Raw genomic sequence first — 288,358 nt, forward strand, 5'->3', positions numbered from 1 at the left:
GGAGTGCAGCACTGTGTTCTTTCTGCTGTGGTTTTCTGGAACCAAGAATTCAGTAGATGGGAAACAGGGGGGTTTAGCAATTTGTTTGTATGGAAAAAAATACAATCACTTTTACACTGGGACAAGTGACAAAATGCTGAGTCAGAGATTGGGAAGCTGTGGAGATGCCAGAGTATCTGTCCTGCATAGGGGTTAAATTATTGCCCCAAATTGTTGGAGAGGTTTATCTACTCACCTTTAAAAAGACTGCAGATTTTTATGGCAAAACCCTTGAGAAGAATGTGGAAGCTTAAACAGGGAGGGGTCTGACTCCTTTCTTAGTTAACCTGCGTCAAAGGCGAATTACTGTGGCACACTCCCAGCTTTGCAAGGGGCCAGAATTGTTCTGGCCAAGTTGTCCCACGTGGTGCTACCTGCACCCACCAGCAGCAAGAGGTGGCTCTTGATGTAACCAAGAAGAGGCAGAGGCAGGACCTGGTCTTACCTGAAAATCCAGGCTCTCAGAAGCAATGAAGAAGAGCTATACCACATTAAGAAAAAAAAAACAAAAAACCAACCCAAAAACTTTAGTAATTTGCATTCTGATTTTATAGTCCCATTAGAAAGGTGCCTGCAAATAATTTGAGAGCTGTGGGTTGTTTGGCAGGGGAAAGGAAACAATAAAAATCTTGAAGGCACTGCATCCAGAGCAGAGGAAGAAGTTCCCAGGAGTACTTGATGAATATTCCTGTTCAGTCCTTTTCCTCGAGGGAGACAAATGAGATCACAGTAGAAAATGTTTATAAGCATGTTGCATGCACCTCTGTGTCAGGTCTGGGTTGTTAGAAAAAACAATCAAGAAAGACAACAACCACATTCAGTTTAACTCAGAATGAACAGATGAGCCTTTACTGCCTTATATGTCTGCCAATACTGGGGGTGAGGGGAGGAAGAGAAAGAGAAAGAAAGGAAAAAAAGAAGGAAGAAATAAAATGTTGAAAAAAAGCTTTGCTTAAGAAAGGAAGAATCTTGTATGATGAAACAAGGGTGATCACCACATGTAGGCAGTTTGACAGACTTGAAAAATACACAGAAAAGGGCAAAGCATGTGCTGTTTCCACACTTAGAATGAAGCCCTATCCTGATGGAGAATCCTCTAGCTAAACAGCTAAACAACAGCTGACACCAGGTGGACTACAGAGACATCCTATGCTGCAAAATTGTAACTTGGGGCTTCAATCTGGACCAGGGAGCTGCTCTTTATCAAACAAGTGTAGGAAGGAGCGTGTTTCTGGTGAAATCAACTAGAGCTCTGCTTTGACACAGAAAAACAGACTATAGTAACATATCTTTTGCAGACTGTAGCCAGAGGAAAATACAACTCAGCTGACAAATAGACAGTTCATTCTCTTTTCTGTCATAAGTATTTATCAGAGAGACAAAGCACTGTGTATACACAACACGGTCGGTCAGTTTTGAGAATTGCTATTGTTCTTACAAGCCTGAAAGTGTTCAGAGAACTGTTAGTATTCTTACACCCTTTGTACACACACGACATTTCCTGCTGTTGCAATGTAACAGCAGTATGAGGAAATATTGAGAACACTGCAAGAAAGGTTGTCTCCTACATTACCTCAAAACTCATGAGAATTTCTATGCTAAAAAGGTGAGAAGGCAAAAAGTGGATAAACTTGAAAATTGTGATGACAGAACAAATTCTTTTTCCAAAGAAAATGTTACCAATAGTTTTGACACAGAATGTAGTGAAAGATACATGGCTACCATCCTCCTTCTCATTCCCTGCTCCCTCCCCAGCCATCAAACACCAAGGGCTGCATCCTAGGACTCATCCAGGAACTCAGAGAAGGGTCGTGCATAGCACCACACTAGACAGTGATATTTCTTTAGTTTCCTTGTCTCCAGACTCTCTTATTCCCCTGCTGATCAGCAATGTGGGAAGTGGGATGGGAGAAGTCAGTATTGCAGCAATAAAAATACATCAGGCATCAACTAACCACTGATCATGGTAGAAAGCCAGTTACAAGAGAGGTACTTGATGCAATAGACTGGCAAGTGCTTTTACCAAGAACCACACTAGGTGTCTGAGAAGGAAGCTTAAAATTATGAAGATCTGTTAGATGGCTTGTGTGGAAGGATGTGCTTTCCTCTTACAGTGCAACACTACACTAGAGAACTGTCCACCCTGTGGGGAGCTGTTGCCCTGGTTGCACAGGAGAATTCCAAGAAAACCACCTGAAGGGCAGTTCTTATTAACACAGCAGACCCCACAAAACCAGACTTCTGTGCTTTTTTCCCTTGCATTATTTTGATGTGCAGCCACATGCATAACTACTCAATTCAAAACTAAAATAGATTATCTCATTTATGTTAACCATGCAAGTTTTAAGAGTGAGAGTTTTTCCTTATGCTTGGTTGTAATACTGTAACTCTTCAGTTTTTAGGGTTTGTTTCCTCTGCCAGCTTGATGCCTTTTCTTAAAGTTAAAGGGAATCACTGGGACCTTTGAAATCTTTTCTCCCTTAGAAGGAAGAAAGTCTTTACCCAAAACACGTGGTTTTTTAGATTTCCAATCTTAACAAGGGCACTAATCTGAAAGCTAATTTTGAAATCAGTACATTTAATTTTTTGCTGTCTCCAGGTATGTCAACAAACGTTATGTGCTAGAAACAGAGGCATGTGGTCCAAGAGCATGAGAGCCTCTGCCTCAGTTGGCCCATGGGGAGGACAAGGAACAAAGCCATTTACATACCAATTCAACACAGAGAAAACAGAAGGAACCCAGATTTTTTCTTCTTCATGCAATAAGACCTATACTGTTTGAAAACAATGAATCAACTAAGTTACCTTAAGTTACCTAAGTTAACTAATAAGGTTCTCTCTCAAAATATGGATTTTAATACGTCACAGAATCAACTAGGTTGGAAAAGACCTTGAAGATCATCCTGTCCAACCATTAACTTAACATTAACAGTTCCCAACGACACCATAACCCTCAGCGCTATGTCGACCCGACTCTTAAATACCTCCAGGGACGGGGACTCCACCACTGCCCTGGGCAGCCCATTCCAACACCTAACAACCCCTTCTGTAAAGAAATGCTTCCTAATATCCAGTCTAAATCTTCTCTGGTGCAACTTGAGGCCATTACCTCTTGTCCTATTGCTTGTTAGTTGATTAAAGAGGCTCATCCCCAGCTCTCTGCAACCTCCTTTCAGGTAGCTGTAGAGGGTGATGAGGTCTCCCCTCAGCCTCCTCTTCTCCAGACTAAACACCCCCAGTTCCCTCAGCCGCTCCTCATACGACCTGTGCTCCAGACCCTGAACCAGCTTCGTTGCCCTTCTCTGGACACGCTCGAGTCATTCAATGTCCTTTGTGTAGTGAGGGGCCCAAAACTGAGCACTGAACTGAACTGAACTGAAATCGAGGTGCCGCCTCACCAGCTCCAGTACAGGGGTAAGATCCCTTCCCTGTCCCTGCTGGCCACACTATTGCTGACACAAGCCAGGATGCCATTGGCCTTCTTGGCCCCCTGGGCACGCTGCTGGCTCCTGTTCAGCCGGCTGTCAATCAACACCCCCAGGTCCCTGTGCATTGACCTATGGTGTGTTGGACACTACTCAGCACTTACATGTTAAAGACATTCATAGCTTCATGGGCACATACAGCGTTGTACAGAACACAGTAGAAACACACCAGTGCTGCTACTTTTTGTGCATATCATTAATATGGTCTTACATGGAACTACTGTTACTGTTTCCAGACACATTTCTCTCTGACAGGATGTAGCAGGAGCTGGAGACATCCTAAGATGTTTCTTACAGATCATCACAAGTTTTGGAAAGCTCTTAGTTTCCAGCCATGCAGAAAACACGGGAATATTCACTCTATCAAAAGATAAATTAGACATATAACTGAAATAAAGTGATTGAGGTACTTCTGCCAAATAATGTATTTACTTTGTCTTGTACACTTGGTGATTTGAATGGAATGATTGTCCAGAAAATGTCATAGATTCAGTGGATTTTATGCATTTATATGAATCATCCACAGTTGCAGATTAGTTAGTATTAAAAATATAACATAAGAACCGTTACGGTTTGGGGAGACAGGTCAGATTGCTGAATAAGGTGATTTATAATAGGCTGTTCCAAAAGTATCCATTCCAGTATGTTCCTTTGAGATATCTGAAGCATTTCTTGGTCAGAGTTGAAACACTGATCTGATCCGATCCAATACAGTACATTCTGTGACCCTAGATTTTTATTCATACTGCCAAACAATTGCATTGTTGGTATTTCCTCAAAAAAATCAATCATAATGTAAAGCTAATCCATAAAAACCCATCCTTCACATATTGTCTTGAAAACATTTTTTGTCTCAGATAATACAGTATTTGGCCAATAAAGTAATATTGGAAATACTTTTTTTTTTTTTTTTCTAATATTTATACCTCACATTTGTCTTAGCAACTATAGGTAAGTTGTGTTTTAAATTACCTGATCTGAAGTTTCCTTTATCTGAGCCATACTTAGGGCTTATAGAACATTCAGGATTTCTTTTAATCCAGTCTCATTTAGAATCATAATATTAGCATTTCTCAATTCCTGTATTCACTTAACAGTCAGTTGCATTTTTTATTTAGACCAAACAATGTATAAAATAATTCTGTTGCAAGCACAAAATATATTTTCCTCCTGAGTTCAAGGTTGTTTGTAATAGACCAGTTTTGACAGATGTGAAATCGAGAATTAATGTAGCATTGCAGGTGGGGGGAGAAGGTCTTTTCTAGGAATATCTCTGTGTAAATATATTCCTTGCCTCAGCAGGGAATTTACTCTGAAACCAGTAATGACTGGAAAAGTAAGAATACAAACTCCTGATGCTGATTATGCTAATATCACACCTTTATCCCCTGTAGAAATAGCTTTTTGGAGGCCTGATGGGAAAAATCCTTCAACTGTATATCTTGATAGACAAGATTTGGGCATCAGTTACAGCTTTGCTTTCACTGAAGTAAAGAGCTGTTCACCTGCTGTACTTGCTTGGCACCTCCACAGCTAGAGTAAGCTGGCAAGCTTAATAGTGCTGTAAAATATGATGTCTTTGTCTCCAGGTCAACAGCAGTGTATTGAATGAAGGCTTGCTGGTCACTAGTGAACTTTTCAAGGAAGCTAATGTAAACCCACTGAAAGAGGCTCAGACTTGCTGAGCGAAAAATTTTGGCAGCAAATTTTAAAAGCACATCCAACTTTGATTCACATAAATGATTCTTGCATTCTGTAGTCATAATAAATTCCCGTGTTACACAAATTACACTTTTTTCCCTTTTTACTAGCTTTTTTTTTATTACTATCTTTTGTTGAGCTGTCATTGAATTACTGTTTTTAAAAACAGCTTTTTGGAAAGATATGTTTAACCCAGTAGGTCCTAGGAACTAAGTTGCTGTAGAAGCAAGATGTATACCGTCAGCTGAGGACTGGCTGCCTCTGCCTGTGACAAGTGATACCACTGATGAGTTCTCCCATATTAAGCATCATTTTCCTGATCACCCCCTAATGACTTGATTTGCCTCAACAATGACAATCATCTCCTAACATGAAATCTTGGAATTAAACTTAATCTAAATCACCAGAACGTGTTTGCAACTTCAATATTTGAAAGATCAATTTGAATACAAGTGAAATCAGTTCAGCCAACATGGAGAGGTGCTCTCCTGGACCTTATATTCACCACCAACAAGGGGCTTGTTGGGAATGTGGAAGTCAAGGGCAACCTTGGCTGCAGTGACCATGTGATGATGAAGTTTAGACTCCTGAGGTCAGCAAAGAGGGTAAAAGCAAGATCACTATCCTGGACTTCAGGAGAGCAGACTCTGGTCTCTTTAAAGATCTACTTTTAAGAGTCCCATAGGATGAGTCCCTGCAGGGAAGAGTGACCTAAGAAACCTGGTTAATATTCAGGGATATTCAGAGCTCAAGAGTGGTCCCTCCCAACAAATATGAAGTCAGGCAAAAATGCCAGGAGGTCTGCATGGATGAACAAGGAGCTCCTGGCCAAAATCAAACACAAAAAGGAAGCCTGCAGAAGGTGGAAGCAAGGACAGGTAACCTTGGAGGAACACAGAAACACTGTCTGAGCATTCAGGGGGAAGTTAGGAAAGCTCAAGCCCAAATGGAATTTGATCTGGCCAGGATGTCAAAGATAACAAGGACTTCTACAAGTACATAGGTAACAAAAAGAAGATGAGGGGAAATGTAGGCCCATTGATCAATGAGGCAGGTGACCAGGTTATGGAGGACATGGAAAAGGCTGAAGTACTGTATGCTTTCTTGTGTTAGTCTTTACTAGCAAGGCTGGCTTTCAGGAATACCAGGCCCCAGAGACCATGAGAAAAGTCTGGAGCAAGGATGATGTACCCTTGGTGGAAGAGGATCAGGTCAGGGAATACTTAAGCAAACTGGACTTATACATATGTGCCCTGATGGGATGCACCCATGAGTGCTGAGGGAGATGGCAGATGTCATTGTGACACCACTCCTGAAATTTGACTGATCATGGCAACTGGGAGAAGTGTCTGAAGAATGAACACTGAAAGAGTTGGGACTGTTCAGCCTGAAGAAGAGACAGTTGAGGGGGAACTCATCAATGTATATAAATACTGAAGGGAGGGTGCAAAGAATATGGCTCTTCAGTCATGCCCAGTGACAGACCAAGAGGCAATGACAAATTGAACCACAGAATGGTCCCTCTGAACGCCAGGCAAAAGTTTTTCAGTGTAAGGGTGACTGAGCACTGGCACAGGTTGACCAGGGAGGCTATGGAGTCTCCATCCTTCAAGATATTCAAAAGGTATCTGGACATGGTCATCAGCAACTGTTTCTCGGTGGCCCTGCTTGGGCAGAGGGATTGGACCAGATGACCTCCAAAGATTCCTTTCAGCATCAACTAGGCTGTGACTCTGTGAAATACAATGCATAGGTTTGAATCTTCTCCCAACCTTTTTATATGTTTTTAGTTACAAGACCAAAATAGGACTCAGCTGCCTCCTGAGACCATGTTTCCCATCCAGCCTGGAAAGGCAGAAAGGACTTTTCTCGGGCTCTGTTGGTATTTTTGCTTCTCAGTTAAAACAAGAGTATGCGACTGATTATAAAAAATCAAAATGAAAAATAAAGATAAATATTAGCACATAAATGCTAATGTATACAGATTAGTGTCTTAACCAAAGCAGCCCTTTCTTTCCAGTTCTGAACTGCCCGAGCTGTGAAGACATAGTGCTTTCCCTGAGAAAAGCAATGAAGCAGAAGATGGCATCATGTGTAGGTTTTTGAGGGTCTTATAAGGTCTACGGTTTGCACTTTACAAAGCAGAATACATTTGTATATTACCATGGGATTTGTAAATGTAACCTGTATACAGGAATAAACAATCAAATAAGAAAAACTGCTGAGCTGATGAAAGTTAAAAACAGAATAAAATATCTTACATTAATTTTAGAGCAATTGTAAACTTTAGAATAGTTTACAAAAAAGAATAGTTTGAACACTTTACAGCAGAAAGGCTGATTACTTTAGCACACGAGTATGTTAAAAATAGTGCCAAACAAGGGGGGTTTTAGTTGATAAGCAGTAAATAGGATGACCATCTTTTAATGTACAGATTTGTTTAGGAAAAAACTACTCATTTTCCTTATTCTATATATACAGCTTTCATGAGGCAAAATTTTAATTGGAATTTATGACCTAACACATTTCCTTCTTCTTCCTTATTTTGCTTAATCAGATTATGATGTGAGCAAGTATACAATTCTTCCCTAGATAAGATATCACAGACGTCATAAAAATCAGCAAGTTCCTGAGGCAGATATTTTCTGGCTCCATTAATATTCTAGAGTGAAGTGACGTCAACTAAATTCCATTTTTATTTGGTCTGTGTGATAAACTGAGATAAGGTCTCAGTAGGAAACATGGAAAATTTTTATATTCACCTCCATGTACAGACTTTTACTCATCAGTTAACCAGTCAGCACTCATTGCTGTTTCTGTAAAACTCAGTAGCAACATGAATGTTTTTTAAACATGCTGGGTTTTAAGAAAATGGCTGAGATCCTCACTCATAGCTTTTTTTAATAGATCATGTTTGTGATGAACAACTGTCCTTTTGAAAAAGGCAATGCAAAATCCTCTACAAACTTAACAGAATAAATCATTCCACTTCTCCCATGCCTCCTCTGTGTACTCCCCTCCCCAGATATCAACTGCCGGTTACACACAGAAGCAACATCGTGCAGGGAATTGTTTCCCAAGGAACCCCTTCTTTCCATAGGTAGTAAGTGTACCTACAAGAGTAACATATTAGGAAAATGCTGTATTTTCAATTATGAAGTACACAGTTATTTGTGACATTTTAATAGATACTAGTGATATGCTGTATTTGCTTCATCCTGGTGATATTTTAGATGCAACAGCTAAGCAAAAGAGCAATAGAAATACTTATCATGCTTCCTAAACCATGTATTGTCGTCTTTGCTCAAAGATCTCAAGCTGTGATGAAGCAGAAGGGCACACATGTAGCAAATGGACTATTTCCTGAAATTGCCGCAATACTCAAAGAAGAGCATGGGCTGTTCCTCCTAAACCACCCATGCCACGGGCATGGCTGCACTGCACTGCAGCCCCTGTGGTAGGCAGGCAGGCAATGGTCCCAGTTCATCTTCTATGCTCCTCAGATACCTCTGGCCATCCAGCCCAGTTAAATGATGCATTGGCTGTGAATCCTCCACAGTCCCCCTCTTCTCTGAGAAATTATTTGCTCATTATAACTGAGCTGAATGTGTTGTTTTCACAATTCTGTGAGAATTAGTATTTGTCTGTCTAGGAGGATGAAAGGGGGAAGTAACCTTTTCTGACCCATTGGTGGTAAGAAGTACCCCTGAACCTCAGTCAGTGATTGTTAGAGAAGCAGATCTACAGGAAATCAAAACAGGTTTGATTTTTCACTTTAAAGCCAGTGAAATAGTTTGGTTTTTTTCTATCAATTTCAGAATTTGAGAGCAACTTAGGAGACTGCTGAATAAACTGGCAAGCGTGGGAGCCAGAGCCACTGCTGAAGTTTAATCATATTCACATGAGAATTCACTAGAACCTGGCAACTTGCCACCATACATCTGTTTATTTATCTTTTTCTAGATTCAGAGGTTTGTCATAGATTAATAGAAGTTACCCATTTCCTACTTTGTACTCCAGTTCATAAAAATACTGTATGTGCCAATAAAAAGGAAACTGTGGAAAAAAGCTTATGCCAATTTCCTTTCCTTCCTTGAGATGGTCCTGAAAACCCATCTGTTCTGGGAACTACTCCACCTGTGAGCAGATGCCTCCCTGGCTTGTGATTTATTTGCTTGTGTGGCTTGGAAATTCTTTGGGCAGCAGGTCTGCTAACCACTTAGTATGCTTCCTTTATTGGAGATGGCTGTGTTAACACTAACAGCACTACTCGTACTGTCTTGTTCTGTGTCAGAGAGAAGGTAGCAATACGCTGTAAAACTGCCAAACAGCCTGCTCCATCATCCTTCTTGTAATGGGACTATCCAGAAATCAAATCACAGCAATCATGCTGCTATAATGACAGTGGTGAACAGGAGTCATGACACCAGTAGTGGTAATGACAGTATCTAAGATTAATTTTTTTTTTTTTCAACAGAAAGCAGTAGCTGTTAATTTGGCAGTTTCTTACTGAGCAGTTTCTGTTTAAGTTATCCCCACAGCTTACTTAGGCAGAGTAATGGTGTGACTGCACTGCTTTGCTTAACATATGAGGTAGCTTAGTTATTAGAAACAGGGAAAAAGTCACAAGGAATTAAGTCCTGTGCTTGTGAAGTGAAAGAAATAACCCTGCTAGTTTTAATGGAGGCAGATAAAGACTGTGGAATGCAACCTCCAACTTTGAAACAAATTAATTAATAATAGGCATTCAGCTGTTCCTTCTCAGTCCTGCATACTTTTTATACATCAGAATTATTTTCAGCAACATGACACGGGAAAATGTCAAGCCTTTTACTTTGTTTGTAATGTAATTTTTTGGACATTGATAGCATTTGTTACCAAAATCTGTATGATTTTCCAGTGGTTTGGTTCTGGCTTTGATCATGGCATCATCTAATAAAACATTGTACCTTCTTTGACTGGGTTTCCTATAGCACATGTGAAAAGGAACAGCCAACCTGAGATGGCCAGAGAGTCTTAACAGAGAAAATATCCAAAGTTTAAATCAAATAATGTGTTAAATGTAACATATTAAACAATGGAGCTATACTGTATCAAAGTGTGAAGCAGATTCCTGTGGGACTTATCCAAAGCATATATTCTGTTTATGGAAGTGGGTAAAGAACATAGTGTTTACAAGACAGATCAGAGGTATTACTCCAGTGATCTAATCAGATTTCCCATTAGATAAGGCAAAAAATTTCACTCTGTGATAACTACATTAAATCCTTAACTACAGAGTGACACTGCAGACAATTCAATGTAACTGAAAAACACCTTAAAGCAGCAAGACACTTCTTGACAGTAACTAAGGAAGCTGTAACCGTCATTTACTGTTGTATAAACCTGCTAAGAATAGTACTTGATTCCCAACAAGCTATTTAACGTTTTAATGGTAACAGTCTGCTTCAGACAACAGGTCATTTCCTCTGCAAGGGAAAAGGATAGTTATGCATCATGTTCTTATAATAAGATGTAAACTGGAAGGGTTACAACTGCTTTACAGTTTGCAGACTAACTAGAGTATCTTTTGATTAATCCTGACATGTTCCATCCATGGAGCCTGTTGCCTGCAGTATAGTGGTACTACTTGAGAAACACGCTTTGCTACAAGAATACACATCCTCTTCTGTCTTAGTCAAGGCTTGTCTGGGGAAGGTACAAGCTTATTCCCCTTGTGCTACTTGCACACATAAACTTTCTCTGCTTACCTTTTTAACCATGAAAACGTAGTGTCTTCAGAAGCAGTAGCAGCCCAGGCTCAGTGTCATGTTGATCTGCCCCTTTCAAGACTTCCTGGAGTGCTGCCCACTAGAACTGGGGTTTGGGCTGCCAAGCAGCCCCTCTTGCAGCCTCTAGCCCAGGCTACTATCTGTGTTCCCCAGCAGGTAGGTGCTGCTTTAGAAACACAGCTTCACACACTTCCCTGTCAGCCTTCTTGATCCCAGCAAGAACAATCTTCTGAGCATGCACATTGTGTGGTATCCTAATTTCTCCCACACCTCATTTCTTCTGCACATGTCTCCCCTACCTCTTTCTACAGTGCCACATAAGACAGAAGTGCTGTGGGGATTTTGTATAGGCTATGCATCCCATGGGAGCACTTGCTGTTCTGCTTGTGGAGCTTCAGTGCACACCATGCAGAATTTCCTCTGCATATTATTCCTATAATTTATTGTACAAATATCATTGTTACACACTTAGGAAGCCCAGGGGGAAAAAAAAACCAATCTCACCTCAGGCACCCAAGCACTGCAAAATGAAATTAATCACTGCTCTGAAAATTTCCATCCTTCTCTCTTGTAAACAGCTGCACCACCAACAAGACTAAAAGATTCACTCCCTATGACACAACGGGCAGTTTCAGTGAGCTAAAGGGAGAGCTGCCCACAAGAGCAGTGGTGAATCAGATGGAAGTCTGCCACCTCCTATAAAGACAGGAGCTGGGACAGAGAAGGAGGCAGCCATGCCGGGACTCTGCAGAGGACCCGGAGGACCAGCAGCACCTGGGAACATCTGTGCATGGCCATGGTGCTTGCAACCACCTATATAATGTTCCAGGGGTCTCTGCATTAGATAAAACTACAGAATCTCTACCTTTATAAACCAGTTGTTTTTTCAGGGACCGTGATAACTAATTATGCTGTGTTTTGACTTTGAACTGGATTTTTAAGGAGCACATTTAGCAACACAGAAGTTCATACCTTACCACAAAGAATCTAGCTTGATGGTCTCTGGCCTCTGTCCCTCTGTGTTCAGGTAACAAGAGGTGCCCCTCAATTTAGACTGAAGTTTCTCTGTGTTCAGCTAACCAGACTACATGAGTACTATTCCAGAAATGTTGTTTCCAAATGGTTTACTACTTTCAATTTATCTAAAAGTATGTTACTCTAACAGTAGCATAGCCCTTGCTGATAAGTAGCATCTGATGATTGGGATAATAGTCTATTGCTTTTCCAGAGGATGTTAAATTATGCTTATATTGAGAGTAAAAGTGGATTTATCTTCCACTCATTTCCCAGTTATGTTTACTTTTTGTGTCAGGAAAATGATGCTCTCTCTGCCAAAGCATTGCCCTGCAAGCAAAGCTGCTGCTCCCCTTTGTGACATTCAGTATCCTGTATATCAATATTTTACAATCATGAGATTTATTGGAAAATGCGTTAGACAAAATATTTCAGGAACACTATTCTCTGTATCAACCAGTAAACTTATTCTTTGCCCATTATACTTGCTAAGCATTTGGGAAATGTAATATGGCATTGAATACTTTTGAAATTTTTATTCAAGACCGGGGAAGGGAAGAAATATAAGCTCTGAGTATCTTAAAGCTGCCTTTATTTTTATAAATATTTTCTGTTTTTCCAAGGTGGATAAGTTTCTTCTGATAGGCTAGATTGCCTTCCATGTAATCCCATGCACCTGTGTAAAGAAGGTTGTAAAGGCCTTCTCATTCAAGCATGTAGTGTTCAGAGTCATCTTGCATGAAACTTATGACCCCACAGGAGTGAATGAAGAAGAAAAACAGCCCAGAGTTGTTTCCTTGGACACCAAAATATGGTGATTTATAAGCGGTATCATTAGAAGTATGGTATTTTTAGCCTCTTTTCCCCCCTTTCACATGCTTCTCCAAATTATAAACCTGAGATTATTTGTTTATCTCCATGAGTAGCAGTGAAATGCTACTTTGATTGAAAAAGCATCAGTCTGAGATGAGTTAATTTTGTTTATACTGGTAAGCAGAGGGAAAAAGACATTTTTTTGAGGTTCTGGCCTCAAAAACATACCAGGCCTCTGGTAACGTATAACTTCCCTTTACTTCACCAGGAGTGCCATGAGAATATAAAACAGGAAAATCTAACCTTTGCTTTTTTGGAAGAATCAATCTCAAAATTCTTTGGTTTTCCTTGTATACATGTCATCCCCTTGACAGTCTGTGCAATACTGTAAAATGATAGTGGTTTACATATCTGAAAATAGGATTTAGGGCTGCACATGCACATCATTATGAGAACCTCCCACCTAATAACAAATCTGGGAAAAAAAAAAAAAGCATGAAAATATGGAGAAACATTTCCCACATCCTTCAAACAGTTTAGCAGAGAAATGGGTTTTTAAACTTGATTTGAACTTTGTCCAGGTTTTGAAGAGAGCAGCTCTTTGCCTGCAAGGTCTTGAGTTGGGGAATCCCTTGCTGACAAAATGCAGCTGGAATGAAACTCTCTTTGTACTAGGGAGTACATAGCATCACTGCCATTAGGATTCTGGCTAATTATACAATGGTATATCTCTTAGATGCAGGCAACTCTCATACTGAAGCAAGGTACAAGTATACATGTACAAGATGAGTGGGTCCAAGCCTTTAATCAGATTACTGGCAGCAATCATTCCAGCCTTTCTAGTTCCTTTTCAATTTTCTTAGTTTATTTGCGTCTAGCTATTGTATTTGTCCTATGTGAAGCCTCGGCATTCAGAAATGAAGTGTGTTTTCCCTTGTCATGTTAATTTGAATTTAATACCTGCCAAGTGGTGGGGGTGTGAAACAGGCTGAAATCATCCTGGCTTCTCTGCAGTTGAGGAGTTGTGGGATGGATATACTATGTCATGGATAGCAAGGACAAAGATACGCTGCCCCTGCTTTTATTTTTCCCTACCTATAGGTACCTATACTTCTTTTTCTTTCTGTTTCCCAGTCTCTTCTTCCACCTCTATTTTCACTTTCCCTAATACTATTTTATCTCTTATTTCTTTGCCTAACCTCCCCTGTCAATTTCCCTTTTGTTTATAACACAGTTGTAATATTTTGGCCAGTACTATAAAATGTGGGTTCATGATGCAATAGGATAAAACTGACACCCAGACAAATGGCTACTTTCACTCTATTTTAAGTAACAACTCATGAGAAACTGCTCAATTTTCACATTCTTCTTTGAGAAGATAAAGCAGCAATAAAAGATAAAATGTGTACACATTTTTAAAAATGCTTAAGAGAGTTGCTTGTCAAAAGATTTGTTGTACGTTGAGTGAGCTTTTAAGATGGCCTTAGGGCTGGATTTCCTTGAGTATTTCAAGTATGACTAGCAGATAGGTGACGGGAGCGTATGACAGAGAATTGGGCTTCTTATGGAATTGAATAGGAGAGTGGCCTGAGCTCACTTCTTGAGGCACTTTGAAGGGCAGAGGACTTGAATGGCTGCCTTAAGTTAGACTATTAATGAACAGAGGATGTGACCTATCTTGCTTCTCAAAAGATTATCCAGACAATTTGTCCAGATGAGGACTTGGCAAAAGTAAGATTGCTAGGAAGAAGACTATTGAGAAGGCTCAGCTAAAAGTCTTTTTTTGGTGGTTCTGACACTGCATGTGGCTACGCTGCAAAAGTGCCGATTTGTTCTTTAGTATTTCCTTTAAAAAGGGACAGTGTATTTAGCCTGAAAAGAAACTGAAATTCTGCAAGAACAGCTAATGCATCTAGTAAATTCATGACGTGTTTCCTTCCTGCCATGTGTGCTCTCTCAGTTTTGCACTCTGCTGGAGCCAATATGGGGGTGATGACATTTCTGATCTTTCTAATTATACGCACATGACATTTGTATACTCTGAGTGTACACACAAAGGCTGCTTCTTGAAAACTTGGCTACTGATATAAAATTGTTTAGAAAGAACAGTTGTAAGGATTATTGTGCTTCCGTAGTTGTAATTAAGACTTAATATCTATGATTCAATTTTAAAGAATTTTGCCCAAAGCTAAAGACTATAGCACTGTTTATGTACCTTCTCAGGGCTTTCTCAGTGCTAAATCACAGAATCACAGAATCAGCTAGGTTGGAAAGGACCTTGAAGATCATCTAGTCCAACCGTTAACCTAGTACTAACAGTTCCCAACTATACCATATCCCTCAGTGCTATGTCGACCTGACTCTTAAACACCTCCAGGGACGGGGACTCCACCACCTCCCTGGGCAGCCCATTCCAACGCCTGACAACCCCTTCTGGAAAGAAACACTTCCTGACATCTAGTCTAAACCTTCCCTGGTGCAACTTGAGGCCATTCCCTCTTGTCCTATCGCTTGTTAGTTGGTTCAAAAGGCTCATCCCCAGCTCTCTACAACCTCCTTACAGGTAGCTGTAGAGGGCGATGAGGTCTCCCCTCAGCCTCCTCTTCTCCAGACTGAACACCCCCAGTTCCCTCAGCCACTCCTCGTACGACCTGTGCTCCAGACCCTGAACCAGCTTCGTTGCCCTTCTCTGGACACACTCAAGTAATTCAATGTCCTTTTTGGAGTGAGGGGCCCAAAACTGAACGCAGGAATCGAGGTGCAGCCTCACCAGTGCCGAGTACAGGGGTAAGATCCCTTCCCTGTCCCTGCTGGCCACGCTATTGCTGACACAAGCCAGGATGCCATTGGCCTTCTTGGCCCCCTGGGCACACTGCTGGCTCCTGTTCAGCCGGCTGTCAATCAGCACCTCCAGGTCCCTCTCTGACTGGCAGCTCTCCAGCCACTCCTCCCCAAGCCTGTAGCGCTGCTGGGGGTTGTTGTGGCCCAAGGGCAGCCCCCGGCATTTGCCCTTATGGAAACTCCTCCAGTTGGCCTCAGCCCATGGCTCCAGCCTGTCCAGGTCTCTCTGCAGAGCCTCCCTACCCTCGAGTACATCAACACTCCCACCCAACTTGGGGTCATCTGCAAACTGACTGAGGGTGCACTCGATCCCCTCGTCTAGATCATCAATAAAGATGTTAAACAGGAGTGGCCCCAAAACCAAGCCCTGGGGGACACCACTCGTGACCGGCCACCAGCTGGATTTAACTCCGTTCACCACAACTCTCTGGGCCCGGCCATCCAGACCGTTTTTTACCCAGCAAAGCGTGTGCCCATCCAAGCCACGAGCAGCCAGTTTTGCCAGGAGAACGATGTGGGAAACCATGTCAAAGGCCTTACTGAAGTCAAGGTAAACAACATCCACAGCCTTTCCCTCATCCAATAAGCAGGTTGCTTTGTCATAGAAGGAGATGAGGTTTGTCAATCAGGACCTGCCTTTCATAACCCCATGCTGACTGGGCCTGAGCATCTGGCTGTCCCACATGTGTTGTGTGATGTTACTCAGGATGAGCTGCTCCATCAGCTTTCCGGGCACTGAAGTCAAGCTGACAGGCCTGTAATTTCCCGGATCATCCTTCCGACCCTTATGTATGGGCATCACATTGGCCAGTTCCCAATCTGTCAGGACCTCCCCGGTCAGCCAGGACTGCTGGTAAATGATTGAAAGCAGCTTGGCGAGCACCCCAGCCAGCTCCTTCAGCACCCTCGGGTGTATCCCATCCGGTCCCATAGACTGGTGTGTGTCTGTGTGATGCAGCAGGTCACTGACTTTCTCATCCTGGATCACAGGGGGGTCGTTCTCCCAGTCTCTGTCTTCTGGCTGAGGAGGCTGGATTCCCTCAGTACAACTAAACTTATTAAAGACTGAGGCAAAGAAGGCATTAAGCATCTCAGCCTTCTCCTCATCACTTGTTACCATGTTTCCTTCTGTGTCTAGCAGGGGATAGAGGCTCTCCCTGGTCTTTCTTTTGCTACTGACATACTTATAGAAGTATTTCTTTTTGTCCTTGATTGCTGAAACCAGATTAATTTCCAGCTGGGCTTTAGACCTCCTGAAAATCCCTATGTATGTACCACTTCATGTTTGTGTATATGGTCTTTTCCTAACCTAACTGTAAAAAGAGTCTCAACATACAGACATTCCTTCCCATGTGGAATTCTCTTGACCTCTTTCTTCTTAATTCAAATGATCAGAAATCTTGGGAATTAATGAGGTTATGGGTTTAGTAATGGGATATAATTTCTTTCTAGCTCAGTAGTTCAAATCCATTCCTAAGTAAGTAACAGCTTTTGATTACTGCATGAATGGATGTTGGTTGTACTTACTCTGATCCTTCCTGTAAAGATGCTATATGAAGACTCCTACTCCTAAACTTGCTCAGTTTAAATGATCAGTTCATTACACACAATACTTTTATCCTCCAGGGTGATATCAGTGAGGCAGATGCATAGTGGTACATGGTGGTCTGACTCTCTAACACATCATTTTTGCCTGAATAAATAGAAAGTAGTACTTCAGACTGTGTAAAGCCAGCAGGCACTTTCAGTTCTATATATCAAATAATAACAATTTTGGTCCATTATTTTTCTGAAATTGTATCAAACGGAAGCTTACTGGGTGCTTAAATTACAATCTTGTAAATTTAGCCAAAGATTTATTTGATGACTAAATATCTCTCACAGAAGAGGATTGTGAAATGGAAAAAAATGCACTTATATATCATAATAATCAGTGCTCTTATTTCTGTATCCAAAAGTTTCAGCTGTGATAAACTCCTTAAGAAGGCTTTATGTTGGATTTTGCATTTGAGTCTCCGGTTTGTCAAAGATACAAAAAAAACTTGTGCAAGGTGCTTGGTTACTAACCAAAGAAAAAAAACCCAACTAGTTCAAATTGATCATAGCTTATATTTGTTACATTTATATTATGGTTTTGGTAGCTTCACAGAACTCCATTTCCTTGTGGGTCTGATCCTATCAAAATGATTAACGATTTTGCTATCAGTTTCAACAGCAGCAGGAGCAAATACTTAGTGGCCTGAAAAAGTCCACCAGGAGAATAATAAACTTTTCAATCTTCCCAAATCTTTCTTTCTTTAAAAAAAAAAAAAAAATCTTTCTGTTTTGCAATAAATGCTGTGGCACATAACATTGCTCCAGTTCCACTCCCTTAGATATTTGCTAAAAAACTTGGAAGATACTCTTTTCATTGGTCCAGACTCTCCAAGAATTTGTTAGTGTGCCAAATGTGAACTGTCACCAAAACATCCTATCCACCAAACAAATTGTTGACTCAAAACATGTCAGATTGCACTGTGGGCATAACAAAGTAATGTTTTTATTTGACATGGTGATGCAATTCAAACACAGTTAGGAAGAGGAGTTTACAAATTATAATAGTAATTTCACAATCACTGTGAAAGTGAAATCACAGAATCATTCAGGCTGGAAAAGAACCTTGGGATCATCGAGTCCAACCATCAGCCCAACTCTACAAGTTCTCCCCTACACCATATCCCCCAGCATCTCATCTAAATGACCCTTAAACACATCCAGGGATGGTGACTCCACTACCTCCCTGGGCAGCCTATTCCACTGCCTGATCATAAATAACTGTCTGACCAGAAATAACTAATAACAAGGTCAAAGAAACAAGGCAAAGCACTTAAGCCATTGCTTACTTCAGCAATTGCTTTTGAAACACAAAATGCTCATAAATAAAAGTTTATGACAATGCTGTGATGCTGGGTATTTTTTTTTACCTTCAGTTGAGTGTTTACAGTAAGGTATTATTGACTTCCTGTGCTAAAGGACTATCATAAAAATATTTAAGGAATTACTATATTTAATCAGATAAAATTCCTAAGTATGTTTTGGGGGAGGATACTAACAGATTAAGTATTTACCACTTATATTCACAGTGGGAAGAATTGCAGGTACTTCATGATAACAAATATGGTTCATATAACTTCTTTTTGACATTTTCATTTGTCAATGGGAATGCATATCATCTTATTGACTGCCAGACATGAAACCATGATAGCAACAGGGGCAGTGCTATCTTAAGAAACATAAAGTGAAAGGATAATTTGGAATAGTCTGAAAATACATTAAAAGAAATTGATGCTCTGAAATACACTGAAGCAAATTTGTCTTTGTTACTACAGAACTGAGAGTAAAAGGCCTCATCCTTTCCCTGAAATGTCAGACTTAGTATTAAATGGCTAGTAACTTAAAGGTAAGTAAATGTGGAATTTCAGTCTATGGGAACACTGATGTAAAAGGAGTACACTAACTTATAACTTCAGGAAAAAAAACACCAACTCCACGCCCTGTTTTTCATTGCCTGGCAAGCATCTTTCAGCTATTACACCGATTTTCATTTATAGACTTAAAGACTGGATTTGAAATAATCATTTTTCCTGTAGATTTCACATGGGGCACTTGGGTATACAATTCATCAATTAGATCCCCACAATAGGAAAGCATCTATTGTTAAACATGTTAGCTGGTCTATCTAATGTTTTTAATTATTTCAAGGTTAAGCAAGTCAAAAATTCTCTACAGCTCTGGGAACACAATCAACAATGCTGAAGAACCTAACATAGTGTTAGGCTAAATGATCAGTTTGGATGCATTGTCCCATTTGAATGAACACCAAAACCTCCTCAGAAAAATCGTGCAATCTTTTTAGATAGATATATATATATATATATGTATATAATACTACAGATTTAGTAACCCAATGTATGGAAAGCTGTACACTGTTGAACTTCAGGTCATGATGTTTCAAGTAATAAAGCACTGCAGGTTCTCTTTGCCTTTGGGAAGAACAGGTGTGCTGTGTCATTGCAACTTGACTTTGCAGCTGTCCAGGCAAGGAAGTTCTCTGCATGAATTCCAGCATTTATACAGTGCCTGACACTTAGCAGCAGGAACTTTAAGATAAATTTTGTCAGTCTTTTCTTAAGTGGAAGTTGGCAAACTTTTTTAAATAGTAAAAGTAATAAGCATTTTGTCTTCTGATTATTATATCACTTTAAGTGAGAAAGTGAAATACAGGAAGTGTTTCTAAGCGCAACATTCAAAGAAGGGAGTCACCCTTAAAAAGTCCCTGGCTAGTTCCCATTTTGCTGTTGATCACTGCTCCACCCAGAAGGTCAACATGGTTTATGAAGTTTAAATAAAACAAATAAACTTGGCACACCTTTAACCTACTAGAGAATAGAACATATGTGTTTCATAGAAGAATAGGCAAACACTGTAGGAATCCACAACACCTAGCTTTGAGAGACTGTATTTCCACAAACCAAAACAAAACCTAAATATCTGGTAACTATTTACAGTTAAAAACAGCATGCAAGGAATAACTGAGGAGCACATAGGAATCAACTGAAAAAAATAACAAACATTAAGGATAGAAAAAATAATGAAAACTGGAATAATTTCAAAAACTGAAATAATGATGATAAATATAAAAAACCCGAGAGATGTAATTTTTTCAAGGTTTTATGTACCTCTTTTTAAGTCTTTCTACTGAGAATTAATTCCTCACTACTTTGTATGTGGGAGTGGGAGTATAGTTTTGTTTCAGAGACTTCTGTTTGCAACTCCTACAAAGATTAATCCATTTTCTGTTTCATAAAAGCAGTTACAATTCAAGAGAAAACTTCAAGAGTCCATAGACACCTGTGTTGAGAAACTCAACATTATTTCAGACTCACTGAACACAGCTAATATATTCACTGTGGTTTATCCAAGCAAGTGATACAGCTATGAAATCTGTACTGAGATATCAGCTAGAACTCAAGCGTGCTTCTTCCCCACCTTGCCCACTGCAGGAATCTGATTTCACCTCACTGCAAGTCTTTGGGACTACTCATGTACAAAAGCTCTTGCAAATTCAGGTTTTAGCAATGTAGTAGCAGCTCAGTAGCAAAGTTTGCACTAATCTTGATTGTGCAAGATTACTATAATTAATAATAATATTGACTATTTGGTCATAATGACAATTGTATTCCTCCTGGACTATTGTAAATACTGTCTGAAATATTCCTGCAGTCTCATGAATGATGTTAGAGCCTACCTCTCTGTGAGAAGTCCACAGCAAGTTAGTGGGGATGTATAAACATGGGAAATCAACTGTACAGATGAGGATCTGTCATCATATATTTGTATGAAGCAGAAAACCGCCCTTTCATTGCTAACAGAACTCAGTAACAGTCACTTAGATAGGAAAGAATTTCTGGAGCAAAATAACCTTGCCCTGAGGTATGTATGGACACCTCAGTTCTCATTTGGGTGAGTCTATGCATGTACTTACAGGAAATATCAAATAAAAAGGCAAAAACCTTACCAAAAAGGCATTAACTGCTATAACCAAGCCAGTAGCAAGGGAGAGAGCTCTTTTATTCTAGTTGTGTGTAGCGTAAGAAAGTCAGATACCCCAAATATATATAGGTGAAAGAAACAGTGTTTTTGTTCCTTACGGATTTTCTTAAGAATTTTTTGTCATGGCGACTCTTTTCTCATGATGGTATAATTCACATCAAATGAAGACAGCTTTTCTTTTAATGCATAAAAAAAACTTCAAATGAAGTTTGGAAAGCAAGAGCACTAACAAGAATGTGATCCAATCATGTTTTTTCTCCTATCTCTGCAATAAATGGAGCACATTCTGTTTCCTTAGCAGTCAGGTGTTTTAGTGAATCACATCCAGCTTTTACAGACATGCAGACCTATTCTCTATCAAATTTTCTTGGCGTCTTCTTCAGATTCATCTTCAGTTTTAGGCTACAAACCAATGAATTGCAGTTGTTAGTGTAATAAATACCCACAAAGGGAAACAAATTGGAACCCTTCTCCACATTTCAATGCAATCAAAAAACAGCTACCTGTTTTTTCTCTTAAATTTGTTCCAAAATTAAACTTGAATACCAATGTACAGTGATAACACAGGGAAGCTCAGTAGAAATGTTGAGTCAGAAATGACACCATTATCTACAGCAAAACTAGTGGGTTAAAGAAAAAATATTCTCTAACATAATCCTATATAGCAGTGTTTTCAGCAGATACCTCAATCAGAAATACAATAAACACTAGCAAATACATCATATGTGCAATTCAGGAACGTAGAGTCAAAACTTTATCTATAGTTCTTTCATGACCTCTGCATAGGGACACCTCTTCATCAGCACAGTGTCTCATTACCTTTGACAGTCTTCTGTTCAGACATCAAGATCTGAATGCAGAGAGCTCACTGAGGGACAGCACACTTGCAAAAACTTCTGAAGCATCACAATAAATGTGTTGCTTCTCTGTTATTAAAGGTTTTCCAGATACACATTGTCACTGGATGGAGTCACAAGAAGATTCTGACAGTCCAAAAGAAATTCTCATGAATATGTTTGATTTTAAAGGTAAGGAGGAAAAGGAATTCTGAATGTCTTAAAAGTTTCTGTTTTGTGCCCTCCTGCTTTTGTTTGTCATCTGGTATGCTTATTATTTTGTTCTTTCTTTTGTGACTGGAAACAAATGCTACAATTTTTTAGCATTTTCCACTAACAGAAAATTCACAGTAGTGTATGATTACTTATGCCAGACTTAGAAGCAACAGTTAACTACAGAACATTTGCTTGACTAGTCACACAGCCTAATGAAGCATTTCATGCAGCATTAGAAAGTCAGTCTGACTAATTATCACCATTTAGATATAGTGCTGAAAGACATTTCTTTTGGAGCCCTAGCTGTGTAACTGTGTTAGCATCACCCTTTGCCTGGGCTAATTAAGTTGCTAATGCAGTTCTACTGTATCTGCTACCAGAGTTCTGTTCAGTATATTTGGCACTGTGATGTATAGACAGGGCATAGGATCTAGCCTTAGCATGAGAATAGTACATACCAGCATTTGCTTTTCAGTATGATGATGTGATACTATAGTAAAAAGAGAAATACGTTGGAACTCTGCTCCTGTGCAGTTATAAGGGAATGTGTATGGAAAAAACACATGGGCTTGGTCTCTACCTCCATCCCACAGAGGAGGTTTCCCACTGTTTAGAGCTCCTGTTTAGTTAGGGAATAAACGCATGTTTTCTTGACCTGTTACTAACTACTCATGACCCACACTTTGAAAAGATTTCTGAAATACTGCAATAAAACTTGCATGTAACTGTCTGCACATGCAAAAATCAGATGCAACTTCTTGTTTTGAGATACTAAGATATCACACTGATACATGAACAATGCACTTCTGAATACTCTTAGAATTCAAATTTTCTCCTCCCGTGATGTATGTGAGCACATTTACACACCCATGTGCAGAGCACCTCAAAAGCAGGATTTTATCAGTAATAGCACCAAACCCCATTGAAAATGCACAGTACCTCATGGTTATATTACCTGACATAAATCCCGAGTACATGTTTCTCTAAAGATGAGATACTGTTCAAAAGGAAAACCATAAAACAGCACTATAATGGAATAAATCATTCATTATCAGAGGGGACAGAATCCCAAGCAGAGGAGAAGGCACCTCTCTACATGGAAGATGTTGCACTGGCATTAGATTTCCCTGAAAGATAATCTTGCTCTGCCAGACAATGAACTGGAGTTTTATACTCTATTGTCAGAGAAACCTGAGGCACGTACTCAGATCAGAATGTACTTTCATTCACTGTCTCAAAGAGAAGGCAGAGATTTGAGAAGGAGAAAGCCACAAAAGCCAGCAGAAGTCTGCAGGGTGCATGCTACAGGTTAGTATCTTCATTTTCATTTGTTCTGTGTAATTATTGCTTTTGTAGAATTTAAAGATGTATTTGTGTTCAAATGGAATTTTCATTTTCCAGGTTGCTTCAGATATGAAGCAGAATTCTTATACTCAATAACACAACTTATTGTAAATTAATGAGTGTATCATGAACAGTGAACATGTAAAATATTTATAAATGCAATCTCACTTTAAATCTGATGCTTCTTTAAAAGGATTAGTTCAAATCATCCTTTTATCTAAAATATTATTTCTATGGTCATTGCAATGTTATTTTATAAAGTAAGAAACTAGAAGTCTAGCCAATAAAAAAGGTCAGACAACATTTACTCTAACATTTTAGTAATTTATTCCCCTGCTCTGAAGATTTTGCATCAGTTAGCATCTATATCCTCTCAGCAGTAAAATCAATAGGAAAATTGTTTTAGAATTGCTCCATGACTGTTCTTCCTAGGGATTAGATCACTTCAGATACATGTCCTAAACTGGGAAACAGAATCAATGTCATCTAGTTGTTGATAGCTAGGAGAGCTCAACACTGCTCAGTTTTCAGTTGAATGTGTGGCAAAACTTAATTTCCTTTATTAACTGCCTGAACTTTGTATGCTTTCTGGCTGTCAGTGCTGGCATTTTAACTCACCCAGGTGACTTCTCCCTCTCACTTTTAGAAAATTTTTTGCAAGGTTTTACAACCTCTTTTCTCTTACATACAATTTCCCCTGTGGACCTGGCTTAGTTTATGTAATTGTCTTCAAAAAAACAGGAAATAGTGGCAACACTCAGACTGGAAATCCTGTCTACATATTGTCAGCACCATATACGCATGCTCTGCAGCCTCATAGTTACTACACCAACCAAAGAAACCCAGCTTATCACAGAACTATTCATTAACTAGGACAAATGCAAGGATGTGTGGGTGGCTAAGAGGACGCAGCAATGGATAAGGAATCCAGAAAGACTGAGTATATTTGTAAACTTGGCTGGACTGCAGAAGTGATTCAGGGAGGAGACAGTTCCCCATGTTTCATTGGTTTCAGAAGAGTGCCCCTGTTCTGTTCAGAATAATACCAACAGTACAAAGACTGCAGTTTCGTTGTAAGGAAGGGATCAAGATGACTGCTTTGCCAATTTGTAGACAAATGTCATCTGAATTACTGTGACTCATGTCAGTAACAGTATGAAGAGCTCTCTGATTTCTAGAGCATAGCTGAGAGACTAGTTCTTCTCAGTTATCTCCATTGCTTGTAGAACAGGAAAAAAAAACCACAAAAAAACCAACAAACCAAAAAGGAAATGAGCAAGCAGTTCCTAGATACCAAAGACTTAATGCTTTTCTGGAAGCAGTGATCAGAAATCCAGGTAATCCCTATTGAAAAAGGTCTGGATTCTTAAAAGCATTCAAGGCCCTTTTATAAGGCCCTCTCTCTTGCCCTTGTTGTCTGCAAACGGTTTTAGTGCTGACATGCTGATATGCCATAGCTCACATTGGCTTGACAGTATGTAAGAATATAAGAAGTTTATGATATCTGCAATTACTAAACAGAAAGGAGAAATGTCCCTTGAATATTCAAATATATGTGAGAAATATATTTTAATTTCCTATATAGTGTATCTTTAATCAGCATGCTTAATAATATTTTAAGATATATCCTTTTTTATTGTTTTCATAAGCTGATCAAATCAGTATAACTGGAAAACTGATTGTTTTTTTTTTTTTAATATAACCTTGCATACTCTTCAAAGACATGGTGGGAGAGGAACATAGGAGAGGGAAGAAAATTGCTTACTTTAATTAAGAGAATAGAACTCTTTGTCATTCTATACATTTCTAGAAAAAAAATCTTCAAATTAACATATCATAGAATTATCAGTCTTGAAATGGCATGCTGAGTTTTAACTCCTGCATAAGTCATGATCGAGAGGAAAGCTCTTGATGCAAAAGGCTTTGTTACACATTTCTAATCGGAAGGTTCTAAGTTGCTCCTTACTGTATTTTCAGATTTCTAGAAATCCTGTCTTAGTTTCTTTTTTTTTTTCTTTTTCTTATTTTTTTTCTTGAAAGCTGAGGAAAGTAAATCTTCCTGTGTGCAACTTGCCTTCGAAAACTGGTCCACAGTTACTAGACGTGTAAAATCAAATGTATAGGTGAAATTACTAATGTAGGCCTAAAATACTATCTGTGCATGATGCTGGACTGTACCCTGAACTTAGGCAGTTAGTGGCTCAGATCAGCACTGGCTCATGGTTTTCTAGACAAAATAAAATTACTTTGATCATCTGATCTCACTCATCTGCTATCAGTCCTTTGTTAGAGACAACTGGAACTCATATATGTATTCTGCAGAGACTGAGCACTCTATATTGCCATCTTTATGCAAATGTTTTGGCAATGGGAAGATGCAATAAAAATGTTAAATGTTCTACATTGGCAAAATAATCTAGCTGCATATCGTGAGTTGAACCCAGAGGGCAACTGAGTACCACGCAGCTGCTCACTCACTCCTTCCCTCTCAGGACTGTGAAGGAGAAAACAAAGCAAAAGGCTCAGATAAAGACAGGGAGGGGTGTCTCACTCACTATGGTCATGGTCAAAAGACAGACTTGCTAGGGGAAGAAAAAGAACATCACTTTAATTCAAACACCAACAAAATGACACTTAACAGAGTAAGACAGTGAGAAACATTACCACATCTTAAAAACACCTTCTCCCCACCTCTCCCCTCTTCCCTGTGCTCAGCTGTGATCCCATTATCGCTACCTCATGCCCCAAGCAGTGCAGGGGCAATGAATGGGGGGTTTTTGGTCAGTCCAATGCTCTTTCCTCCTGGCAGGGTGGGGCGGAAGCACTCCTCTGCATTTTCTTGCCCTGCTCCACGAGACCCCTTTCACAGAAGACAGTCCTCCATGAGCTTTCCCTGATGTGAACCCTTCCCATGGGCTGCAGCGTTTCCCAGGCTTCTGAGTCATGGGTCCCCTCCGCATGTTGCAGTCCTCCCAGCACCAAGCTACAAGAGCGGGGGCTTCTTCTTCCCTTAGAGTCCTGGCCTCCTTCAGGGGCAGCTACCTGCTCTGGTGTGGGGTTCTCCACAGGCCACAGGTGGGCATCTGCGCCACTGGTGACCTCCATAGTGCCAGTGGGGGCAGACGCGTTGTCTCATCATGGGATACAGGAGGGTCTCTGCTTCAGTGCATCTCCCCCACTTCCTTCCATTGACCTCAGTATTCGTATAGGTGTCCTTCTCATAACTCTTCCTCACAGTCTCCTGCCCCTCTCAGGTTCCCCTTCTTAAATACGCTATCACAGAGGTGCGGCCACCATCAGTAATTGGCTTGGCCTTGGCCAGAGGTGGGTCTGACTGGGAGCCGGGTGAGTTTTCAAAAGCTTCTCACAGGGGACCACCACTGTTACCCCCTCCCCTGCTACCAAAAACCCCCACCACACAAACTCAGCACACTGTAACTACTGACAGTTCCAGAAAAATTAATCCTGGACCTGCGCATCACTGGCTCTCCCAGTAGCATAAACTTGTTCTGGCACATAATTATGCTTCTCCCCACACAGTCAAGAATGTAAGCTGCTGAGGGAGGAAAGGTAAAATATTCATCAGTGTAAAGCTAATTCATATAAATGGTCTGAAGGAGTCTGAACCAGTGAGGTGAGCTTATACTAGATCACCACTCTGCCACAGTGCTTTTGATCTGAAACTATGAGTCTTAAAACTGACTTTAGTGTATTGTCAATACATGCTTTTGGTCACCCATTTATAAAGCTAAATAATAGTACTTCTCTCAGATATTTTGTGCAAGAAATACATGGGCTGTAAGATGTTTTAATATTCTCAGGCCATGAATATAAATGTCTTCTACATAAACAGCACCATCAATCCCATCAAAGTGTGATTATATGATTAAGAAAAATGTGTTGGACTACCACTTATGGCTCCAGATTTTCTGCACTTACCTCATATGATGTAAGCAGCATAAAGTGCTAGCATGGAATTCAGTGCAGGGCAGTCTACCAAAATGATAGATAATTGCAGAAAATTAGATTGTAAGTAGCAATCTATTACCACAGCTAGTGGCGACTTTTATCTGGATGGTTTTCATATATTATATCTGCACAGGATGCTGCTGTCAGACCCCAGAGCACTTAGCTACCACCCTGGCAGTGTGAGGAGAAGAAAATGGTCATCGAGATTCATAACTTGTCATTTACTGATAGTTTTCTTGCATCATAAAGCACTGTTACTGAGTGCCCATGTGAGTGGAGAAAAGCATTCAGGTCCCTGTTTGGTTCAACAGAAAGAAGAAAGAAGGAAGAAACTCTCTCCTACTTTAGGATGCTTTTTTACAGGAAGAAGAATCAGAGTTCTGTCTCCTCTCCTTCTTGAGCCTGGGACTTGGCGTTGCCTGTTTGCTGGATATAACCAGTGTCAGTTGTAGGAGGCAGCGGCCTGTCAGGCCTACACAGCCTCTGAGAAACTGCTAGGTTTTGATGGAAAACAGGCCTTGGAAGATAGATAAGAAGCTGTCAAGTTGTGCCAAGGTGGCAGGGAAAAACAACGGACAGCTGCAACACTAAACTGTGGAAAAGTACGGAACTGTGAGAAGTTACCGCCGTGTGAACAGCGCGTGAACAAGAAGGTGATTGCTCTGCACAGCGCGTGTTAGAGTGGCCTTATGCTGATAGGAGAAAGGATTGGTAGCTGTCTAATTGCTGATTTGCTAATTATGAAGTAAGAGCTTTGACGAGAGCATAAGTATGTATTATTGTAATAATAAAGCGTCTTTCCTTTTCACTTCAATGGAGAGTCTGTTCCTCAGTTGCCACAGTCAGTGACACTGCAGTTCTTAAAGCTTCCTTTTCAAGAGTTCTGTAAGACAGTTCAGTCTTGCTGGTTGAGGTGAAACTTAATGTGCAGTCCACATTAAAGATCTGAAATTCTGAGAAGCCCTGATGGTATTAGATTATTCTCCGTCATCTTCCAAATACTAACATCACCATGAGCTAGTTAATGCTGCAGATTTTGAATACATTAAGAAAGTGTCATCCACTCTAAGGCTTCAGAGCTGAGCCAGATGGCACATCTGACTGTGGTGTATATGAGCCTCTGTACTACTGGTGTTAAAAACAGAAACTGAAGCATCAGGGAGTGAGACCAGAAGATAGTTTGCCAGCGATCTCTCTTGCAGCCCTGACCTAAGGGAAGCCATCGTCATTTAAGTGGTGTGACTATTGCACATTGATCTGAGAAAACATATGATGTAGTCACTCTGCTATCATTTGTTATAAATATGGCAGATAAAAAACTGCATGAAGTAAGGACCTTGAATAAAATGGAACAAAATGGAAGTAGCACATTGAAATTCTATGTGATTTCTTCAACATGCACACACATACAATAGTTTCTTCTGCACTTGGAATTCAATGTGCATGAGTCAGCGTATCTGATATCAGTAATTACAGCTATAAATGCACAGCTATTACGCACCAATCTTGTGTAGCATGGGAGTAGTCCATTCTACCAGGAATAAAAAGGTCCTGAGCAGATGCTAAAGCTTTGTAGCCATTCTTGAGGAGTGAGCAGGCATGGCCACCTGTGCAGCCCCGGGCTGCACAGCAGGGGTACAGCGTCAGCACTCCGCTCCATGAGAGCTTAGGCCCCTGGAGAAGAGACCTTCCCTTGAACGCAGCAGTGTTGCAGGTGAGGTCCTACCCAATGCCTCCTTTTCTTCAGCAGGAAATTTTTGCACATTTGTTCTCCCAGCTTCTTTTCCTTATTCATTCATCTACAACGATTTATAGCCTTCCTCACTGCCCTCCTCCTCAATACCTCCCTGAGGCCTGCAAAACTTAAACATGGAAAGCACGTGACCTTGGCGGAAGTAACAACCTGGGATTTTTGACCTCAGCATGGATGGGGGCCCAGGAGGATGCTGCAGTGACAGTTGCTGTGCGGTCCCACTCAGGGTGTACGTGTCTTCTGCTGCCCAGACCAAAAGCAGTTTTATGTGAGAAGCACTCCTCGGAGCCCACATGTGACGAACGAGTGCAATCCTGGAGAAACCAAACGAGAGGCAAGGAAGCATGCGCACGCCGGACATTGACCCTTTGGTCCAGGCCGAGGGGCTCGGTCCCGAATGGCCGGCTGGCTGTGGAGGCAGAGTCCCTCCTGCCAAAACTGCGTCTACAGGTGCTGTCACGCTTCCGCGCCCCACCTCGGCCTCGCACATCACACAAAGCAGCACGCAGCCCTTCGTGGCCGTGGCTCCCGGGGACCCGGGACCTCCAGCCACCAGTCGCGCACCCGCCGTGGATGCCCGCGGCGCCCCAAACAACTCCTGTGCCCAGAGCGCCCGCAAGCACAGGGCAAGAGCCGGCAAACGCCGAGGGGAGGCGGCCGGGGCCACGGGGGCGACAGCCCGCGGGTGGGGCGGGCTGGAGGCGCTGGGCGCACGCCGGTCGGCCCCCGCCGCCTCGGCCCGCGGGGCGGGCGGGAGGAGCCGGACCGCGGGCGGGGCCTGGGCCGCGGCCCGCCGCGCCGCGCCGCCCCGCCTCACGCTGCCACACACCGGCGCTGGAGGTGAGGGAGCCGCGGCGCAGTCGCCCAGGCGGAGCGGGGACGCCAGCCCGGTCCCGCACTCCGGCCTCGGGGGGTTCGGCGGGGCGCGGGGAGGCCTCCGGGCGGACGAGGGACGCCTCGCAGGAGGCCGTCGCGGGCTGGCCCCGGGCATCCGCCGGGCGCGGCGCGTCCATCCGTACGTGCAGCGCCTCCGTTCTTTCTTGCCTTGTTTTTTCCCCGCTGTGGGGTGGGTGGTCTCGCTGCGGGGCGTGGGGGGCTTCGGCGCGCGCTGTCCGGTTTTTTTCTGGTTTTATTTTTAGGGCTGTTTAGACCTCCCTGTGGAGCAGGTCTGTGGGCGAGGGCGGGCGGTGGGCGCGCCGGGCCGTGCCGAGCGCGGCTAGTCCTTGTGCCCGCTGAGGAGCCCCACCTGCACCCGAGGCCGTGCCGGCTGCAGCCTGAAGGACTGGCGGAAAACGCCTCTCGTTTCTGGGCTTCTTGTACGTGTTTGTTTGGGTTTGGTGGTTTGTTTGGTTTTTGGTGGTGTTTTTTTTTGTTGTTGTGTTTTTGTTTTTTTTTTTTTTTTTGGGGGGGGTGGTGGTGGTGTCGGTGAACTTCAACGGACTTTTAAGTCTCTTGACTGTGGGATTGTAGCTTTTTAAGGAGAAAAAAACCCAAACAAACCCAAAACACTAAAACCCACAAAACCCAACAGCGTCTGAGGGAGTTGTGAGGGGCAGGTTCCTGTGTGCGTTCGACGCTGGCTATTCCAGGATTAAACTCTCTGTGACTGAATGAGTTCACTGAGGTGCGCTGAGCCCATCCCCGTGGAGGTCCGGCTGGGCGCCCCAGGGCCGCTCCGCAACGCCGCTCAGCGAGAAGGGGTGGGCCGAGACCATTCTGACCCAGGTGCTGGTTTTGCTGAAGAGCGTCCGACAGCAGGAAACTCTTCAAATAGTAAACTTTACTCTTAGTACCATAAAGTGGCTTTCCTAAAGGAGCAGTGTTTCCAATACACTGCTTAGGTGATCAGAGGTTGGTTGTTTTGGGGCCTTTTTTCCCTCCTTTTTAATGCTACTTCGTTAAAATGGAGCTTTAAGAAAACTTCGTGCGGATTCTATGTTAGTTCTCACAAAGGAAATGTAAATATACTTGTTTCATGTTGCCTCTGAAAGGATAGTGCTTGAGGTGAAGAAACAGTGGTTTTGTTTCTTCTATTTTGTTAGTTACGTATTTATGTAAATGTTTTGAGCTAACATTTGGATGATGTAAGTTGGAGGAGGGCTCAGATAAAACCACAGAAGCTCTTAAGACGAACGTAAGGAGCATTGACGGTTTGGAAATTTGTGAAGTACATTGCAGCACCCACTGAGTTAATAAAGTTCGTTAAGTGGTCTCTCCAAATTCTTTGATCTTTAAAGCAGAGAATACATAGATGAATTGCTAATGTAGTTGTTAGTCGGAATCTTCCAGAACATAAAAAAAAATTCTTTAATTTGTCACATATCTTCCTCCACCCAGATACTGTCTCCCATCCTTAATGTACTTTTTTTTTGCCTTGTAGCCATTTCAGAATTGATTCATGAAAAACAAAACTGAACACCAGAATTTGTCTTGATTGTTTTTAAAGGTCTGTTTCTGTTAATTAATATATTGAGGGAAAAATAAAACATAATTGTAAAAATGTTTCTCTTAAATTTTTTTATTGTACTGTATTAATCTCTTTCTTGGATTCTTCCCCTCCCCCAGTTAGATAAAACGGGAGTGGAAAACCATATTCTAAGTTTAGGCATCGATCCTTAAACCATTAAAAACAGCCGGAGGTTTCTTTCATTGAGTTCAGCTGGTGCTAGTTTAGGGCTGTTTCTGTTAAGTATTTAGGTCGTCTTGATATCAGGAGAATTGAAACACGTGCCTAAAAATAAGCATAAGCTTAGATGGTTTGTTGTAATAGTGTGTGTTTGTGGAATGGTGTTGATTTTTTTTTTTCCACTTTTGTTTCTTATCTAGACCGTAGGTAGCTAAGGCATTTCCTTTTTGCTTTTGATACCAGCAGAATGGGTTAGAAACTATAAAAAGTACTTTCTCTGTGGCTTTCATAATGTTGGCCATATAGTGTTGAAAAAGTACTTGCTAATTCTTGCAGCTGCATGCGTACAGTGTCTGCTCTGTGTGTTTATGGTCTGTGTAACCAAGGGACATTAAGTGTATTGGCGTTCCCAGCTTCTTTAGGACAGGGGCTGGCAACAGCCTTTCCTTAGGAGCTTGGCAGCTCTTTGTCAGGTGCTCCCTCCCCTTCTCCCCTCAACTCCCCTTTTGTTTTAAGCTGGTGCAGCTTCTGTGCAAGTTTTTCAGCACCCTGCAGGTAACTGTGCTGTGCTAGCAGTTGCTGAAGCCTGCCTAAATGGTTGTCTTACACAATGCTTGCAGAATGTATACTTGTTGGTGTTGTGGTGTGGTTGCTTTGGTTACTGCTGGTAATTACATAGTGCTATCGTTGAAATTTATATGCTGTGGAAGCTAGAAAGCAAAGTTCACTCATCAGGTGAAATAAAATGTGCACTTAGAAGCATATGGATGCATAGTTTGGTATATGTTGTAATGTTCAAAACCCCATGTTGCTTAGAACTGAATAGCAAACTCTGCGCAAGTTAAATGCAATTAAATGATTTTCTAAATGAAGTCTTACTGGCAGTGCTAGGCAAGAATTGGGAAGATGGCCCTTGTGTCTTCCTTGCCATGCAGTGTTAGGTACAGCTTGGACCATTCTTCATCTTTTAGGTGTAATTTGTGTTTGAATCCATTTTGTACTCTACCTGCATGTTGTGCGCCCACACCACTGATATTCTGAATTTTATTTTCCCTAAATAGATCAAGCATCTGACTTGTCATCACAGATTCCTGCTGTGGTTAGGAGGTCATGCACCTTGTCATATTCTTCGTGTTTGTACGGTCCAGAAAGAGCCTTTTCTCCTTCTGTGTGAGGAAAAAACTTCAAGCCCTCCCTTAGTGAGCTGAAAATCCATCTTTTACCTTCCCTCTTCATTCTTCAACTGTGAACTAGGAAGCCATATCAACCTGTTGCAAGGTACAATATCTACCATTTTACTGTTACTTCCTCCTTGCTGTGAAACTAGCTATTTTGTGATCAACAGAGTAGGGTGGAAGTTGTAGGTGTGTTAAGTGCCTTATATATTTTCACCATTGTCCAGATGTGCTTGTGTTTTATATTTTGAAATACAAGATTTTTAAAAATTAAAAGTAATAGTAAGCTAGCATTAGTTTCTCCAGTATGTCAGAGCTGTGATCTGTGTCGTAGTCAAGAAGTTAATTGTAAAATTTTGTCTGGTGCTGTGTCCATGCCTAGCCATAGGATACTTCTGTCTAGTAAAGCAGGTGCTAGATGATGGCCATTTTATTAACTGTGTTAATTTTTATTGCTAGCTCTTTTAGTACTGTGTAACTGCATGTCACCCAGGCACCCCCTGGGTGTTTGGTACCCTTTGGTTTTCTATGTGATCCTTCTTAGAGTAGCATTTAAAATGCTATAGCTAGTGATACACCTTTTAAAATGTCTCTTTGAGGCCAGGAAATGTCCATATTACACACTCTGGAGCTGAGACAGAGACTGAAAGAGTCATCCAGTGCTGTGTAGCCTGCAGGTCATGGTCCAGTGTTAGTAAGATTATTTTTATCCTCTCTTAGTGAAAACCAGTTCACTGTGAATCATAAAACTGGTACAAACAGTACCAAAAATGTAGAATTGTGTTCTGCTTGGTTCATTTTTGTTTCTGTACAAACTTACTAAGTTGGCAATTTTCAGGCATATGAAGATGTAAATTGGAAAGCCTACCTTGGCGTCCTTTGACTAGAGCTGCTGATTTATGGTCAGAATTAGTTTAAGTATAATGAACACAAATACAAAGATGGTTTGATTACACAAATACTTAAAAAAATTGAATACCATTCAGTAGTAGAAATATAGCTGTAATTTACAAATGCAGTTATTAAATCTTGTTCACAACTCCAGAAACCTAGCTATGCCATTTCAGCTGAAGCAAACTGCTACCATTTATAATGAGCAGTGCAGTTGAATAGGGTGTTGCCTTCAGCACCAAAGCTGACTTTAAAATGCTACAACTGTTATGGCAGTTTGCCACTTTTTTGACTGTGGTTGCACAACTGTTGGTGAGGTTTTGCGATAATATCGGATCACTGAACTGATCTGGCTTAAAAATATCTTTGCAAGAACAAAATAAATTGTTGTGGAGGGCAGCTATTTTTCAACTGGAATCTTTAACTGGTGCAAGTTGCTGGTACAACCGTTTGTGGGGTTGTGCTTTGGGGGTGTGTAAACAGCAGTGGAGAGGTGGAAGAGAAGTGGAATTAGTAGAGTGAGACCTGTTAGCTTCTTTTGCTCGTGAGAAAGTGGTATGTGAGATTGCTGTCAGTGTTCCTGTAATCTAGTCAAGAGAGAGAAACTTGTTGGTTGGTTGCAACAGCTGTTGCCCCCACCATGTCCCAAGTCTTCATCATGGTCTAAATCTCACTTTCTGTCCCCGTCAGGGCTTTTTCTGGTGTTGCCACAAGCTACAGCGTAGCAAAGCCTGTGGTCTCGGTCTGTTTTGTACCCAGAACTTGCCATTCCTTTTTATCTGTGAAAGTGATTGGCTTTTTTCTCCTGCTGGCTTTGTTTTCATGAGGAGTTCTTGGCCTGGGTACTAGTGTGAGTCAGTTGAATGTGAGAGAATACATCCATGCAGCTAAATGATAGCTTAATTGTAAGAGGGGTATGTCTGTCACTGTGCACGTCTCAACATAGCTATCCCCAGCAGCAGCAGCTGGGGGAGCAGGGAGGTACCAAGGGTGGCAAGCTGGTGGGAGCCCCAGGTCTGTGCTGGGCATAGTAGCCTGTGCTGACCTCTGTCCTGTTGTAGGTTGCTGCTCTTGCTGACTGGCATGTGTAGAAAGGTTTTCCAGTGCTGGAATGGCTCTTCTATTTACTTACATAAACTTTTATGAAGTTTCATGCCATTAGCCACAAGACCATGAGAGCCATTAAGTGTGTTGTCTTGGATTTGTTACAAACTGGTGTTTTTTCCCCCAATGTCTGGTTGAGTTTTTTCAATTCATGTAGACGATTAACTGCATGAGATAGCATGTCTCAGACTGTGGCTTGCTCATTTCTGTTGATTTTTGAGGCAACAGTATATTCACAGGCTCTGTGTCAAATTTTTTTTTAGCTTACTAAAGGTTTCTGCTGTTCTCTGAGTGATTTGGAGTTTGTAATCTGTTGGTGTACCAACTTCGGGAAATATGCATGTTTGCTTTTTTTCCCCAGCAAACTCAGTTGTTGGTAAACCATTCTAAGCACTCAAGACCCAGAGAAATGGAGAGCAGCCAGGTTGTTATTTGGGCAATGTCAAAATCCATTGCAGACAACTCTGTTGCCTATCTCCAATTAGAAGATTAATTAAAGTGTTTCTTTTGGATCAAGGTAGCAGCCTTCATGATTATGTACCTTCCCTAACCCAAGATATAAAGTTGTAGTCTTATTAAAAACGAGTTTAAAAATTCATGGACTTCCTGTTACGACTCTATATGAAAATCTCACAAGGATGAATGAACGAAATGAAAAGATTCTGGGATTCCCTGGACACTGCTAAAATAACTTTCTGCCTTGAAAGTTCTGCACCTGTTCTTTCCCTTGCCACCTAATTAAAGTCTTAGTTTTAATGTGTCATGAGTCAAGGCTTTTTTGCCTGAGAGTAATGCAATATTTGTATGAGACCATGCCCAGGTTTACAGTTTGACAGGTCGCACTACACAACTTGATGGTGCTTCCTCCTCAGTAACGAGATGGGTGTGTGCAGCGCTTGGCTTGTCTGCCGCTTTTTTTTAACCTCCGGGCGAGAACCAAACCCATCTCAAGTAAGAACGCTGAACTTTATTTTCAATAATGCTATCTGAGTTAAGTTTTTTGGATCATTTCATTATTCAAAGTTACTTCAGCGTCCAGTTTGACATGCTCCAGTAAGGGATGTGTCAGATGTGACCTTTGACTAAAGACCTTTGTCTTTAGTGTGTGCTTCTCTTGTTCTAGTGTTTTACAGATTTAAGAGGGCTTGTGTGCTAGTTTGTTTGAATATACTAATGTTTTTGTATGCATAATTCTAAAAAAACCCTATTGCTAAGGTAATAATCCTGTTCAGACCTTTTTCTTCAGTGTGACTACTGACCATGTTAGGAGAGGTTTATCTGAGGATAGAGGGGTGAAAATTTACTTTCTTTACTGATGGAGAAGTTGCCATGCAAGTGTAGACTTTTTGCTTACGAGTCCAGGTAAAAATATCTGCACTTTTATGTTCTTTATAGTGTAAAGCATGATCAGCAGATCCATACCTGCAGGCGCTGCTTAGGATCTCCCCAGGGGTTTTTTGTGATATGTTTTATGTCAGTCTATTCAGAGAGCAGAGGGGGTGGCCCCGATTTGTGGGGTGTGGAGACTGCCCTTTACCCAGCCCACCCAGGTCCTGGACACCAGGCTGAAGAGAGATAAAGCAGTATTTCTGTGGCTCTGAGCGGTCTTGTGTAAGACCCCCCAGAACTCCGGGTAAGTAGTCTGCAAAGAAAAAGCCACGTGTGACTTACCTTGCATGGAGGAGTGCACCCTTAAGTCAAACTTCAGTACTTAGGTTCTGACAAAACTGGTGTCTGCTTGATTTTGAGTGATGTGGAAGTCAGTATGGATAGTTGTATAAGGTATATGGTAGTGCATGAAGGCAGGCACACGCTTTTGAGGCACTAATACTTTAGTCCTTTATTCCACACTCAACATTGCACATGCTTTAAGGAAAAGAAACTCTCACATTCAGAGTGGTAGTGGAAGGTCCTGGGAGAAAAGAGAGATGTCTCACCAAGTTCAGTCACTTTGTTCAACATGGAAACAAAGGAAGTATTATGAAGAGGGTTTTGGCTAGGAAACAGAAAACCTTTTGATGGGAGTCCACAGCTTCTGGTTTTGTTTTTAATACAAACATGATGATGTAACAAGTCATCTTGTTAAATAGTGATATTTGTATGTTTCATGTTATCAGGTTTGGATTACACTATAAACCTTTTGCCAGCTATTCACAGATCACTATAATAGGATGCTAAAGCATTGCAAATGGAAAGAACATTATACTGTATTTCTGAGTGGTAATTTGTGTGCTAATCTTAATTTGTGTAATCTGAGTGCTAAATTGGAACCTTTATTTTGAGGCTTTGCCAGTCTTTACACTAGAAATAGTTTGAAAGTACTGGAAATGTGGATGAATAAGGAGCATAGTCTTTCATGATCACTTTTTCTCTGGTTGTTAGACTTCTGCTGAAATGTGTGGTCGTGATCCCATACAGAGATGTGGTGCTGCTGAGACTACTTTAATTTTCAGTCATGTCATTATGGTGATTCTTGCCATATGCAGAAGGCAGAGTTAACATTTTCAAAGAGGAAATTTGACATTTGATTTCTAGCCAGAAAAACACATAGAATATTATTGCTTGGTGTGCAAATAATGGAATTCAAGTATGAGATACTAAAAGTACCTACAATCAAAACACATACCTGTGTAATTTTAAGATACCTTTTAAAATTCTGTTGCAACTTGATGGAACAATGAATTTAGGAAAAATTTTAGTGGTACTGATTCTGAGAAGGAAGAGTTTCAGACCCCTTCAATAAAATAATCCATAGTAATTCAGAAGAACTTCTTAAATGGCAATCTGAATGGCAGATTTCTTGCTTAATTTATGTAGGAATACCTGCTAAAATGTTCACTGTTAAATTAACATTTCATTTGTTTGGGTTTGTTTTAAATACAGTTTTTCAGAGCTGGGACTAAAGAATGAGTAATTTATAACTACAGATATTTAGGTTAAGATGGTTCATGCACTGCTTCACATCTGAAATGTATTCTTAAGCATGTTTTATTCAAAATCTTACACTTCAGCGTTTGAAAAAAGCAGTAGGAGGAGCATCCTACCTATTAGCCCTCAAAACTTCAACTAATTCTTGAAGTATTGTAAACTGTCATCTTTGCTCTGTCCCAAGCACTCTGCCTGGAATTACGTAGAACATGGACACTAATTTTGACCTATCTGTGGAGAAGTGTCTTAATTGTCTGCATATGTTAAACAGCAGATTAACAACAGTACTGTAGTGTTATGCAAAATAGCCAAGAAATATACAAGTGCCTAGCTAGAGGGCGTATTTTGTAAGGCTGTCCCATGCCTTTGTTTAGGGTTTACAAGGTTGCTTCTCTTTCTTTAGGTTACTATCATGCTAGAGAATGTACCTGTTTTTGTTGTGTGTTGGTGTTACTTCTGTTACATGCTTTGCATAATGCTTACACTGGAGTCTCAAGTGTTAATGCCGACACAGACCCCACCTAGGACTGTCTAATATTTGACCAGCTGTTTGTAGCAGAGTAGCAAAATCAGAGGTTCTGAGCAGCGAATTTTGACAAGTCTTTTAAATGTTTGAACCTACCCAGCTTCTTTCTGGTTCATGTGCTTTGTCACGCAGGTGACAGGAGCTCTTACAGGGTAGAAAATGCATCTTAAGACTGACATGTCAAGTGGACTGTCAGAGAGCAGTACCCTCTTTACCTTAGTTTCTCCAGAGGAGAAGTTGTGTGAGGATCCATACAGTAGCTGTGTACTGCAAAACTCATTTTTGAACCTGCTCAAGAAATATCACTGTAGTTTAAGTGCATTTGTGATCAGACTGTGACTTTGGTGAGCCCAAAAGCAGCTGTGCTGCTTTATAGGAGTATCCTGCATACCTCATTTTTGGTGCTTGAATTTATTTACCTGTGATGTAAAAATGATAATTTTTTAACAGCTGTTTGACTTTATGTGGAGGTCAGTCATTAACTAGTAAGCAGCTATGAACATTTGCACAATTACTGAGTGCAGTTACCTTTAGCGCTGGCCTTCACTCCTCCAAGTTTGTGCATACACATTGCAGAAAATGTCATTCAGAATTGCCCTTTGCATCTCACGACTTGAATCATAGTTCCAGGTTTGGTATGAAGTGATGATCTGTGGCCACAGACTATTGAAACCTAATCAAGATCCTTTCATGTGGTCCCACTGTTTGTGTTCCTTTAGTTAGTTTGCTACACATGCTTCTCACCCACAGTGTCTCCCTCTGACACATGTAGGAGCTAAAGTGGTGTAATCTGAGTCTGGGTATTCTTTAGGAGAGCAGGGGAAGCTCCTGCTAGGGATAGATCTATGCCCTGATGCGGATTGAAAGGGGGATTCTACTTGGCCACAGTTTTTCCATATTTGCTTGTATTTCTTTTACGTGGGTAAAGACCACTCTGGCCCTTACCAGCAGTATTCCCAGCAGCAGCCTTGCTGGCACCCTAATTCAGCCTTGTGGCACAGTGGTCTGTGCAGAATATGTCCCAGGACATAGCTGGTAGAGGGGTGACATCAATGCAGTGTTGATGCAGATGACTGGTAGTGAGGAGATGTGCATTCGGGGTATGTGTAATGTATTACCATAAAGAACTGATGCAGGTACATAATCTCTGGGCTGCTTTGGGTCTATGTTTAACCTATAAACGAACTGTGAAAATCACCTGTATTAGAAGGACTTGCCTGATCTCTTTGGTCACGATGTGATATTACACAACAAAGTGTAGCTTTGTATGTGTCATTCTTCTTGCATCAGGTTGTGTTTGAGTAATTAAAAGTTCTCTCTGGAAAAAATAAAAATGTTCCTTCATTAGGCTTTTTTTTTAAGGCATTTAGTGAGAATTGTAGTAATAAAAAAAGTGTGTCTGTGTATAAAAAATAAACTAATTGTGGATGAGAAATAAAGTAACTTCATTATTTTCAGTAATAACATATATTGCCAGGTCATAATGTAACTTTGGTGGCACATTTGCCTTTCAAAGGGAGATAATGTAGACTGCTGTTTTGGGGTTTTTTGACTTGCCCTGAGGCAGACTACTAAAACACTGGAGTGGTTTTTTTTCAGAAATATACACCACAGCAATTATGATAAAATCTCTTTAAAACTTTTTCCATGTATGGCATTGTCACATCTCTTACTTGAGCTGCATCTTACCTGTTCATGACTGCATCCCTATGTGAGGCCGACTTTGTGATCAGAGAGGGCTTGGAAGTCAGTGGAAGACAGTAGTGTTCATAGCTCTTCGCAAAACTCAGGCTATTTTAAAAGATGCCCCGCTTGCTTGATTTCACCTTGCTTGGGAGGAGCTCAAGGAAGAGCTTAAATCTGAAATCGTCACATTCAGTTTATTTTAATCTGAAATGTTCTAGTCTATTAATATGTTGTTTTTACAGATAACATAGAACTTTGAGTTGAATTTGTGCAGCTAACAGAGGGAATTTCAGATTGTATTTATCTTCTAACTTATTTGCCCATACAAGCAGTCTATCTTTTTGATGTCCGGTATATGGCTGATTCAGTGTGCAGTATCAGGATAACATCATTATCTACACCAAATGTGAAAGCCCACGAGTACATTGTTTGGAAAGGTTAAACTGGAGGTTAAAATGCTGGTGGCAATTTCAGCTGAAGCTACATGTGTAATAGTCTGTGGTAGGAAGTAATTTATAAGTTGCTTCAGTTTGTTGGGGTTTTTTTTGGTCACAGTATGACATTAGTAGAAGAATTTAGCTTTGCTTTGCAATACCTGCAAATGATGATAAAGTGCACGATACAGTGTGTCTCATAAAAGTTGAGTTAAAAACAAAAGATGCCTTAGGATATTTTTGCTGGCTGCTATTGAGCAATGTCTTGATTTCTACATAAACCTTCAAAGCAGAAGGAATTCAGCTTGAAACTTCAGGTCTAATTACAGGCATGATAAGTTTCTTTCAGGAGTTTAAATTGTTGACATGTAAACATTTTTCTTAGTGTTTGCAACATTAATACTGTGCTAAAGCATCACAAATTATATGAAAGTTGCTAGAAATATGTATATTTTTTATCAAGTAGTCTGAGGGGGTAAGTAATTAGGCATAGTGAAAAATGAGAATTTTTCCATTTGCATTGATCTCTAGGGATCTTAGTGATGAACCTATGACTGGAAATTAGTACCTGCTTGGGTTAAAACTTTGTTGCAGTAACAACCACATTGAATGCTTTGGTGCTTGCTTGCAGTTCATTTAGTGTTGTTTATCTTACGTTTTCATGCAGAATACATTTGAAACAGTTGGGACTATTACTTTTAGAGGCAGCAAAGCTGAGACTGAAAATGTTGGGAGCAAACAATTTTTGACTTAGGTATTTTGGTGATTTCTGCTAATTGAAATAAAGGCAGCTGTTTACTCAGGGAAATGGAGGGTCAGAGTCTTTCTGTGGGATCTCAGAAATATTCGGTATAAATATCAATTCTGTGTATTTGTTGTTTCTATCGGATATTTAGAAAGTGCTTTGCAAACTCTGAGAAATGCTATATAGTATGTATCTACAAAGTGAAGATGGTAGTATGTCAGTAATATACTGGAGGGTGGGATTTGTGGGAGCACCTCCAAACTTGGAAGGGGGAGAAATAAAATTCTTTGTTTTTCTTAACTTCTGTGAGATCTGCTGGGTACTCTGTCTCCACCATTAAAATTAAATGTAAAGTTACAAATGCAAATTTTGTAGAGCACAGCTGATGCAACTTTGCATTTTATTGAAGAATTAAAGCTAGCTGGTATGTGGAACTGAGTAGTTCAGCAAGCTGGAGCTGATTGTAACCTCAGTTCTGGTAGTGTTTATTTGTTGTATAAGGCACTGAAGGTGAAAGCATTTCCTAAAGTTCAGTATATAAGGCCTGGACTAAATAAGTTTTTACTTATTAAAAATTTGCACTTTTTGGCAAGTTCAACTCAATACTCTACAACAAACTGTCACTTAAAGCCTGGGATATAAAGCAAAAATCAGGGCTCACCCCATGAGAGCTGTCGAATCCCTGCAGTTTCTTCTGGCAGAAGTGAGGGATGCAAAGATTCAGCCGTTTATGTGAGAGACTCTTAAGCACTAGGCAAAAAAGTTGTTAAGAGTTGTACCTTTAAGGGCTAACCGAAAAAAAAGTAATACAGTGTACTGAGTATGGGAAGGGGTAACATCTTCTGATGAGGGCTGCTGTCCATGTTGTGTGTTTCCTGTGGTTTGTCACTGTATCGCAGTAGAGCAGTGCACTCTGCCTGTTACCTGTCTGTATGCGTGGTGAGCAAATGCAGGCTGTGAACCCCTTGTGATGCACAGGGTTTCTAAGAAGCTCGAGCAGCATGTGGAATTAGATTTGACACTGTGAAGCACCTATGTTTAATGGACATTGACAATGTGTTTCATATCATATATTCTGTTAGATGACTTTTTATTTGTGTCTGTAAAGTATTGGAATATATTCTGCTCTACCATACATGTTCTCTTGACCCATGACATTGTATGCATGTAACTGAGAATGAGACCTGGCATTCACTGAATAATTAGCAAAGCCAGCATGGTGTTGGGAAGTTACAAGGTCATTCTTGATGCTCCCATCTGTTCATTTACATTATCTTCAAGAGAATAGGGCACTCTGCAGTGAAAGCAAACATTTCAGTGAACTAAACCCTCAGACAGTGAACTAGCATTTCAGGTGTGTGCAATGGCTAATAAATGTAGAGAGAGGAAAATAATACTATTTGTTCTAGTTTTAACTTGCAGCTGATAGCAGATTAATAGAGGTGGGTGGCAACAGTAACAGAAGCCATTTGTAAGTGATATTACTTGACCTAGGTAGCCTGGAAATGGTATGTGTAGGATTATTTTGTCTCCAGTATGTTGCATTCTGCTGAGTTAGCACCAGAGATGGTTAATAAGGTCATATTTAAAAATCTGCGTACAAGAGCAAAATGTATCCCCAGCTATCTTTGTTTCACTGCGAAGGAAAATTCCTATTCCTGCTCAGCCAGGCTTGGATTGATTTAGACGTGGTCCATGACACGTGGTTGGCACTGCAGCTACTGTACCTGCTATTGACAAGGAATTTTTTCTTTCTGTGTAGAAATACAGCTTAAGAATGCCATTAATTTACAGCAAGTTTGGCTAAACAAGGGCTTAAGCAAATGCAACGTGAAGTAATTTGTCTGTTTAACTGCTTATAATAAAGACACAGTGATTTGAGACGCATGAGTCGCTCAGATCTGATACTGTGTTGCAGTACCACACAATAAAATGATAAATGATTTTGAATACACTATCCATCCTATTTAAGAAGTTGTGGCATCTGGTGAAGTTCCGGCTGACTGGAAAAGGGGAAACACAACCTCCATTTTTAAAAAAGGAAAAAAAGAAAACCCAGGGAATTATGGGCCAGTCAGTTTCACCTCTGTGCTGAGCAAGACACATGGAGCAGATCCTTGTCGAAACTATGCTAGGGCACGTGGAAAAAAAAAGGTGATTGGTGACAGCCAGTGTGGCTTTGCTAAGGGCAAATAGTGCCTGACAAGTTTGGTGGCCTTCTATGATGGGGTTAATGTTGGTGGATAAGGGAAGAGCAACTGATGTAATCTACCTGGACTTGTGCAAAGCATTTGACACTGTCTCACATGACATCCTGGTCTCTAAATTGGTGAGACATGGATTTGATGGATGAACCAGAAAGCCGACTGTATGCTGGGCTGCATCAAGAGAAGGTTGATGGAGGTGATTCTCCCCCTCTACTCCGCTCTTGTGAGACCCCACCTGGTGTACTGTGTCCCACTGTGGGACCCCCAGCATAAGAAGGACATGGACCTGCTCAAACAGGGACTCTTTATCAGGGAGTATAGTGATAGGACGAGGGGTAATGGCTTTAAACTGAAAGATGGTAGATTTAGATTAGATGTAAGGAAGAAATTATTTCCTGTGAGGGTGGTGAGGCACTGGCACAGGTTGCCCAGAGAAGCTGTGGCTGCCCCCTCCCTGGCAGTGTTCAAGGCCAGGTTGGATGGGGCTTTGAGCAACCTGGTCTGGTGGAAAGTGCCCCTGCCCATGGCAGGGGGGTTGCAGCTAGGTGGTCTTTAAAGTCATTTCCAACCCAAACCATTATATGAAAAGTTACAGCCTTTCACCATCAGCTATAGAGTTGGAGTGGTGGCCTGTTATTCTCCAATTCATAGTTCATATTATGTAATGATTTTAATATATAGTCATATTTGTTTTGATATTCTTTGTATTTCAGATATTGTAAGAATATATCTTCTGATATGAATGTATGTTCAGTAGTAGTAAAAAAAGATAGTTTCCTAACATTTGAGATACTACTTCCCAATAAAAAATCTTTTTAGTGTAAAAGTGTTATATGGGAACAAATTACTTTTCCATTTCACTGTTGTGATATTATGTCCTGTTGAGGATATTTTGCAATTTGTCACTGCATGTTAACAACAAATTATTTGTATTTTATAACCCTTTATCTGTGTGTATATATATGTACAGTATACATATATATAACATCTTCATAATATAGCAAAATTCTATATGTAATGTAGAATATACGCAGTACATATATGTATATAAATTGTATATGCATGTATGAAAACATTCTCCAGCTTACTTCTGAAGCGCCTTTCTGGACGCAAGTAGTGTTTACACTTTGTGTATATCCTTTCACCCTGATATGCCTACCTGTGGCTTAAATGCATTCTTTTACAGATAGAAAAAGCATATGCTCTTTACCCATGTTTTTGAAAGTCTGCTCTAAATAGCAGTATTCTTACATTCAAGCTTGTTTCTAGTAAAATGGAAGTGACAACAGTAATTTTATGAAAACGTATGGTGTATTTTTTTCTGTCTTGAATTACATTATAGAGGGGGGAAAAGGCCTGCTAAGGAGGTAATTTCAAGCACATTTCCTTTGAAAATGTAGGAGTGATTAAGAAGGATTTTTTTCCCCCTGGTCCCTGTAAGAACTTGAACACATCTTTCATGATTTCAGTTTTGATTGTAGAAACTTCATAGTTTGCTTAGGCTATAGGTGTCTGCATGTCATCCACATGGATGACTGTCTCTTGCTACTTGTCACGCTGCTAGAAGGAAGTCTAGAAGGTGTTTTATAAGGTGCATAGGGCCTCAAAATTTTAACTGAAGAGGGCTTCTTGTAAGCAAGTTAGAATTCTTACATACTTCTTGTGCAACTTAGATACTGGAATTGAAAAATACTATTTCAAGTCACATTGTTGAAGAGCTCTGCTGTGCAGGCATGAAACTGGTAAGAATTCTCAGGTGTTTTTAGCTGTCAAGTGAAGTGGGCAAAGCTGTACCACAGGTGCTTGCAAACACTGATGTTTAAGGTTTTTGTTGCTTGGCCAGAAGTGTTTATTAGCAGAAAAAATAATTAAGACAAAGTGTTTCCTAGGTCTCTTGCTAGCTAAGTGTGAGAAAGTGTAGCATACCCCTTTATAACATTTGGAAAGGTGCCACATTATGCTTCCTGCTACCTTTAGTCAGTGGGCAGGAGAACAGCTAGCAATGGAAACCCATAGCAACTTGTTTCCTGCTGATGTGTGGTGAAAATTTGTTTTTCACAACAGAAGGGAAAGCTACAGCCTGTCAGGTAGTACAGTCTGGTCTCCTTTTCGGATGTTGAAAATTTACAAGGCATTTATGTCCTGCATCAAATCCAGCTTGCTTTACAATCTGTGACTTTTTTTGAAGTGCTACACTTCTAGTTCATTAATTGAATGGATGTTTGGGGTGGGTGGGTGTGGGGGTGTTTACAGGGTCTTCTTGCCCCTCCCTATCCTTCTGTCAATGAAGTTGAACAGGTGATATCTTGCCTGATGTTCTGCTGGCTGGTCTGCAGTTCTATTTGGAGAAGACTTACAGTTTATCCTTGGCATCTACCTGTGAAGTTAGACAGTGTAGCAGTTAAATGAAAAACTGAAGCAGACTTTAAGGATGGGGAGAACCGTGACCTGGAATAACAAACTGGTCTGTTTTCAGTAAAGCCTGCTTTGATCTCACATGTCTTCAACCCTTCCCCTCCTCTTTCAATCCCCAGTGCAGGCAGACTGGAAATACTTACCTGGTAATAACATGTAGGATTCTGGCAGTGAGCAATGACCAACAAAATCAGGAAAGGATTCTTGTTCCGTTATGGTGTTTCATGTTTCAGGAAGCATATTCAGCTCCTGAAATCATTGAAATAAATGCAGTTAAAGCCTCAAAATACATTATTTTCATACAGGATTGTAAGAAACTGAGCTGCTTTTGACAGTTTAAATATGCCTTCTATGTGCTTATTGCTGGCCTCTCTTGTAAAAAGTGATACAGTTTAGTCTTGTCTGGACTTAGAGCATATTGCTAATACAGCCTCCAGGACCTTGTATTTTTTTCAGCTGTTCAAAACAGTATTTCTTAACGCAAGGGCTTTGTTTTGAGTTTGTGCTACAAGCAGTTTCCAAAACTACTGTTTCAATGAAAAATAATGTTAAAATTTTTTTTCATGTGAGGTCGCTCCAGCTTTCTTTCTCGAAGGTGTTTCCTTAAATACCATTCATCAGAGATTAAGTGCCTGTTGTAGTGTTGTGTACAGTTGGTAACTCATGTAAATCATTTGACAATAAAGAGTTTTATCAGTGGAACTTTGTAGAGAAGAGAGTGTCAGGCTGAGGATGGTGGATGAAAAGAGCTTCCATTTTCTAGTATGTTGATGGACCACATTTTTTTTCTGTGGCTCTTCTGCACTGTAGCAGGATCAATCCACAAGTTCCCTGCCTGCTTTTTGCCTAGCAAGGTGGTCTTCTGGAGTGATGGACCTGCCTCTCCAGTCTTGTGTTTTTCTTCATATTTTCCTTAGTTTCTTAAGATTTGCATGACATACTTGTTTGGGATGACATTTACAGACATCTCTGTAGCCTGACTCCTCTGTTAGATGTAAAATAGATTAGGCTTTCACTATTTATGGTCTAAACTGGGGAAGAAGAGGGGGACTCTATATATGAGAATAAATGCTAGTTTTATTTAGATTACATAAATATATAGTAAAAGTAACTTTTACAAAGAATGAGGTCTGAATTTTGGCAGCCTAGAAGATACCGAATTGATATTACTTTATTGTGTTTTTAATAACTAATGAAACAAAATGGAGATGTGCATTTACCAACAAAGTGATATATTATGGAGTGAAAAATAACAGAAGCCTGTGGAAGGTTCTCAAGTTCAGACTTGACATCTTTTTTTTTTTTTTTCAATGGGCATCTTGATGAAATGTAAATATTCTACTGTTGTTCTAGGCAGCCTATAATTAGCTACTACATGGTACTGTAACGGTGCTTTTTTTTTTTTGTAAAGGAAACTCAAGAACTACTTTTTCTCTTATGTTTAGGCCTGATTCTCCCAGAACACCTCTGTTAGTGTCCCTCTCCTCTTACCCCTTTCTGTGAATGTAAATATTTTTTTGGTGCCATAAACTTGCTGTAACCAGCCCTTCTTCTGGATTGGAACAAAATTTTCAGATGAATGTTTTCATTACAGCTCATTTCAAGTTCTAAATTAATCTTAATGTATCTAAATCTGAAGGAATCTTGGAATCACCCTTTTAAGGGTGACTGACCCGTTCCTGATCATAGGCAGTTACTTTGATGTAAGTGTGTTCAAATAAAATCAGATTGAATATACATGTTTAGCAAAGTGTGTTCTGAAGTACAACCTAAGTGGCTTGATCTCTCTGGAGAGTACAGGGACATAGCAGCATGTCCTAAAATTTTAGTTGCTGATGATTATGCCCCATCAAATAGATGTTAGAAACAAGGAAAACAATTGAACAGTGAAGCAGTCTTCAACTACCTGTCTCACTTTTGATTGATTTCAAGTTCATGACTATTACAAAGTCCCATTGAAATGGAAAAGCAGATAAATTGTACCTTGTATATGTTTCAAGATTTTTCCACTAATCAAAAAGTAATGTATTAACATGCATTAGATCTTTTGTGGACCATTAGCGCTTGATATAAATAGACAAGTAAAACTTCTCTGCAGCATTTATTTCAGACTCTATAACTTGAAAGGTAGTATGCTACCCTCTTCATTGCTGCTCTTGTTTATGGCATGATAAGTGTATCATAAGAATTGTTGAAGCAGAAATGGATATCTGAAAAATCAGAACAAAAAGGGAAAACTGTAAGGCAGTTGTTCTCAAACATACCAATAGAGTTTACAAATACACATACAATAGGGGGAAAAAAAGGTTTCTGATACGATTTTTGAAGACATTCCATATTAAAATGTTTGCAAGAGTCTGAGGGACTGAAATGACAATTTTGCTGAAGTCCCACTGCAGAACAGGGTGATTAAATCAGCTGCCCTCCATGAATTCAGTGATTTTGGGTTATTCAGAATGCACTCTAATTTTGGCAGTCCAGTTTCGTCCAAAGCAAAGTCAAAACAGGCAACAGCAACAATAATGACACTTAGAAAATACAGCTGATCGTTGCAGTAATGTGGCTTGTATAATTTCCGTTTTTTGGAGGTGAGGAATAAGGAAAGTGACAGGAATGTTATGATATGACTTTGCAAAGAAAATAAGGATGTCAGAGACTCTGTACTTCCATGATTAGACGTAATGTTTTTTTCCTGTGGGCTCCACGTTCTTGGTTATCTAACTGAAATATAGACTCTTTTCATGTGAGAGATGGACCCATTTCTTATCTGAAGATGCAGTTGGTGATGGTGTTGTATGTGAAAATTTCTCGTTAAAGGGAAGTTTCACCTGTAAGCCTGTCTTTATACTACAACTAATAAAAGCATTCAAGTAGACCTTTTAGACCACTATGGACTGCGTAATTTCAGGAGTGGGTAGTTTCCTTTTCATTGTTTCCTTAGGATTAGTTTTGCTGTTCCTATTCTATGTGGATACTTATGCAGCTATTGCAGTAAAGGAGAGAGTTTTGTTCAGTTTGTGTCATAGGTACTTTTACTTTACTTTTTTTAAACAGGGCCTGGTTCTGCAAGCAGCTAAGCATCGGAGTAATTTTATTAAGGCCATAGTGATGCAGGAAGTAAGGAAGACACATTTCTTCAGAAACAATATTGCTGCTTTTATTTTTGAGCCACCTCTTGTGATATTTAGACTTGTTCCTAATTATTTTATAAAATATACCTCAAGGGAGTGGATGTTGACTGTTCATCATTCAATTAGTCAGTCTTGGCATTATCACTGCATTTTTGCAAATATTACAGGCCCATGGAAATAATGATGCATGTTACCAAGTGCTAGGAGGAAACTATATTAGGAAAAGTGTGCAGTGACAAAGTTAATATGTAAGAATGTAGTGGTGAAGCTTCCTCATACAGGATCACACACACTGCAGCATGTGGTCAAAATGATGTTGATTTAATGAGCTGCAAAGGCAGTTCTTGGACTCATACCTCAAACTTAACATTGATAAAAAGGTGTGTTCTGCAAAAAGCCTACTTGGAGTGTATTTGTGGATGCCTTCATGTGAAAAATATTAACAAATTTAATTTGACACCATGTTGGAAGAAAAATCATGATGTATTTTTTCCCTTATTATCAAATATGTGTTTTCCTGCTAAGAAGTATATAACATCAAACTGCAAAATGGGCAAGGCAGGTGTGTTTCAAGTTATCCTGAGAACATTAGTATAGTTCAGTGGTGAAATTTGGAGATTGTGGTGAAGGCTCTCTGTTACCAAAAAACATACTACAGAAGTAACTTCAGTCATTTGAGCCTTTTCTGATTTATTGTGACTGCACTTCTCGTCCCTGTGAGGCTAATTTTTGCCTCGTAACTGAGGTAGGACAGGAGCTAAAACATGTCTTTTGTTCAGTTTGCAAGAACAGTGTAACAGAACTTTTGCAAAATAAGTACAGGTTCACATCTTCCTCCTTTGACTGCTTCCATTAGCTCAAGGGTTCCTTTTGTAACCATCAAATCATCCCACACACATAATACGCAAGGAAAGACTCTTTTCTGCAAGTGAATATTACTTTCTGCTGCAGAACATTGTGCACCTAGACTTCCAATTCTGTTTGTTTTGCATGGTAAAAAACACCATTGGAGAGTTATCACCCATGTGGATGGTAGTGCAACCTAGGTGCTTGACAAGGTTTTAAAATACGCTTTACCAGCATCTCCTACTAAAGATCACTGTATTTGAAATAACCATGCAGGAGGATGTTTCCCAATATCTGCAGCATGTACTGCAAGAAATAGAAGTGGTGTTTAATATCTTTCGGAATTCTTTAGTATTTAGATTTTATCTGGTTATTAAGCTATAGAACTGAAGTGTTATGTTCTTTTGCTCTGCCTTTCTGGTACTAGAATTATTTATATGATTGCTTTTGTTTTAGCCAAAATTACGCACATGGGTAATAGTTTAGATTAATCCATGTGCAAGTTTTGCTGTACTTGATGCATTCCTGACAGAGATGCATCAAAATATGCAGTATGAAAGGCTGAAAGATGTGTATATATGGTGATTTGTTTGTTTGCTTTTTCCTTAATTTAAAGAAAGGACAGTAGAAAAGGATATAAAGTGGTTGTCTTCAAGCTAGTGATCTTCCACTGCCTACTGAAAGAAGATCAGGAATCTTGATAGTTAGTAGAGGTGAAGAGTTAACAAAGACTCCAGACTTTTCAAGAGGTGTGTAGAACTCGTTTTTTTCTTTGTTTTGGCTGTCTAAAACTGCAACTGTTTTTCATAACAGCACTGTTCCCATCATGGGATTTTTAGTTACACTACATTTTAGAGTTTGGGATCACAATGTTATGCACTGATGTGCACAGTTAAGGGTAATAAAAATCACACTTTACACAGGTATACTAGCTGCAGGTTGGTATCAAGTAGCAGAGGAAAAATGAAAAAAATACGTGCATGTGTGTATATATATATAATTTTTCACTGAATGCGAAGGCTGAATTTCTGTCTGTGGCTTGTGGTCCATCTAATAATAATACATGATAAATAGCTGACAGTGATGAACCCATGGCAGGACAATCTTTTTTTTTTTCACAGTATTTTGATAAAAGCAACTGTGATGTAGCAAGCTGCTCCGGTCTGCTGACCTGTAACAGGCTTCTGCATGAGCCAGTTTTAGTTTGTTTGCACAGGCCCCCCTCCTGTTGGTCCTTTGCAGATACATCCCTTCAAGATTTTCTGTAGCATGGGAGCCAGTTAGCAATGGTTGCCTCTGCAGCTAAGCTCTAATGCACTTCTGGTTTGGCTGGTTAGTTGGTTTTCATCTGTCTCCTTGATCTTGACCATGGATTGATGCTGTTTTGTATAGGTAGTAGTCACCTGTCAACAGGCAAATGTGACAGGACTGAATATCTCAAACTCTTTCTGTGAGATAAATATAATCTGTGCAGGGAACTGACCTTTCTGTGTTGTCACAAAAATACCTGTATCGTCCTGGGAATAAAAATCAAATTTGTTTTCTTTGCTTTCTTCCCTACAATGTAACTTTATTGTCAGCTGTTTGACTTTCAAAATTACGTTTTTTCCCCTTCCCTTGGATATCCTTTTGACTATTCAGAGTTAATGACACTGAATGCTTCTCTGTAACAGACCAAAGCAGAAGGCCTTTCCTATCCATGTATTTCCTATTAATGTGTATTTCCCTTCTACTTTGACTCCCTTGCTCTTCATCCACTATTGCTTCCTATTCCTCCTTTTCTCCCAGTTCAACAGTGCGCAATCTCAAACTGAGTGTCTCCTTTCCTTTCTTTTTCCCTGTTTTTTTCCTTTGTTCCCCAACACAAATTGCTCACTTGTACCTTTTCTGTCTGTCTATGTGTGAAATTCTTCAAAATCGATGTGATGTCTCTAGGAAATTTTCTACTTGCTAATTCTAAAGTTGTAAATAGGACAATGACAGGTTAAGTCATTGGTTTAAAAGCCTTGTCATCTAAAGAAGGAACGCGGAGAAAAGGGAGTGAGTTACTCCAACTTTATCTAAACAAAGCATGTCTGTTTAATGTTAAAAAGACTGATAGGAGGGGATCATCCTACCCCAAGAAGTGCCACAAGATGGATTATTGTCTGAGAAGAAAATTGCAGTAACTGGGGAAGAAATAAAGGCGGCAGGGAGGGAGGAGACTGTGACCACTAACTCACATTAAGACCAAGACGTCCCCCCCGCCATTCTGCGTGCTCAGAAGGATTAAAAGACACTGTAACTTTAAATGGAGACGAGGACATGTTGTTAACCAATGAGGTACAAGTGATAAGAACCTAACCAGTTGTTGAAAATGTGTATTCATGTAATCTGAAGTGTATAAATACATGGAAGTTCTTTTGTGTGGTGTGCTAGCTTTGTGGAATTGCCACCTAGCACCCCACTCTGCGCAAACATGGATTAAATAAGTACCTCTGCTCTGTGTGCGTAATGCTGCATTGCACACCAGGTAAACAATCCCACCTGAGGGGAAGTAGCTTTTCAGCTAGTTTTCTCCCTTCTGTGGGAGACAGAAGGGAGAAACACAGCAAAGGAAATGAGCAGTGTGAAGGCTAGCCCAGACAGGTGGAAGAAAGGGTGCAGCCATGAAGCTATGAAATACCCCGACACCTTCCTCTTCCATCTGCCCACCCTGGTACCTGTCAGCTCTTGAAAGCTGTATTTGGTACGCAGAGTACCCATGCTACCTTTAACTTCGTGTTATGGAAAGAGATCCTTCCAGACCTGTGCAGAGCTCTGGCTGAATTTGGGACCTGCTGGGCCCAGTGATACAAGAGGTTGTTCAGAAACAGATGTGTTTCTGTGCCCAGCACAGGCTAATTGTTTGGTAGAGCAAGCAATCAAGGGTTATTTAATTAGAAAACATCATTATTACTTTCATGTTTGGGAAAAACTCCAAAGTGAAGCATCTTCCAAAAAGCATTGCAGGACCTCTGCTTTACCCCTGTGACAGGAGAGTGGCTTGTCATCATCTCCTGGGTTAAGGCTGTGTGTCTTTGTCTGTCATGGCTTCACTTAATGTCACCCTAGTTACTCCTTCATCCTCCTCAGTGAAAATGCATGCTCAGACCTGTATCTCCAAACCTGTGTTTTGTGCTGAAAGCCATTGGCTTTGAAGGCAAATGTGAATAGTATCCAGTTTTTCTGGCTTTTATGCCAGACCAGTGTTAGTCACTGCTAATTAACAGCAACTTTTTTTAATGTGGTACAGGACCTTCAGTTTGGTCTTGTGAAGCATCTTACAGTGTCTTAGTCTTCCTCTCTGTCACTCTTGCATGTGCATACACCAACTTGTACACACACACAAACACACCAGTCAGAGCAGTTCATAAAGATTTCTAGCTGATCTCATAATCCACTCTACTAATGGCCTTCTTTTACAAGCATTTGGATAATAGGGTGCCCTGCAAGAAAACTATTCACACCACCACCATCACAATTTTTGTGACCTTCTGCTGCACCTGCTCCTCAGTGAAGGGGCCATCTCTCTTTGTCCTGTGGCCATCTTTGCTGCTAGGATCATGAGGCACTGAAGATGGTCTGGCTAGACCTTCTGTTTGTCTATTTTCTTGCCCTTCATTTGGCAGCCCTTAGTAACTAGTGCAGGGCTGCAGTTCAGTACTTTTATAAGTATTGTATTGCAAGCAGAACTGAAGACCAGTCTCTTGCTATAAAGTAAAAGCATAGCTAGCTAGTCCAAAATATTAATGTGTCCTTTTCCTCTTACCTAGCCAGATGCTAGGCTGCTTGTTCCTGGGAACAAGACACAAACCTGAGAGTTTCAGGGGATAGTGTGTGCAACTGCTAACAGCAACTGTTGAAAGGCAGTTTTCTATTTTAAACATTATGTGCCATTCAGCATACTGGTTTATGTCACCTCAGACTAAAAAAATACCAACCCAGTAACCAGTAAAATCATAGCCTGAAAAAGGTACTTTTTATTCAGACATACCGGCTAATTAATGCTGGGTAAGATATATCAGAAAGTGGAGTATCACATCATACACTTTAAATCATAAGAACACTCTCCTTGAGAATATATTGACAGAATTTTTTTTTTTCACTTTAGTTTATGGAAACTCTATAGTGTTTATAGCCAGTGACTGTATTTTATCTTGTTGGAATTTTTTTCTTGTTCTAGTTAATAATTCATAAAGCAGTATCCATTAGGCAAAAAGTGTGATTAATGTGTTTTGTTTTGGTTTTTTTGCTGAGAGCTGTATTTCTACCTTTTGAAAACCATGGTGTGAGCCATTTACTGACTTAGATAATACTGTGTGCCTTTTCTGAGTTGTAATGATGCTTCTAATCCGGTTATAATGATGCATTGAGAGGTGTAGATAGTATTTCAGAGGGTTTCTGTGTGAAGGAAGGACATTCTTACTCAGCCCTCTTAAGAATTCAAAGATGTCTTTCATTTGTGGGAAAACTCACACTCATTTTCCTAGGTAGAGTTAACAGGTTCTGGTCTGTTATCTTTGAAATCCAGTGGTATCAGGCTCTGTATGGTTCTGCTACAGAGTGCTTGCCCACTGCTTACCCTTGTTGCTGGTGGAGAACTGTGTCCTTTTTGTTTCAAGTCCTATTCTTATTGAGTTCACTATCTTATTTTTTTTAATTGAAAAGGCTAATTTATGTGCAGATGTACCCTTTGCTTATAGTGGTATTTTAAGATTTTGAGTTTTTCTGTAATATTTCCAGCTAGTTTATTTTTTAAAAAAAGGTAGCCAGAGAACTTCCTGGGGAGGAAGACTGTGGTGGTACTTAAATATTGTTTATGAACTAGCATTTTTTTATACAGAAATGATCATATTGGTGCAATTAATGTGGAGTATAAACCATATCTAAAAAGTAATGGGAATATTTGGGAACTGACAAAAATATATAGTAATGACTTCATTTTACTTTCTTGTGGCTAAAAATATTCGGGGATAGGTTTATCAGTTTGATTTGGCGAGTGAAAGACTTGGAAAAGAGTTTGCTTATATCATTTGGCTGTAAATAACTGTTTGAAAGTGTTTATTTGAAAAGCTTTGTATCACCATTTAAAAGTTCTGTGGCTAGGTTTCCATACCTTAAAACAGCTGTACTTATTTCTTCCCAAGATAAACCTCATGTTCCTTAATGTCAGTAGGATAGGTATGTATGCTGATACAGTTTTGTTTCTTAAAGTGCACTACAAGTATATTCATAATTTCAAATGAGTGCCACGTTCAGCATCCTCTCAGGCTGCTGTCAGGCAAAATAGTAGTTGGTTGCTCATTTTGGTCTGTCCATTTAAGACTGACTTGCAGAACAAAAGTATAAGGGGCAGTAGCAACCTTTGCATTTAAGCAGCCACATGTTCAGTGAATGAAGTAACTTTTAAAAAATACTAGCAGTTGTTTTGAGGCACTTAGTGGTGCAGTTCTACTCTGGTGGCTGTAAAATGGCTGTCTCTGATGACAACTAGACAGCAACTGTGACAAATAGCAGCTATTTCCTTACATGCTGAGCAATTCTTTCATTAATTGGTTTCAGAATTCCATTTTATTGTATTACTCTTGCTTTTTGAACTACTCTTGTCTGATGCTGCTTCTGAAATTATTTTTTTCTCCCTTGAAGCTTTCTCTGTACTTTAAAAAGAAACACATAAGAAGGTTCATTTAAACCAGCTTTTATGCTTTTAGGGCATTTCATAAAATGGGATAATGATGTTCCTTTGTATAGCTTTGCAAGTGATGTGGGAAAGGTGTCTGAGGAACTTCTGCTCTATCGGAAAGCTCTTAAGCTGATCAAAGGAATTTTGGTAATGTAGGAATTGTTCTGTGCTGAGAATGGTACAAGGGAGTTTTTTAAAGATAATTTTCAAGACTAAAGTGAACTTTCTGTTAAATTCTAACTAAAATTAAGTTGGAGAGGTCCAAGGAAAACTTCTACTAATTGCAGTTTTACTTTCCTGCAGGAAAATAGTAGTTTTTTTTTAAATTAGTCATAATAGATTTTATTACTCAGTACAGTAATTTAAAGTGTTGCTCATCTGAATTTAGACAACTTCCAAATTTGGTGCTTACATCAGTCTTCTATATACATTTTTGAGTGACTTTATTTTTATACAAGCTAGACACCTGAAAAACAAGTTACTACTTAAATACACGTTTGCGAACCTCACCTTACCTGTGTATTACTGTAGATATTTTCTCCCAAGCTAATCTTGAGTTTACTTCCGGTGTTGTTGCCCAGACGATTGGGCACTGCTACTAACACTTCTTTCCATCTGTCTCGCTTCCTGGTTTTGTCATAAGTGGACTTGCAACTCTGAGATTATGTGAAAATATGTGAACGATTGAAACACCTGAGACAGTTGATCTCTCATTCAACATGGGCCAAAGGTCTGACATCACCTTCCTCATCCTCTTCTAGGCTTCTTCATTATGATTAATATTCTGTGGTAGGTTACTTTTTTGTTAGTTTAATTGTCTAGATGAGTTCTCCTCGGAGCTGAGGAACGCTGGCACCATAATAAGGATGCTAGCAAATGTATTCTTTCAAGGCAGGACCATAGCAGCACCAGCTTGGATCAACTGAAAGTGTTGCATATAGACAGCCTGGGTAGTACACAGTGATACTGTGGAAACTAGGAGGAATCATGGCAGGCTATCCAGACCTTTCCCTTCCTTCAAGCCAGTACCAACTACGTTTAAAACAGTTGTCTAATATATAAAAAAATCTCTAATACTACCTATCACATCCTCCAGGTAGTCTGTTACACTCTTCAACTATCTTTTTGCAGATGTATGTAAGGGCCCTCAAATGGAGACAAAGATAGTAATTTAAAGCTTGAATTTCTTACATAACCTGGCTGCCGAAAAGCTTGACTTAGCTAGCATTCAGTAAAAGGTGTATGTAGACAATTTATACTTGCAGAACACAGGGTAAGAAAGCATAGATAACTTGGAAGATAATCCACTCCAGAGTTGAGCTCAGTGTTTACACATCATATCCTACTGCAAGCTTTGTTGTGACTGATTACATGCTAATATGCTAATAGGCTGAATAATTCCCAGTGGTGTTGGGCTTACAAGTTGCGTGTGCAGAACTGATGAGCAAATTATGCTATCTGTTTAAGTGCATGTGAATGATTTTAACCCCAGCTTTTGGGTCTTGCCCACTCAACAATCTTTTTTGGAATGTTCTTCTAAGCAAATATTTCTATTATCTTTCTTCATTATGTGCTTCTGTTGTAAGTTATGTTTGCATAGCAATTTGAGTTGGTGAAGAAAAACATGGTATGACTGACCTGTTGTTGAGGTGGAAAAAGCTAGATCAGTGGAGAAAAGATAAAGGTCTCAAACTGGAGCATTACAGTGTTGTGAAGTTCTTGTTTCGTATACATTTCTCATCATAGTAATTTGTTCAAAAGCTTTTCTGCTTTTGAATCTTGTGTGTTCACTCTGTGTTTTTTATACTTAGCCTTATCCATTTGACCTATTTTCCATTTTTTTTGTATGATTCATTCTGAGTTTCAGATCACTAAAGTTGTTGGTTTGACCAGATTCTTCTTTCATATATATTCCCCACCCAGCAAGGTGGGATTGTTTGCACCTCTGTTTCTGTCGTTCCTTTAGAAAATGAGTAACACTTCTACCTCCTTTCCATCCTTGTATGAGACTTTATTTTCTTTGGATTTTATCTACCAATTACACGGGTGAGGCAGCTTTGTCTCATTTTCCATCCAAAAATCATGACCACTGTGTTATGTGTCCATTCAGTGTTGCACGTGCTGTCAAAGGCAAATGTAGAATAATTTTTCCCTCTGATTGTGCTTCCTGCTTTCTTAGTCAGCCATTTGTCCCAACATGCTGCAGTATTTTGTTAGACAGCATGCATTATGTGGTGGTATCTCAAAGTGCAGTGTGTGGTATGTGTTAGTAACATTAGGACCATTGCCATATTGAAGTTGCCAAAGTAAAGGAGCAAAGCTCTGATTCTGGACTCGGCAATGTCTTCTACCTGTGTCCTTCACTGTGATACCACCATAACTTCTTTTTCCTTCTATTCCATATAGTTGTATATAGTGTGCAGATGTTTCTTTCTCTCACTTGTTTCAACAAAAAGCCCATCTTGACAATTTTTACTCATTTGTAACTCCAGTTGGCATTATAGATAGTCTTCCAAGTTGGCACATGAAATCTCAGTTATGAAAACAGTAGCAGTTGGGAAGTCTTCTCTGCTGTGTACAAATACACCTTTCTACCTTGTACTTTCAGTCTGTTACAAAATAATGAGAAATTAATGAGGTCATTTCACTTTGTAAAAGGAGGGCCTGTTAGCAGTTTCTGCAAAATACACAACGTGATGTCTGTTATGTCTGGGATTAAATATTTGTTCTTTGTCATTGCTGGTGTGGGATCAGTGATGTGGAAAAGTCTCAGTTCTTAATACATGAACACCATCTACTAGGCAGTAGAAAGTTTGCTCTGCTTTCACAGTTGGTGTTTGGAAAGGTAAGAGATCCTTCAGTGCTTCTGGGAAGAGCAGAAGACAAAGCAGTTGACAGTACAGGTTAAATAGGCTAATAAGCAGTAGAGGAGTAAGATAGATAGATGTAAGTAAGATAGATTTAGGACTCTCAGAATGAAACTCTGAATTTAGTTAATTCATGGAGGGGGGGGGAAAACCAAACCGCCTCTTTCCTAGAGGGCTTTCAAGTTATCTTGAAATACAGAAGTTACAAATAAAAAAGGATGTGTTGGAGGAGCACAGTATACTGTGTTTCCAAGGACTTCTGGACTTTGATCCCTTTAATAAATTTGCATTTTATTTCCATTGTTGTAAACAAGTTTCCATCTGAAAAATCATAGAAGATTATTTTCGAAACAAAATGTGATTTGTTACAGAAAATAAAATTTGTAGCTATAGCCTCTGCTATTGTTGTGGCTGTTTCTGTGACGATATTACAGCTGGAGGGTAGTCTGTTTCACCTCAGATAAAAGGTTAATGCATTAGGAGTACCGCCTTAAGTGGAAGAGGGCAGGACTCTTCTAAGTTGTCAGATCTCCCAGGTAATCAAACTGTATTCTGAATATCTGTAAACTTTGATGGAGGTGGTATTTGCTGCAGTTCTACCTTTTTATTTATTTTCCTTTTCTAGCAGGTAAAGGATGAGTATAGGTGATCTGACACATAAAATCAAAGCATTACATTATAAACACATATAGTTTATAATATAAATAACACTGATAAATTACATTTCAAATTCAGCCTGCAAATAAAAAAATGGGTACTCCTATTACCACTTTTTAAAAAAAATTTCAAATACTATGCTGTATTCCTGGAAACGGGATACTCTAGAAATGAAACAGTTTCACAATCTTAGCATTGTATTTGGGTTAGTTACTGAGAGCCCAAAAGATATGTCAGAGCACTGAAACTAATGTGCATTATTATGCTAGGTAAATAAAGGTGGTGTGAACAGCTGAGATGATTTTGCCTAGGTTACCAGTCTGAACAGCAGTTTTGTGATGCTTTTTGCTGACTCCTTTCTCTCTAGCCTTTGAGCTGTTCTGACATTATCATGAAGACAATGAAGAGGAGGAAGAGTTTTTTTTCCATTTTACTTAAGATGTGTATTTCATCACTTGTACTACTTGTAACCTCCACCTCCTTGTTATTTTTGAGGCAAAATAAAAAAACCCCCTCAGTTATAGACTAATCAGGGCTTGAAAGTGGTCAACTTGAGCAGGGTTTTTGTAGGAACGTTTTTTGTTTTTTTTTTCCTGGACATAACAGGCTATACAATTTCTGCTCCACTTTTTTTAGCTTGGTGCAGCTGATAATTAATGCTAGGATGACAATTTTGGAGTTATCAAGACCAGCCTCTTCCAGTTTTCACTAATGCAATAACAGTACTATCACAAGTTTCACGGAAAAGGTTTGACTTTCAAACACCCTTAAAACCTCCATAACTGGTTGTGACAGTGGGAACTTGCCAAGGTAACAGACCTAACCATTGTTTATTACTTAGCTCTTTTCCCCCTCTTCTTTGCAATTCAGACATTCATACTTTTCTTCTGCCAGATAGGCAGAAAAGATAGATTTTTTTATTTTTAAAAAAAAAATGTTTAGCAGGATAAATCAGTGGTTTCTATGATGCAGTAAAAAGCTTGCTCTGCTTTCACAGCTGGTGTCTGGAAAGGTGTAAGAGATCGTAGAATGCTTCTGGGAAGAGTGGAAGTCACAGCAGTTGACAGTAGAGGTTAAATAAGCTAACAGGTATTACAGGAATCAGATATATTAAAGACTCTCAGACTGAAGTTCTGACTTTGAAAGCTCATGGAGGAAAAAAGAGTTTTTCATATCTGAGGCTTTCTCAGAACATCTAATGATTGTCCAGTGCATTGCAATATGAAAACATTGACTTCATTCTCAGGTTATATTGGTTTAAAAATATAGAAAGTTTTTATTCCTTGTATGTTTCAGGTATGGGGACATACAGGTATGTTTGATCTTAGATGGCTACATGAATTGTGCTATAAAGAAGTGAGTCCATTCCACAGACTAGTTGCTGGGATGTTATTAAAAAAAAAAAGGAAAAAAGTGAAGAGGAGGAGTAAAAAGGAAAAATAAATAGCCAAACTCTGTATGTATTTTCTTACAGTTGAGTTGCCACATACATTACCTCAATTTTTACTTGAGGGTTATGTAGCTGTCTGGACACTCATATATAAAGAATGTTCATAGACATTAAAAGACATAAGGTTTTTGTATTGCTTTTTTTCTTACTCTGTGCACTACACCAAATTATCTTTCCTTTCAGCTGTTTACATCTGCTTAGTGGCATACGGCCTAGCAATGCTTGCAGGTTCTTAAACACAACTCTGCATTGTCTGGGCACCTCAGAATGAAGGAAATTAAATTATTAAAATTATAGTCAGCAGTGTTTTGAAGAAAACTCTTAAGAAGTTAAAATGTAATAAAAACAATATAGGTCACACTTTTTACCTGATGTAAACAATTCAGCTACCTCCTGAGTATTCTGAAACTAGTGCAACACAAAAAACCTCTGAGGTTCCTTCCTCAGTTCCAGTTCCCAGGGACACCCAGAAGCATGCTGATATTTTTAACTTGATTTCCTATGGAAGCAAGATGTATATATGTATGCAAATTGTATGTGTGTGAGAGGAGGTTTTGTGGGTCCTAAGCCCCTTTGCACATAATCTTACAAATAATCCTACTGTTCAAATTCTACTGGAGGAGGACAGGGGAAGCTATTGTCATTTTTGGTTGACCTAATTTTGTCAACTAAATTTGACAGTGGTCTGGAGTACCAGCTAGTTAATGGAAGAATAGACGAGATGATACCTAATTGGGAAAACTGGTGCTGATTTTATTTTATTAGGTGGCAGAGAATCCAGACAGGACAGAGACTTTATAAATGCATCATCTGCAAGAGAAGTTTGTTCAGCTCCTAAGAAAGTGTGAGCTCCAGTCTTGATCATCCCAAGGAATTAGGATAGTTAGCTTTATCAGTGCCTTTTGATCTTGGAGCTACTCCCATACCTCCCAAGAATACTGTGAATGGTTTTGGAGAACTCAGCAGGGGGTGGAGATTACAAGAGGACAGAAAAGTACTTAGAGACTAGTTTTTCATTAACGAATATGTGTTGATAGATTTCTTCTGTTGTGGAGCATTTTGATTTGCATGTTTTTCCCTTTCCAGCATCACTGCATAATGAAGATTTACACTTTCACACTGGAGCTGAAATCTGGCAGTGTATGACTCCGTTTCCCCATGGTTTAGTGGAAGCATGTTGCTGTATAGATCTGCATGTCCTTTTAGTGAATTGAGGAACTGCCTTGTTCAGCTAGTTTCACAACTATCACAAAGAAAAGTATGACTGGGCAAATCTTACCAGTAGAAGTGAGTTTTTCAGAAAATGAAATGGCTGTGATTTTCATAGTTGTTTTAAAAGATGCTGCTTTAAAGTTGCAACAGGAGTGACAAGGACTACCAAGGAATTTAACTTAAGTGACATTAAAGACACTCTTTAAGTGAATACACTATGAATGCTGTTTATAGAATTAGAAATGCCTGGGAACATCTTCATGTTGTGCTGACAAACTGCCATTGTTAAGAATGCAATCTTGTGTTGAAAACTTCCAGTTACTTAAGACCAATAAAATGATTATTCTGATCCTCTCCATTTTTTGTCTGGTGCTGACTGAATATCCTTGGTACAAATTTAATATGAGATTATATGTGCTTTTCTGAGGAGTCAGCTTGCCCATTCTGGACATTTTGTGTCTTCCTGGAGGAAAAGAACTGTTTAAGGGTTAGAAAGTGGCTATCTCTGATAACTAGGTTATCTGAAATGAGTGGAAGTATGAGAACCAAATTTCTGGATTAATTTCAGAATTGTGTATTCTATCCCAATTCATTCTCTCATTTAAAAAAAAAAATAATCCTGAAGATCCCGTTGTGTGTTTCAGACTCTTAAAGATTAAAAATGTGCACCAGTCTATTTTCTTTGTATATTATTGGTTTTAAATAGTCATGATTGCTTCTTGTATTCTTTAACTTCTAGTATTCTCTCTGTGCCCACTGGAAAATTTTAAGTGTAATTTCATTTTGCTTTTTGTTTGTTTTCTAGTCCTTATATTTAAAATAAGATTATGCCAGTTGAAAAGATAGCAATACATTTTCTTTCAAATGAGGTTTCTCTTTCTGAATGTACTAGCCATTTTGGAAGCCTGCCAGCAGTACACCTGGAGAGATGTCTGTCACAAAAGCTAGGAAGAAAAAAAAGTAAATTTTAACTATCAGCCAGGACAAGGCAACAGCTATAGTAAGAAGCTACGTGGCTTCTATTTGGATTGTAATTCCTAAATAGCATGTTTCGTCAGTGCTTTTAAAAAAAGATTTATTTAAGAAAATGATATAAAGATGCTAAGAAATGCATTCTTCAAACAAATATTTTTTTTCTGGATAATGAGAAGAAGGTGGAACTAATTTTTGATTGGATAAATTAATGCATAAGGTCTGTATAACAGGATTTGTCATGGATGTTGGTTTTCATTCAAGTTGGTGGGAATTCTAAAGTTCACTTGAAATTGAGCTGAAAGGCCATTGAAGTGTTAGTTCCTGTGAGCTGGATCTAAGCAATCAAGGTTGTATAAAAACAGATAGCTTACTTATAGTCTGGCAAAATGAATGTCTTATGCTGTCAATAGAAGGTGAATTTCTGCTGTATAAGGAACTGGTGCGTTGTGGGCAGGGCAGGGCTGATGCAGTGGGCTTCTGGACAGTCAGAGAAAGTAGAAAGGTGCCCCTGTAGCATTTAGAGGAAAATACACTTTTTCCCCAGAATCATGGAAACTGCAGTTTGTGTTCGTTAAGATGCATACAATTCAAGAATTACAGTGTGAGAAACTAAACTGTAAAATACCTTTTTTTCATTTAAAGATTGAACCATATGTTGTGTAGCTGTGATTCTTTGAAGTCTACATTTAGGATAAGGAGATGTTCTGAGCAGAAAGTTGGAATTGCAGGCGGTAAACTTGTGTCTCGGGAACTGAACATGTCATGCTAGTTTTTGCTGCAAATAAGACACATGACCAAAATGCTGACTCTTCAAGAGCATTTGGGAAAAATGCTCTTCAAATTTGTACAGGACCTTGATTCTCTTTTTTTGTCATCAGGCGGGATATGTGGTGTCTAAGAAGCTAAACAGCAGGTCTTTATAGCCCAATCTTTTACTGAATATCTATAGTACTTTCAGACTAAATGTTTTCTTACCCCCTCTTACTTTACTGTGAGCCTGTCCTTTGCCAGATACATGCAGAAATCCAGTGCTTTAGTTACAGCAGTTTGCTGCTGTTGTCATAAATACATAAATAGATGGCTGTAGCTTAGCCTGGAAGTGGGTCCAAGACTGTAAGTTATGATCTGTCTTTGCACTGTTAAATCTCAGCAGAATTGAGACAGTAGCTCTTGCTATGCATGACATGTGAGAAGGTGCCCTGTACCATTTCAGTAGCTGCAGATCAGGGAGAAAATACATGAAGTAATGCTTGCTTTGCAAAAAATTATTATCATGGAATAGGAAACAGTTCTCACAGCAAAGCTCTTGAAAGATGTTGAACACAATCACAATTATCTTAGAACTGTGTGCTGTTTCTCAAAAGATGAGGAACTGAAATAATTCTAGATCCTCTAGGAATGAAATAAACTTGGATAGATAGGAAAAATTTATATGCTTCATAGTGTATGAGTTTTTGTACTTGGGGGTTACTGAACTTAGAATCTTGTCTGTTTTCCTATCCTTGGCAGTATTACAGGGATGTATTTTCACATGAATGGAGTGTTCTTGAATAATTTGTATGACAGTGCTGGGAAGAAATGGTCTTTTCTTTCATGTCTGACGTGAACATTTTCCTCAGCTAACTTCTTACTGAAAAAAAGTTCCCATGTTGCATTCATATTTGGCCTTTGCTGAGTATATATGATTATATTTCAGGAAGTTTTGGGAGTAGTAGAACACTATATCGATAGTCTTGGGGGTGTGTGGAGAACAACAATTTGGGGTTTTTTTGTGGTTTTACCCAGGAATCAGTTGATTAAGCATCTTTCTCCTACTAGTGATTAAAATGACATTTCTCTCCCTACAAAAGCTGTTTAACAGAAGTTCTCTATGTCTGTGTTTGTGTATTGATAGGATTAAAATTATGGATCAGTATTAATTAAAAGTAAATGTGAGAATATAGGTAAGTTAGATAAACCACTCAGTTTTAAAAGGCGTCAAAACTGAGTTGCTGCCTTTAAGTAGGAGTTTGTGTAGGATGGTGCTAGTGCACATCCAAGTAAAGGAATTATTGATTAATATACATTAATTACATGAAGGCTACAGTAAATAATGTAGCTAGATGCAGTAGGAAAACCCTAGTATGTAACATTAGAAGAGTTTTCTAAGGAGGCATTGTTTTATTCTCAGAAAATCCAGCTATTTGTTGTCTTTTTTTTTTTTGGTCTCAAGTGCAACGAATAGTCTGCTTCTCTGAAGAGGAGGAAAATACTCTCTTGAAGCATTTTGTGAAAAGGTTTCTTAGTGGTATAATGTATACTTTTCAGATTATTGGAAAATTAAGTTCAGTGAATGAGGCCTGGGAATAGTTGGGCTTTTTAAAATCAATTTTTAGTTATGTACCAGGTGCTATTTTAACTGATTAAAGACAAATGAGATTTCTTTTGTTGTGGGGTGTTTGAGAAATTAAATTGGAGAATAGCTTTACTGATATGGCTTAAAACAGATGTGGAAGATGGGAGAGAGAACTGGTTCCAAAGAAGTATCAAATAATATCTGATTATGTAATATTTTCTCGTAAGTTTAGTCAAACCATTTTAACTATGAAATAGCTCATGTCAAGACAACTACTTGCAGAGTTTATGCTGATAGTGACTGTCATTATGGAAAACTTCCAAAATCAGTTTATTTGTTATCTGCAACTATTCAGCGTACAGTCCTCCAAACCATCACTCCTGTTGCTTATCTTTTTGGCTTTGGTGGAATTAAAATATGGGCTATCCCAAGTGAGTGGAGATTATAAAGTTTATTTAATTTTTGAAGTCCTCGTGGAAGAGAACATGTAATTACATAATACTCCAGACCATGTATATCTGCTGTTCTACATAAATGTTTTACTGTAGGGTTGTTTGTACCATAGTAGTGAAATATGTAGGGCAAAGGGAAGTTAGACTGCACTGATTCTATCCTGTGTAATACTGCTAGTTTCTGTGTACATTAAGTGACCCAACTTATTTGAAATTACTCTTAAAAAGCATCACTCATAGCTGGATTTTTGCTTGGTCTGAAGAATAGTAGAAAAAGGAAAGCTAAAGCTATTCTGCAAGATATAAATTTGTAATGGCATATTTAAAACATATTTTTCTTTTAATAGGTTCTGGAAAACATTAACAAAACCGATGAATGGCTTGATCTTCACTCTCTGCTCCAGATGACTTGCCCTGTTGTTTTTAAGGGTATGTATACTTCCATTGTGAAGGTATTGGCAAAACCTAAAATGATTTTAAAACATGTCCTTGTAGCTTTTTGTTTTATTCACTTTGGCAGCCACACTTATATTGTCTGACCCAAGTGATCTCTAATTTAGTGGTTTATTCTTGATCTAGCATTGCTTTACAGCCATGATAAAATGCAGTGTCAAGTATCTCCTTGCTCATTTGTGGAGATACAGTGTGTCAATGCAGCCAAAGGCCTTGACCCTCTGTGACATGCTACTGAACATCTGTCTCACAAGCTTCATAGCTTTGCCCATCACTGTACCTTTCAAGATCATTTCATGCAGTCTGCTGAGGAGCAGGATTTCACTCAAGGTCTTCCTGAAGACCTGCATACTGGTGTGGAGAAGAAGAAGTAGAAAGTCATGTAGAATTTGTTATATGCTGGATGTATACCTTGGGCAGTGCTGTTCTCTTAGTCTGCCTGGAAAATTGTTCTAGGAATATCCTACATGTCAGTGATCTTGGTGACTTGCTGTCCTCTCAAAAGTTTAAATATAGCAGAAAATGGATAACATGGGATGTTTTCTGAACATTTACTTTTCTAAAGCAACTACTTTGTTTCTAACTTAAGCTTCTGCTGTTAGATGTCGTTTGTTACTGAAAATGGAGATGTTACTGCTGGAAAGCCAAATGAAGAGAAAACGTATAAAAAGGTAAATAAGACTTAACACCTTTTCACTGCATGTTTTTCCTTTCATATTAGTAATTCAGACCTACCGTGTGTGAAATGTATCTCAGAACTGACTAAATACAAGAATAAGCAAAGCATGCTCCATGGATTTTTTGAAGTACTTCGTTCCTTCTGTGAAATTGCAACACATTTCTACACCCTGCAGAGCTAACCAGTTGAAAACTTGTTCAGTACGGCTTTAAATATACATTATTGCTAAATTGATGGAAATTCTTTGCTGTTAGCATCAGATATACCTCTGGGCATAAACACATCAGAAATTTAGTATGGTAAGTTCCCAAGTGCTTTGAATGCTTATGTGATGTGTCTGGACTACAGACCTACCCTACCACCTCCTCAGTGCTTTGCCAAACAGTAGACTTTTTGTTTGCTTTGTTTTTTAAAAAAAGCAATGTTGTTTAATAGAGACACACTTAATGCAGGAGCATGCATCAACAGTAGCAGCCGTGTAGGGCTATTTAGATGTTGTAACAGCACCTGATACTGGTTTTGGTTTTGTTTTTCTGACACTGATTGTCTGGGACCACCATTATTTAGGTCCACCTAGCACTCTTGATAACTAAGGGGAGCTGTAAGTGCACATTTTTCTCTACATATTTACACAGCCAAAGTGTTAGCTGCCAGATTTGATAATTTTCTTGATAGATCATGTGAAAGAAGTGGTGATTTTTTTTTTTCTAAATTTATGTAATTTGGCACAGAGATCCACATGCTTCTACAGTATATATCATGGCTTAAAGTTTTAAATTTCTGAGTGTTACCTACAGCACTGCTGGTAAAGTCAAGGACAGTAATAAGCTGCTATTTCTTTTCCTGCCCCTTTCGTTGAAAGATACATTTTCAGTATCTGGGTGGCCTTAACATTCCAGATAAATTTCTCAGAAATGAAAGGAAATAATAGTTGAAAAAATGCTTTTTTTTCCTTTTTAGATACAGGTTATGTTCAGTTTCCTGTTTATGACTTTAAAATATTGAAGTCTGAATTGTTCCTGACAATTAGTATGAGAAAGAAAGAAAAAACTTGCAGTTTTATATTGCTAGACTAGACAAGACAAATCCTGGTAGTCCCACCACAGGTGAATTTCCCTTCCCCCCTGTCATCCTACATGTTCTTCTGTGTTCCTGTTCAACTCTGAATTCACAATATTCCAGAGGAAGCTTTGCAAAGACTTCTCACCATGGCACAAATTCTTCAAAATTCACAACCACGTTACGCTGGGAGATCGTAGTGACTATCATCTTGAATTCAGTCACCAGTTGGCTGTACTTGTATCTTACGCCATTTTAATTCTGTTTCTTATACTTACACCCTCAGTTGCTCTTTCTTCAAGATCTTGTGTTATATATGCCCCCATAGTTTAGTGTTATCACCAAATATCATTATGGTCCTGGTTTTTGTGATAAAGTTAATAAAAAAATTAATAAATTTTGATGACACAATTTACCCATGCAGGGCTTACGGGTAACCTGTCTTTGCCTGATGCTTTCACTTTTAACAATGTATCTCTCCCCTTAAGTCCTTACAAAACTTGCACTTTCTGCTAATTCTCACCTTCTTCAGATATTCCATTTAACATAGTTTCATATTTTTTACAGAATTTCAAAGGAATTGATTGCATATGTCTAGAAAGTTAGTTAAAGGGTGTGCCTGGCAAGACCTGTGTTTGACAGAGGCATTTCACGCTATTTACCATTTAATTACATATTTTTAGGTAACTTTCACAAGGAGATCTTGTTCTGTTGAGGTCTTGTTTACAGTTAAGACCATCCTGTCTTTTATCACCTACATCAATTTTCTCTACTCTTTTGTACAAGTATCATATTTACAGTTCTCCAGTCATGCACTGTTGCACTTGGTTTATTTGGCTGGAAAATACTTGCAGTTCTGTCCTGTGACTTCCTTCACAAATCTGGGCTGTGGAAGAGCTTGTTTCCTCAGCTGGTGCTTTTTCAGCCACTTGAGCAGTTCCTCTTCCCATCTACCACTGCCATTGATCACAGTGGAAAAAAAGATATTTGTGTAGTTCAGGAGTCAGACTGTGCTAGCTAACCCATTCTCATTGCTCAGAGGCTTCACTTCCTCTTTTGTTTTTTTTTTAAAAAAACCAGCATAATGAAGTTGAAGAAGCTTGTTCAGCCTAGAAAAGCAGAGGAAGTACTTTGGCTTGAATTGTGGCAATTCTGGTTTTTTACTCTGCTCTGCTTTGACCTCTAATGTATAGCAGAAAGGCAGCTGTATAACTGCTGTTAAGATGGGACTAAATTTATGAAGGACTCTGTGGCATGGCACCTATGATACTGGTGTGTAACTTTGACCTGGAATATTCTTACCAGTGATTTGCTCCCCTGAAAAGATCTGGTAGCTGAAGAAATTTTGTCATGAGATGTGGGCATGGAAAGTTTCAATGGAGCAATGGTATATCTGGAAGCTGAATGAGTAACTAGCATGTACTTCAGAAACACAGACATTAGAAAAGTTCCACAATGTCAATTTTTATGTGGGTAATTCAAGGGATTTCTAGTGATAATCCTGGGAGATAATAATCTCAAAATGTGATGACAGATCCTGTCTCAACTCCACCCCAGGTAAAAGGTCACCCTTGCAAAGGAGAGAGATTAGTGATCATGTGGATCACTGGTTCCACATGAGGATTTGGCGGTAGTAAATCTGTTATGAGCTGTGTGCTTTGGTCTTAACTTAAAAGTATTACATGGGCTCTTCTCACAAAGCAAAATGCCAATAGGCCTCTTTATCCTCTCCCAGCAATTGCATGTGGGCTTGATGGTTCAGGATCTGCAGTCACTTTGTGGGGAAAAAGCACATCATACTTGGATGCATGCTGGAATGTCTATTACACCCAAAATAAAATGAAACCTCTAGGAATAACAGATGCATTGATACTGCCCTGCTGAAAGGTTACATTTTCCTTGTATTGGGTAGGGGGTGAGGGGGAACAATCCTCAGTCTGATCTAAAAATTGAAATAGCCTTTTGTTTTAAACAATTTTGTGTTTTGCTTAATTATGTCTTGCATCCATTCATCTTTAATAGCATGCAAAGATTATGTCTGTGAGGCTTCAGTCATATATATGTATATGAATGTAAATTACATACAAGCAGGAAAAGTGGTGCATGGAAAACATCTACTTGGTGATGTAAAATCTAATGACTTGTAAGAGAAAAAAAAATGTTTTGGCTTTAGAGGCATTGTACTTGAGCCAGATCCAATGAGAAATAACTAATCAACATATACTAAACAATGTTTTAGTTGCTTGATCTGGAAATGTAAATATCCCTTATTGAGAATTGTGAATTATCTCATAAGAGAAACCTGTGAGAAAATTGAAGAAAATAGTTTCAAATACTTGATTTTTTTTTTTTAATCAATCTGGTTTATGCAAGTGTAAAAAAAATCAATATTTTTGTCTTGGAGATAAGGGTGTTTTTTATCTAGTGTAAACGAAACTGCTTACCCTAGCCAATACAGCCTGTCCCATTGATATAGAGATTAATGATATCTTATTAACACCCATTTCCGTCAGATGACAAATCGTTTTTTAATATCTGCTTGAAGAAACACACTCTTCCTCTGGGGCATTCGGAAAACCTCAGCATTATTTTGGTTGTCATTCACTCCTCCTTACTTCTAAAGACTTGAGCTGGTGATGTAGGAGCTGAACTGGACTAACTGATGTGGAAGGGACATAGAGCTGCAGTTGCACCTTGTGACATGCGACTCAGTTGTTGCAGCAGATGGAGAGTGAGTGGGAACTGAAGACTGATTAATCCACTCCTCCTTCTGTTTTTCCCACTTCATTCTGTAAATTTGCCTTTTGCATGCTGTTCATAATGTCAGGGTGTGCACTGTTCAGGGTGATGTTCTCATCTAGGTGATAAATTAATTTCTAGCTCTGTGTTTAGAACAACTTCTGAATCATTCACTGGTGAAAATGGGTAATCCTCAAAATGTGCTTGTCTTTTCTCTGTGTTGTATGCATCAAGTGTATTTTGGCTTGCTGTAACTCTTAAGCATAGTTTGGCCTTGGGAGAATTCCCAAAGGGATTACTTGTCTATTCATCCTGTGGGAAAAAGGAATCTTGTTCATAATGGAAAAGTTTATTTCTGACCTCTAATATCTTTGCTGAGCAGTAGCAATATGTTCTAAATTTGTCCTGAATCTATGTAGATTAGTTATAAGAGCTATTCATATAATACAAACATCTGAAGCAGTGGCTTTTTCACTGTTTTTAAGTTCACCTCGGTCAGGTAAAAATGAGCTTTCTCCAGGAGAGCATCTCTGACTTCATCCAGGATAAAGCTTTCCAGAATAGTAAGTGGTCTGTAGGCCTATCAGTTGCATTTATGAGACTTCACATTCTTCCAATGTTTTCTTTATGATTTTGTTCAACTCAACTGAAATAGAGGTAGGTGACATCATTATGTGAATTAGTTAAATCTGCATTTCTTCAGTTTCCTACAACAGTCAAGTTTTGGTCCACTTCCCTGGCAAAAGAAAATCTGACTTGCCAGCTGCATGAATGGTAAACAGCTTGGAGCTCCAAGAAAATGTCCAACTTTACTAAAACTTTGTGTGAGGCCTTGCATGAGCATTGCTGCAACATCCTTTCAGATTCTGAAATGCATAACTAGACCAAGGCAGTGGCATGTTTTTTATTTTATTATGAATTATGCTTCTTCATTCAGTTCTGATTTTTAATTTTTTTGTAGCTTTTAGTTTTTCTGTCACTGTAGTTTGACATAAATGCTCTTCTGCCTTTTAGTTGTCTAATATTATTTATCCAAAGTCCTTGAGAGATGATGGAACACAACTTTTTTTTTTTTTTTCCCCTTTGGAAACCACAACCTTCTCTTGCATATTCTCTCTTTAAAATGGTGTTACTTAAGATGGGCCTTTTGAGCTGTTCAGCTGCAGTCATTTGCTTCAAGAGTTATAATTTCTGAAACTCCACCTGTTTTTTCTCTGTATCTGTAAATTTCAAGAAGTTACTAAGTTTACAGTGTGAATATTACCTAAAAAAAATCAGTTGCTTTAATCAAAGAACTTGGTTAATGGGAGAGAAACTTCACAGATATTTGTACAGTCACCAGACTGTGGCTTCTCTTGGGTATCCATCACAGTCTTGTCACCGAAATATGTGGAGTATGCAATACCCACTTTTTTTTGTTTCCTCCTGGTATTTTGCAGACTCCGTTGTGAGAAGCTGCTGACACACATGCAGCTTTTGCATTGAGATGTAATCAGTCACACAGTAGTCCCTCAATCTGCTTCCTGACAAAACAGATTTCAGTAGCATCCTGATGCTTAATACTAGGACGATGACAAGAGTGGTACACAAAGTGTAGAAGAAAATCACACCAGAATACAAAGCAGATATATATATTACAATTGTGGAAACCTGCTACTAGATTATTAAAATCTCTACTTGTAATCCGAAGGCTGCCACACATGTGTATGATTAGACTTGGTCTCTCATTATTACATATCTTGGGTCTCTTTTTTCTCTGGATATTACAGGTGCTTTACATAACCTGTTCAAAACTGGGTATCGTAAGTGTAAGTCACTTTTCCCAGGAGCAAAGGGAGTTTTCCTGAATAAAGAAAACCAGGTAGCTATTGCAAACATGGATGAGCAGCATTGCTGCATCACTTTTGGCGTTGGTTTATGCCCTGTGTCTGATGTTTGCACATGGGGTACTTACTCTTGCAGACATTGAAACTTTGCTACTGGAGTTTTTTCTGCACTGGGACCTATGTTTTCAATGGCAGACTTTTTGAACACTTTGTACATCTGCAAAGATACTAAAATGGTTGTCTTTAGTGTCTTTGCCTGGAGCAGTGGCTACTACCGAAATTACAGGTCTCAAATTCTTTTTCTTGGAAATGTTATAATCAAACAAGCCAATTTAAAAAACCATATATATATTTAAAATTGATCAGTTGATTTAGGGTGAAAAACAATAGACAAAGCAGTGCTGGGTGTGCTGGGAGTCTCCGCTCCACCAAGACACACACCAAGTTCTAAAAAGCAGCGTCTTTTATACTCCTGTACCACCGTCTTAACCAATCCTCTCTAGTCAGATGATTGTCCTGCTCTTTCTCCATTGGGTCCTTTGAAAGTCTCGAAGCCTTGGTCTCTTGGTGTGCTTTTCTCCTATTGGATCATTTAAAAGCCTCATGATCCCATCTTTTGGCTGGCTTTTCTTCAAGCAGCAGTTACATGTTATCTCTAGGTGATGAGGTTTCCAAGAAGCGGTTTACCTATTGGCTCTAGGTGATGGGGTTTCTGAGAAGCGGGTTACCTATCAGCTTTAGGTGATGAGGTTTCCAAGAAGCAGTTACATTTTTCCAACCGAATGGCATACTCTATATTTTATCCATATATATATATTCAAACATTCATTGTAATATAGGTTATAATAATCGCAAATAATTTCAAAACCCACACAGGGTACCATATTCTATTTTTACAGTACTTTAGACAGCGGGAGAGTATGGTTTAACATTTACAGATCATTCAAGCGTATCGTACCCGCCTTGCTTAATTTAGCAAATTAGTTACAATAGTTTATTACAGAAAGATAGAGAAAAGAACCGAAGCCCTTGGATTCATGGCAACTCATGAAACTTAGTCATAAATGTTTTGAAATGGAGGAAAAATGAATTGAAAGCCATGGAGTCACCTGAAACCAATTTTGGAAAATTAAGGGAGATAAGATTCAGGTTAGGTCAGAAAATCATTTTGATAGCAGTTGAGCTGGAGGATTCTAATGTGAAGATATAACTGTTTCCTGGGAGAGCATCCTGACAATCTTCTGTAAATTATTGAAAGAACTACAAAAAAAATCTATTTTCACCAACTGTGAATAGTAATTATATAAAGAGGAAAAAAAATGCAATATTATCAGTTGCGATTGTTTAATGATCTAGCACTGATGCTAGCGTTCAGCATCATATGCCCAGAAAAGATAAGGTCTACTGTTTATATTTTAATAGCACAGCTGTTGGTATATATCCTTTAGAAAGCACAGCCAGTGTTATATAGAGCAGCATGTAGTGCTGCATTAGTTTCTACTAAGGCATCGCTCTAGGGTGCAAAGAAGAATGACAAAAGAAGATGTGATAGACTAGTATAATTTCAGCTTTCTGAACGAAGAGATACACCCTGGATATTTTTACTCTTTCTTGCAGACCTTTATTTTCCTAGGTCTATGAGACCATTTCTAATTACATCTGCATTGTACAAATAAATACCTATATATCTTTCTCATTCTTTTGAGTTATAGATTACCTTATTATAAGAAAAACATTGCATAGAGTTTTCTTCTGGAGGTGACAGCTTCTTCTTGCAAAGCAGACTAGGGGCACTAAGGTCATTTTGTTCTGTAGGAAGAAAGAACAACTTAGTAATATCCGTTCACACCCCAGACCCATCCCCCAACCCAGCAGCAAGATCCAGAAGTGAGGATGATGGGTAGAAGTCCAGCCTCATGAAGAGTGGCCTGCAGCAGCTGGGCAAATATTTGATTGAGAGAAAACCAATGTGAACTGAAGGAAGAGTGAAGGAGTACTGTGGCTGTGACCCATGGTTACAGATTGTGGAGAAACAGTAATACTAGTTCAGTCAGTGGGATTTTCTAGTAACTTTATGGCCCTGTTTGTGATTTAATGTAAAAGTAAATTGGTAGCTCAGATGTGCCGGGTGCAGACAGCATGTTGAGATGAAGTAGCCACCTCCAGAAGCTTCAACAGAAGCAGCTGCAAGAAGTGTTGTTTCAATGGGACTGTATGCTCAGCAGTCACTCAGAGGTGAGAGCCTAGTGCAGAAGCAGTGGACTAGGCAATAGTCACGTACACATCTTGAATCTAATTACAACTTCCTAATGTTCATAGAGAGCTCTCTTTAAATGTTGTTTGAAGAAGACCTACTGTTTTTTCAACAGGCACTCTGCCTGAGGTGGTCTGTCTTAAGGGTTTATACAGTTTATGGATGCTTAGTACCTTTGCAGGAGTCTGGCAAAGATAAGTTCTGTTTGCATGGGAGTGATAGAGTGTGTGTATGCCTGGTACTCAGCGTAACCAGTATAACTAAGGAACAAATGCTTACTTGTAATAGAAAATTCACATCTGGCCTAATTTATGTGGCTTGAATATATCTGACCAAGTGAGACCCTGTGGATTTCTTTTTTTTATCTTTACTGAGGATGATGCCTGCAGAAAGGCATCTATCATTAAGACCTACCAAGCAACAGAGTGGGCTGGTGAGGGAGGTGAGAGAAGTCTTCTCCACAGACAGTAGTAAAAAGAAATGAACTAATGGTAGCATTGTTGTGGGAAGCATGGTTGTGTTAATCAGTGGTGGCTTCTGCTCATATGCCTTTTTTTCCTTTCATCTCTTACACAGAACTGTGGTAAACGGGTATCTTTACAATTTCATTAGTCAGATTTTAAAACCTGTTTGAATGTCAGTAGTTCAGAGGGTGGAAGAAAGCAAACAACATCTTGCCTTCCAGAGTAATAATGAGGTGGCGTTGCTTAGGCAGAGTTAATTTTTTTTTTCATTGCTTTATAGCACCTGCAATAAGGCAGCTGTCTTCTGGAAGAGTCACCGTCTTTGCCCCAGAATGTTCATAGGCCAAACTTCAGCTGTGATAAAATTAGTTATTAAAAAGGAGAACAGATAAACAAGGACAAAATTTACATCCGTACAGTCCTGAAGGGCATCCCTAGGATGTCTACGTTTAAAGAAGGCAAAAATGTTAGAGTTGTATTTTTCATGAGCTGTGGGGAATGCATAAAGATTCAGCAAAGAACCATTGAGTCTTAAAAGAATGGGAAAATGACTTTGTGAATGAAAGTAGAGGGGAACTTCTTTTAAATTAATGAAGCCTGCATTCTGCTTAGTTCTTCTCTGCTCATGGTTTGTTAAATGATTTGTTTTCTGTCATTAGTACAAGAAACCTTGTTTAAAAGAATAAACTTGTTTACTGTTATCTGAAGTCTTCGTGCACTGTGTGCTCAGAACCTGTCCTTTGCTGTTGCATCAGTGGTTGGTTAGGTTTGCTAGCCATTTACAACCTTCACACTCTGATGGAAGTAATGATTAGACAATGTATAATATACTTCCTTGAACTATAGTACTTATATTTCTGTCATTCCTGGATTTTTTTCCTTTTTTTTTTTTTTTAAAGGATAGACATCCTTTCAGAAGCCTTGTCCCTAACTTGCACAGTTGTTAAATAGCTTCAGTTGTTAAATAGCTTCAGTTGTTAAATAGCTTCAGTTGTTTTTTGTTACCTGAATGTAAACTGCCTTTACATACATTATGTGTTTGATTAACACCTTTGTTTTATGAAAATAATAAATGTAAATTTTACAGAACAAGCCTGAATGCGATTATCTGTAGGAAGAGCAGTGTTAAAATCCTACTTAGTACATTTGTGGGATCATGCTCAAACTTAGTATCTGATTTGAAAGGATTTAAATCCTCCTTTATTTTGCTAATCTGCAGAAGGATTTCAGCTTGGCCTGATGTAGAGCAAGTGGAAGACCTGTCTGTAGAGAACAGTAATTCATGAGACAGCACATCTAGTGTTAAAATACTTACGGGTGATGCAGATATTCTATATACCTGTGTTCTGTATTGTATTCTGTTTACATCCTGTAACCTGTTGTTATGCTTTATGATTCTGCATATAATTTTTCATCTCTACAGACTTTTTAGCAACATTGTGTGACAAATACAGAGAAAATATATAGTTACTTTTGACAAAAAGTGGCAAAGGTATGTTTCATCAGAATGAAGACAACTTAAAACTTTTATATGCAGGGACAAAACTGTAGAGAGGCTTTTTGCCTCAACAGTTTAGAAACTGTGGGACTTCTGCTGGAGCACTTTATACCCAGTACATCTCTTCCTGAAATGCATCTCTGTTCCCATTTAACAGGCAGCTGATGGGAGGTGGAAGAGAAATGGCCATACCTACTTTGGAATACAGGCACTCTGGGGCAGTAGTACAGGGAATGTGCAATTTCTGTTTGTATGGGTGCAGGAACTGCAATTCAGATTTTACTTAATTATACAGCTTCATGCTTTCCTTCTCAATATCTATTTAAGGTACAGTTTATCCTGAATTTGTGTCAAAGTCTTGATTTTCTCTCCTGAACTAACTTCTGTTGAAAACCTAGAGTGAGGAGAAACTCTATAGTTGATTCTTGTTGTGGATTGAAGAGAAGTCCAGAGGTCTGACTACAAAGACAAGAGTGTGCTGACCATGTAGCACAAAGCACTGAGCTAGCATAAATTCAGTGTCCATTGAGATGTGTTCAGGAGGTGATGACACATTAATTTTGAGGAAGAAGGCTTTTTGCTTGGTTCAGGCTTCGCTTGTCCTCCTGCAGCCAGTAGAAAGACAAACGTAAGCACTATCCAATTTGTTTTATGCTATGAGGGCTTGGTAATTATTTTATTCATCTGGTGTTGTGAATGAAAGTATTGATACGGTAATGATTTAGTAAGAAATCTAGATTTATTAATAACTACAGCAATTTATCAATACAATATAATTCAGAAAGAAAAGTGACTTATTCATAGATTCTAAAATGACAAGATTCACTCTAACTTAATGGTACATTAATTTATATATATATACATGGACATACTCAAACCAGACACATACATAGAGAAACAAAGGTGTTTGGATTCAGTAAAATCAACACAAAAGGGACAAACACAGGAACAAGGACAAGGCTACGTACCCACACACCCCCCCCCCCCCCAATAAACAGAGGAAGAACGTGTGAAATAGAAGGTAGCTCAAAGAAAATTTCCCTCTCGAGCTTAGAGCAAATACTCACAATGCCTTGGCATTCCTCAGTGGGCGTTAACTGAGGCTCGAGAGGGTGGACTTCGCCCTGGCCTTCTGCCTTAAGGGTTTTGGTACCTGAAAGGCGTCCCATCTCAGGGGAAATGCTGGTCACAGGCCCGCTGTGATCCAGGAGAGCTCAAAGGGTCTCCCTGGTGTTTGCAGTTTATAGGGGCCAAGATAATTGACTTTTGTCAGATACTTTCTGGTGCCTTCTGGCAGTTGCACAAGAATTTGATGAACATGTGACTGTTATTGTTCCATCTGACCACATCCCAGGCACAGGTGTGCCAGGCCATCAGGAGATGATGGGCCATTATAACTATATGGAGCAATCAGGAGGGGCAGGAGCCAGGCTCATTAACGTTGTTATCTCCACAGATTGGTGTGTAGCTGGGGGCGGGGGATGTGGATGGAATCACACCTAGCGCCATGCAGCCCGTCAGGGAGGGGTAAGAATTGCACCACAACATCTGGGTGGCTGACTGTGTTTGTGTGAATCAGGGAACTCCTTTTGCTGAAAACTTTTATCAGCTCTTTTGTAGCTGGTTGGCTGGTCACAGAAACTGCTGCTGGCACAGTGAAAAGAGTACCAATGCATACATTTGGAGGGCTGGAGACGAAAGAGCAGGTCTGTCCTTTTCAAGCGTTGGAAGTGAAGATTAGCGTAAGTTAGTAAGACCTTGGTTGGTCTGAGAGACATGAGGTTGTGTGCCTACATTTAAATTCATGCTGTTACATGTTTCCAAGGAGGACAGATCCTGGCTTGGCACATTAGGATCCATAGTATCAGAGCCGATAAATAAATAACTTCTATTGGTTCAGTCTGAAACTGACAGTATTTTTAAATAGATTTCTGTCTTCATTGTCAGTACAAAAAACACTGAAGCACCCGTGCAGTAGACAGTAATACCCTAATCAGCAGAAGGAGGATGATAAAACTTTTGCTTTGTTGTGTCCCTTTAGGTAGCAAAGACAGTTGTCACAGTGCGCACCATTTGCTGCAAATCCAATTAGTTTCATAGTCTAAAATTAATCAGCTGAAGTTGTTTATCCTGCTGATTATTCTCATCCTTTCATTTCTTAGAGCTTCAGAAGGTGATGGTAACAGGTTAAGTGATCCAAGAGTCACTGTACAGTCACTGTATACTGTTACAACTGATGCATGGACTTAGGGCCACTTTCTGAACCTTTACATGAAACTAATAGGAAGAAAAAATTATTTCAGCCTCTAAAGGAGAGAACTCAGGGCACAGAAAGTTGCTGAATTTTACTGCTTGCCTTACAGCAGTGTGGTATTCAAGAAGAATCGAAAGAAATAAGGGACTTGGGTTTGAAACTAGATTTTGCTGCCTTCATGGGCATTGAAAGAGGTGCCTGAGTAAGGAAAAATGCATGAGAAAGCATGATTTTTGCATTTGTAGATTTCAATTAATACGTTTTTGTAGTAATTCAGTGGATGACTCAAGAACATTTCCCTTGAGGCTTGAGGAGCAGCTTTTTTAATTCTTCCTTGGATTCTGTTCTGAGTCACAAAATAATAATAATGAAGTTAGACCAAGGTAAGTGTTTGTATTGAGACAAATTCCAAGGTTTGTTTTGTTTTCATTTTAAAGCTTGTGACAAACAAAAATGTTATTTGCTAGGGGGATATTGGGTGACCAGCCTTTTTGGGGGATCAACTTGTAACAGTAGTTCACAAATGATTGATTTTGGGCCAGCAGTTGCTCTCAGCATTCAGTAACTGCTATCAGTTTGTTTTAAAACAGTTGTTAAAGTATCCTGAATGATTTCATAACATTACTTTTCTGTTAAACCCATTGCTGTGATTGATGCAGAAAGGATGCGTGATTACTAATGGCACTCTTGAATAGGAGTGGAAATTAGCAAGAAGGTAACCTTGTAGGTAAGATCTGCACCATACTAGTAGAAGGCCTTACATTTTGCCCTCCGGAGACTGTAGGTCGTCTTCTGAATTTGCAGAAATATTACAGAAACTGTTTATGAGCTTGAAAGGTGATGGAGTTCTCTTGAAATCATATTGCCAGGTTACCTGCCTTGTTTTTTTGTTTGAGGGTTTTTTTTTGAATGGCCTATTCTTTCTTGTTAATTAAATATAACACTGTGCTATCTGCTGCTCTTTGAGACATAGTTCTTTGCTGTGACAGTGAACAAGATGGACATCCAGCTATGAAGCAGAAACTCTATTTGTATGTGTACTGGTTTGATCAAAGTTACATAATTACTGCTTTTGTTGAGCATTAATCATTCATGAATACAGGCCTTTCAAGGAAAGAAAAATGTGAATCTTTGACAGAAAGCCAAATCTTTTTAATAGTTAAAGTAGCAGTCAAAGAATGATGGTGGTGTGTTCCCACCAAACTGTCTGTTCTAAACTGTTATGCAAGTGCAAGTTCTGCTTGGTGTGCAGTCTTAATTATTTAGGCGTTACACATCTCTGTCTTCTTTTCTAAAAATAAGCAGTCTGTCTAGCATGTGGTGTTCCGAGAAGTATAACAAGAGTAGTTTTGTGTACTTGAACCCTTTCTTATGTAATTCCCACTCCTGAAATTTTTTTGTTGAAGTGCTGAAGTAGTTCTGACCATGAAACTTCTGGTGTTCTTTGCTTCCGCTGATACAGTCTCTTGCTTCTTTGGATGGGAGGTAAAACTTGAAAAGAGACACCAAAATTGTATCTTCAAACTGGTGAAAATACACCATGCCAAGGAAAGACACTCCCTTCCTGATAGCCTTCTTTCCCTTCCCAGTGATTTTCTTTATTCACTCCTTTCATTTTTCTTAAGAATTCCTGTGTTAACTAATTTCTTGCTTTGATTTAGTTCTGCCATTTTTAATCCATCCAGCAGGATTGTCTAGTCAGCATGAGAAAGTTTCAGAGATGGTCTCAATTTATGTATATACATTATCCCTCACAATTTGGCACTGTCCTTTTTAACCCTTCTCTCCTCTGCAAGTCCTGTTCATTGAATTTAAGTAATTTCACTCTATATTTATAGATTTTTATATAGAGATTTTTTCTTTCCTTTGATTCCTCTCTGGATTCCTCCAATTAATGCACCTCTTGTATTAACCATTAAGCAGAACTTAATAAATACATTTGTATCCAGAATCTGCATTAAAACATTAGCCTGCATTGTGATATCTTGGCATGCATGTACAATTGTCTGGAATTTGTGACTGTTTCTCTAGAAGATAATGCATGCTGTTTCAAACTCTTGAAGAGTTTAAATGTCCATTTAGACTGGAAATGTTTTAAGAGGATCCTGATGGATGTCTGTAGGCTGTTTTGTAGTGACAGGCAGGGAAGAAGAGGAGGAGGAGTTGCACCCTATGTTAAGGAGAACTTTGAATGTATAGAATTCAGCTACAGCAATTGTGGAAGCCCTATCGAATGCCTCTGGGTCAAGATCAGATGGCCCGTCTCCAAGGGAGACCTTACAGTAGGCATCTGCTACCAACCTCCAAACCAAGACAGTAAATCCAATGAAGCAATATTTGGGTCACTTAAGCAAGTTTTGGGTCAACAGAACCTGGTTCTTATGGGTGACTTCAACTGCCCAGACATTCGATCAAAGAATAATGCAGCAGTTCATGTCATCTGTCAAGTTCCTGGAATGCATGGAGGACTGCTTCCTCATACAAATGTTAGATGAGCCAACCAGGAATGAGGCACTACTGAACTTGCTACTCACAAACCAAGAAAACCTGCCTTGTAATATCTCGGTTACTGATAGCCTTGGCTGTGGTGATCACAATATTGTAAGTTTGGGATCCTGCTGAGCATGCTGAAGGCTAGTACTAAGACAAAGCATTTAGATTTTAGAAGAGCAAACTTCAGCTCAGCCTGAGCTCAGTTGGGATTTCATGGGAAGCTTCCTTGGAGGATAAAGGAGCTAGTGAGTGCTGGAAGTTCTTCAAAAATGCTCTCCTGGAAGAACAAAAACAGTTCATGCCCTTCTAAATATAAGGGAAGCAGGGGGAGCAGGAGACCCCCTTGGCTTAACTGTGAGTTTCTGAGTCTGTTCAAAACAAAAACAGAAGCGTAGCAGAGATGGAAAAGCAGACAAACACATGTTGAGAACTATAAAGACATTGCCGGGATGTGCAGAGTTGCTTTCTAGCAAAAGCTCAGCTTAAATTGAAATTGGCCAGAGATGTCCAGAACTACAAGAATCTTCAGGTATATAAACAAGTAGAATGAGAAAGAAAATACTGGCTCACTGTTAGACAGGAGAGGTGAATTAGTCACCAACAATGCTGAAAAGGCAGTGATTCTCAACACTTCATTCACCTCTGTCTTTACCAGCACTGTTGGACCCACACCCGGGGAGCAAAAATACAGGTTGATGCAAACACAGACTCACCCTCAGTGAAGAAAGAGTTGGTATATGAACTGTTACAGGAGCTTGACCCATACAATCAGTGGACAGTATGCACCTGAGGGTGTTAAGAGAGGTGGCAGACCTTGTTGCAAGACCGCTCTCCATAAGTTTTGAGAAGTTGTGGAGATGTAGGGACATCCTAGAAGACTGAAAAGAAGCTTCATGTCATCCCTAACTACAAGAAGGGCTTAAAGGAGGATCCAGTAAATTAGCCCATCAGTCTTACTTCAGTACCTGGGAAGGTTATGGAATGATTCATCCTGGGGGCTGTCACAAGTCAAATGAAACATGTGATTGGGAAAAGCCATCATGGATTCACCAAGGGCAAATTATGCTTGACAAACATGATCTCCTTCTATGACAAAGTAACCTGCTTGGTTGATGTGGGGTAAGTGGTGGACATTGTCTGCCTGGATTTCTCCAAATCTTTCCACATGGTTTCCCACAACCTTCTCCTAGAGAAACTGATGTTATGGACTAGACAAGCGGTCTGTGTGGTGGGTTGGGAACTGGCTGACAGGCCACACCCAGAGGGTGGTGGGTGATAGCTTCCTTTCAAACTGGTAACCTGTCATAATAGGGGTCCCCCAGGGATCAATACCAGGCCCAACGCTGTTTAATATCTTTGTAAGTTATCTGGATGGTGGGATCAGGTGTACCCTGATGAAGTTTGCCAATGATACCAAACTGAATGGGGAAGTGGACAGTTTGGAAGGGAGAAATATGCTGCAGGAATACCTGGATAGGCTGGAAGAGTGGGCTAACAAGAACCTTATGAAGTTCAATAAAGACAAGTGTAAGGTCTTGCACCTGGGAAAACAGAATCCAGGAGTGCGGCACAGGCTGGGATCTACCTGGCTAGGGAGCAGCTCTGTGGAAAAGGACGGGGGTTGCTGGTAGACGACAAGCTCAGTATGAGTGAACAGTGTGCTGCAGCAGCAAAGCAAGCCAACGGGATGCTGGGTTGCATCAACCAGAGCGTCACCAGCAGAGATAAAGAAGTCATTATCTCCCTCTACTCAGTGCTTGACAGACCACACCTGTCATATTGTGTTTGGTTTTGGTTCCCACTGTACAAAAAAGATGTGGACAGGCTGGAGAGGGTCCAAAGAAGGGCCACAAAGATGATCGGAGGACTGGGAAGCCTGCTGTATGAGGAAAAGCTGAGAGAACTGGGTTTGTTCAGCCTTGAGAAAAGAAAATTTAGGGGAGACCTTACCAACATGTTCCTTTTTTTAAAGAGTAGTGAGTCCCTTCATACAAGGAGTCACATGGAAGAGATGAGGGTTAATGGGTACAAATTACTCCTGGGGTGATTCCAGTTGGACACAAGGAAAATTTTTCACAATGAGAACAATCAGCTGTTGGAATAAACTCCTCAGGGAAGTGGTGGATTCCCCAACATTTGATAATTTTAAGATTCATTTGGACAGGGCGCTGGACTATTATGTCTAAACCATGCATTTGCCATGAAAAGTTGGACCAGATGATCCTCAAGATCCCTTCCAACCTGGTATTCTGTGATTCTGTGATGAGTTAGAATCTAGTGTCTAAATTACTTGGGCAATTTGGAAAGTCTTACTCTGTACAACCAGAGAATTGATTTTTCTAGCTTTTGCTACAACATAGTGTTTCTTTTAAGTCTTTTAATTGAAAAGCAGACATCTCTCTGAGGTCTAGGAAGTAAAGATGACATGGTGTTACTACAAAAATTACTAAAAGTTTAGCATATAATGTTACTGATAAAGTACACAAATCTAGTTTTAGCAAACTCATGCTTGCATTCTTACGTTCTATGCAGACTGCATCCTCAGCTATTAAAGGTGCTATCCAGCTGGGAATAGGATACACAGTAGGAAACCTTACATCTAAACCGGACAGAGACGTTCTTATGCAAGATTTCTATGTAGTGGAAAGTGTCTTCCTACCGAGGTAAGGATAAGCCTATTCAATTTATTTTTAATAGAATTTCATAATGAATGAAACTCTTAATTAGATATTTTAAACAAGGATTGTTCTCCAGTTCTAATGAAATGGGGATAGAGTAAATTTAATGTATGAGAACTTGAAAATTATTCGGTCTTGATGTTGTAATTGAAAATGAAGGTAGGGAAAAAGCTGGGAATATCACAGTTTAACTGAAGATTTCAGACTTACCACTTTTAGAGAAGGAAAGTAAGTGTGACACTTAGAATTAAAGGAGCTGTTAATTACAGTTGGAAGTGATTTGTGGATCTGTAGACACTGAAGTATTCAGCATTCACGTTTGTTTAGTTTCAGTTTATTATTCTCAGTTTTAAGAAACTACTTGTGTCTTTGTTGAAGTGTTATCAAAACTTATGAAAATTCAAGTCCCATAGTGTAAAGAGTGATACAAGAGTTTACACCACACTGTAAAATTCTAGTCAGGACTTTAACCTGTGATGAGGCTCAGCTCACATACTAGCTGACTACACTGCACCATTACTGCTTTGCATTTGGCCACTTCAGCTTGTATCACTGCCAAGTTGATGGTGTAGCATTTGTAATAATACAGTTACACCAATGAGAGAAATCAAGCTCATACTCATTTTGGGAGTTCAGAAACTGAAGTACAGTGCCATGTAACTTTTCCAAGTTATATATGCTAGGAATGGACAAAGAAGGTTTAGGAAAAATGTATTTCAAAACCAGGATGACATGCTGTGTTCAGTGTTGTCAGGGTTCTTAGAATTGCAAAGTACCGGTAGTGTCCATCATTTCCATAAAGGTATGCTATGTATGCAGCATTCTGTGAATTTGGGAATGCTTTCTATGCTATTCAAATGCTACTTGAAAATGCTTTTGAAAGTTTTGTTCATGGGCAGTTTGCATGCTACTTCATAAAATGTTTCTAATAATTTACAATCCTTAAAAATTACTGATACCACTAAAGCAAAGTTAAATTGACAATGTACAAAGTAATTGCAGGTACTTTAATGTTGGTTTCTTCTCATGTAAGTTTGCTTGATTTAATTCCTGTTTTCCTCTGAACTGAGAGATCCTTTAACAAGAAGAAAATCTATTTCTCAGGTGAAACAAAGATTTCACATTACATTCTTTAGTTCCTAGTAATTGAGGGTATTCATATCCTTGTTCTGGTGTTAACTGTTAAGGTTTGTGCACAGTTCTGTAGTCATTCTCTTGTAAATTATGTAAAGATAGAGAAGTTAACTATGTCCATGTGTTTTCATATGCTGTAATCACAAAATTTTGTTTGTTTAAAAAAATCCAAATTACAGCTGATAAATTTGCATATCAGGTAACAAAGTTTTTATTTGTCTGGAAAATGGAGTGAGAAAGAGTGAGCCATCATAATTGTGAAATGTGTGACTGTGACAGTGATACAGGCTTCTGTAGTTTGTTTGTGATACCAGCTTTTCTGTTCATGGAAATGAAATGAAACATACGTGCTAAAACTGTTTTATTACATAGCACGGTTTTGGGAAGAAAATCTAATCTCTTTTTTAACATAGTTCTAAACAAATAAGTAAAATAAAATGGTTTGTAGTCCATAGCATTGCATATATATTCTCTCCTGTGAAATTTGCATGCATGTATACTCAGAAATGAGATTTCCCTGGTTTGTGTTAGTTTTAAGGGAGAGCTGGGAGAGATGCCTTCTGTCTTAAAAAGAAAACAAAGGCAGAAGGAATTGCCTGTTCACACTAACATAAAATGTATTATAAAGCTTTAGTAGCACCTTTCTGGACAGTTTCCTATAAATAAATAAATCATATGAGCAAAAATAGAAAAATAAAAGCAATGGCCAGAGCAGCATAGCGCTTTTTTTTTTTTTTTCATAGCTGTATAGTAAGGAGGAATATTTAATATAGTGAGTCATCTTGACTTTAACAAAGAGGCTCTCTATAAAGAGCACTTGCTGATGACATTCTCGGTGAAATTGAAAATTGGCTGTCTATAGCAGTCTCTTAAAACCATGACACTTGGTTTATTATGGTAATGAACAGAAATGCCAGATTTCATGTCCTTCCTCTGTCTCAGTGTAACATGCACATTCAATTTGTCTGAAATGGTTTCAATCCAAAGTGGTATTAGTTTGTATAAATTGTAATAATTTAAGATTACACATAGTGATACAGGCTTCTTGCTCGCTGAGGGTGTTGGGACGTTGAGTCTTCCATGGTGGCATTATGTGGATCACTCCTGAGTCATAGGTAGCTTTGTTACCCTGGTCAGAGGCAAAAAGGTTGCATCTTCTTTTCAGATAGGGCTGTGCTCCCAAAGTGCACCTCAGGTGCTCTTCCCTTTTTCCTAGGACAGTACCTACATGTGAAGGCAGTATTCTTAAAAGTCATTACTTTAATGCCTTTTTTCAGACCCCTTTGAATTGGTCTGAGTTGAAATTAGGTACACCAGCAGGCCCAGTGGACTGACCTATACCTGGAAGCACCCCAGAGCAAGCCAAGTTTAAGTGAGCTTTTTGCCGGATGTCTGCAGCTGGAGGGGAAACTGACGGTGCAGTAAGTGTGGTGCTGAAAGCAGGATCTTACCAAGCAGGGAGCAGCATTTTTCCACTTGCTTTGGGTATGCGTAATTCACCTGCAACTCCAAGCAGGCTATTAGCTGAACTTCCCCTCATTGTGGCAAGTTCACTGCAAGCTGCCTCTTAACAAGCTGTCCTGTTCTGCTGTCCACCTGTGTTTTCCCTGCATCCACCTCACCTCCTCTGGGTCTGGCAGCAAGGTGAGAGGACAGCTGTTTTGCAGAGTGATAGGCACACCCTGCTTTGACAGCAACAGAAGCACTGTTATGGTGTCAGTGATGAAATAGACATGAGCTAGTAGAAATGCAATGAAACAGCAGCCTGCACAGCAGTGAGCAAAGTAGTGTTATCTGTGCACTATTACTGTTAGAGGAAAATAGTCAGCAGTTGTTCACAAATTTTATCAGTTGCAGAAAATAAATAGTTTCTGCATATCTCTCAGCCCTTGAAGTAAACCTCAGCACTGCCTGTACCTCAGCTTTGGTAATCATAGCAAATTACTTTCAGTGGTCTTCAGAATTCATGAAGGGGGGAAAAAAATGTGGTCGGTTCAGACCTGAACGTAACTGTCCTGCTTACTCCCTGTGGGAGCTACTGATGTAAACTGGGAATAACTCCATGGACTACAGGTTATGCCTGGTCCAGAGTTAGTTTGTAACTGGGTTAGAGTTTAGCTCAGATTCATTTAGGTGTTTATTTCAGGATGTGACTTTGAATTGCAGGTACATCTGTACAGTAGGTAGATTTGAATTGCAAAGGCACTTGCTTTCATTTGTACATTGTAACGGTGGAGGGGATAGAAAAGTGCCTTTGTCACTTTCTGTTTCACACTTGTAGCATCCCTTTTATCCTTTCTCTTCATATTGCCTAGGAGTTTATAGCATGCTGGGTTTGGGAACTAAGTGAGGCTAGGAGATAGGGACTGCTATAAAGGAATTAATTGAGAACCACAGTCCGAATTGAGTTTAAATGACACTGCAAATGTGCTCCTTTGAGAAATAAATGCAGTCTGCAGTGACACAGTTGATTCTGAAGATACAGTTTCTGAAATCTCCACCTAGCTCCCTGAAGAGGGTGAAACCACAAGGGAACTACTCCAAGTAACCTCTCTTCTGTCTTTTAAACACTGCTTTGAAAATCCAGCAACAGAGTTGCTTAGCTGGTGCTGGTACTGTTGCAGCAGTGAGGGGAAGTTGGTGCATCCTGCCTGTGCTCTCTGCGCTCTGTCCTATGACTCAGTTGTGCCGGGCATATTGTCCCCTTCCTGTGTTACGCTCTGTGCTCCTGACTTCCTTGGTTGGAACCAGATCGTTCTTTGATGGTACATTTTGTCTCCAAATTGGTGCAGTGTGGCTACACCAGAGATTTGACAGCTGTTTGACTCAGGTGTGGAGCTGACTCCAAGTAATGTGGTCATGGTTAGAAAGGCTCGTTGCCACGCTATTAAGCCTAGCTGTGTCAGGCAGTGGCAGCCCAAGCTGGCTGCTGGGCCATGGGGCCATGCAGCTGCCTGTGAGTTAGCAATGTGGACAGCTTGCTAAGCTCTTCCAGAGATACATACTAAGTAGGCACATTTTCTATGGTGATGCTTGACAAGCCAAACAGAAGCAGCTTCACTCTGACAGCTAACTTTGGCTAGTCAGAAATGCAGAACTTTTGGAGCAAGGTAGTATGTTCAGGCTCCATGTCATTTTTGTTTTCTTAGATGGAGGCTGCTGCTGAGCACAGTTGTGAGTCTGACCTTTTTGCAGAAATTGTTAATAAGTCTTGTGTGCCTCGCTTGCTTATACGCTTTATTTTCAGGGTCTAGACCCTGCATATTGAGAACACTTGCTATTGTTTCTAATTTAGCTAGTAAGTCTGTTAGATGCTGACCTGTTTGCACCCTGCAGCTACAGTCATCTGTACAGTGAACTGGCTCAATTACAAATTGCTTTCCTGTGATGCTAATGAAAGATTATTCAGTGCTTTCTGCTATTTAATGTCAAAAGCTTAATATTGCATTATGATAGTATTTGGATGACGGCCTAAGTAAGTAGTCAAAAGTACTCAGAAAAAGTAAAATCCTGTACATATTTTCACCAGTTTGAATTTTATCCTACATCTAAAACTGAAGTGTCTTGTTTTCTGGTATGTTTTTGAGGACTGATTTAGAAAAAATTATGATAACTGACACTTGCCCTTGGAAGTATCTTTGTACCAAACCTGTGTCGTAGGTTACCTGATAGGCTAAGTGTAGTGTCTTTGTAATTAAAGAAGTATAGAATGCTCTGCAGGATCAGTGTGAATAGTACTCAGATGTTCACGCTAAGGCTTAGTTGTTGTGTAACTTATACCACTGTATATGTTTCCAGTTGGTCAGTTTCACAAGACAGATAAGAAAATGGCCTGAAAACTTTGATAAAGTGCTGCTGCTCTGCTTTGGTTGCAGAGATGCACACGATGACCTAAGTTCTGACACACTTTTTATGGGTTGTGAAGAGAGTGCTAACACAGATGGGAGGAAGTAGTTTCTCTTTGCAAAACAAATAGTATTCAAAAAGGGGATATTGTGGCAACAAAAGGAAAAACATGGTCATTATGAATTACTGGTCTTAGCTACTTCTGGCGCTGTGAAATTCTTGGTAAACCTGTGATAACCTGGATACTTGTGTGATTATGCAGACAAACTATTTTTAAAGTACTCTGAGATCCCTTGCTTTAATAGCATCTCCAGTTGGTCGTGAAATAGTCGTATCATCATAATTACGTCTATGTATTCAGCTGTTCCATAGATATGATTGGCTTGACTTGTTTTGAAAGTATTTACTCTTCACAGTTGTATTTCAGAGCTGCCATGAAGGGGACTGATTAGGATAGCATATAGTAACCAAAAGTATAGGATAACATACAGTGAGAAACAAGGACCACTGAATTTTATCCCACAGTATGAAAAAAACAAACACACACCTGTTTGTACAGGTAGCCATGATATCTACTTCCACAATGTGGGAAAATGAAATGTATATAGGAAATGAATACACCAAAGCACTACCTGATCTGTCAGTATGTACTTATTGGATACAGGTTGTAGAGTTTAAACACATCTTGATTTATTGTAAAAGAGCAGCTTTATCCAAAGCAGTGAAACTGAGATTGGATACTCTTAGTTTTTATTATTGGGAGCATTTAATTTTAGAAGTTTTATTTTCATTTTAAAAAGAGTTGCTTTTACATGAGAGAACTGAGGTGTTCCTGCTCTTTGCTCTTTTTACAGTAGAGTATGTTCTTTATACAGGAAGGGTATACATGGGCCCATAACTGCAGCATGACTATTTCTTTTGTTAACAGCTACATCGGAGCCTATTAATATTGGTCTGCAATGAAGGCTTGCTACCAAGAGATGTAGTTAGCTTTCTCTCCCCCTTCAGAGAAGTGTGCTATCTCCTCAGTACAGCCTACCAGAGTGAGGCCATAGTAAAGAAAAGCTGCCAAGAAACATATCTGGGTGCCTTGTTCAGCAAAATTTTTGCAAGACACGGGATTAGTTTTAGTTCATTTTTAGTTTGATATTGCACCACCTACACTTCAAATCAACCCTCAGTATTTACTAAGAGACAGGTTAAGATGCACATACTGTAATTTCTAGGTGTGTTTGATTTAAAACAAAATTCTAAAATGGAAGTGCTAAAGCAAACTTGCACAATAAGCTTAATCTCTCTTTTTTTAATCTACCTACCAATCTTTTGCTTTTGTGTGGTTTTACAGCTAAGGTTATATCCTGGTTTCAGCTACAATAAAGTTCATTTTCTTCTAGTAGGTGGTATAGTGCTGTGTGTTGGATTTAGGGTAAGAATGATGTTTATAACACACTGATGTTTTAGTTGTTGCTAAGCAGTATTTATAGTAAGTCAAGGACTTTCCAGTTTCTTGTACTCCCCTGCCAGCGGAGGTTGAGAGTGCATAAGAAGCTGGGAGGGGACACAGCAAGGGCAGCTGACCCAAACAAGCCAAAGGGGTATTCCACACCATGTGATATCATGCCCAATTATAAACTGGGGAGATTTGGCTGGGGGACAGCGAGGTTCAGGGATTGACTGAGCATCAGCCAGTGGGTGGTGAGCAATTTTGTATTGTGCATCACTTTTTTTGTATGTTCTGTTATTATGGTCGCTCTCTCAATCCCCATTGCCACTGTCCATGTCCATGCACCGCCCGCCTCTCACTCCCATGCACGCAGCCCAACTGCCAAGAATAACGGTACGCTATTGTGGTCTGAATAAAGTCATGCCACCGCTAAGTGCTGCCATGTCTGACATGCTAGAATGTCAGTATGAATTGGAGTCAAAGACGGCCAAGTGGTACCCTATGATTGATACTGCTAATTCTTTTTTCTCAATCCTACTGGCAGCAGAGTGCCGGCCACAGTTTGTTTTTACTTGGAGGAACGTACAGTATACTTGGAATTGACTGCCCCAGGGGTGGAAACATAACCCCACACTAGGTGCCAAAAAGGACCCAAAAAGGTCATGGTTTAACTCCAGCTGGAATTTAAGCACCACACAGCTGGTCACTCATTCCACCCCTGCAACCACATGAGGGAGAGAATTGGAAAGAAAAAGTAGAACTTGTGAGTTTAGATAAAGACAGCTTAATAGAACAGAAAAGGAAGGGAAAATAATGGTAATAATGTTTAACAGAAATGGTAGATCATGATAAAAAGCTCTGCAGACCTTTAATAAAAAGGATTTTTAAAAGATGAGTTTACAAAAAATAAGGAAACTCGTCTGCATAGTGAAGTTGACTCATCTGTAATAAAGTAAGCTCATGTGCTCTAAATAAAGGGAATTGCCCTCTGTGTAGATGCTATTCCAAAATAATTGCTATGTTTTGCAGTTATTCTGGAATAAATCTCCATTTACTGTCCACCTGCAGACCTAGTATTGGTCATTTTACTCCATATACACTTATGAAATCTCTTAGACCAATGGTATTATCATAGCAAACCTCCTACCTTAATTTCAGCCTGATGAAGTTCCAACAACAGTACCTGTTCTGGTATAGTGAGGGCATGTAATCTATTTATTGTCACACTTTCACAAAATAAGCATTCGAGTTATGGCTGCAGGAAGCAGATTTATAAAGGTATTTATGTACTGGAAAGGAGGATTTTAAAATAAAGTTTAGGTGATTAATTTTCTCTGAAAATGATGTGATGCAGCAGAGAACACTGTTCTGTTCTGCATCTTACAACAATTAAATGCATTTACAAGTATGTCCCCTGGTTCCCAGTGTAGCTGTATGTTACCCCTGTGGCAGCCTCATATTGCACCCAAAATTCAGTGAGATGCCTGCAGCTATGTAGAACTTTGTCAGACAAGACTGGCAGTGTTCTGAACAGCTGGAAGACCTTGTAAAAAGAAGCATTAGCCAATCTTAACTATAAAGAAAAACTGCCATCTTCAGCCTAGTATCCTACTTATTTCCATCTTTTACTGTATAGTGGAACAATAAAATTCACGTGGATTTGATTTTCGTACCTTGGGTTTGTGATATGGTAAGACTATAAGGCGATCAGATTAGTTCATTCGGGCTGAACAACAGGGGTTTTTTCCCTCCTTTTTTCTCCTATTCAAGAGATTAAAGTATACACATTTCTGGAATCAGAGAAAGCTTGTTCACCAGCTCACACTGTTTAATTAGCAGGAGTTCATTTCTGTTGAGTTTTGGTGGTAGTCATTCAGGGGCAGCTAAGTGGGTTGGGTGGACTTCTGTCATCAAGTTGTTATTAATGGAAGGTAACAGCTTTATATGACAAACACTAATTGCACAGGATCAAAGTTCTTAAATAATTTCATTATACTTAATACAGTTTTTGCAGGGTTGTTGCTTATAGTTTATTCCTTTTCATATCTGTGTGAATTCCTAGCTTTTTTCTTTTTTGTATACTTTGGATATACTTATTGCCAAGCATAGAGGTATGTGCTACATTTCCGAGTAATTTAGAGTAAATGAGTAAAAAAGTGCTGGGAGAGCTGATTTCAGCCACTGTGTCAAGTCTTGTATTTTGTACTCATCTATTTATCACATTATTTGGAGACTGACCAAACTTTGTCTTAAAGGTGTTCTTGTTTATGCTGAAATCATGGTGTAGAACTTTTCCTCTTAATAGCCTTCTTTTAGTTTATATAATAAATGAATCCACAGGCATTTTTTATCTTCTGGCAGCAGCATTTTGCTGCTGACCGTTTCCTTTAGCTTAAATCATATAGTATTCATCTCAAGACTTACACAACTGCAGTCTAAAAATACAGTGAGATGGCAAATATAAAACAAGGAAAAGAGCTAAGGGCATTACAATGATGATTTTTTTCCCCTTTAAGAAAGACTGTTTTCCAGACTGGTGACCGTAGTAGTCCTTGTATGTGCATCTTCTAGTTTGTATCCGTATCTTGCATATAAGCATGCCATTTTCCATAATACCTCAAAGGGTCTGTACCCTGTGTTCTGTTTAACCAGCTGTGCTTGTAAGGTGGTGCTTGGTTTATATTGAGGTGGGGCAAAATATATTAGGTGACAGGGCAGACAAACAGAAAACCACTTTAAGGTCAACAAAACCAGAGTGGCTTCCCAATTCTGGACTGTACTAGCAAGAAATAAAGACACCATAACAGCAGTTAGCCTGCTGAAGAGACTAATGCTGAGGATGCAGTTTCATAAATAAGGCAGAGCCAATCAATGTTTGCTGGTATGAAAAAGTGTATGCAGCCCTGCTTCCTTCCCACTGCTCTGGCTGCATGGTTTTGCACTGTGCTGTCCTTAGTATCTGTCTGACTCCGTTGCAAACCGCTTCAGCTTGCAAAGCTACTGTGAAATTGTTCTGCTGCTTTGACTTACAAACTTTTTGCAAGACCTTGCATGAGATGGGGGTGACCCTTCCTGTGTCAGTAAGCTATTAGACTAGCTTATCTTGGAGGGGTATCAGAAATTGTGGCATTAGTTTAAAACCGGTCTTTACACAAATGGATATGGGTGGTGAAAATAGTAATTTCTTTTAAGGCAGGAGAAGAGAATTTTGATGGCAGTATTCTGTCTCTCACAGATACTTCTGTTACACTGATTAATGGTGGTAGGGAAGTTTATCTGCATTTATGATTCTTGTCTCAGAAGGCCAATGGTTGAGTTAGGCAGCTTTACAGTAAAACTAGCTACAAGAAGGAAGTGGCTAAAAATTGCTCAGTTTGGTGGGTTTTTTTGTTTGTTTGTTTTCAGTGAAGGGAGCAATCTCACCCCTGCTCATCATTATCCTGACTTCAGATTTAAGACGTATGCACCTCTTGCCTTCCGCTACTTCAGAGAACTTTTTGGTATCAAGCCTGATGATTACTTGGTAAGAGCTTGAAGTTTTCCTTTGACTTACAAATTATTATAAAGTATACTAGTTTCATAGTGACAGAAGGGAATGCTTTAATGGTGTTCAAATGGGTAGTAATTTTTTTGTGTGAAGTGGCTTATAACTAGTGAATATTTTTAGTGTTTTATGAAAAATTTAATTCTTCATGTTGGAGATAATGCCTATAAAAACCTGCCTTGTTAATTGACTACAGTAATGAGTATTACTGCTCATTCAGGTCATTGTTTCTAGAGAAGATATAATCAGTACTTGTGTAACTACTACCAGTTCAGTTCAAATAAAGTGCTTCTGTGTTATCTGCATTATTTATTCACTTCATCAAGTAAGTGTTTGCAAATGTTTCATCTAGCCTTGAGAAAAGTGGGTGACAAGCTAAAAGAGAAACATTCTGGAGTATCCACTTTGTTCTCTGTATTTTATAGTTTGAAGACTTACTCATTGTCAGTATTCAACTCTTATGTGAGAAAAAAAGTGATGCATTTACTGCCATCATAAAAGCAAGCTTTATTTGGTACGACCACTTTGTGCACTGCCAGGGATGAGGATCCACAATTTTACGTCTGTAATTTTGCTTTTGGAAGGGTGGTGTGAAAGCAGAGAGCTGGATTGTTGTCTAGATTATTTGCCTCATGTCCAGTTTGTCTCATGCCAGTACACCCAACAAATCAGAGTCCCAGTACAAATTAGCAATTTTCTATGTCAGAGTTTTATTGTTAACGTCTTTTGAATGAGTTTTTAGGTCTTTTTGTTCCATTATGGATAACTGCTTAAAACAAAAGAATTTGAAAGAGCTTGAATTATTAAAAAAGAAAAATTGATTAAATGATGCTGAAACATTACTTAATATATTACTTCATGGACTTCTATTATGTTCAAGTGTGTTATAAAGGTTTTTTTCCTTCTTGGACAATGAGCCTAAAAGCAAACCTTAGTGGTTTTACTTTTATTTAGGTTGAATGTGGGAGTCCAGTTTTAATTCTTTTGTACTATGCATGGACTAGCCCTCATGACAATAGTTATATATGGAAATAGATAATTTATTTGAATTATAGATGTTAGTAGCAGGGAAGTGGAGTTGGGTTGGAGTTTTATAAATCATAGAATTATAGAATGGTTTGGGTTGGAAAGGACCTTAAAAATCTTCTAATTCCACCCCCCCCCTGCCATGGGCAGGGACACCTTTCACTAGACCAGGTTGCTCAGAGCTCCATCCAACCTGGCCTTTAAACCCTTCCAGGGAGGGGGCAGCCACAGCTTCTCTGGTCAACCTGTTTCAGTGTCTTACCACCCTTATAGTGAAGAATTTCTTCCTGCTATCTAATCTAAGTCTACCCTCTTTCGGGTTAAAGCCATTACCCTTTGTCCTAACACTATATGCCCTTGTAAAAAGTCCCTCTCCAGCCTTCCTGTAGGCCCATTTAGGTACTGGAAGGCTGCTATAATGTGTCCTTGGAGCCTTCTCTTCTCCAGGATTAATAACCCCAACTCTCTCAGCCTGTATTCATAGGAGAGGTGCTCCATTCCCCTGATAGTCTTTGTGGACCTCCCCTGGATTTGCTTGAGCAGGTCCATGTCCTCCTTTATGTTGGGGACTCCAGAGCTGAACACAGTGCTCCAGGTGGGGTCTCATAAGAAGCGAGAGTAGAGGGGGAGAATCGCCTCCTCCCACCTTCTGGTTGTGCTTCTTTTAATGCAGCCCAGGATGTGGTTGGCGTTCTGGGCTGCAAATGCACATGCTGGGTCATGTTGAGCTTCTTGTGAGCCAGCACCCCCAGGTCCCCCAGAAGTCTGGTTTCAATCCATTCTCCGCCCAGCCTGTATTTGTGCCACTCATCAAAGCTCTCAACTCAGACAGTGACAATGACTGCAAGTCTTTGAGTGCGACCACCCAGCCAGTTCCTTATCCACTGAGTGGATCCATCCGTCAAATGCATGTCTCTACAATTTAGAAACAAGGATGTCATGTGGGACAGTGTCAAATGCTTTGCGCAAGTCCAGGTAGATGATGTCGGTTGCTCTTCCCATTACCCACCAGTGCTGTAACCCAATCATGGAAGGCCATCAAGTTTGTCAGGTGCGATTTGCCCTAAGTGAAGCCATATTGGCTGTCACCAGTCACCTCCTTGTTTTCCATGTGCCCTAGCATAGTTTTCAGGAGGATCTGTTCTGTGATCTCACCTGGTACAGAGTTGAGACTGACAGCTGGTAGAATTAAATTGTCTCTGGAAACCTCATGGATTACTGGCATTTCACAGGGAAATTTCTTGAGTGTAGAGTACTTAATTGTCAGGGAATTGGGAATTTTCTTACTTTTCAGTTTCAATTAGGCTTTCAGAAGTGTCCAGTCAAAATTAGCTGTGCTCTTTGTATAACAGCGCTTGGTGGCTTGACTTTCATTTTACAGGAATGAACTCAACTGTGAAATGACAAGCACACGGTGTAGGTTAATAACTTGTTCTTATGCTATACTGTTTTATAGATCTTTAATGTTTTGGGTAATTGGTTTCAAATGCTTACAGCAATGGCAATTACTCATAAAACTGTTTTGGCAAGAAAAGTGCAGGGGTTGCGGTACAACTGCTGATTTGTTCTGAAGGTTTGTAGTATTACTGACCAGTATTGCTGTTCTATGTGTAGACAATTGCAACTGACAGTATTAATAGGAAAGATCTCTTGTATTAATTGGATCTGAGTGGACTTGGAGTAGTTTCATAGCATGCAAAAGTCTCTTAAAAATTGCAAGCATGGGAAAAGCCTCAGCTGGAGGCTGAAAATGCATTAAGGCAGTGGTTTGAGTCCATAGGATGCATGCTTCTTTAGTTCAAGTGCTCACAAAAGAACATGCTAGATTTCCTTGTATTGCTTTTCTTTGCTATCACTACCCACTGAAATCAATGGCAAGACTCCAGCTGAATTTGATGAAAGCTGGTTTCAACAAACTCCTTTTTCTTGTGGAATTGCTCAACTCATCTCAGGCAATGACCTAACAAACCAGGTATTTGTTACAAAAACAGTTATTCCTTTTGTTCTGAGAAGACCAGAAGACATACTGTACTGCTAAGAATAATACCCTCGTGCTTACACTACTCACAGTTCACATCCCGTGTAATTTTGTTTCTTTCAAAGACTGAAGCCTTAAAATATTGGACTGTACAGTAAATCTCCAGGTGTGTAAAATTGATGTTATAGAACAAAAGAAAACAGTATGTGAATTAAATTTTAATGATACTATATTTTAAATGAGCTCTTGAGTTTAATATAAACAGATTTTTCCATGTTTTTGAGCTTAATGTCTCCTCCATTTAGTTTGAATGAAGCATGAGGTGTGAATATATGGATAAATGTATATTAGCTTCTGTGTGAGATCTGATTCTACTAGTAAGGAATACTCCTTGGTGTCTTTTTCCTCGTTAATGTGATCATAAGTTTAATGTCTCCCTGTGGAAGAGAAAGCCTGTATAAGCATCTAAAATAATGGTACTGCAAAACCAAATTTTTCCTACGTACTGGCATTTAGTTTTTCTGTTTCAGGCAGTTTTCAGTCAGAAAACTACATTAGCAATGATATTGAGATTACTATTCTAATGGTTTCAATCCTAGTGTCACGGAAGAGGACTTTCTTATTTTTATATAGTGAAAAACCTCTACTCCTAGTGTGTTTGTCTAATATCTGTCTGTACCTGTTTCATAAATGGCTGTGAAAAGTGAACGGTTGCAGTGAAAATGTCATCTTAAGGCTTCTGATGCAGTGTGGAATGCTGATGGTGTGAGGATCAACTCCCTCCACCTCAACCACTTGCTTCACTCCAGGGAAAGTGCAGTTGTTGCAGTGGGACATAAAGTGGGACTGTACACTTAGCTGCCAACTGCTGTTCTACGGTTGTATGGCATGTCCTGGGCAAAGTGGAGTGTAACTGCCCTACAAACTTCAACCAATTGACCGTGACCCAGCTTGCTATATAGTAGCAGAGCTACTGCAGTTGAAGACCAAAGGATAAGCTCCATGATTCTGTTTGCCTATTTGAATGTGCAGTTCTTTGTATTAAATTTCTGTTTGAGTAACATGTTACTGAAACTCATGGCAGTGAAAAACAATTTTTTTTTTTTCTTCTAGTACTCAATCTGCAGTGAGCCTTTAATTGAATTATCCAACCCAGGTGCCAGTGGGTCCTTATTCTTTGTGACTAGTGATGATGAATTCATCATCAAAACAGTTCAACACAAAGAGGCTGAGTTTCTGCAGAAGCTGTTGCCGGGTTATTACATGGTAAGTAATCGAAGACTATATTTTACCTGTATTTTTCCTGTTTTGTGTCACACTTCTGAAGATTCAGTTTCATTTGTTACCTTTTAATCTTTCATTGGCTTTATCCATATTTTTAATAATATTTTTGATATATTTTACATTACATGTCTTTCAGCTTTGTACCCCACATCCCCATCAGAAAGAATTTCTATTTAATTTTTTTTTCTCCATTTTGTGTTTGTCCACCCTTTTCATTTCACTCAGAGTGGACAAAGAAACTAGATCAGTCAGTTTCACTTTTAGTTTTGGATTACTTCTAATTTCCATATCTCATATATTAAAACGGTGATGTAAAAATATTTTTATCCATATAATTTGTTCAAAACTTAATTTTTAAATGGACCTTTTTGAGGACTAATGCTAAGCTGATTGTATTGTCTTATGTGTGTCAGTCATCAGAAAGGGAAACCATTGATCCAAAGTAGGTAGAACTTAATTCTCCTTTTTTTTTTTTTTTTTTTAACACAACCCACTCATACATATGAACAGACATTCTTCTGAGTGGTATGCAGGACTTCAGATTATTAGAGCTGTGGCTGACTTTCTTTGCTTTCATAAGTAAACACTTGAAAAGTTACCCTCTCACTTGCACTAAAAATGAGAAATATTGTCCTTATTACACAAAAGTAACGTGGATTCACTGTTTGTTTAAAAAAAGTTATGTGCTGACAGCATCAAAAAGAGCAGTGGTGGTAGGTACTTTTTTGTTGTTGTTAATAATAATGATAATCAGCTCAGCGTAAGTTTGAGTTATTACAAGCAAATATAAGGCCACTTTACTTTGTTTTTCACAACTTTATTCTCACTGCTACCGTATGCAGGGGTTTCCAAAGCATAAAACTGTGATTATTTCATATGAAAGTACTTTTTTCCTATAGTAGCAAGTTGTGACTTAGTAAGACTTGGAGTAGTTTTTCCCCTTCTTGCTTTTTCATGCTAAAAACTGAGGGTAGTTGTATTTAGAAGGAGGGTTTTCACTCTCACCTCTCTTATCCCCTCTTAATTTTTTGCCTGTTGTGGAATTTGGATTATTTCAAACTTTTCTGTTCTGATGGTCAGTCGTGGCTCTGTTACGACCTCACACTCCTGTGGAGACAACTTTGTCATTTGGCACTAGCCCTCAATGTAAAAAGCCTCATGGAGACAGAAGTTCTGTTTTTCAGAATCCAAGTCAAGGTAATGAGAACTACATTTGGCCCAAACTCCTTCCAGCAGGTAGAACACAAAGGTTGTTCAGGTCAGAATAAAATTTAATCTTTGGAATGCTTTTAGGTTTGGCATAGTCTGCTCTCTCATGGGATGCGAGAAAGTGAAACCTGACATAAATGCAGTTACTGCTCTGTTCTTTGCCTGTATGAATTCCTGGCAAAAAGGCAGTGCTGATGGTAACCTTCTGAAATACAGACCCACAAAGAAAATCAACTTGTCAAAGAAACTGTACTGCATAAGAAAACATGCGCAGTTATACTGATGTTTGTTAATGTCCTTTGGTATTAAAAAATACACTTTCTTAAGCATGGAAGTTTATTGAAAATAGACATATATAACAATATCTCTTTTGTTTTAGAATCTGAACCAGAATCCAAGGACTCTTCTACCCAAATTTTATGGACTGTACTGCGTTCAGTCAGGAGGCATTAATATTAGAATTGTTGTAATGAACAATGTTTTACCACGAGCCTTGAAAATGCATTTCATGTACGACTTGAAAGGCTCCACATACAAACGGAGAGCATCAAGAAAAGAGAGGGAGAAGTCCAACCCCACATTCAAAGACTTGGATTTCTTGCAAGACATACATGAAGGGTTGTATTTTGACTCTGAAACACACAGCGCACTAATGAAAACACTACAGCGGGATTGTCGAGTGAGTAAAATTATTGACTGTTTAAACCTCTGTGTTCACATCTGTTTTAGATTTACTTCAGCAGAACAGAGGATGGGATATGGCTCTGTATGTTGTTTAATCTCCATTCCTTTCCCATGCAAATTAACAAGAAAAAACTATAGATGTCACAGCACTGATGAAGCCCGTACTTTCGTGAAGCTGTTGGGATCTGAGATCATAGAATGGAATATTCTGAGTTGGAAGGGATCTAGAAGAGTCGTTGAGTCCAAATCCAGACTCCATACAGGGCAGTCTAAAAGTTAAACCATTTGTGTAAGAGTATTGTCCAAATACTTACTGAACACCAGCAGGCTTGGGGCAATCACCACTTTCCTGGGGAACTTGTCCCGGTGCTTGACCACCCTCTCACTGAAGAACTTTCTCCTAATACCCAGCCTGAAGTTCCCTGATGCAGCTTTAAGCCATTCGTTCACATCCTGTCACCAGGCACCAGAGATGTACACCACCCTTTCCGCCCTCCTCATGAGGAAGTTGTAGACAGCAGTGAGGTCATCTCTCAGTCTCCTTTTCTCTAAGCTGAACAAACTTGTTACCATCCTTTGGACACATTCTAGTATTTTTATATCCTCCTTACGTTGTGAAGCACAAAACTGCATGCAATACTTTGATGCAAGGCCACACCAATGCTGAGTATAGTAGAACAATCACTTTGTTCAACCACTTGGCTATGCTGTGCTTAACACACCCCAGGATACAGTTGGCGATTTTGGCCAGGGGAACATTGCTGACTTGTTGAGCTTACCATCCAGCACAACCCCCAGATCTCTTTCTGCAGGACTCTACATCCAGGATTACACTGACTCATCTGTTGAAGTACAGATCAATATAGGAAAGTAGTCCAGTGAAGGCTTTTTTTTAAATACTTGTTCTTGCTTTCCATTAATTTGGACATTTTAATTACTTTTTTCCTGAGGCACAATAAATAGCCCTGTGGTACCATTGTTAGATATGACAAACTGTGTAGAGCTGCAAGCTCAGTCCTGCTATGGTAAGTCTACCTCTTAGTTAGTTAACAAGAGCTAGGAAACTGAATGGAGGAGGTGTGTCTAGTGTCAGCAATCTTATTTCTGGAGCAAAGTAATTTCTTCCTCAGCTGAAAGGTAGTGCTTAATGTCCACATAACATTTTCAAGGCAGGAGAAGGATATCTGCCATTGTCCTTTGAGAGGACCTTGGTGAATGGAATTGGTGCCTCTTGTGGACAGGGAGCATTATTTTGAAATTATTTTTTTCTGTAGCAAAGGTAAGAAAATATAAAGTAGAAAAAAAAGGGGAGTTATCCAGGTCTCTCAGTTTCACAAGATTCACGGGGTTTGTGGAAAGAAAAGATTGGCTTTGTCCAGGAGGAATCCTGAGTTTCACAGTAAAACGGCAGAATGGGTAGACTGAATGAATCACATAGTAGAGGAATCCTGAACATCACAGTTCGTTATTCATTGCCACCTGTGGTGCAAGATGGAAATCATTGTTTTTGCACATGAATAGTACTTTCTGTTTAATTATCACAGAAGTCTTGCAATGCCTCGTGCTTGGTTTGTAAAACTGGGTGTAAAGCTGGGTGACCTAATGTTCAGCTGCATATTCAGTGTGAGACATTTATCTAACATCACACATTGTTCTTTCTGTAGCCTCTTGCAGTGAGTGTTTCCTGAGCTTCTGCTATGTGTGTTAATGCAGAATGCATCACTGTGTCACATCTTGGGAACTGGATGCCTCTTTGTGCATCCCCCAGCTTGTTGAAGGTTACTTACTCTGTTAAAGCCTGGGGTGCTATTTTAGAATTAGAAAATAATAAACAGAATCTAAAAGAGGGAACTGGACTGAAAAGTAAACCCAAGTATCAATCATTTAATTGTTAAATATGACGAGGACTCTTACTTATTCTTTGAAAGTACAGGTAAATTCTTGCTACGTTATTTGAGTGCTGAGCTAAACATCAGGCTTTTCAGCGTGTAATCTTAGATTAACAACTCTAAAGTTACTCTGGAGTTCTTAAAGGCCCAGCTAAATATTAATATTATTAAAACAAAGAAAAAATTTATCTTTAAATGGTGTGTATACATAAATACATACATACACACTTTAATATGGTGTGTGTATGTGTCTGTAGATACGCAAATACATACTGAATGTTATATATGTATTAAAAAGTCAACTGGCATTGTTTTTCTATTCAGGTAACTTTGTTGTAAAACAAAGGGAGCAGACACTGTTACGTTTCACATAGCTGAATTTGTTCAACAAATGAGGTTGAATCTGGCTACCTGCCTTGTACTACTACCTTTAGAAAGCGTAGAGATACTCCATCCATTTGGAGTTTTGCCACTGCTTTTTTCTGAGCATATGGTATTTAGATGGCTACTTAATGTGAGTGTTAAGCAACCTAGATCTTCAGGGCTTCAAAACTTGTCATCTCTTTTTGCTTTTATTCCAAAGTAAGAAAGATAGTGTAGGCACTGGAATTAAAAATTCATTAAAGAAAGGAAGTTTTTGATCTTCCCAATATTTCAGGACTAAGTAATTCTCTTCTGTGTTGCTTAAATTTGAATTGTACTTTCATTGTTCATACCTGCAGTCAGAATCAGTAAGCAATGGGTTTTTTCCCTACATCTTTAATATAAACATTCCCAGCTGGTAGCCCCTCTCCTCCTTAAGCTCCATCACTAAGTGTAAAACTTGCTGGCGATGACAAGGCAGTGGGGACCCGCTATGATCTGTGTCTGCTGTCACTGTATCACCTGTCCCATCCAGCAATGGGCCCACATTTTCCTTGGTCAGCCTTTTACCAATAATAACAGCAGTAGAAGCTCTTCTTTGTGCCCTTGACATCCCTTGCAAGTCTCAACTCTATCCAAGCTTTGGCTTCCTTTACAATAATTGTCATCCCTACATGCCCAGGCAGTGTTTCTCAATTCCTCCTTTGTAGCCTGTCTGTCCTCTACCATTCTGTATGCTGCTTTTCACATTCAGGATGGGCTGTGGCTTCTTTGCTTAGCTGAACTGGCCTCCTGATACTTCTCAGCTGACACACAGTTCTCTCCCCAGGGAAAGGTAGTAGCAGGTACAGCAGTGGTGGACTACTGCTGGAGTATCAGTTCTTGCCTGTCACACCTTCCTGCAGCTCTGATGAGGAGGGGCATGACCTACTTGATTAGAGGATGGAGCTGCTATCAGCTGGTAGCCACTCCAGATTGTCTGCTTTTGGATGGATACAGAGTGTGATAGCATTCTTCAGCTCCTGCATCCCCTGCTTATGTTCACAATCTAAGTGATGGGGTCTGAAAGCTCTGCTCACAGATCATTTCACACTTTTTGCACCTTAGCTAAATCACGGAGTGTAACATTACAGTGTTCTTAAATAATAGTAAGTAATATTCCTGAGTTTATCATACATACAATGCACATAATTGAAAATTTCAACTAGCTTTCCATTTCTAGACTCTTGCTGAGACTTGCTATAACTGTCTTAACTTTGCCAGCAGGCACTATCATAGTTAATGGGGTGGGTAGTGGCGGGGGTGGAGCCAGAGGACACACTACAGGCAAATGGTACTACAAATAAATAATTTAGCTTGCCTGAATAGCTTTCCTAAAAATCTTTCCTCTGAAGCCTTATTCACCTCAAAGTGCTTTAATTTGTAAAGCCAGTGGGCCCGTATTTTGTATAATGGTTAAGTACTGAGAATGTTGAAATGTAGTTTCAATAGCTGTGACTTATTTTTAGTAATCATGCTGTTAGCTACTCTGATCATTGTATAAAATTATGAATTATTAAAGAACAGAGCAGATTCTCCAATTTCCAAATAAAATAAATCTTGTAAATATTAACAGAAACTGTTCTGCTCATGAATGAGCCCAAGAATTAAAAGTTTTTGGCACATAAACAAGTACCAAGTAAAAAAAAAAAGTCAGTAAAGACATTAAAGACAGTTTAAAGTGCATTCAGGGATCTCTTTTTTTCTTAAAGGTGCAGAAAATTAAACTGCACATAAAACCTAGCTGCTGTTGTGTTTTGTTCTAAGCACCTAATCCTGCAGAAATTGTTTCTGTGTTGAGGAATACTTATGTGGGGCAAAACATAAGCTATAGCACTAAATGATGTATTAGGTACAAGTAACATTAGCACAACTTCGCATGAGAAAGGCTAGAAATTAATCAATAGTATTATTCTATTTTTCATAGTTGATATGGAATCAAAGTAAAACTAGGCATCCATTATTATTTATTTGATCTTTACTGGAGCTCTTTAAGCAGTTTAATAAATACAGATTACCTCTGTTCTAGGTAGAAAGCACGGGAAAGACACCATGCTACAAGGAATTCACAGTCCAAACACACAAGTAACAGTTTGTCTTTTGATCATCTCACTTTTAAAATTAAGGTAGAGTTTTATAGAGGTACATGTCAAAAATTATTGTAGGAAAGGTACACCAGCACATCTCATCAGAATATGGTCCAGTGGTTTGATTATGAAAACATTCTTACAATCTTCCCTGTAATCCCTTAAAGTACAGAAGAAGTGGTAAACGTTTATTAAAAATAAAAAAGAAAGGGGTCTCTTTTAAAACTGATGTTGTCATGGTTCACACAGAGATGTTAGTCTACAAACTGTTTCTCATCTAGTTACCTAATAAAGCATGTTAATATAACTTTAAACAGGAAACAGGAATTTCAGGAGGATAGATAAGCACAGGATTCTGTATTTGTAAATCTTTGCTTCACACGCTCACACAGATACAGTATGTTCTTGAAATGTCAACTAGTCATATGCAGGAATTTGGGGTATTATATTAAAAATAGCCTGGTTGTCTTTTCCCCTTTCCATCTGCTGTTGAATCCAAGAGAAAACAAAATTGAAAAGAACTAAAAGGAGGAGTACGTGTAAATGCAGTTAGCTCTAGTAACTGGACAAATGGAAGAAAAATTTCCAAGTATTGTTCCTCTTGCTCTTTACTTTGCTGTTAATGTCTCCACAGTAAGATGTTTACCTACGTGCACTCAGATAACCTCTTTCTGTCAGTCAGTGGTCAATTCGCTGTATTTCTCATTCCTCTTGCATAACACTTTTTCATGTATATAAATATCAGAGATGAAAAAACTATCTAAACAAATCAAGCAGTATTTATTTGTCCTACAATTTGTGATAAAATTCCCCAGCCAAATTGCAAAGAAGTAATATTCTGAAAACTGAAGTTAAGATGCATTCCCCGCTTATTTAAAAAAAGTGAGCCACAGTTTTAAAGAGCACTAGTGATCTTCATTTGTTACTTAAGGATGACTTTTTTTCTTAATGAAGCATATTTAAGAGCTGGCATATAAACTCAAAACTAGTTCTTTTCATTTAACTTGGTGACCTTAGGGATTCTGTGACACCTGGCACATTTAAAACTGTATTAACAATTATTGTTTTATACAAACAGGCAAGGCAACTGACTGTACAACTAGATAATTTTATCTGGCAGTAAGTAATTAGATTTTCTGTCTCAATAAGAAGAGTATTTTTTGAGCTATCAGTTGAAGTGTTAATGACCTACAAGCAGGCAAAGTATGCATGTTATATGATTTCTTGTTGAGGATATCTTCCAATTTATTAAGTGTCTTCTCTCTGTAAATACAGCTATTACTGAGATTCAAATCTTCTTTGCTGTTTCCTTCTTCACCTCTTTCTTTAAGCCATGTCTTACAGCAGATAAGAAACCAAAACCTTTCCTGACAAATTGTTTGACTCGGTGTTATTCCCTCTGTGGCAGAACACTTAATTTTAATAGTGTATTTTTGCATTAAAAAATCAGGAGAATGATTACAAGCCTCATAGGAGTATTGTCAGAATTACTTAGCTAATATCTTCACACTGTCTGGAGGATTAAAGTTTGTGAACACCTTTTTTTGTATGGTGGTCAAAGTAGGAGTTCAAGTCTTGGGTTTTTTTTTCTTTCTTACTGCTTAAATTTTTTTAGGACGTGAGGGACAAAATGCATTGCTGTTAAGACTTTCAAGTAGAATTAGAAACCAAACAAAAGAATTCAGGGTTTTTTCTTATGGGATTTCCCTTCTGATAATTTTAAATGGAAATTGAGTTTATTTAATCCAAAATTGCACTTTACCAGAATTATTATTTAGTTTGTGCAATACTGTTATGGTTTCTGTTTTGGCTTTGTTTGGTTGGGTTTTTTTTCCTTTTTCAGAAGGAAGCAATTCTGTAGCAATGGTTGGAAATTATCCTGTTGCTGGAAAAGCAAAAGGCATAGTTATCTACATTTGTAAGAATTTCATGCAAGTGTTGAGGAATGTTCTAAACAAAAGTATGTGGTTACCCATTTTTATTTGTAAATTAACCTTAGAACAATTAATATTTATCTTGATACCTGTATTACAAAATATCTGTTACAGAAGCAATGACAATCCAGTTGTCATCAAGCGGTTTTTAAGAACAATAAAACAATTTCAAGGTGTTTTTACTAATGCAAATTGAATGGCTTTTTAGAGTCTGCATTTTTCCTTTATTATATTATCAAAGAACACTATAGACTTTTCTAAGGATATCATATTTTGAAAGTGGCATTAATGGCCTGACTAACAGAGATGCCTGTAAAGACAAGGAAATCCAAAGTTGAAGGCAGAGAGGGTTGTATCCCTTGAGCTTCAGGTCTGAGTATTGTTTTCTTCACTGCTGTTTTAGCCAGTTGCTGCAGAAATCTCAAGCGTTATGGCATGAACATGTATCTGTTTTGTGCTGAAGCAACAGTGACAGAGACCTTGTATGATCAAATTTATTAACTGGATTTTTCAAAACCCTTAATAGTGGGGGTGGTTTGTTGCTTTTCTTGTCTTTTTTCTACTGCAGAGGGTCTACACAGATTATTCTTTACCCCAGATAATTTCAGTGGCCCATTCTGCAGCATGTCCTTATAAACAGTAGTGTCAGCCCAACTTGAAGGAGTTCTGAACTGCAGCATAGGATATAAATAATAAATGGCATGGTGTGGCATGGAGGTGGAGAATGTGCTAATTTAGATGAAGGGCTTCTTCGTCAGAAATAGTAGTTTGAGCAAAATAGGCAGGAAAGATACTGCAGATTTCTTTTATGTATTATCACTCCTGTAGTATCAAATGAAATTCCAAATTTCATTTTACTTCTGTTTTGAAAATCAGAAACCAGACTGTAATTTTTAGGAGTTTAAGTTAACAATATGTTTCAGGAATTCTGTTGAAATGGGAAGTGGCTCCACATATGCTTTTGGAGGGGTTCGTGATTTGTTTTCTTGGGATAGATTGTTTCTAAACCAGACACATCACTAGACATTTGACATTTGTGCACCTGTTTCTAAAGAATGCTTATTTTGCAAGATAGTCCTTTATTTTGTGGTATTTTAATATATCTCCTTATGTTGGAGAGCAGTTATTGATACAGAGTAAAATCAGTCGTCTTTCTGTTATGTTAATTTTCATGTCCCTTTTCTAAAATGCTTGTAGAAGAGGAAATGCTTTCTTGCATGGTTATTCTTTTAGTTATTGCATTTCATAAGCTTGTGAAATTATGTATTTTTTTAGCAGTGTTTTCCTTTTGTGAAAATGACCTGCTGACGAGCTGTTTTGCATGCTTAGCAATGTGAATGCAGATTTCTCTGTCAGACAGTACACAGCTTGGGCTGGCTGTATCTAAAATAAAAATGAAATTTCATGGCAGCAATACTTGCTGTGCTCTATTAGTCAGTCACTGGCTGTGATAGTTGAGTGTAACCATGTCTAAGATGATTCACAGAATGCTTTGACAGCTGATTAGCTCAGAGAAAAGCAAATCTAATTTAAGGGAGTTATTTTACCATGTTCCAAACCAACATATTTTGTGATGGCATTTCACTGGGGTTTTCATGTGGTTTGAGAGCAAAATAGGTCTTAAAGCTATAAGGGGATGAGTGATGCTTGCCATCTGGAAGTTGTCGGAGCAGCTAAAGCCAGTCTTGCAAGCACTACTTGGTGACCAAGTAGCAACATCATGTTGACAGAAACTGTATCTAGTGAAATAAACATATATAAATACAAATGGGATGAACAGTTTAATGTCAAGTTAATGCTTACTTGCCATTATGAAATAAAACACTTAATCATGCTATGTAGTAACAAATAAGAATATTCTTGTTGAAATCTTCCAGTGCCATTTTGCTAGAAAGGTGCATTTCAGTGTAGTTAAATGAGTAAAGATTGAATTTCTCTCACTTTAACTACAAAAGGAGTGTATTTCTGGGAGTTAATGTCAATTTCTAGTGTCCTCACATGGATGACATCAGGTGTTTTATAAGGCTTTCTCATTTTGCTCTGAATATAGCCCTTTAATACTGTGATTTGATTGTTTTTTCATTAGATTAGGATCTCATTTTGGCACCTTCGTAGCAAAAACTTGTTGCTGCTTCTCAAAAGAAGTTCAACCTTAATTCATCAGACCTACCTGCTTATGCCTTTTTCTGTTCTGATAACTTACGCTGCATGTTCAGAAATAACTTATGCTGCATTTGGAACTTTTCCTTGGCAAACCAGAATAATTTGTGCAACTGTGTGTCCAAAATGTTACTTACACATTTAAAAATAATAATGATTTGATATTTTAAATATTAATGTTGACACATATGTGAGAACCCTTCAGATAAATTCAGCTGGAAATCCCACTGACTGAAGTAAAATTTCTGTCTTAATACAGACTAAAGAGTTTGACATGAAGTAAGTTTTTGTTGAATGCTAATGTTTAAGATTCTTCCTTGGTACTCTGATAAATTGTTTCTTATCATTTTCCTTAGAAACAAACAGGAATAAAACATGCTTAGATCTGGTCAAACGATGTGTATTTATGTAAGGAATGGCTGGTTTGGTTATCAGATTTCTAAGGGGAGCTAATCAGAACTGTCTATCAAACCAGTAGGCAGACAGAGGGGCAGATCATATTATATCCTGAAGGCACTTGTAGACTGGAGGATCTACCTCTGAGTAAGGACCATGAATAGGGTGCCCAGGGACGAGGGCTAGAGTTCATATGCTGTGTGCTGTTTGTAAGAATATATACTGCAGTTAATCCATTGGAACTGCAGGTGTTTCAGTTTCATAGTGAACTGGAATACCAAAATAGCTACTTGGTTTTTTGATTTTTTTTTTTCAGTAATCGTAGAACAAAGTCACAAATAGTCAAAGAGATTTTTAGTCCATTGTATAATACAAGTAGTATGGGTTTAAGTGACAGCGATGAATTGATGCAGTCAGATTAATTTTATCACATAAGATGTCCCTGTGGAAGAAGCAGCAGCGTATTATACCACAGCCTTCCATGAGGCTAGAGCCAGTCCTAGACATAGTTATGTAATTAGTACAGTTAAAGCACAGTGTGTCTAATGTAATCTTAATTCTAAAGGTGATAAAGAATAGGTTGATGGCAGAGCTGTCAGCAGTTATGTTTATAACTGTAAAATAAAAGTGGCAGTGTTTTTTCCAAGCGTGACTAGCTGCTGTAATCAGGCTTTGCATAAACAGTGTTGTTGACTGTACTAAGGTAAGTATTTTTACAGAGGATGAACTGTATTAGTTTTTTTTCAGCCTACCCAGAATCAACTTTCAGTATTTGGCGGCAAACATTCACTGATTACAGATTTGTCATTAATACATTATATAGTAATTTTTTTTGAGAGAGAGTCTGGGTAAACGGTAGCAATAAGCAAGCAGTAAAGAAAATTCTAGAACTTACTTAGCACCAAGTGTCTGTGCCTTTGAACCTGTTAGCTGCACTATTTTTTCAATACGTGATCATAAACCAGGAAGTTACTAGCCCCTAACATTCCCCCACAATGTGTAATAAAATTCCGTTATCTTGTTGTGTATTAATGTAGAGTGTGCTTTTTTCTTGCATCCTGAAAACCTGTGTGAGTTCTGTCATCAGAAGACAATACATTAGCAGCCATTTTCTTGTTCTATTTGAACTAACCTACCTCTGTGCAGGATTACTCTGAGAAGATCAAATCTCACATGTCTTCTAAGCTCCTTCTTTGCGTCTGGAAGTCAGAATCAGCCAATGACTTTCTACACTTACATTACAGTGTGTTATGCTTTGTTTCTTCACTTCAAATGCTTACAACAGTGCTAAAATTGAGACACCATGTTCCTCATAGAAGATAAATGCCAGAGATAGAAAAGAATTCAGCTGTAATGTACATTTGGCTTCTACTTAATACAATGAGTACATAAGAAATACAGATGGAGTGGAACAGAGTTTTCTTACCTTTTTGCCTATATACCTGGATATTGGAGTTAAAATTATCTCTGGGGATGTGTTAAGTAGTAGACTCCCATCTCCTCTTCATACAGTTTTGCAGACCTTTCCTGGTAAATACCAACAAACCTTATTTTGGCTTTGCAAAATGTGGCTTAGTGTTCACAAGTCATCTCAGTGTTTTGTGTAAAAATATTTATACTTACATAGTTTTCATCAAAATGTCATACCTGGAGTTACTGCTCTTTATTTGTCATCTCTGCAAAATCACGTTTTGTTCTTGTTCATGTACAAAGATGTAATATTGCCTCTTGATTCCATGTCAAAAATTACACCAGTATCTTAGGACATTCTGTGCCGAAATGTATCATGAAATATTGCTGAGCTCCGTGAGGTTGAGAAGTAACATATCCTTTCTGCTTGCTACCGGTTTTTCTCTCTCCACTTAGCACTGCTGTTATATAAGATATTTAACACAGCTGCTACTACTACAGCTTATTTTAGTTCATGTTTACATATTGACTTGAACTGTATTTCCTTTTAATGGCAGTATGCCAGACTTCATAATGATGTAACTGACTAGAAACTTAGGACAGTACATGTGCATGAAAGGAGAACTTGCTTGCTGACAGAAGCAAAAATGGTTGGTAGAGCTAGAAGAAATGACTGGCTGGTTAAGTCATGCTTCAGAAATAAAAATGCCTTTGCAGTTTAAATAGGTCCTATTTAGCCTAATAAAGAGAGATGCATGATTTTTGTAGTCGAATTCCAGCAGCTGTTAATGAAGGGTGGTAGCAGATGCTTTTTTTGACATTGTAAAGTTCTCCAAGGATACTTTCTCAGTTATAAACAGGAGGTGGAGGTGAGGTAGAGTAGTGTAGGCAAAAATGATCAGAAAAGCCTGGAACATGCATTAGAGGTAACTTTTAAAATGTCTGTAGTTTGTAAGTATATTCTGGAACTAATAACTGATTACTTGCTATAAATAAAAAAGATGCCGACTGGATATATCTTCCTTGACTAAAGTGTAACATTGGGTTGGATTCCAGCTCTGCATCTTTCTTTCCCACTGGCAACAAAAGCTTTGAGCTAATTACATAACTAGCACTTTGACTTATGTGGGGTAGTAAAAGATTTTTGTTTAATTATAATTTCACACATCTCCTAATAAGAGAAACTTGTGCTTTGAAGGCCTATTTTTACTTAAGTTTTCAAAATGCTGCTGTGTAATTCATATTGTGTGTAGTCTTTTTTTGATTCAGTACAGCTATTTCTTCTTTGTTGATAGGTTCTAGAAAGTTTTAAGATCATGGATTACAGTTTGCTACTGGGAATCCACATACTGAACAGTAACATGAAGGAAAAAGAGGGAGAGAGTTCCCAGAGTGTATCAGATGCGAAACGTCCTGGAGGGCAGAAAGTTCTCTATTCCACAGCCATGGAGTCCATACAGGGCCCTGGGAAGTCAGGGGACTCCGTTGCCACAGGGACAACAAATACGTAAGTGCCATAACCCACTCTTAAGCCTACTATTAAAGTGTGTACATTCTGTTTCTTCAGTCTATGCCACTTGGTATTAAGAGGCAAAACATTCGAGAGTACACTGCATTTCAGGAGCTGAAAGATTAAGCCTTTTTTTTCAAAAGCTGGACCATCAAGATTTGTTACAGAGCAGGAAATTAAAATGTTGATTAGTAGATTGAACATCTTTAAATATATGATAGCAAAGTTGGTTAATTCACAGTGACTAATTTATGCAGAAATGCATTCATTTATAAATTAGATGTTATGAGACAGCTATTACAAGAGTCCCAGGTATAACCTAATTTTAACTGGAAGCAGCCAGATGAGCCATAAGCAAAACCTATTTATTAACATTGAAATAGATATTCCTACAGTGGTTATTTTCATCTCAGAGTGGTATATTCTGTACATAGAACTGTATCATCAGCCACTGAAGTGCAGTCATAACCATGTATGGTACTTCCTGAGATTAAGAACTTCTGCTTTCTTCTCAGTTTTTTATCTAGCAAAAACTGCTGAATTTCACTCAGCTTTTACAGCATTACTCACATTCACACAGAAGATGGTGAGTTTTAGGAGGCAAAACTGGCAGTTTTGGGGGGTGTTAGTTTTGGTTTTGTTTTGGTTTTTAACTAAAAGTCTCAGTTGATTATACAGGTCACCCAAGAAGGTCATTATGGTTATTATGTATGGAAACCCCTTCTGGGCTCCCACATCACTTGAGCTATGTAGTGCTTGCCCAAATCCTGAGCAGTGTCGTACCACTGTTGAAAGCCTGCTGCAACAGTTGAGTCCTTCCTTGGCCTCTTGCACTATCTCCTCACTTGTATTGTCATAATTGACAGTGTGGCAAACCTCACTGAGGTGGATGAAAATATGCCTAGGTCTTACAGGTCTAGTTGTCTACTGTGGTTCATTGTAAGGCCATACAAACATAAGCATAAGAATGAATACCCAGCAGCAATAACTCCTGTGTGTACTGGGTTGAATTTACAGTCATAGCTTCCAGGAAAAGCTGGCAGAATATAGTTTTGTACACCACTTAACACTTCTGAATATCTGACCGGTTAATTGAGCTGGAGTTTACGATAACGGGTTTTTAAATTAATTTAAACTTGACTTGTTATTACATGGTTTAATTTGTGCCTATAATAATAATAATAAACCTCCCCTCCTTCCCCAAAAAGAAAAGGTTGAGTAGATTGTAGCCATGTTTTGTCAGGAGAAGGGACTACTGTGCTTTAGTGTTAGAATGGGGAATATACTCACAACTATGTCTTTGGTAGCTGTTTCAGGTTTGTATTATTTATTTCTCAAACTGTTAAAAAAGATCCGGAGGTATTGCATGTGTTACATCATCTTGGTTTTGTAGTGGGTCCGTCAATGTCAATAGAAGCTGACAAACTGAAAATTGGATTTCAGTTTCTGGTTCTAAAAACAGTGGACCCTTTCTCTAGGGGTTGGAGTAGGAAGAGAGGATCTTAGCATGGGCACCTCATTCTTTAAGGTCATGGCTGAGTAAATACAGTGAACCAAGTGGAGATCTAGGCAGTCAGGCTTCTCAGCTTAATACTTTTTCTGTCACTAATTCATCTGTAAATAAATTTTGGAAAACCACATACTTAATTTTTAGTGAAAAATATACAGAACAACTTTCCAGACTTCTAGTAATGTATAGGCTCTCTATAGTTTTACATGTGATCAGTAAAGTGAAAAATCCTCCTTTAGCTAGGTAAAACTATTTATTCTTCTTAGTAACAAACTGATGTGTACTTTTTTCCAATTTTCAGATCATTTAAATATTTCCAATTATATCTAAAAGTTATCCTAAAATACTCTTTGTTTACAGTGGATATTTACCACTGGATCCCAGATTCTTTAGGTTTGCTATTTAAAATCAGTTTGCTAAGTGACTCACATTTGACTTACTTTGCACTGTGGTGTGTAGCTTTACTGTTGTGCCTGTTTCTTTGGGGTTGCACATCACTTGCTGACTGATGACAAGATGTCTTAAAAGATAATCTGTGTTTTTGTTGTTCTCTCAGAATGGGAGGTATTCCAGCTAAAAGCCATAAAGGAGAAAAGCTGCTTCTATTTATGGGTATTATTGATATTCTCCAGTCTTATAGGTAAGTTGAGTTTCAAGTTTTTATTGAATAAGTTATTCTGAAATTACTTACAAATGTGGAAATTTTACAAAGCAGTTCTGATTCTGGTTTTGTACGCTTAGGTTAATGAAGAAGCTGGAACATTCTTGGAAGGCTCTTGTTTATGATGGGGTAAGTAGATGTTACTATTTTTTTTAACTGCAGATACTTTAGCTAATGGAATTTTGTGTTGACCAGGAAAGAGCTAGGTCTGGTATATTTGTAGTCTACCATCACCACATAGTTTGGACTGCAGCTGAAATCTTTTTTCAGTCCATTTCCCAATACATGCTCTGGTTTTATTTGTTGAGCTTTCAAAAAGTAACGAAAATGATCTGCTTCTCCTTATAACTTATATAAAACAGTGGCCACTGAGCAGGACATTGATGAATCTGTAACTGTAAAAAGTACATAACATGAAAAAAAGCATTTCAAATGCTAGGAAAATATTGCAAAATATGACTATATAATTAATAACTCACAATTTAATAAATGAAATACTAAAGAAAAAGTTTTTGAATAATTAAGATTTAAAAAGAAAAACCATTTTAAGATTAATTTGTTTTGAGTGTGCCTGAAATGTGTGATATAGTTCACCTAAGGTGTCCATCTTCTTTCCTGAGAATTTACTTGTGATGTACTTATGGCAAATGTAATGAAGACCTTTTTCAATTTTGTAGGACACTGTTTCAGTTCACAGACCAAGTTTTTATGCAGACAGATTTTTAAAGTTTATGAGTACAAGAGTTTTCAAGAAAATTCAAGGTAAGAAAGTTGTGACTTTTACTCTTTTAGATATTTTTATGATCATTACTTTGTAACTCTCCTGTCTTGGCAATAAAATAATGCTTTCTTCAACATCATATAGCAGTTACATTGCCAGAAGTTGAGTTTCTTCACTGGAGCTAATGGGATTGTACTCTAATAGTAAAAGTATAGAGAATTATTTGCTATGTATTTTTTGTCACATCCGAGGTATCTGAAGGTAAAGCAAGTTCCCTTATATTATCATTGATATTGTCCTGGTTCAGCTAAGATAGGGTTAAGTTTCCCCAGCAGAGAGGGGGAAGGGATCTCCAGCCGGGTTATTCATACCATGCTGATGTCAGGTCCAGCAGCAGCGTGGAAACTTTTTCCTTTGTGGCTTTGGTGACGGGAGCACACGGCGGGCTGTCCGTAACCATTGCAGTATTTCTCTGTATATCTTTTGTCTTGTTTACTGTTATTGCTGTTTATTGTCGTTATCATTGCTACTGTTGTTGTTCAGATTGTTTATCACACTGTTGTATTAAATTTCTTCTTATTTTAACCCGGCGTTTGTGCCCTACTTGTGTCCAAGGGTGGGGGAGGGACAATGGCAATGTGGTCTCCAGTCCTGGCAGGGCTTAAACCAACACAGCCTTAAAGTTACATTTCATAATTCAATGATGTGTCCAGTACTGCAACTGTTATTGGAAGAATACTCCCATTGATTTTAATCTATTTAATTTGCAAAAGTAAAGATTGTTTTCAAACATGCTGGAGGTGGTATGTAAAGACAGGCATTGTTGCTTTTGATGTGGATTTTTTCTCTGCTTTATCAAGGAAAAAAATCAGACACTGGATATTAATAAAGACTTTTGTCTTTGTCACTATTACCTATTTCTCTTTTCCCCCTCCACTTTTACTTCAAACCACCACTATTAGTGTGGTGGGTTGACCCTGGCTGGATCCCAGGTGCCCTCCAAGCTGCTCTGTCACTCCCTCCTCAGTTGGACAGGGGCAAGAAAATATAATGAAAGGCTTGTGGATTGAAATAAGGACAGGAGATTGCTCACCAGTTACAATCTCGGGAAAACAGACTCAACTTAGGGGAATTAGTTTAATTTGTTACCAGTCAAATCGGAGTAGAGTAATGAGAAATAAAACCAAATCTTAAGACACCTTTCCCCCACATCTCTCTTCTTCCCAGGCTCAACTTCACTCCCAAATTTTCTACCTCATCCCTCCAAGCAGTGCAGGGGGACAGGGAGTAGGAGTTGTGATCTGTTCATCACACATTTGTCTCTACCGCTTCTTCCTCCTCACACTCTTCCCCTGCTCCAGTGTGGGGTCCCTTCCATGGGAAGCAGTACTCCACCAACTTATCTAATGTGGGTCCTTTCCATGGGCTGCAGTTCTTCACAAACTGCTCCAGTGTGGGTCCCTTCCACAGGGTGCAGTTCTTCAGGAGTTGCTCCAGTGTTGTGTCCCCCACCACATCACAAGTCCTTCCAGAAAGCCTGCTTTGCTGTGGGGTCCTCTGTCCATGGATCCACAGGTCCTGTCAGGAGCCTGCTCCAGCATGGGCTCTCCATAGGTTCACGGCTTCTTTTGGGTGCATCCACCTGCTCTGGTGTGGGCTCCTCCACAGGCTACAGTTGGATATCTGCTCCACTGTGGACCTTCACAGGCTGCAGGGGGACAGCCTGCCTCACCATGGCCTGCACCATGAACTGAAGGGAAATCTCCGCTCTGATGCCTGGAGCACCTTCTTCCCCTCCTCCTTCCCTGACCTCGGTCTGCAGAGGTGTTTAACTTTTCTCAGTCCTCTCTCTGGCTGCTGTTGCGCAGCAGTTTTTACCCTTCCTAAATATGTTATCACAGAGGTGCTACCACCATTGCTGATGGGCTCAGCTTTGGCCAGCAGCAGGTCTGTCTTGGAGCCAGCTGTCATTGGCTTTATAGGACACAAAGAAAGCTTCTAGTAGTCTCACAGAAGCCTCCTCTGTAACCCCCACACTAACAAAACCTTGCCACACAAACCCAATACACAGAGGAAAGAAAAAAAAGCCAAGAGAAACTCATCATCACTACAGAGGGACATTGCAAACAAGAATTGTCCAAGGTCTTAAGCTGAAGTCTTGCAACAATAATTTAACTATTGATTGTCACTTCTGTCAAATGAAATTAATTTATTTCTATAACTTAAAGTAGATCCTGAAATTGTAGATCATCTTAAGGCATTGGGGTTGGATGGTAAATTGTGATCCTGCATAGGTGAGCTCTTGCTGTATGTTGTTCTTTAATACCAGTGGGCAGCTGAGCCCCACACAGATGATCACTCACTCCCTGCTGCCAGTGGAATGGAGGAGAGAATCGGAAAGGTAAAAGTGAGAAAACTCTTTGGTTGAGATAAAGACAGTTTAATACAGAAAGCAAAGGTTGCATGTATGTACTGGGTCTGGCTGAGCTGGAATTGGTTTTCCCCTATAGCAGCCCTCACGGTGCTGTGTTTTATGTTGGGAGCTGGCCGGGTGTTGATGGCACCCTGGTGTTGTGGCTACTGCTGAGCAGTGCTTACACAGCACCAAGGCTCTTTCTGACATTTCCCCCCCTGCAGTGGGATGGGGTGGGCAAGATCTTGGGAGGGGACACAACCAGGACAGCTGACCCGAACTGACCAAAGGGATATTCCAGACCATATGACGTCTGCTCAGGATAAAGCTGGGGAAAAGGAGGAAGGGGGTGGGGTCACCCGTGGTCCTCCGAGGGAACCGCTACGGGTATCAGAGCCCTGCTGCCTGAAAAGGGCCGGCATCACCTGTTAATGGGAAGTAGAGAATAAATCTGTTTTCTTTTTTTGCTTCCACACGTGGACCTTTGCTTCGCTTTGCTTATATTAAAACTGCTTCTGTTTTACCCACAAGGGTTGCTATCTTATTTTATTTCCCCTCTTTGCCCTGTGGAGAAAACAAGGGGAACAGGGGGAAGTGATAGAGTGACTTGGTGGGTACTTGGCATTTAGCCAAGGTCAAACCACCACAGTCTTTCTTGGCGCCCAACGTGGGGCACAACAACAAAAGTTTTACATTAAATGTGTTGTAGCTATAGTAGTTATTAAGAAACAAGCTCCTGTGCTGGTCACAGGTTTGTTGATTGCGCTGCTCATCTTTATTTTGCTAAGCTCGGGAACAGGCTGGAAGAAATTGGGAACATCATGAGTGGTTTTATTCTGCAGGCTCCCGAGGTACTTATTCATCCTTATGTTAGCTCATTGCTACTCTTTATTAATGCTGTTCGCCTGTTGTGGGTTGTGTGGAGCTTGGTATGTTTTTGGTGTAAGAGAAGGCAAATTTTGAGTGAGTCAGTACCAAAATGTGCCCTGAGGTGGCCTGTCCCTGGATGGCAGGGAGAGTAGAAGGATTTGGGCAGATTCCTAGGATGGTTATCACCTCCTGTAGCCTGGGGTCTTACCCCTGAACAGGCAAGCAACCCCACAAAATTGACACACCACCTGATAGAAGGGTGACTTGCCTATCCCAGTGAAAACCACCAACTTCTATCGCTGTACTGGGGCCTGGCCTGTGCTTATCGAGCTGCAGTTCAGCACTCTCAAAGGACTGTGGTTGACATGGGAACTCAAACAATAACAAGAGCAGAGATTGCCCCAGTAGTAGAAAAGAAGCAGTGGACAAGGAGAACAACAGGTCCATACACTCAATTAATAAGGGAGGAGAGAGAAGAGGAAGAAGTTGGTCCTTCAGCAAAGGAATTGGAAGAGGGAATAACAGAACTGAAACAGAAGGTGGAAACTACCCAGTCCCTGACGTCATCAGAACTGCGAGATCTGTGGAAAGACTATTGCCGCCAGCCGGGTGAGCGGATCGCTGCCTGGGTGCTGCGATGCTGGGATAATGGGGCTGGTGCTCAACAACTGGAAGGTAAGGAAGCCCAACAGCTGGGTTCCTTTGCTAGGAATTGAGGAATTGAAAGGGGAATTGGAAAAGAGACATCAATTTGCAGTCTGTGGAGGTGGCTCCTTTTGAGTGTTAAAGCAAGGTATCCTTTCAAGGAAGATCTTATGGACAACTCCCCAGGGAGGTGGACTGCTGCAGATGAAGATGTCCAGTACCTGAGAGAATTAGCAGTGATGGAAGTCATCTGTGGTGATCCAGATACTGATGAAGCCCCTAAAAATCCAGAGGATGTCCTATGCACACGGGCCATGTGGAGGAAGGTGATTAAAGGTGCGCCATCCTCGTATTCTGCTGGCTTGGCTGTGATGTACTACCCAGAAATGGATGCAGGAGAAGGACTAAGATGTACAGCAACTGTGGAGGCAGTCTCTTCCCGGCTTAGAACTTTGAAGAGAATCTTGGTACCTCCTCATCTCTACGGGTGAGTGCCCTGGATGTTAGGAGCTCCCCAAGAAATCAGTTCTCTTCTGTCCCAGTCAGGGGGAAAGGGAACCCCAGGCGCATGACACATGGTGAACTCTGGTTCTTCCTGTGCGACCAGGGGGAGGACATGAGGAAGTGGGATGGTCAACTCACCTTTAAGTTGGAAGCTCGTGTACATGAATTGCGAGGAAAGACCCCTGCCAAGAAAAAGACATCCAAGAAAGTTGGTAATGTAGCTGGTGTAAAACCATAAGAAAGTAATCAGTGATATCCCGGATACAGGAAGGCTGAGATCACCTCCCTTGGCCCTGATGAAGGAACCTCTGACCTGGCATGGCAAGGGTCAGACAGTGAATACTCCGACCAAGAACAGGAATAGAGGGCCCTTGCCACCAGCCAGGATGAGGGAAGGGATGATCATGTGTATTGGACAGTGTGGATTCGATGGCCTGGCACATCAAATCCACAGAAGTACCAGGCTTTAATCGACACCGGGGCACAGTGTACATTTAATGCCATCAAGTTATAGAGGGGCAGAACCTATCTGGATCTCAGGAGTGACAGGGGGCTGTCAAGAACTGTCAGTACTGGAGGCCGAGGTTAACTTGACTGGAGACAAGTGGGAGAACATCCCATTTTAACTGGCCCAGAAGCCCCATTGAAGTACCCCCTCTCCCAGCATTAGCCAAGGTCAAATCACCACAGTGTGCGAGCAAAGCAAATTAAGGAATTCATCCACTAGCCATCAGCAGACAGTTGTTTAGCCATCTCCAGGAAAGCAGGGCTTCATCATGTGTTGGTTACTTGGGATGACAAATGCCATTACCATGAATGTTTCCCCCTTGTTCCTGTTTATTGCATCTTTTGCTCAGTATAATATCATGGGGTCTGGGCTATCCCTTTGGTCAGTTAGGATCAGCTGTGTCCCCTCTCAACTTCTTGTGTACCCCCACCCTCCTCACTGGCAGGGCAGTGTAGAAGGTCTTGATGCTGTATAAGCACTGCTTAGCAATAACTAGAACTTTGGTGTGCTAGCAGCACTGTTTTTGTGACAAATCCAAGACATAGCACTGTAGAGCTACTATGAATTAATTAACCCTATCCCAGCCAAAACTTGTGCACTCTACCTTCCAAAGAGTCCAAACACTGCAGTAGCTACCATGTAGGCATACGAAGTTAGATTTCAGAAAAAACATTGGAGAAATAGCTATCACATTTTGTTTCTTGATTCCAAACTGAAAAGACAAATTAATGTTGCTTTAGTCCCATGGACTGAGCAGTATAGATATTTTATCATGATCTGCATATAGCTGTGAAGCAAAACAACAGAATTTACAAGTATTAAGGAACACATTTATTTTCAGACTTGCTGCATTTAGCCTGATTTTGAAAATTAATGGGAAAATTAGCTATCAGTCAAGAATACACATCTTGAACATAAGTTCATATGTTCTGTCCTGGGTTTGAGTGAGTGGTGGTGGGGTTTGGTAGGACGGAAAGGGGCTACAGCAGAGGCCCCTGTGAGGAGCTTCCTGAGTTCACTGGGCTCCCAGTCAGACCCTCCTCTGGCCAAGGGCGAGCCAGTCAGCAATGATGGGTGTGCCTCTGACATAACATATTCAAGGGGAACCTGAAAGGAGGAAGGGGAAATTTGGGGAGGAGTTGTGAGGAGGATACCTCTGCGAACACTGAGGTCAGTGGAAGAAAGGCGAAGGAGGGGTGGGAGGTGTGGTGGTGCAGAGCCCCCTTGTATCCCATGGTAAGTTATTAGGGCTGCCCCCATACCACTCATAGAGGTCTAGAGTGAAGCAGATGCTGATGTGCAGCCTGTGGAGGATTCCATGCTGGAGCAGGTGGCTGCACCTGAAGAAGGCTGGGACTCCATGGGAGGAAGAAGCCCCCACTGGTGTAGTTTGGCACTGGGAGGACTGTAACATACAGGGGTGACCCATGCCAGAGCATCATGGGAAGTGCTGCAGGCTGTGGGAGTGACTCATGTTGGAGAAAGTTCATGAAGGACTGTCCCCCACGAGAAGGGTACTGCGCTGGAACAGGGGAGGAATGCCGTAAGTTCCACTCCTGCACCAAGGTGGAAGAAGTGGCAGGACTGACTGCACCCTGCCCATTCTTTGCCCTCTGCACCACTGGGGGAAGGATGTAGAAATATCAGGAGCAAAGCTGAGCCCAGGAAGAAGGGAGGAGTGGGGGGAAGGTGTTTTTAAGATGTGGTAATGATTCTCACTGTCCTACTCTGTTAAGTGCTGTTGTTGTTAGTTTACGTTCTTTTTTTCTTCTCCTGACAAGTCTGTCTTTTCTCCTTGAGTCATCCCTCCCTATCCTTACCTTGGTTCCTGAGCCTTTTTCTTTATTTTGTCCTTTGTAGTACTGACGGGGGAAGGGGGAGTGATCTGCTTTGTGGTGCTCAGCTGCTCTTTGAGCTCCAATCATGACAGTTCATATGTACCTTAAATTATAGTTCTTCCAGATGTGATGAGTATATTCTTATTGCCCAAGAAAACAACCAAAACTTTAGAGACTTATCTTCTTAGAGGCTTCTTCCATGAAAAATTCAGATCAGGTTTTATTTTCACTAAAATTTCTACCACTGGAAGTCAATATTTATCAGCCTGTACCAGCCTTTGTTACTCTGCATTTTGTCTGAAGATAATACCACTTTTCTGAAGACCAGTATCCAGCTGTTTTTGGAAAGAATCAAATTATTTGGAGTGAGCTTGTGGTACACTGACCCCTGACCTTAGAGACATGTCAGATTCAAACAACATAAAGAGTTACGTCTAAAAGAGCAAGAAAGAAGAGAGAAAACTGATAACTAAGAGCAACAGGAAATCAGAAGTGTAGGTGATAAGTGCTTTGTGAAATTACTGAACACGAAGAAAAAAGAATAGGATGGACTGTAAGGAAATTCAATCTGAAGCATAGCAAATGCAGAGAAGAATGGTGATGACTGCTTAGATGCATTCAGTATGTGTGCAGTGAGGAAGGCTGTAGGGAAGACCTGATAAATACACCAGTAAGGCAGAGATGAGTGCTTGGGGTTCACTGTGGCCCAGTCTGCTCTTCAACGAAAAGCTGTTCTGGTTATCTGAGCAATGAGGTTTTTTCAACAATTATGGCAAGTGGTATAAAACCTCATAATAAGACATGTAGATCATCTGGTTTAAATAATGTGCATCCATACTAACTTCCTGCTTTACTGCCAAATTACTTTTTAAATCTGTGGACGTGCTGAAATTGCACTTCTGTTTTTTAGAAAGAGAAGGAATGTTTGTGCTTAGCCTCCAGGAAACAGTGTTTTGTGAGTTTCAAGGCTTTTTATAAAGCAGAGTTCTTGACAAATAAATATAAATTGACTGGCTAGAGCTATGTAGTTCATACAGGAACTTATACTCTAAAATGGATCCTAGTTAGCAATTTGATAATCCTACTTGCAGAACTGTATTTGGTTTGGAGTTGAATGTCAAAATGTGGAACGGACACTTGTCTCTAATACTACAGGAGTATTAAGCATGTGGCATTGTATCAGACTTATAGAAGATGTTTTGTAAAAGCTTTTTTGACCGGTGCTATGGTGGTCTCTTAACATTGTCATTAGTTATCTGGAGTGAGAAACAAGTCTGTGTGGATAGAGACAGAACAAAATACGAATGAAGGACACAACTAAATGAGATTTAAGAGAAAAAAAAATGACTACCAGTACTGGCGCAAATTAACAAAGTGTTAAATGTTAAATCTTTAAGAAAAGAATGATTAATATAAAAATAAAAGAATCTGATGTAATATGACAAAATATGAAGCAAAATTCAGCTGAAAGGAGGAAGGAGCCTTCTGAGACTCAGTTCTCTTTAAATCCTGGGATAATTTTGCCAGAGAACTGGTAGGAGCTTTGTTGTCTGAGACGGTACCTAAAGGAAGTCCTCTGCACTGATAGAATGTAAGGAGTAGACAATTTGAGAGTTCTATCTGTTGGACAAAAGAAATGACTCATGCAGCCATGTATGTTTCCTGAACATCTGAGTCTTTTTTCAGTTCTTTCTAATTCTGACCACTAGACTTCTGTCAGCACAAGAAAGCTATGACATACAATTAAGGACATCATGCCTAATTTTCTCTCTAATCTTAATTTGTCTGTCTCATTTTCCAGGTTATTAACTTCTCTTAATATCCCACTGTTACTGATCTGCTTTGCATACAAGGCTATTAATCTACTTTTGTATGGATTAAAGGTTCAAATGCATTATCATTCTTTTGTAAAACAAAGAATTGGGAGTGTTTCTGTCTTCAAGAACATTGGTTCTAAACTTTGAGTTAGACATTTCAGTTTAAATTCTTAAGTCTTGTTCTGAATTTGTACTTTTTCCCCTAGTGCACAGAACAAGCCTCCATAAATAACAATAAAAACATCATAAGCAGATTCATCCTTGGGCAGAGGTTAGCTCAAGAGCTATCTACTATGCTATTTTTTAATAATATCCTGGAGCTATGCATCTGATTCTCTTCTTCAGTCTTTAGCCAAATAACTTTGATGCTTTTAATTAGAATTTTATAGTAGAGCTCAATAGGAACTATTGCAGTGCATCTGAAGTAACCTTTCAGCCAGTGCATGGAGGTCAGCAGCTGGCAACTGAAAAACAGGAAATTAACTGGCTAGCATCTTTCTGGAGAAGAACTACAGAAGAGGGTGATGATTCAGTAGTAGTGGCAATGGTCAGATCCTAGAGTTTCACGCAAAATGCCATTGTAAATAGGCAGGCCTCAGTAAGACTTATAAAGGGAATGCTCATACCTGAGTGTACAAGGCATCAATATTTTGGAAATGTTTATTTTACCCAAATAAGATGTTTGACACATGTCACTGACGTGGAAGTTCTGCAGTAGCACATACATCATTATATACCAGTAGTTCACAGCTCCAGAAAATTATTATAACCTCTCAGAATACTCCGGTATTCAGTACTTCTGGGGTTTTTTTTTTGTATCATTCTGTCTCTGATTACAAGGATTGATACTCCACAGGAGATTTGTAATTTAGTTATGTCAGAGTTTTGCTGACTTTTTTTGTCCAATGAGCAATAAGACACCCCAGAAAAAGATGGAAGTACTTTACTCATAGATGAAATAACAGTATCTTTGTCTCTAGTTTTAATATAATATTTGATAAGTGGGTTTGTATCTGGATGTGTTCTTCCTCTCTGTTCAGACACTCCAGCTTTATAGATGGTTTGCTTTTCTATATGCTGTTAAAGATGTGCAGGGAGATGACATCATTCAACACCTGTGTTCATTGGTAATGCAGCTTTAAAGTCTTCACCTTCAAAGAAACGATGCAATTCCATCACAGCCCTAAAGGCAGCATCACAAGAAATAGTGTGCGCAGTTAGCCAGGAGTGGAAGGATGAAAAGCATGGAATTCTTGCTGAAGGACAAAGCTATGCCAGCCTTGATGAAGAAGGTAATGTCTTTCAAATCAACAGCCTAAACAATGTTTTTAAAGGAATTAGTATAAACTCTAGAAGCCCTGTAACTAGATAAATAACTAGTAACTTCCAAATCTGGCTGATCTTTCAAAACTTCAGAGTCAGGTTATTCTCATGGAGAGAGTTGTTAATTATATTTGTAAAATGGACCTTCAGGAGCAAGAGGAAGTCAGAATCAAGGTTACAATATGATGTTAATCTTTTGGACTTCAGGGGATCCTAAACAAAAACTAAACTTACCCAGCCCAACAAGCAGATTAAGGCCAGAGCTATTCTTTTCAATGACTTTTAAACAAATATGTCACATGAAGTGTTTTGAAAGTTAGTTCATTTTTTTCAGAGTATTTTTGAAGAGAAAAAGGACTTGAAACAGACTGCTGGTTTCAGAGCTCATCTGTAGCCAGGCTCAAAAGAGAACCAGCTGCCTAATCCCATCTGAAAACCGGGCCCGGGTGGTGTGAGACCAGTCCCAGAACTTAGAAGAATGCATCAGATATTCATATGACTCTTTAATATTTGACCTTGGGGTTGCTCTGTATTCTGCTGAAGGTACTGGCTAGCAGCTGAAATTTGTCCTGTAACGCAAGAGTGTGGGTATGGACACATGAATATTACAATCGTATAAATTCATACATATTAAGAAGCTTCAGGAAGCTCTTTAGAGCACTGTCTGACTCCGTATATTTGCATAAAGATTCTTGGATTCAATTTGAAATGAAATTTGTTAATATTGTTCTTTATTTTTTTCTATGCAGTACTAGGTTCACACCACCGACCAGATCTAGTTCCAAGCACTCCATCTCTGTTTGAAGCAGATTCCTTGGCAACCACAATTTCTTCTTCTTCCCTGAATGTAGATGAGCATTATCAATGTGATCAACCTATGCTGCATTCTAGCAGGTAAAGGCTGTATATGCAGTAGAGGATTGCTCATCCTCTTGCTAGAAGTCTGGCAATGTGTGCAATGGAAGGAGGGTCTGCAAAAGAAAAGGGGCAAGTTTCTCTGTAGGTCAGTCTTGAGCCTCTCTGATGAAAGAGTGGTGCCATAAGCCCATAGGATTTGTTATATATTCATTTGTTAGTATATGTATATGTATTACGACCGGGGTCACAAAATAGAAAGCATAAAACACAACAAAAATGTTACATACTTTGAATGTTTTGTCATGTTCCAAAATTAAAAATCTACTTGGGCCTTTGTGCCATAAACTAAACAACATTAAGATTGGGGCAGGTAGTACTTGTAACTTGTCTGCAGCCTATAACAGCTGCAGAAAACTGATGTGCTAGGAAAAGGGACCTACTTTCAAGTTCATCTTTATTCTGAATGGACAGTGCTGAATGGTCTGCTTTAAGTTCTTTCAAAATGACCATTTTCTGAAGTGAATTTCTGTGAAACTTCACTCATGGGTGTGATTAAAACCTGTCTAATTTTAACCCAGGAAGGATAAAACCAGGAAAGTCTCATCAAAAGTTGTGCAGATGCTTGTGAGCTAGCTTGAACATGATTTGGGTTGTGTTTGAATATACTTTAGCCATGACTGTCCAATACCATGCTTATGGTAATAAGTCTTGCTGTGAGATTCTCTCTATGTGCCTGTATTCCACCTTGTACACCTGAAGTGTGCTGTCTTGTGTTGTCTTGCCTGCTTGCAGATCTCTTTACCATGTGTTGTACTGCAGAATAGCCATTCCTTTGTTTTGTCAAGAAGAGTAACCACTGTAAACTCTGGTATCTTGAATTTTATTTGGAATAATTTGGAATCCTGAACTACACAGTGTTTGTATAAACTTGATAAGCTTACTTATGTGCCAAGATATAGTCCTTTGATTTAAACTGCATCTTGTCCGAAAAGATCAAGTTAATTTAAAAGCAATCTAGAGGCAGTAGGATTTTACCTCCTATTAAAATATGACCAAGTACATTTTCATAAGAAGTAAAATGACTTGCAGAGTTACTTGATCAAAGTTATTTTTGCAGCTTCTGTTTTCATTAGGTTGAAATAAATCTCACTGATGTGGCATCTTTGATAGGCCTACTTTTTTGCTATAAAGACTTGGAATGAGATATGGTTTGGAGTGTTAGAAAGACAAAGTTTTAATTACAGTACCATCACAAATTGTCTCAAAATGCATCTACACAAGAAAGGAAATAAAATTACTATTGATTACACATTAGAGCTCCTTCAATTCAACTTCTGTCAGTCTTGTCCAGTTTGTGACAAAGATATTTGTAAGACTTTAGTATTCCATGATCTTTTGCCAAGTTTTAGCTTTGCTAGAAATAAGGTTATAGAGTACTGTGGGTTTTTTATTTGCTTTAAGCATGAAATAAAACTACAGAACTACTTCTTATTAGCATCAATCAGCAAGGGAGAACTGTGGACTTTTCTGGATAAAGAGTTGAGATTTACTGCAAGTAAAACATTTCAAATACTCTTTAATCTCCATAAATACATTTTAGAGAAAAGCTATGAGTAAGTCCATGATATTTACCTGTAAAGATGTTCCAAAATAGTTCTAAAATAAATAAGGTTTTTAGCAGATCTACACTCTGATTGTATGCTTAGACTTGTTTACTCTACAGTTTTTGATTCAGTCAATGAAATAACCTAAAATGTAGTACATGTTGGCAGTTACGTGATTACCCTGCACACCTTTATCTTACAAAATCAGACTGGAACTGTAGCGTCTGCAGTCCAGGTCTGCATACTTTCAGTCCTTCCATACAACAGAACATGTTCTCTAACACAGCAAACCTTGCACTGGCATTCAGAGATGTGTGGCTCTGTCCATGTCATGGTAGAAACCAAAGAACCGCTGCCAATGTGGTTAAGCAGACAGAGGTGACTTGCTGGCTCCTGAAGCTGTATCATCTAAGGAGGGTTTATGTAGACCCGACTTGGTGCAGATTAAAACTAGCATAACTAATTGGTAGATAATGCATAGTAGCATTTAGGAACTTGTGGTTAGAGCAGAAAAGAGAGACTGAGCAGCAGTTACAAACATTAGGAGTGTTTTTCAAGATGCTAGCTGATTACTTTTCACCAATTATTCCTCAGTTACTAAAGATTTAGAGGAATCTCTGGGTGTTACCCTGACAGTGTGAAGAGGAACTGTGAAGTAGTGAATGACAGAGTAGTGAGGAGGGGGAAATGGCTGTATTTTTCAGCACAAAAAGTAACTTTTATCTGAAAAAGGGAAGTAAAAAGGAAAAAATGGACAAATGTGACATGTTCAGTAAATGTAGGCCTTGTTTGTCAGAAGACAGCTGGTTTGTGTTCTATGGAGCTGTTTTCAGTCGAGTAGTTACGTCATAAGTAATGTCAAGTATTCATTTCATAAGAGAACAAAATTGACAAGTTGTTGCTTCTGTTAAAACTCTAAGATTTTCCACTCCTTAAGTAGGTTTATATTTGGTGCAGATATTTTAGTATCTAAAAGGTCTGTTTTCCTCTAGAATATATGTCCAATTTTGAATCCAAATACACTTCTTCAAAAGGGCTTATGTGCCTTATGTTAGAGAATGTAATACTCACATTTTATATCAGGGATTATTTTTATAGTGGAAGTGATAACATATTTTTTCCCCCTTCAGGTAAAGTTTTCATAATAAGATGAATTAAATTAAAGATGACAAATTTGCATGTCCTGAGCAGTATGACTTGTCTTAGTTGACCTTGGTTTTACAATTGCAAAAGGTGAAGGAGGTTAACGCCTTTACAGGTGCTTCTGGAAATGTTTTAAACAGGTGTTTCAAGATACAACAGAAGGTCTCTTTCCAATGTATCTTTCAGCATGTCTTGTGACTTCCAGTCACAAACCCAAACAAAATCCCATGATTCATAAAGACGTACTACACCTCTGTGTCTTTAGAGTACTGTGAAGATACTGCATGTTAATAAGGAGGACTGCTGAATTCTGATGTATTTGAGGCTAGGCAAATAGTCTATATGATACCTAATTCTTTCTCTTTATGCATTCTGAACCTCCTTTCTGTAAGATGTGTATGTAGTATGAACTTCTGCCTTGTCTTTCATCTTCTTTCTGCTTTTCTGTATATTTTTCAATTGTTTGTTTGCCTTATGCTTGTATTGCTGTTTTTTTGGTGAAGACCACTTTGAAGTTTTGGAAGGCTTTGAGGGGTTGTGGGGTTTTTTTCCCTTACACAGTCAAAACTTGCTGAAACGTCCAGACTTTGAACTGACATATCCTATGACTTGACATGACAGCTTAGATCAAATCCCTGTGGAAGGGATTTGTACGTATTAGTTTTCCTGTTGTAAGGAATACTTAATCACACCTTTTGCCAGTCCAGTTTTTTATGTAAACTAACTTTTGCCTGTTAAGTTTAAACATTCTGTCTATCCTCCCATCAGCCTTAGCTTCTTAAGCCTAGACAAATCTGTCTAAATCTGATTCAAAGTGAATTAAATTCATGCAACTTCATGAAAATAAGAAGCTAGGAGGAAAAAGACTTCAGTGCTCTAAGAATGCTAGGAACAGATGCACTGAGACACTGGAGGAATCCCTATGGGAAAGAAAAAAAATTTGACTATGTTTGAAGTAACATCTAATTGTGGCTTAAAGAAAAACAAGGCTTTCCTTGTTCTCCTGTGATGGAATTACTTCTGCTCTTTCTTTCATTTTAAATTAAGAACCAAGATTAAAATAGACTGCTTTAACAAGAGGAGGGCAACAGCACACTCATTGTGGCTGATCATTACTGAATGGGAAAAAGTAACCAATTTTTTTCTTCCTTGGCTTTTCTTTCTTTTTCAATCTAAAAATCAAGGATGAAAACTCAGTGCACTGTTGAAATTGTACAAAACCTCCGTTCCACTGATGTGTACTTCCTGATACCCTGTGTATATAGGGATTTCTCTTGTTCTCTCTGGTGTCTCCCCCCTACAACCAGTTTGTCTTTGCCTTACCAGAAGTCTGCATTAAAACTGGTGATCATTGCAGCTATGATGATGCTGTTGCAGAAATTTGAACTTTTTGCTAGCAACTGCTGGCGGCATGTGTGTTGCTGTGAAGAGATTAAATATGAATTTTTATTTTACTCTTTTATGCAGAAGTTCCATGTACATGTCAGTTTCAGCTCAGTCATTTAATTTGGGAAAAGGCCATAATTGGTATATCTCACTGGTGTGCTGGTAGGAGCTTTATTTTGTTGTATCTGAAGAGCTGTGTATGCTTTAAGGTATACTGTCATTCTTTTTTTTTCTTCATATTATAGGCTTACAGCTGTAGTAGTTAATAACATATCTAAATACTAATGCCTAATGTCTAAAAGTGTTCAGGGGTACTTAATCAAATAAACAATTTCTGTTTATTTGCTTATCCATTATGCCCTGTTGGAACAACAGTACTGTTAACAGAGCAAAAATTTTAGCAGAAAAGCAGATTGAAGAATACTGGTTTAAAGAGTATAACATTACTACCTGCAGTTCTGAAGAAGCATCAGAAAAGCACTGTTGGACAAAAGACTAATATATGTTTCACTTAATCTTGCAGTTTGATATTTTCTTCTTGATATAGGCTGGCATTAGAAGAAAACAATACCATCTAAGTGAACAGAATTCCCCCTTCTCTGGTGATGTCGAAAGTTAATATTTGGGTTTACTGTAGTTGGTTTATGAAGTGTTTGTGGGAATAGAAGAATCATTTCTGGCATATAAATGCTTGTCCTGGACACATATCAAAACATAAAATTTCAGTTTATGGCTTCAAATATGAAGTGTAAAGCAAATCTGGATGATGCACCAGTTTCATTAATGTGCTAAGGCATGTCTAAATATATACATAGTATGATGATCTCTATCTTGTGGATTTCACAATCAAAAAAAGATTATTCTGAAATTTGCTTTTCCTACTTCCTTTTACTGAAGTCTAGTTTGTAGTATGAGTTGCTTTCATAGCTAGAGGAATACTGAGTAATCCTGGAATTCAGTGTAAATGATTAAGGATTATCAGTCTTTAGTACCAAGTACTGAGCAGTTAGTATCAGTACCAAGGGATCAGTGAGGCATCTAGATTTCCTGAAAAAGAAATATAGTTCTTTCTTCATTTAAAGTTTTCTCAGCCACTTAAACTCAATCTTTTAGTCATTGAGAGATGAGAGAATGCTTGATAATGTTTGAAAGTAGTGTGGTTATAATACTGCTCTACTAATTATAATTTAAGCTTGTGAAGCCTCTCTTAAAATATTCTTTGTGTAGGTATTTAGATTCATTATTAAATACCATATAGCAAGTAAGAATTGAGAACAGACATGAGCTCCAGCAAAGCAAGGAGAAGCTCACTGATTCTCAGATGTAAGCTAAATCCCCCACTGATATTCTGAGGCTTGTTTATAAAATAAAGGTTAGAAACTCTAAATAGGAATTATTAGTAACTGTAACAAAACTAGAGACTTCATATTTTGCCATAGTGTATTTGCCCTTATTGAAGATTCTGAATAATTTTCAATAATTTAGCTGTGAAGGGTGGCAAGAAAGCAGTAATAAAGGTAATTTTTAAGGAAGACCTAGCAGTATTTCCTTAATGAAAGTTTGTAAAATTGGCAAGTGTTTTGTAAAGCAGAGGTTCTGTCCCTGGACCAGATCAGTGCCATCGCAAAAGGCAAAGATCGGTGACCCTGACAGTGGAAGAAGGAGCTAATACACACTAAAGACTGGTACTGTGGATGGAGGTTCTTCAGTTCTGCGTTGAGCAAGTGATCCAGTGTGGTGTTTTGTAATTAGCCTCGAGTGTATTAGTCTTGATATGTAAAAGGTAAATAATTTTTTCAGAAAAGTAGCTTGTGTGATTTCATGGGTATGACTCTATTTCCTGTTACAAAAATTCATCCCCTCAAAACATCTCTAGAAAGAGTACAACTGCTATGTAACTCAAGAGGATATTAAGCATAAATAATAATAGAAGAGAGAGCAGTAAATAAATACAGTACCTTGTTTACATCATACTCATTTAATGTAGTTTTTGCTCAAAGATACTGTCTAGAAGTTTCTTATAAAAGTTGTGGTGAATATGAAGGGGTCAGCCACTGCTTTTGAGTCTTCCCTCAGTTCTAATGCTGTGTAGGTAGGCAGCCTCAAGGCGGAGTGAGAAGACTTTGCTCTGTTTCAGGGTTTATTTCACTTCCATGTCTGAGGGACCCTTCTTTTGGTAAAATGTTCACAAGTTGTCTCCACCCATTCAGTAGAATAAAAACTCCTGAAAAATTGATGTTCTGTTTGAGTAGGCCAATGTAGGTCTGAGGTTCTGCTGGTACTTGTGACATTACCTGACCTTACCATCAGGTAATTGGTATTAGCAGTTGTTAGGGAACAGACATTGGTAGCCCTGTGGAAGGAATGTTAGCTCAAGAATGTGTCCTTCACCAGCAAATATATATATATATGACTTTTTAATGGATTTTTTTTTTAATCTCACTGTTTTAAGTGTAAAAATAGTACTATATATCTGAAAGCAGTGAGCCTTCCCATAGTTTGCAGCAAATTGCAGTATCGTGAAATACAAAATGTTGCTTCATACTTCGGTTCTCTGTACTGCCTTCCCTTGAGACTTATTACCATATCGTAAGACAGTCTGCCAAATTGTCATAAACTTCATCAACACCACTTTAAAGAATGTTAATCATTTTCATGTTTCCTAGTTTTATGGGATCCTTTGCCTCCTTATGCTGGATGAACAGAGTGACATAATTAGAAATTGCAGCCTGAACACTATTTTGTTGGTTTTTTTCTTTTTGGTACATTTTAAAAACAGTCCCTTACGTTGCTGTGAGCTTTCTTGTGAAGATCTTTATATATGTACTGAAGTAAGAGTGCTTACTAAATTAATTAGATCTAATCCCATTGAGCTGTTGATGCCCTGTTTGTAGCACTTCTTGTTTTAATTTGTTTTAATAGAGTCCTAAAAAGATCATACATGTTTTCCTTCACAGAAAAAAGAAGCTTTATAAATTACTTAGGCAATTATTCTGGAAACAACTTGGTTTTTATTAAGTAGAAAGAAAACCTATACTTTAAAATTATTGTGCAGTTAAATACACAGGTGTGCATATGAAACTCCAGTGGTAATAGAAGTTAATACATAAGCACTTGTTTCCTTGATTGAATTTGTCCCTCAGCATGCTGCTTTTCATATTCCATACTCATCCTTGCAAGTCTAATTTCATTACCTTAATTTTTTCTGGTGAGGAAGATCCAGAGCAGCTTCTTAGATCAGACTTCAAGTGTAGATCCCTCCGAGGGTTGATACACGTTGATGTGTACTTCTCAGTGGATTTGGCTGTTATTACTCAGCATTTTGTAATCTAGACTGAGTTCCTAAATTCTCATTAGCTTACACCATCATTTTTCATCTACATACATATGTCAGGTGTCATGATTTTAATTGGCACCTGCAAAGGTGTATAAATTTGTTGACCATCATGAAATTGACATGCTTACTGTGATGTTTGCCGATTCACATGTCATGGTTTGCCATTAGTTTGAGTGTAGTAGCACAGACCCACTGTCAGACTTCTTCACTTGAAGCAGCACTTACGAGACCAGTCATACTATTTTCTCCAGCCTGTAGTTTTGATGTTTGTCAGCAGTGTTAGTGAAATATTACAGTGGAGTTTTACTGTGTCTGACTTTTTTTTTTCCAGACACACATATAATTTATAAAGATGAAATGCAAGGTTAGGTTTACATTGTAAACATTAGACTAATTAATACATTTAGTTCAACAGGTTCATAAATACCTGTTGTCCCTGTTCACATTTATACATACTCAGGATAGATTTTCTGCAACAGTTGGTACTGAGTTGTACCTTAGAACAATAGTTTTACTGCTCATTTATTCTAAAAATGTTTTTCTGACTAACTTCTATACACAGAGATTTTAAAGATCAAAACTCATGATGCAATGAGCTGATAATTTTTTCAAAAGCTTATATAAGAACTTTCAAACACATTGGACATTGCAAATATAATGCTATTTAAGGGCTAAATATTCTGTGGGATATTCTACACGAACACATATTTGACATCCAAAGATAGACATCAAAGCCTATTTTTATTGTAACTTCACAATGAGGGAGACTGAGTGACTCATTCTAATTTATGACTGTTGTATTTTGGCACTATCTGAAAGAAGCTGAACATTCCTACAAGAGCTGTTCTTCACACTGCAGGAGAAAAAAACAAAACAAAAACAAAACAACAAAACTCAAACCAAAATACAGCTGAAACTTCTGCTTCAGTCAGTTGTTACTACCTGGCACTGTTTCTGCCATTCTTCAAAGACTGTGCAATGACTTGGAAAGGAGACTGAAGAGTTCTACCTGTCCTGCAGGCTGCCTTGCAAGTAGACACATTATGATGAGGCATATTTATTTTTCCATGAAGAAAACAGAAGTCTTTTATTTTTAAAACTGACACTTCAGTTTAGTATAAATAAAATATGAAGGACAGAAATAGTAATTAAAATTTGGGAGAGTTTGAAGGACACAAGTCTGATTTTTTTTTTTTAAATATTATTACTATTTTATTACTATTATTAATTTAGATAATCCTGCCTGGTTATGCCTGTACCTTGACAAAGTGTAATATTTCTCCTTTATTCCTTTGAAACTTAATAGGATCACATATATATTATCCTTAGATTAAAATGTATAAAAGTTATGCTTTTCTACAAATCTGCAGATAATCAGTCTAATTTAGTTGTTCCTACTGAAGATCTTGTGCCCAACACCACATTTTCATGTTCATATAAGTAACATTCCCTAACTCTCTAAAACTTTTTGAACTACTTTGAGTGAGGAATTTTTTGCATATCATGTCCAAGAGAGCATTTTAGAAGAACGTTGAGAAATGGAAGTTTTATTTTATTTACTTCTGAAGAGGAAGAGAACTTCAGCCTGGTTATTGATTAAATGTGTTGAAATGTGCTGATTTAGAAGGTTAAAGTATAGTTTTTCTCCTCACTTCAGAATAGGGACAAAATATTTAGTGCTGCTTAAAATAGGATCCACATTAACACTAAGAATGAGACCTTAAAAAAAAACCAAAACCTTCTTGTTTTTCCCCCTTTTCATATGAAAATTGGAAATCTTATGCTTATCTTCATAGGCACTTAGCCAGTGGGGATGCATGTTCTTCATGCTGTCATTGCAAGGCAAGTACAACAAACAAAATTATTGTCATATTCTGCCATGAAAATGATTTCTAACTAAGCAGTTGTAACTAAGGTGTTACTGCGTTATTATACATAAGCGCTATACTGCAGTTGCAGGAGAGTTCAGGTCCTGGCAAAAGCAGTTGCTTTTGTACTGACAGCAGCATGGGCTCCAGATGTAAGTTAATATGGCAGTGACTTGGAATATCCACTTTCTCCTTTATACATGTTACTGATTAGCTTCCCAAAGTGGACGGTTCACAGTCTTTTACCCTCCAGTTACTGAACCTAAGATTTATGATAGAAAGCTCTGTCTTGCAACAGTTTACCTATGCTTCTCCTTTTAATAAACAATTCTTCATGCAGGAGATGAGTCTTACTTGCACAGTTTATCTCTAATTAGTCAGTGTGAAAGTCACACCAGCAGGAAGATTGCTATCTGCAAATAAGTTGTGGATCTTTGATTTTAAGAAAAAGGATAGACTGGCATTTGTGTTGTTTCATTCTCTTCTTCCATGCCTGATTTTGTTCAGGGGACTTTAGTTGCTGCTGGTTTTCTGTATGTAAGATTATTCTACCTTTGTACTTTCTTCTGCCCCTTTTCTCCATTTTCTTTCTGTATGTTAATACTCTTTTTTTCCTACATATTAAATCTCTTTCTTAGGAATTTCACAACTAAATAACTGAATTGTGACATCTATAGGAGCTTCTTTTGATTTCTCTTAGCATGCTGGGTTTTTTTCAACCCTCATTTTCTGCCTGACTGCACAGTGTATTTTTGTAACACGTAGGAGAAAGAAGAGGCACTCTCCAAAGGGGAGATGGCGTGGTCTTTATTCTATGTCATAGGTAAAATCAGTGGTTTAACAATCCTGAGACCAAGTGTTGAATTCACATTGCTGTTGTTTGCTATCCACAGCAGGCTGTGAAGCAACATAGATTATAATTTAATGAGCTGAGAGCAAAAGAAGAGCAGTGCCTTCTAGTGAAACTGTAGGGAAGAGAGGAAGAAAAATAAGTGTCACAGTAAGCCAGTGGCTAAGTCATAGTCTTCTGATACATGAAGGATATAAAATAATATGCTACTGCTGTAAGTTGCAGAATCCTCACTCCGTCTTGACTACAGGGTCAGTGAAAGAATTTAAAAATAACAGTAGTACAGATGGCAGTGATGTGGCCTGATATGTGTATGAAAGGAATAACTATTCCAATTTTTTTTTTTCTTTCAAACCTAACCTGATACAGGAATGAAAACAAGGTATATACCACAGCCTGCCTGCCTGCCTGGCTTTACAGTTAATACTGCAGAGCACTATTTTCCAGAAGGAAGGGTTGACCATGGGGTTTGCATATTTTTATAGCAGTAGTAGCTGCTCACTGCACATTCATCTCGTGTCACGTGGTTTTCATATAGGGGTCTGAACTGTACGACAGCAGAGATCAAAATTCTGCAAGCACAAGTGAGTCTCTCTCCTGGTTCCTCCTCCTTTTCTGTCAAGAGTAGTATTTTTCGTGCCAGAACTTATTTTGTGGGATATGATAAAATATAATCTCACATTTGGCAACAGTCCATTTTTTGCCTTCCCATCTCCTGTCTGTCCTCCCCCTTTCAGTAAAATGAAGCATTGGCAGAAAACGGATGTGACTAAAATGTTGCTCAATAGAATAAAAATAATGGGTGTGAGAAAAATGCTAGTAAGTCAGTGGGAGCAGAGTCACCCTCAGGACAAAATAGTCTTTATATTGAAAAGATGCCTAATACACTATATAAAGAACATTGTAATGTGGCAAATGTGATACTGTGCACTTAATACTAATATGACATGAAGGTGACTGATGATTCATTGTTTTGTTGAGCATTTGAATTAGTTTTCTAGTTTGCATGGTAGCTTTGCCCTTTCTGAAATTATACCCCATCTGAAACATACTTAAACTACAAAGTGCTGCAAAGGGAGGGGGAGATTAGTAATTTCTAGACTGATGGCTGTAACCATGTTTTCATAGTATAATGCAGAATTATTTGCTTTTCAGCTTGTGTGTAAATAAATAGGAACTTTCAAAATACATGTTTGCAAAACTGACAGTTGAGTTTTCAAGACAGTCTGAAACCTGTTAGTTTCTGGCATCTAGTGAGGACAGGAGATAAAGGGCACCTAACTCCATTAAAACACCTTTGAGAATTTCAGCTTTGTGGTTCCAAGTGTGTTTACAAAACAAAACAAGATTCCTGTGCTGATGCATTTGCAGTTTCACGTTCTTTCTGCATAGCAGAGAATAAAAAATCATATCTATGAATGAAATAATACAGTGCACATGCTCTGTAAATACCACTTACTTGCAGAGCTCTACTAATTATAGTACACTCTTTTTCTCCCACTTTCCCTCTGAACTGCTGGCTGTAAGTGATCCCATCTCTGCATGAGAAAGTCCAGTGCTACTGTGCCTAATTACTGAATCTTCTTTTCCCATTCTTAATTAAGAAATGGTGCCAAAATTTACACCGCAAGTAATATGGAAGTAACTTAGTTTGAAATTAATTAAATTATCCCACATTTACTGTGACATTTTAATTCTTTAAATAATTATTAAGAGTTCAGGAACAGTATTACTTCCTGATAAAATTTTAGTTAATGCAAAACCAGAAACTGTCATTTGCATACATTAGTCAAATATGACCTGCCAATTATCTAGCCATTGTCAACACATCATATTTGTCCATTTTCATTCCCTCCTTTCAAGTATTCTAAGTTTTTATGTTTAAGAGAGAACTGTATCTTAAAATTTTAGGCTATGAGTGTGATAGCTGTAACATATATTTCATTGACTGTAGTCTCCCTTTTCTTTGCAGTAAAGGGGTACCTTCGAGTTCAACATTCACTTTGGAAGACAGTGCTATCTATCTGACTTCGGAACAGAGCACACTGGAAGTGGAAAATGATAATACTTCGGTTTTGGATGTATACTTAGTAAGTTGTCAAACTCTTTCTGCTTTTTCCCCTGTAGTTCCTTTCACTCAGGCTCCGTAAGTGACTAAAATACATGCTTAACTTCAACATCCAGAAGTTCATTGAGGTATTTCTTATGAGACATATGCTTAAGTATTTTGCCAAACCAAATCCTTAAAGAATCTATGTGTCTATTAACTACTGTGTTAATAATAAAGTATGCCAAAATGACTTTCAGATTTTCTGTAATGGTAGGGGTTTTTTCCTATTACTTGTTTTGAATTAGAGAGAGAGAAAAAAGAGAAAATAAAAATCTTTTCACTTCACAGTGAATAGTCCACAATGTAGAAATTAAATTTTCTTAGAAAGTAAGGTTCTGCTTAAGGGAGAGGCTGCAGTGCAGACCTCAGACTGCAGGAAGGGCCTAGGCCTTTCTCCTGGGGCAGGGACGGGCAGCAAACCTGCCTGCAAAAGGAGTGCCCAGGCAGAGGACCTCCTGCAGCAGGTGCCTGAGCTGTGGGAGGTGGTGGGAAGGCTGCGTAGCATCAGGGAGGCTGAGAAGGAGTTAGACAGCTGGTTCCAAGTGCAGTTTGTAGTGGACCCAACAGCCCACAGCCGTAGAGACAAAAGCTCTCCCAGCAGTGCACACGGAAGGGAGGAGTGGCAGTAACACAGAATGGAAGCTGGCAACAGCAAGAACCATCGGGAGGAAGATGCTTCCCCTGAAGCCTGAGATGCCTCTGCAGAACCACTTCGCTGCTCTGCAGACTGAAGAGGAGAAACCTGTCATATCGGGAAAGACGCTGGAGCTGAGTAACGCAGCCTGACCTGCTCCCTGTATAGCAACCAGCACAACGAAGAAAAGGGTGATAGTAGTAGGCGACTCTCTTCTGAGAGGTATGGAGGCACCCATCTGCTGACCTGACACACTCTAGAGAGGCATGCTGCTTACCGGGGGCTCAGACTGCTGAGCCTCGGACAGTCCTCTGACTGTTATCTGCTGCTGTTGTTTCACGTGGGCACCAGTGATACAGCCAGGAGCCATCTGAGGAGTATCAAGAGGGGTTACAGAGCCCTGGGGAGCAGTGGTAAGGGGCTCTGGAGCACAGGTAGTTTTTTTCATCAGTCCTCCCAGTCAAAGGGAAGGGGTTTGAAAGGACCAGTCAGATCTGGCAAATCAACAAATGGTTACAGGACTGGTGCCACAGCCAGCGGTTCAGTTACCTAGACCATGGGACTCGCTTTGAGAAACCTGGTCTACTGGGGGCTGATGGGGTCCAACTGTCAGAGAAGGGTAGGAGCATCTTTGGCTGTAGGCTTGCCAAGCTGGTGAAGAGGTCTCTAAACAAAAGTTGCTGGGAGAGGGGAGCCTCAGTTAATCCCACTCCTAGCAGCTTGATCCAATGCCAGCAATAGGTGCTCAGAGCCTGGAGAGGAATCACAGGTCATCGGGAGAGCACCTGAAGAGCGGCATAAAGGAATTACAAACAGTAAGTCAGCTTCAACTGGGGGCCCAACTGAAGTGTCTCTATGTGCAAACGCACATAGCATGGGGAATAAACAAGAGGAGCTAGAGACGTGCATACGCCTGCAGGACTACGATCTTACTGGCATCACAGACATGTAGTGGGATGAATCCTATGTCTGGAGCGTTGGCATGGAAGGATACAGGCTCTTTAGGAAGGACAGGAAGGGGAGAGGAGGACGGGGTGTCACCCTCCTTGTCACTGACCAGCTGGAATGCATGGAGCTCTGCCTGGGGATGGATGAGGAACCAACCGAGAGCTTGTGGGTCAGGATTAAAGGGCGCACAGGGACAGGTGACATGACAGTGGGGATCTGCTACAGGCCACTTCACCATGAAGAAGATGAGTACCTCTATGGACAGCTAGGAGCAGCCTCACGTTCACAAGCCCTGGTCTTCATGGGAGACTTTGACCACCCTGATATCTGTTGGAGAGACAAAACAGCAGGGCATAATCAATCCAGGAGGTTCCTGGAATGTGTCCATGATAACTTCCTTCTCCAGATGATAGAGGAGCCAACAAGGAGAGGTGCTATGCTGGACCTTCTTGTCACTAACAAGAACGGGGTGGTGGGGAGTGTAAAACTCAAGGGTAGCCTTGGCTGCAGTTACTATGAAATGGTAGAGTTCAAGACCCATGGTAGTCCTAGGGCAGTGAGGAGGGCACACAGTAAGGTCACTACCCTGGACTTCAGGAAAGCAGACTTTGGCCTCTTGAGGGGTCTGCTTGGCAGAATCCCATGGGATAAAGTCCTGGAGGGAAGAGGGGCCCAAGAAAGCTGGTTAATATTCAAGGATCAGCTCCTCAGAAGTGATGCATCCCAACAAAATCACCAGGAGGCCTGCATGGATGAACAAGAAGCACATGGGCAAGCTCAAATGCAAAAAAGAAGCCAGTGGAGGATGGAAGAAGGACAGCCCAGGAGGAATACAGACAAACTGTTTGAGCAGCTGGGGATCAGGTTAGGAAGGCCAAAGCCCTAATTGAATTAAATCTGCCCAGCAACATCAAGAGCAACACTAAAAGCTTCTATAGGTATGTCAGTGAAAAAAGGAAGAGTAGGGAAAATGAGGGCCCTCTCTGTAAGGAAACAGGAGACCTGATTACCTGGGATATGGAGAAGGTTGAGGTACTCAACAACGTTTTTGCCGCAGTCTTCACCAGCAAGTGCTCCAGCCATACCACCCAAGATGCAGAAGGCAAAGGTGGAGACTAGGAGAATGAAGAACCACTCACTGTAGGAGAAAATCAGATTTGAGACCTGAAGGTACAGAAGTCTATGGGACCTGATAAGATGCATCCACGGGTCCTGAGGGAACTGGCAGATGAAGTGGCTAAGCCACTATCCATTGTATTTGAGAAGTCATGGCAGTCTGGTGAAGTTCATGCTGACTGGAAAAGGGGAAACGTAATTTCCATTTTTAAAAAGGGGAAAAAAGAAGACCTGGGGAACTACAGGCCAGTCAGTCTCACCTCTGTGCCTGGAAAGATCATGGAGCAGATCCTCCTGGAAACTATGCTAGGGCATGGAAAGTGAGGAGGTGATTGGTGACAGCCAGCATGGCTTCACTAAGGGCAGATCATGCCTGACAGGTTTGGTAGCCTTCTGTTTTGGGGTTACAGCACTGGTGAATAAGGGAAGAGCAACTGACGTCACCTACCTGGACTTGTGCAAAGCATTTGACACTGTCCCACATGACATCCTGGTCTCTAAATTGGAGAGACATGGATTTGATTGGCTGGACCACTTGGTGGATAAGAAACTGGCTGGTTGGTCACTCTCAAAGAGCTGCAGTAATAGCTCAATGTTGAAGTGGAGGGCAGTGACGAGTGGTGTTCCTCAGGGGTTGGTGTTGGGACTGGTGCTGTTTAACATCTTTGCTGGTGACATGGACAGTGGGATTGAGTGCACCCTCAGCAAGTTTGCCAACACCAAGCTGTGTGGAGCGGTTGACACACTGGAGGGAAGGGATGTGCCATCCTGTGGGGCCCTGACAGGCTTGAGAGGTGGGCCTGTGCAAACCTCATGAAATTCAAGAAGGCAAAGTGTTCAAGAAATCAAAGTTCTGCACATGGGTCGAGGTAATCCCAAGCACAAATAACAGGCTGGGGGATGAGTGGATTGAGAGCAGCCCTGCAGAGAAGGACTTAGTGGATGAAAATCTGTCTATGAGCCAGCAATGTGAGCTCACAGCCCAGAAGACCAACTGTATCCTGGGCTGCATCAAGAGAAGTGTGGCCAGCAGGTTGAGGGAGAGGATTCTCCCCCTCTACTCCATTCTTGTGAGACCCCACCTGCAGTACTGGGTTCAGCTCTGGGGCCACCAACATAAAGACATGGACCTGCTTGAATGGGTCCAGAGGAGGGACATGGAGATGACCAGGGATTTGGAGCACCACACTTAACAAGTATAAGACTGAGAGAGTTGGGGCTGTTCAGCCTGTAGAAGAGAAGGCTCCAGGAAGACTTTATAGCAGCCTTCTGGTAGCTAAAGAGGGCCTAGAGGAAGGCTGGAGAGGGACTCTTTATCAGGGAGTGTAGTAATAGGATGAAGGGTTTAATGGTTTTAAACTGAACGATGGTAGATTCAGATTAGCTATAAGGAAGAAAATGTTTAATATGAGGGTGGTGATGCACTGGAACAGGTTGACCAGAGAAGCTGTGGCTGCCCCCTCCCTGGCAGTGTTCAAGGCCAGGCTGGACGGGGCTTTGAGCAACATGGGCTAGTGGAAGGTGTCCCTGCCTATGGCAGGGGGTTGGAAATAGATCATCTTTCAGGTCCCTTCCAACCCAAACCATTCTGTCATTCTATTATCAGTGACTTTGAAGCCACTGAAGTAGAGCTCAATATGAAGTATTGTTCCCCTTTTCTTCTCTGAAGCTTTTCTTCTCTGAAGGGTTGTCCAGTTGTGGTAGCTGGAATAGGATTAAAACTATATCTTTGCTGTTTTGGTTCCTAGTAAGCAGATGTTCTGACTGCTGAAAGATAAGCTCAAGTGTATATCTTTGGTTGTTTTCATATCACCTGTGTTTTAAAAATTCTCTTGGTATCTACAGCTCGCGTTACACAGACATAAAGGCAGTAGCCATCCAACTCCAGTTCCACTTGAGTGACGTTTTGTGCATTTAACTTTTTTAGGTGCTTTTGAAAACCTCATTGTAAATATAGGAGAGATGTATGTTAAGCTTGGCTTTTTTTCCCAAACCATAAATTAAACAATTCTGATATCCTAGTAGTATTTCCTCTCTATTTTCATAAATAAATATCTGTGACATTTGTGGCATCAATTGTAATAGAGAGGAAGGGTCAGAAAGGAAAGTCTGTTCATTAGGTTGCTAATAAATGTTTCACACAGGCATCATTGTTACCCTTTTAGATAAAATTCACTGCTTATTTTTCTTATTTCTAGAATTTAATGATTTTTGTCTTAAGAGATCCAGAATATCATAGAACAGCTGAGGTTGGAAGGGACTTTGAGAGATCACCTAATCCAACCTTTTGTGGGAAAGGAAGCTTAGATGAGATTATCTAGCACCCTGTCCTATCACATCTCCAAAACCTCTAGTTATGGGGACTTTACCACAACTCTGTAGAAGTTGTTCCAGTGATTGATTTTTCTTCCTGAAAAAAATTTTCTTGTGTTGAGATGAAATATGTATGTGTCTGATTTTATGTCGAGATGAAACATGTTTGTCACATGTTTGTGTGTGATCCTCATGCCGTTTCTCTGTAGGCTGTACCACTGTTTGTTTTTATTTCTTTTTAGCCCCCAGCGCTTGAGTATATACAGTACCCACTTCATAGCTACTAATTTAATAGTCCAGCATACTTATGGGACTTGTTGTCTATCCTGCCTGCAGTGAAACAAGACAGTAGCAAGTACCAGTGGCCAATTAGATGTAGAATTGACTTAGTTAACTGTGATCTCAAGTAGCTATTCCTGCACGACTTGTGTTAGTTGGGCTTGTTGCTGATACGATGTTGACATGAATCGTCTGTTAAGAGGGACTCTCAGATCCTGAAACGTTACAGGAAATGGACAAATGAGGAATCACATGCAGCCTAACCTTGCTAGCAGATCAGCTGATTTAGCAAATTGTGTTTTAAACTAACAAACTTGAGGGGGAAGGATCCAGAGCTGTAACACCTACATATTCGTAAGAAAAGGGTGGATGAGCACACCTATTAGAGTACTGAGGAATGCTCCCAAGCCCTTTACAAAGGCAAGAACCCTAAGTCCAACCACCTCAAGTGCATGTATGCTGATGCGGGTAGTCTGGACAGCAAAAAGAAGGAACTGGAGCTTGGTACCCAATCTGAGAGTTATGATATGGTTGGAATCGCAGAAACTTAGTGGGAAGACTCACATGACTGGAGAACCACAATGGATGGCTATAAACTCTTTTGGAAAGAGGAAGAAAGGAAGAGGAGGTGGATTTGCACTTTATAAAAAAAGAGGAATTTGAGTGTATGGAGGTAAGCTATGGAGTTTGCAGAAGTTCCATCGTTCAGATGTTTAATCACCAAGGAGGATCTTATGTTAGGTATCTGGTCCTGAACTTCCAACCAGGATGACAAGGCTGACAAAACCTTAATTTGGCTGCTCAAGGAAGTCTTGAGCTGACAGAACCTGCTCCTCAGGGGTAACTTTGATTACCCAGACATTGTTGGGAAAACAACACAGTGGTGTACAAGTTGTCCATGAGATTCCTGGAGTGCATGAGGACTGCTTCTGGCTACAGGTGCTGGACCTGCCAACTAGGAACAGCACATTGCTAGATACACTGCTCACAAACTGAAAAGACATGCTTGACAACATAACTACCAGTGATAGCCTTGGATACTGCTGACTAGACTGATGACCAGTAGTAGGACAAAGGCTCTGGATCTTAGAAGAACCAGCTTCAGTATGTGTAGAGCCCAGATACAAGGGATTCCATGGGAAGCATACATGGAGGGCAGAGGAGCTTGTGAATGCTGGGAGTTATTAAAGAACAGCCTCCTGGAAGCACGAGAACAGTCTGTCACTTACAAAGGGAAAGGAAGAAGGCAGAGCGAGACCACCCATGCTTAACAATGAGCTTTTGGATGTGTTTAAAAGCAAAAAAGAAACATACCAGCTATGGAAAGGTGGCCAAATACCTGTTGTGGACTAGAAGAACCTTGCTAGGGCATGCAGAGATCCAGACCGGAAGGTTAAGGCTCTGCTAGAACTGAAATTGGCCAGAGATGTCAAGAAGAAGAAGGGGTTCTTCAGATACATGAGCAGCTAAGACAGAAGCACGGGGAACACATAGGCAGGGAAACAAGTTATAAATAACGCTGACAAGGCAGTGGTTCTCAATACCTTGTTTGCATCTGTCTCTGCTGGTGTAGCTGGACCCCAGATCACAGAATCAGGTAGCTACAACAATGCACGTGTTGACCCACCAGTAGTGGCCCTCTGCAAGTGCTCAACCCACATAAATCAATGGGCCCTGAGGGAATCCACCCCAGGGTGTTCATGGAAGTGGCTGACATAGTTACAAGACCACTGTCTATTATCTCTGAAAAGTCGTGGAGATCAGGGGGCATCCCTGATGACTGGAAGATCGCAGTTCTCATACCCATCTACAAGAATGGCCCAAAAGAGGGCCAGGAAACTACAGGGCCGTTATCCTTACTTCAGTCACTGGGAAAGTGGTGGAAGAGTCCTCCTAGTAACTATTACAAACCAAATTAAGCAGGTGATTGGGAAAATCCAGAAGATTTACCAAAGGCAAATTATGCCAGGCTAGCCTGATCACCTTGTACAAAAAAATACTATCTTCTGTTGACATGGAGAGAACAGTGGATGTTGCTTACCTGGACTTCAGCAAAGTGTTCAACACTGTTTCCCACAGCCGCCTTCTGGCCAGACTGCCAAGATACAGATTGGATGGGTGGTCCGTGAGATGTCAGGAAGTTGTCTCGCAGGCTGCGCTCAGAAAGTGGTGATCAGTGGTTACTCAGTGATTACTCAGGCTGGCAGCCTGTCACAAGTGGGGTCCCCCAGGGATCAATGCTGGGCCCCACACTGTTCAACATTTTCATAAATGATCTGGACAATGGGACTGAAAGCACCCTCAAGTTTGCCAGTGTCCTTAAATTGGGTGACGACGTGGACACATCAGAGGGGAGACCCATCTTTTAGAAACCTGGACTGGCTGGAAGAGTGGGCTAGCAAAAACTTTATGAAATTTAGCAAAGACAAGTGCAAAGTCCTGCATCAGGGTTGATATAACCAAAGAGCCCAGCACAGGCCAGGATCTGTATGGCTGGGGAGCAGCCTTGCTGAGAGGGACCTGGGATGAACCATGGTGGACAACGAACTGAACATGAGTCAGCAGTGCACCACTGCAGCAGTCAAGGCAGATTGAGTCCTGAGCTGCATCCTGTGGGGGTTTAGGCCCTGCCAGGACCTGAGACCATGCCGCTGTTGTCCCTCCCCCACCCACGGACCAGTCGGGGCAGGGAGTGAGATACAAACCCTGGGGTTGAGATAAGGAAAAATTTAATACAACAGTTAATAAATAATAAACCGAACAACAACAATAACAGTAACAATAAGCAGTAATAACAATGAACAGGACAAGAGATATACAGAGATATACCACAAGGATACAGCAGTGAAGGGTAGCAACAACGAACAAAAGCTGTCCCTGCTCTTCCCTTGCTTGGGCACCGGACCTGACGTCAGCATGATATTGAATAACCCAGCTAGAGCTCCCTCCCCTCTGCTGGGGAAACTTAACCCTATCCTAGCTGAACCAGGACACATCCTTGGGGCATTACTAGCAGAAATAGAGATCTGATCATCTCACTCGACTCAGCGCTTATCCTGCTGCACCTGGAGTACTGAGTCCAGTTCTCGGCCCCACAAATCAAAAAAAGACATGGACAGACTGGAGAGCGTTCAAAGGAGGGGAGTGAAGATGATCAAAGACCTGGAGAACCTGCCATATGCGGAAAGACTGAAGGAATTAGGTGTTTTCAGCCTATAGAAGAGAAGTTTCAGGGGGGACCTCATCACAGTTTTCCAGTACTTAAAAGGTAGCTACAAAGATGATGGAGGCGCTTTCCTCATAAGGGGCAATATGTACAAGTTGCATCGGGAGAGGTTTCATATTGATATAAAGAAGAACTATTTTGACAGTGAGAACACTCAATCACTGGAACAGCCTCCCTGGGACATAGTAGATAGAGTCCCTATCACTGGAGTTTTTCAAGATGCAGTGGGACAGGGTGCTAGATAATCTCATCTAGGCTTCCTTTCCCTTGAAAGCTTGGACCAGATGGTCTCTAGAGGTCCCTTCTAGCCTGGGCTATTCTGGGTTCTCTTGGCCCCACTTAACAGAGAAACCATTTCTTGTTGATAACTTTTCAATTTAATTTATAATAGAACAATCTTGTTTATAACTTACACTGCTCAGCACTGTGAAGTGCTTTATTTAAAAGTTTGAAGTCTATAGGGCGGATGGTGGAATGCTCTCAAAATCTAGGGACAGGCATAGGTAATAACTTATGTAAAGCTGTCCTTACGAATTTCAGGTGTGACTGATCTCTTTAGATTCTGCCTTGTAAAACATTCATTACTCTTACGTCTGGGAGACTGCTGTATGTATATGTGTATTTCACTGATCAGTATCAACAGAAAAATAAATAAAACCCAACTCTGGGTGTTACACAGACACCCAGTGTTTATTCCCCTGAGCAAAGGTCTGGAAGAATACATAGGTCTTAAGTGGAGAGAATCACAGATGTTTTTTGACCTAACAGCACCCTTTCTCTGCACCCTGAAAAATCCAAACTCAGAATTCAAATACCTCAAGTGTCTAGGTATGCAATGGCTGACAGCTTCAATTAAACTGGATGCTGTGGCTAAGCACATGTTACTTCTTAAGTGACAAACTCATTTTGAGAAATTGTTTACCCCTGCCTTCTTGGGCCTGTCCCAATACACTGTATTGATGCCTCCTTACCTATTTTGAGATTGTGTGTGAGCAAGCTGTAAGTTAATCACATGTATCCCTGTATGTATGCTGAGGTGTTTGTGGAAGAAAGAGGAATAAGATACTGTTTTGTGCCCTAATCTTTTACTTTCTAAGGCCTTCCAGTATCCTTCAGTGGACCCTGAAGCAACAGTTAGCCACTGGTTAGGAAAGTCTAATAGTAAAGGATCAGTGATATGTGTTATCAGTTTGATTTGCTGTTGTTGAGCAGAAAGCAGTTTTATTTTTATAGGAGGATGATTAAATGCAGGCTAGAAGGATTCATGTTTTTGAGAACTCTAGGAACAGGTCGGTCATTTCTAATGTAAATCTCAAAAATAAAGAAAATCAATGATGCTTGCATTAGCTGATGTAAGCCTCAGTTGCAAAGGTTACAAGATAAATTTTGACCTTTTAAAAGCACGATAAGAAAATGTAGCTTTAAATGGGATTCCCAGATTTTGCTTTAATCCTGTAGTTAATAATCCTTGTTTATGTTTCTACTGCAAGGCAAGCTGCTGTAGTTTTACCTACTAGATATTACAATGAAAAATAACTTACTTAATTTCAGTCACTGTGCTAATCCTTTGATGTCTTTGCTTCCTGCTTTGAAATGCTAAACTGCTTGGACAGATTTTAGTCCTCTAGTAAATTACAACCTATGAATATTTTGATCCCATGAATGAAAAGGAAGACATTGTAGTAAAATGACAGTGTTAATTTACTAAAAAAAAAAAAAAGCTTTAAAATGGCATTTAGCTGAACAGTGTTATGTACAAATTCAGTCAGTCAAGTAAGGTGTGATGGCTGTAAAAAAAGAAAATTCCTCTTACAGGTAAGAGCATTGGGTTTGGGATGTTACATTAAGGGAACACCATGAAAACTCACTCTGTGCACCTATTGTAAAAATTGAGAAATCACCTGTTAACAGCAAGAATTTTTTTTTCCAGGACACAGGTACAGAGACATCTTGAGTTTGCAGGCTGATTTGAGTCCAGAGTTCTTCAGTTCTGAACAAAGGCCAGGTTCAGCAAACCGGAATTTTGTGCACCTGCCATTCTAAGCAGCACTGTTAGGAACATCCTCAAATCCAAGTTTACTTTAAAATTCCATTTGTTTACTTTCACCTAAATCTTTTAACCCAGATAATAACCTAAGAAGTGTAGCTTTTATGAATAAAATATGACTAACCATGATCTGCACTGAGCAGCAAGTATAAGCCAATCTAAATTATTTCCAAATATTCTAGTACCATACAATGAGAAACAAATACTGAATATTCTGTAAAAATAATTCTAATTTTTAATTAAATATTGCAGAAAGATAGAAACTGATATATAAAATAGTTGGAAATTTGAAATGTTTCTCTGCAGAGAATTAAAACATTAAAAGGTTCTTGCTCTTATGAATATGTAATACAATGATAGATCAGATACTTAGAAGCAAAAGATGACGTCTGAGATAAACAGATGGTGTCCTGTACATAAGCCAGTAACAGAGAAGGTAACACTCTTCTATTTAGCACTTTGATGTAGAAATCTACAAAACAACAGAGTAAACTAGTTTCCTTCTTCCTCTGGGGATAAAATTTGTCTCTTTTTAAAATTCCCCTGAAGCCCTGTTTATTGATGTCAGTTCAGACACCATCAGCTGATATATAAGGAGAAAAGCATTAAATGTCAGCAACCGCTGTTGAACACAGAAGTCTACTGTATTCTATGGAACTTGATTAGTAGGAAATACAAGCCCAATCCTGTGAAAGTTTCTTAGGAGAGATCAGCAAGTGCAACCAATCCTGAAGACCTTAGTCCAGTGTTACTAAGGTCTGGTACCTAAAATGAAGGAACCGTAGAAGTGATAATTTCACTTAGAAAGTGAGGAGTAATTTGAAATCACCTTGTTCCTTTGTTCTGCAATGAAGTCCCAAATTCTTTGATTGAGCTTTCTGTCCCTGATGTGCAATTATGAACTACCCCACTCTGTTTTCTTAGCCTGAAACGACTTACAAAGGTAGCTGACATTACTTTGTCAAAGTATAATATTAGTAAAATCAGAGTAGTAAGGCTTAAGAATTACTTTAATTGGTTCACTGCCAGTAGGCTTGATTTCCTTTATAATGGAACAAAAATATGCATGGAAATAGCACAGCGGCAAACATGTCATGATGCTGTACATCTTAAGTCATCTGGTGGTAAATTTAGGATTTAAATAAATAAATGTATTTTGCTTGAAGAATACTCCTGTATATTTAACTATAATAAAAGATTCCTAAGTAGTATAGAAATTGTTATATGGAAATATAACATTGCCTCCTGTTGTTGAAAGAAGGGCTTACAAAATTGGTATATAATTTAGAAGTCACTAATGCCAAAGATATGGTTGCAAGGGATTGATAAGGGCTTCAGTAAAATAAAAGAATCGAATAACAGCAGTGATGAACAAGCCCAGCGTATTTAGAGTCTGGTTAGTGTAGCTATCATTTGTGTCAGATGAATTGTGTAGATAATAATATTACATTTAGAATTACTTACATTGTGGTTTATGTCAAAATGCCAATTTTATTATAGGATTTTGAAGTCTTAAAACATTGCTGGAGATTAATTTTGTATTTCAGAGCTGCTGTAGATGCATAGATAAGCAGATTTCCAAATACCGGTTTATAAAATGCCTGTTTAGAAACTGTCAGAACTGGCTGGCTCTTTTTACTCTTCAGTGCTCTTCCCCTTTTCTTCTGTTCTCACTCCCGTAGTTCTGTATTAAAGCCTGTCTCTTTGGGCATTTCCTACTTCATATTCAAACCCTTCTGACTGCCAGGTTACTGTCTAACTCCTCATCTTCATTGTTCCTTTCTGTTACAAATATTTTTACCCCTTCAGCTATTTTCAGTTTAGCATCCTAAGCTCTCTCTTCTAGTATAAACTCTTCTTTCAGAGAAGAAAATTACCACCTGGCTCTGACAGAATGAAGCATCCCAGTCAAATACAACTTTGGCTAGGGGATTGTATTTCCGCCATAACTCCTTGATTAGGTGTTTGTTTTTCATTCAGAAATATTTTGCTTCTCAGTCTTTCATAGTATTTGATTCAATTCTAATCATATTGCAGTTTTCTTCAGGGTGCTGTTGTGGAGTAATAACAAGTGCAGCTGAAATTAAAGCAGTTCCCAGGCAGAATATGTGTGAAAACAAGCTATAAAAAGTGTACAGTCACACTGTGCTGCATACTTCAATATGTTGCTGTCTTTCTGGATGCTTCAGTTTCTCTGCCTCACCATTTCCTCTGAACATACTGATGGAAAAACATGGTAGATTGACCTTTAATTCTGGGGCGATGAGAAGGGAATTCAGGCCTCATCACTTACAGACATCCCTTCTTTCTCCAGAGAGCCGAATAATCCTTAAAATATTATGTGCACATACTGGAACCAATGAAGTGCTTTCCTCAAAGTAGAACCCTGTTTCATTAGGGCTGAAGGAGGTAAACCTACGTGTTTTAAGCAGTGAGGTAACTGCTCCTTTCCTGTTATCTATCTTATCCCTCTATCCACCCATGTATGGTCTTAAAAAGGAGAGGAAAAAGAGGCTTATGTCTCTGATAGAACTGAAACCTAGTGTGGTATGAAACAAAAACCAAACACCTGAATGTAGTTTGGCAGAGGTGTTCTTGCGGAAGCAATATTACATAGGAAGCAAAGTAACAGCAACATTTCAGTCACCCTTGCATGAAAATCAGACACAGGAATTACGTGCTTGATTAGATTAAAAAGGTACAAGACATTTCAGATTACATTACCTGAGTAAGCCATGTGCTAAAATGCCAGCATGTATGGTCGCTAAACCGCACGTTCTCATGCCCAGAGCTTTTAATGCTCCATATGAGGAAATCAATCAGCTCAAAAACAAATTCATGAAAAGAGAACTGAAGCACAAAAATGCTCTAATACAAAAAGCCTCAAGTAGGCTCAAACATTTTAAATCAGTTATGTACCCAGTGTGAGACATCTCAAACATTCATTACAGGAATGCAACCTGTAGTGTCATTTGTCCATTATATATCATTTCAGACTCAATTGCTATGGCAAAACACAATCTCTACTACTAAATAATGTTTCTTATCAAGAAAAGATTGCATTCTTAGGCAATCAGAGTAACTCAAAAATTGTGCAGTGGTTACAGAGTTTCTTAGAGGATCATGTGCTGCACCTTGAAACAGATGGGAGATTTTTTCCAGAATAATTTGCACAGAACTGGACTGTTCCTGACACACATATGAACATCTGAAAATCCCACCTCTTTAAAATGGTAGCAGTACCATGAACAGGATTTCTGTGACTGGCTCACATTGTTAGAAGTTGCTATGAGTTTTGATCATGTCTGTTTTCTCCAACTCTGCTATGCAAATTTTGCTGATGTTTTTTCCATTGCTGATCCCTTTGAAATGCTTTGGGAGGGTCTAGTCATAATTGCCTTACGTAATTAGTGGAATAGTAAAGCTAGCATCAGCAATACTGCTAGTCTCCGTGGAGTGAAAAGTAGCGATAAGGCCAGAGGGTCTGAAGTTGTGTTGTCATTCAGATCTGAGCTTTCAGCCAGAAACTAGATGGTGCTAATGAAGATTTTGACTAATTCACCTTGGCTTGGTAAAACATTATTTTGTTTATCTGTACTAGCATTTTTCAACTTTTTTTGCCAAACTGATTCTTAAAAAAAAAAAAAAAAAAAATCCCTGTTAGCCTTATGTCATGTTCTTTTAAAAATACCATTTTCTTTAATTTTACTCACTTACCTAACAATTTCATTTTGCATATTAAAATGTTCTGTGTCCTGTAAGTATCTACATCGTATTTTACTCCCTTAGCACATTCAGGTGCTAATATGGCAGTAGATAGACTTGCATTGCCAGACCACAGCTAGCTAGAGGTGGACAACAGCCTCTGAGAAATTGGCACTGTGCTCAATACTGTCTGTGATTATGAACATCCTAACACTGGTGCACAATACAGTAACAGCTTTAAAGGTTGCCACAGAATGATATATCATTCTTTAAGGTTCAAAGTCTAGTGCTAGAAATCACAACTAAAATGTTGATTTAAATCTACTGGTTATCTTTTTCTAAGATAAGCTTTACAGGTGCCTTTGGAGGTTTTTCTTGTTCATAATCAAGATTAGATTGGTTTTGAACTATTTAAAGGTTAGTTAAATGCTTGTATCAAAAAGTATAATTTAAAGGTGACTCTGGTGGTTTAGGCCCTGCTGGCATCCGAGACCACACTGCTGTTGTCCCTTCCCCACCCTCAGACCTGATGGGGCAGGGAGTGAGATACAAACCCCGGGGCTGAGATGAGGAAAAATTTAATACAACACTGTGACAATTAATAAACCGAACAACAATAACAATAAGCAGTAATAACAGTAATCAGGACAAAAGATACACAGAGATATACCAACAGGATAGACCAGCCCAGTCGCGGGTATTCTGTGGGACAAAAGCCACACAGAAACTGTTCCTGCGATTGGGCGCCTGGACCTGACCTCAGTATGGTATCAAATAACCCAGCTAGAGCTCCCTCCCCACTGCTGGGGAAACTTAACCCTATCCTAGCTGAACCAGGACAGTGACCTTAAAAATCTCTTTAATAAATGGGAACTTAGGCCTTCATTATATTTTTTTTATAAGGTTTTAGAATAAGGTCATTACATATGTCTTTGATTTTGTTTTGTGCCCTGCTCCATGTTGGATACATTAGCTGAGATACATTCAATTTACTGCAATATTGTGTTCAACAGTCAGTTTATCCTTAGTCTGAGTTGTAGTAATAAGGTGTTCAGTAAAGAATAGTTTCTCTTCAATTCATCTTTGACTCCATAGAGATGATACAAAGTGACCAGCTGTCTGCATTATGTAACCACTGCTTCTGTAGAAGATATTGTAGAAAACTCTTAATTCATTAACATTATTAAGGGGGTTTTTTTGGTAAAATACAATGATTGCTGTGACATTGATTAGAGCATTAGTTGTGCCTAGAAGTGTTTGAATATGTGTGATTTTTCAGCTGGGGAAGGGTATCATGCAGAAGTTAACAGGGCTTTTATATGTGATGTACAAAGACTGCCATTTTTCCCATAACACTTTTAAGTAACAAATGCCCCAGTCAGTTCTGCAAGGTAATAAAAGCTGTTGTGAACTGCTGAGTGCTCTCAGTTTGGACTGTCTTCTCTGATGTCCAGAGTGTTCAGCATTTTGAAGCATCAGCTGGATCTGTTTCATGTAATGAAGTGTACTGCAGTGTCTGCAAAACCATAGGGGTTAGCTGTTGTACAAGAAAAGAGACCCAATGCTTTTGATTAGAGGACAAGGTAAGAATCACTGCCAAACTGCGCTGCAGCCTGTTTAGAAGAAAGATGTTACCTGTTTATAGTTCTGTAAAGAAAATAAATAAACACGACTCTTGACTTTGTAATTTCTATATTTCCAGTAACAAAGGACACACACAGAGTAAAACTAAGAGAAGTGACCACAGTTAATGAAGAGTACTTTCTGCACTCCTGATTTAAGAAGAAGGAATTTGCTGAGCCTAATAGACAAAGAGTAATAATCAACTGAATTTATTCTAAGAAGTGTCAGGATCTTTGAACCACAGAAAGGATTGATGGACTTGGCAAAAATTATGTGAAACATTCCACACACTGCTACTCTGCTATCATCTGCTGTTGCTTGTTGAACTGTGAAGAACTGTGTATTCAAGCTGCTTTCTACTATATTGCCAATCATCTTTTTTGGACTTGAAAGTGGTATTTTCTTATCAGACCTCTAGTGGTTTCATTTGCATGCATTGTGTAACTATGCACAAGCAAAATCTATTATCTGCTTTACCTATTTAAAAATAAAATTAATTTCATTTGTTTTGACCCTTTGGTTCTAATTACTTAGGTCCACATCAGCGGAAACTGGAATTGATGTCATCATACAAGGGTTAAGGCAAACCTCTGCACATACTATATGAAAATGAGCCTCTAAAGATATTTTTACTGGTTGGTGAAAAGGAGAAAAAAATGTTATTTATAACAAGGCCTTATGTTGTGTACATATATTGTCTTTGAAATATTTTTGATTTTAGTTTATTTCTTGTAAAAAAAATAATTTATTTAGTAAATACTACTGTAAACTATAGTTTTATTAATGAATAAAATATTTTGTTCTCAAGACTATTACAGCTGTCAACCTGCTTTTGATCTGTACAGGACTTACTGTTCTGCTATTTCTCTGCCTTCATGAGATGGTTTCGAGAGGCATCTCAAGAGATAAGACAAGCACTCTATAACTTGGTGTTTTCCTTTATCTTTTACCAGCTCTATAATGAAGAGGGGAATCTTGAAATTAGAGGAGAAAATGTGAAGGAACATACTCAACAGGCATTGCTTCATAAAAAACATTTCAGGGTTTTCAGTATGGGCAGTCATTTTAAGGTAACTATAGAAACTGTTCTGGTTTCCTTTATGTCCCTGGCAGCAGAGAGATAATCCCGAACCCCAGTGACCATCAATCTAAAATGTCATGCTTCGATGCAGTGGTGTATTTAAAAACTACACAGGTGTCACTGTGATACTTTATTCAAGCTATAGGTAATAACATTTCTTCTAGGAGTAAACATAGCAAACCTGTTGGATTGGCAAAACCAGAATTTGGCACTTTAATTCCTAGAATTATACTTTGTACCTCTAAAGAATTATTCATTTAAGATTTTGTTGTGGCTTTTTTTTTTTTTTTTTTTTTTTACTTTGATGTAATCCTTAACCCTGACAAGGAGGAGAGTATAGTCCTTGATTATGCACAGAATAGAGAAATGGAAAGGTGTTTTTTGTTTTTTTTTTTCTCTCTTGAGTATTCAGTCTCTGACTTAATTTAGAGCCGGTGTCTCATGATTACCTATTTTCCAGGCTTTAAAATTAGTTTGCTTAATCTCAGCAAGATAATTCTTCTGCAGCATTCCTCTTATAAATGCAAGAGAGCAGTCTGCATTCCCTGTAAGCAAAAACATTTTGTATATCCATGTGAGGTATCAGCTCCTTCATGCAGTGTATAGCATATTTAGAATTTGCCTCTATGCAGAGTAGGTATTTCTGATTCATCTTATTTGAGGAAAACCATGAAATTTCTTAGTTTAAACTTGAGATTAACCTTCCTAAAGCACATACATGTCACTTTTTTCCCACTTACCTAGCAGAGAGTGTCTGAATTATTTGTCCTTAGGAAGACACTTGAGGACACACAACTGCAACAATTCTGTCCAAAACCAGAATGTCTATAGTAAACAAAATTCAGAGACTGTGACAACCTTTGTGTATAATCCCTTTAACACAGTCATTTATAAATTAAAACAATCATTTAATGCTTGGAAAAGGAAATTTTGTATAGACTATGGAACCTACTGGGAAAAACTTCTCTAAAGCAGGTGCACTTACAAGTCTTTTTTTAGGGGTGTGTGACTACATAGTTCTGCTGAGAGGGAAGAGGGATTATAGCTAAGCAGTGTTAATGATCAGCTTGGAACCAGTTGTTTCTTTCTGTAACACATGAAACGGTATAAAGCTTCAAACGTCGAAGAGTACAGGAGCTTGTAAGGATATGTATGTTTAATGCTTAAATATTTCATTTTATCTTACATTGGTATTTTGCACTGGTAGCACTTAGATGAACATTTAAAGACTCTCAAACATATTTATAAAGCTGATGAGGCAGTGCATGTCAGATAAAAATAAAATAGATACAGAAAGCATAATCAGCTCCCTGGGGTATTAAAGTAATGTATTGGTCTATTTCTCCAGGTCTAAACAGATGGAACTCACCACAGGGAGTAAAATTTGAAGAATTAGGTCACAGACATGGGCTATCTGTGTGCAGTGGTATCTGGATACTCTGGCCCTGCAAGCTGCCCAGAAGAAAAAAAAGCACAGGTTGATAACCTGCTTAGATAAAGGTAGAGAGTAACTCCAAATTTGTATGTCTGATCTTGTGACTTAATCATATAGACTTCAGAAAGTGAGTTTTGCCTTTAGTGGTAGCCTGCAGTAGTTGTCCTCAGTTAAAAAAAACCCAAACAAACCCAAACAAACTTCATGTCCTTGTAGTAGAATTCAGTGGTTTGAAAATACTAACACCTCTCCCAAAATCTGTTTTCTTACTGATTTTGCTTATACTTCAGGTAATTTAATTTCATATAACTCAGTGCTGTATTCCCAAACCCTTTATACTAGACGGTGATAAAAGAACAATCAGTATTGCAGTCCACCTGTTTTTCATAGAAGCCATTTGCTGACCCTTTTCCAGTGGTGCATGCATCTGCTTGCAACAAGACAGATACCAGCTTTTTCCAGCCTGAAGACGTGGGGCCTGACCCTTCAATGATTTTGCATCTGGAACTGCTTCACAGTTATTTTACACCAGCTTAAAAAGATGTTGATACCAAAGTGCTGTGGTATGAACAACATTAACTTAAGGGACAAGGTCAAGATGAAAAACATAAAGAAATCATTGTTAAAATTGCTAACCCCTAACTCAGGCCCCTTTGAAATTGTGTAAATGATCCTTGCTGGCAGTAGCATCCTCCAAAGTTCATTAACTTGAACATTATTGACAATTTTTTAAAAGATACAGTAAGTGAGGTTGTTAATACAGAGAAAATATTTCAAGTACACTAATTCATTGATTTGTCATTAACTTAGAAACAAGAGATAAACATTTCCTGTTGAGACTTGCATATGACTTTGGATGATTAGAGAAAAAACACTGTGGATAATACCGGAAAATACCTTCTGACATTTTTAATAGGAATGACAAGGTATGTAAACAAGTACCATCCTTCACTAGATCAAATGCTACATAACAGACATTCCTCCACTCTTCAGCCCCACTCCCCCCACCCCACCCCCTCAAGTTATGAAAAAGGAGTTGTTTGCTTTACTAATGTATTCTGCAGTCTGATAAAAGTTATGTCTCCCTACAGGCCTTATCTCAGTTTATAGGCCATTCTAGCTGCAAAAGCATAACTAGTTTCCATAAGTGATAAGAATGTAGGTTGGTCTTCAGGGAACTAAGTAGTATCTTGTATCTGCTTGATGTATAAAAACCTCTCTTACAAAATGCAACAAGAACCCTACAAGGTCCGAGAGAAGATAGCAGTAACAAAGACACACGTCTCTGCTGGAAAGAGACAAGAAGCTGACCAAGCTAGATAATATGGTTTGGTACAGAGAACTCTTTAACTACAGCAGACATCAAAGTCTCAGTTGAAATTTTCACAACCAACTTCAATTGTTGGAGCTTTTGTTCCTCATGTGGTAGAAAATAATTTAAAGAAAAATATCTTAGAAACTTGAGAACTTATTTCCTAAAGCATTGCAAAATGCCAGCTGCTTATTTAAATGAGAGTTTTAGAAATCTAAAAATGCATCACATAGTAACCAGTGGTAAGCTTCTTAATATTTGTATACTTTTCATATTTATGATTTTACTTAGTACTGTTGCATCTTTCAGTCCTGTCCTGTGGAAGGATCTGAAATGAAATTTGGCTGTGTTTCCACAGAAATTTTTTTTAAAGAAACTTAATCAGAATTATTTATCTCTAATCTCCCTGGTAAGCCTATCTTATTTTTTCAGTTTAAGTAACAATAAAAGATGTCTAGCTGAGACTCTTGATATCCTCACATATTAATAATTAATATGGTATAAATAATACGGTATCACCAGCATTTATATAACCCAGTAGGAACTTGGCCACTCACCTACATAAATTCCCTTCTCTTTCTTCCCTGCTTTTTGAAACACACCATCAGAAGTTCTATCAAACATACGCAGGTCTGATAAAGGATGTGCTTTGCTTTACTGGCTCAGAGTAACATTTTACCTACAGGAGGTAATGGATCAGAACACTTGCAGTCGCAGAAAATACTGTCCTAGAATGGGTCCCTGAGTGGCTGCTATATTCAGTAATAATGTACCTTTCTGTGGACTGAAGTATTCACACAAACAGAACAGCCCCTAGACAAAACCAGTGACTGTCGTCTCAAGCAGTCCATCTTAGCAACTTATGTCAGTGCAGTTACCTGGAATTAATTAACCGCAGTTAACAGGAATTGGAATCTCTACTGGTTTTTTGAGTGAGTTGCAGCTATTCCAGTTTCAGGGTGTGAATCCATTGTCCAAGTGGCCTGCTGCAACCTTCGAACCCAAGATACTAGCCCTGGTCCTTGTCCCATTGTTCCTTCTCTGTACTGCCACAGTGTCCTACAGTTCTTGTCCTAAATTGCCAGGAAAGGGGGAATCCCTCTCTGTTACTGCTTAGGTCTGGAAAAGCTGTAGGTACTGTACCTGAAAATTTGGCAGAGGACAGGAGGAAGTGTGGAAGAGCACAACTACAGGAAGTGGATTCTTACTGTGCAGTTTAGGAAATAACTGTGATTACAACACACTGTCAGAGTATTTTGCGTTGTAGCTTAGGCTGCTGCTAATTAGACAGCTGTCCGCACCTGTGGTGCGTAGGAACTGCCTGTATGTTACAATCGCTAGCCCTTGCAATAGAATAGTAACTTTCCTTTATCCTGCCTGGGCTTTTTTTTTTTTTTTTTTCCAGAGGTGAAACGGGGTGGGTAGCATTGCTTGCAATTTCAGTCCTTTCCAGGCTCCAGCTTCCTGTAAATCTACCCCGGAAGATCATCGCTTGGCCTGAACGGGGCCCACCGGGGACGGGACGGGGCGAGGCGAGGGGCTGCTCCGCGCCTTGCCTTTCCCCGGCACCGGCCCTCCGCCCCCACCGGGCCCGTCGGGCGGGGGGTCCGGTCTCTCCAGCGGCCGCCGGCGGAGGGCGGTAGCGGCGGCCGCCGGCGCGGTGGGCTGGCTCCTCCCCCGCCGCTTCCGTAGCGAGCGGCGGCGGAGACATGTGGAGGCCGGGGGCGGCCGGCGCGGTGCGGCGGGCGGCGGCGGCGGCGGCGCGGCGGCGGCGGAGCGGAGGCCCTGGGGGCGCCTCACTGGCTGGAGCAGCCGCCGCCGGCCGCGGCCGGACGGTGAGCGTGGGGCAGGCAGGGGAGCGGCGAGACGCGGCCTGCGGCGCCGGGAGGGAGGGGGCGAGCCGGCGGCGCTGGCGCTGCCCAGGGGCGGGCGGGGCGGCCTCGGGGAGCGGCTGGAGGGTTTTTTTCTGCCGGCCCGTAGCCGGCCCCCGCCAGGCCCGCGGTCGGCAGCGGGGCGCGTCGTCCCTTTTTGGCCGGGGGTAGGCCGCTCCGCTCCCCTGCCGCGCCACCCCCGTGCGAGCGGCGCTGAGGCGGGCCAAGCTCGGTAGCTCCCGTAGAGCTCCCAAGAGCTCCCGTAGCTGCCGTCTTCGGCGCGGCGTGCCTCGGCCCTCCGCCCGCGGGACACGGGGGAGCGCACGAGTGCTGGGCCGTGGCCTCTGGTTCCCAGCCCTCGCAAGTACCGCCGCGCTGGGCTGAAGGAGCGGCAGCAGCCAGAGCAGCCCAGCGGGGAACCCAGCCTCTGCTGTCCTCTAAAGCCGTTGACTTGTTTGATGATACCCTTTTCTGATTGAAGAAGATGCGGGCCGTCCTCAGCCCTGGGTTTGGTACATGGAGGGGTGATACCAACTGTATGCTAACACCGTGCTAGTAGCCTCAAATCATAAATTAGGACCACACTGACAGGGTTCCAGCCTCTGGTTACGGCCAGAACCTGAACATATTTATAGTCTCGTAGCTTTTGATCCTAAGTGAGCATTGAAGAAGTGCTAAAGGATGCAGTCAGGAACATGTAGGCATCAGTGTGTATTCTGTCAACCTATATCACTGTGATTGTACAAGGAGTTTGCTGTTCTCTATCCTTTATGTCTGTGTTATGGCTTTGGACTAACAGAGCAGTTCACCTGTAAAGCCAGAATATAGATGTCAGACCATATGGAGAGACATGGTTTTGTGTTTTGCTTCTCGTGTATGCTTGAAGAGAGGCTGTCATGGTTCCTTTTAAAATGTCACTTGCTTTTCCAACTCATTAAGTTTTCAAAACCTTGTGCAAATACATAAAAAGCAATCATGAATGTTATCTTACCATTCATCTGAAAATACATACCTTCATAGCCCAGGTTAAGAAGAAAATGGCAAGCATTGCCATCTCTCTTTCTTGGCGGATAGCATAAATGTGCTTCTGCTACAGTGTTCAACAAGGGGATCAACTTTATTTTTACCCATATTTATGTATTGCTGCCCCTCTGAGAGGTTGCCCACTTGCTCCTTTGTCTTATATTGCCAGTATGCTGATACAGCTTTTCTGTAATTTTGATTTGTTTTTTAAAGCTTTTTTTGAAACTGAAATTATAAATGAAAGAGCTTATTTTATAGAAGATATTTAGAATGTGAAGTGTGATGTTAGCTCCTCTGTACATAAGGAGGATTCAGGACTTCATTTTATTTCATTTTATTTCAGTTGAACATATTCACGGTTTCCAGCAGAGGGACACAAGATAAAGTGAATTGTGAAGATCTTGGCCTAAGCCAGTTGTCTGAAATTGCTCTGTAATTCTGTGGTAGAGCAGTAACAAATAGTTTTTCTCTTTCCTAGTTCACTCTTCTGTGAATAAATCTTTTTTTTTATTAGTTTGTATGAGAGGACAGTAATGTTCTAGATTGCTCAATCATCAAAGGACTAAAGCTGCATAATTCTTTCCATGTTAGCTCTGTGATCAGAATATTTTACTGGGGGGGGATGGAAAGGACTTCAAGGAGCTATTTAATTTATGTGACAAATACGTTATTTATAATTCTTCATGTTTTAGCTTTTAATTCCATTTTACTTATGCTTTCAACAGCAATTACAATATGCTTCAGAGGTGAAGAGCAAGACTGTGTGGTTCATGAATTTAAGAAATGTAGGAACTCTGAATGACACAAGGTAAATTTTATTTTGCGATACTCATATGAAAATATCATCTCTGCATTTAAAAATAATTTCTAGACATGGTGGGACTATAATGTAATGTTGATATGATGTAAAGGAAAAGTACAGTTTTAGCAAAAAGCATTTTGGGTGAATTTGGGAAGTCACTTAGGAAGTAATTCATGTACCTAAATGTAGGTGTCTAGCACTGTCAGGGTCCATGAAATTTGTGCTTGCGGTGAGAGGATGTAACATAGTGCCTGTTAGAGACTTCTTCCCTCCTGATTCAGCATTTGGAGGCCCAACAAAGGACTGTGCAGAAGTCTAAAATGGCTTTAAGTACCCTAACTGCACCCTGAACCAGTACATGAATCCTGACTAATCTAAGGCTTTCCGTTCTCCATGCCCCTAGACGTTTCTGTGGTGTCCCTCACATGACTGGCGTAGAGCATATTTCAGTAACTGACTAGCAAGAAACTTTAAAAAACCCCTGTGTTGTGGGTCATCAACTGAAACCGAGTCACCGAAGTTCATAGTAACTGTTGTATTGGAATACCCATTAGCAAAAACTGAAGTTTCTGTTGCTGGAGATACCCACCTACACACTCAGTTATAAGTTGACATGATTTAATTACATTTGGCTAATTATACTGATCTAGACTTTGTTTCCCCTAACTTTTTCTACTTATTTAAAGAGGATAATAGAAGCAGTCTCACAAGTGCTGTAAGCCTTACATAATGGCTGCAAAGGTGCTTTGAGACTGTCTGAAGAGGAAGGTAATTATATGTTGTGTGAGCTGACACAGGCAGGATGCAGGAACAACCGTAAAACCACAGATGAAACGCAAAGAGCAAATTTATTCTTGTTACCTTGTGACCCAGGGGATCTCTATAGCAGCACCCAGCCACAGGCACAGAAGTAGGCACACAGGCACCGCAGAGCTTGGTCCTTGCTAGCCACAAAAAAGAGAAGAAGGGAAAATCTTGAACCTTCTGCTTTCATCTGCATATATTGGGGATTTTAGCAGGTGGTGTTTTCCACTGTGCTTTGATCTTTTCCACAGCAGGGCAGGGATCTTAGGGATGTTTGATAAAGTGCCTCTCAGTCTCTTACAGGCCCGTGTTAATATAAATGGAGATGTTCTACCCATCAAGCACACAAAGCTAAAGAACAACTAGTATGATATATGTGTTTTGACACCCCAGCTGCAAGTCATTTGAGCATGTTTACAGTCCTCCTCACCAATCTTCTGTTGTATTCCCATATATTTATTAGTTCATAAGCACACTTTAAATAATATCTTATTACCAGGCTGCATTTGTAGTTCCAGTTGAGAAGTCAAATGCAATATGTAGGCAGGGCATGTGATACTGATACTTCTAAACTGCTTATTGCTACAGTGAGTTTCTTAAGAGTCAAATGACATGCTTCTAAACAGGAGATGCTAGTCTCTATAGAATTCAAAACTCAATAATTCTTGCATAGAGGCGTTTTATGAAAATGCCTTACTTTTAAATCTAACTCTCCTCTTAGTACACAGGGGTCAGTATATCTAAGGAAAGCAGTACATAGTTCTCAGCTAAGAGATCTCTACTACCAAAATATCAGAAATTTCATTTATAAGGTGGATTGTTATGTACATTACCTTCAGAAAAATGACTACTTGTTTTATATTATCATTTCGTGATTACCATTTCCTCCAAGATCATGGTCTTGATATGTTTTTATTATAGGGAAAATACTATCTTCCATGTTTTTTCCCCCTAATTACAGGTTTGTATGTCATTTGTAGCCCTTTAGATGAGACCACTTACGAAAAACTGGCAGAAGAAACATTGGACTCTTTAGCAGATTTCTTTGAGGACCTGACAGATAAGCCTTTTACCCCAGAAGATTATGATGTCTCTTTAGGGGTATGTTTTAAATGTTCTATTACCTCTGTAATTGTAGAGGATTTTTTTTCTTTGAAGGAGCACTTTAAATTAGTCACCTTAGTGCCAATACTTAAAATACAATGAGTTTTTACAGCTTTACTGTTAAAATATGCTGGTTTATACTGACTGGAGCAACTATTCTGATAGAGTAACACATGCTGTTATGTGATTTAATTTTTTAAAATGTTAAGTGTATAGACAAAGATATAATTAAGAAGTGAGCACAAGAGGAGACAGAAACTGGTTTCCAATTTCACAGTGGTCTATAAATTTTTCTGAACACTCATAGACCTCTGATATCAGCAGTCACTTCCAAGCTGGTTGAATACCAACCAGGACAGGCCTAGGCCTATACAGCATAGTACATGCACATCACATGTAACTGGTAGAGCAGTTTCTTTGATTGCCCTGAATACCAAGAAGCCATATTTGTCTTGACTGGGTAGGGTACGATTGTCCTGGCTTCACTGATGACAGCCTGTGGTACAGAGAAGCAACAAGAGGATGCAATGTTTGGATGCGAAAGGGGGAGCACAGCACACATGGGGAGAAGGCTACTGTCATGGGAGACACTGGGTGGCTCCTAGCCCGGTAATTGGAGCCTTTAATAGGTCAGCCATTTGTATTCTTTCATAGGAGCAACAGACTCAGATTAAAAATGCCCATTGTATTTGTATAGGGAATTTATTAGTTTTATATACAGTTTCTGAAGTGGTTTGTATGTTACAGCCCTCTACATGACTTGGAGGAGAGTGCTGTTTCTCCCTACGCTGCCATCTGCAACACAGGTCTTTCACTACTGCATTTTTTTGAGGTCACATAACTGCTGCTCTGTCTTCATGTCTTCCACAAGGGGGTTGCTTTCTACTGGCCCTGTCAATTAAGGTTTTATGCTCAGGGATGTTGAAGCAGATGGTTTGCAAAAAAAACCAAACCCCCAGAACTCTGTAGTTTTTGGACTTGCTCCTGTGCAACTCTGTCATAATGTTCATTCTCTGTTTCTTAGAGCTAGGATAGAAAATAATGTCTTGTTAGTAGGATTGTGTTGCCCTTAGCAAATACTATTTGTTACTTTAAGTATGTAGTCAATGTTACAGTTAATTGTTCATCTGGTGAAAAGCAAGTAATTTTTAAACCATTATTACTCATTATGTTTTAGTGTATCAGTGCCTATTAGCCTAAAGAGCTTAGGACAAAAATTTACCTCTTTAGTATCCTTAGACACTTCATTATGTGAAGGTGGCGAGTCATTTTGTGGCAGTTTTATCTCCAGCTTCTGTAGAATGGATTGTGTTTGACATTGACTTACTGTGAGGCTCAAAAAGAATTATTTTTATATCCATCGTAATTTTTACCAGTACTCCTTTTTTGCATAGACCGTATGATGACATGTGTTGTCATTTCTGTTAAGAACGAAAAGTTAAATAGTCCCAAGTTTGCCAAAGTTAATTCCAAACAAGACTAGGGCTATAGCAAGCCACAAGGTGGCGAACGTGATAAAGGTCTGTTATGTCTGTGAACTATTACGAACTATTTAGATTGTCTTGTCCAGGGGAAAAAAACCTCTTTCGAAGAATATTCTTGTTACCAAGAGCTAACAAACATTCATCCAGTAATACAAAACACATACAGTACTATTTCTTAAAATATGGTAAAAATATTTTGCAATTTAAGTTCTTAAAAACTCAAATTGTATTTTCTAGTATTTCAAAAGTGTTGCAAAATGTATGAGAAAATGTTTAAACACAGCATTAGAAGTTAACCTTTATTTAATTTGTAATGACAGTAACAACACTCTCTAACAGCTGACACACAATGTAAGCAATAGTATAAATTTTTTTGAACACCTATTTACTTACAGTTTTTTGTAGTGTACAGCATAACATCATGCTGAATACTTAATATGGCACTAAAGAGTATGTAGAGTAGTGAAACCTTTATATCACTATTCAGGCCTAATCCCCCAACCTGCTCTTACTCTGCTGTATTTCTACAGATCTAAGGCCACCGAGATACAGAAAAGTTTGAATTCTGACATCAGAGAAGTAGCTTGTTCCTGTCCTTCTTTGCATTAAACCAATATCCAATTAATAATGTAACTGGCAGGACAACCTGATGGCAATATTAACCAGGGGAGCCTTTTATTTTTATTTTATTGATCACAGATATAAATCCATAAAATTTAAAAAATCAGACCTTGAGAGGCTAAAAAAAAATCAGACCTTGAGAGTATTGTTTCCTGTCTGATGATCCTTGAGATATGTCAGAAACCAGTAAGAGTTGTTTTGTAGGGGATGGAAACTCTAAACTGCTGCCTGTGCTACAGAGTAAGTTTGCAAGTAGCAGGTACTCATAAATGAAAGTATTTTTCCCCCCAGCAAGTGTTTAAATATAGTAAATAGCCCTAGCAATGATAGAAGCTCTTGTAGTATCTTCTGACTAAAGCATGAAAAGTAGGATTCCCTTAAGGAACTTTATTATGCTATAGTGCATGAAGTACTTGAGAAACTGTAGATTAAATATGATTAACCTTTTACCTGAATCATCAAACTGTACTCTGTAGAGATACCCTTTATCATTAGCATAATTTAGATCGTCTGTAGGTTAACTCTAGTCCAAGTAGTGTTGTTCCTTCAGCATTAGGACAGAAATATTTTTGTCAGTTATGTATGCTTTTCAAATGCACTTGTCAAAATAACAGAGAAATATGAATCATGTTAGTAACAAATGTGAGTAAGAAAGAGAAAATAGATGCTTGCTAGGATAATGGTCTAAAGCTGGCATAAGTAAAACAAACCAGACCTAATGGAGTTTAGAAGTGGAACATTTTTGAGGTAGGATTCAGGATCTAGGCACTTCATCAGAATTACTGGAGAAAGAATTGTGTTTATTCACTGAGAAACTGTTACTTAAGAAAAATTAGGTAAAATTGCATGGCTCAAGAATCTGCTGATGACACACAAAGCTTCTTGACTTTGAATCACACCAGTTCTGCCTTGTTCATGAATAGAAAAAATTTGTTATTGGATGATGTTTTAATCATTGCAAAATGAACTAGCAGTCCTTTCAAGATGACAGGTCAAAGGTCAAGAGTATTATTTGAGTGGTGCCATTGTGAATGGTGCAAACACACTAAATCAAACTCTGACCAGAAGGTTTAAAGTCTAGATCAATCTAGACTAAAAGATAAGCAGGTTTCCTAGGTATTAAGACAAGTTTTTGATACCTAATGATCACTCTTCAAAGCTGTCTTTGTTTGGGAAATAGTTGGGAGTGGGATACAGATATGTAAGTTACTGTTTATCTACTGCAGATGATGTAATTCTTGTCAAGTAACAGGATACGTATTTTTAATTTCTCATTTATTTCATTTGTGTTTTAAGAGTGGAGTTCTAACAGTTAAATTAGGTGGAGACATGGGAACATATGTAATCAATAAGCAAACACCAAACCGGCAGATTTGGCTGTCATCACCCACTAGGTAAGTTCTGTGTAAATTAGTTACATCATGTCTGCAGACTGGGTGGAAATGTACTTCCCTCTTTTTATAGCACGGCATGGACTGTGTAATATCCTTTTCATAAGTAACTCTTTTTCTTAGTGTATTCTCAAAACATGATATAATCTAAATGTTAGATAATAATTTGTTATAGAGGTTTGAGGCATGGTGCAGTCTACTGACATACCTAAATTAATCCAGGAAATGTGTAACACAGAATTTTTCATACGCTGTTCCAGTCCAAACCCACTGTCTACAGGAATATAACCTACTTACAGAAAATATAAACAGCCATTATTAAAAAAAACCCAACAATAAAAACCAAAAACAAAGCTTCTGTTGGGGGAAAAAAAAAAAGTGATGATGATGTTATGATCTAAACCTCTCTTTGTATTTAAACAGGGTGGCTCCTTCCCCTTTAAGCGTGTGGGATTTCCTGCTTTATATATTTATGTGCTCTCCTACCGCTTGTTTTTGTCAAGCATCTGCACTTCATGGGAGCCTTGGCTAGCTCTGCCTTCTCTGATGCTGTGTTTTGATCCATTCTAGGTTTTCTCTTTGGTTTCAGCAGGGAGGGCAGCCAGATATGTAGAAAAATGTAGCTGTCTCCCCAGAAAATTTGTATTCTCTGTCACTGCCACAGGGAGAAGACACAGGGAGTTGGTCAGTGTTACTGGTGAAGGAACCAGCTAACTGGAAAGTATGAGCACACTCAGTAACTATGCAGGTGTACTTTTTTAATGTTCTTCAGAAAGAATGTATTGATTACAAAACTGGGAATGGTTTTGCAGTAGTAGAATTCTGTAGTAGGGGTTTTGTCGGGGAAAAAACAATGCACAATAGAATTTAAGATTTAATTTAAGAGAAACAGTTTTAATGGACATAAAATTTACATAAAGAAAATTCTACTTTTGCTTTAGTGTACACATGTACTGGCTGGTACATAGCGTACTAGGTTAGTAATTTTCTTCTACGAACTCCTATCCTGGAATCCTTTTATTAATTAAATAATTTTCTTAACAGGTACATTACTTGCTAAGGCACAGACCTAGTAAGCTAACAAACCTTTTGGTTTAGACAGATGCAGGCTGTGTGTCAGAATTTATTCATTCCAGATATATTTTGCAACAAGCATAATTTCTGAACCTTGATTCTGCTTAAGATGACTACAAGATTTTTGTGTCACTAACACAAAGGTTTCATCAGTTTATGAAAACCAAAGTTCAGAGAATTCCTATCTGTTTAAAGCCAGCTCTAACTGTGCTGAGATACACGTGTTCTGGAATGTGGAATCGACAAAAAAATGTTAAAACTTTTTTTTGATTGATCCAGCAATGAATAAAAATACTCAAGGAAAGAGATAAACTTGAAAATTCTCTGATGGTATTTTTCATCATCTGTGATGAAAAATGATTTACCTACAAACATCAAGTTTTGTGCTTCCTTAACTGGTATTACGGTGAAAGGGGTATTTCCTGAAAGACAGTGCTGCTTGTTCACTTCCTGACTTTGGAAAAGCAACTCTGGCAAACACTCTGTGATCTGAAGTGACATACTTCTTAAGTGCAGTGTTCTAGGAAGTGAAAGAAGCAAATGTTATTGCCAGGGATTACTTGCATTGGATGTTATATTTTGGAAATTTGTACAGTAAATATAGAATCTTGAGTCTTTAAGAACATATCCCAAGGGAAACAAATTCTTAAGATGTGGGAGAGAGACATTTTCTTGAATTTTTTTTGACCATCTGTTTGCTATCATGTATCTATACACCAAAGTGAACTTAAGCTTGGGATTTTAAAGCTTTAGTTGACCGTTAAAAAAAGGGTGTGAGAGGGTGCATGTAACCTGCCAGCAGTGTGATTGCAGTAATTTCATGTAGCTCCTTTGACTGAAAATAATTTTTTAACCTTACACAGCATCTCTTAATACCTTCATGTGGTATTTTAATTCTTCTCTCTGTTTAAAAATATATACTGACTTTGCACGAGAAATATATTTAGCCTATATTGTAGGTATTTTATAGAATATACAAGATCCTTGCTTAATTTAAATTAAATAACATTTGTACAGTATTTTGGAGATTCAGATAACTATGGAGGTGTTTCACATGCTAACCACATCACTGATATGTACTGTGTAACATACAAAACAGTTCAGATATCTTAGGCAATTTTTCTTTGTCATTGTTGATTAAAGGGCCCGTCTTAGCCTGATTTTCATGAATGACTGTGTCCCATTCTGTCATGGTGCAGGACAGTACAAACATATGCCTGCTCTGCAAAGACAAAGAAGTGAGAAATGCATAGTAAAGTAACTGGAGCACATAATCTCGATTCCAGTTACCAGTTCACATACAGCAAGTGAGATTTCAGCAGAAGTGACTGATTTGTGTTTGCATTTGTGACTTCTTGTAGTTTGGTTAGTAGTTGAAAAGTTCTTCATTTGAATATTGCAAGCAGTTCAGGTTATTCAAGGTTCAGATTAGTGTTTATGTTTGTAGAAAACCTGCAAATTTTTCTTGTGTATACATAGGATAGTCTGTTTTCTAGCAGACCTTGTGCATGGATTATCCTGAGTTCCAGGGCATTTTGTCCTATGAGTTCAAGAATAAGACTGATGGTGTGTCTGTTCATCCCAGATTACCATTCCATTCCTTTCTCTTAGTTTCTGTAGCTGACGTTAATAGTAGTGAGTGCTTTTCATTCTCCTGTTTCAGATGTGAAGAACTGGGGGGATAGAAAGGTCTGGAATGAAACCTGGGTGTTCAGGTTTTTCTTGATACTTAACGTAGGTCTAAAAAAATCAAGCTACAACTGTATGATAGCACAGAGGAAAACAGCATTTTTATATATAAATCTCCTACATGCTAAGGCATTTGCTTTCAGCAGGGGAATTCTTTTGTTGCATCTGAGAAGAAAGTGATCTGTGTTCTGCCGTGCGTAGAATATTTGCATGTGACTGCTGCAAGAACTAATCAATAGCATTAATTCAGTGTTATACAAATATCCCTTGCAGTACTTGGGTGCAAGAAAATTATACGGGTGAGGGAAGAAGGGGGTAAGGAAAGAAACTGGGGAAGTCATTGCCAAAAGCAAGAAGGGAAGGAGCTTCTGTCTGCTGGGAGTGACAGATTTATGTGTCTTACCAACCTTTCAGATACATCTGTTGGATTGTTCAGCAGTTCCTCTTCTGCTCCACTTCCCTAGACTCCCCCAGCAGTCCTTCTCCATGTTATCTGTTCCTTTTCTGGGACACTCTTCGGAGTACATTATAAATACAGGCTTCCAGCTACAGCTTCCCATTAATAATCTGTATTTACACAGTGTGTTTTGTTTTCTAGTGGGCCCAAGCGCTATGACTGGACTGGACGAAATTGGGTGTATTCTCATGACCAAGTATCCCTTCATGAACTGCTATCAAAAGAATTTTCAACAGCATTAAAAACTAAATTGGATTTCTCCTGCTTAATATATTCTGGGAAAGAAGATACTTGATGATATTCTACCTCATGGAAGTTTAAAGACTTTAACCACAAGCCAAGCCCTTCCTTGGTTTCTGAAGTACCTGAGCTAAATTCTGTTCTTGTTTTTCCTGATATAACTATGTTGTGCAACAAAAATGAACATATTTTTCTCTAGTGCTCAGTCTTCGGGCTTCTGTGCCACTGCTTGTATCTGTGTCCATGTAGTACCGGTGTTGGAAGTTGCCCTTCCTGTTACTGCATTCCTTACTTTCTTACTGCAGAAATAAGTAATGAATTCTTAACTGTCTGTTATCTTGTTTGGATGTAAGGACAGAAGCTACGCTCTTTGGTGAGACATTCAGCCAAAAAATGCTTGTGAATCCCATTGACCCAAGTTGTGGTACTGTGAAAGCATTGCATTAAGATTTGTGGCTACTGCAAGTGAATAACGCATCACAGTCAAATTAAACATCTAAACAAAATGACTGTGGCAGGTGGAAACTTACCATACTGTGTAATGCATGTAGTAAGTTTTCCTCTCAGTATTGCAGAACTCGCTTTTTTCTCCAAGTTCTAAATTCTAGTTTCTTTCACATTAGAATTTTTTTGAGCTAAACTTTAAATTGCTTAGAGGTCTGTGTGGCTGTAAGCATCATAAAAAACTGAAAAGGCTGGTATGTGATGTTTAAGCTGTGCAGCAGCACCTCTTCCAATGCTTCATTCTGTTACTGTGGATTTCTCTTTCTGTTCCCTTTTGTTCCTCAAAAAGTAAAAGTATGTAATTTATTGACTTTTTGAGTTGAGCAAAGTTAAGATCCTCTCATGGTAGCAAAATTTGCACTAATTTTGTTCTGCTGCATTTCTTAAGTAAGAGAGCTTAGATTATATTTTTTCAACATAATAATAGGCTCCCCCTATTACCATGCTGATACAGGAACTTTGCCTTTTTGCTTTTTACAACTGAGTATGGTTTTAACACTGATGAAGCTGTCTCATTGAGGCTGTTTAAAGAATGAGAATGAAATATATTATATACTCTGGATCTTAAACCAAAAAGCTTTAAAAAAAATCACGATCTGCAAGAGGAAGTCTTCGACACTTGCACTATTGTATTATTACCACTGGTGGTTTTTAATTGCCTGTAAAATGGAAGCACAAAGTTGTTGACTAATTCTTGAGCAAACAGTTATACCGTACTCTTATAAATTGTTTTATCAGTGTATGAAAAGATGTTCAGTGAGAACTGGTTTTGTTTCCTCTGCTTGTGGTTAGTTTGGCATGCTTCTCTGGATAGCAAGAATTATTACAGATGTGATTAATTTTGTCATTGAAAAATAATTGCTATATAGTACAGTTGCACAGTATTTGCATTTGAAGTACAACAGTAACATTTCACTGGAAGCAGCTCTTGGTTAATTGTGCATACTGTGTGTTTTTCAATCAAAATAATATGACAGTTAGCTGAAATTACAGGTGTATTGGATGAGATAAATACAGTGATTCATGATACAAGAGTTAAACATTTTTAAAAAAACCCTTTTTTTTAAACAAAGGAAAGCTAAAAATAGCATGTCTTTTTACTATTTTGAACTTAGAATACTGAAAATAATTTACAGCATATGGAAAAAATAGTATTTTAGCTCAATCTCCTACTAGTTCAAATACCCATTTAAGCATATTTGTATAGATGTTAATGACTTGGTATTTGAATCAAGGATACTTCCTCCTCATTCTTCCTTGGCCTCATTGCATATAGCTTGTGTAATTACTTCTCCAATTGACTTTGAGAGAAAATTTTCAGTCATTTGCATACAACATTATTTACTAACATGCATCAGATATGTATTTGGAGGTTCATTCTCCATTCCCTTATGTCTCATGCAAATGTTTATACCAAAATAAAGTTGCATGTAGAATTCTTACTTCTACCATGTAAAGGTGTGATTTCAGACTGTGTTGATAAAGCTTAAGACCACAGACATGTGTATTGTTTTGAATTATTTGTGTTTATAAGACACTTACTGGAAAGATTCTGTTTAAAATTTGGCTAATTGGGCTGGATTTTATGAGTGCTTCAACTTTTACATTTGACATGCCTTGCCCTTTAGCCATAATGCTGCTGCTATTTATGCAAACAATTTCCTGGTTTTAAGTATCTGCGTAACAAATGGATTTAATCTAACTGGTGAAGATAAATAGCATCAGCAAGTTAGAATGAGTTTTATCTCAGTGTACAAAATGAATCATAAGATGTGACTCATTTTTTGCTTTAATACTTGCATGAAAATGTAAATAAGGACAAGGAGTCCATCAGCCATCATGCTCATACAGTGGAGTCTCAGGACGAGCTCTGATCCTCATGTCAGACTTTGCATATTGCCCCAAGACAAATAACACTTCTGTACTATTTTTTACTTTCATAACTTACGTGAATAAGCAGATCGTTCTGTGGTTACACACCTGACATCACAGCAGTAATTCCTTGCTTCACCTCTCCCAAAAGAAATGGCTGAAGGAAAATCCTTTGATATGTGCTATGGACAAGAAGAACCATCGTGTTACTGGCAGCGTTCTTCCCACAAGACAGTTACTCCAACTTCAGTGAAGGAAAATGTACAGTGTACTTTTGAAAGACAAGTATCAGCATTGTAGCATCAGCACCAGATGCTCAGACTCATCAGAGAAAGTGGGGTGTGTTGGATTTTTGGGGGTATATCAAGAGTTTTCACCCATAGCTAATCACTCTCTGATGATTGTATTTTTCTGCTTTAGGCCTACAGTCTGAAAGTCCTAGCATGTCTAACCTTGCTAAAATTCACTGTTTACTGTGAGTGCCAGTGAATTCTTTGGAAGTTGCAACTGATTCATGTAGTCAACTTATATTTAGAGCAACTGCTGTATTGGTCACAAAATACTACATCTGTTTGACAGGAGTTATGTGCCTAAATGCTTGTCTGGTGTTTGCTGGTTCATTTTTCTTTCCACTTGTGATAATTCTTAAGAAATGGTGCCTTTTCCCTGTAAGACTGATCCATGTGATAAAATAATTTCCTTAAAATTACCAGTCTTTTAGCAGCTTCAATAAATGGGATAAAGACCTGTCCTGAAGAGGTGGTAGTCAAATAAGAGAAGGCGGATTTGCAGGGAGGTTTGTGTTTGATTACTTTTAGCTTCTAGTTAATGGTTGAACTCTTGAGATTGTGTTAACCAGCTCTGGAATGTGTGGGAGTCCTGGGAAGAAGGTGGAGGATAGCCAAAATACGTGGAAGAGCATTCATAACAGAAAAGGAAGCACGGGAGGGGCACAGGCAAAGGCTATCAGGAAGAGATTAACTTTGCCCAATGGCTGATGTCTTTGGCAGGGCACGGAAAGACTAGGGGCAAGCTGTTGTGGCACCTTAGGGGATAGTATTTTAAATTTACTGCACAACACTATAATTGTAACCAATCAAACATGTTCCAGTTCATTTTGATACTGAGATTTTTTTTAACTCCAGTTTAAAGATAAGAAAAAGCTGTTCGGAGTTATGTCCCCCTCTGCCTCAAATTGTCTTTTATGTAAATTGTACTGTTGGCAGTCATAGAACAAAGACAAGATTCATGACTTCAACCAAAGGAGGCAGAAGAGGATGTTTTCCTGGGGATAGAATAAACAGAACTATGAACAAATAAAGTTTTTTAAACAATTATTAATGGCAAATGTACTTTGGAATTCAGGTTGAAGGAAGACAAGTTCAGATAAGGAAACAACAGATGTTTAAAACAAGCCATATAATGTTGCTGCTCTCTCCAATTTGCTGAATTGTTTTAAAAATTGTGTCATGGTAATCATGCTAAGTGAGCAGTATTACAATGAGTAATTTTGTAAGCGTTGTCAGTTTCCAGATGTAGGCTCTTCTGCTAGCCATCAATGTTCTCTACTGTTCTACTGAAAAAAATTAGGAATACATTAAATACGTCAATAGTATTACTCCTCTTTACAACATTTTAAAACCACTGACCAAGCATCATAAGGTCACTGTTACAAAAGTAGCTTCAGGAAAAGTAAAACATTTAAAGAACAGATGAAGTTTTAAAACAATTAAGGAAACTGACACCCAGTACAGTGTAAACCAAATAATCTTGACACATACCTGGAAGTGTAGCTAAATTACCACTCATCAGGCCTTGATTCTGTTTGAATGCAATATTGTATTTCATACTGATTGCTGGGTCTGTCTGTGGCTGACAGAAAATGTCAAGTTACTAATTTAGTGCTTTTGGTATTTTTTTCTCCCCTGGTTTTGCGGTTTGGGACTTTTAGACTGCAATGGTCACTTGAAGACTACAGTATGCACATGCATGTTAATTATTAACTATCGCTACAAGCAAGCTTTTTCAATAAAACGTCTGAATGCAGTTTTGTATCTGCTCTCAATGGAATAGGCTCTTTCGGTGCCTCCTTCCAAAGTCCAGCACCTTCATGAAGAACACTGTTTGCCTTTTTAATCTCTGCATGAGGCATACTGCGCAACCATCAGCTGCACCTAATGAGGAAGAAACCAGTATGAATTAGAAATGCTGTGGAAAGCTAGAACATTTAGTACCCATTGAAAAATCATCTGCTGCTTCTCATGGGCAACTCAGAACAAAACAGAAAACTTGTAAGTAGATATTGTTTCACAGGCCTGGTACCAGGGAAATGTATACTGCTTGATTTTAGAGGGGTTTAATGCCCAGGAGAGCTGGTAAGGAATTCCTGGTGCCACTTAGTGCTCTACAGTGCCGAAGAAATACGACTCCGAAGAATCCTGTAAAGGCTGTTTGGCCTTGCCTTTCTCATTTCGGCTGCAGGACATCCCTGATGTCGGAAAGCTGATACCTGTGGAATGCCAGCCTGAAGTGCAGTTCCCCTTCGTCAAGTTAAGGTTTCGGCAACAGCATTGGTGCGACTTGTGGAGTGACGCTGCGTGTTCTGGCCTGGAAATGGAGCTGCTCTGCCCTCTCCTAATCTTGGGTTTTTCACCTACGCGTGATTGTGTGAACACCCAGCTCCTCAGAGCTGCTGGGTGCCAGAGCACGCCAGTAAAGCGGCGGGAAGTTGGCCGTAGCCCTGCTGCGATGAAAGGCAGGAAAAAAAGCAGATTCAGAAGCATACGTGAAGCACTGCACCGTGATTTTAAAAGCCGTTTCAGAGGTCTTTCAGCTGGAAAAGTTTACATGGGCGATGATCCCAAGTTCGTAACAAAACGTGGACGTAAGCGGAAGAAACACACAAATGCGGTGCTGGGTGACAGCAGCGGCGGCGACCGGGCTCGGCCAGCTCCGCCGCGGCCCGCCGGCAGCCGGCACCGGCCGCGGGAGTTGCTGCGGCCGCCCGCAGGTCGGCTCCCCGGCCCCGCCGCGGGCGGCATCGGGGCCCCTCTCCCGAGCGTTCGGACGGGCTGAGACAAGCCGGGGGGGCGAGGCGGCAGGGCCGGCCCCGCCGCGGTGACTCAGCGGCGCGGAGCACCGGGCTGCGACCGGTATTTCCTGTTCCCCCGCCCGCCGCCGCGTGTGCGAGAGCGCGAGCGGGCCTGAGCGCGGGAGGGGGGCAGCGGGGCGAGGTCACCCCTCAGCCGGGGCGGGGGGTCGGCGGCCGCAGGTGGAGCCGCGCCTGCGGAGGGGACGCGTTGTCCGCCGCCCGCCACCTCCGGCCCGGCCGCCCCTGCCCCTCCGCCGCCTCCCCACCTGCGGGCGCGGCCGGCACCTGCGGCGGGAGCCTGCCCGGACCGGGCCGGCCCCGCCCCCCCCGGCGCGGCCGCGCCGCCCCCGCCCCGCAGGAAATCGCCCGACGCGGCGGGAGCGGCCGCAGCCGACCTGCACCCGGTGCCGCCGTCGCCGCAGCGGGGCGGTGGGGCAGGGCGCGCAGTTGCCGGCGCCGGGCCGCCTCCCGGGACCTCACCTCCCGCTGCCGGACGCCGCCGTACCGGGGCTGCTTCTGCGAGCAGGCGAGTATCCCCGCAGAGAGCGGTGCTGGGCCGCCCCCGGCTCCGCGTCTCCTCCCCGCCGTTCCCCCCTCCTGGGGCAGGTGCGGCGCTCCGCCGGCCCCGTCCGGCGCCGCTGCTGCCGCTCGCCGCTCCGGGCGCCGCGCCGCGGGGAAGAGCTGCGCGACTTCTCACTTTCCCTCCATTGTGTGCCTGGGTTTTCTTCCCCTCCCCCCCTCGTTCCTCGGGCGCACTTTGCTGCCTTTGTCCGCGGGACGCGGGGCGGGGGCTGCCCTCCCTCCGCTGCCGGGGGGACACCCACAGTCCGCCCCTCCGCTGCCGCCGCCGCGCACCTGGGGCATGGGAGCCGCCGGGCTCGGCTCGGCTCGGGGATCGGCTTTTCCCTAACGGGATTAAGCGGCTCTCGGTGACTTTTTCCGTGCTAAGTACTTTCTGGGAGGGCTGATACTGCGTGGGAAGTGGGAGAGATGTCACCGATGAATCAGGGGTTTTGTTTAGCCGGGTTTTTTCCCCTCGGGAGGGGCGGGTCCCCCGGCGGGCGCACACCCCAGGCGATGGGGGCTCGGGTTGCCTTTGTTACACGCAGAATTCCTGAAATCTTTATGTTGGCACATCCTGAGTGGATTCCAGCCGTGCCTTGGGCTTTGGCTAAGTGGGTCAGGGGAAGTTTCAAGTTAACAGTGAACTGTAAAACAAAGGAACAAGCAGTTCCAGGAGCCAAATGCCTGAGCGCCCACTTGAAGTGCCTTGGCATCGGCCTTGTTTTTGCTGCTGGAGCCCCAGGTACATTAGATTTGCATCGTGGAGTGTCAAGGTTGATCTACCAGTGACGTGCACGTGCTTTATTAAAGAACTCTGCCCTTACTTTTCCCCTACGTGCAATCTGTTTCCTCTGCGTATTTTTCCAGGGTGAAAAAGTACATGCTGTCTGAATATACTTGTGTAAGAGTTGTATACTCATCTTTCAGATTGGTTATCTGAAAACTCCGTAACTCCAGTGTTGCTTTCTAATAATGACTCACTTAAAACACCTGAAATCTCTGAACAACTTGCTCCCTTGCTCCATCGCTCAATTTATAAACTGGTGTTGAATGCAACAGCTAGGACGGTATTTGAAAGCTCTCAGCCCCTCTGTGCTTCAGCAGAGGCCCCCAAAGGTCTGCTTTGTTTCAACTTTTGGAGGTAATGTTCAAGATGGGACAACTTGAAACATTAAAATTATTTACCTTTTCTTTTGCTCAGCAAAGTTTTGTTTTAAAGGTTTAGGATTGTGATTCAGCTGTGGCTCAAAGCAAGGAAAAGAAAAACATGTGCTATGATCGATAAAAATGCTTCTTTTGTTTCTAAAGCATTCATAGTCTAAAGATCCATCTATAAGCTCTTCCAAGCAATGACTCTTGTTAGGATCCATGAGGTCCGCATGTCAAGAGTAAGGTACCGGAAAGCATGGGAGGTTTGCTTACATAAATTGATACTCACTGATAGATCATCAGGCTGCTTGAGGAGACTTGGAAACACTTTGCATGTAGTAAGCATGTGCATGCCATTTTGACATGGTCAGTAAGATTTATAATTAGAATAATAAGTTATAAGATTTATAATTAGTATAACCTAGCACTTGTGAGGACTTTGATCAGGCTTCTGTGGAAGCTTTCTGCATGTATTTGACTTTTAGGTGAGGGTATTGTTACAGTTGCTTCCAGACTGTTACATGCAAACATCATCTTCCACCCTAAACATTGCATTCAGGTAATGATAGTGACTTCTCCCCTCTGCAAAAGGAAATCACTCTGGATTAGAGAAACTGCGTCTAACTTTAATTATGTTCTGCGTTGCTCTGTATCACAGCATCAGTAACTGCTACTGTGCTTGGTGCCACTACACTGGGTTTTTGTGTCTAAAGATGAGTATTGGGAATTATGCAGTGGAGTTAGGATGATCCCAATACTTTGCATGAACTATAATCTCAATAGAGCTCTTTAGAGTGAGGCATCAAAGTAATTAAGTGTCTGATACTTTCTTGATTGCTTAATCCCCCCTTTCCTGGTTCAGTGTCTTCTAAGGACAACCAGGAAATCTTTCTTAGTGATTGAAAAAATGTTTAGGCACTGACACAGTTCACAAAATGGGATGTGTCGTACTTTTATAAAACCTAGATGCCTAAAAGCTTCAGAAAGTTCCTGGATCATGGTAATCCTCAACTGGGGATATTCCAGAACTACTTCAAAGCTGCATTTAAGAGCAAATTTAGATGGTGGCATTTATGTGTGTGTTTTAACAGTTATCAACATTGTCTCCAGAACTTCCTTGTACGGTAAAGGAAATCTCGTGTTACAAGACTGTTCTCTTCTAATTGCTGGAATAATAGTATTTACATTCTCAAGATGATGTAGCTTTTGTCATGCTTTGACTGCATCAGTTTCATCATATTGTAGTAATCCTGGAACCGGTCATTCTAATAACAGGGGAAAGAAAGCACTGACATGGTGTAACAGCTGTGGCTTGTTGCGGTTAGAGACTTCCCTGGCTGGTTTATTTTCAGATGGGTGTGAAAATACTCAGTGTTGGGAAAAATAAATTTATTAAATCTCAACATCAACTGCATAAGGCCTGTGAACCTCAATTCCAAATTCCAGTGAATTTCTGTGAACTTTAGAAGACTCCTCAAAATTAAGGCAATCTGTGTGTAAAACAAATGTTTATGGCAGTAACGATATAGGGCATAATTTTTAGGCCTGTGTTCTAATATATGGATCTTGCCATAGTGAATAATGCAAATGACGCATTACCCTCAAAGACTGCAGTACCAAACTGGGTATGACTTTTGGTTTTGCATGACCATGCTGACATATACACATCAGTGCATGCCAGCTTTCACAGCTAAAGGTTTGGTTTCAGTCCTGTGACCAAATACGCTTTAAGTTGTTTGGGAATCCCCATAGAAGTACTCGGGTTTCATTTCTACACAGACTTTTCTCCCCGATGCTTTTGTCAAAACAGAGCTGTTCAACCACAGGGTGCTTTCCTCAATTATTTGAACCTATCCTCTTCCTCAGAGCAGCGCTGTGTTAAATCCTTGTGTCTGTTCCCTTGTAAAGTGTGCTTGCTTCTTATCCTCAGAGTCTTTGGAGCCTTCTGTTGCCCTTCAGTGGTCCTTTACCACTACCTGAAGAGGTAAATTATAATTTAGAACTTGCTGCAATAGTTTATTTATTTTATCAAACAAAGCTTTAATTTAACAGTAGAAGGCTGAGGTTGTTTCTAAATATTGCATAATTAACATGGGTACTGACTGCAGTATGGGAATGAAACAGCTTCATGCAGCAGCAAAGACCACTCCAGGTCATTTCACAACTTCAGCTATTAATATTTGGGTTGTTTTTTAATTGCATTGTTATTGTTGCTTTTTGGTTTTTTTTAAATCACATGTTTGCTTTTTGAAAGTGCACACTGCTAAGGTGTATTGTAGATTTCTGTTTCAAATGAGAATGCAGCCTGGGGCAACTCCTTTCTGTCCAGCATTAGATGATCCTTGCAGTTGTGAACATGTTTAGGATGTTTATGATCCAAGCCTAGAAATGACAGAGTGAGCTGTGGGAGCTCTGGTTTGGTGTCTTGTACAGTATCTACCCTGGTGTGCATTCATCAGCTGCAGGCTTTGTTTTTAGGAAACATGAGCTACCCAAGTCTTCCTGAATTTAGGTCAGCATTGTCATTGTGTATTTGAGTGTTGGAACCTCAGATAACCATGATTCCTAATCTAAGAAGAAAATGAAACTCGTTAGTGCTGTATTTTCACATGTATAAGTGAAAATGACAAAAATACCATGTGATGCAATAGTAGGGCCAGTAAGTACTGTGCAAGGAAAAATGTAAATCCCCTTTTGTTAACATTTTTCCCAATGCCTGCTCCCTTTCCATGCTTTTGTCTTTGCTTCTGTTTTGCACCAGAAATCCAGAACTGCTTTTGAGAAATTTATTCTTATTTCTTAAAGGTATGTAGATTATCTTGGGTGTGGTCTATATACATGTGAAATGTCAGATTAAGGATGTCTAGTTAAGTGTGGGTTTGTTTTTAATAAGCTAGGCATGAATTCAGATATTTTGGATCACTTCGCATTTTTACTCAGATTGGCTCAATAATACCTCTCTCAAAAGCTTTTTGTTGTCATTACTCTGGTATAACAAACTAATTCTTTAACATCAGCCTGCACTGTATTGATAAACTGAGCCTGAACTCAACAATGTTAAGCTTCATCTAAACCACATTTCACATATTTGTTGAAGCTATTTATTATTTGCTTTGTTAGCCTGTTTTTCTTGTTTTCTTTTGTTGTTGTTTTTTTGGGTTTTTTTTTTAAGAGACAGTAGAGAAAACCCATAAATCTCTCTTGCACATCACTGTTAACAGCAAGGCTGTCTGTAGTCAGGCTTGCTCTCTCTATTCTTACATCTGCTTCATCATCTAGTTCTGCTTAATAGCCAGCAGATTTGACTGCTGGTGTCTCTAGCTTCCTTAGCACAACTTTGTATAAGCTGATTCTGAGAATCTCCAGGAACATATGGACTGTTCAGGCAAGGGATGATCTCTAAGAAGGGGCCAAAAGCAGCTGCAATCCATGAAGCTGTGTGAAAAGAAGTTTCCTGGTCCTAGTCTTCCTCTTGCCATGAAACCATTCCCTCCCCCAGTCTGATCCTTGATTCTCTTTACCTCTGTTTCAACAGATCAAGCTTTTACATATAGGTTGATTGTTTTTCAAGCTATTTCTTACCTATATGGCCCAAACACATGTATATTCTGGAAGTTATCTATTGTCTATCATAGTTATTCTTGTCACCTGAGAAAAAGCATGTAGGAGAAGACCTTAATTTCAAAAGGATTTTGTCTCTTCCTAAAGGTGGAAAGTAATTTGTGGATACATTGGGCAATGGTTGTCTCCTTTGTAGTTGGGTCTGAAGTGACTGAACATGTGATCATGCTTCTGACATCAGATTACATGAAGTATGCTCTATATCTAATTAAGGGAGTATGACTGTTTTCATCTGTTAAGGATTGGAGCAAAAGGAAGCTTTCGCTTTGATCTCATAAATGTTTCTTTAATGTAGAAAACAGCTGCTCTCATTCCTTCCCCATTCCCAGAAATGCCTTATTTTCCAAACCATCCACTGCCATTGAGTGTACAGTTTTTACAGTGTGAATGAAAATAAGCAAACTTCAGAACTGCTTTTGCAAAAGTCATCTGTAGAATTTTAGCTGGATTGAAGTCACCGACCCATGACTGAAACATTGGTGGGGTTTTTTTCCTGTTTCAGCTCAGGAAGCACAGGGAAAAAAAAGAGTAGGGAACTTTGGAACAGATGAAGAAACGCTGACGGGTTTTTTTATGGAGTCCTCTTTCCCTATAGCCAGTGTAGGTTGGTAAGGCTATGATAGGTGCTCCAAGCCTTTGGGTTGCTACAATATACTGTATCAATTTATAGAAACGCATGTTACTGGATTTCTGCTATTTTGTAAACTGATTAATAATTAATGTGAGAGATCCATAGAGAGAGGGTTAGCAGAGAATGCAAATACAATGAATAAACAATCTTCTTAGCTGAGCTGTAAGGTGGTTTCTTACTGTTATCTTTTTGGATTTGGCTGAGGAACATAAGTTCCTGGAGTTGACACAAATATTTTTCTTAACAGATTAATTCTTAGCTTATGTTTTTTTCACTTGTGTGTTCCCAGTTAGGAAAATTGCAGTGTGTTCTTTCCAATAAAACTTGGTGTTTGTTCTTCCTGAAAAAAAAATACAAAGCCAGGAGAAGGGAAGTGGATGATAGCTCCCCAACAGGAAACAATAGATGAAGGTATGTTTTAGACCTTTTGTTTGCTTTGCAAAAGCCATCCTTTACTAACAATGGATGTACTAGCAGCTTGGAATTTCTGTTTTCAAATAAAGTTGATAAAGTGTGAGTCAGTCTTACTCCCTCTGGATACCCGGAGATTTCATGAACCATTTAGCCAAACGCAGTACTTGGGACTAACTTCTGCTTGTTGTGTGAGCTTGGCTTCTCTGTGTACAAGGCTATTTGTGGGGCACCTGTTCCAATCAGAATTGTTTGGATTTGCTCAAAGAGACAAAGATGGACCAGAGCTGCACAAAATGCTTTCTAGACTTTTCATAAGACTGTGGCTTTGAAAAGTACTTTGGGGAAGTTTTTGTAAGAACTGTTTCTTAGATCTGTAAGGGGAAAACTTAGACTTTAAAAAGTGTTTTGAGGAGGGGGGCACACAGAAAAGTACCAAAACTTCATAGGAGAAATTGTAGTCGTACTGATGTTGCTAACAAAATTTGACTTTGAGGGAAGAGTGGATTTTATCAAAATGTTTCTGCATTTAAATAAAATTGAATATTGTCATGAACTACTACAGTCAGAAGATTTTTAAATACTGGAATAGTCAAAAAAAGCCCATTTCCTGTCTTTTGTTTTCCTGGTCAGTATGGCCTTTGCAATGGAGTTGCCAGAGCTATCAGAAGTTAGTATGCATGTAGGCTTAATGATGTTAGCTATGCTTGCAGACTTCTAGTAGTATCTTGCTTTCGTAAGCTTCTGTTGTTGTCTGAGCTCAGAGGGCATCTGAGCACCACATGGTCACTCACTTCCCCCTTCCCCCCCAGCTCTGGGGAGGAAGAAGGCAAAAAGCTTGGGAATTTAGATAAGAACAGGGAGGGATGACCTCATCCATTAAGGCACAGGCAAAAGACAGGCTCATTACGGGACAGAAAAAAGAACATAAATTTAATACAGACAAAACAACAACATGTGACAGACGGAGTAGGACCATGAGAAGCATTACTATATCTTGAAAACCCTTTCCCCATCCCTCTCTTCTTCCTGGGCTCAGCTCTGTTCACAGTTTTTCTACCTCCTCCCTCCCAAGCAGTGCAGAGGGCAGGGAATGGGGCATGCAGTCAGCCCCACTGCTGCTTCCACCTTGGGGATTGCGGTGGAACTCCTAGCATTCCTCCCATTCAGCGCAGCCCCCCTCTCACAGGAGACAGTCCCCCACAAACCAGCTCCGACACGAGTCACTCCCACGGGCGTGTGGGTCACCCCCACGTGTGGCAATCCTCCCAGCGCTGAACTGCAACAGCGGGGGCTTCTTCCCACAGGGTCCCGGCCTTCTTCTGGTGCAGTCACCTGTCCCGGCGTGGGGCCCCCCACAGCAGCGAATCAGCATCTGCTCCACCGTAGACCCCCATGGGTGGCAGGGGGCGGCCCTGCCATCTCACCAGGGGATACAGGGGAGCCTCTGCTCCTGCACACCTCCCCCCTTCTTCCTCTGTTTTCCCACTGACTTCTGTGTTCGCAGAGGTGTCCTCCTCACAACTTCGACTTTTCCCTTGTTTCCCTTCTTATATACATTATCACAGAGTCACAGCCACCGTTGCTAACTGGCTTGGCCTTGGTGCAGAGGCAGGTCTGACTGGGAGCCAGGGGAGCTTTGAGAAGCTTCTCACAGGGGACCACTGCTGTAGCCCCTTCCCCTGCTACCAAAAAACCCTGCCACTCACTCAAACCAAGACAGCTTCTTAATACTTTGTATACAGATGTTTGAAGTTGAAGTGCTTTTTTGTTTGACCTGGAGAAGTAATTATTGGCTTAATATATTAAATCATTAAGATAATATATTAAAAACAGAAATTAAATTATCTTAATGATACTATCACAAATTTTCGGACTGGATATTGCTTGCATATGAGCATGCAACTAGGTAGGTGAAAACTAAATCTTTTCCTCTGACAGATGTTTGTAGTGGTATTACCTGAATCTAAAAGATGCTTGATTTTATTTTGCTCTTTCAAGATAAATTCCATGGATTACTATTTAGTAATAACTTGAGATAGTTCAGTGTATGCATGTGTTAACATAAGCTACAAATGTGAATGAATATTAAACATCAAAAAAAGGTAACACAGGATTGTAAGTAATGTAGGACCTGGCAATGGTTATAAAAAATCTTGTTGTTAAGACTGGGATATTATACAGTATAAATAATGAAAACTAGTGGTTTTCATCTTAGCATCTAAATAAGTACCATGCAATAAAAGGTCACCCCAACAGAAATATAGACATGTCTAATAATACTCCAAAATAAATAAAATGTGCAGTTTACAGAGGGGGTTGTGGCTGAAGACCAGTCTTCCTATCCCATCTGTTCTTTTTACATTTTTATCTAAATTACTGCATAAAGTACATAAGACTGATCTATTATATAATTATATATAAAACATTCATATCTTACTTAGGATCTAGGTAGCATTACAACAACACTTCCTTAGGCTTTTTGCAATCAAGTACGTCTTTCTTAATACTGCAATTTGTCAGTACTACAGCATTTCCAAAATGTCACTGTTGCTTCAACATGTGTATCTGTCTCCACCTTTGTGTTAGTACCTGAGGTGTTTGGCACGCATAGTTACTTACCTCATGGGTAGAACAATTTTGACATGAAAAGTGGCTTATGGCATTGTGTGAGGCATGTTTGAATGACTAGTAGATATCATAATGCGACTCTCTAGCTTTCTTAATTCTGTACAAGCCAGAATTAAGAAAGAATATTTCCTCATGACTCTTCTGTACATATCAGATAAATCCCTTGTAATACTTCCCATGCACAGAGCTTTCTGGTGCCAAGGAGGAAAGTTGAAGCAAAAGCTATTTTTGTCAGTCACAATGTCTAAAACAGTCTCAAGTTTTCTGTGCAGATCTCTCCTATTCCGTGGATGGATTTGACAGAGAAGTTACCTAGTGCTCCATTAGTACTTGAAAGATTATAGACAGCAGAGATTTAGCAAAGGATTAGTCAATTGTAGAGTGTGCATTATCCATCCAGGCTTAGAACCATGATTGTCTCTTCAATCGTTTTCATTAGTGTCTTATTCAAAGATCGAATTATGTAACAATGACGTTTCTGGGGAATCTGGTAGGAGTTTTGCTTCGGTTTTTCTCTTCTGATAACTCTTCAAGCCTGGGAGAGGGGGAGATAGCATTATTACACTTCAGACTTGAAGCATGCTTTAAAAAACAGTTCAGTTAAGTGAAGAGGCATGACTTCAGTTGCAGCATCTGCATTTGAATGATAACTTAGTGTGGTGGAACTCTTGAGAGAGGGCAGGATGCGGTACAAGAAATACATAACTATTTTAGAAGCAGCGATAGGTATTACTCCCCTTAACAAGAGGGAACTGCTTCCTGAGGGTAGACATGCAAATCTGTGGCAACATCCAGGGTAAGTGTTAAAAAGCAGTCAGTGAGTAACTGTGGGAAAACCTGTGCTTACTTTGTTCATGCCATTTTAAAACTTCTTATCAGAAAAAAGGAGAATCATTCATAAAACAGGTAAATTTTTTTTTTTTTTTTTTGTACCTTCTAAATGGTGTGCCTTCTCCAGTTGTGGTTAAACTTTGTGGTTTCATTAGAAATTTCTGTATACTTCTTGTCCTTGGCTAGTAGAAGGTATTATTTCTAAATCAGGAGTTTGCTGAAGAGCAGAAAGGATAAACAGGTGTATACTCATCAGAATGAAAATGAAATGGTCGTTTTGTGTTTATTGCTTACTACTAGCCTGATGTGTGCATATGTGCATTCCCCCTCTCTCCCATTTAAAAATGTACATATTTTAATTTTATTCATGACAGAACTAGCATCTTCTGAAAGTGGAAAAGAAAAATACTTTCCATGGTGTGTGCAGCTTTCCTTCTCTGCTAGGAAGCAAGAGTTCATCATATTTAGGAATAATGTCTCTTTAAAAGAAAGTTGTAATTATTAGAAGTCAGTTAAGGCTATCAATGTTCAAAATGTGAAATACAGTGCATTCTCATTTTGTTAAAAACAATCCAGAGTGATTTCTTGTACCACATAACTTGAGTATTAGGCTTTGGAAAATTCTTTCTGTTCATAACTGTTTCCCTCAAAAATCTAACGGTGTGTATGAAAGGGGATTGTCATTCTTTCCCACCTTCCTCTATACAAGTAGCATCAATCGATGGGGTGTTTCAGCCATCCTAATCTCTTTTATTTTTGTTATATGTTATAATGCTGTTACCTCATTTCAGATATTGCACAGGAATGCAAGATGGGACAGGCTTTTGTTCAAGAGCAGTTAATATGTTTCTGCTGGTTTGGAATAGTTTTGTGTAAGCAAGACTTTGAAGAAAAGCTTGAAGTGAAACTGTGACTGTTTGACTATAACTGAACTTAGATTTGTCCTGTAATTTTTCCACAAGAGCATTTCCTCTAACGATGATAGCAACGGTAAAACAAATTAAAGTCTAGTGTACTGTATGATTCTTTTTTTTTTTTTTTAATTGTATCACCAAACCCACAAAAACTAGTCTAGAAAATGCACGCCAACAGTTTCCAGCCGCTTATCAACAGAAGTATTCTTCAAGTTGGTATTGTGTTAATGAGTGCTTGTAGGGCTTTTTGCTAAAAATCTGCCTATTAAAAGGGGTTCTTAGCACAATGTATTTGGATACAGGACAGTGGAGTGTCCTAGACTGTGACTTCCTTTGATTGTTTCATCTAAGTTACCTACATGCTAATCCTTTTTGAATTTTGCAGCCACTCTTTACATGTCGATAAAATGGTATGTGATTGCTCTTGATACTTTGAGGAGCTGCATTGGAAAGTAATGGTACATTCTTGCAGAATTCCTCTTTGTTTTCAAGCAGATTTGTTTGGCCACAGCTTGAAACAAGCCATCTAAAAACGAAACTTGCTAACTAATCCATTATTCTTTGTTTTGTAACTGCGACTGCTTGACTTTCATCTACTACTGACCGTTAGTATCAAAGTGCAAAAGACACTACCCTGCTAATACTTGTTTTTATTTCCAGCATTCTTCATAGGGCATCGCCCTCCTTTCAGGGAGAGGTTTAGTTAATGCAATTGTTGTACACACTTGGAATTCGAAACTGGCTAAGATGTATTTGGCTTATGTTTGGATTTGCCATTCCAACAGTTTCACAAAAGCAGAAAAGCTGTTGTCATTGGACTGTAATAAGGATCCCTTTTATGTTTTGATTAAAACTTTCAGGGAACTAAAGGTTGGTAACCAACAATTGTGACAAAGTAAACTGAGATGAAGAAAAGAGCACTGTTCTTATTGTAGCTGCAGACTGCTTATTCTAGTCAATGGAATAAGAAAATTTAATAACTCACGTTGGTAAATCATCTTATCACTCAACTTCTAGAGGTACCCTGTCTTACATAAAAATGGTGTTTTTAAAATGTGTGTGTGTAGGGGGGAAAAAAAACAACCCACCATGAGACAATTTTCAAAACCTAATAATGTATGTAGGATATAGAGGTCCTCATCTGTCATCTCCTCACTACACAAATTCAGGTGCATTGCTTAACTCAAATACTTCCTTTATTTCTCTTAATCATCTCCTAAACTAAAAAATACCATTAGAGTGTGCTGTCAGTTGAAAGGTGTGAAAATTCTGATTAAAAACCCAAACTAAGGCACAAAAGAAAGCAGAAAAGGCAAGTACGGTTTTTTGCCAAGGTATTAATTTACATTTACGTATCAAAGGCATTGTAAAGTATGTTCTTCTACCTCCATTTTTGCTTGGAATACTGGTGTGATTTCTGTGACCGATCAATTTTTACAACTTTTGGCATCTTCATGCAGAGGCAAAATGATGACAGCAGTGGTAGTTTGGGTTTAGTTTGCTTGTGAGCTTTCCTGCAGCCTCCAGAATAGTATTTTGTGCACAGCCTAGAACAATAAAGCTGATGTTTGTTTGTAATTTACAGCATAGCTGTTGCTGCTCTTTGGTGATCACAGAAACTCTTTTTAAGTTTTGTTCTGAGACTTCCACAATCATGCCTTGATTTAAAACAGTCTATTACTTTTAGAAAGATGCTTTTATACTGGAAGAATCAACAGAGAGGGAAAAGAACCTTCTAGTTTCACAATGTGATGTCTGTCAGGTGCTTGCATTTTTGAAGTTATTTAGAAGTTAATCTGCGACCAAATGTATTTTTAAGATATCTTAAAAGTTTTAAGTTTGCTTTTTTGAACCTGAGACCTTGTTATGATGGGGCTCAGGAAAAAGTGTGTGCCACACAGAGGACACATCAATAAAATATGGGGTAGACCTGTAGATAATTGGGGAAGTTCTGCAGAATTCTGTCAGTATCTCTTTCTTAGTGCTCTCCTGCTCTCTAAAAATACCTAATGGAATATTGACCAGAATAAAAAAACCCACATATACATTGTAGAGGAAAAAAAAAAACCAAAAAAACCCACCAAACCCACACAACAAAACAAACCCAAACCTGTTACAGGTATGGGTAAGATACTCGGGAAGATACTAGGGAAGTCTGGTAATATCCTTCTTTAAAGATGGAACACTTAGTTCTTCCCAAAGAGCATCTTTGCTAAGATGATCAAGATGTGTGGTGGTTTTCTTTTAAAAACAAAACCCACCATCAAACCCTAACCACTGGCTTCTGTTTCTATTTCTGTCAAAAGTTCCTCCTTCATCTTAGTTAAATCATACATTTTTTGTTTTCCTACACAGGATAATCAAGGGCTAAGATAAGGGGTGGGAGGGAGGAGGACCTCTCTGTCAAAGGTGCTGAAACAAAGCTAGTATACCGCTTGTGCAGAAGAGGGCTAGCTGAGGCCTGTTGAGCAGGAGGAGTAGAAAATTACATCGGGAATTGTTTCTTTTCTATCATTTGGCAACAGGAGTTGTTAAGTTACCGATTTAAATCACTGGAGCACATGTATCTGTTCTCATTGAGATTATGCTCAAGATATGATGCTTTTACTAGCTTAGTGTTGTACAGTTTGTGCGAACTAAGCTATCAAACTAAGACTAAACTAAAACAAGAAACCCAAATGCCTTGTGGAGGGGACCTGTGCAACAAAGGGGGAATATAAGCATGCTTCCTGTCTATACCCTATTTTGTTTGAAAAAATGCATTGTTGCTTTGTCTGCAGGCTTGCATGGATGCCTGGTGATGGACAACACTTGAATGGAAGCTTGCGGTGTTGCTGCAAGTGTAAATATTGCCCAGTATCTTCTTTATTCAAGCACTATTTCCACCTGATTGCCAGGGAAGCTAAAGCATGCCAACTAACCAAGGAAATAAATTTTACATTTTCTTTAGGACTTCAGTGTCCCAGACTCCACAGTCACTCTTTTGTGATTACACATAACTTAAATGAAACTTTGTTTTTCAGGGAACAAACTACTGCACTGCCATCTCCTTGTGAGTGGGACTGGGAGCACAGCTCTACATCAAGCCCAAAGCATCTCAGAGCAAGTAGACAGAGGCACTCAAAAATCATCATTCCTTACAAGGTACTAGTCAAGTTTGCATTGGTTAGAACTGGCTATTAGTTTAAAACAATAGATTCTTGTCGTGTGCTAGCTATAATGTTCATTTTGAGCTATGCTTTTAAATGGTTTTAAGAAACTGTACTTAATGGAATAGTAGGTTAAAAAACTAGTTCTTTTGGATTCCTCAAGCAATTTAGAATGATCATTTGCTGAAAGCTTGATGACGTACAGCAGGCCTGCAGAGTAGGAGAGACCTCTGAAATGAACTCAATATTTTGCTAAAGTTATGCGGATAATAATGCACAGGCCTGTACAAGTTCACCTCTTAGTTAAACATGGGTAAAGAATGGATTTAATCTATGGTGATGTCTTCAGCAAATATAAATATTTAGTGTGAATCTGGGAATAAATAAATTACTTTAAGCATGGAGGGTAATATTAATGGCAATTGCTTAGTGACTCACTAGACTCCTGGGAAACAGAATAGCCACACATAGAGAGACTTGTTTTGCTGCATATTTTCTTACAATACATCATAAAGGTAAATATAATCTTTTTGGCATCTTAACCTTGCTTTTGAAACCCTTTCTCAAGTGCTTCCAGAGAGAATATAAAATGCATCCTTTTATGTGTCGATCAAACATGCTTGGCAGGTTACAGTTTAGGAGAACAAAAGGTTTTTATGCTGGTGTGTTGCAAAACTCTGACATCTTTTATTCTTGAGAGATTAATAACTATTGCTACTTTGGTAATTTACTTGCAAATGTGGATATCGTTTGTCCTGTCTTTCTAATTTATTATATACTTAACCAAAGCTACTCATCCATTAGTTTAATTTTCTGGCAGTGAGGGGAGAGGATGCTAGTTAATAAGGCTCTAAAGACATGATAGAAAAGAAAAAAAAAAAAATTGCATTATGTAAAATAACAAGCAAGCCCTGTTCACTTAGGGCACTGTGCAGGGGAAAATGGGATATCAGAAAATCAGTGAAGCATAGCTAAGCAGAAGTGTCTCAGCTGAGGTCTCCAGCAGACCCTAGCACTCTACTCAAAATAAAAAACTTTCAAGGATATGGTGTGGTGTGGATACTTAGTGAAAGAAACTCCAGAACCATGTATCCACTAGAGAAAGATGCCTCAGAAGCTGTGTCTAGCCACCTTGACTGTGGGCTCCCAGAAGTTGTGGAACTGGCAAGTAAATGACTGGACTGGCTGTGTCCATCTCTGATGACTGTTCTCACTATTCTGCCTTGGACTCTCTCACCAGCTCATTTTAGTTCTTGCTGAAAAAAACAGCACCCGAAAGTGAGCTTAGTACCTTAGCTGAGACCTTACTGTTAGTGAATAGGGCTGCAGAACTGTTCTGTTTCTTAATGAGCTCGTCAGCAGGAGGTTTGCCAGTATAAATAGGATGGGGAGGGGCAGAGCTTTGAAGCATAGTTTTAGTGCTCTAAAGGACTAACTTGGCTGGAAAACTGCTGTCCGGAGCTTTGTTTTTTAAATTCACCTCTGTATCAGAAAAAAATTAACAGAGTTTTGTGTTACATCTTGTGCATTCTGCATATTCTTTTGCTTGTTCTTGATAAATATAATGGAATGGGATGCTTTTCTGTACTGTGTTGTTTTAATTTAGTTGAACCCAACAGGTGATTACTATGGTAGTCTTTGATGTTGTAGGGCTTGACTTCTAGTGAGGGAAGGCAGATAAATTGCAAAGCAGAGGATTGTTTCACAGCCTTGCAAGGAGTAATCAAGAAGCATGGAGAAGAGAGGAAGGAAATGAGATGTGAGCAAAATGAATGTTCAAACAGAATGTGCTCAATGTGGTGCCTTCTGTTTAAAATGAACAAGTTGGGCATGGGGAAGAGATTTCTTTTCAAGTGTTGATACACACTTCTTTAAGGTGTTTGAGGAGAAAAACAGTACAAAGTTGTGTGGTTTTGTCTGTTTAAACTACTTTGTTATTTCATTCTCTAGAATCAACAGTACTAACTTTTTTAGCCTCTTAATAGAGGTTAAACTGCTTATGCCAAAGAAAGTGACTTTAATTTGCCTAGTCTGTAGAGGTGTGTGTGTGTTCAGGTAGAGTTACTGTTAAGTCCCTGTTTCACTCTTCAGCAATAAGTCACACTATTTCATTTGCTTGCCATAGGACTGTAATTTTCAAGACACTGCAGTTTAGTTTAAAACATTGTACAGATGAAAATGTGTTTAGAATAAATACTGTTTTTTTCATTCTTCCCACTGTCATTTTTTATTGACTGTTACTAAACACCTCTGCATATTCTCATGCTGCTTTTCATCTGTGAAATGTGCTATACATCTATATTTTCTAATTTGCATATTCTTTGCAAGGATGTAGCAACAAACAAAACAAGCAGTCTTCTGCTGGTTTTAGCAGAGTAAACCTGTAATGTGAGATCTAGGAGAACTGATGACTAATATTTCAAAAAACTGTTGAGAAAAATACGCTATATTACTGTATACTGTTAATATCTAGTGTTGTTCCTAGTTGTTCAGCATATAACATCATTTGTAACAGTAAATTTTTCTTTAATTTTTTGTGAACATGAAACTGAGTATAAAATCGACTTCGAACAGTGCTGCTTCTTGCTTTAAATCAGTATCTACATCTTTTAGATTTTTTTCTTTTTATTTGAAGTATCTAGGTAAATCTGTATGTCTTAAAATAAAAATTCCTTAGAACATCAAAGTAGGTGGCCAGGTGAGCCACAGAGGATTTTGTACTGTTGATTACCCCAGAAGAAGTATGTATGAAGTGTGGGATGCCGTTTATGTTGGGCTCTGTGTTTCTTCCAGAGACATCTGTGCTTTCTAAAATAACAGCCTTAGAATTGCTGCTTTGAAAGCTGAAGGGTGTGTATACCTGTACAACCTTACACTAGACCCAAGGTGGCCAATGTACAAGACCCTGCAAGCTGTGTGCCAAAATCTTTATGCTGCATAATCACAAGCTGTACTTTAGAAGTGAAGACAAGGGGCAGGATAATGAACATGTCATTCTCCTTTAAGCTGGCATTTAAGTCATGCTGCAACCCAGGAATGATAGGGTAATTAAGGTGGAAGGGGACCTCAGGAAGTTTCTAATCCAGCCTCTTGCCTAAAGCAAGGTCAGCTGTGAGATCAGAACACATTGCTTGGGGCTTTACCCAACTGAGCTTTGAAAACCTCCAAGGACAGAGATGGTACAGCCTCTCTGTGCCCTGGGTCCATGTCTTGGCTGCCCTCACGGGGAAAATTTTTTCTTCTTACATCCATCTGAACTTCTCTTGTTTGAACTTTTGACCATCGTCTCCTATCCTGCCACCACACACCATGTGCTGTTAAGAACTCCTCAGCCTCCTCCCATCAGTATTAACGGACTGGTGTTAGGTGTCCCGAAGCCATCCTTCCTCCAGGCTGAATAAGCCCAACTTCCGTAGCCTCCTCTTCAAGGGCCAGTGCTTCAGCACCCACCATCTTGGTAGCCCTCCATTGGATTCACTTCTACATGTGATAACAAGTGCCAAGATAGTATTCATGACTTCTCCAGTCCCTCCAGGATAAAGTTTATTGTGCCATACATGTGACTTAACCCCAGTCTAGAGCTGCATATTTGAACCATATGTAGCTCCTGAGCAGTTTGAGAGTCAGAGGTCAGCTACCTACACAGCCTCTAATCCTGAAGGTTGAATCTGCTAGGGCCCATCTTACTCTGTATAAAGTAGTGGACATAATTGGATTTATGAATAATTTACGTAGGACTGGGCTGACTGATTTGTGTGATTTTGCAGGCTGATGACAAACAGCAGCCTGAAGAGATTGCCTGGAGGGAAAGGGGGAAAGGCTATTTGGCAGCATGGTATTTTTAGAAACTTCTACAGTGCCTTTCATCACAGGATCATGAACACTTGCTTAAAACCAAAGCAAAACTGACATCTCTGTTCAGACAGTTAAACAACTGGGCTACCAGGCTACATTCCCAGTATCTCTTGCTGAAATCAGTTCCCAGTTCTTTTAAGGAGGTTGCCTGTTTGTCATGATGTCTTGCAGCACCACTAAGTGTTGAACATTAAAAAAAACCCCAAAACTGATAGTCAGAGGGGCCAGTTAAAAGGCTTGATGGTGGGGAGGAAGTGGAGAGAACCTGAATCAGAACATGGTAACTGCTCTTGGTTACTGCAGACAAGTTGTTGAATAGCCTTCCTTGGTTGGCAGGAGTAACTGAGAGAGGTTGGCAGGGGTAACTGTGAGAGGCAATTGCTTATTTTAAATTTGCATCCTGTAGTGTAGTGTTAAATGGGTGTTCCCTCTGCTGATGCTGGAAGCAGCACAACTGCTTCATTCACAGTGGCATTAGATAATTTATGGAATACATCTTAGGTTTTGCGTGACTCAAGCTACAGCAAGTGATCTCTTTAAATTAGTGCTACACAGACTCAGTAGATTCAGTCTGACTGTAGACAAAGAATGTGTGCCTTGATTACTTAAACTGAAAATCTCAATGGGAAATGTGGTCACTAGAAGTTTTTTGCATATTTCTCATAGAGTTAATAGACCAGTTAATCTTTCCATGGAAGTTAATTTTAAAATCTCTACACACCTACATAAGATTTCATGAAATCCCCTGCACATGATACTGCTTTTTACAGTTACTGTACATGCAGAATAGCTAGTCCTAAGCACTGTGGAGGACAGAGCTGCATGCTTAGAGCCCAATTTGTGTAATTTTGACATGGTGTTGGTACCCAGCCTTTACTCTTCATGATGCAGTATCCCTTCCAGGACTGACTACAACTTGTACCTGCACCTGCTGTTTCAAAGGGAGACAATGAGTGACAGGTGTGTGCAGCCATGCCCCCAAATGCTCTAAAGATCACAGAGACCTGCATAGACAGAACAGACTATGTTACTGGGTCTCCCTCCCCTCTTCTGCTTGTGCTGTTGTCCCAGGTCAGTTTTGGCTAGTTTGTAGTATTTTGTATAGTCAGTTGTGATCCACAATGCCTTCACTGTCTTGTGACATTTAAGAGAAGCTGAGTCAGGAGGAGAAGTTGTATCTAATCATACACTTAAAGATGGGCTTCTTTGAGCTGAAGTGTATGGGTTTGGATTTGTTTTCCTTTGGCTTACAAGGGAAGAGAATGGGGGTGCTGTCCTCCCATGGAATTGCTGTTAGGTGAACTGGGTATTTTGAGTACCTGTTATCCCTTTTCCTGCCACAGGTGGCAGGAACTTGGGGTGCTGGAGGAGTTCCTGCAGGTCTTGACACTGGTTACACTGCTGTCTTGTATACTTCCATTTGTGGTTTAGGTGGCATCATCCTCCCCTTGAAAGGCCTACCTGTCTATCCACCCTGGTAGGATAGCTCAGTCAAAAGGCAGCAAAGTCTGAAAGTCTGTTCTGTGCAGTTGAATTGCAAGGTAGTAACTTGTAAATTATTACATTGATAGTTACATCAGTCCATGAAAACAATCTGGGCACTTGGCCAAGCTGTAGTGTGAGTATGAGCACTAGAGGTCACTTACTAGCCTGCAGATGCGAGCAGTAAGGTGTGATTTATCTGCCCATTGTGGCAGAGTAGCTGTTTGGTTTGAAAAAAGAAAGAAAGCAGGACAAAATACAGTCCCCTGTACTATAGTATATAGTGAGCAATCTTATGGACAAACATGGGAAGTATATTAATAAGCCCAAATTGATTGTTTTCCATCTGTTCTTGCAGGAAACTGAATGGAGACAAACTGATAGGCCATTCCCAGGTGATGATTTGTGGTATGGGATTGAAAACCAGTCTATTTTACTTGCATAACTGTGGTCAGTTCCTGCATCTGTGTTGCACTTACCTGAGGCTAGCTAAGTGTGTTAACCTTGATTGCCCCCCTACAGCTCAGGGAGGTATGGCCTGATAACCGCCCTATTAGTGATACACCTTGTGGCTTTGATAAAGCCACAAAACATGCCAAAAGGAGTCTTTAGGCCAAGCCCCACCTTTTGTCTGGAACAAGAAGTAGTCTTCCTTGGCCTGGGACAGGATGGGCAGATGCTTACATTGCTCTGCACTAACTGGCACTCCCCAACAGGCTGTGTCTAGTGGGGAATCGAGTGTTAGCTCTGCATCTTCTGCCAGAGTCTTTGTGGAGGGAGGCAGCTGCAGGAGGCTGGTGCTCTACTTTGTGCTGTCACAAACTTGATAAATGTGTTAAGAATCTGCAATCATGGGTATCTAGTGGCTTGTCCTTTCCTTGTCCCACTTTATGTCTGCCAACTGCTTCCTCTGGAAAGGTATATTGCTATCTGGCTACAAACAATATTGACCTTGCATCTAAAACTACATAGTTGTCTGCAGCAAAATACTGCCATATCCTATGAAAGTGAAAGCTGGCTCATGTTGTCTTCATCTTGTTTTGACATTTCAAGGAGGTAAATATTGGACAGTGGCTTTCTCTGCTGATGCCGTGGCATAATGTCGTACGCCGAGGTTGCCAGCCAGTGGTAGCTCTTTGGAAAGTTGCCTCCAGATTGCAGAGATGTGCAGAAGAGCTCAGTGGTGTGGAGAGTGTGTTTTGCCTTGCCCTGCTGCGTCTCATGGAGAAATTCTTGATGCCAGATGACATCAGAGAACCCCATGTGAGGAGCCTGGACCCTCCCCCATTTTTTCAAGTGGTCTTTACTTTGGTTGTATACCAGACTGCTAGTGTTGCAACAAAAGTTGGATGGTATCACTTGTAAAACTGAGAGGAGGAACCAGATGAAAGAAGAGCAAAGTTCACACTTCAGCATTTTTCTGCCTTTTTCTCTGCAAATCTGAGGGTAGGCCATACAAAGTAACATGCTATTTGCATCCTTTTTTTAAAGCGTTGGCTTAAGTTCTTCCCTTACAGTTTGTCCTCATTCTTAAATTGTTCCTTCCAAGAGTTGGTTCAAGTATTGACTCATCCACCTCAAATAATACAACTCCAGGAAGACAGTAGCACTGGGAAGGAAATATTTTATTTATGAATGTGTGGTTGAACTTCTGCCAGTCTTCTCCTCCTTAGTGCTTTTAGTGACCAGACATTTCTACAAGCTCCTGAGAATAATGTTACCTTGAGAACCATGCTTTTTTAAAATACATAATTACAGCCTCAGCACCAGGCAATCCAGAATTAGTAGCAGCAGTGTTGACTTTTCAGACCAATGTGGAAGGGCTCTTAGTGGTGGGAAGGAAACCTGACTGAGGCTGCAGACTTGGGGAAACCAATCCGTGTCCTCTTAAAACGACACAAACAGAAAAGATAGAGATGACTGGTGCGTTTCTGTCTGACAGAACCAGGCTGTGGATGCTGCCCAGAAGCCCCATGTTAGAAATGCTGCCCGGGCTTGGACCACAGGCCTCGTGTCTGCCATTTACCCTGTGACTGGCGTCAGCTGCTGGCCACTGCCAAGGGCAAGAATACAAGAAATATTTTTGTAAATGGAGAATAACAATTCTTTTCTTCCCAGGGAGAATGAAAATGTTTCTTCTCCTCCCCGGGGCGTTGGCAGGCGTGATTGGCTGGCGGCGGCGGGCGGCCGGGCCCCGGCAGTTACAAAGTCGCTCTGTGGCGGGGCTCCTCAGTGCCGGCTTTGTCCCCGGCGGGCTCCGGCCGCCCGCGCCGCTCCCGCCGGCCAGCGGCCTGACCGGCTTCCTCCGGCCCTTCCCGGGCAGCGGGTGGAGGCGGGGGCGAGGCATGCCCGAGGCTGGCGGGTTGGTCCGCTAGCGGCCGGCGGCGCGGCAGGGCCGGCGATGTTACCATGGGAGCGACGCAGGGCTCCGCCGGGAGCGAACCACGGGAGCCCGCGGGGGGGGCGGAGCAGGTCGGTAGCCTCCCCGTCGCCCAGCGCGCGGCTCCTCCTGCCGGGCTCGCCTGCCGGCGCCCCCCGCCGCGAACGTGGTAGTGTCCCCGCGGGGCGGGGGCTGCGCGGTGGGCGGTGTGCGGAGGGGGCAGCGTGAGGGGCGTGTGTAACGCTCGGTTACGGGCGTTCACGTGCGTTTCAAACACCCTTATTAGGCCGGCGCCTGTGGCGGCGGTGCTTCCGAGCCACGCCGGGGCCACCGGCCCTTCGGGCGGAGAAGTCGCTCGTAGGAGGGGGGAGGACCCGGTTAGTGCGGTTTTCGGGTTTGCTTCCTTCTTCCCCACCGCCTCGGGCTGGCACTGCAGGAGCCGAAGGACGGTGGAAGTCCCGTGGCTTTTTCAGATAAATCGGAGCGGGGAGTTGCCGGGCGGTGGGCTGGAGCAGATGGGCGTTCAGCTCTGGGGTGCGTGGCCTTCCCTGTCTGTAACGCTGGCCTGTTTCTTACGTAGTCAACGCCGGAACACAAAACATAATCTTAGATTTTAAATACTGGTTGTGGTCAAGGATGCAGGTCAGTGTTTTAACAGAAAATACTCCTGTTTCTTTGGAGAAACAAACTCCTAAGTTAAAAAAAAAAAAATATCCTCCTTCACCCCCCTGCTTTTTTTTTAAAGACTATTGAGTTTTTATGGGAAAACGTGTTTTTCTCCACCTATTGCTGAACTGCAGTAATCAACGTAGCTACGAAGCAGACAGCATCTCTCAGGACTGGAGAGGCATGGTGCGCACGCCAGCATGCAGAAAACTGAAATGATCTGTAGTCATCTCCCCTACTCCCACTAAAACGTGGATGGAAGCCATAAATAGAAGTTACTTGTGCCTCATAGTCTGTGGCTTGTAGAATAACTGGTACTGTATCCTTTTTTATATGGAGTCTGTGTGTGCTAGCCAATTTCCCATATTGCACATGATGTGGCTTGTTATTAGCCATCAGTGAACTACCAGTTGAAACGTGATTATTTTCAGAGTGTGTGTTTTTGGATTGTTTTTTGTTTGGTTGGTTTGGGGGTTTTTGTGGGTTTTTAATCACAAAGGTTGTACAGTTGAGCTGTGTAACCATCCCATTCTTACTTGACCCTTCTGTTATCTTCATCATCTGCTGTACTTATCTGTTTCATCTCTTCTGAATCCCTGTTGTAATGTCTTTGACACAGATCCCATTGTATTTGACACTTCTGCTGCTGCAGTACATTTAGTAAGTAGGTGTAATAATCTGCTGATGGTTCTGGTGAAAGAAATGTAAATATCCAAGACAATGTGTTTGAGACTTGCCTTGCAGTGTTCTCTTGGGGATGAGGTTTAAATGTTGACCTGAGATGGATGGAAAGCCTGACTCAGCACTGAGCTATAACAGTTACAGAGGTTGTATTTAGAGATGCATACTTTATATGGTTATTGCTTAAATACTTACTTTAAACAAAATCATAGTGAGTATGGAATGGTTCCTGAAATAAGAGACCTTGCAGTGTATTTCAGCAAATGGTATACTGGTAGACTGTTCTGTCAATCTCCTCCCATATGTCTCAAATAGCACCATTTTTTGGGCCTGCTTTTATCAATATTGGTGAAATCCTTGCCCTTTTCAAGTTAATGACAGCACTTCTTCTGGCTTGATAGGAAGTGTAGGTTGTCAGTTTTCTACTGAGTTTATGTGGTTTCTGCAAACTGTTTCAGGGTCTGCCTTTCATGTAAAAAAAAATAGTAATTAAATGGTTTGGGTGCAGCTTCTTTTTGTTTCACAGCTGTGAGTCTATGCAGTATGGAAGTAGGCTGTGCTGGCTGTGAGTTTAGTGGCAGCTTTTATGTCAGCAAAAAGGAAACTTCGGCTGATCTTTCCTTCTGCGTGTTGTTTGAGACTGTGAAAAAGCTCGTTTCTTATGCATAGTGAACTTAAATAAGGACGAATTGTCATCATGGCTCCTGCAATGGTTATGTTCATTATATTACAGTTGTTAATAAGACCACAATTCTCTTTCTTTTTATAAAGACACAGTTTGTTCATTGTTTTGTAGAAGACAGAAAAATAATATGGAGAGGTACTACAGCTAGGATTTCTAGTTTCCTCTTTATTTTTCTTAATGAAACTATGTAAACAATATAAAATTTATGACTATACTAGGAATTCTGTTTTTTACAGCTTAGAGTTAGAACTATAAGACAAATGAGGATTCAGCTGACATTAGAAAGATTTTTGGAGCCCTTTGTGTGACAGAAAGTGGTAAATTGCAGTATTTTCTTAGGAAGGAATCTTTTCTGAATTACCTAAACTGTATATGATTTATGAGCCAAATAATACAGTGTAATTCATGACTGTGTTAAAATTGCAAATGAACTTAAAATCACTTTGTATTTTAAAAACATATCTGGAGTGTATTTCTTACTATCAAACTCTCGCCAGGAATTTTGTGATCCATGCTGATAAGACAGACCTACTCGAAATACCAGCCTTAAGGCAGAATAACATTCCTGAAGGCATCTTAGCTGGAATGTACCATGGAAACTAATATATGCATGAGATTATTCTTGATGCTGTGTAAGAATAAAACATCATCTAACTTACTAAGCAGCAGGAGAAGTGCGTTCATGAACCCTTCAGGCATCTCTATCCAGTGACTTAGAATAAAGATGAACTTTCTCCCTTCAAGGACTACAGTGGTAGCAGTTAACTAAGTAGACAAACGACTGTCAGCAGGTTTCCAGGTATTTGTTGTGCCCTATTAAATAATCATAGAGCAATATCTTTTTACATATTCTGCTGCTGGAGTCTCTAGATGTGATTAACAGTACTGCAGTAGCTTTTCACATCTGAATTTTGGATAAATGATTCTTCTTTAAAAAACAGTATCAGAAAAGAAAAGAATCTTGAAAAAAACCCAGCTGTTATCTAACGGCTTTGTTATACAAACACAAGATACGATACACCTATCCATTATTTATTTATTACTTAATAATGCATGTTCTGGGCCTGCCATGTCTTTCCCTTGCACATGATGGGAAAGCATTTTGGATGCTCACCCCTTATAATTCTTAGTCAGTATGAGCTATTCAGACATAATGCAGGATGTCCAGCTAGACTGTAATTCCAGGCAAATTGTTGGCCTTTGACTGAACTGAGCAGCTTGCAGTCAGGGTCAGCGCTTGGCACTGGCTACTCGTCTTACTATGTTCCAGCACTGCAAAAATCTACTGGATGATGTGGGTTTCTTCTAGTGGCCAGGGATGAGGATTATTCTGTCCAGCCAGTGTTTCCGAAGCTTTCTGAAGAGCTGCAGAACAGGATGAAAAACAATTTCCATTTTTAAATACTTTGTTTGCCTAAGTAATTTTTATTCCAGAAATGAAAAGTGGCCAATAGTTTTGGTTATTCTGTTCATAGAGTTAAGTCGATAAATTTTCAATGCAGTTGAAGTGACAGTAGCATAGCTGATTGGTGGCATGCCTGTGCATGCTCCTTAGATGATGCCATCAGAACTGTTTCTGTGTAGAATTGTACTTGCATTGTTTTGTCTGTGGACTACATATTGATTACAGTTCAGCTGTAAATTTTTATTTTCTAGCACATAAAGTTTCCTGAAAGTCTTGCAGTCTATTGTCAAGGTAGGGATGTTGTTCCTGAACGGGTACTTTGGCAGGAATTGATGATTCTGTGATTCTGTGAATTCCCTTTATATTGCTGACAGTTGACAAATACTTGCATATGCTTAGTATGATGTGTTACACTAGGTCAGGTTGCAGAAACTCTGGGGTCAGACTTTTAAAGGCATAATATTAATTGCAGATGGATGCCTGCTGGCATTTCCAGTAGCTGCTATGCATTCAGTTGCCCTTTGGCAATTATGCTTCCCTAGCTGTTTGTGCCCGATGCACCTAAAAGGTTTAAGGATATGGTAAGCTGGGGAAAAAGATGGGGAGATCTTCAGTCACCTGCCTCAGACACACTCGTCAAGCTCTTGGTAAAATGTGAAAAAGCCCGTACCAGAGTACTGCTGGTACATTAGTCTTTGTCATCCCTTCAGTGTATGTGAAATATGTATAAACTAGTCTGGCATGTGGGAATGCCCTGAGTATGTTTTGTCATTTTCCCTGTAGCTTTTTGTCTGACAGGTTATTATGATGCCTTCTTAATTTTAATGTTGCTATGGTGTTAAACTATAGAATTTGATTCGTTAAATTGCGTTCATTAACTCACTGCCTCTTGTAATAATTTGACTTAATCTTCTTTTCCAAGCTTTCTTTTCCTGCTTTACCTTATAGAAGCCAGTAGATATGTTTGTAATGTCTTCTGCAGCAATAAGGATGGGCTAAAACTATTGGATCATGATGATTTGGAAGGGATTAAATTTTTCTTACCTTTTTTGGTAAAGCTTGTTTGTGTATGGGCAAGTACATAACTTCTTTTTCTTTCAGATGCCTAAAAAGCAGAACACTTGGTCATGCTTTGCTTCTGCTTTATGTGTCTGAAGGTCCTTGAAGCGTATAATGCCTTTTTATGTGACTCAGACCACAAGAAGAAAACTCTCTGTTATGAACCTCAGTTGAGAATGGTATCAACTGAAAGTTCAAAGTGGGCTTTACTCTGGGTGGTAACTTAATGGAAGCACTTCTACACCTTAATGATGGTGAGATGTTTAATTTCCGTTTAGCCACATATGCAAAAGGATTCTCTCAGTTTTCTTTCCCAGTTCTTTTCAAAGCCTCATGTGGTTTATGAAAGTGACTAATAGTTGCAAAAGCAGGAATAAAATTTGTTCTGTCACTCACTGATCTTGTTCTGGTAAGCTTATTCTTTGTGTACTTCAGTTTGCAGTTGAGTGGAAATGACACTATTTCATAGGGATGTGTCAGTTTTGTTTCATTTACTGGTTGGAGCAAAGCCTGAAGTTCCTTAAATTGACATTGCATACATGTGAAATGTTCACTTGGTAGAAAGATTGAATCAAGGGTTCTAGTTTCAGATTGTTCTGCTGGCATCCTTTCAGGTGAAGCAAGAACACCTGTAGATAAACTCAGATTAGTGCTTTGGTAATGAATCAGCCAAGTAAAAGTTACTATCTTGTTACTAAAGAAAAGCAATAGCTGTCTTCACCCCTCCACCTCTTGTGTTCATTTACTGGTTATTGGTTGACTCATATCATCAACACTGTTGGCAGGAATAATTTCTACATAAGTTGGGGAGTGTTTGAAATATTCTTTATAACAACATGTTCTGATGTTCAGCTTCACATACAACCTTGCAAACAGATTGAGAGGAAGGAATGAAAAATACTTCAATTTTACCACTCTCCTCTGCCCTTCTGTTGTTTTCTTACTTCAGAGTGTTTTATCAGTGTCATTAGGTGCATGGTGAGTTTCAGTGTAACACAACTTTATATAGGACAATAGGTTGCTGGTGACACTGTCCCAGAAAAATTCAGAGCTGTGGGGAGTATTTACACTTAGTTTTATTTTTTGAAAAAGCAATTATAGTCCTTGGAGGCCCTGAGGAGGAAACTTTGTGGTGAGCAAAGGGATTGTGAGTATGTTTTACTAAAGCAGGTGCAGCTGGTTTAATCATCTCTCTCATGGTGATTGAGAGGTTGGCAGGGGCTTAGTGATTTTTTTGTGTGTTTGCGTGCTTGCTTGTTTCCTCTTCCAAATGTACTAGGAGGAGTATCAGTATAAGACTTATGGACCTAAATCCTTCAAATGCAATTGCCAGATTTGCATTTGCATTCATGCATTGCATTATATGGATAACAGAAAAATTACTGCACTCTCTTTTGCAGCAGATTTTGCTTTAATTTTAGATACATGCAAGATGATTTAAAGTTTAAAGGTGAACTTCAGCAATGCTTTCTGGCATGACTCAGTAGGCTGTTGAGAGATCTTGAGAGGGAGAGGTGAGTTGTGTAAGACTTTGAAGGCTGGAGTATGGTGGTAGAAAGAAAGGAATGTGGAGAGGTATGACCAGTGTGTCTAGAAAACATCTAAGAGTTGACTAATGAATCAAGCTCTTTGTTGTGGCATATATCTGAATGATGCTGAACATATGACTTCAAGTTTAAGACAGCTTAATTTTATAGAGATTTGATATCTTTTGAACTGTCAATTTTTAGCTTGCTTTTTAAAAGAAAATTTAATTAGGGTATTACTGTTATGGACGTTTAAATGCTTTTGAAGCTTTTATTTATCTACTTTGTGTATCAGTGACCTGTTTTGACGTTCACATTTTGTGAGGTTTGTGATATGGCATTGGTAGTTGTATGAAATGCATTGTATTGTGCAAATTTTATGGGGTTTTAGTCTTAGATGTGGTCAAATGTACTATTAAAATTGTTGCATAATACAGAATCATATTCAGATATATTTCCATCAGCCAAAAAAAGAAAGGTAAAGTGACAATATGTAATCTTACTGCCACAGGAATGCTGGAACAAAAGTAAAAAGCTTCCAGGAATACTGCATATCGTTCTTCCATTAATAGATTTAGAAGATATAGAAGATTTAGAAGATACTAGAAACCTTAACAGGGAAAGAAAATCTGTTTTGGCTTGGGACTAAGCTCAGAAACTAACAATTGTACCATTGTTTGAATTGTTCTGTGTTATGACTTGATAGTTAAATATAAATGCTGTCTTGATTGGATTGTATCCCAGCAATGAATTAAAAAACAGTTACAGGAAACAGTAGGCAGGTACCCAGCTTGTTTTTTTCTGATTCAAGAGCTGTAGTTGTTGAATAATGAAGTTTAAGCAATCAGATAGTCTGTAAGAACCTGATCTCAAACCTCATCTCCTTCTACGACAAGGCTACCTGCTTATTGAATGTGGGAAAGGCTGTGGATGTTGTCTACCTTCACTTTAGCAAGGCCTTTGACACCATTTCCCACAGCATTCTCCTGGCAAAACTGGCTGCTCGTGGCTTGGATGGGCACACGCTTTGCTGGGTAAAAAACTCTCTGGATGGCCGGGCCCAGAGAGTTGTGGTGAACGGAGTTAAATCCAGTTGGCAGCCGGTCATGAGTGGTGTCCCCCAGGGCTCAGTGTTGGGGCCACTCCTGTTTAACATCTTTATTGATGATCTGGATGAGGGGATCGAGTGCACCCTCAGTCAGTTTGCAGGTGACCCCAAGTTGGGTGGGAGTGTTGATCTGCTCGAGGGTAGGGAGGCTCTGCAGAGAGACCTGGACAGGCTGGAGCCATGGGCTGAGGCCAACTGGAGGAGTTTCCATAAGGCCAAATGCCGGGGGCTGCCCTTGGGCCACAACAACCCCCAGCAGCGCTACAGGCTTGGGGAGGAGTGGCTGGAGAGCTGCCAGTCAGAGAGGGACCTGGGGGGGTTGATTGACAGCCGGCTGAACAGAAGCCAGCAGTGTGCCCAGGTGGCCAAGAAGGCCAATGGCATCCTGGCTTGTGTCAGCAATAGCGTGGCCAGCAGGGACAGGGAAGGGATCTGACCCCTGTACTCGGCACTGGTGAGGCCGCCCCTCGATTCCTGTGTTCAGTTTTGGGCCCCTCACTACGAAAAGGACATTGAATGACTCGAGCGTGTCCAGAGAAGGGCAACAAAGCTGGTGCAGGGTCTGGAGCACAGGTCGTACAGGGAGCAGTTGAGGGAACTGGCGGTGTTCAGTCTGGAGGAGGCTGAGGGGAGACCTCATCGCCCTCTACAGCTACCTGAAAGGAGGGTGCAGAGAGCTGGGGATGAGTCTCTTTAACCAAGTAATAAGCGATAGGACAAGGGGGAATGGCCTCAAGTTGCACCAGGGAAGGTTTAGACTAGATACTAGGAAGCATTTCTTTACAGAACAAGTTGTTTGGCGTTGGAATGGGCTGCCCAGGGCAGTGGTGGAGTTCCCATCCCTGGAGGTGTTTTAAGAGTTCAGGGTCCTTTTCAACCTAGCCGATTCTGTGATTCTGTGACCATGGAATAGCAGAAATGCAGTATCTCACCAGTAGTCACTTGATGCTAGAGTTGGTTGCTTCTGCTGCTTGGTTTGCTGTTTTGAATGTGGGTGCAGGTAGCCGAAGCATTCAAAAACAGTAGCAATAGAAGGTGTATCCCCAGAGTAAAATAAAATTGTGCTTTGGACCATGTAATGCATATGGTGCTTTGGTTTTCACTTTCAATTTTTTATTTTAAGATGTTAAAAAGAGTAAAAGCCATGCTTTGGCTGCAGACAATAACTGATTCTGAAATGAGAGACTTTAGGAGAGGCAGGTACACTTAAACTAATTTAAAAAAATTAACTGTGAAAAAAATTTATGTAGCATAATAAAATTGATTGTGCATACCTAGTGAGTTAATTTACCTCCCCATCAATTCCTGATACTGCAAGTGCATCAGAACAAACTTTTTTTCATAATGCTAAGTAAAAGGTGGTCCTCTGATTCTCAGACTTCATTTGCATGGGCATCATAAGGAGCAGAAGGTAGAGAAACAGGCTGGAAGAAAATGCATGAGGTTTCACAGCTAAAGTGAATGAGGGTGGTTAAGTCAGAGGTAGCATTTAAAGCTGCTGTCAGTTAGGTGAACTGAAAGTTTAGTGTCCCTTCAGTAGCATTACCTTCTTGTAGCGTGTACAATAAACTTATCTCCACCTTAGTCTGTGTGACAATGCGAAAGCCTAGGGAAACCGTTCAGAAAACAAAACAGCAAATAAACTCTCTTCACTTTCCACTGTGTATGTACATATGCTACATACACAAGTGTAATTGCTCTGTCAGTCTTTTACCTAGATTAATTTTGATCTTCAGCTGAGATTGCTTGGCTTCCGCGTTTTATTTCCTGAAGTCTTGCTGTGTTTTTGAAAGAGGGTTGGGGGGGAATTCTATTGCGAGTTTTGGGCACATCATGCCCCAAGAGATGAGGTTTGTTCTTTTCTTTAAAACCCCTTCAACACCTATGGGAGAGTAAATTACCGTTTCTAAGGCTCCTCTGCTGGTCTGATGCTCCAAACAACTTCGTGCTTTCCTCTGTGAAGCCACATGTGAAAAGAAAGAAACCTTCGATGAAAAAAATGTTAGTAGCCAGAGCATTATTTCTCAAGAGGCAGCATTGTTTTCTAAAAAATAAAATAATTTAAAATATTTTGAGGGATTGGGGAAATGGGATCTGTTTTCTTCTCCAAAATGGCAATTTCATATTTCAATTGAAGCTGTTCCCTCACAAATTTTGAACAATTGGTTGCTTCCTGTTGGGGAAAACACTGGAACAATTGCAGCATAACTTCACCAGAGTAATGACAGAACTGGTTTTGGGCAAAAGATAGTGAAGGGAACTTGCTCCTCAAATAGATCTAAGCTATATTTTTATGAGTTTTAGGTTTTCAGTATGTAAGACCTGTGTATCTTCCAGCTGTGTTTTGGATACAATTAGTTTCTTTTTTTTCCTCCCCGTCTTGAATAGGCTTTTGTTCAGTTTGTAATGGGATATTGTACTGTTCTTTGATGATGCATGTCTGTGCATCTACGCTCAGTAAAATGCAGCTGTAACAAGTGTAAACTACTTTGTGTCTTCCACCTCATCTCAGACAAGTTTAGAAGTTTTGCATGTGTATTTTTAGTTTGTGTAACATGTGAAGGTTGTAAAGTGACACTGAGTTTCATGTTCTGAATTTGTTATGATCTGCTGGGTAAATGCCACTTTTTGCCCTTCTCACCATTCTGCCCTTTCTGCCCCAGATAATGGTAAATGAGGTCCTGCTCGCAGTAGTTCACAGTTCAAGTGGCTGCTTTTTCATGTACCCCCTTCCAGTAGCTGGAGGGGGAACAGGCAGTTGTAAGAGAGTTGTTCAATAAGCATTATAGTTTTAAAAAGACAGCACACAATCCTATGTAATTTCTGGGTACTGGATTGAAATGATTAACCGTTGCTCTTATTGACAGAGATCACAGTACTGTGAAATACCCGGGAATGAATTTTAGAAAATTCCAGTGTGTTCATGTATTGCTTGACTTTTCTGGTGTAATGAGAAATTATGCCTTTATGTCAGCAAAATCAGGACCTTAAAGGACCTAATGGTGCTTTTTGATGGTGTAAACTTCCTATGTTCATCTTAAAAGTAGCCTGGAAGAAGAAGTTTCACTCCAAAAATGTGACTATAATTCTTTCATTGTTAGTGCTAAAATGTAGCATTTCTAACTTCAGGTGCAACTGTCATGTAGTATTGGTTCAAAATCTCATTTAGAATTTTTCAGCTACCTGTTTCCATGGTGTCTTTTTGTGACTGATGAGTAATATCTTTGGAGTACCAGATGTTTCTCTCTTTTCAGAACATAAAACTGCTTGGTGAATATGTTTATTTCCTTTGTATAAACATTGTAATTAATTCTTGAAGTAATTGTGGTGGAAAGTCACTTAAAGCTGGAATTAAAAACCAAAACAGTCTGTCTGATGATTGGATTAAAGAAACAAAGCAAAAAACACCTGACACCTTGTTTAACATCACATTTCCTGTCATTTTTAGTCTGAAGGAAGATTTTGAAATAGGATTTTGGCCTAACGAGATGTTAAGCCTTTCTCAGAATTTTTTAACATACAAATTATATTTATGAAGATCACTCAGATGCCAACCTGTTTGAGAAATAAATAAATGGAGATACTGCATAATATTGAGTCATTCTTCGTCAGAGTGATAATACTATGCTGTGTGCAAAAGCGATAACCTGAATTTGTACTTCTAAAACTGAAAAGAAGTACAGTATTTACCGTCTTTTTCATGGACAGGGAAGTGTGTGTGCCTCAGTTGCAGCATTGCAGCACCACCTAGTGTCTGTCTCTCTGGGTGAGTTGTGAGTTGTGCATCTTGAATCTCCGCGCTGAGCTTTGCTGGCTTTATGGGATTGTCTGGGTTGTGCAGAAACAATTTGTCAAAAACTTGGCGGGTTTAATCTGGAATACGAAGTTTCCTACTTGTTTTGCTGGTTTGCTCTAGACTTTTAAATGTCCTGCAAATTCTTCAGGAGATGGAAATGCAGCTCCTGGTGTTTGTATGCCTTTTTAATACGCAGCATGAGGTGGAAGAAGTATGATTGCTTTCTATTCATCTGTGCTACAGGGGCAGATATAGTTAGTGTGTGTATATAAAAATATATCGTGTTTATCAGATTATATCCTAGTATTACATTAATACCTGCAAAGCCTTCATAAATGTGTACACTAGAATATGGGCAAACAGACAAGACACCCAGCCTGTTAGTCGATATCAAGATATGTTAGGGTAGAGTATATGCATGAGGGTAGTAATCTGTTGTTTTATCAAAAGTGGATAAAAAAGCAGCAGATAATGTATTTTTTTCATAGTCTTAAGTACCCATAAAGACATGAACTTTCATTTTTCCTGTCTTTTTCATTCAAAGTTTTTTCTGTGTTGCTTTTATTTCTCTATTCCTGTCTGGATGGCTGGGCCCAGAGAGTTGTGGTGAACGGAGTTAAATCCAGTTGGCAGCCGGTCACGAGTGGTGTCCCCCAGGGCTCGGTTTTGGGGCCACTGCTGTTTAACATCTTTATTGATGATGTAGACGAGGGGATCGAGTGCACCCTCAGTCAGTTTGCAGGTGACCCCAAGTTGGGTGGGAGTGTTGATCTGCTCGAGGGTAGGGAGGCTCTGCAGAGAGACCTGGACAGGCTGGAGCCATGGGCTGAGGCCAACTGGAGGAGTTTCCATAAGGCCAAATGCCGGGGGCTGCCCTTGGGCCACAACAACCCCCAGCAGCGCTACAGGCTTGGGGAGGAGTGGCTGGAGAGCTGCCAGTCAGAGAGGGACCTGGAGGGATGATTGACAGCCGGCTGAACAGGAGCCAGCGGTGTGCCCAGGGGGCCAGGAAGGCCAATGGCATCCTGGCTTGTGTCAGCAATAGCGTGGCCAGCAGGGACAGGGAAGGGATCTGACCCCTGTACTGGCACTGGTGAGGCTGCACCTTGAATACTGTGTTCAGTTTTGCGCTGGAGCACACCCAGAGAAGAGCAACGAGGCTGGTGAAGGGTCTTAGAGAACAAGTTCTGTGAGGAGCAGCTAAGGGACTGTTCAGTCTGGAGAAGAGGAGGCTCAGGGGAGACCTTATCGCTCTGCACAGCTACCTGGAAGGCGGTTGTAGCGTGGTGGGGGTTGGTATTTTCTCCCAAGTACCAAGTGATAGTCCTGCTTGCTGAAATTCTTCAATATAATTGGTAAATGTTTGGCTTTAAATAATAGTAGAAACAGTTTTCCTAGTCAGTATCTTACTGGCATGCACAGATAAATACTTCCCTGAAAAATATTCGAATTTTTTTTTTCGCCCCAGAAGAGACTAGGGTATGCATTAATCAGATATTTATATGTACAGCTTCCCCAGTTTTATTTAGGTGTTTCTTTCATACAGAGTTGAAACAATAAAACTATTCAGAGATTATGTGTTTTACTCAGTAATCCAGTAAAAGGATGCCTAATGCACATTCTTTACTGGCTTCTTTTCAGTGTCCAGGTTACTTGTTATTCACTTTATGTGCTTGGGCAAATTTCTGTAAAAATTATTTCAGTTGGGGATGCTTTTTCATCACTGTAAACCATTCAAGAATGCTAGTACAGGAACTGCTATTATGGACAGATTTTGTGATATCCTTCATTACGTTTAAGCATCGTTTGTCATTGACATGGTGTGAGCTGGATTGTTCTATTTTGAATTAGAAAGCACACAATTTACCAGAGCTTCAGATCAGCAGACATATTCTGTGTGTTTGCTACTTTTTTTTTTTTTTTATCTTCTTTGGCTTGTTTTTTAAACCGTTTTTGTGTATTAGAAAATCTGGGGCATTGTGCTGTGAATGTTAGTAACAGGGCTACAGTGTAAATAAGACCAAAATGTATTTGTTGATTAATATTCTCAATAGTCTGGTGAACAGTGCTGTTGCCCTTCATCTCCTCAGTTCATCATAGAACTGGATTCTATTTCAGTTTGCAGTCTGGAAGGCATTTGGAATGTCACAGTGCAACAGGAGGTAGAAGTGAATGCAAATTCTGCCACACTGGAATTTTTCCCCATCTGTTAGCTGGCTAAAATGCCCACAGTGGGAGAAGGTTGACCCATGTTTTCCTATTACAGGGACAGAAATGGAGGAAATCTGTGTGTTTGCTTCCTTGCACAACACATTTCAGTGGATAGGCCACTTGAAGTCAAGAAGCCTGAATTATGCTCATGCCTCTGCAGATGACAGATTTGGCACTGGGTATTTTTTAAGAAGTAGTTTCGCTAACTGAAAGCAAAATTAGTGAAAGAGTGCTGAGCACAGTCTCAAGTAATGACTGTGGGTGGTGGAGTTATGCTGGATTCAAACTGTTCCTGAAAGAAGTAAAACAAAAAAAATGTAATTGTTGTCTAGTAAACAGTTCCCATTTCATGGTTTTAAAAGTTTTCATGCAACTTAAGAGGTAAAGATTGGTCTCTGAATGCCTGTAATAGGCATGTTGTACTTACATGGCATTTGCCAATGCTATTGTATATAGAATTTATAAATTATAGCAAGTGAATTGTGTAACTTTCAAGTGGAATGTGATTAAGAAAGGTTTTTGACATTGTCAGTTCTTTTGCATTAAAACTAGTTCTGTTTGTGTTTCTATGTAAGACATTCAACTTTCCAAATCTGTGAAGAACAGATGATTAGAAATGTTAAGCTTGGTTTGTATTTTCTTTAAATAGGTCTTTTTAGATAGCCCTTAGATTGCTGCTTCTAAATGCATTTTGGAAAAACATGTTTCTTGCACGAAGTCTGATAATACATGATGAATGTGCTTCTTACAAGCAAAATACCTTTGCTCTGTTAGCAAGGTATTTGTTCGTATTGGGTTATTTGGGAGGAAGCGAAGGCTGTATGTAACTGATAATTCTCCATTGGAGGGAAGGGGAAGAAAGGATTGTCTGCACAGCTCATTTCTACATTAATTTTTTTTCTTCTTGAGAAATTGTATTCCAGTGCAGCAGTATACTTGTACAGTATGTGATTTTTTTCAAAAAGCCCCGAACTTCCTGCATCCTATTAATATAACCTTCTTGATGTTAACAACCATCTTGATTTTATTCAAATGTGAAAGTGGAACTGATGACCTCTTAACATGAAATTATCCCTTATGTGTGTTTCTACTTCATGACCTGAGGAGGAAAAGAAAAAAAAAAAGAGTTTCTGCCTTGTTGAAGAGCAATTGCATGTTACTCCTAGTGGATATCTTTTGCAAACCATTTTTTATTATTTCTCTTCCTTTCATCTGAGCCATTCATCGTTCCAGGAACCTGTTTCATCAGGATGATCTGTTGCTCTTCTGGGGGTTGCTATATTGGTGCAGGAGCCTACACAAAAATTAGGAAATGCTTCTCTGAATTAGAGTATTTATTGGTAGAAAACAAGGTACCTCCTGTTTTAAGATGTAAAAGATCTATGTGTGACTAGTTTTTCTCATTGTTCTAGACCCTAATCAAAGATCTGCCATACCATATGCAGATACTTCATGAAAACAGTTCAGTCAAAGCCTTCTTACTTCAGAGTTGCTTGAACATCCTTCCTTGCTGAAGGGGAAAGTAAAGGTTCTGTTTCTGTTCCAGTTCAGTCATTTTTCACTATGTTAATTAAGAATATTTGGTAAGCTCTGGATATGCAGCTGATGTTATGCAGTCATCTTCTAGTAGTCATCTCTGATAGCCCAGTAGGCTGAAAAAGAAGAGGTGTGGACCTTCACACCACACACTGATGTACAGATTGCTTTTCATTTCATTGAGCCTCTGCTGTCTGTTGAAGGGATGGATCTCTTGAGGATCCTCTGAAAATTGAAATATAATAGATCAGCGTCTTTGAATGCCTGTAGATCTAGGGTCATCCAATTTTGCCTGTCATAATTGCCTATATGCAGGCAGGTGACATGAGAGGGCAGTTTCTGAACCCTCTGATAATGTATCTGTTTTTTGAGATCAGGTATGCTGCCAACATCTTTATGCAGCTCTGGAGCCCCTCCACTTGACTGCTTATATCAGTGGCTGGGAGAGCCCCTGTTCCCATCCTTTACAGGTAGGTGAAATACCTGGTTATCTTCAGTGTAGAAGTCTGTCTTTAGGGAGAAGCTGGACTCAGCTTTCAAGGTTTCTATGCTTAAGTCCATGGTACCAGACGAAGGGGGCAGGGTGGGGTGTAGGGAGGGACCTCTTTTTTGTGTCACTTCCATAACAAAGCCAAGACAACCATTTTGGGTTTCCCTTCTGTTTGTTTACACAGACTTGTCTAGATTATGTGTGCAGAAATACCCTTTTTCTTTGCTTGCTATAGAGGAAGACATCAAAACAAACAGTGCTAGGTGTAAGACTTCTAGTTAGGTTTTCTGCGGGGGGGACCATGCCAGGGTAAGGCAGCTCTTTCTTCACATGGGTTCTGCTGTAAGGCTTTGTGATGACATTCAGAGGTTGCTCCATTGAGTTTTCTAGGAACTCTGCTTTTCTTTTCACAGTCCCAGTTTACAGAACAGATCATCATCTTAGTTTTCAATTTCTTTTTCCCCACATGGTTCCTTATTGTCTGCAAGATTCCGATAAAGAACCAAGGTATTGTGTCTCATTACAGTTGAGCTTGCTTTCAAAAAGAGTTTCCGTTTTAAAATGTCTGTGGATAATAGATGTCAAATAGTTATGAAATGTGAAAGGCTTGTAATTGCATTTGTAATGTGCTGGGAGTGAAGTTAGGCTTTCAGTCTCCCCTTTGTAAAGAAGCATGCAGGTAAGGTCAAAAGATAGTATTTGGGTCAGTGTTTTTTAGTTTAAAAAACATGTATTTTCTGTCTATCTCACTTTAAAAAATGGATAGAGGAGTTCTTATACCGGATAAATTGCTTTCCTCAAAAATGAAATATTAAAATGCGTAAGTGTTCATCTTTCTGTTAGCTCATCAGTCCCTTCACGGCTCCTGTTCTGACTATGCAAGAAAATTTGTAGTAACATTGCTAGAATTCCTGATTATGTATTTAAATTTTGGGGGGAGGGGTGTCCTTTAAATTTTGGTGGAGTCAATCCATCTGTCTTTCTCATTTTCCTTTAGAGAAAAGACAGTCCAAAACCAAGGAAGAAGAGTCCTTGCTGTTACAACCACTACAGCTCATTGACAGTGTTTTGTCATTTTTGTTCTCCATGTCATAACAGACTTTTTTCAGTGATACTTCTCTATTTGGAGTGCTTGTTGAAGCTTTGTCAGGGCAAAGAGAAGGAAAGCAGGAGCGCTAAGGCTAGAAAGGTCTCAAATACATCCTTATATTTGTTTTTCCTTCCTGCTGTTTTTGTAAAAATAAATAAATTTTAGAAACAGTTTTAGAAGCTATGAGTTTTCAGAGGAATGAGAGGGTTTTTTAGAAATGTTGACAGAGATTCTAAACTCTGAGCACACTCTAAAGACAGTCTTACACATGCAGATATAAGTAGTTTACTCTGGAAGTGGGAAGCTCCAGTCAGAGGCTGGTGTCAGTGTGCTTTTCCTGGACCCTCTCAGTGCAGGTTGAATGGTGTTCACCCTCAGCAGCTCAGCGCTGAAGGTGCAAGCTTCATTCTACTTCATCCTCAATTTAGGATGAAGTTTCATCCTAGTTCTGGCTGGTGCGGAGATGGGGTCACAGTCAAAACACAGGATGTTAGATTCAGTCTTAAGTGAAAAACGTAAAAAAAAAACCAAAACACCATACTCCCAGACCCCCCCCAAAAAAACCAACCCTCCACATTTTCTGCTGCTGTTCTTCAGTTAAAATCGTTTCACTAATGAAAAATTTACAGATGGCGGTTTTCGTTGGCATTGTGTACTGAATTTGGCATGTATTCCTATCTGTTCACTGCCTGTGAAACTATATAAAGTCCAGGAGAAAAGTTCACTTAAGGCTTAAATTTCACAGCATTCATGCAACATAGATGGAGCTGATAGCTTGACCTGTTTTTCAATAAAGTAATCTGTTTGGCTGTATGATTAGCTTATCATTCTTACAAATACTTTACTAAATGTTTGAGGGCAGAAGGAGTATCTGTTATTTGTGACTGTTTGTTTGCTGGAGCCAAATCCACAGTGCTGCAAGTGTTTATATGTAATTTTACACATGCAGTTGAAGGGATTGCTCACATGTGTACAGCTGCTGCTGCATAAGGACTTTCCGGATTCAGCAGTTAAATTGTCAGGATTTGATAGAGGCTGCTAAACCACAGTGTTACTCAAGATAATGGAGTCAAGTGATAATTTTTACTATATTATAGTCAGAATGTGAAACTTCTAATAATCTGCATTGTGCTTCTTAAGCCTTTTTTCTTTAGAGTTCCAAGTAGGTTCCTGGTGGGGTGAACACATATGTGCTTGGAAGAATAACTTGCTACAATATTGATCTGTATCAGACAGATTTTTTTTTAAAAAAAGGAAGATAACAGTACTGCTTTTTCCTGGGATCTCTTAAAGTGAGGATTAAACTCCTGTTAGATTTCACTACTGTGGTTTTGATGTGTTTCTGTGTGAAACTGACGGCAGGATTTGTTAGAGTATGTAGGCCACTATTGTATTAGAATTACATAACAGTGTTGAGTGGTGGGAACAGATGAAAAGACGGGGATGTACGGCGTCCGCTCACAGATTATATCCTGCAACAATGAAGACAGCTCAAGCTCTGCAGAGAATGTGGTCACATGCAGTCAAAAAGTTGGGGATTTTGAAAGGGCACGTGAGTAGCTTTTTTTTTTTTTTACATCTTGCTCCAAGCTTTTTCTTCCCCAACCCCTCCTCCCCCATATATCCCTCCCCTCTTCCAACTGACTTTTATAGCCAGACAACTGTTGTGGCAGGTCTTCTGGTTTTGTACTTCTTTCAGTGTGAATGAAGTTGTCTTCAGTGATCTCTCAGTAACAAGTAATTGCATAAGTCTCTGATGACTGTCAGTGAGAGTTCGAAAGCTACCTGTTCATACCACAGAGAGAATTTTAGCACTTTGATCAGTTTCCTGCCAGAGATTCTGTTAAGCAGTCTATTTTCGTTATGTAGAAAGCACCTTTCGTTTTGGTATATGAGCATTAGGCAGATTTAAGCAAATACTGACTACAGTGTTCTAATTAGAAATGGGCTGTCTTTAGTCACTATAGACTAGCTAATTACAGTAATTTACATTTGCTGCAGGTAGCCTGCTATCTGTGTAAAACCTGTGTAGACTTGCAAAACGGGTACTGTAGCTGGACATGGGGTTCTTAACCATTCTGCCCTCATTTCTCCAGTGTTTTGCAGTGTGATCTTGCAGTGAAATTGCGTTCCTATAAAGGGATGCACAGGCTGCTCAGGATCCCTTTGTGTTTCCTTACAGATGAAGTATGAAGAAATTAGCAAGGCAGTGGAGGCTTTTTGTAACCCATCACCTGATGCAGAGAAAGAGTCATGTTATTAGATGTGGAATACAGCAATTTTGCAATTATAGTGGAGGCTTCAATCTTAGCTTTGACCAAGTCCTCAACTGATAATTTTTTGTAGTCTCTCCCTCCCTCTCAATCTTCTCCATGAATTTGTCAGTATGGGTTAGCATCATGGCAATGGCAAGCAGCAGTACATTTTATAATGTTAAAGAGATTATTGCTTAGAGATTTGTGGGAGTGCAGATGTATTCTGTGCCTTTTGAGCTTCCAAGGTGACCATTCAGTTCTATGGACTCTGTTACAGAGCCCATATAGTTTTATCACTATGGCAGAACTAGTCCTGTTGTCTTGGTAATTATGTTGCACAAAATCAGCTTTGTGAGTATGTACTTTCCTTCACTAATATAGCATACACCAAATGGGAGACAGTTTCTAAAAATTTATTACTTCAACAAATACTTGTGAATTTAGAAGTGAATTACTTAATTAGCTTTTTGTTTAACGTTCAGTAACAGTTCCAAGATAAAAATAAACTCAAAATTTACACAGAAGTACCCAAGAGAGCCACTGATACTATGGGGAACTTTTTCTAGGCACAGATGAGATGATACTGTATAAATACATCATTTTTGATACTTGCAAAACCTTAAATGTAGTGTCTGCATGCAGTGATTTCTCTTCCATTCTTATCACTAATTTTTGTGACCAGGTATCAGAAGACAAATAGAGCAAAATAAATTTAACCCTGTTAGTTTAGAATGCTTTGATTTACTACACAGTGCATCTCTGATTGTATACAATGTTTTACTTGTGCCACTGCTCATGGGAGGCCTAGTTTTCTGGAAGGAAATTTCTTTAAGCTTACGTATTTCACGCCCATAAATCCATCCCAGATATCTTTACTGTGCTTTCCTCAGTCCTTTTTCTGCGGTGTTGGACTAAATAAGCAGGCCTTCCTGTAGCAGGTAGTGTATTGAAAGAGCTGGTGTTAAGAGTTTCAGGAAGAGTAAGGCAACTATGTTGTTCTTTGTCCACACAAGTAGTAAGCTCTAGTCGATTGCATCCTGCCTGCCTTGCTATTTTGACTGGATAGAGGGGGACTCAGTATTCTAGGCTGGGAGGTAGCATTGGCAAGAACTGCGTAGAGTGCAGACTCAATTGAAGTGGTGTTCTTGTTACACGTGTAAGTTGTTGAGGTTTTATACAGTGAGAAGGATGGAATAGACTTTTATCTCCCCTGCATTTACAAAATTTGAACCCACTTGTTTGTCCTTCAGATTTTACCCTCATTTGATACCGTCTTTCATTTCTAAAACTTTCTTCTGTGAGGTCAACTGGAATTTAAATTACACTAGGCCCTTCTTTAGCCCAGACTGGTTTTCTGGGAAGCTTAAAAATATCTCATAGAAAAGCAGATCAGTGGTGGTGTAGCCAAGGGTCAGTAGTAGGTAAACTATTTACACATTTTCGTACATGCCAGACAAGCAAGCTTAGTCACTTCTATTTACTGCAGCATCACAGCAGCTCAGAAAAAGTGCTTCGTTAAGAAGAAGTTTTTTACTTATGGAAGGTTCTCTGTGTAAGGGAGTAGATGTAGTGAGATAGTTCAGTGTCAGCTAGTTTGAAGTGTTAGACATGACAGCTGGTTAAATGGGAATATCAGAGAAAATAATTTTACCATGTGCTGCAGCAGAGTAGTTCACTGACCCAAGACAAATGTGTTTTAATACTGACAGTTATAAATGCCACTCATTCTTGTCTGATCTAGATGAGTAGAAATTTAGAACTATTTACGTGCATTATTTTTAGTATGTCATCCTCCAGCTATTTTAAATCATTTTTTTAATTAGACCCAAAAGATTCTGGAAACTGGTGAGCATTGTTCATTTTCTGGGAGAACAGTAGAAACTAACACTCTTCAGTGTTGTAAAATTCCTTATAAGAATGCTGAATGTTTTGTGTATTCCCTTGGGAACTCTGAGCAGAATTTAACATTTTAAGTTTCATTTTCAGTACAGTGAATGTGCAGTGGAAAATGTAAAACTAGTTCCTCTTCAGAGTGCTCAGAATCTACTGGAAGAATACATCATGGGGTTCTGTGAATTTGAGAAACATCATCCATAGATTGCTAAACATCTGTGTACTGCCAGAAGACTTTTATTCTGGAAAGACAGGATATGCTTTAAAGTACAGGCAGACCCTTCTTGTGTCACTTCCCTGTTGTTTTGGAGTTTAGTTGCCAGTAATCCCTTTAATGCCTTTAAAAAGACTGTTAAGTCAAAACTGAGCTTCAGTCTGAACTTCAGTTTTCTGAACAAACTCTGAGCTTCCCAAGAAGGAAGACCACTTTTAGCAGTAAAACCAAATAAACCTATGACTTGAGTATGTGTGTGCACGTACTCATGCAATGCCTGGATTTTTCTTCTGCAATGTATGCTTTGAAATGTTTGCAGTGTGTCAAATATCGTGGCTTACTTTTCTTCTCATTTTACAGGGGAGGCACTTCAGCCTGACTGTGTACTATATGATGCATCACAGCTGGGTGATTAGTGTGCATTATATTTTAAGCTGTGATGCTGGAAAGATTTCAGGTTATATCATGCAAGGTAAACTGATCAGTTGAAGATCAGTTTTAACTGGAAATGTGGAAAAAAAAAATGTTTCTGGGATGTGTCACAGAAATGGATGTACCAGTGCTATATAGTCATATACTGTGTTTTCCTGTAAAATTTAATTTCTTGAGGGGAACCTAAATACTCAGTTACATAATTTGTAATGGACAAAACATTCTGTTAAATCCACATGAACAAGAAGCAGTAGATTTGAAGGCTAGTTTATTTTGAAAACCTCAGTTTCAACTGCTAATCTTATTGTATATTGTAATGGAGAGATCTTCCTTAAGTATTTTGTGTGTTATTGGAATGGGAGCTATGTAATGCTACTGTGATCCAAATTAAATGCTTTTGCTGCGTGAGACTTTTTCAGAAAATCAAAGTGAGCTGTTAAATTTGTGAGATGTGAAGGGATTCTACAACCCTGGACCTATTAGTATTTTTTTCCCTTTTAAAGAAAAAATCCTCATTAGTTGAAATACATATATTTCATACTAACTCTACCAAATTATTAGAATACACATATTATTTTTATACCTGTTTTTTAATGCAGTGTTTCACATTTTAATTTAGATAGTTGTATGCTTTGTGTTTTACTAATTGGTTTCTGTGTGCAACAGGCCCCAGGCATGGAAGAGCTGATATGGGAACAGTACACTGTGACCTTACAAAAGGTGAGTGAATGCCTGTTATATTTTTAGTTTCCAAATATTCCCAGCACTGGTTTAGTCTAAACAGGTTTTACAATAGATGTTGTTAGCATATATGAGTCTAGAACAGGATAAATTTGTTTTCCAAATCAGTTATGTCTTTAATTTTAAAGTTTAATTGCTAGTTACTCATACAGTAACATAACTCTTTAATGTTAAGAGTAAATTAAATTAATAATTTAAGTGCTATATTTGCTACTCTTTGGTCTTTGTAATGACAGTATAATACACCACATGCCAGCCACATAGCTGAATTCATCATTGAATAACTTAAAAAGAAAGCAGATAGTTCTATCAAGCAGTTGTGGTGAATGTCCAAGCTTTATAATAATCACTGAACTTGATTTCACTGTTTTGTTTTGTGGTTTTTTTATACTTTAATATCTACAGTGCAGAATATAGTGGAAAACTAACTGTCCTCAAAATTTCTAATACATGGACTAGAGATGTCATTTTTAACAATTCTTCTAAGAAAAGAGGAAGTATCTCATTACGTAGAGTTCTTTTGATTTAAAGTAGGTAGACTGCTTGTTTCTGAGTTTTCTAATGGCTAAGCTGCCACACCATGGTGCAGGATGTGTACATTGGCAGCAGTGGTCTTCCCAACTGTTCTGATGGTCTGGGTTCAGTGAGCAGCCGATACTGTGCTACTCACATTTTTTTTTTTTTTAATTTTTATTTTTTAATGTGTTCTGCAATGAACTCAACTTGATGACCTAAGATAAAATAGTGATCTGTCCTACACAGCCTGTTTTATGTGTTGAACTGTTGAGAAAGGATTGTTTTTCAGGTTACAGAGGTAGACAGGAGAAACATTGCAGAAGTAGACCTTAGTTCATGTCATTTCCAGATTTTCAGGTCTTGAATATCACGTAAATGAGCATTACTTCTTTGCCTCAGAGAGGGGCTTATACTAAAGTGGCAAAGGGCTATTAGACTTGCTGCATCGGCCACAACCAATGAATTTTATCATTATTTTGAATTAGTATTGTTTTGGCTTGAAGCATCAAACTTCTTGTAAGACTAAGGTGTAGCAAGTGAGCTTCTGTTAAAGAAAAAAAAGCATTGCTTTTTTTTCTCCTCAAAGCAATAACCACTTGATATTAGTGGAGCAGGACCTGGCATGTGGTGGATTACACATTCTGAGTGTGAGTTGTGGAAAAGCACTACTTTAATTTGTTGCCACTATTTCAAAACATTTTGTTTAAATGTAGCATAATTTGTATTTTATAGTGATAGGAGGTGTGTGTTAAATAGGTAGTAAAGTTAAACCTGTGTGTTTAACAAAATGTGTGTTTTTTTGCGTACCTTCTTATTTGCAGTTCGGTTTTGCTAACAGTTCTCAGGTCTAGTGTTATAGACATGCATCCTTCACACCCTCTTATTTCCCTGATTCTATGATTGCCATTTTAGGGCTTTTATGTATCTGCTATTTCTGTGATGACACATTTGACATAAATTACATATTTAAAGTAGTCAATTGTGAGAGAGGATAACATAGAGAATTCACAAGTTCATTGCTTGCTTTTTGTAATCAACCAGGATCTTGTTTAGTTTGATCAAGGAGTAAGTAGTTATTACAAACTAGATAGAAATCATAATGAAGATGAGATCCTGGAAAAGATGTTCAGTTTCCCAAGCATCACTAACAAAGTAGATTTATCTAACAATAAATTTGGTATGAATAACTAGTGGGATGGTGGAGCAAAATACAGACTAAGTTCATGAGTCATTTGCTTAATTACTAACCATCACAAGGTTGTAGACTGAGATTTTGGAACCCAAGAACGTGTCATTTTTTTACATGGATTTGTAAACCTATTCCTTTTTAAAGAGGTGTATTTCTGCAGCTCTCTACATGCAACTGTCATATTTTAAATAATATCCTGGCAGAGTGCCATCACAGGTAAATTCACGTTATTATTCTTTCTCGCTGTCAAAATTCCTAAGGATGGAATTGAGTTTTATTGTGTTTGTTTTCATTGTAAAGGATTCAAAACGAGGATTTGGGATTGCAGTTTCTGGTGGCAGAGATAATCCTCACTTTGAAAATGGTGAAACATCAATAGTCATTTCAGATGTTCTCCCAGGTGGTCCAGCAGATGGATTACTTCAGTAAGCAGTTTTTTATTTCTCTTGTCTGGCGTATTTTGAGGGGCATGACTGTAGAATACGTAAAACCTTCAGACAGGCTTTGTTGAAATCCTGGCAATCTAATCCACTCAAGATTTGATGTTCTCTTGAGAACCTAGGTGTCTGTTTTACATTAGGAAAAAAAACAAACGAAAGTAACCAAAACAAACTTCACCTGGGAGTGGTTTTATTTGCTATTTTGTCAGAAATTAAATTTCTATAGTGTTGAAAAGCTATTATAGTTAAGTATGTTTCTCTTAAGACCACATTTCTTTTAAAAAAGCAGAAATACTTAGTATCTTAAAATTTCCCTGTTCTTCCTCCAGGAAACACATTTAGTGATCAATCATCAGTTTTCAAGAGAATAGCTTAAGTCAGCCCAAAGAAGGGTCTTCACTCCTAAGGTTTCTATAGTCCCTCTAGTAACATCATCCTCGTTGAGGCAGCATCTATCATGGACAAGTATTTTTAAATCTGTAGACTGAGATAAACAGTTTCTAGCCCACTGCTGATGAGTTTTTCATCCTTTGACCTGGAATACCTGATGAGGACTAGACAGTTTGGAAGAATGACAAAGTTGTGCAGTAACAGTAATTCAAAAGAATAGACTCTGGTTATTTTGCCAAACTTAAATTTTTGGTGAGGTAATGAAAAGGCTGACATGGGAGGAGTTATTCAAGAACTAGATAAATGGATTATTGCAAAGCAGGGAACAAGCAATTCTCAACATAAATGCACAAAATCTTGGTTTTATATTACTGATGTCTTGCAAGCACCATTGTCATCCATCCTGTTCCATAATCACCTGTGATTTGGAGATAAAATCATGTCCACAAATTATGTAAGATCCTAGGTAAATTGATGATTACAAGACACTACCAAGTAATTTGGGCACATCCAGACAAAACATGGTCTGAAGAAAACTGAATGCAAAGCTGTTGCTCCAACAAATAAGGAATATAGGCTTAACCTTCAGAGCATGGGGGAATTACAATCCTTTTTATGGTATAGTGAACATAAATAGATGGGATCTCTTGATGTAGTGCTACAGCATTAAGTTTGATACTGTCTTTGGATGTACAGACTGTGAAGAGAGCTATTTTGATTCTCACAAAGTTTGGATGAAAATGATACTGGAGTATGGCATGCTGTTCTGGCACACTCATTCAGTAAAATGGATTGGAAGGGTATGAAAAGACGCACAAAAATCAGAAGTTAGAGAAGGTGCCTTACAAAAAGAGGCTTAAACTATATAATCTTATTTTAAAAGAAGATCGTAATGTGACTTGATTACAGTTAGAGAAAATACTGGGTATCAAAGATTTCTTTTGTCTAGCAGAAAACATGTTAACCAGTAATTGGTTGAGCTAGTGCTCTGACTGTGAGGTTAGTAACTCAGTAGTCACCAAAATAAACTAATATGAGGAGTTGTAAATTATTTTTTTAAATCTCCTGCACTTTTTGCACTGAAATGCCTTTCTGGATGATATGTTTTTCAATTAATCATGTGTTATGGGGCTTGTTACGGATGCTCTCAAACAGCCACCCACCAAAAATAATAAAAAATTATTATTAACACAGGTAACTAGCTCTCCATAAATCACAGATTCGAATGTCTGTGAGAGGAGAACAGAACAGCTTTCTAGGGTTTAACGGCAACCCAGAACACAGACAAAGCCCCACTCCCTGGAGTTTAACGACAACCCCAAACGCTTTACAAAGCCCTGCTACCTAGGGTTTAACGACAACCCAAAACGCTTCATCACTCACCGGACAATTGAGGGCTCTCAACCTCGAGGACCCGCTCAGGGCAGCGTCCCGACCCAAGGCCCCTTGAGGAGTTTCCTTGGGCAGCGTCCTGACCCAAGGGGAGAGTCCTCGACCACAGCTGCTGCTCCAGGGGATGAGCTCAAAATGACTCCTCAGGGGACTCCGTTTATACTCAGGACGAATCTGACCTGTAGTCAATAGCAGCTCTCATTGGCCAAAAGCCCCAATTGCCATGAGGCCCTGAGAACAAAGGCAGCCCGGAGCTGCTACACTTCAGCAGCCAAGAAGCTCTGGTTTCACTGGGCGGATGCACCTGCCACAGGGCTGTCTCCTGGGCATGACTGAGTTAAGTCTTAATGGTCTATTTGACATGCAGGAGGTCTGCATAGATAAATTAGTAATCTCTTTTGACCTGTGTTTTAGGGCAGGGAGGACTTTGCGTGTTATAGTTCGGTTGTTTCTTTTTCGGCCCCGGTCATCTTTCTTCAGAGTGGATGGGACCTGAATACCAGTCTTTCAGAAGTGTGTACTAGAGCAGTACTTGGCAAGATTTGCCTGAATACTGCCATGCCTGCAGCAATTTGAAGGTCCCTTGAAATTCTTATGTTGATGTGAAAAAAATGTAGCACTTTGTGTGAAAGACTAGAAGTCCTGAAAGAACTGGGGGGAAAAAGAGTTTTAATGGTCATCACAAATACTCTTTAAAAAAAAAAAATCTTTTGACATTATGGTAAGATACTTAAGCTAGACATAGCATGTGTACAAAGGTATGCACCAGTATCCAAAGTCTAATTTTTGAAAGCTGCTTCTAGTATTCAGGTATTGTAATGTTTGTATAACTAACAGTTTTTAAGCAAAACTTCCCATTAAAGTGAGTGAAATCAATAGGTTCCTCGGGGGGGGGGTGGGGGGGGTGGGGGGGATGGAATCTTGTTCTGGTGTTTTCATGAAGACTCCTCTTAAATGCTTCCTCCCCCCCTCTTCCAGAGAAAATGACCGGGTGGTCATAGTTAATGGAACCCCAATGGAAAATGTTCCACATTCTTTTGCAGTCCAACAGCTTCGGAAAAGTGGAAAAGTGGCCACCATTGTAAGTAAATTACAAATGTATTCACTCTACAGTGGTATGTACCTGTGTAACCAGTCAAGATTTTGGTTTCCTTCTATGAAGTGTACTATAAACGCATAAAGCAAGGCAAGCCTTTGCCCAACAGAATGTACAAAGTAAATAAAACAAAGACAAAATATAGTTTCTACAGGTGAGACAAATGGAAATTAAACAACAGTGTCACAAATGTACTGTGTTGAAAAAACAGGAATAAAATGTATGTTCTCAATCTTTAATTTTACTGAATAATGAGTGGTAGTTGGAAAAAATGAAATTTATGTGAGGCAATGATGTCCTGCATACACAGACCTTGTCTAAGAATTTGCTGTCCAGATTGGCTTTCATTAGCTGAGAGAGGAATCTCCAACTCTTTCGTGGGGGCTTGTCACATATTTTTAGGAATCATCTACATAAAGAAAAAACTATTTGTTATTCACTCTTGCAGAGGTAAAAGAATGTGGTGGCTCAACTGATTTTTTAAAAAAAAAAAATTTCCTAGTGTTCGTTATACTCCCAATTATTAAGTATTGCTTCTGAATATCTAAATAATCTAATCTACTGGTTGTTCTAGAAGTAAACCATTTTACTACACACACCCACACACCCTCATTTAAAGTGTGAAGAATATTAATTTGTTGAATGTCACATTCTAACCATTGGAGGGGGTTTCTTTGTTTTGTATTGCACTGAACAGGTAGTGAAAAGACCAAGGAAAGTGCAGGCTGCTGCATTGAAGAGAAGCCCCTCCCTTGACTACGAGGACAGAGCTTTAGATGTAATGGATGACCATGCAGAATTTGATGGCAAAAGTGCTCAAAGTGGCTATAGTGACAGAAGCTGGCATAGCGGTAATGGAGGGCACAGCCAAAGCTGGGGAAACAGCCTGGATCAGAGCTATAGAGATGAACAAGACAGAGGGCGTAACCAAAGCAGAGACCGTGATCAGGAATGCACCTACAGCCGTGATCGAAGTCGTGGTAGGAGCATTGATAGGAGCTTGGATCGAGATTATAGAAGAGATCAGAGCAGGGGAAGGAGCATTGACAGGGATGGTGGGTATGAACGGAACTACAGAGGAGACTATAGCCCACCCCGTTATAGGCATGGATCTCAACCTGATCCTAGATACAGGAGGGAAGTGAGGAGTCGAAGTCGGGACAGACTTCGTTCCCGAAGTCCTTCACCTGAAATGCACCATCAGCATGAGTACCTAGGACCACAGGATCAGAATGGACCAATCGGTGTTCTCTTAACAAAAGGCAGACATAATGAAGGTAGGTACAGTAGGGGACGAAAGGAATTGGCTTTTCATACAGCATGTAATTTTGGTGAGGGGTGGGAGAAGCTGAACATTCTTTGCTTTTACAGGTTAAATGTTGAGTTATCTAACTGATCACTTAAGCTGTTTTCATTCTTCCTGTCTGGTTTGGGGTGCTTTTTTCCCCCAGCACCTTGAATTTACCTTTGAACAAAAAACTGTTCACCCACATCATTTCAGCCTTTTCTAGCCACTGTGTCCTTTGGTTTTCCATTTTCCCTGCCCCATTCTTCTGGTTCTGGTGGAAAACATGGATCTGATCATGATTCAGATAATACTTAGCACATCTGCAAAAGGGTCAGCTACAAAGGGTGAAGAGTAGACTCTGCCTTTAATAATGCACTTACTTCTTCCCTTGAGTATAATTAAATTAGTTCCAAAGACTGTTTGGTTTTGAATAGTTCAGAATGTAGTTAAAGAATACTGAAATGGCAACAGCTGAAACAGCCTTTCCTTGCTGTGTATTGGAGTGTATAAATGAAAGACAAAAGCTTGATCTTTCATGTGCTGTGAAATAAACACTCGTGCTAGAAGCATATCTGAGATTAGGTTGTGCATTCTTTTCTGATTGGTTATTTTTGGGGGGGTGTATTGGTTTGTTTGTGATGACTTTGAGTTGTTGTTTTTCTCCCAGTGTTCCCTGTTGTGATTTGTAAGAATTTTCTGATCATGTAAGCTTTCTATGCAGGGGCTAAACTTTTTATTGACTCTGGCAAGGATCCCTTTCCCTCCTTCCTCTTCTTCCCCCACGTATGTTTCCACCTGTAAAGATAATGCAGATAGTTATACAAGTGGGAAGAAATTTGAGGTGTCTTTAAGTTCTATATGTAGCTAGTAACTCCGTAATAATTTCTGCCATGCATATGGATACTCTGTGGACTTGCTCAAATGTGGTGATTTTTTTTAAGCAGATAAACCATGCACATTCTAGAACAACAGAAAAGGAAAGAAGCTGTGAAGACTGTTGCCTTTCTTTTCAAGTAGCAAATATACTGATCCAAGAAACCTGGCTCAAAGGGAAAAAAAGGGAGGGGAAAAGAAGAAAAAAAAAAAAATCCTCTGCCTGAACTGAGACACTGGCATACAGATAGGACAGGGTCAGCATGCAGCAACTGGTAAAATAAACAGCTCTTCTGTAGTGCTTTTTGACCCTTTTCCCTCTCTACAGCATGCAAAATATGACACAGAAAGAGGATCTAGTCCAGCATGTTAATAAGCACCTCCAGAATGAAGGCATTATTTTGCTGTTTAAGATGCAGACTACTCATCTGTCTGTGACTGTTTCTGGAATGCTGTTTGTTCTTACTCTAGTGACAGCACAGAAATAGAATCACAGAACGGTTTGGGTTGGAAGGGACCTTAAAGATCATGTATTTCCAACCCCCTGCCATGGGCAGGGACACCTTCCACTAGATCCGGTTGCTCAAAGCCCCGTCCAACTTGGCCTTGAACACTGCCAGGGAGGGGGCAGACACAGCTTCTCTGGGCAACCTGCTCCAGTGCCTCACCACACTCACAGTGAAGAATTTCTTCCTTATATCTAATTTAAATCTACCATCTTTCAGTTCAAAACTGTTACCCTTCATCCTATCACTACACTCCCTGATCAAGAGTCCCTCCCCATCTTTCCTATGGTCCCCCTTTAAGTCCTGGAAGGCTGCTATAAGGTCTCCCTGGAGCCTTCTCTAGGCTGTGAACAACCCCAACTCTCTCAGCCTGTCCTCATAAGGGAGGGGCTCCAGCCCCCTGATCATCTTCATGGCCTCCTCTGCACCAGCTCCAACAGGTCCATGTCACTTTTATGTTGGGGCCCCCAGAGCTGGACACAGTACTGCAGGTGGGGTCTCATGAGTGGAGTAGAGGGGGAGAATCCTCTCCCTCGACCTGCTGGCCACACTTCTCTTGATGCAGCCCGGGATACAGTTGGCCTTCTGGACTGTGAGCTCACATTGCTGGCTCATAGTCAGATTTCCATCCACTAGTACCCCCAAGTCCTTCTCTGCAGGGCTGCTCTCAATCCACTCATTCCCCAGCCTGTATTTGTGCTTGGGATTGCCTCGACCTTTGTGCAGGACCCTGCACTTGGCCTTGTTGAACTTCATGAGGTTTGCACAGGCCCACCTCTCGAGCCTGTCAAGTCCCACAGGATGGCACATCCCTTCCCTCCAGTGTGTCAACCGCTCCACACAGCTTGGTGTTGGCAAACTTGCTGAGGGTGCACTCAATCCCACTGTCCATGTCACCAGCAAAGATGTTAAACAGCACCAGTCCCAACACCAACCCCTGAGGAACACCACTCGTCACTGCCCTCCACTTCAACATTGAGCTGTTACTGCAGCTCTTTGAGAGTGACCAACCAGCCAGTTTCTTATCCACCAAGTGGTCCAGCCATCAAATCCATGTCTCTCCAATTTAGAGACCAGGATGTCATGTGGGACAGTGTCAAATGCTTTGCACAAGTCCAGGTAGGTGACGTCAGTTGCTCTTCCCTTATTCACCAGTGCTGTAACCCCAAAACAGAAGGCTACCAAGCCTGTCAGGCATGATCTGCCCTTAGTGAAGCCATGCTGGCTGTCACCAATCACCTCCTCACTTTCCATGCCCTAGCATAGTTTCCAGGAGGATCTGCTCCATGATCTTTCCAGGCACAGAGGTGAGACTGACTGGCCTGTAGTTCCCCAGGTCTTCTTTTTTCCCCTTTTTAAAAATGGAAATTACGTTTCCCCTTTTCCAGTCAGCATGAACTTCACCAGACTGCCATGACTTCTCAAATACAATGGATAGTGGCTTAGCCACTTCATCTGCCAGTTCCCTCAGGACCTGTGGATGCATCTCATCAGGTCCCATAGACTTTTGTACCTTCAGGTCTCAAATCTGATTTTCTCCTACAGTGAGTGGTTCTTCATTCTCCTAGTCTCCACCTTTGCCTTCTGCATCTTGGGTGGTATGGCTGGAGCACTTGCTGGTGAAGACTGTGGCAAAAACGTTGTTGAGTACCTCAACCTTCTCCATATCCCAGGTAATCAGGTCTCCTGTTTCCCCTTACAGAGAGGGCCCTTATTTTCCCTACTCTTCCTTTTTTCACTGACATACCTATAGAAGCTTTTAGTGTTGCTCTTGATGTTGCTGGGCAGATTTAATTCAATTAGGGCTTTGGCCTTCCTAACCTGATCCCCAGCTGCTCGAACAGTTTGTCTGTATTCCTCCTGGGCTCTCTGTGCTTCCACCCTCCATTGGCTTCCTTTTCGTGTTTGAGCTTGCCCAGGTGCTCCTTGTTCATCCATGCAGGCCTCCTGGTGATTTTGTTGGGATGCATCACTTCTGAGGAGCTGATCCTTGAATATTAACCAGCTTTCTTGGGCACCTCTTCCCTCCAGGACTTTATCCCATGGGATTCTGCCAAGCAGATCCCTCAAGAGGCCAAAGTCTGCTCTCCTGAAGTCCAGGGTAGTGAGCTTGCTGTGCATCCTCCTCACTGACCTAGGGATCTTGAACTCCACCATTTCATGGTCACCGCAGCCAAGGCTGTCCTTGACCTTCACATTCCCCAGCAAACCCTCCTTGTTGGTGAGAAGAAGGTCCAGCATAGCACCTCTCCTTGTTGTCTCCTCTGTCACTTGGAGAAGGAAGTTGTCATCAGTGTGTTCCTGGAACCTCCTGGATTGCTTATGGCCTGCTGTGCCATCCCTCCAACAGATATCAGGGTGGTTGAAGTCCTCCATGAGGACCAGGGCTTTTGAACATGACCATGTTCCTATCTGTCCATGGAGGTACTCATCTACTTGGTCTTGTCAGGCAGCCTGTAGCAGATCCCCACTGTCATGTCAGCTGTCCCTGTGCTCCCTTTAATCCTGGCCCACAAGCTCTCAGTTGACTCATCTATCCCCAGGCAGAGCTCCATGCACTCCAGCTGGTCAGTGACAAGGAGGGTAACACCCCCTCCTCCTCTCCCCTTCCTGTCCTTCCTGAAGAGCCTGTATCCTTCCATGCCAACGCTCCAGACATAGGATTCATCCCACCGCATCTCCGTGATGCCAGTAAGATTGTAACCCTGCAGGCATGCACACATCTTTATCTCCTCTTGTTTATTCCCCATGCTAAGTACATTTGCATTGAAGTTGGGCCCCTGATGCAGCTGACTTACAGCATTGTTAGCCTAAGGTTAAGTTGGTTTACTTGGTCCATGTGTGGGTTTTTTTTTCTTTTCTCATGGTGTAATGGGGTATGCTGCATGTATACTGTGTAGTTTTAAAAAAATACATCCTTGCTCATCTAAGCTATAGTGGATTATTTCCCTGATTCCAGAATATGGACTCCGTCTTGGAAGCCAGATCTTCATAAAAGAAATGACCCGTACTGGCCTAGCAACCAAAGATGGCAACCTTCATGAAGGGGATATCATTCTCAAGGTCTGTTCTGGTTATACTGTTAGCAGTTTAGCAGGCACTTGTTACAGTGGTTAGTCTGGAGTAAGTCATGTTATAGTCAAGTTCACTATTAAACTTGAGCAGAATATGGACTTGGTTGTTAACCTGTAGGGTTGTTTTTGCTTTTTTATGTCCAGATCAATGGTACAGTGACAGAGAACATGTCCTTAGCTGATGCCCGAAAATTGATCGAGAAGTCACGGGGGAAGCTCCAGCTGGTTGTCCTCAGGGACAGAAAGCAGACACTGCTCAACATTCCTTCACTGAATGACAGTGACTCAGAAATGGATGGTGAGGTTTAATGTGGAAGGAAGTTGTGAACTCTGCAGGGACAGAATACAGCTTATAGTGTTTTGCTTTAGTAGAGTGGTATGAGGTTTTTTTGTAAAAAAAAAAAAAAAAAAAAAAAAATCCCAAACACAAACAAACCTAAGTAACAGCCAATTAAGCATCAAGCCCACTTCCATTAGGTGAAAGAGGAATTTTGTAGTAATCATATAATTACATTTTAGGCAGGGGCAGAGATAGAAGAAGCAATGTTGTTCTGGCAAAATCTATCTATTTTACTTCTCAGAACAAGCAAGTCAGTTGCTTTAATAAAAGACTTCGGTTCTAAAACAAGTGGATTGGACTGGTCTATTTCTGAGGTCATTAACACTCATGACAGCATTTAACAGGAGAGCAAAAATGTTAGGACAAGATGAAATTTAAGTCTACCTGGACCACTGTTTTTTTTATTGCCAATATCTATCCTGTACAAATGATATCTCACAATGGTATTTGTCAACACAATCTTACTTTGGGGAGCAGGATGTTACATTATTTAGTGCAAGATGCTTGTTTATCTGATGTCAGAATACTGCATGCAGCTTTTTCTAGGTTTTACTGTGAAGACCAAGAACAGTTCAAGTCTGAGGGCTACTCTGTTTCTTTTATTGCTGAAAAGCAATGACGTGAGGACTGTTAATGTGAAGGTGGTCTTCTGTTTGGGAACGTCCATGAGACCTCAAATAAAAGGCTGCTAACACTAGTTAATGAATCTATAGTATGCTCAAAGTAGTTGTGTGATGTGAGTGTGTTTCCTAAAGGTTGTGTAAAACCTGCCTAAAGTATTTTCAGGGGGATGGAGGTGTGGATGCACTAAAAAGCATACAGCACTTTTTGAACCCTAGTCAAATCCAACTTCAAATGGAAGTAGGCTTAAAGGTTCACCGTATTTTATACGTGAAAGTTTTATAAATAAATGTGGTCAGACATGCAGATAATTTAAATCCTACATTTAATGCTTTGCTGGTCTCTTTACAGACATTTCTGAAATAGAGTCAAACAGATCATTCTCCCCTCAAGATGACAGATTACATCATTCTGATCTAGATTCACATTCATCCAATGAAAAGCTGAAAGAGAAACCAAAGTAAGAAATGGTCATTTCTAGGCCATTTTTCTAATGCTAGTTAAAGAAAATCTTAAAATACCTGGCATTCTTACCTGATTTCACTACATTTTTTTTCTTTTTCTTTTTTTTTAGTGCAAAAGATGATCCATCTAGTAGGATGTCCAGAATGGGAGCAATGCCTACACCATTCACATCAACGGGTGACATTGCTACTTCTGCTGTTACAGTTGTAGACACAAACAAAGAACTAAAGTATCAAGATGACCCAGCAGGTCAGAGTTTGAAGTTTCTGGTTGCTTTTTTTTTCCCTGACCACAGAATGTCTAATCCCCCAATCATATTGACATTTCTAGTATACTCTTCATATCAATCCCATCCTGACACACCAGGAAGAGAGGTCTGTCTTTTCCTTTGAGGTGCAGAGAGAGAAGTACCTGAGAATATTTGAAAGCAGTTGCTTATTAGAATTGTGACCTCAAAAAGCAAGTACTTTTCTAGAGCATCTGCTGTAGCCTATTGCCATGAGCAGCCAAATGAAACTATTCTTGAAGTCTGATCTGGCTTGCCTGAAAGAGTTGTGTATCCCTCCCTTGACCTTTTTATTCTTTTTCAAGAATTGGAAAATAAAAAAAAGGACGTAAATCAATTCTAGTCAAAAAGATGCCTGATATTTAAATCTGTATTAATCTTTGTCATGGAGGAGTTTGATTGCTATCTGACAGCTAAAAATTGCTGTTATTTATAACTTTTTATTAGCTCAGTAACTTCTGTTGCTTTTTTACATGTAGTGTCTCAACCAAAAGCAGTTACAAGAACAATTCTTAAACCCAGCCCTGAGGATGAAGCAATATATGGGTAAGGCGGCACTTGCTGTTATTTTTTTGCACTCAGTGTTCTTGCAGTGACCTGTACCTGGTTCTCAGTTGCTTGGGTTTTGGGGGTTTTTGCCCATTTGCAGTGATACTCCCTTTATAGCTTAATGACAGGAAGAGATGACATGGCTTCTAACTGTCCATATTTGAGTTAAGCTTAGTTTTGGAAGGATCTTCCTGGAAGGTGTAGACTTGCCTCCTACTTGGAAGGTATCATGAACACCTTGTTTTTCTGGGCTTGCATGGGAACATACGCAATGGTATGTTTTTATATTTTTATTCTGCTCTATTTGGCACTTTGAGATAGTGTTTGAAGTACTGTGTCCATTTTGGGGCTCCCCAGGACAAGAAAGACATTGACACAATGGAGCAAATCTAGGGAGTTGGTGGCTGCAGCATAAGACACATGAGAAAAGACCAAGAAAAAAGACCAAGAAAACAGGTTTTGTTAAACCTGGAGGAGAGAGGATTGAAGGGACTTATTACTGCTATCCACAGTGACCTAATGGCTAGAGGGTACAGAGAAAACTGAGGGGTGATAGGACAAAAAGCAAGGGACACAAGCAGGAGCACAGGAAATGCTGTTTTGATATGAAGTACAAAACTTTTTATTAAGAGGGTGTTTAACCACTGGATCAGTTTTCTCTTCTAGGTTGTGGTATCTCTACCACCACAGATAGTCAAAAACATAACTGATCAAGGCCCTGATCAACCTGTTTTGAGCAGAGGGCCATTCTAACCTGTGCAATTCTATAGAAATGTATTTTACACTTATTATTTTATAGGTATACAAAAGATAATCCTGCCCTTCCCCACAACATTAAGATACAAAGAAAATGTCCTCTAATTTGTTAATAAGTTTGTTGCAAGACAAGGCCAGACATATGTGCATTTCTGTATGAGCTGAAAGCATCTTACAGAAATTTATGTCTTTTCTTCAAATACAAACCTGTGCAGTCTATATTGCAGTTCTAGTCTCTGCTTAGAAATGAACAAAATATTGCTTCCAGAGTTTATTTTTGTGTGGATTTTTTGGATTATTTTTGAGAGTAATCAAATGAAACCTGTTACTGTTGATTCTTTAACAATTAAGATACTAGAAGTTGCAAACTGTATTAATAGGAAATCAGTTTATATGTTTTCTTTGGAGAGTTTTTAAATACAGAAATTGAAGGGAGAGAAGCACTGAGATTATAAAGAGAAGCCTAAAAATAAGATTTTGAATACATTCTGTAGCTTGGAGTGTTTTCTCAGATGGATTCTCTTCTCAGGTCTTTTCTGGGTTGGACCCTGCATATTTTGCCATTGATGTGGAAATTAATCAAGTTATTATTTTGGTGAAGGGGTATTTATAATACAGGCTTAGGGTATTACTGGGAAAGGCTGGCAGATGAGCACTGTCCTCTGTGTTGGAAGGTCACTCAGGCATACAGCTTTTCTGACAGCAAAAAAGCTGAACCTGGTCCACTAAGCTCTCCCACTGCAGTATGAAAGGACTGATTGTTAACATACTAGTAGAGTATTTTTGGAAATATTTCTCAGTACAAGAAAACTTGGAAGACTTCTGTTTCGCAAACAAGTTAAACTGCAAAGAAAATAAGTATACATTTAATTCATATGACAGTTCTCAAGCATACAGAGGACAAAACAAGGAGTATGATTACTTACAACTCAGGCTATTTATGCAAAAAACCCAACTGCTCATCTGAGAGAGGATCCTATAGGTAGGAAACTATTTTGGGACTTCAAGAACAGGGAGTTTTTTTCCTGCTCTGTCAAATCTGTGTATGTTATTTAGTCACTCTTCCTAGTTCAGTTTCTACTCTGAAAAATGCAAATGCTCTGCTTCTTTCCTACACTGAAGAGTTACCTGGGTAAATATACCCTATAGCCAAGCAAAAGAAAGGAGCTAAGAATATTATTAGTATGATTTTGTTGAAAGGGTTGCAATTTTTTTCTCTTGACAACCTGTTAATTGTCACATGCCTAACATCTGGCCTTACTTCGTTTTTCTACATGTAAATCTTGTAGTCCTAATACAAAAATGGTGAGATTCAAGAAAGGGGACAGCGTGGGTCTACGACTGGCTGGTGGAAATGATGTAGGGATATTTATTGCTGGAATTCAAGAAGGCACCTCAGCTGATCAGGAGGGACTGCAGGAGGGAGATCAGATTCTTAAGGTATGTTTAAAAGCATGTGCCCATGAAATGCAAATTACATGAGTATTTTTTTGTTTGCTGCTCAGTGGAAATAGGGAAGAATTTCTGATCTTAGGAAGTCAAATTATTGCTTTGGAAGTGTGTATGTGTGGTGGAGGATCTTTCTAAAATTGAGTCATCTATGCCATTTTGTTCACTTACATTGTCTTACATTCTCCCTTTTTTTCTGAAAACTCAAATAGGAGGCTAATGTAATTTTTTCTCTTCTGCCTCTGTTTTTTTTCTTGTGATAGTCTTGATTTTTAAGGCCTTTTGGAACCTGTTAAAGTAGAAGAAACAATCTAGCAGTGCACATCCAGGACCTTGTTATTTCAAAAAGATTACTGTTAATGGCTGGAATAAAATATTTCTTGTGGCTACAGACATTCATATTGACTTTAAAAGTATAATAAAGGAAGAGAATATTTAAGATTTTTTAGATTAAACAAAAATCTTTGGTTATTTTTTATTGTTGATTTGTCAGGTATTGGGTTTTTTGGTTTGTTTTTATTTTTGTACACAGGTAAACACTCAAGACTTCAGAGGCATTGTTCGGGAAGATGCTGTTTTATATCTCTTAGAAATTCCCAAAGGTGAAACAGTGACAATTTTGGCTCAAAGCAAATATGAAGGTAGGTGCTTTGAACAAAATGTGTGTATATCCTTGAAGCTTTTAAGCTCTGTTTTGTCAGTGAAACCACAAATAATCTGTTATGCTTATTCTGGGTAGCATTTTAGTTATCCTTCTTTTCAGTAGTTTAGAAGATAGCTGTATTCCATACCATAAGGGTCATACGAATGTGCATATGTGATGTGTTTTTCAGAGCACTTCTCCATCTTTTTCCTTATTAGCAAATAGCATCTCTTCTTAATCCTGAAGAGTGGCAATGTACTTATTGTTCCTTCTGCTTTTAAAAGTCTGTATCAGTTGGCCCAAGATCTGCTGTTAGCATTCCTGTTCTGCTGAGCCTTGGCAGTCATAAAGAATCCAGTCTTCAGAATTCATAAGTCATAAAGAATTCAGAATTCATATAGCAGCAAGTAGACAGTTTTGTTGATGAACAGTTAAGAAGCAAGCAAAGCCTCTTGCTTTCCTGTCAGAGACACAGCTTGCTGTAATATTAAGTACTGTAGCTGCCTTTTTGCTTTGGGAAAAGTGCAAGTGCCTCCTTCCCTCAGAGCTGTAAGGGCCGTACATGTACAAGTATAGAACACCCTTGATAATGTGTGTGTAGGGCAATGGATGTGAAGGTTGGGGTTTTGAATCTTTTTGAATGGAGGGGAAGAATTTCAAAACTATTTTCTAGAATGACAGCTTAATTTTTCTTTGAAGTGTAAAAAATTATAAACTAAAGGGGAGTTCCTGTTTTAGTCTACAGAGATATTATGGCCTGTGGCAGAGGAGATTCATTCTTCATCAGGAGCCACTTTGAGTGTGAAAAAGAGTCACCACAGAGCTTAGCATTCACCAGAGGGGAGATCTTTAGAGTAGTTGATACACTGTATGATGGCAAACTGGGAAACTGGCTGGCTGTGAGAATTGGAAATGAACTGGAAAAGGGCCTCATACCAAATAAAAGCAGGTAAGGTGGCTTCCTGTCTTTCTGCCTGTTGTTACAAATAAGATTTTGTATTTTTCCAAATGATTTTTGCTTCCTATATCATACCTTACTTTTTTTTTTCCTTACAAGAATGAATAAATTGTTTTGTCTTTACTTTCACAACAACTGTGTGTATAAAACTGTAGATTTTAGAACCTTTATGTGAGGAGAGGATAAGCAGGATGGTGTTTCCTACATACTTGATCAGGTATTTGCAACATAGACCTAGAGCTCCTGTCAGCAATCAACCAAGCTTTGACCACTAGCTGCTTCCGTTCCTCTTCTAGAAAATGGGTGGAGTGTCCTGGTTTTGCCTTTTTTATGTCTTTTTCCCCTTCTTGTCCCCCCTATTCACCCTGTCCCCAAACAAATCAAACAAAACGCATAACTCTGTGCAAGAATACTCTGATGATTAATCTTTTAAATAAACTTCAGTGCTTGAATTTCTTTTGTATATCCTTACAGAAAACATTTCAAGAACTTACTCCATTTATTTCATATTTCTTGGTAGCTGTAGTCCTTATTTTTATGTGAAATACTGAGTGAACCACAGCAATGTTTTTTGTTTAAATATGCTTTCCTAGTCAAAATTCATGTGAGGTAATAATAAGTGTTTTGCACACTTATTATTGCACACAGCACAATGAGTAAAAGTATTAAAATTAATCAGCAAAAAAATCAGGGTATTTTTAGAGTGTATCTTTTAAGTTCTTGAGTGTGGTTATGATTTTAAGATGGAGGGAAAAAGCTCACAGCTGTGTTGTACAGAAGTTCCTAAAATGAGCTGCTTATGTGACTCTCTTGCCTCTTTCCTGGTTTACTACATTCTCTCCTCTCTGTTAATTGATCTGACCAAACCAGCTTTTCTATGCTGCTTCTATGCTGGAGTGACTTAATTTATAAGACTTAATGGAGACGAGAATAGTGCCAGTAATTTCTTAGGCCTCTCTTTGGTTCTAAGTTGCCCTCTTTCACCACCTCCTTGCAGTTGATTTCTTTTATTTAATGCTTGTGTGAGTTAGTAGTTTCCAACCTGAGAACTCATTTCTGCCCAGCAATCTTGTAGCTGTGTTGAGTTGGAGTGTCAGAATGACATGACGTGTTTGCTCCAAGGCAGAAGAACCTGGACTCCTCTCATCTCACCTCCACTCATGGCTGTCTGACAAATTACCTGTTGCAAATTCAAAATCCATTGTTCTTCAGTGAAAGCACCTTTACCCTTCTGACTAGTTTTGTACAAATGAGCTCTGTGCTTTCTCTGTCAGAGCTGAGCAGATGGCCAGTGTTCAGAATGCCCAAAAAGATGGTTCAAGCGATAGGGCAGACTTCTGGAGAACACGTGGCCAACGATCTGGGGTGAAGAAAAATCTGAGGAAGAGTCGTGAAGATCTGACAGCTATTGTATCTGTGAGCACAAAATTCCCAGCTTATGAGCGAGTTCAGTTGCGTGAGGGTAAGTGAGACTGCTCTGAGCCAGCTGCCCATGTACTGCTGGCTGGTTTAACATCCAAATGTTTGGTCAGATAAGTAAGTAATTTCTAACAACTTGAGTTCAATGTTAAATTTGAGCAACAGAAAGGGATGGTATTTTTCTGGATGCTACTAAGACAAAAAGTTTTCTATGGTTTTAAACAGCTGCTGTTCTCTTTTGCTTCCAAATTACAAGGTTTAAAATGAAAAAAGGAAGAAACAAGCAGGGGTTTCTTGTTTTCTCACCTTCCCCTTGGCTAGCTCTGAAAGTACAATCAGTATGCCTGAGATCAATCACAGTCTTTAGCTTGCTCATAAATATCACTTTAACATTACCTTGAGAGCCAATAAAACCAATAAAACCTGAGTATTTTCAGCAGATTGTCCAAATGTAATCAAGGTTGATGTGGTCACCCATTTCCGTGACTCTAAACTAGCTATATTACTAGTCATATTGAGCAAGTCAAGATAATTTTCTGGGTGTTCACACATGACAGTGCTGTAGGACAAAACAAATAGTAAAAAGTATTTTAAAGGAGCTCCCAGATGTCAAGATGGAGACAGAGCAACAGAATGGTGTTCCCTCATTAACTTATGGGACCCATATTTGCACTTGCTTTAACATAAACGTAACAGAATTTTGTATATCTTTGTTTTATCAAGCTGCTGTACAGCTGGGTTAGCATTTGTATCTTTATTCACACAAAATCAGCTGGGTCAAGGTTCAAGCTATTTTGCTGGATGGAAACATTACTGAAGATCTCCTGTATGTTTTCAGAATGTAGAATCCTCTCAATACATGTTCATTAGGAGGAATAAGGAAGCTGTTAAATTAAAACAATCTCTTTTGCTTTCTCAATTGTTAAAAATAGCTTACTGTATGCATTGCACAAAATTCTGAGAAATAAATTTTTTTAAATATATTTTTTTAATGTCTTCAACTTACTCTTAAGGTTGGATAGTAATTGAGGATCTTGTCTGTGTCACTTCACTTATATATAAAATCAGTCTTACCAGACTTACCGTTTCTCCAAATATTTTTCTTACAGCTGGTTTTAAGAGACCTGTGGTGATATTTGGCCCTCTTGCAGATGTTGCTATGGAGAAGTTGTCAAATGATTTGCCTCACCTGTACCAGACAGCAAGTAAGTTGTCCTCCTAGCTTCCTTATCATCCTTAACTGAAAGAATGGATAACTTAATAATCACAGCTGTCTGGCCACTCTAGATAAGATAAATTGTTGTCTTTGCAGAGACAGAACCCAGAGATGCAGGTTCAGAAAAATCAACTGGGGTAGTGCGCTTGAACACTGTGAGGCAAATCATTGAGCAGGTAGAGTATTTCTCTGTGAAAACTGCTTACAAAAGCATGTTGTTTGATTTGTTTGCTCCTAAAATTTTCAGCATCCTCAAATCTTTATTGCATCTATTTCTGCAATAAGCAGATTTGGTTTAATAACAGGGCTATTTTGAGATTGTTCAACAATTTTTGTAATTTTGGTAGCTGTCCTCCAAGTGGGAGGGTTAACCTGATGTTAGAAATTAAATTCTTCTTTCTTAGTCCCTTCTAAATTTGAACGAAGGGACATCTGTGTTTTACTGTATGCTTTCTGAATTTGCCATAAAGGCTTTACTTGTCATGCAGTGATCTACTTGCCCTTACTATCATCAGAAGCTTAAAGTTTTGGATTGCTTCAGAGTTTCTACTGTTAAACTGAACAGGAAGTGACTATGATAGCTAAGAGGCATCTGCTGAGACTGCATTGACTTTCTATAATACCATTTAGAGATCAAGTAGATAGGTGGTAATCAAGAAGCTAAAAAACTTTGGTAAAGAGAATGTACTCTGAAGCATATTGCCCTAAGCCAAGTAAAATCAATGTCAGAGAGGTTAGAATGTCACATGGAAGTCTGTTCAGAGCTCAGGCCCCGCTGAAGCATGCATCTGAAAATCCCATTCATCTTTCCACTAGAAGTAGCTAAGAAGGAATATTTTAAATCACAGAAGTGAGATTTACCTCAGCTAGTAGTTTAGATAAAAGCTCACAGACAGCACCCAGAATAGTTGTGTTAAAGGAAGCTGTATTATGGGCACGTAGAGAGAAAAGCTAGTTAACTTTCACTGCCTATTAAAAACAAACAAACGAAGGTGGAATAAGTTCATTTTACTTAACATGAGAGTTAGTTAACATAAAAATGTGGACATTCAGGCAAAAGCTGTTCAGAAAAATTGAGCTGAAATAAAAAGGCTGCCTGCTGTGACTTTTGAATGGGATATAAATGTGGTGAAAAATCCAACAAGTTGTGGTCTTTTTTGGGCAAAAATATTCTGGTTTTCATAGCATACCGTGTTCTAGCCACCTGCTTTTTTGTTCCCCACAAACGGCACACTGACTGCACTTTGTTATTAACAGGATAAACATGCTCTGTTGGATGTGACTCCTAAAGCGGTGGACCTGCTAAATTATACTCAGTGGTTTCCAATTGTGGTGTTCTTTAACCCAGACAGTAAGCAGGGTGTGAAAACCATGAGACAAAGGCTATGTTCCACATCTAACAAGAGCTCGAGAAAACTTTATGAGCAAGCAAACAAACTGAAGAAAACTTGTTCCCACCTCTTTACAGGTAAGGTAGAATATGTGTCTAACCCGCTTACCAAGAGAGTAGCGGATGTGACTGAGTCACACGTGTGAGTCTTGAGATAACAACTTAGTACTCTGTGTATTAACTCATGCAGGCAGGAGCTAAAAGGGTGTGAAGGTATGTTCATGACAGTCCCTTCCTTGACTTTTTTAAAAGCTCCTTGTTCTGCCAAATTCTAATATAAAAGATGGTGTGAATTAGCATACTGTCATTAAAAGATAAGTGATTTAATAAGCTTGGGGAATGGATAGACAATAAAATAAAAATACCATGCTTCTGTCCATGATATAAGTGAAATGGCTGGTTTACATTCTCACGTAACTAAGACAAAAAGTGTTCAACAGCAAGGACTGGATAAAGGATCGCATTGCATTTGCTGTGTATATATACATTTTTTCCTTCAATTTTTACAGCCACCATCAATTTGAATTCAGCCAATGATAGCTGGTATGGTAGTCTGAAAGATACAATTCAGCAACAGCAAGGAGAAGCTGTATGGGTATCAGAAGGAAAGGTAAGCAGCCAGTCCATACTGTACTAAGCTATACAGATGTCTCAAGGTACCTCTTGTCAGTAAAAATTGTCCAAAATTTTGTTTGCCAATGCTGGGTAAGTTAGACAGTCAGTTGATGTCATTCTTGATAACAAAAAATTCCTTCTTATTGTTCTTTCTGTTAGACTTTGGGAGCTTTCATCACTAATACTGTTGCTAGGGGAGAACAGTGAGGAGGGATAAACTTTTACAGGACTTTCCTTTATGATTCTGCATTAGAGTTTCTTTCAGTTCTGCAATGTCATTCTTAAGGAGTTGTTTGGAATGATGTTGAGACCTAACTAGACTCTATTTCTTATATATTTAATCTTTGTTCCTTAATTCTTCCTGACTTTTCTCTAGATGGACGGCATGGAAGATGACGCAGATGATCGTATGTCTTACCTTACTGCAATGGGTGCTGACTATTTGAGTTGTGACAGTCGGCTGATCAGTGACCTGGAGGATACAGATGGAGAAGGAGGTGCATACACGGACAATGAACTTGATGAGCCCTTGGACGAACCAAGGATTTCATCTGTTAGCCGGTCCTCTGAACCTGTGCATCATGAAGAGGTGAGATGGTTGGATTTTCAACAAGACTGTACTTTGGACCTTCTGAAAGCCCTGTATGTATGGCTTAAAAATGAGAGGTTTTTTAAACTGCACCTTCATCTTACCTCTAATAGTGTTTTAGAGCTATGTTGTGTAGCGCAAAAATAATAATGGCTCTGCTTTTCTGCCTCACTGTAGGTTTCCTGATGATGTCTCTTCACCTTGAACTTTGCAGTTATATCTGCAGTGGTTGTGGTCAGGTTGCTGACAGTCATTTGGCTCCTGGTTACTGTTCCCAAAATAGTAGAGGGAGAAAAAATGATTCAATTACTGGATGCTGCAGTGATTTTATCTCTTATTTTTTTTCATAGAGTTTAAAAAAATTTAGTCCCGAACCAAGGGCTCAGTTGAGGAAAGCTGGTAGCAGGGAGATCCTTAGAGAACCAAGTCCACCTCCAGCATTCAAGCCGGAACCACCTAAGGTAAACTTGTAGAAACAAATCTGAATAGAGAGTTCCTTTCTCTGGAGAGCTCTCCAGGGTGGTACATTAAGAAGAGCAGTAGGAATGATCAGAGCCTAGAAAACATTGTAAGTGTGGAAAGAAGGAATGGTTGGAAGGTGTTTCAAGGATCAGGCAGAGCAAAAACTTGAAGGATAACAGTTCTCTTCAAATATGTGTGATCTCTATATGGAATAAGACATTAGACTCTTTTTGTGTCTGCTAACAAATCTAAAGGCACTTTTTTAGCTCAGCAAGAACAAATGTAAGCTAATCATTAGGAAAAGCATATCTGATGGCCATTATTGTGAAGCACAAAACCAGACTCTACTGCCTCTGAAATCAGTCTCCATCACTAGAAATTGATGTTAATTGTTTATTCAAACCTTGCTCAGGAACGATGTAGGGAAAAAAAGATAGGATGTTTGGAACCCAAATTCTATTTTAGCAATGCGTGATTTCCCCTGACCCCAAAGTCAGTCCTTTATGAGGATGGGTGCCCTCACGTACTGCACATATTCAAAATATATTCAAGTATGCCTTGAAATGGAGATTGGGCGGAGTAGAACATGTGTAAGGATAAAGACGGAAAACAGACTTGGGTTCTGTGTTGTTCTAGACTCCATATTCTACATTAGGTGGTACTGACAAAATCATTTGGGAGGCCAGTTTTCTCTGTACTGTACCCTAACACACACTGTATTTCTGATAGGCCTTAACAAATGGGACAAACATGTCTAAGTGTGCTAGTCTTCTATAGGTTGATGTGTAGTGTATGAACATCTGGCCAAAATGTTGCAGCAGTTCAAATACCTTTCCAATGTTACTTTGAATGAATATTGACACTATTAAATACATAGGCAAAATTTCAGATTTAATTTCAGATTAAAGCTTTTATTTGAAATGAAGATTATGAAGTTGCTGATGTAAACTTTGTATGTTTTACACTTACAGGGAAAGTTACAAAACAAAGAAGATCTATATGACTTTTTCAAGAACTATGACTCCAAATCAAGTAATATTGCTGTCAGTAGTGAGACTTCAACCATATCAGCTAAAGCAGCACCTCCACCTGTTTCAGTGAAACCTGCCTTTGGGCGTCCTGTCCTGAGAAGCTCTCAGCCAGTAGTCCCACCTGCGGAGGAGGAGGAGGAGGCAAAGTTGGAAGAGGAAGGAAGCGAACAAGAAAATACTCCAAAATCTGTATTGAGGAAAGTGAAAATATTTGAGGAGATGGATCATAAAGCAAGGATGCAAAGAATGCAAGAGCTACAAGAGGCCCAGAATGCCAGGGTATGAAGAGATGCATTCTCCCCTTGCTGTGCTTTCCAGCATATAGAACAGCTTTCATTCTGGAAATTAAAAACATTGCATTGTGTTGTTTCTGGAAGGAGAAGCTTGGGAAACCACACATTCAGACATACCACTGTGTGGATGTGGATGTAAAAAGAGGACATATTTTAAGACTTCATATTGTAACCATAGAAAGCTGATTTCTAATAATCCTGTTACTTTTGGCAATCCATTGTTTTCATGTGCACTTTGAACTACTATTCTATCAAAAGATTATGTAATTGTAGGAATATAAACAAAGATCCATTATCAATTTGTGGTTTAGTAGTTTGAGATGTAGCTGTGACCTGTTAGATCTTCAGCCTAGGATCCCTAGTGGATAGACTTGAACAGTTATTTTCTCCTACTTTCTTTTAAAGCTTGAAATAGCCCAGAAGCACCCAGATATTTATGCCGTCCCTGTCAAAACACAGAAGTCAGAACAGAACTGGCCCCAGCCTATGAGGTAAGGTGTAGACAGTTTAAAGCATTCTGTCTTAATTGTTTACTTCACCAGCAGGAGGAAAACTGATCTTGCCAGTTATTTGTACAAATAATCCTGCCTTAGGGTATTGCTTTGTTATTATGCCTGAAAGATTACTGTAAAGGTAGGCAAAATTTCAGTGAACTCTTCTTGGTTTTCAGGGTACTTTTTTCTTCTAGTTCATTCATAGTGTTTGGGTTACCTAGGAAGAATTATTTGCAGAGCCAGTTTTCTGTCCGTGTCAGTATTACTCAGAATCTTTTCTGCATTCATGTCCTCTTATGTCCATTACTCCAGTGCTAGATACTTGATGACTGTTAGTTTATTCGAACAAGTAGTTGCTGTTTTAATTACTTAATGACACTTAAATGCTTATTCAGTTAGATTTATTGTGTGAGTAGGGAGACTGAGGATGAAACTTGTCTGAGGTCACCCATCAAGTCTCATGAAAATAGTAATCTTTCATTAAAATTCAGTGAGTTCTGGACTGGTTGACCACTGTGTTATCTTGCCCTACACACTATATTTCTATTACTTGAGCAGTCACCTATGCAAGGCCTAGCACGCTGTGATGGATTTTGTTTACTGATCTGCAGGACCTTGGAGTATTTCTTGCCTTTTAGTAATAGCCAATAGAAATTGGACTTTTTTTTTTTTAGTCAAATCATTTGATGTCATAGTATATAATCTAAAATGTAAAAATGGAAAACATGAAGTGATTATTTTCAAATTTTCTTGGTGGTTCAGAAAGACATGTCTTTTTTATATGGCCTTGGAAGCCTTTTAGAAGCAGTAAAAAGTAATTGTTAACAACATATGCAGAGTGTTTGCTTACATACAGAAATCGATGCTGTTGTCTTTTTACAGGAATGTTAATAATTGGCCTAGAGGGAGTGTTTAAGCACTGGGCCAATATGGAAGGAAGATAACATCTTGGTTTTCTACAGCTGGATTGCAAAACCATGGCTTGTGAAACTCAGGAAATGCCCTTCCCGGGCAGGTTTTATTTCTATATATCAGCTTAGTGTCACATTAAATGGGTAGCACCACAGTGTATAAAAAGCAATGTGTGGGTTACTTCTGCCCACTTTTTAATAAGAGCCCTAGTGAGAGCCTTGAGTGAGGAGAGAAGGCTATCAGTTTAAGAAACATCACAAAAGAAGTCTTCAGACTTTGAGATAGGAAACTGAGGATGCAAAAGAAGCAGGTATAGAAATAATCTGATGTGAAAACAATTGAGGAAAATGTCAACAGGGGTAGCAGCGATGATTGAAAACTTCTCTACTCAGGGACTAAAGTGCTGTAAAGCTCTTGATGTGGATGGATGGGTGTTCAATGATTTTAAATTCAGCATTCTTCCAGGCAGGTCTAACCTGCAATCTAAACATAAGACTCCAGTTTGGTGGAAATAAGATGCCTCTCAGATAGGATTACCATGCCCATGCAATTGTTCATGGGCTAGGAGTTTCATTTGCTCTATTTGCCATTCTAAACAGTACGTGGCCATAAAACCACAACTCAGTGTAATTATTTTTCAGCTTTTCAGAATGGAATTAACCATTATCTCTCTGTCTTGCTGTGTTAGCTCCAGACCTCCAGAACCCCAGAAACCTCCAATTAAACCTTACCTAGAGAACCATGGCAGTTACGGCAGCGATGCAGAGGAGGAGGAGGAATACCGGCGTCAGCTATCAGACCGCTCTAAGAAGGGCTACTACGGACAGCCATCCAGATACAGAGACACAGAATTGTAGGCTTGCTAGTATGTGCATGTTTAATGTTCTTTGGAAGTTTCTTCCCTCACAGGGAAAGTGGTGCAGTAGTTAGCCTTGAAAAACTCTGTTTTTACTGGGGGTGGTGTTAGAGGGTACACTACTCAACTTAGACATATCTATACACTCAAACTGGAAGAGTGCATTTTTGGGGATATTATTTTGTTAGCATATAAGAAAAGAAATCACTACTGCCTGAATGCTGTTGCCTGTTTTATGCAGACCAAATCCTGAAAGTTTGTGTTAATTCTTGGTATTTTCCTATTGACATAAACCCCCTTTTTTCCCTTTTATTAATGCTGCCTTTTTGGACTGTTCTGCTGTGTTATGAAATGATGATCCCAGAGATATACATCTTAATGCAATAGAACTAAAATTGAAAGTGTATTTGAAGACAGTAAGTGCCTTTAACAAGAAGCATCTTTAACTGTTTTGACAGCTCATACTTGGTGAAAAGCCATAACAAGCTAAAAGGGGATTGACTGTTTTACCTATCTTATTTTTTTTCACTTTCGTGGTAATAATTTCCTTGCATGTTCTAAGTTCATAGATGCATATGCAATATTTCATAAATACTGACTGTACATAATAAAGGTGCAATTGACTGGGTTGTTGGAAAAGAGGGGAATGAGCTTAAGCAGATAAAATGATCTAGAAATTCCATCATGTATTAAAATTTAAAATAATAAAGAATGTACTCTAGGCAAACTTTGTGTATCTTACTTTTCTTTTGAACAGTATAGTTTTCTAGAGTTTCTGACTTTCAATAGTACACTTATATCAGCACAATGTTAAGGTAAGAGACTCATCTCCTGCTGTGCCAGTAGCTGGGAAATACCACCACTGATGTTGGTTCCTAGTGTTCTGAACATAGTTTTAAAAAAAGTTGTGATTTAAAAGAAAACTGATGCAGAACTATGGGCTTCCTGTAAAGAGTTATCATTTATAGGATTAATTTCTGCTTTCCCATTACTCATTTTTTATACTTAACTCTGCTATACAGAACAAAAATCCTTGAAAGGGTTGATTTTTGCTAATGTGATGGGAAAAATGGTTTTCTACTGCTCTCTTAAAATGAAAAAGGTGGAATTTTCTAGTTAGAGCCAAGGAATAGATGCGTCTCCCATGAGGAAACCCGTGCCGCTCACCACTGATTAGAATCATGGAACAGAATCATTTAGGTTGGAAAAGACCCTTAAGATCATCAGGTCCAACCATGAACCTAAGGAGCCATCGAGGGGTGAGGAGGAGAGGCTGCCTGTCACCCCATGATAAGGCAGAGTCAGCATGGCCAGGAAAAAATCCCTCTGTGTTACACAGAGGCACCATTCTGCCTCTGTCAGGAAGGGGAGTCCTTAGCTTTCATTCAGACTCTTCATTGAACAGTATTGGTCTCAGTATTCAGCCTCGGGACAAACCATCATTGCGTAGCCTCTAGCTGGACTTTGTTTCAGGGATCACAACTTTCTGGGCTCTGTTGTTCATTTTTCAATAAACTTTTCTGTATCTAAGTCATAGTTTTACCTCTTTTCTATGAGGATGTTATAGGAGAGAGTGTCAAAAGCCTCACTAAAGTTGAGGTACACAACATCCACCTTCGGGTCCGCTGTCCCCTCAGACAGCAAGCAAGTCACCTCATTGTAGAAGGCCATCACGCTGGTTAAGCAAGTTTATGCCCTTCCTAAATCAGAGTGATGACTCCTGTCCACCTTCTTGTCCTGCATGTGTTTACAAATGGTTTCCAGGGTTAGCTGCTCCATCACCTTCCCAGGGACAGAGGCGAGGCGGACCAGTCTGCAGTTTCCCAGATCTTTCTTCTTGCCTTCTTGATGATAGGAGGAACATCTGCTTTCTTCTGGTCTTCAGGAACCGACCCCGGTCACCATGACTGTTCAAAGATAATTGCGAATGGTCTTGCGATGACATCACCCATCTCCCTCAGCGCTTGTCCCCATAGACCTAATGTGCACCCAGTTTGTTTTATTGCTCCCTAACCTGGTCCTTAGCCACTGACAGTAAGCCTTCCTTGCTCCAAACTTTCCCTAGGGTCTCAGGGGCCTGGGATTCCTGAAAGCTGGTCTTACCGGTTAGCACCGAGGAGGGAAGGCATTGAGTCCCTTGGCCTTTTCCGGGACATCTGTCACCAGGTCCCCTGCACCGTTCAGTAGCATGCCCATCTTTTCCCTAACATGTCTTTTGATGTTTATGTACTTTTAGAAACCTTTCTTGCTGATTTTCCCATTTTTTGCCAGACTGAACTGAAGGTGAAGTCTTGACCTGTACCTTGTTTTGCTTGTAGGGAAGCAGTGCTGTCTCAGGGAAATGAGTGGGGTTCACCAGGCCAACGCAAGTGTCGATTGGGCAAAATCAGACTCCTCCCAATGTCATCTACTTGGAGCAGCAACTGGATCCCACCCAGGGAAAGCAGAGTGTCTCCCCATCCAAACCTACTCCAGTTTCTAAGGAAAAGTCTACCTGCCAAAGGGCCCATCTTCACCAAAGCCACTATCCTCTCATTCCCACCCCTGTTTCCTGCAGAATATCCTTACAATAACGTACATGAAAAGACCATCAACAAAGGAGATATTCAGAGGAGCTGCTAGCAAGGGGACAAGCAAGCAGCTGAAGGAGTCCCTATACAAAGGTCGCGTAAGACCAGTCTGTGCACCTGCTGGCAGTGACCTTGACGGTGAATTTTTCTGACCGTAAGTTAGAGCACCTTGCAAAACTGCAGGAGACTGCTTTGGTGAGTGGGTTTATCGTGGCTAGGACTCCCGGCCAAAGATGCAGGAAAGCCAGAATTCCTTGACTCAGGCTTAGAAAAATCTGGCATTTTTCTTTTGTCTCCTGTTCTGTCCCCCTTCTGCCCCCGATTTCTGGCAAAGCCATGGGAAACTCAGTTCACGCTCTTCTTCAGCAGCCTCCTTAGGAAGGCACGATGGTATGTAAGGGTGAGGAGAAGGCAGAGAAGAGCTGTGTTCTGTTGACAGACGAATGCAAGCTTGCTTGGCACATAGGCTGGAAGCTGCCTGCTCTGGAATCTGGATTTCTAGAGCTGTTGAGAGGCCCAGTCCCGGACAAGCTCTGCTTTGAACACCACAACTCTGGATTCTGTGGACAACCCAGCTCTTCCAGACCTGTCCTTGCCTGCTGCTCAGGAGGAGTGAAGTGCTAACAGGGAGGGGGTGACAGATGTTTAACTAACTGGTTGTAAAATTTGCATCCCTGATGACACCGGGTCATCAGTTCCCTCCCAAGCACATTTCCATCCCTTCTGACACTGGGTCCATGGCCAGGGCCAGTGCTGGGTCCCATGGTGGCATATTGCTGCTGCAGGCTGGAGCACTGAGGGAGGGGTCAGACACTGGGGAGCTGTGGGAGAAAAGGGGCAGTCTTCCTGGCACCCAGTCTCCCCCAGCACTGCCAACAGCCTGTTTCTGCTGTCTGTGGGAAGCGGGAGGAGCCAATTGGACTACCTGTCACAAAAATGCTTCCTGTGCACTGCTGGTCTTTGCCCCATATGCCCAGGACCCTGTTCTGCAATTTACATGTCTGAGGAAGCCAATTAGAGCTTAGGAGTCTGCCATTAAAATTCTGCTAATGGCTGGTTTTATTTGAATGATCTCTGAGAAAAGAGGGGAGAAGCATCCTTCAGTGAGGAAGGATGTAATGCATTCAGTTGTTGGTGCTGGTTTCAGTAGCCACCCCCCTGCCTTCCCAAAGATCCACATTATCCCAGCATCCTCTGTTCGCTAAGCTGTAATGTAAACACTGGCTTTGGCCCATGAAAACAAAGGTATCTCACAGGCCGGGGAGAACACCTTCAGACTCTGGCGGATGGCACGCGTGTCCATGGTCGCAGCTGTACTGCAGCATGCTGTGGACACTCTTTGGCACACTTGGAGCTCACGGGAGACTTAGGCCAGGCAGAAATGATGACTGTCCTGGGCTGTTGCTGAGATCCCAAGCTGCTGGGCTGTGGGCACCTGAGACAGTCAACTCAGGCGAAGCGAGGGGCCATGGCTTTGTGTTCAGGCTTGCTCAGTCCATGGCAACAGCTTCACCTGACATCAGGACCTGGACTCTGCTGTTGCCTTTTGGTCAGGAATCTGCTTGGGTTTACTAAGGCTCCTTTGAGCCCCCGATGTCAGGATGTTGTCTGTGCGTCAATGTTGGGGAGATGCCTTCTGATCTCTGACTGGTAATGTCACTAAATGGGATAAAAGGACTTATGGACACCAGTGTGACGTAGATATGCAGACACTTCTTTATTAACGGCCGGGTGCGTAGGGAAGTCGTCTCACCAACAACGCACACCGAACTCGTGTAGCGTGCTGATCACAGAGGCTACAGTAATACATAATAAACAAGTTCTCATACATAAACATGATAATTCCTGTAGCTCATTTTCTTATTCCCACTCTTTCCGGTCATGCGCACTTGAGTCTGGACATGAGTTGGGGGCTGCTTTTATGAACACCACGGACCACTGACTCAAAAGAAAGACCCTCCAGTGTCCTTGTCTCAAGGACTTTGGCTCACATTGCAATTTTTACAGGCTTCGAGGCCCTTTCACAATGTATCCTTTAGAACATCTGTACCAAACAGCCTAATGATAGTACCTGGTCATGAATCTTATTCTCTGAACAGAAATCTGGTTAATGATTATTACCGGCATACGCGGCCTTAGTCTGGGACTTTACGAACGACTTGGTAGCAGAATGACTGGTTGCATGGTTACTCTAAACTAAATACAGTATTTCTAAGGCTAATAAAAACACGATACAACCCTCTTTTTCTGACTATTATAAAACGGGTATATAGCGCAGGAATGTGGGCTCTTTATCCCAGTCTAACCGTGCAGCAGGTTAGGCTCTTTATCCCTGGCTACCAGTGCAGGAAGGTGGGCTCTTTATTGGTGGCTAAGAGCACAGCTAGGTGGGCTCTTTATCTCTGCCTAACAGTGCAGGACGGTGGGCTCTTCATTCCTGGCTAACAGCACAGGAAGGTGGGCTCCTTATCCCTGGCTAACAGTGCAGCAAATTGGGCTCTTTATCCCAGGATGATGTTGTTTCAGCTTCGGGCTGATGTCGTGGTTTCGTCGGGGACAATTTGTGTCCTTCAGAGCGCACTCCTCCATGGCAACAGGATGCTGAGTCCAGGAAGTGGTAGTGGTGCAGCAGCAATGTTGAGACAAACACAGTCCCAGAGAGTCCCTTACAAAGGGACCATCCCAAACTGCTCCCCAAGGATTCATCTCAAAACAACAGCCCCCCACTCCAGAATATCCTCTGGCAGACTCAGTCACAAGAGAGAAAAGATCTTTCTATTTTACACAGCAACTGCAGGGGCCCCGCAGTCACAGCGGTTCAGGCAGTGACAACGAGTCGGCACCTGCAACGACAGAGTCAGAAAACTCTGGTGTAAGCAGGGATTTCTCGGTGAGGTTTCCTGGACAATGCTGGCAGCAAGAACATGGCCACTCTAGCCAAATGCTTTGGGTTGTGCTCTTGTGAAGAAGTCTTCTTGGTTGGTTTTTAAAAATGCTAAGAGCTATTGTTTATTTTAATTTGCATCAGGAAGTAGTAGCATTTCTAGAGGTATTTCTCTCTGTAAGATTTACACTGACAACATGCAATCCCACCCTGAATTCCGTGGCAGAGTTTTAGATGGCCAGTTACTGGCTTTCCTTGTATAGGGAATGGCCAAATCCTGTACTGCTGAAACAAGGGAAGAGAGCAATCTGAATAAACCAATCTCAATATAACCAGAATTCCTTGACTCAGGCTTAGAAAAATCTGGCAATTTTCTTTTGTCTCCTGTTCTGTCCCCCTTCTCCTCCTTGCTCGCATTCTTGTCTGAGGCCCCTTACAGCAATTAGCATCAACCGCTTGCAGGCATCAACACCTCTGAGGGCACAAGCAACTGCTTAGTGTCCCTTTTTTTCTGCCAAGGAGAAGATGCAAAGAGCAGAAAGAGTGCCCGAAGCAGCTGCTGGATCAGGTGACGGCCAAATCCTCCCTCCACCCTCCGTCCCCAATTCCTGGCGGCTCTCCGGGAGTGCTGAGCCCTGACACGACACAACATGCTGCACCCAGCACAGGGCCCAGCAAGGCTCAGGGGCTCGGACCCCTCAGCCGCACCCCAGCACTGCCCGGGCCAGAGCCCAGGGTGGCTGCGGATGGGCTGCGCCGGGAAAACCCCAGGGTATCTCCCCACCCTCCTGCCCGGTCATGGCCCTGTCTGTGATGTCACAGCCATGACCTTATGACATGCGGTTCCTACGCCTCTGAGGTCAGGGCCTTGCTCAGCCACAGGACACTCGGGCCACAGCTGCCTGGCTGGAAGCAGCTCGTGCTGTCCTGGTGGCTGTGCACCCACGGTGGGAGCGCTTCTGCCAGGGATCAGGTTGGAGCTTTTGCCCCAGTGGCCGAGCCTTGTGCAGGCAAAACTCCTGGGGCCGAAGGAGGGACACGGCAAGATTGCCGGAGAGCTTGCTTTCTCCCCAACATGGCGCGGAGACAGGCTCCCCCAAAATCACAAGGAGCACTGAGAACCGGCTCCAGGAGAAGAGCTGGCAGCGACACAGAGAATAGGTACGTATGTGCCTGGGCCTCTGCGCTCACAGCTCGCACCTGCCTCAGGCCGCACGGTGTGGAGACAGTGCACAAGAGGACTTTGTCTTATTCCTCCCCCAGGTTCACCCCTTCTCCGGCGTGCCAGGGCACGGCCCAGCCAGGGCCTGTGTGCTGCAGGGACAGCTCTCAAGAAAAGGAGAGTAAGTTCAATGCTGCTTTGATCGGCAAAATCCTCTGGGATGCACCCACAGAGCTCCTCGGGGCCAGAGCTGGAGTAGGTGGTGCTGGCATGCCTGCACCCGAGAGAGGGGCCTGCTGGCTGCCCTGCTCTGGGCATGGCTCTGCCCGACAGGTTTTTGCCAGGAGCTTGGCTCGGAAGGGGAGGGCAAGCGCTCACAGGCTGCTAGGGCCTGACACAGGGCAGGCAGCTTTCTTGGGAAAGATGCCTGAGATCCTCCTGCCTCCCCCGGGTGCACTGGGGCCCGGTGTTAAAGGAGCCAGTGAGGAGTGAGGATGAGAGGCTGCCTGTCACCCCACATTTGGGGCCAGGCTCAAGAGCCCTGCAGAGCCAGCATCATCCTGCTCTGGGGCAGGCCTGGGGCCATCCTGGCATTGTGGCTGTGGCAGAACTGGCTACCATTTCCACATGTCCTTGGGGGATTCCTCTAGCAACCACGGGGTACAGCCCTATGGTGGGAGCCCAGAGGCTGAAGCCTCGTGCTGCCCTCCTTCCCTGGACGGGCCGTAAGTGCCGTGCCCGCGACAGGATCCTGCCGGGCCCTCAGTCCCTTGCTCCCAGGGTGCACCCAGCTGCCCCCTCCCCAGGGCAAAACCCTGGCCCTGCCCTTGCCACTGACCTGGGGTGGCGGTGGGGGGGACCAGCGCCCACCTCCCCGCAGGGTGTGACCTGTGTCCCAATGGGTGTCCTCGAGAAGGGTCCTCAGGTGTTTCTCCGGTTTCTTTGCCAGGCTTGGTCTTGATCACCTCATCTGGCCGTCTGGCGCTGGCCCTGGTGTCCCTTCAAGGATACCTCAGCACCTTCAGCTCCATCATGTGAGTGTGGCACGTGTTCCATGTGGATGTGGACGGGGGTGCCGGTGGGCCGGGGGGAGGCTGGCGGTGCTCTGGACTCGGAGAGCGTGGCTCCTGCTGGCAGCAGGTCAGGTGCTGCCAGGGCTGGGGTAGCTGCTTGGAAAGCAACGAGAGCAAAACCCTTCAGCAGCCCCACTCAGCGCACATGTCAGTGGCCGAAACTTCATCTGCCAGGGAGGGCCCTTGGGTGTGGCGGAGTGCTCAGGGTCAGGGCTGAGCCTCTGCGGGAGAAGGCATTGCTGTGGCCTTGAGCAGGCTCTGGTTGGGGGGGGAGAGGGGGTGGGCCTGCTGGGGGCGGGGGGACGGGGTGGGGGGGAGCAGCAAGTGCCTGCTGCTCCATCCAGCATTGTGGCAGCACCCAAAAACAAGAGGTGTTTCGACTCAAGTGCAACAAGGTCTGCTGCCTTAGTGGAAGGGAAGTGAAGCGCACAGCAGAGAGTGCCTGCCAAAGAGCGGCTTTCCCTTGCTAGGTCGGCTTAATTCCCTGGATCACGCTAACTCCATCTCTGGAGGTGATGCTCAGAGCCCATTTTTGGGCAAGATCTGCCTGCAGCGTTGAAGGGTGCAGGCAGACAGCGTGCTCCTCCTGAACGGGGCTGGCCTGTCAGCTTTCTGTCAGCAGCTGACCTCCAGAACCTGCGTTTCTCAGCTTACAAGTGAAAGTGTCCCCATACAGGGGTCTGCCCCAGCCCCTGAGCGCTGGGAACACCAGGAATCCCTCTTTTTCAGGCAAGACATCACCCAGAAGAGGAGTGGGCTTTTTATGACCTTGTGCCTCATGTTCATAGTCACTCTTGGTGAGTATTTGCCCGCTGCTCGCAGTAGCATGCAGGTGTGGGGTGCAAGCTTCAGCATGAGGGAGAAGCACTGGAACACCCGTGGGGACCTTCCAACCTCCTGCTTCTGCAGCTCGGGAGCTCCTGACACGGAGCTCCCGGCCGGCTGAAGGGCCGCTGCAGATGCCTGCAGCGTTAGGAAGCGCAGCCAGTGGGACCCTTTTGGACAGAGGTCCCTCCCCTTGTGCAGCTTTCCTCTGTGGACAGGTTGTGCAGAAGCTGCCATGGCCCAAGGGAACCCCTCGCTTAGCCGGCAAGGCTGTGCGGGGAGGCTGTATGTACTTCCAGTCTGGCCAGCAGGATGGAGGCATGTGAGTGAGAGAGGGAGACGGGCAGAGGCAGCGGGAGAGAACAGCCTCCTTGGAGAAGGGCTTTCTCTCTCGGGGAAACGAGTGCCAGGTTGCAAGCCCATGCCAGGGACAGCCCTAGCTCCTGCACAGCTGTGCTACAGCTGCTCCCGTAGCCCCTTGCTCAGAGGCATGCTGGAGGAAGCAGAGAGGGTGACAGCCAGGGCCAGAGCTGGGCATCGCAGGGGAAGCAGAGCCCAGCTGAAGTGAAGCTCCTTGGTGGTGCTGCGCAGGGAGAGGGATGGCAAGGTGGCTCTCCCGCAGCCTGTGGAGCCAGGTGTTGGCGCTCAGTGCAGCAGGGAGAGATCTGCTCGGTGAGATCAGCCTCTTGCCATCCTGGTGTGGGAGGAGGCAGTGTGACTATGGGGATCATCAGAAACACCGGTAAAATAACTCTCGGTGATGTGAATTACAGCTGGCGTCTACGGCGGAATCTTTCTGACCCTGGGGATGACGTGGAAAAAGGAGATGCCACAGGTCAGTGACTGCTGTTGTGGGACAGGGAAGGTCCACAGAGGAGCCCTGCTGACAGCGGCTGGGTGACCTGACGAATTGTCTGTGGCCATGACCCAAAGAAGCAGCAGCGGCTTCTGCTGTGCCTTCCTAGAGCCGCCAGCCCTAGAAAGCCCTGGCAGCTCTGGGACTCAAAAGAGAGCCTTTCCCTTTCAGGTGCTGCTGGAGCAGACTGTGAGCGAGCTGACGTCCGCGGGGTAAGAGCCCTCTTCTGGTCCGTGGCCCGTTTGGTGAGGTAGTGGGAGCCGGCCTCGTGCTGTTGGCACTCGCGTGCGTAGCATCCGGGGCTCGTGCCTTTCCCTCTCTCTTTGCCTTTTGCTAAAGCTGAAGGTGAAGGGAAGCACTCACAAAGCAGGGAAAGAACAGGGGGCTCAAGCACCTGTGTGTCTGCTCATCTCCAAGTTTGGAGGCTCTGAGAGGGGCTGAGCAGCTCCCTGACAGGTGGTGTGTTCCCGGTGTCTGCAGGAAGTCACTTGCTCTGCTGGGCCAGGAGGTGCAAGAGCTGAGGAAGGAGCTGACGAGCATGGCTGAAGAGATGAGCCATGGGAAGAAGGTAAAGGTGCACTTCGGGAAAGAGGGCTGGGATAAACGAGGCCCCGCACGGGGTGCTTTCCTGGGGCTGCTGGTGGGGCCTTCCTGCTCACTCCACCCACCCATCCCTCTGGGGGTTGCTGGCTGAGCTTCTCCGCTATACAGCCCCTTCCTCTTGCGACGCTTAACTGGGCCGCGTCTGGCGGTGGAGGACTGCTGAAATCCTTCTCCCGGTGCACTGGGGCCTCTCTGGGCCTGGCCACAGAGAGCGGTGAGACCCGAGTGCCCTCCCAGGAGCATCTGGCCCTGGCAGGGCTGAGCCCGTCTCCAGGTTGAGCTGGACAGCGTGGAGGCTGTGGGGCCCAGACCCACGCCCGCAGTATTGCTGTGGGCACGAATGCTCTTGCCAAGCCCTCGCTCTTCTCATCAGAAGGGTTTGAGTCTGGCAGCTGTTTGGACAGGGCTTGTCTTGCGCTTTCTGACTCGGGCTTGTTACTTTGCTCTGTGCCAGGACTCCATGGTAACACTGAACAGCCTGCTGATGTGGTGGTCTGCTGTGTGCTTTTCTGTCTTTCCCAGGAACTTCTGGACATGAGAACGGCGATATCTGTGATGCCTTTGGAAGAGAACATCCTGATGTCTGCCTGGGCTCTGAAAAGCGCAGGTGTGTCTGCGGGCAGGCAGGTCTTGTTGTGCTGGGCTCCTCCTTAGTGCTCCAAAAGGGAGACTGCGCTGCAGACTCTGTTCGTCGAGGCAGGGGGAGACAAGACAAAATCACAGGGCTCAGCAGGGCGCCTGTGGCAGAGCAGGTCCCTTGGGCTCACCCCAGTCCCGCCCTGGGGCCCTTCACAGGTGCCCCTGGCATGCCCCTGCCAGCATTTCTGTGCTCTCCCTCTTAACTGAGCTTTCTGGGGACCCAAAAAGCAGATGCCCGGTTCATCCTTTGCTCTCCATGCAATGGGGCCCTCATCTTGGGCCCCCTGCCCTTCCCACGGGGGCTTGCGGGCTGCCAGCGCCCGCAGACCGTCTCTTTGTGTGGCTGTGAGAGAGATGCTGTCACTGGGCAGCGGGACCTCCTCCTTACCTGTGTCACCTCCGAGGGCACGGGGCTGGGCACAGGACTGGCCGGCAGGCTTTAGCAATTCCCTACAGCCACCGGCCCTCCGAGCCTGAAGTTTCTGACAGTCAGCTGCTCTCTTCTCCCTTCAGGGGTCACCATCAACCTGCAGAGATTGCCCAGGAGCTACGTATGGCCCTTCAGAGTGTTGGGGTTCTTTGGGGGACTGAACCCTCTGGATACTTTTGTGCAGGTATGGTGGGAGAAATCATCAGTGGTGGTTTTGTTCCCCCTGGTAAGGCTGAGAGCAAGCGCCGCGGCATCTGCCCTCAGGCCAGTGGCATTGCTGAAGCCCACGGCACCGGTCAGGTGCCAGACACCTGAGGTCTCACACGGGGCTTGTTTTGCCAAAAGCCAGCAGCTTCCCGCAGGAGCTGAGCTGCTGCATCCTTTCCATCAGCCCTGGTCACCGCTGGGTGAAGGAGCTTCTTTGATCTGGGTTCGGGGATCGAGTGCACCTCAGTAAGTTTGCAGATGACGCCAAGTTGGGTGGCAGTGTTCATTGGCTGGAGGGTAGAATGGCTCTACAGGGAGATCTGGACAGGCTGGAGCGACGGGCCGAGGCCGCTGTAGGGGGTTCAGCGTGGCTAAGCACTGATTCCTGGATTTGGGCCCAACAGCATCCTGGCTCATACCCGAAAGAGCGTGGCCAGCAGCACTGGGGAAGTGATTGTCCCCCTGTTCTCGGCACTGGAGAGGCCACACCTTGAATACTGTGTTCAGTTTTGGACCCTCGCTGTGAGAAAGACACTGAGGCGCTGGAGCACACCCAGAGAACAGCAACGAGGCCTGTGAAGGGTCTAGAGAACAAGTTCTGTGAGGAGCAGCTGAGGGACTGTTCGGTTGTTCAGTCTGGAAAAAGGAGGCTCAGAGGAGACCTTATTGCTCTCTGTACAGCTACTTGGAGGGAGGTTGTAGCGTGGTGGGGGTTGGTCTCTTCTCCCAAGTACCAAGGGACAGGACGAGAGGAAGCAGCCTCAAGTTGTGCCCGGGGAGGTTTAGATGGGATTTGAGGAACAATTTCTTCACTGGAAGGGTTGTCAGGCACTGGAACAGGCTGCCCAGGGAAGTAAGTGGTTGTGTCACCATCCCTGGAGATATTTAAAAGCCCTGTAGGTGTGGCACTGAGGGAAGTGGTTTAGTGGTGCACTTGGCAGTGGTAGGTTAACGGTTGGTGCTGATGATCTTAAGGGTCTTTTCCAAGGTCAGCGATTCTATGATTCTGTCGTTCTCCTTTGCGACCCCAGTTGCCTCCCCCAGCTCTGATGGTTCTTTTTAGATGGGGTGAGGCGGGTGTAGGGAAAGATGCGGAGCTGCTGGCCAAAGAGAGAGCCTTCTTCGTAGGCCTGCCTCAGGTGCAGGGTATCAGGTGTTTCACGATGGGTATTTTCCTCTCCGGGGGAATTCAGCGAGTCCTCTTTTCCCGGCCGGGAAGACGTCTGTTTGCTTCTGTCCATTTCCCAACACACCACTCATTTTTGAGACCAAATACAGCCCACGGGCACTGTACCGCCAGTGCTGCTGGCTGCACTGGTAGCAGCGCCAGCCGTGTTGCACCCTCACCAACCATTGCCATTTCCCTCTGCTTTCAGCCTGACATTTCCCCGGGGTACTGCTGGCCTGTCCAAGCGTCTCGGAGCCAAGCGGTCATTAGGTTGCCCACACAAGTCCGACCAGTCACGATCACTGTGCAGCACCCCTTGAAGACCTCTGTGCTCATGGACATCAGCAGCGCCCCCCGACATTTCACGGTCTTCGTAAGTCTCTGTCAGGTGCTCGGGGCTGGGACCTGGTGCTGGGGAAAAGCCGTAAGGGGGACTTGCTGCTCTCCTTGTGCGGGTCTCTGCCGAGCACTGCTGTGCCCAGAGGGGACATCTCAGAGGACGTGCAGGGTGGTGTCATCTCACCTTAAGGCTTGCTCAGTGCCTTCTGGCTCAACAGCTCGGCTCCACCGCATCCTGCGCCGGACTGTGCCAGAGCTGTGGGAGAGCGGGCGGGTCGTGGGCTCGGATCTGGCATGCGTGTTTTCTGTGGGTGGCTGAGTTAAGCCGGACCTGCTCTCCTGTGCTTTATCTCCAAGGGAGTGGGTGAGGAAGAAGAGGAAACTCTGCTCGGGACATTCAGCTATGACATAGAGAGCAAGCCGACCCAGAACTTCCTTCTGCAGGTACGGGAAGTGTGTGCGGGCAAGAGGCCGGGGCAGAAAGTTGGGCTTGCCAGCAAGTCCGTGGCAGAAGGAGTGTGGATGATCCCTCCCAGGGCAGGGGCCCAAGCCTGGCCGAGAGAGACATGGCAGGGTTTGGAGGGCTGAGCGGCACCCAGCAAGGGCAGCACAAGTAGAGCGAGACCCAGGTCAGTCGGCCAGTCGGTCCCGCAGCCCTGCAAATCCCCAGAGCTCCCCGCCTATGCCTGCTGCTGCTTCTGGCAGAGCCAGCCACGGCCTCGCCACCCCACGTGCGCCACGCAGTGCCCTGAAACGCAAGTGTTGGGGGTGACAGCCAACAGGCAGCAACACAGGGATGCCCCGCAACCAGCTACAGGGTGGCCAGCATCCCCGGGGCCGGGGCTCTGCAGGGGAGGCAGCTGGAGGAGCTGCTGGGTGCTGCCACAGCCCAGGCGCAGGAGCCTTTGCTCTGCAGAGGCACGGGGGTCCCGGGTGGGAGAAGGGAAGGAGAGAGAAGATGTTTGCTCGGCCTGAGTGGGAGCACACGGGGCCTCCTGCCACCCCTTACGCTCCGGGAGTGACATGTCTTTTTGCTGTGTTTCCTTTGCAGAACAAGGCTCACAGAACATTTCAGTTCCTCAGAATTGACATGCAGAGCAACTGGGGGAAGTCAGACTACACCTGCATTTATCGAGTGCAGGTTCATGGGCAGATAGCAGAATGAATGCCATCAGCCAGGCATAAGGAGACCTCCCAACAGGCTGCCCTGAGGAATTCCTTGCACAAGCGGGCAGAAACACCTCTGGTTTCTGAGTTCTGTTATGAAGAATAAAAATCCCTGAAGGGGTTGATTATTGCTCCCATGATTGTTTTGCCAATTATCAGGCCTAGCATAAAGGACACAGCCATCATAAAGATGAACCAATAACCAAATTGTATTTGATACAAAAGGGTCGGTACATGGGCGAGCGCTAGGGGTACAAACAAGTCAGTCCGATTGTACATAACTGACATCAATCCCACTGACCCCAACAGCGACACCGCACGACCAACAAGGGGTGGAATAAATGGTGAAATGCAGTTTCCCATAGAAGGGGCGGGAGACAACCGAGTCAACAAGCCAAATAGGTAAGACCAAGGAAGCCACATACTGAAATCTCTACACAGCCTGTGTTTGCAAATCCAGACCTGACTGGAACCCAATTCCAGGGAGGTGGGAGGTTCTTCCCCAACAGGAAACTCTGCAAAGTGCATCCACCTCACCAACAGACACACCTATCTACCTGTAAGTGGTCCCAGCTTTTATCCCAAAGTGGGACACCTGACCCTTGTTTCCTTAATGTGGGACACCTGGGGCTCCTTTACCCTATGGCTCTCCCCACAAGGCCGGCCGCACCCTGGAGGGAAGCCTAAAGGCAAACTCACCCCCCCCTTTGTGAAGGGCTGTGGGAATCACCCCCATGTCAACCTTAATTTGGGGCTTGGGGTTGAAACCCCAGCATTTCAGTGATAGAGAAGATGGTTTTCTACTGCTCTCTTAAAATGAAAAAGGTGGAATTTTCTAGTTAGAGCCAAGGAATAGATGCGTCTCCCATGAGGAAACCCGTGCCGCTCACCACTGATTAGAATCATGGAACAGAATCATTTAGGTTGGAAAAGACCCTTAATATCATCAGGTCCAACCATGAACCTAAGGAGCCATCGAGGGGTGAGGAGGAGAGGCTGCCTGTCACCCCATGATAAGGCAGAGTCAGCATGGCCAGGAAAAAATCCCTCTGTGTTACACAGAGGCACCATTCTGCCTCTGTCAGGAAGGGGAGTCCTTAGCTTTCATTCAGACTCTTCATTGAACAGTATTGGTCTCAGTATTCAGCCTCGGGACAAACCATCATTGCGTAGCCTCTAGCTGGACTTTGTTTCAGGGATCACAACTTTCTGGGCTCTGTTGTTCATTTTTCAATAAACTTTTCTGTATCTAAGTCATAGTTTTACCTCTTTTCTATGAGGATGTTATAGGAGAGAGTGTCAAAAGCCTCACTAAAGTTGAGGTACACAACATCCACCTTCGGGTCCGCTGTCCCCTCAGACAGCAAGCAAGTCACCTCATTGTAGAAGGCCATCACGCTGGTTAAGCAAGTTTATGCCCTTCCTAAATCAGAGTGATGACTCCTGTCCACCTTCTTGTCCTGCATGTGTTTACAAATGGTTTCCAGGGTTAGCTGCTCCATCACCTTCCCAGGGACAGAGGCGAGGCGGACCAGTCTGCAGTTTCCCAGATCTTTCTTCTTGCCTTCTTGATGATAGGAGGAACATCTGCTTTCTTCTGGTCTTCAGGAACCGACCCCGGTCACCATGACTGTTCAAAGATAATTGCGAATGGTCTTGCGATGACATCACCCATCTCCCTCAGCGCTTGTCCCCATAGACCTAATGTGCACCCAGTTTGTTTTATTGCTCCCTAACCTGGTCCTTAGCCACTGACAGTAAGCCTTCCTTGCTCCAAACTTTCCCTAGGGTCTCAGGGGCCTGGGATTCCTGAAAGCTGGTCTTACCGGTTAGCACCGAGGAGGGAAGGCATTGAGTCCCTTGGCCTTTTCCGGGACATCTGTCACCAGGTCCCCTGCACCGTTCAGTAGCATGCCCATCTTTTCCCTAACATGTCTTTTGATGTTTATGTACTTTTAGAAACCTTTCTTGCTGATTTTCCCATTTTTTGCCAGACTGAACTGAAGGTGAAGTCTTGACCTGTACCTTGTTTTGCTTGTAGGGAAGCAGTGCTGTCTCAGGGAAATGAGTGGGGTTCACCAGGCCAACGCAAGTGTCGATTGGGCAAAATCAGACTCCTCCCAATGTCATCTACTTGGAGCAGCAACTGGATCCCACCCAGGGAAAGCAGAGTGTCTCCCCATCCAAACCTACTCCAGTTTCTAAGGAAAAGTCTACCTGCCAAAGGGCCCATCTTCACCAAAGCCACTATCCTCTCATTCCCACCCCTGTTTCCTGCAGAATATCCTTACAATAACGTACATGAAAAGACCATCAACAAAGGAGATATTCAGAGGAGCTGCTAGCAAGGGGACAAGCAAGCAGCTGAAGGAGTCCCTATACAAAGGTCGCGTAAGACCAGTCTGTGTACCTGCTGGCAGTGACCTTGACGGTGAATTTTTCTGACCGTAAGTTAGAGCACCTTGCAAAACTGCAGGAGACTGCTTTGGTGAGTGGGTTTATCGTGGCTAGGACTCCCGGCCAAAGATGCAGGAAAGCCAGAATTCCTTGACTCAGGCTTAGAAAAATCTGGCATTTTTCTTTTGTCTCCTGTTCTGTCCCCCTTCTGCCCCCGATTTCTGGCAAAGCCATGGGAAACTCAGTTCACGCTCTTCTTCAGCAGCCTCCTTAGGAAGGCACGATGGTATGTAAGGGTGAGGAGAAGGCAGAGAAGAGCTGTGTTCTGTTGACAGACGAATGCAAGCTTGCTTGGCACATAGGCTGGAAGCTGCCTGCTCTGGAATCTGGATTTCTAGAGCTGTTGAGAGGCCCAGTCCCGGACAAGCTCTGCTTTGAACACCACAACTCTGGATTCTGTGGACAACCCAGCTCTTCCAGACCTGTCCTTGCCTGCTGCTCAGGAGGAGTGAAGTGCTAACAGGGAGGGGGTGACAGATGTTTAACTAACTGGTTGTAAAATTTGCATCCCTGATGACACCGGGTCATCAGTTCCCTCCCAAGCACATTTCCATCCCTTCTGACACTGGGTCCATGGCCAGGGCCAGTGCTGGGTCCCACGGTGGCATATTGCTGCTGCAGGCTGGAGCACTGAGGGAGGGGTCAGACACTGGGGAGCTGTGGGAGAAAAGGGGCAGTCTTCCTGGCACCCAGTCTCCCCCAGCACTGCCAACAGCCTGTTTCTGCTGTCTGTGGGAAGCGGGAGGAGCCAATTGGACTACCTGTCACAAAAATGCTTCCTGTGCACTGCTGGTCTTTGCCCCATATGCCCAGGACCCTGTTCTGCAATTTACATGTCTGAGGAAGCCAATTAGAGCTTAGGAGTCTGCCATTAAAATTCTGCTAATGGCTGGTTTTATTTGAATGATCTCTGAGAAAAGAGGGGAGAAGCATCCTTCAGTGAGGAAGGATGTAATGCATTCAGTTGTTGGTGTTGGTTTCAGTAGCCACCCCCCTGCCTTCCCAAAGATCCACATTATCCCAGCATCCTCTGTTCACTAAGCTGTAATGTAAACACTGGCTTTGGCCCATGAAAACAAAGGTATCTCACAGGCCGGGGAGAACACCTTCAGACTCTGGCGGATGGCACGCGTGTCCATGGTCGCAGCTGTACTGCAGCATGCTGTGGACACTCTTTGGCACACTTGGAGCTCACGGGAGACTTAGGCCAGGCAGAAATGATGACTGTCCTGGGCTGTTGCTGAGATCCCAAGCTGCTGGGCTGTGGGCACCTGAGACAGTCAACTCAGGCGAAGCGAGGGGCCATGGCTTTGTGTTCAGGCTTGCTCAGTCCATGGCAACAGCTTCACCTGACATCAGGACCTGGACTCTGCTGTTGCCTTTTGGTCAGGAATCTGCTTGGGTTTACTAAGGCTCCTTTGAGCCCCCGATGTCAGGATGTTGTCTGTGCGTCAATGTTGGGGAGATGCCTTCTGATCTCTGACTGGTAATGTCACTAAATGGGATAAAAGGACTTATGGACACCAGTGTGACGTAGATATGCAGACACTTCTTTATTAACGGCCGGGTGCGTAGGGAAGTCGTCTCATCAACAACGCACACCGAACTCGTGTAGCGTGCTGATCACAGAGGCTACAGTAATACATAATAAACAAGTTCTCATACATAAACATGATAATTCCTGTAGCTCATTTTCTTATTCCCACTCTTTCCGGTCATGCGCACTTGAGTCTGGACATGAGTTGGGGGCTGCTTTTATGAACACCACGGACCACTGACTCAAAAGAAAGACCCTCCAGTGTCCTTGTCTCAAGGACTTTGGCTCACATTGCAATTTTTACAGGCTTCGAGGCCCTTTCACAATGTATCCTTTAGAACATCTGTACCAAACAGCCTAATGATAGTACCTGGTCATGAATCTTATTCTCTGAACAGAAATCTGGTTAATGATTATTACCGGCATACGCGGCCTTAGTCTGGGACTTTACGAACGACTTGGTAGCAGAATGACTGGTTGCATGGTTACTCTAAACTAAATACAGTATTTCTAAGGCTAATAAAAACACGATACAACCCTCTTTTTCTGACTATTATAAAACGGGTATATAGCGCAGGAATGTGGGCTCTTTATCCCAGTCTAACCGTGCAGCAGGTTAGGCTCCTTATCCCTGGCTACCAGTGCAGGAAGGTGGGCTCTTTATTGGTGGCTAAGAGCACAGCTAGGTGGGCTCTTTATCTCTGCCTAACAGTGCAGGACGGTGGGCTCTTCATTCCTGGCTAACAGCACAGGAAGGTGGGCTCCTTATCCCTGGCTAACAGTGCAGCAAATTGGGCTCTTTATCCCAGGATGATGTTGTTTCAGCTTCGGGCTGATGTCATGGTTTCGTCGAGGACAATTCGTGTCCTTCAGAGCGCACTCCTCCATGGCAACAGGATGCTGAGTCCAGGAAGTGGTAGTGGTGCAGCAGCAATGTTGAGACAAACACAGTCCCAGAGAGTCCCTTACAAAGGGACCATCCCAAACTGCTCCCCAAGGATTCATCTCAAAACAACAGCCCCCCACTCCAGAATATCCTCTGGCAGACTCAGTCACAAGAGAGAAAAGATCTTTCTATTTTACACAGCAACTGCAGGGGCCCCGCAGTCACAGCGGTTCAGGCAGTGACAACGAGTCGGCACCTGCAACGACAGAGTCAGAAAACTCTGGTGTAAGCAGGGATTTCTCGGTGAGGTTTCCTGGACAATGCTGGCAGCAAGAACATGGCCACTCTAGCCAAATGCTTTGGGTTGTGCTCTTGTGAAGAAGTCTTCTTGGTTGGTTTTTAAAAATGCTAAGAGCTATTGTTTATTTTAATTTGCATCAGGAAGTAGTAGCATTTCTAGAGGTATTTCTCTCTGTAAGATTTACACTGACAACATGCAATCCCACCCTGAATTCCGTGGCAGAGTTTTAGATGGCCAGTTACTGGCTTTCCTTGTATAGGGAATGGCCAAATCCTGTACTGCTGAAACAAGGGAAGAGAGCAATCTGAATAAACCAATCTCAATATAACCAGAATTCCTTGACTCAGGCTTAGAAAAATCTGGCAATTTTCTTTTGTCTCCTGTTCTGTCCCCCTTCTCCTCCTTGCTCGCATTCTTGTCTGAGGCCCCTTACAGCAATTAGCATCAACCGCTTGCAGGCATCAACACCTCTGAGGGCACAAGCAACTGCTTAGTGTCCCTTTTTTTCTGCCAAGGAGAAGATGCAAAGAGCAGAAAGAGTGCCCGAAGCAGCTGCTGGATCAGGTGACGGCCAAATCCTCCCTCCACCCTCCGTCCCCAATTCCTGGCGGCTCTCCGGGAGTGCTGAGCCCTGACACGACACAACATGCTGCACCCAGCACAGGGCCCAGCAAGGCTCAGGGGCTCGGACCCCTCAGCCGCACCCCAGCACTGCCCGGGCCAGAGCCCAGGGTGGCTGCGGATGGGCTGCGCCGGGAAAACCCCAGGGTATCTCCCCACCCTCCTGCCCGGTCATGGCCCTGTCTGTGATGTCACAGCCATGACCTTATGACATGCGGTTCCTACGCCTCTGAGGTCAGGGCCTTGCTCAGCCACAGGACACTCGGGCCACAGCTGCCTGGCTGGAAGCAGCTCGTGCTGTCCTGGTGGCTGTGCACCCACGGTGGGAGCGCTTCTGCCAGGGATCAGGTTGGAGCTTTTGCCCCAGTGGCCGAGCCTTGTGCAGGCAAAACTCCTGGGGCCGAAGGAGGGACACGGCAAGATTGCCGGAGAGCTTGCTTTCTCCCCAACATGGCGCGGAGACAGGCTCCCCCAAAATCACAAGGGGCACTGAGAACCGGCTCCAGGAGAAGAGCTGGCAGCGACACAGAGAATAGGTACGTATGTGCCTGGGCCTCTGCGCTCACAGCTCGCACCTGCCTCAGGCCGCACGGTGTGGAGACAGTGCACAAGAGGACTTTGTCTTATTCCTCCCCCAGGTTCACCCCTTCTCCGGCGTGCCAGGGCACGGCCCAGCCAGGGCCTGTGTGCTGCAGGGACAGCTCTCAAGAAAAGGAGAGTAAGTTCAATGCTGCTTTGATCGGCAAAATCCTCTGGGATGCACCCACAGAGCTCCTCGGGGCCAGAGCTGGAGTAGGTGGTGCTGGCATGCCTGCACCCGAGAGAGGGGCCTGCTGGCTGCCCTGCTCTGGGCATGGCTCTGCCCGACAGGTTTTTGCCAGGAGCTTGGCTCGGAAGGGGAGGGCAAGCGCTCACAGGCTGCTAGGGCCTGACACAGGGCAGGCAGCTTTCTTGGGAAAGATGCCTGAGATCCTCCTGCCTCCCCCGGGTGCACTGGGGCCCGGTGTTAAAGGAGCCAGTGAGGAGTGAGGATGAGAGGCTGCCTGTCACCCCACATTTGGGGCCAGGCTCAAGAGCCCTGCAGAGCCAGCATCATCCTGCTGTGGGGCAGGCCTGGGGCCATCCTGGCATTGTGGCTGTGGCAGAACTGGCTACCATTTCCACATGTCCTTGGGGGATTCCTCTAGCAACCACGGGGTACAGCCCTATGGTGGGAGCCCAGAGGCTGAAGCCTCGTGCTGCCCTCCTTCCCTGGACGGGCCGTAAGTGCCGTGCCCGCGACAGGATCCTGCCGGGCCCTCAGTCCCTTGCTCCCAGGGTGCACCCAGCTGCCCCCTCCCCAGGGCAAAACCCTGGCCCTGCCCTTGCCACTGACCTGGGGTGGCGGTGGGGGGGACCAGCGCCCACCTCCCCGCAGGGTGTGACCTGTGTCCCAATGGGTGTCCTCGAGAAGGGTCCTCAGGTGTTTCTCCGGTTTCTTTGCCAGGCTTGGTCTTGATCACCTCATCTGGCCGTCTGGCGCTGGCCCTGGTGTCCCTTCAAGGATACCTCAGCACCTTCAGCTCCATCATGTGAGTGTGGCACGTGTTCCATGTGGATGTGGACGGGGGTGCCGGTGGGCCGGGGGGAGGCTGGCGGTGCTCTGGACTCGGAGAGCGTGGCTCCTGCTGGCAGCAGGTCAGGTGCTGCCAGGGCTGGGGTAGCTGCTTGGAAAGCAACGAGAGCAAAACCCTTCAGCAGCCCCACTCAGCGCACATGTCAGTGGCCGAAACTTCATCTGCCAGGGAGGGCCCTTGGGTGTGGCGGAGTGCTCAGGGTCAGGGCTGAGCCTCTGCGGGAGAAGGCATTGCTGTGGCCTTGAGCAGGCTCTGGTTGGGGGGGGAGAGGGGGTGGGCCTGCTGGGGGCGGGGGGACGGGGTGGGGGGGAGCAGCAAGTGCCTGCTGCTCCATCCAGCATTGTGGCAGCACCCAAAAACAAGAGGTGTTTCGACTCAAGTGCAACAAGGTCTGCTGCCTTAGTGGAAGGGAAGTGAAGCGCACAGCAGAGAGTGCCTGCCAAAGAGCGGCTTTCCCTTGCTAGGTCGGCTTAATTCCCTGGATCACGCTAACTCCATCTCTGGAGGTGATGCTCAGAGCCCATTTTTGGGCAAGATCTGCCTGCAGCGTTGAAGGGTGCAGGCAGACAGCGTGCTCCTCCTGAACGGGGCTGGCCTGTCAGCTTTCTGTCAGCAGCTGACCTCCAGAACCTGCGTTTCTCAGCTTACAAGTGAAAGTGTCCCCATACAGGGGTCTGCCCCAGCCCCTGAGCGCTGGGAACACCAGGAATCCCTCTTTTTCAGGCAAGACATCACCCAGAAGAGGAGTGGGCTTTTTATGACCTTGTGCCTCATGTTCATAGTCACTCTTGGTGAGTATTTGCCCGCTGCTCGCAGTAGCATGCAGGTGTGGGGTGCAAGCTTCAGCATGAGGGAGAAGCACTGGAACACCCGTGGGGACCTTCCAACCTCCTGCTTCTGCAGCTCGGGAGCTCCTGACACGGAGCTCCCGGCCGGCTGAAGGGCCGCTGCAGATGCCTGCAGCGTTAGGAAGCGCAGCCAGTGGGACCCTTTTGGACAGAGGTCCCTCCCCTTGTGCAGCTTTCCTCTGTGGACAGGTTGTGCAGAAGCTGCCACGGCCCAAGGGAACCCCTCGCTTAGCCGGCAAGGCTGTGCGGGGAGGCTGTATGTACTTCCAGTCTGGCCAGCAGGATGGAGGCATGTGAGTGAGAGAGGGAGACGGGCAGAGGCAGCGGGAGAGAACAGCCTCCTTGGAGAAGGGCTTTCTCTCTCGGGGAAACGAGTGCCAGGTTGCAAGCCCATGCCAGGGACAGCCCTAGCTCCTGCACAGCTGTGCTACAGCTGCTCCCGTAGCCCCTTGCTCAGAGGCATGCTGGAGGAAGCAGAGAGGGTGACAGCCAGGGCCAGAGCTGGGCATCGCAGGGGAAGCAGAGCCCAGCTGAAGTGAAGCTCCTTGGTGGTGCTGCGCAGGGAGAGGGATGGCAAGGTGGCTCTCCCGCAGCCTGTGGAGCCAGGTGTTGGCGCTCAGTGCAGCAGGGAGAGATCTGCTCGGTGAGATCAGCCTCTTGCCATCCTGGTGTGGGAGGAGAAAGTGTGACTATGGGGATCATCAGAAACACCGGTAAAATAACTCTCGGTGATGTGAATTACAGCTGGCGTCTACGGCGGAATCTTTCTGACCCTGGGGATGACGTGGAAAAAGGAGATGCCACAGGTCAGTGACTGCTGTTGTGGGACAGGGAAGGTCCACAGAGGAGCCCTGCTGACAGCGGCTGGGTGACCTGACGAATTGTCTGTGGCCATGACCCAAAGAAGCAGCAGCGGCTTCTGCTGTGCCTTCCTAGAGCCGCCAGCCCTAGAAAGCCCTGGCAGCTCTGGGATTCAAAAGAGAGCCTTTCCCTTTCAGGTGCTGCTGGAGCAGACTGTGAGCGAGCTGACGTCCGCGGGGTAAGAGCCCTCTTCTGGTCCGTGGCCCGTTTGGTGAGGTAGTGGGAGCCGGCCTCGTGCTGTTGGCACTCGCGTGCGTAGCATCCGGGGCTCGTGCCTTTCCCTCTCTCTTTGCCTTTTGCTAAAGCTGAAGGTGAAGGGAAGCACTCACAAAGCAGGGAAAGAACAGGGGGCTCAAGCACCTGTGTGTCTGCTCATCTCCAAGTTTGGAGGCTCTGAGAGGGGCTGAGCAGCTCCCTGACAGGTGGTGTGTTCCCGGTGTCTGCAGGAAGTCACTTGCTCTGCTGGGCCAGGAGGTGCAAGAGCTGAGGAAGGAGCTGACGAGCATGGCTGAAGAGATGAGCCATGGGAAGAAGGTAAAGGTGCACTTCGGGAAAGAGGGCTGGGATAAACGGGGCCCCGCACAGGGTGCTTTCCTGGGGCTGCTGGTGGGGCTTTCCTGCTCACTCCACCCACCCATCCCTCTGGGGGTTGCTGGCTGAGCTTCTCCGCTATACAGCCCCTTCCTCTTGCGACGCTTAACTGGGCCGCGTCTGGCGGTGGAGGACTGCTGAAATCCTTCTCCCGGTGCACTGGGGCCTCTCTGGGCCTGGCCGCAGTGAGACCCGAGTGCCCTCCCAGGAGCATCTGGCCCTGGCAGGGCTGAGCCCGTCTCCAGGTTGAGCTGGACAGCGTGGAGGCTGTGGGGCCCAGACCCATGCCCGCAGCGTTGCTGTGGGCACGAATGCTCTTGCCAATCCTCGCTCTTCTCATCAGAAGGGTTTGAGTCTGGCAGCTGTTTGGACAGGGCTTGTCTTGCGCTTTCTGACTCGGGCTTGTTACTTTGCTCTGTGCCAGGACTCCATGGTAACACTGAACAGCCTGCTGATGTGGTGGTCTGCTGTGTGCTTTTCTGTCTTTCCCAGGAACTTCTGGACATGAGAACGGCGATATCTGTGATGCCTTTGGAAGAGAACATCCTGATGTCTGCCTGGGCTCTGAAAAGCGCAGGTGTGTCTGCGGGCAGGCAGGTCTTGTTGTGCTGGGCTCCTGCTTAGTGCTCCAAAAGGGAGACTGCGCTGCAGACTCTGTTCGTCGAGGCAGGGGGAGACAAGACAAAATCACAGGGCTCAGCAGGGCGCCTGTGGCAGAGCAGGTCCCTTGGGCTCACCCCAGTCCCGCCCTGGGGCCCTTCACAGGTGCCCCTGGCATGCCCCTGCCAGCATTTCTGTGCTCTCCCTCTTAACTGAGCTTTCTGGGGACCCAAAAAGCAGATGCCCGGTTCATCCTTTGCTCTCCATGCAATGGGGCCCTCATCTTGGGCCCCCTGCCCTTCCCACGGGGGCTTGCGGGCTGCCAGCGCCCGCAGACCATCTCTTTGTGTGGCTGTGAGAGAGATGCTGTCACTGGGCAGCGGGACCTCCTCCTTACCTGTGTCACCTCCGAGGGCACGGGGCTGGGCACAGGACTGGCCGGCAGGCTTTAGCAATTCCCTACAGCCACCGGCCCTCCGAGCCTGAGGTTTCTGACAGTCAGCTGCTCTCTTGTCCCTTCAGGGGTCACCATCAACCTGCAGAGATTGCCCAGGAGCTACGTATGGCCCTTCAGAGTGTTGGGGTTCTTTGGGGGACTGAACCCTCTGGATACTTTTGTGCAGGTATGGTGGGAGAAATCATCAGTGGTGGTTTTGTTCCCCCTGGTAAGGCTGAGAGCAAGCGCCGCGGCATCTGCCCTCAGGCCAGTGGCATTGCCGAAGCCCACGGCACCGGTCAGGTGCCAGACACCTGAGGTCTCACACGGGGCTTGTTTCGCCAAAAGCCAGCAGCTTCCCACAGGAGCTGAGCTGCTGCATCCTTTCCATCAGCCCTGGTCACCGCTGGGTGAAGGAGCTTCTTTGATCTGGGTTCGGGGATCGAGTGCACCTCAGTAAGTTTGCAGATGACGCCAAGTTGGGTGGCAGTGTTCATTGGCTGGAGGGTAGAATGGCTCTACAGGGAGATCTGGACAGGCTGGAGCGACGGGCCGAGGCCACTGTAGGGGGTTCAGCGTGGCTAAGCACTGATTCCTGGATTTGGGCCCAACAGCATCCTGGCTCATACCCGAAAGAGCGTGGCCAGCAGCACTGGGGAAGTGATTGTCCCCCTGTTCTCGGCACTGGAGAGGCCACACCTTGAATACTGTGTTCAGTTTTGGACCCTCGCTGTGAGAAAGACACTGAGGCGCTGGAGCACACCCAGAGAACAGCAACGAGGCCTGTGAAGGGTCTAGAGAACAAGTTCTGTGAGGAGCAGCTGAGGGACTGTTCGGTTGTTCAGTCTGGAAAAAGGAGGCTCAGAGGAGACCTTATCGCTCTCTGTACAGCTACTTGGAGGGAGGTTGTAGCGTGGTGGGGGTTGGTCTCTTCTCCCAAGTACCAAGGGACAGGACGAGAGGAAGCAGCCTCAAGTTGTGCCCGGGGAGGTTTAGATGGGATTTGAGGAACAATTTCTTCACTGGAAGGGTTGTCAGGCACTGGAACAGGCTGCCCAGGGAAGTAAGTGGTTGTGTCACCATCCCTGGAGATATTTAACAGCCCTGTAGGTGTGGCACTGAGGCAAGTGGTTTAGTGGTGCACTTGGCAGGGGTAGGTTAACGGTTGGTGCTGATGATCTTAAGGGTCTTTTCCAAGGTCAGCGATTCTATGATTCTGTCGTTCTCCTTTGCGACCCCAGTTGCCTCCCCCAGCTCTGATGGTTCTTTTTAGATGGGGTGAGGCGGGTGTAGGGAAAGATGCGGAGCTGCTGGCCAAAGAGAGAGCCTTCTTCGTAGGCCTGCCTCAGGTGCAGGGTATCAGGTGTTTCACGATGGGTATTTTCCTCTCCGGGGGAATTCAGCGAGTCCTCTTTTCCCGGCCGGGAAGACGTCTGTTTGCTTCTGTCCATTTCCCAACACACCACTCATTTTTGAGACCAAATACAGCCCACGGGCACTGTACCGCCAGTGCTGCTGGCTGCACTGGTAGCAGCGCCAGCCGTGTTGCACCCTCACCAACCATTGCCATTTCCCTCTGCTTTCAGCCTGACATTTCCCCGGGGTACTGCTGGCCTGTCCAAGCGTCTTGGAGCCAAGTGGTGATTAGGTTGCCCACACAAGTCCGACCAGTCACGATCACTGTGCAGCACCCCTTGAAGACCTCTGTGCTCATGGACATCAGCAGCGCCCCCCGACATTTCACGGTCTTCGTAAGTCTCTGTCAGGTGCTCGGGGCTGGGACCTGGTGCTGGGGAAAAGCCGTAAGGGGGACTTGCTGCTCTCCTTGTGCGGGTCTCTGCCGAGCACTGCTGTGCCCAGAGGGGACATCTCAGAGGACGTGCAGGGTGGTGTCATCTCACCTTAAGGCTTGCTCAGTGCCTTCTGGCTCAACAGCTCGGCTCCACCGCATCCTGCGCCGGACTGTGCCAGAGCTGTGGGAGAGCGGGCGGGTCGTGGGCTCGGATCTGGCATGCGTGTTTTCTGTGGGTGGCTGAGTTAAGCCGGACCTGCTCCCCTGTGCTTTATCTCCAAGGGAGTGGGTGAGGAAGAAGAGGAAACTCTGCTCGGGACATTCAGCTACGACACAGAGAGCAAGCCGACCCAGAACTTCCTTCTGCAGGTACGGGAAGTGTGTGCGGGCAAGAGGCCGGGGCAGAAAGTTGGGCTTGCCAGCAAGTCCGTGACAGAAGGAGTGTGGATGATCCCTCCCAGGGCAGGGGCCCAAGCCTGGCCGAGAGAATCATGGCAGGGTTTGGAGGGCTGAGCGGCACCCAGCAAGGGCAGCACAAGTAGAGCGAGACCCAGGTCAGTCGGCCAGTCGGTCCCGCAGCCCTGCAAATCCCCAGAGCTCCCCGCCTATGCCTGCTGCTGCTTCTGGCAGAGCCAGCCACGGCCTCGCCACCCCACGTGCGCCACGCAGTGCCCTGAAACGCAAGTGTTGGGGGTGACAGCCAACAGGCAGCAACACAGGGATGCCCCACAACCAGCTACAGGGTGGCCAGCATCCCCGGGGCCGGGGCTCTGCAGGGGAGGCAGCTGGAGGAGCTGCTGGGTGCTGCCACAGCCCAGGCGCAGGAGCCTTTGCTCTGCAGAGGCACAGGGGTCCCGGGTGGGAGAAGGGAAGGAGAGAGAAGATGTTTGCTCGGCCTGAGTGGGAGCACACGGGGCCTCCTGCCACCCCTTACGCTCCGGGAGTGACATGTCTTTTTGCTGTGTTTCCTTTGCAGAACAAGGCTCACAGAACATTTCAGTTCCTCAGAATTGACATGCAGAGCAACTGGGGGAAGTCAGACTACACCTGCATTTATCGAGTGCAGGTTCATGGGCAGATAGCAGAATGAATGCCATCAGCCAGGCATAAGGAGACCTCCCAACAGGCTGCCCTGAGGAATTCCTTGCACAAGCGGGCAGAAACACCTCTGGTTTCTGAGTTCTGTTATGAAGAATAAAAATCCCTGAAGGGGTTGATTATTGCTCCCATGATTGTTTTGCCAATTATCAGGCCTAGCATAAAGGACACAGCCATCATAAAGATGAACCAATAACCAAATTGTATTTGATACAAAAGGGTCGGTACATGGGCGAGCGCTAGGGGTACAAACAAGTCAGTCCGATTGTACATAACTGACATCAATCCCACTGACCCCAACAGCGACACCGCACGACCAACAAGGGGTGGAATAAATGGTGAAATGCAGTTTCCCATAGAAGGGGCGGGAGACAACCGAGTCAACAAGCCAAATAGGTAAGACCAAGGAAGCCACATACTGAAATCTCTACACAGCCTGTGTTTGCAAATCCAGACCTGACTGGAACCCAGTTCCAGGGAGGTGGGAGGTCCTTCCCCAACAGGAAACTCTGCAAAGTGCATCCACCTCACCAACAGACACACCTATCTACCTGTAAGTGGTCCCAGCTTTTATCCCAAAGTGGGACACCTGACCCTTGTTTCCTTAATGTGGGACACCTGGGGCTCCTTTACCCTATGGCTCTCCCCACAAGGCCGGCCGCACCCTGGAGGGAAGCCTAAAGGCAAACTCACCCCCCCCTTTGTGAAGGGCTGTGGGAATCACCCACATGTCAACCTTAATTTGGGGCTTGGGGTTGAAACCCCAGCATTTCAGTGATAGAGAAGATGGTTTTCTACTGCTCTCTTAAAATGAAAAAGGTGGAATTTTCTAGTTAGAGCCAAGGAATAGATGCGTCTCCCATGAGGAAACCCGTGCCGCTCACCACTGATTAGAATCATGGAACAGAATCATTTAGGTTGGAAAAGACCCTTAAGATCATCAGGTCCAACCATGAACCTAAGGAGCCATCGAGGGGTGAGGAGGAGAGGCTGCCTGTCACCCCATGATAAGGCAGAGTCAGCATGGCCAGGAAAAAATCCCTCTGTGTTACACAGAGGCACCATTCTGCCTCTGTCAGGAAGGGGAGTCCTTAGCTTTCATTCAGACTCTTCATTGAACAGTATTGGTCTCAGTATTCAGCCTCGGGACAAACCATCATTGCGTAGCCTCTAGCTGGACTTTGTTTCAGGGATCACAACTTTCTGGGCTCTGTTGTTCATTTTTCAATAAACTTTTCTGTATCTAAGTCATAGTTTTACCTCTTTTCTATGAGGATGTTATAGGAGAGAGTGTCAAAAGCCTCACTAAAGTTGAGGTACACAACATCCACCTTCGGGTCCGCTGTCCCCTCAGACAGCAAGCAAGTCACCTCATTGTAGAAGGCCATCACGCTGGTTAAGCAAGTTTATGCCCTTCCTAAATCAGAGTGATGACTCCTGTCCACCTTCTTGTCCTGCATGTGTTTACAAATGGTTTCCAGGGTTAGCTGCTCCATCACCTTCCCAGGGACAGAGGCGAGGCGGACCAGTCTGCAGTTTCCCAGATCTTTCTTCTTGCCTTCTTGATGATAGGAGGAACATCTGCTTTCTTCTGGTCTTCAGGAACCGACCCCGGTCACCATGACTGTTCAAAGATAATTGCGAATGGTCTTGCGATGACATCACCCATCTCCCTCAGCGCTTGTCCCCATAGACCTAATGTGCACCCAGTTTGTTTTATTGCTCCCTAACCTGGTCCTTAGCCACTGACAGTAAGCCTTCCTTGCTCCAAACTTTCCCTAGGGTCTCAGGGGCCTGGGATTCCTGAAAGCTGGTCTTACCGGTTAGCACCGAGGAGGGAAGGCATTGAGTCCCTTGGCCTTTTCCGGGACATCTGTCACCAGGTCCCCTGCACCGTTCAGTAGCATGCCCATCTTTTCCCTAACATGTCTTTTGATGTTTATGTACTTTTAGAAACCTTTCTTGCTGATTTTCCCATTTTTTGCCAGACTGAACTGAAGGTGAAGTCTTGACCTGTACCTTGTTTTGCTTGTAGGGAAGCAGTGCTGTCTCAGGGAAATGAGTGGGGTTCACCAGGCCAACGCAAGTGTCGATTGGGCAAAATCAGACTCCTCCCAATGTCATCTACTTGGAGCAGCAACTGGATCCCACCCAGGGAAAGCAGAGTGTCTCCCCATCCAAACCTACTCCAGTTTCTAAGGAAAAGTCTACCTGCCAAAGGGCCCATCTTCACCAAAGCCACTATCCTCTCATTCCCACCCCTGTTTCCTGCAGAATATCCTTACAATAACGTACATGAAAAGACCATCAACAAAGGAGATATTCAGAGGAGCTGCTAGCAAGGGGACAAGCAAGCAGCTGAAGGAGTCCCTATACAAAGGTCGCGTAAGACCAGTCTGTGTACCTGCTGGCAGTGACCTTGACGGTGAATTTTTCTGACCGTAAGTTAGAGCACCTTGCAAAACTGCAGGAGACTGCTTTGGTGAGTGGGTTTATCGTGGCTAGGACTCCCGGCCAAAGATGCAGGAAAGCCAGAATTCCTTGACTCAGGCTTAGAAAAATCTGGCATTTTTCTTTTGTCTCCTGTTCTGTCCCCCTTCTGCCCCCGATTTCTGGCAAAGCCATGGGAAACTCAGTTCACGCTCTTCTTCAGCAGCCTCCTTAGGAAGGCACGATGGTATGTAAGGGTGAGGAGAAGGCAGAGAAGAGCTGTGTTCTGTTGACAGACGAATGCAAGCTTGCTTGGCACATAGGCTGGAAGCTGCCTGCTCTGGAATCTGGATTTCTAGAGCTGTTGAGAGGCCCAGTCCCGGACAAGCTCTGCTTTGAACACCACAACTCTGGATTCTGTGGACAACCCAGCTCTTCCAGACCTGTCCTTGCCTGCTGCTCAGGAGGAGTGAAGTGCTAACAGGGAGGGGGTGACAGATGTTTAACTAACTGGTTGTAAAATTTGCATCCCTGATGACACCGGGTCATCAGTTCCCTCCCAAGCACATTTCCATCCCTTCTGACACTGGGTCCATGGCCAGGGCCAGTGCTGGGTCCCACGGTGGCATATTGCTGCTGCAGGCTGGAGCACTGAGGGAGGGGTCAGACACTGGGGAGCTGTGGGAGAAAAGGGGCAGTCTTCCTGGCACCCAGTCTCCCCCAGCACTGCCAACAGCCTGTTTCTGCTGTCTGTGGGAAGCGGGAGGAGCCAATTGGACTACCTGTCACAAAAATGCTTCCTGTGCACTGCTGGTCTTTGCCCCATATGCCCAGGACCCTGTTCTGCAATTTACATGTCTGAGGAAGCCAATTAGAGCTTAGGAGTCTGCCATTAAAATTCTGCTAATGGCTGGTTTTATTTGAATGATCTCTGAGAAAAGAGGGGAGAAGCATCCTTCAGTGAGGAAGGATGTAATGCATTCAGTTGTTGGTGTTGGTTTCAGTAGCCACCCCCCTGCCTTCCCAAAGATCCACATTATCCCAGCATCCTCTGTTCGCTAAGCTGTAATGTAAACACTGGCTTTGGCCCATGAAAACAAAGGTATCTCACAGGCCGGGGAGAACACCTTCAGACTCTGGCGGATGGCACGCGTGTCCATGGTCGCAGCTGTACTGCAGCATGCTGTGGACACTCTTTGGCACACTTGGAGCTCACGGGAGACTTAGGCCAGGCAGAAATGATGACTGTCCTGGGCTGTTGCTGAGATCCCAAGCTGCTGGGCTGTGGGCACCTGAGACAGTCAACTCAGGCGAAGCGAGGGGCCATGGCTTTGTGTTCAGGCTTGCTCAGTCCATGGCAACAGCTTCACCTGACATCAGGACCTGGACTCTGCTGTTGCCTTTTGGTCAGGAATCTGCTTGGGTTTACTAAGGCTCCTTTGAGCCCCCGATGTCAGGATGTTGTCTGTGCGTCAATGTTGGGGAGATGCCTTCTGATCTCTGACTGGTAATGTCACTAAATGGGATAAAAGGACTTATGGACACCAGTGTGACGTAGATATGCAGACACTTCTTTATTAACGGCCGGGTGCGTAGGGAAGTCGTCTCACCAACAACGCACACCGAACTCGTGTAGCGTGCTGATCACAGAGGCTACAGTAATACATAATAAACAAGTTCTCATACATAAACATGATAATTCCTGTAGCTCATTTTCTTATTCCCACTCTTTCCGGTCATGCGCACTTGAGTCTGGACATGAGTTGGGGGCTGCTTTTATGAACACCACGGACCACTGACTCAAAAGAAAGACCCTCCAGTGTCCTTGTCTCAAGGACTTTGGCTCACATTGCAATTTTTACAGGCTTCGAGGCCCTTTCACAATGTATCCTTTAGAACATCTGTACCAAACAGCCTAATGATAGTACCTGGTCATGAATCTTATTCTCTGAACAGAAATCTGGTTAATGATTATTGCCGGCATACGCGGCCTTAGTCTGGGACTTTACGAACGACTTGGTAGCAGAATGACTGGTTGCATGGTTACTCTAAACTAAATACAGTATTTCTAAGGCTAATAAAAACACGATACAACCCTCTTTTTCTGACTATTATAAAACGGGTATATAGCGCAGGAATGTGGGCTCTTTATCCCAGTCTAGCCGCGCAGCAGGTTGGGCTCTTTATCCCTGGCTACCAGTGCAGGACGGTGGGCTCTTCATTCCTGGCTAACAGCACAGGAAGGTGGGCTCCTTATCCCTGGCTAACAGTGCAGCAAATTGGGCTCTTTATCCCAGGATGCTGTTGTTTCAGCTTCGGGCTGATGTCGTGGTTTCGTCGGGGACAATTTGTGTCCTTCAGAGCGCACTCCTCCATGGCAACAGGATGCTGAGTCCAGGAAGTGGTAGTGGTGCAGCAGCAATGTTGAGACAAACACAGTCCCAGAGAGTCCCTTACAAAGGGACCATCCCAAACTGCTCCCCAAGGATTCATCTCAAAACAACAGCCCCCCACTCCAGAATATCCTCTGGCAGACTCAGTCACAAGAGAGAAAAGATCTTTCTATTTTACACAGCAACTGCAGGGGCCCCGCAGTCACAGCGGTTCAGGCAGTGACAACGAGTCGGCACCTGCAACGACAGAGTCAGAAAACTCTGGTGTAAGCAGGGATTTCTCGGTGAGGTTTCCTGGACAATGCTGGCAGCAAGAACATGGCCACTCTAGCCAAATGCTTTGGGTTGTGCTCTTGTGAAGAAGTCTTCTTGGTTGGTTTTTAAAAATGCTAAGAGCTATTGTTTATTTTAATTTGCATCAGGAAGTAGTAGCATTTCTAGAGGTATTTCTCTCTGTAAGATTTACACTGACAACATGCAATCCCACCCTGAATTCCGTGGCAGAGTTTTAGATGGCCAGTTACTGGCTTTCCTTGTATAGGGAATGGCCAAATCCTGTACTGCTGAAACAAGGGAAGAGAGCAATCTGAATAAACCAATCTCAATATAACCAGAATTCCTTGACTCAGGCTTAGAAAAATCTGGCAATTTTCTTTTGTCTCCCGTTCTGTCCCCCTTCTCCTCCTTGCTCGCATTCTTGTCTGAGGCCCCTTACAGCAATTAGCATCAACCGCTTGCAGGCATCAACACCTCTGAGGGCACAAGCAACTGCTTAGTGTCCCTTTTTTTCTGCCAAGGAGAAGATGCAAAGAGCAGAAAGAGTGCCCGAAGCAGCTGCTGGATCAGGTGATGGCCAAATCCTCCCTCCACCCTCCGTCCCCAATTCCTGGCGGCTCTCCGGGAGTGCTGAGCCCTGACACGACACAACATGCTGCACCCAGCACAGGGCCCAGCAAGGCTCAGGGGCTCGGACCCCTCAGCCGCACCCCAGCACTGCCCGGGCCAGAGCCCAGGGTGGCTGCGGATGGGCTGCGCCGGGAAAACCCCAGGGTATCTCCCCACCCTCCTGCCCGGTCATGGCCCTGTCTGTGATGTCACAGCCATGACCTTATGACATGCGGTTCCTACGCCTCTGAGGTCAGGGCCTTGCTCAGCCACAGGACACTCGGGCCACAGCTGCCTGGCTGGAAGCAGCTCGTGCTGTCCTGGTGGCTGTGCACCCACGGTGGGAGCGCTTCTGCCAGGGATCAGGTTGGAGCTTTTGCCCCAGTGGCCGAGCCTTGTGCAGGCAAAACTCCTGGGGCCGAAGGAGGGACACGGCAAGATTGCCGGAGAGCTTGCTTTCTCCCCAACATGGCGCGGAGACAGGCTCCCCCAAAATCACAAGGGGCACTGAGAACCGGCTCCAGGAGAAGAGCTGGCAGCGACACAGAGAATAGGTACGTATGTGCCTGGGCCTCTGCGCTCACAGCTCGCACCTGCCTCAGGCCGCACGGTGTGGAGACAGTGCACAAGAGGACTTTGTCTTATTCCTCCCCCAGGTTCACCCCTTCTCCGGCGTGCCAGGGCACGGCCCAGCCAGGGCCTGTGTGCTGCAGGGACATCTCTCAAGAAAAGGAGAGTAAGTTCAATGCTGCTTTGATCGGCAAAATCCTCTGGGATGCACCCACAGAGCTCCTCTGGGCCAGAGCTGGAGTAGGTGGTGCTGGCATGCCTGCACCCGAGAGAGGGGCCTGCTGGCTGCCCTGCTCTGGGCATGGCTCTGCGCGACAGGTTTTTGCCAGGAGCTTGGCTCGAAAGGGGAGGGCAAGCGCTCACAGGCTGCTAGGGCCTGACACAGGGCAGGCAGCTTTCTTGGGAAAGATGCCTGAGATCCTCCTGCCTCCCCCGGGTGCGCTGGGGCCCGGTGTTAAAGGAGCCAGTGAGGAGTGAGGATGAGAGGCTGCCTGTCACCCCACATTTGGGGCCAGGCTCAAGAGCCCTGCAGAGCCAGCATCATCCTGCTGTGGGGCAGGCCTGGGGCCATCCTGGCATTGTGGCTGTGGCAGAACTGGCTACCATTTCCACATGTCCTTGGGGGATTCCTCTAGCAACCACGGGGTACAGCCCTATGGTGGGAGCCCAGAGGCTGAAGCCTCGTGCTGCCCTCCTTCCCTGGACGGGCCGTAAGTGCCGTGCCCGCGACAGGATCCTGCCGGGCCCTCAGTCCCTTGCTCCCAGGGTGCACCCAGCTGCCCCCTCCCCAGGGCAAAACCCTGGCCCTGCCCTTGCCACTGACCTGGGGTGGCGGTGGGGGGGACCAGCGCCCACCTCCCCGCAGGGTGTGACCTGTGTCCCAATGGGTGTCCTCGAGAAGGGTCCTCAGGTGTTTCTCCGGTTTCTTTGCCAGGCTTGGTCTTGATCACCTCATCTGGCCGTCTGGCGCTGGCCCTGGTGTCCCTTCAAGGATACCTCAGCACCTTCAGCTCCATCATGTGAGTGTGGCACGTGTTCCATGTGGATGTGGACGGGGGTGCCGGTGGGCCGGGGGGAGGCTGGCGGTGCTCTGGACTCGGAGAGCGTGGCTCCTGCTGGCAGCAGGTCAGGTGCTGCCAGGGCTGGGGTAGCTGCTTGGAAAGCAACGAGAGCAAAACCCTTCAGCAGCCCCACTCAGCGCACATGTCAGTGGCCGAAACTTCATCTGCCAGGGAGGGCCCTTGGGTGTGGCGGAGTGCTCAGGGTCAGGGCTGAGCCTCTGCGGGAGAAGGCATTGCTGTGGCCTTGAGCAGGCTCTGGTTGGGGGGGGAGAGGGGGTGGGCCTGCTGGGGGCGGGGGGACGGGGTTGGGGGGGAGCAGCAAGTGCCTGCTGCTCCATCCAGCATTGTGGCAGCACCCAAAAACAAGAGGTGTTTCAACTCACGTGCAACCAGGTCTGCTGCCTTAGTGGAAGGGAAGAGAAGCGCACAGCAGAGAGTGCCTGCCAAAGAGCGGCTTTCCCTTGCTAGGTCGGCTTACTTCCCTGGATCATGCTAACTCTGTCTCTGGAGGTGATCCTCAGAGCACTTTTGGGGGCAAGTTCTGCCTGCAGCGTTGAAGGGTGCAGGCAGACAGCGCGCTCTTCCTGTACGGGGCTGGCCTGTCAGCTTTCTGTCAGCAGCTGACCTCCAGAACCCGTGTTTCTCAGCTTACAAGTGAAAGTGTCCCCATACAGGGGTCTGCCCCAGCCCCTGAGCGCTGGGAACACCAGGACTCCCTCTTTTTCAGGCAAGACATCACCCAGAAGAGGAGTGGGCTTTTTATGACCTTGTGCCTCATGTTCATAGTCACTCTTGGTGAGTATTTGCCCGCTGCTCGCAGTAGCATGCAGGTGTGGGGTGCAAGCTTCAGCATGAGGGAGAAGCACTGGAACACCCGTGGGGACCTTCCAACCTCCTGCTTCTGCAGCTCAGGAGCTCCTGACACGGAGCTCCCGGCCGGCTGAAGGGCCGCTGCAGATGCCTGCAGCGTTAGGAAGCGCAGCCAGTGGGACCCTTTTGGACAGAGGTCCCTCCCCTTGTGCAGCTTTCCTCTGTGGACAGGTTGTGCAGAAGCTGCCACGGCCCAAGGGAACCCCTCGCTTAGCCGGCAAGGCTGTGCGGGGAGGCTGTATGTACTTCCAGTCTGGCCAGCAGGATGGAGGCATGTGAGTGAGAGAGGGAGACGGGCAGAGGCAGCGGGAGAGAACAGCCTCCTTGGAGAAGGGCTTTCTCTCTCGGGGAAACGAGTGCCAGGTTGCAAGCCCATGCCAGGGACAGCCCTAGCTCCTGCACAGCTGTGCTACAGCTGCTCCCGTAGCCCCTTGCTCAGAGGCATGCTGGAGGAAGCAGAGAGGGCGACAGCCAGGGCCAGAGCTGGGCATCGCAGGGGAAGCAGAGCCCAGCTCAAGTGAAGCTCCTTGGTGGTGCTGCGCAGGGAGAGTGATGGCAAGGTGGCTCTCCCGCAGCCTGTGGAGCCAGGTGTTGGTGCTCAGTGCAGCAGGGAGAGATCTGCTCAGTGAGCCTCTTGCCATCCTGGTGTGGGAGGAGGCAGTGTGACTATGGGGATCATCAGAAACACCGGTAAAATAACTCTCGGTGATGTGAATTACAGCTGGCGTCTATGGCGGAATCTTTCTGACCCTGGGGATGACGTGGAAAAAGGAGATGCCACAGGTCAGTGACTGCTGTTGTGGGACAGGGAAGGTCCACAGAGGAGCCCTGCTGACAGCGGCTGGGTGACCTGACAAATTGTCTGTGGCTATGACCCAAAGAAGCAGCAGCGGCTTCTGCTGTGCCTTCCTAGAGCCGCCAGCCCTAGAAAGCCCTGGCAGCTCTGGGACTCAAAAGAGAGCCTTTCCCTTTCAGGTGCTGCTGGAGCAGACTGTGAGCGAGCTGACGTCCGCGGGGTAAGAGCCCTCTTCTGGTCCGTGGCCCGTTTGGTGAGGTAGTGGGAGCCGGCCTCGTGCTGTTGGCACTCGCGTGCGTAGCACCCGGGGCTCGTGCCTTTCCCTCTCTCTTTGCCTTTTGCTGAAGCTGGAGGTGAAGGGAAGCACTCACAAAGCAGGGAAAGAACAGGGGGCTCAAGCACCTGTGTGTCTGCTCATCCCCACGTTTGGAGGCTCTGAGAGGGGCTGAGCAGCTCCCTGACAGGTGGTGTGTTCCCGGTGTCTGCAGGAAGTCACTTGCTCTGCTGGGCCAGGAGGTGCAAGAGCTGAGGAAGGAGCTGACGAGCATGGCTGAAGAGATGAGCCATGGGAAGAAGGTAAAGGTGCACTTCGGGAAAGAGGGCTGGGATAAACGAGGCCCCGCACGGGGTGCTTTCCTGGGGCTGCTGGTGGGGCCTTCCTGCTCACTCCACCCACCCATCCCTCTGGGGGTTGCTGGCTGAGCTTCTCCGCTATACAGCCCCTTCCTCTTGCGACGCTTAACTGGGCCGCGTCTGGCGGTGGAGGACTGCTGAAATCCTTCTCCCGGTGCACTGGGGCCTCTCTGGGCCTGGCCGCAGAGAGCAGTGAGACCCGAGTGCCCTCCCAGGAGCATCTGGCCCTGGCAGGGCTGAGCCCGTCTCCAGGTTGAGCTGGACAGCGTGGAGGCTGTGGGGCCCAGACCCACGCCCGCAGTGTTGCTGTGGGCACGAATGCTCTTGCCAAGCCCTCGCTCTTCTCATCAGCAGGGTTTGAGTCTGGCAGCTCTTTGGACACGGCTTGTCTTGCGCTTTCTGACTCGGGCTTGTTACTTTGCTCTGTGCCAGGACTCCATGGTAACATGGTAACACTGAACAGCCTGCTGATGTGGTGGTCTGCTGTGTGCTTTTCTGTCTTTCCCAGGAACTTCTGGACATGAGAACGTCGATATCTATGATGCCTTTGGAAGAGAAAATCCTGATGTCTGCCTGGGCTCTGAAAAGCGCAGGTGTGTCTGCGGGCAGGCAGGTCTTGTTGTGCTGGGCTCCTGCTTAGTGCTCCAAAAGGGAGATTGCGCTGCAGACTCTGTTCGTCGAGGCATGGGGAGACAAGACAAAATCACAGGGCTCAACAGGGCGCCTGTGGCAGAGCAGGTCCCTTGGGCTCACCCCAGTCCCGCCCTGGGGCCCTTCACAGGTGCCCCTGGCATGCCCCTGCCAGCATTTCTGTGCTCTCCCTCTTACCTGAGCTTTCTGGGGACCCAAAAAGCAGATGCCTGGTTCATCCTTTGCTCTCCATGCAGTGGGGCCCTCAGCTTGTGCCCCCTGCCCTTCCCACGGGGGCTTGCGGGCTGCCAGCGCCCGCAGACCGTCTCTGTGTGGCTGTGAGAGAGATGCTGTCACTGGGCAGCGGGACCTCCTCCTTACCTGTGTCACCTCCGAGGGCACGGGGCTGGGCACAGGACTGGCCGGCAGGCTTTAGCAATTCCCTACAGCCACCGGCCCTCCGAGCCTGAAGTTTCTGACAGTCAGCTGCTCTCTTCTCCCTTCAGGGGTCACCGTCAACCTGCAGAGATTGCCCAGGAGCTACGTATGGCCCTTCAGAGTGTTGTGGTTCTTTGGGGGACTGAACCCTCTGGATACTTTTGTGCAGGTATGGTGGGAGAAATCATCAGTGGTGGTTTTGTTCCCCCTGGTAAGGCTGAGAGCAAGCGCCGCGGCATCTGCCCTCAGGCCAGTGGCATTGCTGAAGCCCATGGCACCGGTCAGGTGCCAGACACCTGAGGTCTCACACGGGGCTTGTTTTGCCAAAAGCCAGCAGCTTCCCGCAGGAGCTGAGCTGCTGCATCCTTTCCATCAGCCCTGGTCACCGCTGGGTGAAGGAGCTTCTTTGATCTGGGTTCGGGGATCGAGTGCGCCTCAGTAAGTTTGCAGATGACGCCAAGTTGGGTGGCAGTGTTCATTGGCTGGAGGGTAGAATGGCTCTACAGGGAGATCTGGACAGGCTGGAGCGACGGGCCGAGGCCGCTGTAGGGGGTTCAGCGTGGCTAAGCACTGATTCCTGGATTTGGGCCCAACAGCATCCTGGCTCATACCCGAAAGAGCGTGGCCAGCAGCACTGGGGAAGTGATTGTCCCCCTGTTCTCGGCACTGGTGAGGCCACACCTTGAATACTGTGTTCAGTTTTGGACCCTCGCTGTGAGAAGGACACTGAGGCGCTGGAGCACACCCAGAAAAGAGCAACGAGGCCTGTGAAGGGTCTAGAGAACAAGTTCTGTGAGGAGCAGCTGAGGGACTGTTCGGTTGTTCAGTCTGGAGAAAAGGAGGCTCAGAGGAGACCTTATCGCTCTCTGCACAGCTACTTGGAGGGAGGTTGCAGCGTAGTGGGGGTTGTTCTCTTCTCCCAAGTACCAAGCGATAGGACGAGAGGAAGCAGCCTCAAGTTGTGCCCGGGGAGGTTTAGATGGGATTTGAGGAACAACTTCTTCACTGGAAGGGTTGTCAAGCATTGCAACAGGCTGCCCAGGAAACTGGTTGTGTCACCATCCCTGAAGATATTTAAAAGCCCTGTAGGTGTGGCACTGAGGCAAGTGGTTTAGTGGTGCACTTGGCAGTGGTAGGTTAACGTTTGGTGCTGATGATCTTAAGGGTCTTTTACAAGGTCAGTGATTCTATGATTCTGTCGTTCTCCTTTGCGACCCCAGTTGCCTCCCCCAGCTCTGATGGTTCTTTTTAGATGGGGTGAGGCAGGTGTAGGGAAAGATGCGGAGCTGCTGGCCAAAGAGAGAGCCTTCTTCGTAGGCCTGCCTCAGGTGCAGGGTATCAGGTGTTTCACGATGGGTATCTTCCTCTCCGGGGGAATTCAGCGAGTCCTCTTTTCCCGGCCGGGAAGACGTCTGTTTGCTTCTGTCCATTTCCCAACACACCACTCATTTTTGAGACCAAATACAGCCCACGGGCACTGTACCGCCAGTGCTGCTGGCTGCACTGGTAGCAGCACCAGCCGTGTTGCACCCTCACCAACCATTGCCATTTCCCTCCGCTTTCAGCCGGACATTTCCCCGGGGTACTGCTGGCCTGTCCAAGCGTCTTGGAGCCAAGTGGTGATTAGGTTGCCCACACAAGTCCGACCAGTCACGATCACTGTGCAGCACCCCTTGAAGACCTCTGTGCTCATGGACATCAGCAGCGCCCCCCGACATTTCACGGTCTTCGTAAGTCTCTGTCAGGTGCTCGGGGCTGGGACCTGGTGCTGGGGAAAAGCCGTAAGGGGGACTTGCTGCTCTCTGCACATCTGCTGACATTCTTGTGCGGGTCTCTGCCGAGCACTGCTGTGCCCAGAGGGGACATCTCAGAAGACGTGTAGGGTGATGTCATCTCACCTTAAGGCTTGCTCAGTGCCTTCTGGCTCAACAGCTCGGCTCCACCGCATCCTGCGCCGGACTGTGCCAGAGCTGTGGGAGAGGGGGCGGGTCGTGGGCACGGATCTGGCATGCGTGTTTTCTGTGGGTGGCTGAGTTAAGCCGGACCTGCTTCCCTGTGCTTTATCTCCAAGGGAGTGGGTGAGGAAGAAGAGGAAACTCTGCTCGGGACATTCAGCTATGACATAGAGAGCAAGCCGACCCAGAACTTCCTTCTGCAGGTACGGGAAGTGTGTGCGGGCAAGAGGCCGGGGCAGAAAGTTGGGCTTGCCAGCAAGTCCGTGGCAGAAGGAGTGTGGATGGTCCCTCCCAGGGCAGGGGCCCAAGCCTGGCCGAGAGAGACATGGCAGGGTTTGGAGGGCTGAGCGGCACCCAGCAAGGGCAGCACAAGTAGAGCGAGACCCAGGTCAGTCGGCCAGTTGGTCCTGCAGCCCTGCAAATCCCCAGAGCTCCCCGCCTATGCCTGCTGCTGCTTCTGGCAGAGCCAGCCACGGCCTCGCCACCCCACGTGCGCCACGCAGTGCCCTGAAACGCAAGTGTTGGGGGTGACAGCCAACAGGCAGCAACACAGGGATGGCCCGCACCCAGCTACAGGGTGGCCAGCATCCCCGGGGCCGGGGCTCTGCAGGGGAGGCAGCTGGAGGAGCTGCTGGGTGCTGCCACAGCCCAGGCGCAGGAGCCTTTGCTCTGCAGAGGCACGGGGGTCCCGGTTGGGGGAAGGGAAGGAGAGAGAAGCTGTTCCCCCCGGCCTGGGCGGGAGCCGCGCCTGCTAGAGCAGGGCCCAGCCTAGCAGAGGAAGACACGCGGGGCCTCCTGCCACCCCTTACGCTCCGGGAGCGACATGTCTTTTTGCTGTGTTTCCTTTGCAGAACAAGGCTCACAGAACATTTCAGTTCCTCAGAATTCTCGTGCAGAGCAACTGGGGGAAGTCAGATTACACCTGCATTTATCGAGTGCAGGTTGATGGGCGGATAGTGGAATGAATGTGGTCAGCCAGGCATGAGGAGACCTCCCAACAGGCTGCCCTGAGGAATTCCTTGCACAAGCGGGCAGAAACACCTCTGGTTTCTCAGTTCTGCTATAAAGAATAAAAATCCCTGAAGGGGTTGATTATTGCTCCCATGATTGTTTTGCCAATTATCAGGCCTAGCATAAAGGACACAGCCATCATAAAGATGAACCAATAACCAAATTGTATTGGATACAAAAGGGTCGGTACATGGGCGAGCGTTGGGGGTACAAACAAGTCAGATTATACATAATTGACATCAATCCCACTGACCCCAATAGCGACACCGCACGACCAACAAGGGGTGGAATAAATGGTGAAATGCAGTTTCCCATAGAAGGGGCGGGAGACAACCGAGTCAACAAGCCAAATAGGTAAGACCAAGGAAGCCACATACTGAAATCTCTACACAGCCCGTGTTTGCAAATCCAGACCTGACTGGAACCCAGTTCCAGGGAGGCAGGAGGTTCTTCCCCAACAGGAAACTCTGCAAAGTGCATCCACCTCACCAACAGACACACCTATCTACCTGTAAGTGGTCCCAGCTTTTATCCCAAAGTGGGACACCTGACCCTTGTTTCCTTAATGTGGGACACCTGGGGCTCCTTTACCCTATGGCTCTCCCCACAAGGCCGGCCGCACCCTGGAGGGAAGCCTAAAGGCAAACTCACCCCCCTTTGTGAAGGGCTGTGGGAATCACCCCCATGTCAACCTTAATTTGGGGCTTGGGGTTGAAACCCCAGCATTTCAGTGATAGAGAAGATGGTTTTCTACTGCTCTCTTAAAATGAAAAAGGTGGAATTTTCTAGTTAGAGCAAAGGAATAGATGCGTCTCCCATGAGGAAACCCGTGCCGCTCACCACTGATTAGAATCATGGAACAGAATCATTTAGGTTGGAAAAGACCCTTAAGATCATCAGGTCCAACCATGAACCTAAGGAGCCATCGAGGGGTGAGGAGGAGAGGCTGCCTGTCACCCCATGATAAGGCAGAGTCAGCATGGCCAGGAAAAAATCCCTCTGTGTTACACAGAGGCACCATTCTGCCTCTGTCAGGAAGGGGAGTCCTTAGCTTTCATTCAGACTCTTCATTGAACAGTATTGGTCTCAGTATTCAGCCTCGGGACAAACCATCATTGCGTAGCCTCTAGCTGGACTTTGTTTCAGGGATCACAACTTTCTGGGCTCTGTTGTTCATTTTTCAATAAACTTTTCTGTATCTAAGTCATAGTTTTACCTCTTTTCTATGAGGATGTTATAGGAGAGAGTGTCAAAAGCCTCACTAAAGTTGAGGTACACAACATCCACCTTCGGGTCCGCTGTCCCCTCAGACAGCAAGCAAGTCACCTCATTGTAGAAGGCCATCACGCTGGTTAAGCAAGTTTATGCCCTTCCTAAATCAGAGTGATGACTCCTGTCCACCTTCTTGTCCTGCATGTGTTTACAAATGGTTTCCAGGGTTAGCTGCTCCATCACCTTCCCAGGGACAGAGGCGAGGCGGACCAGTCTGCAGTTTCCCAGATCTTTCTTCTTGCCTTCTTGATGATAGGAGGAACATCTGCTTTCTTCTGGTCTTCAGGAACCGACCCCGGTCACCATGACTGTTCAAAGATAATTGCGAATGGTCTTGCGATGACATCACCCATCTCCCTCAGCGCTTGTCCCCATAGACCTAATGTGCACCCAGTTTGTTTTATTGCTCCCTAACCTGGTCCTTAGCCACTGACAGTAAGCCTTCCTTGCTCCAAACTTTCCCTAGGGTCTCAGGGGCCTGGGATTCCTGAAAGCTGGTCTTACCGGTTAGCACCGAGGAGGGAAGGCATTGAGTCCCTTGGCCTTT

General features: G+C 41.9%; 3 protein-coding genes across 16 annotated transcripts; all 3 read left to right on the plus strand.

The window, feature by feature from the left end:
* The first annotated feature begins 30,149 nt into the window (after positions 1–30,149).
* Positions 30,150–154,699, plus strand: PIP5K1B (phosphatidylinositol-4-phosphate 5-kinase type 1 beta). 7 transcript variants are annotated; one of them, XM_074931646.1, is made up of 16 exons: positions 30,150–30,214; positions 33,062–33,278; positions 66,088–66,169; positions 66,796–66,864; positions 83,992–84,122; positions 93,967–94,084; positions 98,223–98,375; positions 99,982–100,281; positions 111,860–112,071; positions 114,141–114,224; positions 114,326–114,374; positions 114,923–115,007; positions 124,698–124,853; positions 125,634–125,778; positions 137,903–138,020; positions 154,011–154,699. In XM_074931646.1, exons 4-16 carry the CDS (start codon positions 66,796–66,798, stop codon positions 154,011–154,013), a joined length of 1,623 nt encoding a protein of 540 aa, XP_074787747.1. In that variant the 5' UTR covers positions 30,150–30,214; positions 33,062–33,278; positions 66,088–66,169; the 3' UTR covers positions 154,014–154,699. The 7 variants fall into 7 exon arrangements, with proteins under 7 accessions (XP_074787747.1, XP_074787746.1, XP_074787750.1 ...); XM_074931645.1 differs by lacking the exon at positions 30,150–30,214 and adding an exon at positions 30,229–30,389; XM_074931647.1 differs by lacking the exon at positions 30,150–30,214 and adding an exon at positions 31,135–31,225.
* Positions 154,700–159,291: 4,592 nt separating this feature from the next.
* Positions 159,292–173,893, plus strand: FXN (frataxin). Of its 2 annotated transcripts, none has more exons than XM_074932001.1 (5): positions 159,292–159,594; positions 161,346–161,461; positions 163,240–163,360; positions 166,765–166,862; positions 170,221–173,893. In XM_074932001.1, exons 1-5 carry the CDS (start codon positions 159,469–159,471, stop codon positions 170,372–170,374), a joined length of 615 nt encoding a protein of 204 aa, XP_074788102.1. In that variant the 5' UTR covers positions 159,292–159,468; the 3' UTR covers positions 170,375–173,893. The 2 variants fall into 2 exon arrangements, with proteins under 2 accessions (XP_074788102.1, XP_074788103.1); XM_074932002.1 differs by having other exon boundaries at positions 161,379–161,461; positions 170,221–173,876.
* Positions 173,894–175,929: 2,036 nt separating this feature from the next.
* Positions 175,930–246,057, plus strand: TJP2 (tight junction protein 2). Of its 7 annotated transcripts, none has more exons than XM_074931998.1 (24): positions 175,930–176,312; positions 189,562–189,682; positions 219,118–219,171; positions 221,198–221,322; positions 224,098–224,200; positions 224,913–225,492; positions 229,842–229,945; positions 230,101–230,254; positions 231,269–231,377; positions 231,492–231,631; positions 232,148–232,214; positions 234,263–234,413; positions 234,955–235,063; positions 235,804–236,014; positions 237,298–237,485; positions 238,552–238,647; positions 238,755–238,834; positions 239,916–240,126; positions 240,558–240,658; positions 241,040–241,252; positions 241,603–241,713; positions 242,686–243,024; positions 243,444–243,529; positions 245,133–246,044. In XM_074931998.1, exons 3-24 carry the CDS (start codon positions 219,127–219,129, stop codon positions 245,299–245,301), a joined length of 3,492 nt encoding a protein of 1,163 aa, XP_074788099.1. In that variant the 5' UTR covers positions 175,930–176,312; positions 189,562–189,682; positions 219,118–219,126; the 3' UTR covers positions 245,302–246,044. The 7 variants fall into 7 exon arrangements, with proteins under 7 accessions (XP_074788099.1, XP_074788094.1, XP_074788097.1 ...); XM_074931993.1 differs by lacking the exon at positions 175,930–176,312 and adding an exon at positions 185,333–185,589; XM_074931995.1 differs by lacking the exons at positions 175,930–176,312; positions 189,562–189,682 and adding exons at positions 214,935–215,209; positions 215,840–215,863 and having other exon boundaries at positions 245,133–246,046.
* Positions 246,058–288,358: the final 42,301 nt, after the last annotated feature.

The sequence above is a fragment of the Athene noctua genome, chromosome Z, assembly GCF_965140245.1.
Source record: "Athene noctua chromosome Z, bAthNoc1.hap1.1, whole genome shotgun sequence".
Lineage (NCBI taxonomy): Eukaryota > Metazoa > Chordata > Aves > Strigiformes > Strigidae > Athene > Athene noctua.

What these genes read in the sequence shown, in the direction of transcription:
- TJP2 (XM_074931993.1), top strand. Translation starts at nt 185,477, where the DNA reads ATGCGGTACAAGAAATACATAACTATTTTAGAAGCAGCGATAGGTATT. An exon ending in AATCTGTGGCAACATCCAGG is followed by an intron (nt 185,590 to 189,561) that starts GTAAGTGTTAAA and finishes TTTGTTTTTCAG; the next exon opens with GGAACAAACTACTGCACTGC. An exon ending in AAAAGGCAGACATAATGAAG is followed by an intron (nt 225,493 to 229,841) that starts GTAGGTACAGTA and finishes CCCTGATTCCAG; the next exon opens with AATATGGACTCCGTCTTGGA.
- FXN (XM_074932001.1), top strand. Translation starts at nt 159,469, where the DNA reads ATGTGGAGGCCGGGGGCGGCCGGCGCGGTGCGGCGGGCGGCGGCGGCG. An exon ending in GGAACTCTGAATGACACAAG is followed by an intron (nt 161,462 to 163,239) that starts GTAAATTTTATT and finishes TGTCATTTGTAG; the next exon opens with CCCTTTAGATGAGACCACTT. An exon ending in TGGCTGTCATCACCCACTAG is followed by an intron (nt 166,863 to 170,220) that starts GTAAGTTCTGTG and finishes TTTGTTTTCTAG; the next exon opens with TGGGCCCAAGCGCTATGACT.
- PIP5K1B (XM_074931646.1), top strand. Translation starts at nt 66,796, where the DNA reads ATGTCGTTTGTTACTGAAAATGGAGATGTTACTGCTGGAAAGCCAAAT. An exon ending in AAGAGAAAACGTATAAAAAG is followed by an intron (nt 66,865 to 83,991) that starts GTAAATAAGACT and finishes CGTTCTATGCAG; the next exon opens with ACTGCATCCTCAGCTATTAA. An exon ending in GAAAGTGTCTTCCTACCGAG is followed by an intron (nt 84,123 to 93,966) that starts GTAAGGATAAGC and finishes GTTTGTTTTCAG; the next exon opens with TGAAGGGAGCAATCTCACCC.